The sequence below is a fragment of the Colossoma macropomum genome, unplaced genomic scaffold (genome assembly GCF_904425465.1).
Source record: "Colossoma macropomum unplaced genomic scaffold, Colossoma_macropomum, whole genome shotgun sequence".
Taxonomy (NCBI): domain Eukaryota; kingdom Metazoa; phylum Chordata; class Actinopteri; order Characiformes; family Serrasalmidae; genus Colossoma; species Colossoma macropomum.
This window is the reverse complement of record NW_023494800.1, coordinates 22,818,506-23,046,003: the sequence shown is the minus strand read 5'-3', so window position 1 is coordinate 23,046,003 and position 227,498 is coordinate 22,818,506. Positions and strand designations below refer to the sequence as shown.

Below are 227,498 nucleotides of genomic sequence, written 5' to 3'. Positions count from 1 at the left end.
AGTTTGCTAACAAAATAAATGATATATCCTGAATTACCACAAATCTCTGTGGTCAATTCTTAGGAATCCATAAGACATAAGAAGAATTAGATACATAGTATGTTTCCATCACTGATATGATTTCATGAATTCATCAAAACAACCTGCCAAACACTTCTTGAGTCAATGAAAGTTTCTAATGAATACAGACTGACTGGCATGTCTTGCATATGTAGCTCCACATGCAGGGGAACAGCACAAACTAAAGAAATAACCTTATCTGGACTGTTTCGGTTCTTCTCTAGAGCAACAGAATGAAGAAAAATGGCATACTCTTGGACTTCATGAGAATAACTGGCAGGCAGAACATTTTCTTTTGGTGGGGCGAGATGTTGGCAGCTCTCTCTCTCTCTCTCTCTCTCTCTCTCTCTCTCTCTCTCTCAAGCTGCTTTGGGGGCCTTAAAGTGTACGTGTAATATACACAGAGTTGGGTCTCATTATTAATAGTCCCTATCTTTTACCTTCATCCAAACCATCCCCAGCACACACACACATCCCACTCCTCCTTCCCTCCTCTTTCCCTTTTTCAACACATGGGTGTACATCTATGAGTTTTTGGGGGGGATAAAACCCCCAGGCTGGGAGAGCAGAGGGGTACTGCAGAGCAGGATGGCGAAGGGGACGGCTGTGCTGCTTTTGCATGGATTTGTCCTGCTGGCTGTGTGTGGCCCCTCACTTCAAGGAGGTAAGACCCTGTTCCTGCTCCACTGTAGAGGTGTTCTCTGTCTCTCATACATTCCGAGTGTGCTGAAATACAGCATCCTCCACTAACAGAATCTTAGTCAGCATTATAGAGTTTATTTCTGTTTCCAAAACCAGGCTCTGCATGTGTTGTTTTTGGTATTTCTTGATTTACTCCCAAATAGTAGCACAATGTCAAGGAGTTTATTCTGCTGAAGAAATGCTGTTGTGGCAGTTGATGCATTGCTGGAGGATAGTTTACGAGTACTGGTTTTCCCTGAACTTTGTTGCAGTCTGCAGTTTTAGAATAAAACAGTGATGTGGTCATTAACCATATCATTACTGATATAATAATAATGCTACTACTATTGCTACTACTACTACTACTACTACTACTAATAATAATAATAATAATTGTAATATTGAAAATAAATATAGTAATGTCAATGTAAGCAAAAGGAATTCAAACATTCTAGAGATTTTGGTATTACAAGCTGATATGAACAAGCATTTCTATGAAAGCTGGATTATGGACTTTTAATTTTTAAAAAAAAGTAATTCTGAACCAGTCTACATGAATTAGAAAATAAAGCAAAATAAAATGTCTCACTGAATAATCACACTGTTGCAATATAGAAACAGGTTTCCTTTGATTTATGTCTCTTTTTGTAATGCAGTAAAGATTACTACTTCATTAGCAACTGTTAATTGGAAATTTAATATATATTTTAATTCTCCAGTTGGATGGTCACAGGAGATTACACAAACCAGGGTCAGAATGTTCTGTAATCACCTGCCCTCAAACTAATTCTGAAGCTTAGACACATAATTCTGATTGTTTGGCTTCAAAAGTAGTTTAGTTTGTGCCTGAATTTAAACAAAAGCATAAATCACTATCATCTCTTGATGACAGCATGCACTGCTGTCTCCAAGGAAAATAAGGAAATAAGTCCACTACTTGGATTTAAAAGCATATCTTTGAAGTTGATGATTCATTTGCAGTTGCAGGTGTTTTATGAACTTCTGTATGGTAAAAAATAGTATGCAATTTAAGTGTTGAAGCAGCGATAATACTAATTGTGAGGTACATGGATGTGAATATTTATTACCATGTCTACTCATGTAAAGGAGAGCTAAAGCAGAGCTAAAGATCTATTACAGGTCATTGTATTCCATATCTAGCAACAACCTATGTGTTGTCCTCTGAGGTTCATATTATAAGATTTGCTTGTTTCAGTAGTCTTGAGTTCCGACTTCTTAGACAAGGCCACCTAAATATAGGACATTAGTCTCCATTAGTCTCCATAAGACTTACTCCCTCCTTTGATTTTATTATTTCACTTATAAATTTGAGTTTATTGATTGATAGAAAGGCCTTCTTAATTACTAAGGACTATTATTGTTATTAATATTTCTTTGGGTCATATGTTCTGTAGTGAGCAGATTTTTATAGTGCACAAACCCAAAGTTGTCCATTTATGTACTTTCAACAGATTCTGTGTCATTCATCATCAGCCCTTATCAAGCCACTCAATCCCTGTGAATGTTTGTGCTCTTCTATTGTAGGAGTCTACATACCAGCTGCAGGAGGAGGAGCTGGAGCTGGATTAGGGGCTGGCATTGGAGCTGGAGTTGGACTTGGTACTGGAACTGGTCTAGCAGGGGGTCTTGGAGCTGGACCTGGCATAGGAGCAGGACTTGGCCCTGAAGGGATAGGGACCGGAATCCGTCCAGGGACTGGTCTGGGTGCTGGCCCTGGAGCAGGAGGTGGTTGACATTCTCCTTTTAAATGAACATAAAGAGCTCTAGTGTTACTTTCCTATATACATAGGAAATATGAACTTTCTGCCTCTGGAGTTTTTTTTTGCCTTTAGACAACTAAATCTTTCACAACCTAAGCGTATATATTTAATGAATTATTTGGTAATAGACGACTTCTTCTACTTTTAAATTTATTCTCTGTTGTCGCTGTTTGCACTAGCTGCTAGCTAACGTCTACTTCCCCTGGTGTGCATCTCTCTCTCTTTCTCTCTCTCTCTCTCTCTCTCTCTCTCTCTCTCTGTGCCTTTTGTCAACTCGCGTTACTCGTGAAAAGCCTTCATTTTCTTTTTTTCAAAGTATTTAAGCTGCCAATATCGACTTACCGAGATTTTTTTCTTGACAAGCGGGTTTAGCCGCCTTTAAGTGTAGAGGACGTGGACGTCATCTACCAGTGACGTGACGTCAAGCGCGACACAGCTCGCTCTCTCCTCTCTGCCGTATTTATGTCATTAAGTTACGTTTTCCACCATTTTCCACGCTCCTAAGACGATACCGTCTGCAGTTAAGTTTTTTGTAAGATTTTTAAAGCTGCCAAAAAACGCATTCTGTGTCTTTATGATTCTCACCCAGACCTGCGCAAAGTGGCGGGAAACCGGGGAACCTCGTAACTCTGTGAGGAGCGCTGTAGACAGAGGGACAGTCCACTGTGAGAGAAAGGGGGGAGAGTGAAATAATACTGAATAACAAAAATCAAATGTTGATGATAACCAAGGGGTTCACACTGAATACATGTTACGTCAGTGGGATTACTTTTATCATTATCTGTTATTTATTATCATGTTTTTGTTGTTTTTTTTATTGCGTTTGTTTTCTCTAGCACACCCTCTTCCTTGTAAAGGTCCACATAGGGGTTTTAAAAACCCATTCCTCCGAGGCGATGTGCGCTACTGCTTAATGTCAACAACGTTAACCTTTTTAACTCCTTGGAACCACCGGTGGTTCCAAAATGCACTTCGTCATATTCTTTACCCCACAACTAACATATTTTACAAGCTTCATTCAAACAGTGGGTGTCATATGAGAGCTGTAACTGTCTTCTTTCCAGTCAAATAGATGGGTAATGTAATTTTAAACCCTTATAATAAAAGAAGCTGAACTCAATTTTTTTTTCTACTGAAAGTTGACCCATTTTTCCACAAATCTGAACTATAAACTGGATCTCAGATGGTGTCTCTTCAGGTATATGCACTGTAAAAATTATTTTATAAAAAATACAAAGAGCATCCAAGATTTTTTTTGCTTTCAGCAATAAAATGTAAGCATATAGCAACATGTTTATGATCATAAAACACATTTTCTGTTAATTTGAGGGGAGCTTTTACAAAAAAAAAACAATTACATTTATTTCATGCAGTTACTGAATAAGTTGCCTTAAAAATTGGGCATGCAAATTCAGATAGAAAAACCGAAATATACCCACAAGCACAAACAACTCAAATGCAAATTTTACATAGACATAAACAGACAATTAATCACTTTACTTAATCATGTTTTTATTATATAATTTTAATTACAATATGCACACTTTTACATTATACTTTTCGCTCCATTTTTCTCAATAGTACCAGGCAGCATTCTTGGTTACAAGCCAGGGAAGGCACGAGGTGAGTGACACCCTTCACATTTTTATAACACTCTATCTTTGTAATATTTAGTCAAATTGTTTTTGTATTGGTTTTAGAGGTAAAAGACAAAAGTTTTTCAAAAGTAAGCCACGATTTGTTATTTCATTATAGGTCCTGGTGCAGTAGGAGCTGGATTTGGAGGGCCAGGTGCTGGAACTGGAGCATTTGGCCCAGGTCTTGGCCCAGGAGGAGTTGGCCCGGGTGGTTATGGTGCAGGCCTCGGAGCAGGTCAACCAGCCACTGGAGGTGTTGGAACTGGTGGACTAGGCGTTGGGGGGTTGGGCACTGGAGGCCTTGGAGCAGGTTTGCAGAAGTTCTGATAAGCTCTGATTTTTGAGTATAATTTGTCAGTAAACACCAGGATGAATTATTTTCTGAACAATCAAATGTATGTCTTGGTGAAATTTCTCTGTAACCTGTCTATTGTTTCATGTTCTCAGGCCCTGGTGTAAAGCCTCCCAAATCAGGTTTGTAACCAACTGCACTTGTGTGATAATTTTGGGTGTCATAGAATATTGTAGCTGTGAATCAACAAATACTCCTACAACATCATGAGTAACTGAGAATAATGGGTAGCACTGTATTACAGGATATGGTGGCCGTGTTGGGTTTGCACCTGGTGGTGTGGGTACCGGCATCGGACCAGCAGGAGTTGGTCCAGGAGGCTTCGGACCTGGAGGAGTTGCTCCAGGAGGTTTCGGACCAGGAGGAGGAGTTGGTCCAGGAGGCATTGGACCAGCAGGAGTTGGTCTAGGAGGCTTCGGACCAGGAGGAGTTGGTCCAGGAGGCATTGGACCAGGAGGAGTTGGTCCAGGAGGCATTGGACCTGGAGGAATTGGTCCAGGAAGCATTGCACCTGGAGGAATTGGCACTGGAGGAGTTGGTCCCTCTGGAGCAGGTACGATTATTCACAAAGTTGACCAGGGACAACTACATGATCCATTTGCTTCACAATGATGGTTAAAGACTTTTGAAAGAATTTGCAATATTCATGACCTTGCTGAAACAAATTTATAGAACTTTTCTGAACAATCTACCATTTAAATAAACGATCAAGAATAGGGAAGGCTAGGGGCTCCCAAGTGTGGAAGGATAGCTTTGTCTTATCTTCCTGTCAGTTTAATGCAATGATATTCAATTGCAGACATCTCAGGCAACTCAAATAGATGCAATGATTGACTACATATCATGGTTGATTAGCGACCCAAGCTTATGTTCACTAACAACTAATGTTCAAAGCTCTTAAGGGGATGGACTTTGTTGGGCTGGCCAAACCATTCTACTTCAGGTAGAAGTCTTCCACCCAGAGTTCAAGAATCTCTACCTTTTGCAGATACATTGTTAATTCCTATGTCTGAGCATTCCTAGAATCATCTCAGTATTCTATGTGGATAAAGTATGAGTGACCTTTACCAAAAGAACAACTTTCAATCTGAGATTTTATTCTGGTTGTTACACCTCATAGGATATAATAGTTGTCATGTCGTTATTGCTCTTCAAGACTTAACCCTCTCAATCTTCAACGTTTTTACCAGGAGCTGCTGTCAAGCCTCCGAAAATAGGTGAGACGGAACACAACCATAGTAATCTACTTAATATTTTTGAGTACTTTGCAGACATAGATATCCAAGAACAGTACATTTCAGCAGATCATGTAATGATTCATTTACCCATGTATGTTCTCTCTAGGGCTGGGATATGGTGGTCAGGTTATTGGCACTGGAGGACTTGGCACTGGTGCGCTAGGAGGCACTGGACTTAGACCAGGAGGAGTTGGGCCTGGAGGTGCAGGACTTGGTGGGCTTGGTGTTACCAGTCCAGGCGCTGGCACTGGTTTAGGGCCAGGAGGTCTTGGACAAGGTAAGGGAACATTAGCTCAGTAAAAATAATTGAGGTTCCAATATTTTTGTTTATTTTCCTGGGGATCTTACTGATAATTAAACTTTATTACATTTTGACAGGAATTAGGAAACCTGCAAAGACAGGTGAGAAACATTTTATTCTATATTTGAGCAACTGATGTGAGGATTTTTTTATTTGCAGATGCCAAGACTTAAACAGATTAAACAGCCTAATGCTGATTCCTGAGATAGACTCTTCATTCAAACTGCATGCTAGGATACATCTTTTGCAGCATCTGTTTTTATCTTTTGCATACATTTCACAGGTTTAACAGAAAACATAAAATGATTTATGTTATTTGCTGAACAGGATATGGAGGGAGGGGTGTGGGTCTAGGTCCTGTTGGTGGAGGGCCTGGCACTCTTGGAGCAGGGGGAGTAGGTCCTGGAAGTATTGGTCCAGGAGGAGTGGTTCCTGGTGGTCTTGGCCCTGGAGGAGTGGGTCCTGGTGGTCTTGGTCCAGGAGGAGTAGGTCCTGGTGGTCTTGGTCCAGGAGGAGTAGTTCCTGGTGGTCTTGGTCTGGGAGGAGTTGGTCCTGGTGGTCTGAGTCCAGGAGGAGTCGGACCAGGTGGTTTTGGAAGAGGTTAGATATGTTATGCTGATATCGTACATATAAACAACTAGTCTCAAACTACATGGAATTGCAGTAGAATTTTCTGACAGAATCACAATTTAAGTAATAGAAATCCACGTTGTCACTGCAGTTTGATCCAAAACTAGATTGACGGAAGTGAGTGTACAGTTCTTGAACCCTTTGTGAGTAGTGATCAAAGCTCAGGAAGACTACGGTCAAAACTTCTGATTTCCTTCTTAGACTGTTAAGCCATGTGTTACCCTTTTGGTGCAAATATTATTCCCCTTGGAAAACTTTAGTACTGCTCTACATAAATAAAACACAAAAATGTTTAATCAATTATTTTCTGACAGTTTAATTAATTAATAACTCTGATAAATTATACCCTATTGGCTTTTATTGAGGTGTTGTTACTATAGACTAGGCTAAAATACTGTACAGAGTTGCTTTCAGGGTTTTCTATATCTGCCCTTAGTGTTGCAGAAATTTACTATTGATACAAAATTTTTTTTTTGTAAAATACAGTATTTGCTGTTTCTGTTTTTAGGAGTTGGTGGGAAACCTCCAAAAGCAGGTCAGTAGTAGTGGTTGTATGATTGTGTCTTTCTTTCAGAACATTATATACCATAGCAGAGGAGAGCATGAAGAACATTAATAAACATTAAATAATAGTGTTTCTTCTAATGGAGTATATATATATATACAGAAATTGTTTTCAAAAAGTTTTCAAAATATTGCTTTTTGTATGGTTGGAGGTTTGGGCCAGACTGGAGTTGGACCAGGCGGAATTGGCACGGGAGTTAGACCAGGTGGACTTGTTCCAGGAGGAGTTGGTCCAGGTGGAGTTGTTCCAGGAGGAGTTGGTCCAGGTGGAGTTGTTCCAGGAGGAGTTGGTCCAGGTGGACTTGTTCCAGGAGGAGTTGGTCCAGGTGGCGTTGGTCCAGGAGGAGTTGGCATAGGCTTTGGTCCTAGTGGAGTAGGAGCTGGTAAGCATCCTTAATTCACTCTATTTATCAAAAACACAAAATCTGGATTGCGGTGGGAATCAATATACCCAATGGCTCTGTGTTGTCTGAACAAGTCATGTGCATGGGTATATTTATATTTTTGTAAGTGCATTTGATTTGTTGCTCTCAGGTGGTTATGGAGGATATGGCAGTGTTGGTGGCCCTGTAGGCCTGTACCCTGGAGCTGGCCAAAAACCACCAAAAACAGGTAGGACACTGACAGGTCTTATTTGATATTTTTTGGTGCTTGTAGTTTCAAAGCAGCTGAGAACTTTAGGACATTAAATAGTAGAAAAATCCACATTAGGACCTAGAGGAACTAGTTGGAGGTGCAGGAGCTAGACCTAGTGGCATAGGACTCACTCCTGGTATAACTGGTATCCGTCCTGGTGGCACAGGTGTCCGTGCTGGAGGTACTGGAGTTAGCCCTGGCAGAGTCGGAGTTGGCCCTAGTGGTGTTGGAATTGGCCCTTCTGGAGCAGGAGTTGGCCCAAGTGGTGCAGGAATTGGCCCTGGTGGTGTAGGAGTTGGCCCTGGTGGAGCAGGAGTCGGCCCTGGTGGAGTGGGAGTTGGCCCTGGTGGAGTGGGAGTCAGCCCTGGTGGAGTGGGAGTTGGCCCTGGTGGAGTGGGAGTCAGCCCTGGTGGAGTGGGAGTCGGCCCTGGCGGAGCGGGATTTGGCCCTGGTGGAGCGGGAGTCGGCCCTGGTGGAGCGGGAGTTGGTCCAGCTGGAGGTAGCTACAAAAACATGCCTCTTGTTTTATTGTATTGCTTGTTGAATGTGCACTCTTTGTCCATTTTATCCGCTCCACTTACTTGTAGGTGCACTTTGTAGTTCTACAATTACAGACTGTAAGCCCCCTTTTACCCTGTTCTTCAATGGTCAGGACCACCATTATTTGAGTAGTAGATTATTCTCAGCACTGCAGTGAGTGTTAGTGACAGAACAGTGCTTCTGGAGTTTTTAAATACTGTGTGCTCTTACTGTCCACCCTATTAGACACACCTACCTTGTTGTTCCACTACGTAGATGTAAATTCAGAGATAGTAGCTCATCTGTTGCTGCACAGTTTGTGTTGGTCATCCTGTAGTCTTTCAAAAAAAACTCCAGCAGCACTGCTGTGTCTTATCCACTCGCACACACACTAACACGTCACCATCACGTCAGTGTCACTGTAGTGCTGAGAACCACCCACATAACACCTGTTCTGTGGTGGCCCTTCCTGTGGAGGTCCTGATCATTGAAGAACTGGGTGAAAGGGGGCTAACAAAGTATGCAGAGAAACAAAAACATGCAGTCTGTAATAACAGAACTACAAAATGGACCTGATAAAATGGACAAACAGTGTAGAAACAAGGTGTTGTACTTAATTAAGCTGGTTGGTGTATATCTGTGTATGTGTTGATTGTCTTCCTCTAATCTCCTTGGCCCTATAGCACCAGTTCTGCCACAGACTGGACCGCAAGGTACTGGACGTAAAATTGGCAAGCCTGGGAAAGCACCAGTGCCAGGTGGTTATGTATCTGCTTTATTTAGCATCACACCAAGTTTATAAATGCAAAATATGTGTTGTAAATGTTATTGTTTTATTCAACTAGGAATTGGTGTTCCTGGGTTGTACCAGGGTGGTATTGTCCCTGGGCAAGGTGAGGGTATTGCTGAAGTGATTAATGATATTTGAGATTTTTTGAGAATGTTTGCAACAGACATTTAGACCAAGTTCTCTCACATAGGTTTTGGTGGTCAAGGAGTTCTGCCAGGCGTAGCTACAGGATCTCAGACTTGTGAGTTTTGAACTTTTTCAATAGTGGAATCAACAATTTGTCTGCTGAATAATCTTTTATCATCTGATCATTGTTGTCCCTCCTGTAGCTCAGCTTGGTCAAGGTGCACTTGGAGCTAACGGTGAGAACATTTACAAATATATACAACCTATAAAAGCCCACAAAATATCAGAACCGAAAGTGATATTTAGTTTTCTTTTCTTTTTATTTTTAACAGGTGGTCGCGGGAGTTTTGCAGGTCAACAGCTTCCGGGAGTGTTCCGTGGATACCCACTCATTTCTCCAAAGTCTGGAGGTATTGTAATGCACGATGCACAATACAAGTAGCAAATCTATAATTCTCAGCAAATATTGTTAAACATCCTTATAACTCTTTAGTAATGTATCGATCTAGGGTAGAGTTACAGGTCTTGCCAGTAAGTGATGCACAAGTAAAATGAGCCAAACTGTTCCTGGATATTTTGCTTGGTTTGTTTATCGTCATAATCTTTCAATTGTCTTCTTTTTTGCATTTTCCCACACAATGCTTGAGAACATTGTGTGCCATAACTCAACCTTGTTAGAGCCATGCCGCTGAGCTTTATCTGTGTCCTTCTATGACTAAATTCTATTCTGTGTTCATTGTTGTTATTTCACTTTTCATCCCTTTCAGGAGTTGGCTCAGCTAAATCTCAGGCTAAAGCAGCTAAATATGGTAAGTCAAGAACTTCGTGATAAACGACTGTGGAAAGAATAAAACTCATAGCAAGCATCAAAGAAATTCATAGGATTATCAATTTTGCAGCAGCAGGCGGGAGAGTACCTGGTCTCGGAGGTGCACTTGGTGTCGGAGGTGTACCTGGAGTTGGTGCTATACCTGGAGCAGGTGGTATCCCTGGTGCTGTACCTGGAGCAGGTGGTATCCCTGGTGCTGTACCTGGAGCAGGTGGTATCCTTGGTGCTATACCTGGAGCAGGTGGTATCCCTGGTGCTGTTCCTGGAGCAGGTGGCATCCCTGGTGCTGTTCCTGGAGCAGGTGGTATCCCTGGTGCTGTTCCTGGAGCAGGTGGTATCCCTGGTGCTGTCCCTGGAGCTGGTGGTATCCCTGGTGCTGTACCTGGAGCAGGTGGTATCCCTGGTGCTGTTCCTGGGGCAGGTGGTATCCCTGGTGCTGTTCCTGGAGCAGGAGGTATCCCTGGTGCTGTTCCTGGAGCTGGTGGTATCCCTGGTGTTGGTGCTGTACCTGGAGCAGGTGGAATTCCTGGAATTGGAGGCATACCTAGTGCTGGGGGTGTACCGGGAGGTAGTGGTGTCTATCCTGGAGGTAAGTTTAGGGTAAACATGAATTTTCACTGGTTCTCATTTGTTTCATGAAACATAGTAATTTCTTTAATAACGTGTCATGTTTTTATCCCTACCAGGAATAGGAGCCAAAGCACGGAAGTATGGTAAGGAAAATGTAAATTAATTTGAATGCATTCGCTGTTATGTGTTAAATGGAATCACAAATATATTTTTCCAGGGAAACGTAAAATCCAAGCCCAAATGAAAATTTCCAGTTAGGGCTTCCCAACAACTTCTTTTTCAATTTATTTAAATATATGCTAATGATCTTTCAGCCTCAGGCATTGGAACAGGTGGACTCCCTGGCTCTGGTATTGGAACAGGTGGTGTTCCTGGGTCTGGACTTGGAGTTGGTGGAATTCCTGGGTCTGGACTTGGAGTTGGTGGACTTGGAGCTGGTGGAGTTCCTGGGTCTGGACTTGGAGTTGGTGGACTTGGAGCTGGTGGAGTTCCTGGGTCTGGACTTGGAGTTGGTGGACTTGGAGCTGGTGGAGTTCCTGGGTCTGGACTTGGAGTTGGTGGGCTTGGAGCTGGTGGAGTTCCTGGGTTTGGACTTGGAGTTGGTGGTCTTGGAGCTGGTGGAGTTCCTGGATTTGGACTTGGAGCTGGTGGACTTGGCGTTGGGCCTGGAGGTAGCTGCCTTCTTCGTACTGTTTGTGTTGAGAAACTAAGATGGTCTTTATTTTTGTATTTGGATTTGTACATTGACTGTTCCTATTCCACATTTCAGGATATGCTGGAGCCAAAGCCCGAAAATATGGTAAGTCTTCTGTGTTCATTAAGAAGAGGTAATGTCCATTTTAGAAATCTGTCACAGATGCGCAGGTTCATATGTTTTCAACTTTTGTGCAATTGTAGTCAAACTAGTCTTTCATCCATGTTGGTGGAATCTACCAGACACACCAACTGTTGTCCTATTGACTGCACTGAGACCGAAAGAAGATTTTTGAGGGGGGCTGAAAATCAGCGACCCTCCATTGCCGTTCTGTTAAACGGAGCTGGCAGAAGTTCGATAGTGAAAAAGGTCTATAACAGGTGACATATAATGAAAAACATTTTTATTTTTAATGAATATAGTATTAATCATAATATAGCATTGATAATTCTTGTGTGGGTAAAACTCACTTCCAACAACAAATAAAAAAAGAAAATTCTTGAAATTAGTCTATAATGCATTTTTGAACGAAACTCCTTAATTATACAGTCAAGAATTATGTAATTTTCCTTCATATCCATAAATCATCAAAACTTTTTATGTATCTAGGTCTACTAGGAGGTGGCACACTTGGTGTAGGAGGTGTACCTGGAGTTGGTGCTATACCTGGAGCAGGTGGCATTCCTGGTGCTGTTCCTGGAGCAGGTGGTATCCCTGGTGCTTTTCCTGGAGCAGGTGGTATCCCAGGTGCTGTTCCTGGAGCTGGTGGTATCCCTGGTGCTGTTCCTGGAGCAGGTGGTATCCCTGGTACTGTTCCTGGAGCAGGTGGTATCCCTGGTGCTGTTCCTGGAGTTGGTGGTATCCCTAGTGTTGGTGCTGTACCTGGAGCAGGTGGAATTCCTGGAATTGGAGGCATACCTAGTGCTGCAGGTGTACCAGGAGGTAGTGGTGTCTATCCTGGAGGTAAGTTTAGGGTAAACATGATTTTTCACTGGTTCTCATCTGTTTCATGAAACTTAAACGAAAACAGAAAAGGAAAGGATATTCTGAATAGTAATGTCTTTAATAACATGTGTCATGTTTTATCCCTACCAGGAATAGGAGCCAAAGCACGGAAGTATGGTAAGGAAAATGTAAATTAATTTGAATGAACTCACTGTTACGTGTTATATAGAATTACAAATATATTTTTCCAGGGAAACGTAAAATGCAGGCCCAAATAAAAACTTCCTGTTAGGGCTTCCCAACAACTTGTTTTTTAACAGCTTCTTATAAGGGCAAAATTTTAATTTATTTAAATATATGCTAATGATCTTTCAACCTCAGGCATTGGAACAGGTGGACTCCTTGGCTCTGGTATTGGAACAGGTAGAGTTCCTGGACTTGCAGCTGGTGGAGTTCCTGGGTCTGGACTTGGAGTTGGTGGTCTTGGAACTGGTGGAGTTCCTGGGTCTGGACTTGGAGTTGGTGGGCTTGGAGCTGGTGGAGTTCCTGGGTCTGGTCTTGGAGTTGGTGGTCTTGGAGCTGGTGGAGTTCCTGGGTCTGGACTTGGAGTTGGTGGTCTTGGAGCTGGCGGAGTTCCTGGGTCTGGAATTGGAGCTGGTGGGCTTGGAGCTGGTACATTTCCTGGGTCTGGACTAGGAGCTGGTGGACTTGGCGTTGGACCTGGAGGTAACTACCTTCTTTGTACTGTTTGTGTTGAGAATTTGATGATTTTTATTTTTGTATGTTGATTGTTCCTATTCCACATTTCAGGATATGCTGGAGCCAAAGCTCGAAAATATGGTAAGTCTTCTGTGTTCTTTTGTAATAAGAAGAAATGTTATGTGACCATTTTTTAACTAAAGCGCTATAGTTCTTAGTAAACCAATTATAATATTCATTAACATCATTTTAATTTTTTTTTACCTTAATTCCAGTTGACCTGCAATAAACAAAGTGTTGTAATACATGGTTCATGTATCATTTGCATTTTAATTGTCTGCTAAAGCTCAGCTTGGAAGTGCTGGTGGAGCTTTAGGTGCTGGAGCATTGCCAGGAGGAGTGCCTCATGGTGGGCTTGGGACCACTGATGTAGCAGGCAGAGGATTTGGAGGTGGTATATATCCTGGTGGAGTTGGAAGAATTGGTGGTCTGCCTGGTGGAGGTGTAGGAACTGGTCTTGGAACCGGAGGACTACCTGGTGCTGGAACTGGAGGTATTAATTAATGTTGTGCTATTATAATTAGACAACTGATCTGTATTTAGACTATTGCACAACAATGCGTATGGGGTTTGGTAAATCAAGTCATGGATTTCCATAAAAAAAGTTTGTTTAATTTACACCTAAACCTTACATTCAATTCATGCAATGAAATCTTAACTGGATATATTTCATTTGAAATCAGCTAGTTTGATGATAATACATTTTCATAACAGGTTAAGGTATTGGACAGTGTACTTTATTTTGGTCTTCTTGACTCTGTCCTGAGATCACCAGTCGTCAAGGAACTGCAATAATTGATCAAAAAGAGTTTTTTATTGATCATTTGTTTTATTATCTAAAATTCCACAGTATATGGATCTGAAGCAAAGGCTCGTAAATATGGTAAGGCAAGAGTTTGATCATTTTCTTAATAATTGAAAAGTTTAATTCCAAAATGCTGTATGTACATTTTCACAATTCTGGGCAGAATGCACGACAAAGAAATCTGTCGCAGATGCGCAGTTTCAAATGTTTTCAACTTTTGTGCAACGCAAATCAACCAAACTAGCCTTTCATCCATGTTGGGGGGAACCACCAGACACGCCAACGGCTCTCCTTTGGCTGCACTGAAGCCAAAAGAAGATTTTTAAGGATGGCTGACAATCAGCGACGCTCCTTTCCGTTCTGTTAAACGGCTGGCAGAAGTTTGATTGTGAGAAAGGTCTATAACAGCTGACGTATAATGGAAAGCAATTTTTTTAAGTAAATCTAGTATTAATCATAATATGGAATTGATAGTTCTTGTATGGGTAAAGCTCATTCTCAGCAACAAATAAAAAAGAAGATTCTCGAAAATAGCTTATAATGCATTTTAGAACAAAACCCTTCAATTACACAGGCAAGGATGATGTAAGGATAATGGAACTTTCCTTCATACATACATAAATTAAAAAAAAGACTTTTTGTGTATCTAGGTCTACTAGGAGGTGCTGGTGGGGTACCAGGTCTAGGAGGAGTTCCAGGCAGGTTGCCTGGTTCAGGTGTTGTACCAGGTGGGACAGGAGCTGGACTTGGTGCAATAGGAAGTCTACCTGGAAGTGGAGTGGCACCAGGAGGGGCAGCTGGTGGTGTACCAGGCAGTGTGCCTGGTGGTGGCTTTGGACCCGGAGGTCTACCTGGAAGTGGCGTTGTGCCTGGAGGTAAACAATTTTGAATTCTCTCAGTTCGCTGATTGATGTTTATTCTAATAAACATATAAATGTGTGAGTGCTTAGCTGATCATCCACATATGCACAATATAATGTTAAAGTATCTTTCTGTTTCTTTAAATGATGGGCTGACAAATATGTAAGACAGCAATCATGTAAACCACCAGTTAGCGTTTACTGGAATGGGCAAACTCATGCTTACTCATGCTTACTCTTACTTACTTCATCAAACCATTTATCTTGATTGTAACATATTTTGTTTTTGATAGGTTACAGACCAGGCTCAAAAGCTGCTAAATATGGTATGTAAAGTGTTTATCTTGACATATAGTTGTATGCAAAAGTTTTAGTGCCCCTGGTCAAATGGCATTTAGTTGATTTTTAAGTGAAAATAACACACAATTACTGTTTATGTGCTAAATTAAACACATTGAAATACAAAATAAAACATAAAACATGTGGCCTATGCAAACGTTATGGCACATTTTATATTTTTTCAGTATGTTAAATGTAGCAAATAGAACTTGCTCATTTAAAATTAGCAGAAAATGCTATATTTAAGTTTGTTAAGAGGATGTGTTAACTTATTGTCACTTAGAAAAACAACAAAACACGTCATTTGACTGCATACGACTATATAACGTGCAGTATCTCTCGACATACACTATAGGCTTGTTTTCCCAACGCAGATTATGTTCAGCCCTGCATTCAACATAAGTTTGGTAGAACATTTGTAAATGTTTTTGTTCCATGCTTCTTAAACTAGCACTTCACAGTACCTGCTGCTACAAATAGTTTGGATTTCACTGCTTTTCATTTGGAAAAAAGTGCTTCTGATTTCGCTAATGGCACAATTAGAAATGTCTGCATACCTTTTTTGTACGTTTATCCAGTTTACTGCTTTTCAGGTTTACCTGGAAGAGGGGGGCTATTAGGAGCTGGAGGAGTACCTAGCACTGGAACTGGAGGAGTCGTAAGCACTGGTCCCGGTGGTGAGCAGGACATCTTTAATCCACCTATCAGAGACCACTTGGTTTTACATTTTACACCCAATTAAATGGTGTTACTGCTGGAAGCCATTTTATCAGCGCTGATAACTGATGAATGAGACTAAAGGCTAAGTTATGTGTTGCCCCTAACTGACATGCTTATGTCCAGTGTGGTCATAGACTAGTGATTATTTATCTTGTCTCTTTGGCCCATTCAGGAGTTTTACCTGGAGGCTTTGCAGGTGGTCTTGGTGCTGGATCTGCTGGCCTTGGTGCAGTACCTGGCAGTGTGCCAGGTACAGGTTTTGGGGGCTATGGAGGTAGGTTTCTGATAACTAAGCAAAAGTGATCTTTGTTCTTGTAATAATGTTAGTTGAAGTTTTTAATACTCATAGGTCACTGAATTTGAGATCTAAATGCCCCCTTCTTCTTCAAAACTATGCAGGATATGGAGTTGGGGCAAAACCACCAAAGTATGGTAAGAACCTTTTGGACGGGGCCTCCAGGATTGTTTAAAAGTATGCTCAAAAAGTAGAGGATCGATAAACACTGAAGCTATTAACTGCCAACTGTCTGCTTCAACTAGGTCAACCAGGAGGAGGCTTCGGAAGTGTGTTAGGAGGAGCAGGATCGGTGCCTGGTGTTGCTGGAGTTGGTACCACAGGAGGAGGAACTGGAATTACAACTGGCACAGGTGACAATAAACCACTGGAAAATTTTTAATTTATGATTATTCGATAATTAACTGGACAATTCAATTAATCAAAGCTAATTCATTAATGGTTTGTAGGTATTGCAGGTGGACCAGGAGGTGTAGCAGTCACAGGAAGCAAGGCAGATAAATATAGTGAGTTTGTGTTTCCTCTTGCTAATGAAATAGTCTGATGCACTTTACTTGTCTGTGAGTCTCACACCAGACAGAAGCCCACCAAGAATGTTCTCAATTTGACCCCAGGAGTGCCAGGCGTTACTGGAGGAACACTAGGAGGAGCAGTCATTCCTGGCAGCACACCAGCCACATCCACAGATCAGGGAACCAAAACAGGAGTTGATGGAGGTAATGTGTTTAATTAAGTTTATTCACTTTAGTGATGTTTAATCAGTTTGTTGCTGTTTGTTTGTTACTTGTTGATTTTTAGAGACTGTGTAAATTCCACTATTGTGTAAAAATCCGCTGTTAGTGAATATATTATGTGTATATTTACCAAAGACATCTAAAAGAAAATGATCTTGCCTCTTTATGCAACGTATCTTTTGTAAACCCCAATAAAAAGAACGCTAAAACCTTTAGGCCTCTAAATGATTTGTTAAACATTAACAAACAGCAGTGATTTTTTTGGTCATGTTTTACAAATAATGTATATGTATACTGTCTGCAACATTTTTGCAGTTCGTCAATCTGTCAGTTCTGCAGTTCTTAATCCAAAGTGAGAACAGTTCAGTGTAATTAAATGTCTATAAATGCCCGTAAGTCATTTTCAAACTTTACACTAGGATAGCGGATATTAGTCTACAAACAATCTTAATAAATGCTCTGATCCATCAGAGTATCCATCGATGCTTCCATTTGTGACAGAATCACTGTTAAGCAACTGATGCCAGACAAAGGCAAACTGAAACATGATAACTACTTAAACCAAAGTTAAAAATAGAAAACACCTGGGAAAGGAGGGGCAACAAACTACACAAGGTGTAAACACTAATGATAATGCGGAGCTACATGGAAGGAGTCTATAGGAAGGTGACTATAGACTATACACTTACAGATCATTTGTAAACCACAATCAAGTAATGGTTTACATGTGCCTTACAAAGTAATACAAAGTAAAATTTCTTAACTCTAAACACCTCATTAGTTCATTATTAGTCAATTATGAAGTAACAACTAATAGATATCTTATAAACCATCATTATCATAAAATGTTACCAATTTTTTACCTAATGATTATCAATGTATAGGGCATAATATTAGAGGGAAAGCAAATAAAACTTCAATGAAATAAAATTTAACTCTTAGACAAAAAACTAAAAAAGACAGAAATAATATTTTATGCAGCAATGTTGTAATTGTCTTTCTTATTTCTTTGTTAAGTTGTTGTGCCTGGTGCAACAGCTGGGACAGTTAATGTTACTGGTGATGAACCAGGTTAGTAACAAACTTGACATGTACAACACAGTTTTAGTTTTTGATAAAAGACTCATGATACTCATAATACATTGGGACAGTATTGTCAAATGTGAAGCTAAACTTAAAAGGCTGTTTTATGAATTTGCTGTTTTCTACACAGGCAGTACTAAAGCTCCGAAGTTGGGTAAGAATTTCCTTCAGAGTGTTTTCCAGTCCTCATTCCCTAATAACCATTATACAAATAACTTAAAATGATTCATCTCAATCATACAGGAGAAACAGGTGGAACATTAGAAGGATCTGGAAGCTCCATTGGAGGTGGCCCAAGTGAAGGTAGAAGCAAGTCACTATCCAAAATAATATTTTTTATAAACATTAATTAATACATTATGAACATATTAAGTAGTTTGATTTCAGAATTTCTGAAGTCATTTGCGCTTCGTGTTTTTTAATGTAGGTGTTACTGGTGGACCTGTTGAAGGAGATGGATTTGATGGGGTTGCTGGGACAGGAATACCCATCTTAGCTGGAGCAAAGCCAGGTATTGCTTTGCATATGCTCATGTTTTTTGGTGCTAAATACTCACACGCAAAAATTGAACCCTGCTCTGATTTACACTAATTCTAGGCAGAACAGTCAGGCTTAAGCTATATACATTCTACATTATGATCACCTGAAGCACAAGGTCACAAGATTACAAAGCTCTCTGTTATCACAGTTTACCACCAGTTGGCGTTTTGTTCAGCAACGTGACAGTGGCATGTTATCATTACTATTAATTGTCACAAGAAGATGTCATAATGTTTGATGTTGTGACAGATAACTAGAGTATACTTGCCGGTAACAGTAACATGACATAGTTAGAGCAACAACTCATGACAGCGTATGCCACCATATTCCGTGATAAGTTTATGGCTTGGTTGTGTCAACGTTATTCTGCATGGTTTAAGTAAAGTGTTACCAGTGAACCATGAATCATCCAGGAGGCAAGACTGCAGTGATATTGTAATAAGAGAACTCTCAATGAGTCATTCCATTTCTGGAAGATGTTGTAGTGCAGATATTAAAAGGGAAATGATCTGAACCTCCTAGACCCCAAATAGTATCTTTATTTGATATGTTCTTCAAATAAAATCTCTACTAAATAATAGCTATTTCTTGGAAATTGTCAGATAAAATGTACACCCAAAGTATACATTCATGTACACTTATCTCAGTTAAAATGTGTTTTGTAAAGCTTCTTGATCAAATATTGATAGTTTTCTGCTTTCCATATTTTGGATGTAGCCAGTTCACTTCCTGATTTGTTGCTTAACCTTCATTGAGGAGAAAATTAGTAGAATATTGTTCATCTGTTAAACTGTTTGCCTATTGCTGTCAGACTTACCTGCAGCCTTTTCTCATTTTGCAGGTGGAACAGGAGAGCCAATACTAGAAAGTAAGACTTTCTTTTATCTAAAGAACAATAAAAGTAGACATTTTTCAAGTTATCAAGGTCTACATGTCACATAAAGTGATCTGTAATACTGATTGTGGTTCAAGTCTTACATGAAAGCTACTCAAAAAACATTGTTTAAAATATACTTTTTTGGACATTAATTCAGGTGTGTCCAGACTTTTGACTGGTAGTGTAGTTAAGTAGTTTTGACTGGTAGTGTAGTTAAGTCATGTTGTATGGCTGCACAGGGGTAGCAGTGAAGAAATCACAAAGTGACTTTAATATGTCAAGCTTACATGCATATACATAATGATGTGTACTGACTCTTTTTCCCCTTTTGTTTTGATAGCTGGACCAAGTGTTGGTAAGTAATAGAATTAAGTGTTCACCGTTTATTCACATAAACAGTGTTGGGCTCCCCCTGGTGGTGAGCATGCAGCTCTCTTAGTTTTCCAAGGTGTGTCCATTCAAGTTCTCTCAATATGTTCACTCCTTTATTGTCTTTTTATCCTGTATCATATTCTTCCACTGAACATTTGCGTATTCCCCGTTGACATTAAACATTTGCTTCTGATTTAAACTTTTAATTTAAACTAACTCACTAACAATTCTAAGTATTGCTCCTAAGTAGTCTTAAGTCTTATCACTTAAGGTCTTGGCCACTTCATCAGTAATTGGTGTTGAGACTGATCATGATTTTAAGTATAAGTATAACTTGTATAAGTATTGCCACTGGCATTGGTTATGACGGCAGTTGTAATCTTATGGGCCCCATTGCCAAAAAAATAATGTCTGCCATAAGCTACCAAAAAAGTAAGAGCGGCTACTACATTTTTAATTGCAGCAGATATTTCTATTACATTCATTTTAGGTACAGGATAATCATTTTGATGTAAATTTCTAAGTTAACTGCAACATGGAAAATGGCATCCACACCTTGTAAAGATGGCATTTACAAGTAGGGCCATTTCTGAACATATGCTGGCCCTGTGGGACATTCCACTTCACCTTAAACAAAGTATTTTATGTATGAAATGACATATATATATATATATACAATGGAGTCCAACAGTCTGATACTGCACTGAAAATCTGTTTTATTTTCATTTTAACCTGGAAATAAACAACACATTTTTTATATTTGGAAAAAAAGTTTTGACAATTAAAATGAAGAACTGATCTTCAGTATATTTCTATAATATATTTAAAGAAGTATCTGAGGGTAGATTTAATAGTTGTTTAAAACATAAACCTCTTCATTAGACGCTGGTGTTGGCTGTTCATTGTTCTTGTGAAAGATGCAAAAAGAAGAAGTAGTGATCCCCATAACTTCATATCAACAGCTTTCTGCATAGATACTTATCATACATTAGTATCACAAAGGTTATGCACAGATTCTGAAGGAAGATGTTCTTGTATATTTAAGTTTTTATTGACAATGTGAAGCTGTCGAAAAAAATGCAATATTTTCTTAAAGTACATGAGGTCCCAGTGGTTATACATACGTCTACAGCTATTAATCCATTTGTGAAAACAGTTATCTAAAAATGGTTATAATCAGGATTTTCCTGTGAGGTATGATTGAATGTTGAATGATGACTGAATGTGGTCTTGCACAGGTGGAGTTGGTGAAGGTCTACCAGGAGCCAAACCCCTAAAGCCTCCAGGTATTCCAAGCCCCTTTACCACAGTTTCAGAATACTTGACATGGCATTGAATTAATTCACTGCTGTTCGAGCTTGATTAGTTTTAGTGATACCAGAACATGTAGGGAATTGTTGTCATGTGTACTGTAGGTGCTGGAGGTGGTGTAATAGCTGGACGTGGGGACACTCCAAGCACTATTGGTGGAGGTCCACGTGGAACTGGTGTTGGGCCAGGTGGTGTTGGTGGAGGGCCTAGTGGAACTGGTACTGGACCTGGAGGAGTTGAAGGTGGACCCGGTGGAGTTGGAGGAGGACCAGGTGGAGTTGGAGGTGGGCCAGGTGGAGTTGGAGCTGGACCAGGTGGAGTTGAAGGCGGACCAGGTGGAGTTGGAGGTGGACCAGGTGGGGTTGGAGGAGGACCAGGTGGGGTTGGAGGTGGACCAGGTGGAGTTGGAGCTGGAACAGTTAAACCACCCAAAGGTTATTAATCACTTCATCTCCAAATTCTCTTTTAAGTGTACTTAATTAAACTGTATTATGCACATGTTACATATATATTTATAGTACTGTATAAAAGTCAGAGGCCACCCTTCATTAAGTTAATTTCCAGTCAAAATTGCCATCAAGTACAAGTTATTAATATTTTAGATGATGTTTCTGAGGAAATTAGATACAAGACAATCCAGATAAGTTAGAAGAAAATAAGGTAAAAAAATTAGTTATTAAAAGATATAGAAAACATGGGACCCCTAACAGCCATGCAAGAACTGGTGGACCACCAGAACTGTCACCATCAGATAAACAGTGCTTAATCTTTGAGAGTTAGGAGAAAACCAAGCTCCACTCTTGCTTTAAAGCTAAAAAAATCCACAGGTGTTTTTGTCCATCCTTCCACTGTGAGAAGACAACTCAGTGCTATGAGTCTGAAAGGTTGTGTAGCTGTCCAGAAGCCCTTACTGAGAAAAGGAAAAAGATAAAAAAGAAAAAAATTGCAGATCTTACAAAGAACTGCTGCTGTTCTCAGAACAGTGGACTGGCCACCAGACCTAAGTCCAGGCCTCAACATCACGGAATGTGTATGGGTCTCAAGAAGCAGAAAATGTAACCAACTTCTAAGACTAAACTTTGGAAATGTGGAAAAATAACACTGCAGATTTCTTTCAAAACTGAAAACAAGTCTCCCGAAAAGAATGGAAGCTGTAATAAAGACAAAGGTGGACACTGTAAATAGTGAACAAAAATGTATTCAATTGTTTGAATCTTCTGTGTAACTTTTCCTTTAATATATGTAGTATTTTTGCTTTTCTCCTGATAATGAAAAATTGACTTTGGTCCGACTTCAGGTTATGGTAGTCCAGGTGGAGGAGGACTCCTTGGTGTCGGAGGCATTGGTGGCACTGGAGGCCCAGGTGGAGTTGGAGGACCTGGATTGACAGCGGGATCTGGCTTTTTGCCTGGAAGCAGCAGTCTCCTTCCAGGAGGTGCAGGAACAGGAACTGGAGCACAGAAACTTGCTAAAAGTATGCAAACCATTAACTGGTCACAGTGAAGAGTCAGATTTACTCTGACAATAGTCCAGTTTCTCATTCAAGAATAAATCCTAGCCTCAGACTTTATGGTTCACTGTGTTTGAAAATTGTCAGGCCATTTGTGACTCACTACGTATGTTTAAGTAAGACAGAACTAAAAAGACAAATATTATTTAGTTATCTAAAAAGGTCCTGCTGTATTGCACAATCCTAAAATACAATTAAGAATGTCCATTTTATAGAATATGTACAGCTTGACCATATTAGGTAATCAGTTATTGTGTTGGAACAGTTTGATTCTTCTTGTCAAGATGTTGCCTCTGATTGTAGGTTATGGAGGAACTGGAAGTTTAGGTGCCAGCGGGATCTTGCCAATAAATGGTATGTTTTCATGACCTTATTTGTTCAAAAGTGAGCATAAGCCCTTCTGAATTACAGTTAAAAGCCGAAAGGAGGCAGGAGCTCTCCTTTTTAAAAGCTGTTCTCCTTCATTTTTAGAACTTCAGAATAGGTCCTCTAGTCTCTATGCATTCTCTTAGTAAATGTTTTGGAGTGAAGTACAGATGATTGCATCATTAATATTTTGCATCTTAAATGTGTGTACTGTGTTTAAACTGATTCATGTTATCATGAATCAGTTTCTTTCAAACCCATTATCAATGTCTCTCAGAATTCTCCTCATATCCTCATATTCATATTCATGTTCTCTGATATTTTCCAGGTCTAAGGTTTCCAAGTGGAGCTGCTGTGGGCAGCAAACAAGGAAAAGGTATCCTTAAAAAGTTCCAATAGTGAATATTCAAACAGTTTAAACTAAATTTCATTATTTATGAAGATCTAAATGTTTTTATATACTTTTGATATAATTTGTACTTTTACATTGATCACAGCTTATGGAGCACTAGGCAGACCTGGAGGGGCTGGTGCTGGGGGGCTCGGTGGTGCTGGAGGCCCAGGCAGTTCTGCAGGTGGACCAGGTGGCTATGGAACAGGACCTGGTGGTTATGGAACAGGACCTGGTGGTTATGGAATAGGACCTGGTGGTTATGGAACAGGACCGGGTGGCTATGGGACAGGCCCTGGTGGACTAGGTGGGCCTGGTGGAACTGGCGGTGAGTTTGTGCTGTGTTGCACAACTTAAATATAATATCAAATAGGGCTGTAAATCTCTGAGCTCACCACAATTCAGTGATGCCACAGCAATCCAAGAGAGCATAATTGGACTCACCCTCACTGGCTCTCCCTCTCCCCTCTTCACTCAGCGCGATGCTACTTAATGCAGGTGTCTATTAGCTGATGTCATAGAATGGACAGTTAGCCTTCTCCTTCAAGCATGTTGAGCTGTACATTGACATTGCATTAGCGGCAGAAAAGATGCAATGGCTGGCTTCACATGTCTCAGAAAAATCAAGAGAAATTTATATACACTGAATACATAAAAGATTGGAGGAACTTCAGTACACAGGAGGAACCACAGTAGTGGATTAGACACAATAACATCAATATTTTTGTAAAATTTACTGCAGTTGAATTGCCGCCTTCAGATCGATGCACTGATGGATTTTTACTTCTGTAACATTTATTCCAGACCCACTGCTGCTGACAACTAAAGGCACTGACTATCCTTACTTAGATATAGACTTACTGTTGCCCATAATGATTACAAGCCATGATATTCCAACGGTATCTGTAGCTACTAATAAAGCTCTGTTTTATAGGTCTTGGATATGGTCCTGGAACTGGGAAGCCACCTAAAAGTATGTTATTAGCATCTTTACTCTACATGCTAATAGTAAAGCAAGCAAAAATTCAAATGCAGTTAGGTTGTGACACAGCTGCTAATTTTTTTGTGAAAACAGGCTATGGGGTAGCTGGAGCTGGTGGAGTCGGTGGAGTAGGAGGCCTAGGAGGAGTAGGAGGAGGGCCTGGGGGTGTTGGTGGTGGTGCAGGAGGAATTGGTGGAGGTCAAGCAGGCATTGGTGGAGGACCTGGTGGAGTTGGAGGAGGACTGGGTGGTCTTGGCGGAGGTATATTACTTTAACAATTAAAGTACGCTGTTCACACGTTCAGAATCACCATTCAGAAGTTTAGATGAACATGGCTGTGAGCATGAAGACCAAAGTTATAATAAAATCATTATTCAAGATGCCTTGTGTTTCAAAAGTTGCGATCAAATCTCGAGGCAGATAACTGGACAAAAATGTATTTTATATACGATGGGGTCCAAAAGTCTGAGACCACTAGTGAAAATGTTTTGTTTTTTTTTAAATACAAAATTATTTACAATTTACAAATTATTACAAATTATATTATCAGCATAATTTAGAAAAGTAAGAACAGAAATATTTACATTACATTATATCACTATTATCAGTTTCAGAATTCCTTAGCATTTGTTAAGTCCCCCTTTTACTTTAATGACAGCTGCACTCAAGTTTGCATGGATGTTTGTACAAAAGCCAATAAATAGATTAAATCCATCTTCTCCGAACATGTAACTTAACGTGGTCAATGGACCCACATCCTACATTTATCTTATTTATTTTTTTTTATCCCTGAGGTACATTATTAACATGCATGTGGTTTTATGTACCAGAAACAGTCCTTATTTATTTTTATGTGCATTTTCACAACCTTTCTTTTTCCCTTAGAACTCAACAGGCTGTTTTTGTGACTGTGCTTGTAAGACTGATATATGTAAATAAGCTCTGTTCTGATTAACTGCCCTGCATTGTGCATCATTCCAAAAGCATTCAGAGCTGAAACACTCCTTCTAACTTCACTGTGAATGGGCAGGGCTAAAGTGCTTTAGGCTGATTAGATTGATCTATGTAAATGTGTTGGATTTCGTGACCTCACAGAAACAAGGAATGTAGAATGGGCTGTTTTTGTATCTGTGGACTGAGGGTGAACGCGTGAATGTTTTTAAACCTTAACCTAGACAGAATTTTGCAGAATCTTGAACATTTTTCTTCATTTTGCTTGTCATAACTTCTCTTTGCTTTCAATTTTTCACAATTCTAAAACACTCTGTTGTTTATTTCATAAATAAATCTCAGATTTTAATATGTTCTCAGACTTTTGGACTCCACTATAGATAATTACAGAATATTATTTATTCATTCTTGTTGTTCGTGGGAATGTATGAGAGAAATATTGAATAAATCTGGAAATAGCTTTTGGTGTCTAGTTTCTTAAATCTATTATGGTTTCTTGTTTCTTAAAGTATTACTTTTACAGCAAGAATCTCTAAAAACGCTTGTTTTAAAAAGTTGATATCATTAAGGCCCTGTCCGTCAGTGGCTCCCAGTCATTGTATTTGGAACACATGTACATTTTGTGGTTTCCTGCTCTAGAACACCAAGAAGATTTTGTTAATTTGCTTATTATTTGAATCAAGTGTGCTGGAACAGGGAAAAACTTAAAAATGTGAAGAGCAGAGATCAGGAAAATCACTTTTATATGCACTACATCAGTCAGTCATATTTGAAATAGAACTGTAATATTGTCTAAGATTGTGTATTTTTTGCCTTTCAGGTTTGGGTTACCCAGGGGGAGCAGGACTCAGAGTAGGAGCTGGAAAACCTGGGAAATCAGGTGCCGCCTGTTTGAATACCCACCCAGTTGTGATGATGGTTCTCCTCTGTCTGTGGTCGAAAATACATTTATTCTGAAACAAATCTGTTGTATGAATTTGAATATTTACAAATTAAAGTATAACTGCACAACTAAAGCCACTCTGGTGTTCCTTAAATGTTTGGTGTCTGACACCTGAAAATCTCCATCAGTGGTCATTTCAAGGGACATATCAGACAAATTAGATATGTCAGGCAGAATAAGACATATATGTACATGGAAAAGAATGACACACATTCAACACACAATTACATGACTAATATAATGATTATGTGTTACCTGAACACTAACAATGGCTTTCATGATTCAAATGAATTTCCAAACTAGATCCCAGTGCCAACAAAAATCGATGAGTTATGGACCCATGGAAACAACGAAAATCTGTCACTGTTGTGCTGTAGTAGTACAGGTTCCTAAAGTTAGGAATTTCCTGACAGTTTCATGATGGGCTGATTTATTTTTATTTGTTAATGACTTTGTTTTCTTTTTATTTTTTTAATTAATTCAGTTTGATTGTTCTTTTTGTGTTTTTTGCATCTGGAGCAAACACTTCTTAAGGCAACTGTTAAAATGGAATTAACACTTAATTTTATCAGTTTAATTACTTTTCAGTGGGAACATAAATCCAAGAATAAGAACAAAAATCTTAATTACATAAATCATATTATGTGTAATATGTGTTTTGACCCACACATAGAGATACTTCAAAATTTCACCAGCTCATAATTATCATAGCTATATAATGCAGATCAGTATGATTAGCTTCTCAGTATGTTGTCTCTTTTTACAGGATATGGTGGTTTCGGTGGAGCAGGGGGCATTGGAGTTGGTGCTGGAGGTGCAGGTGGGATTGTGGGCGGAGGTCCTGGAGGTGTACGTGGAAGCCCAGCTGGAGTTGGTGGAGGTATGTTATGCAACTTTGAGAAGATCAAGCCGAACAGTGCTGTTGTGAAGTAAGACTTAAAACTGTCACAATGTTCTTTGTGTTTTTAGGCCTCGGGTACCCAGGTGCTGCAGGTATTGGAGCTGGGAAGCCTGGAAAATCAGGTGCTGCTTGTTTATTTACTGTGTACTTTAATGTCTGTTCAAGGAATGTACCACAAATCCTTATATCATAACATCGCTTATACAACTATATGCTAAACAAACTGTACTGAAGGATATCTTAGGAATGATATTAAAGATCATGTTCTATTCTGTTGCCTCTCTCTTGTGTTACAGGGTATGGCACAGGTGCTTTGGTGGTCAAGGTTACCAGCCAGGTAAGACATTCTTCACATTTTCCGTATTTGCTGTGTTACAGGCAAATGCATTCTATTAAAAGAAAAATTTGTAATTATTGCACATATAAAGTGGCTTGATAGGCTGTAGTTATGAAAGTATAACCCCTAATACTCATACAGGAGGTGGACTGCCTGGCTATGGTGGGGGTGGTCCTGGTGGTTATCAGCAGCCATTCCCAGGTAATGAAGGTCACTCACTCCGCATGTTTTTAATTATAGATATCTGACCACAGCTCATAAGTTCTAAAACCATAGAAATACATTAAATGCCTTGTTGTTCTGTGCTATCAGGCTATGGTGGAGCTGGACCAGGAGGAGCTGGAAGTGCACCACTTACACCTCAACAATGTAGGACTTTCCTCAGTTCCACATTACAGATGAATTAGATTAATGAAGCACTGATCTGCTTATCAAATTCAAGAATATATGGTATTTTAATTAAAAATCAGTGTATATACAGTACTGCACCAAAGTCATTTGTTCAATTTCTAGTCAAAACGGCCATTGCCTTTATTACAGCTTCCTGTCTTTTTGGGAGACTTGCTCCCAGTTTTTCAAAGTAATCTCCGCCTCCAAAGTTCAGTCTTTGAAGTTGGTTGCATTTTGTGCTTCTCATGATCCAAGTAGTCTGTCAAAGATGAAAGCTTGAAGCGGTTTTTGTGGTTTCCAAGTGTTGCATTGTTGTTGGGAGTCCTATTTACTCTATATCTTTTAATCATTTTTTTTTAAATACTTATCCACTTTTTTTCCTTTGATTTTCCCCTTCCTAATGCAAACTGAAGTCTGTTATCTAATCTCTTTGGAAATATCAACTGAAAAATGAATAACTTGTATTTAATGGCCATTTTGACTAGAAATTAAATACATGAAAGGTGGTCTCTGACCTTTTGCACAGTACTGTATGCCACATTCTTTGTGGCTTGTCTTTAACAAAATTCAATCAAATTTTGCTACTGGCATATTGCACATTGCATATGCTTCTGTCCTGAGACCTAGACAATAACAGACTGTGAACAAAGTACATGCATGTCAAATTGCTTGCTCTTTCAACGTCAGTGATTGGTGCAGCTATAACTAATCAATTTGTTGGGAATGCTCTTTGTGCTTTTGTAAATTAGATCTTTTATACACTTATTGCGTTGTCTATGCTTTCTACAGCCAAAGCAGCCAAATATGCAGCTCTCCAAGGCCTTCTAGGGGGGTACCGAGGTACACTGCATGTTTATAAATGCATGATTTAAAGAATATATTGATAACATTGTTCTCTTTTGGCTTTCCTATTTCCAAAATTCTTAATTTGAATGATTAGTTGTTACTAAGCACTTATACAGCTATTAGAAAGAGCTTAAAGAACGTTTCCATGTGGTCACTTCAGCTGTGTATTTCACTACAGGGGGTACTGGGTGCCAAGGCAAATATTGCGGGAGGAGGAGAAAGTGAGAGCCGAGAAGAAGAGATGTGACCTCATAAACCAGTGGTGCTACTGCCTGAATCTCGAATGCACTTTTGCATTGGTAGCAGGAAAAATACAAAAAAAATCCCATGCACAATGTGTTCTGTAACATGAGAGAGAAGAGTTCAAGTTACTTTGCACACTGTCTGATTAGGTTCGGTCCAAGGTGCGCAATGTGCATTTCCCCGTGCACTCAACGGCACAGTGTAAGCTCCCCTTATTTAATTTACACATCACGTCATTACGGATTTTACTTCAGCACACCAGAAGAGGAAGTAACCTCTTCAATTATATCCAGTAGCTCAATGCTCGTATAATGGTGTCGCTACTTCATGTCAGAGGTGGGTTAGTAACTCGGCTACATGTACTCAACTTGCAATGAAACTGTATTACTGTGTATTTTTCAAATGACACTACCTTTTCTTCAACTCAAGTATATCTGTAAGGAATGTTGTTGCTGATACTGTGCTGCATTTGTTACAGCTGTACAACCGGCATTATTTATGATATGAAATATTTACTAAACAAAGGATAAATAACTCAATTGGACTGAGTGGAAAGTGAATGAGGAAAAGTGGCACGCTGTCTTCTTGCTATTTGGGAAGTAGTCCCACTGCAGTTCTGTAGGGAACTCAGTATACTCAAGCTGAACATTTGGTCAAAATAGACATTTTTAACCTTGTTTCTTCATGTCCCTGGTCATATTAAGCACCATATATAATTTAAAAGACAAAATTCTCATTTTCCTGTAATCAAAGTGTGATTTCCATTCAACTTGTTTTTTGCGGTGGTACTTTTACTTCTACTTGAGTACTGGATTGAGCTACTTTACCCACTTCTGCTTTTTTATCACTGTAAAAGGTCTTGGTGGCTTTCAGTAAACTGTTGGCACAGTTTAAGCCATCTTGTTTGAACCACCATCTACACAAAGCACCAGAATTTTTACCCGTTTACCTCCATGTGTATGTCTTCCCACATCTAGGTTTGTCAGCCTTGTTTTCTGCTCAGTGTCACTTTCATTTCCATAGCTGTGTATTCAGATGCACTGTCTAGGGACATGTTGCTGCTCCTGAGAGATGAACTGTGATAATGAGATGCAGTTGTCACTAAGCTAAGTGGTTCAGGCCACCTTCTCACATACTTATCATCTACTCACACTGTGACTGCCTGCTCTTTCTCTTTTAACACTGCCCAACACTGTTTTTGTCAAAAGGGGCTTATAATGGCCTGTTCATGAGTGCATGTTGGAGCACTGCTCATCTGAGCTGTTGAATTCTAGACATATTGTGTGTTTTGGACACGTTTATTTGCATCTTACCAAAAAGAGTATTTTCTGCTATATGCAATGTATTTCCAAAATACTGAGGATTACAAGTTGTCATGATACCTCAGGAGCTTAAAGCAGTTCTCCTCTAGTTTCTGATATAAGTAAGACTCTTTTTCTACCCCTTACTTAGCCCTTAAACCTCTTTTCCACAGTATCCATACATTTAACCTTACTAATGTGTGAGTTCCTGTTCTTTACTGACCGACTCCTCGGTGTAGAATTCTCAGTGTGTTTTGAAGCGAATTGTGTATCTGTATTTGTATAAGTGGAGATCTAAATTCAAATGTGCCCTGAAATCATGGAGATAACGGTGCAGGCAGTGAGTAATATCCATTTCCAGCAGAACTGCTGTGTTTACCTTCTGATTTTCACTTTGTGCTGTTGTTGCTTTGAATATCGCTTCAGATTTTGAGCTTTTTGAAAGTTATGATGTTTAAGATTTCTTATGGTGCATTTTTTTCTGTTTCATTAAATAATTTACAAAATATTTTTGTGTCCTTTTTCTGGATGTGACTACAAATTGTGTTGTAAGACAACAATGGGACTCTCTCCACAGGTTTAGCATATCAGCATTGCATATGTCCTGCGCCCTACTGACAGAAATGGGTTTTTGTTAGATTCTTATTATAAGCACAAATAAATCGTATGCAGAAACAATATAGTTAAAAAATGGTAGTTTATTACACTGCCAGAATCAAATTTAGTCTTCCAAGGTACAAACATTGTAAATCTACACTCAAATTCACCCTGAATAAGTTGTAAAAATGCATTGCATTCAGTTCCCCAGAGGAAAGCTGCATTATTAATTTTCATAGCTAAGTACCTAAATTGTACCTAACTAAAGGTACCAAAGACGTATTCTTGAGGATACCACCACAGGGACAGCATTTGTACCATAAAAAGGTACAGTTTTTCTCTGAGAGTGACACTAGTCCATTCTAAATCTGTGGTCTTTTTTAGACTTGCAGACATGCAGTCCACAGGGCCATATGGCTCTATTTCTGCAACTTATCTAAGCCATGAAGGGGAACATGCTGACTTTCTGTGAACTTCTAGAGAGGCCGCTTGAGATGCTGCTTTCAGTAGACTTTGCTCATGGAGTTATCCAATAGGGAAACATGTGTGATCACACAAAGAAACAGAAGGAATGCCAAAAAATAAATACAAATTATTTTCTGAAAAAAAACAAAAAAACAAAAAAAAACAGCATGCATTTCATGCAGGGGTGTAAAGAGTACTGAAAATCAATACTCAAGTACAAGTACTGTTACTGTAGTGATAATTTACTCAAGTACAAGTAAAAGTATTAGTAAATAAAATTACTCAAGTCAGAGTAAATGAGTAGTTTGTTAAAAAACTACTTAAGTACTGACTTGCTTAGTTACTTTTTCGTATTTCCGCTGTCACAACCTGAACATATTTCTGAGCTGACTCGGCTACATCATTGGAAATAATGTGTACAGAAAAACACTAAAGGAAAAGCTCTCACAGCCTTCAAACTGTATATTTTCACTGATATCTGTTCAGAACATTTACACCATTAAAATCAGCAGCAACATCAGCAACTTACCCAGCTCTGATTTTTACTGTAATGTATTTCACTAATCATGCTGATCACTGCATACAGAATCAGACATTATTACTGCATTAGACAGTTAAACAGCTACACAGACTCTCACAGTTAAAGACAAACACCAAGGCAGAGAGAGAGGGGAACAGAGAAAGACAGGGGATGAGAGAGAGGAAGACAGAGAAAGACAGAGGAACAGAGAGAGCGAGCAAGATATATATATATAGAGAGAGAGAGAGAGAGAGAGAGAGAGAGAGAGAGAGAGAGAGAGAGAGAGTTAGAAAGACAGAGAGAGGGTGGGGAGGGGTCAGATCAGGCCAGTCGTCAGCGCGACAGAATCACTTTCCAGAGTTTGCAAAGAACCTGTATTAGATTAGATTTATTTAGCCGTTCACGACCGTTTACCCCCAAAACAGCAGGCTGTATTTTAAACGGTAAACTGTGCGCTGTGGGCGACATCCGTTAACCTAAGCAGCTGACAGACACTTGTAATAAAATATACGCAGCAGATTTTTAGTTTCATAAACAGATTCATTATAATAGAAAGAAGAAACCCGTAAACACGGCACCAGCTCGGATCAGCTAGCTCGGCTAACGCTGCCTCAGGCTGGAGTCCAGCTGTGAGAGCGGATCTCAGCAGGTTTCGTGTCTGGCCGCTGATAATAACGCCGTTTTCTTTAGTTCATATGAAAATGACACAGATGACCGTTTGGCCGAGTCTGTTCCTCCTGTGTGCTGGTTCAGTTCTCCTCCACTAAACTGGATCTCTCTGTAGTGTTTTCGATTAGTGAATCTTTTGAATCTAACTGTGCGTCGTTCGTATTGGTGTCTGAGCTGATGCGCGCATAATTTATTTTCACTCTGAAACGTTATGAAAATTAAAGTAGCGAAGTAAAAGTATTTCATTAAGTATGAACTCAAGTAAGAGTAAAAGGACTATGATTTAATTCTACTCCAAAAAGTACCGTTACAGGGAAAACTGTACTCAAGTACAGTAACGAGAGTAAATGTAATTCTACTTACACCTCTGATTTCATGCTGGTCTAGGGTGGTCTATGCTGGTTTGTGCTGGACTAGTGCTGGTCTAGTGCTGTTTTAGCTGGTAACTCAGCATGGTTAAGCTGGGTGACCAGCATACCAGCCTCCAAAACACAACAGATTGCTGCTGTCGGACTTGCTGTTGTCGTTTTTCAGTTTTTTACATAATTTGAAAATACCTGTTGCCCTTTACATTGTGTGTAAATTTCATGATGAATGGACCGAAAGAAACAACCCAAAATTGCTCGGACAAAAGTCTGGATCCACTGACTTACATTAAAATTAGAGCAGATTTTTTTTTTATTTAAACAAAAGAAAAATATCTTCACAGATATCTTCTCATAAGCTTGCAGCCATGTAGCCTCGCACATCCCACACAATGATGTAGAGCACTTAATCACAGAACATCTACTAGAACAAACAGCATAGAGTAGCATGGTTGATCACCAGCAAAAACAGCATATGTGTTTCGGATGTTGGTATGCTGGTCAACCAACACGATCATGCACCAGACCAGCATAAACCAGTGCTGTTTTTTTCAGCAGGGACAGGTCCAAGTTCTGTGAGACCAGAGGCCATGGTGTCAGAGTTCAAAGCTTTGGGCAATCACATCTGGTCTAAAGAAGATCTTCCTAATCTAACCCTCAGAGACCTTCAGCCAGTTCACATGTTTATTCTATTCCAGTTTAAACAGCCTAGATACATTAGTTGATCGTGAGAAAGTGGAACAGAACAAAAACCTGGTCTGGCCTGAGGTTCACGAGATCTAGACTGAGAAACTTTGCTCTAATGTAAGAGTAAGAGATTTATACGAAATTACAGTATAACTTTGGATGATTTGCATAAATTAACCTCAGCTCTCAATAGACTAATTATGATAGTTACAAAGAAAGGTCCACGCCTATGACATCACTTTCACATTTCAGTTAGGAAACAAAGGGTAATGTAAATGACAGCCATCAGTAAGAGAATAAGACTGGGAGTGGCCGCTTGGGGGGTGAGTCATACAAGGCGAAACTTCATTTAAATCATTTACTGGCAGCAAAATGTATATATTGATAGATTCTTCGATAGACTATAGATTCTTTGGTGGTGGGATGTTTAGCCTGATGCTGCTAAATCCACAGTGCTTTATGCATGCTTTGTTGTTTATTTTACTGAAATAGCAGTTTGAATTTTTTTCTATAAATACCTCATGTAACAAAAGATGGAGGAGCTAGTCTATAAACATCAAAAGTCAGGTCAACTTAAATTTTTATGTCAAAGTTTTAGTCAAAAGTCTGCACATCTTTTTAGTTCTCACTTAATTTAATGAAAAATTCTCCTTTTATAAAAAAATGGAATAGGTTAGGTCAACAAAACAGTAAAGTTGATCTGACTCAAAAAAGTGAATGTAGTTGCCTCCTAATAGGCTGGAATTGCTTACATTTTTTGGTACATTTTTACTTAATTTCCTCACCAATTTACACAGATTCCCACATCACACAACGCCCCCAGTCTGAACTTCTGACCATGGAGGGCTGAAACATCGAAGGGATTTGAACTCCACTCTTGATAAGGCAGTTAGATGATTGCATCAGCCAGGAGCTGTAATGTTGCTGAAATGTCTGTGTCAGAGAAAGAATGAGAAGCAGTATTAAGTCAGAACAGTGAGACAGTTCCTCATTCTCAGGCACAGTCCACTGTCTGTGTTTAGATAAAGACAGTTACCTCTGCTGACATAAATAAAAAGTCACTGTTTCAGTGCAGTAACAAGATTCAAATCACTTGAATATATCCATCTACTTAGGCTACAACAGTTTAGCCCTGCCCATTTGTATTGAAGTTATAAGGAATGTTTCAGCTCTGCATGTGAATGTGGAACAATACAGGATAGCCAATCAGAACACAGCTCATCGATCTAACATCAGTCTTAAAGGCACAGTAACAAAAGCAGCCTATTTAATTCTAAAGGGATAAAGTGAGGTTGGAAAATGCTCATGTGAAAATGACATAACACCACACAAACGTTATCAGTGGACCTCAGAGGGAGGAAAATAAAATACAAATACATAAGAAAAAAATATAGGATATAGGCCCATACAACTACAGCAAAATGATTTGCAATGAACCTGGAATTCCACCTTTTTTAAAACATTTTGCATCATTCTGTCACTGCAATGTCAAAAAAGTTATTCAGGGTGGTTCGGTGTAAAATTGTTAATTGTAGAGAAAATTACAGACACTGATTTCTTTACAGTGATGGTGATAGGAACCAGGGGTCAATGTCTCAGGCATAAGGCAGCATATTCATAACAATTTAATGTAATAACTTTCTGTGAGTAAGCTTTTAGAAGTGGAACGTCTGTGGAACACCACCAGTGTGAACAATTCTGCCTCTGTGAGTTTCTCTTGAATAGGGCATTTCACATCAAATTACTTTTTGACTTTGTTTACATCTTAACTAATATTTATGTAGAAATTTAGAAAAATTGGTGGAGTTCCCCATTAACTAATTATTATCAATAAAATCTGTAACACGAATAAGAAGAATAAAAATATAAAAATAACAATAATATGGATTATCAGTGCATATAATCCAGCAAAAAAGTAGATATTACACTTGGTTTTGTTTTAAATGACTGACACAAAAACAAATACAAAACACAGCCAGTGCAGAAGCATCTCATATACTGCAATAATACAGCGTTTCAATAAGGAAAATAATCGCACTACATACACTCATATCATTGTCATAAAAAAAGATGTTTTGTTTGTTAAACATTTTATTCTTTCCAGTCGTCGAAGTCTTTACACTAGTTTGGTCAGTAGGGGGAGCTGCGTACTCACTGCTCAACCTCAAACTCCGCCTGCAGCTCAGCCATTGGCTCACAAGGCACTGAACGCTGTCGTTTTATTGGCTCCCCACCGAAACAGCAGCATGAGTTAGGGCCTGCTTCATGTAAATGATATGTAAATATATGTAAATGAGGTGCTGGTATGCCCGTGCTTGATTTCACGCACTGAAGCTGATTCATCATTTGCCTCAAGTAGTTTGTACTCGGTAAAAACGGTCAAATCTGCGCTATATTTACGCAACGTCGATGTATAAAGGCCACTCAGAGTTAAAGAAATACTTTAATTCACCACCACTCAGTTCCTCACCATAAAGGAATAGTAAATGTACAGGAAGATAGAACACCTGCTAGATATTGCAGCCAGTCGCAGCTCCTCCGGTGCCCACGGGTCAGCTGCAGGGTCATCAGCCAGGAACCACCCTTCATTAACGTTTCACTCCACTAAGAGGGGGTTCCTGTGTAAGATGGGCTTTTCTACGTAAATGAAAGTAAAAGAGAAAATGACTGGATTGAAATCGATCAACAACAGCATGGTTGTGGTCAAAAATATGAGGTGTTTTCCCAGATCAGAAACAAAAGCAACCGAGTGCAGCCAAGTGCAGGTAAATAGATCTAAAGAACAGAAGCAACAAAACACCCTTATAATGTGGAGATGAGAGCGGAGATGGAGAGAGGGGTAAGAAACAAAGGGGCTCGTTTTTATGCTCTAATTCCCTAAACTGCAGGCGGTCCCGTATTGTTAGCTGAGTGTGGGCGGGTACTCTGATCAAAGCTCTGCTGCTCTCTAGATTGCTTGCATGCGCAGTTGAAGGACAACTGCTAGTTAAACTTGTTCCAGCTGGAGTGAAATTCCTGCTGAATTCCTCAGTTCTTGTGATTTACGCGCGGCTCTCTCTTCAGTCTCCTGCCCCCTCTGATGGGTGTCGGCTATCAGGTGGGAATGTAACTTTATCCGCCCCGTCAGTACGTAACGCTGACCAAAGCAGCCTGGAGGAGGAGGGCAGGCTAAAGTTAGGGATAGACTGGAGGACTGGTCACTGAGGGCACAGATTACTTCCTCAGGCGAAAGAAAGAGAGAGAGCACTTAAAGGACAAAACAACAACTCGTGCTGCCTCGTTCTGCATTGTGCAACTCTGGACGAGCTGCTGTTCATTAGGACACATTTGGAGCTGATTTCCGTTCAGCTGGGTTTTGCTCTCCTCCCTTTTACTCACTTTCTCCTCCTCTGAAGAGAGGGAGAGAGAGAGAGAGAGAGAGACTCAGACAGAGAGAGAGAGAGAGAGAGAGCAGACTAAGAGAAGCGTGCTACCAGAGATCCTCACATGTCTCAGCAGGATCAGCGGTTCAGGAGAAGAGCAAACGCGAGGTAAGCTGAGTCGACGGTTGATCAGTCCTGTCAGAAAAGCTGCTGCTCTAACGTTTGTAAAGCGTTTGGATTTACAAGTGCTAAAAATTCACTGTGCTTCAGAAAAGGGGAAACAGTCCGATAGTGTGGTTTACAGTTTCACTATTAACCAGAGAAAGCACGAACCAATCTGAAATGACTTTTAGTGCTTTTAGTGGAGGATGGGTTTGGTTGTGTACGTACTGTGCTGTACTGTCAGTATTTTTTATTGAATAGACTTTTATTTAATTATACGTTTTTATTATTATAACTTTTATTTTTATTAATATGAATATATATGTACATATTATTTTTTAATAAGAGAAACAACAACAACCAAAAAAAAAGACAACACTTTTCAGCCTTCCATCAAACTTAAATCTGACACATGTCTATAGTACACATAGCTTTTTATTGCTAGGGCATTAGCAATTGCTAGAGACTAAGAAAACCCTGAGACGTGGCTTACATTTACCATATTTTGCTTTAGGTATTATGTCTCAAAAAGGATAATCAGATTCAGAATAAAATTTACAGAAGAGACACTACAATGAAAGCTGTAATCATACATATGTATATCTATGCTGTAATCAGATATATCTGAAAAATATATGGATAAATCTTTGCCCTTCCTAAACATCTTGTTTACAGGAGCGAAAATGTGTGATGTGTTTGTTCAGTGTGACCAGAGCACAAACACTGCTTTGATCCAGTCTTTTGCTGTTTTATCTCCACCTCTTGTTCCATCTGTCCTACTGTGAGGCAACAGCATACCACAGAACTGAGATATCATCACATAGTTGCTGTGATGTTGGAAATGGGCTGTGGGGCGTTTTTGGCCTATCTCCTCTTTTTAGCAGGAAATCCTGGGGATTGTTTATGTTAGATGAGCAGAAATGGATGGGAGGTGACAGCTATGATGACATTTAACCTATAGTTACAATGAGAGTAGAGGATGTGGTCTGTTGTGAAATGGAATTCCAAGCATTTTCAAAATTTCTGCAAAATTCATGATTGAGACTAAGGACAAAGTCATTCAGAGTGGTTTGATGTGAAGTGGTTCATTTTAGAGCAGCTTACTAACTCTGATTTCTTTACAGTGGTGGTGATGGGAATCAGAGGTTATGATGTCAGCAGCACAAATCTAGCAGTTTTAATTACTATCCAAAACCACCAGTGAACCTACACATTTCTTGCAAGTTTTAAACATGTTAAAATAGTGGTAAACCTTAAAAACTCTGTCACAAAGCTATTGTAAGACAACGTCTCAGGCATCAGGCAGCGTATTCATTACCATTTCTTGCAGTAATTTTGTGTGAGAGAGATTTTAGAGGCTTTAAACTTTTCATACATCTGGTTCTTATTATCACCACTGTGAATAGTTCTGACATTAAGTGTCCCTAGAATGGACCGTTTCACATCAAACCACTCTAAATGACTTTGTTTACGTCGTAGCTCTTAAATTGTATTGAAATTTTGAAAAAATGAGTGGAATTTCCGTTTAAGACAGTCTTCCTTTAAGAGGTTGTGTTTTTAGGTCTGAAACACGTAGCAGCACAGAAGTGTATGTGTTTAAGATACTGTGTGATGCTGTGTGTTTTGTGTTTGGTGGTGAGATAGAATGGAAAAAAGGCAACATCTGTGGAATACGTGTGGAGACTTTCCTGTACAGATGTGCAGAATTAGGGAAACTTCCTTTGTTATTGTCAGCTGTTCTTTCTTGTAATAAGCCTCACCATCACGTATGCAAAACCTATAAAGCGTCATTATCAGAACCAAAATACAGGGTTAGGAAAAACACAAAGCAGCTGTGATGGTTAAGGTGTGAATGAAGTCATTCAGAGTGTTTTGAAGTGAAATGCTCTGTTCTAGAAAAATTTGCCAAAGTCAGAATCATTCACAGTGGTGGTGATAGGAACCAGACGTCATAAAGCATTTTAGGGACGCACAGTGATCTCGCAAACATATCGGATATTGTCATCAGACATCGTTTCCCATATCATTGCATGCTTAAAGAATTTAATGCTCCTAAAACCTACATCACAGAAAGTTGTTACATAAAAAGGTTATGAATATGCTGTCTGATGTCTGACGCATTGCTTTACGATAGTTTTGAGATAAGATTTTGACCAAAAAGTACATTTGCATTGTGGACATTTTCCATTCTGAATGTGCAAGTTTCTCTACAATAAACCACTTCACATCAAACCACTGAATGACTATGACTACCTCTCAACCACTGAACAAAGCAAACACTTCGAAGAAATCATTGGAATTCCCCTTTTAAGTGAAAGTATGGTTTCAGTGTTAAAAGTGGAAGTGTGGAACCAAACATACTTCACTGAAAATCAAGACGTATCCACATTTAAACACACTCAGGTATTTGAAAGTAAAAAAGTGAGTGTTTTAACAAATAAATTGATCATTTTTGTTTGGTGGCATGCTTGCAGCAGCCAATAGAAAGTATTAGTCTTTATGCAAAAAATAAATCTTGCATAGTTCTGGGCAGTTTTCGTTTTACACTGATATGAATTTGGCTGCATGTTTTAATAATGAAAGCATTAAAATGTGCAGGAACTGGCTGAGAAAAGAAAGAAAACAAAAGAAAAATATCATCATAGAGATTTGTAATGAGTACTTTTGAAGGTATAAATGCTCATGTAAGGAGTACAGGTACAAGTACTCAGTTTGAATAATATTAGTGAAGTGCACATCTTCCAAAATAATGCTTAATTATAGTACTGAAGTAAAACCCTGCTAAAATACTACACTTGCAATTCTGTAATGGTGATAATTCTGCAGTGATAAACTGGAAATTGTCTGCTGTTTTCTTTCCAGCAGCAAACTTATGAAGAGCTTGCTGTGTATTTTGTTCTTATTCGCTGACACCTTAGTGGCTTAAGATTTACCAACCAAATGACAAATGATCTTAGAATATAAGCATTTGAGAAAAAAGCTATTTATTAATTGCTTTCACATGTTATTGTAGTGAGTTGTGTAGTGTTTGGTTTACGTTCTTTATCGATGTAAAGGAAGGTTTTACTTTCTGCAAAACAAGACATTTACAAACTTTTTGTGAAATGTAATCGTTGTAAACTCTTCTTCTGCTCTCAAACACAAATGGGGTATTGATTAACAGTTCTGACCAAATTTTCCCACTTTTTAGAATGAGCTGCAAGTGAGAAATAATTAATATTGAGTTACGTCATGGTTTTATTATCGCCAGTGATGACCGTGGCTTCAAGCATCAAACGCTGAATGAATTTTAGGACTTTAATTTAAAAGAAAATTCTACAGATATTTTAACATTTCAGCATACAGAAATTATTTAGACATGAACAAAGTCATTCAGAGTGGGTTTGTTGTGAAATGCTCCATTCTAGAGAAGGAAAGTCAGAGTTGTTCATAGTGGTGGTGATGGGAACCAGACGTTGGAAGTCTTAATGCCTCTAAATTTCAGGAAAAACAGGCTACCTCACAGTAAAGTATGATGTGAAATTGTTATGAATACAATGCCAGATGTCTAAGACATCATTTAATGATATTTTTCTGAGAAACTTTTAGTCTTTAAACCAGTTTTTTAAACACATGTAGGATGGATATGTATATGCGGGGCATTGTAAGACAAAATAGTACCTAAAGAAAACATTTTTTTTTCAGATTTACCACTATTTTAGGATTGTCAACATTACATATAAAAACTCAGACTCATGTAGGTTCACTGATAGTTTTAGATAGTAAATAAAATGGCTATATTTGCCTTGTTGATAGTGTGACCTCTGGTTCCTATCACTACCATTGTAACAAAATCAAGATCAGTAAGTTTCTCTTTAATTAACTATTTGGAACCAAACCACTCTGAATGACTGAAGTTCTTAAAGTCTCTTTTTATTTCTTTTTCTTGTGGTCTGCTTTGTCTTGCCAAAGCCTTAAATTAGTGTTAACATTATGTTATGTATATGACTGTGGCCTCACCGTTTATTCGCTGTTAACCCACCTGAAGGTGCAGTGAATGCAGCTGTGTGCTCTCTTACTGGTACTATGAGAGGGATGGGCAGTTCTTCTGTAAGAAAGACTACTGGACACGCTTTGGGGAACAGTGTCGAGGTTGCTCAGAAGTCATCACCACCGGTGTAATTATGGTAAGAGCGCGTTACTGTATAACTGCTTAGGCAAATTGCATGCTGACTTATGTCGTGTTTCATTGCATGTCTGTACTAATGGATTTTAATACACGTTTTCCTAACTATGAGAATTAGTCACAGCTGAAAAACATACCTGTATTGCATGTGCTTGCACACTGAAATGTAAACAATACCTCTGGAGCCAGTCTTCTAGACTGCTACAGCATTCTCCTGAAAATCTACAGCATTCTTAAATGAAAGTTATGTTGAAGCAGCACTAAGTTTCTTTGTAAATATTGAAAGACGTAGCATTACTGAGTCAAGAGGGAAAAAAACAAGCAAAAATAATTGATAATCGAACAGATCTGAACAGATAATTCACATCCTCGCGAGACATGTCCATCAAGTTTTGACTGCGTTCTGTTTGAACTCTCTTTCAGCATGCTCGCAATCATCAGATTCATCCGCTCGTGGAGGTCTGGAGCATCAGTGTTGTGTGCACATTGTATACAATTATACATTTCCACCAGCGAGGTGGAAATTTTATATAGTGTAGCTTTAAGTAAATACATGTAAAGTTATAACACAGGTTTGTATGATTAAAAAAAATACTAAACTTGTTACAAGTTTATGTTACAAGTATCAATTCAGTTTTCTAGTCAGGAAGAATGAGCTGCTACTTTAGGCAGCATTACTAAGTTTTTTTTGTTAAGACTAAAAGTTGCATTACTGACTCAGGAGAAAAAAGATAAAAAATATGGTGTCCATGAGCTGCTGTAAGTCACCCTGTAAAGTCTGAAATAATAATTAAAAAGTCAAGGTGTTGGGTCAGATTTTGCAGGAATTTAGGCATAGGCTCAAAAAGGCTTTGGCATGGTGTTTAGGTCTCAAATGCAAAATCATATGATGTTATGACCCCACATTTTGTCTAGGGTGCTGTGGGATCAGTAATGTGGCAATACAACATTGAACTGATGATGAAGATATAAAAGAATAAGGCACGACAGATGGAGCTTTTGAATCAATTTTTATTAAAACCTAACACAATAAAAATGCTGTGCTATGATATCTAGTACCACTCAGAATCAAACTGTGGACGGCACCAGAGAAAGGAACCAAACAAAATAAAACCATGCCTGCCTACTCTGAAACAAAAAAACAAAAGCTAACTACGCAACACTCCCTGGCCAATAATCAAAAGGTGCAATAAGACAGTGCCCACCCTCTGACCTAGGGTCACCTCAGTCACTTTGTCAGCATTATTATTATATCATATCTCTGCTATGGACAATAATACTTTAACACTAAGTCACTTTAAATAATAATAACACTAAGTCACTTACGTTACTTTAAAATGTATATCGTCTCTATATTTAATGTATAGTGTATATTTTGTGTATATTTAATATATTTCAGTTTGTTTTTCTTGTGTTTTTATTTTTTTACTTATTTACTTTCTGTAGAGTGATTACCTGAGCCTCACCACAAGCATTTCAATGCATAAATGTCCTGACATGTTGTGCAAATGACAAATAAACTTGAAACTTGAACTTGAAACTAGGGAACCGGACAGAGTGTAGACTCCTACGTGGTGCAGATGTGTATATATAGGTACACCCCTCTTACCTGTTTGAAACCCCAGATGGTACAAACAATCAAGCAGCTCTTGTGAGCCGAGTTGTGAGTGTGCTGGTGAGATCTGCCCAACATATCCACATCCCTAACACAAGAGACAAGGTCTCCTGTAAACAGAGTTTGGGAGCGCACCCCCAACACAAAAGTGGCAATCCCTTGTAAAGCAGAGTTAAAAGTGTGCCTGTAAAATACCTAAAACAAAAGCACCCTCCTAACACTACATTAAAAACATAAACAAGCTAAAACACAGCACATATGTGGTAGCTGTCATCTCTCCCACAGCCATCTAGCAACTAGCAACAATTAGCTTGTGACAAAAGTTGTCATGACATCAAAAATTATCGATCATGACGATAGTTACATGACATTGTTATTCAAACAGACAGCAATGAATTGCAAATACTTTTTGACCTATATTTAACTGAAAACAGCACCGCTCAACTAATTAACTTAGTGAACTAATTAAATTAATTATTTGGTTTTGTACCTACACACTTGTTTTAAATTTGATGCCTGCAACATGTTCCAAAAAAGTTGGGACAGGGCGTGTTTGCCACTGTGTTACATTGCCTTTCCTTTTAACAACGTTCAGGAATCTGAACTGAGAACACCAGGCGCTGTAGTTGTGAAAATGGGTTTTCCCCATTTTTGCTTGATATAACATTTCAGCTGCTCAACAGTCCAGGGTCTCTGTTGTTGTATATTGTGCCACACATTTTCAATAGAAGACAGGTCTGGACCTGTCAGACCACAGCACTCATTTCCACTTTGCGTCAATCCAATTCAAATGAGCTTTAGCCCAGAGAAATCAGCGGCATTTCTGCTTTGCGTAGTCTTTAACTTGTATTTGTAGATTCAGCGATGAACTGTGTTTGCTCGCAAGGGTTTTTTCGATGTATTCCTGAGCCCATTTGGTTATATTCATTACAAAAGCATATTGGTTTTTAAGGCAGTGTCATCTAAGGGAACAAAGGTTAAAAACATTCAGTATTGTTTTTCGGCCTTTCCTTTTAAGCTCAGAGATTTCACCGGATTCTCAGAATCTTTTAATAATGTTATGGACTGTAGATGGTGAAAAATTACACGCAATCATGCTTTGAGAAATGTTGTTTTTAAGATCACCCAATTTTTCGTAAAGTGGTGGCTGAGCCTTTCTTGAATGCTCATTTTATAGCCAATCATGATAGCTATTCACCTGTTACCTATTCACCTGTGGGGAGTTCCAAAATGGGTGTTTTTGATCATTCCACAAAATTCTTTTTTCAGTCTTACATTGCTCCTATCCCAACTTTTTTGAAAGGTGTTGATAATGTAAAATATTAAATATCTCTTCTTTATGCTGTTTTCAATTAAATACACGTAAGAAAGTTTACAAATCACTGCTTTCTATTTTTATTTGCGTTTAACCTTCTGTCTCAACTTTTTTGGAATTGGGTTCGTGGATTAGAAATAGTTTGGTGGGGCACTTCATGCTCCTAATCTTGTGAGGATTAGAGTATTATTGGTTGTTACCTAATCCCCGTACTGATCTCAAATTACCCCCGGCCCCCTCCTACTCTCATTCATTCACTTCCTTCCATTCATTGTGCAGCTCCAGCTCATATCTGAAGTGCTGATACCACCACCGCCCTTCCGCGCCCATATGTTGGACCCCCACATCCTTTCTTTCTCTCTCTTCATTGGGTTTAGCGTTATGTCTGCTAAACAATAAGTGAATTACGTTTCTTCTTTTTATTCTCTTCCTTTCTCTCTAAAGGTGGCTGGAGAGCACAAGTATCATTCAGAATGCTTCATCTGTGAAAAGTGTGGCATGTTCATTGGAGACGGGGATTCCTACACGTTAGTGGAGCACTCCAAATTATACTGGTTAGTTTGGAAACTGCATTAAGATACATCATATTGAAACTCTTGTGCTGCACTTCATGCATGATAAGAACATAGATGTTTATAGATGTTTAAAGTACCCATATCATGAAAAATGCTTAATAAAGGAGATTGAAGTAACATGTAAGCACTGTTAAAGTTTATAAACATACCATTCACTTTCCAGTCCATATGGTAAATATAGGGAAACTAAGCTACAAAAACAGCCCTTTTTGAATTAATTGTTTCTGTGATGTCATGAGAACCAACTCTACATATACAGTATATATGTATTCCACCTGCAGCAGTTTCGCCCTGCCCATTCACAGTTTAGCCCTGCTCATTCTGACAGTTTCAGCTTTTTGTCAGTCAGAACAGAGCTCACTGATCTTGTAACAGTCTTAAAGGCACAGTAACAAAAACAGCCTATAAATCATTACATTTTCATTTCCATTTATTCTAATTATTGATGTAACTGTGTAATTTACATAGTATAGCAAAAGGACAGTAATGAGTCTAAATTTCTAATGAATGAAGTCCCAGGTTTATTACATACTGAGGCCTGTTGTTTAGTAACAATGCAAACTGGCTGGACTTCAGTGCAAACTGGCTGAGTTATTATCTAAGATATAAGTTATAGATGTTTGAGTTTGGGCCATATAAGGGGTTAAAATATGAATATAATTTAAAATAAACCTAAACAACTATTTAAAAGTTTAAAATCACTTTTAATATTAATAAATGCTGTTATTTTATTCAATAATGACATATATAATGCAGGTTGACATACTTAATGTTAAACTCTGGAAGGTATTTTAAAATGTTTTAATATTTTAAGTTTTTTAATAATGGCAAGACGATGATAAATAATATACTGTAATTATTTGTTAATATCCTTAAAAATGGTTCTTCAAAGGTTCTTTAGTGATGGCAGTGGTTCTATATAGAGCAACGAACCATTTGAATGCATTAATAGCTCTTTGCGTTTTTGAATGGTTCACCTCTGCACTGTTAAAAAAAATGGTTCTTCAAGGGTTCTTTTATAAAAAATGGTTCTGTATAGAACCATGAACGCTCAAAGAACCCTTTGTATGATTAAAGGGTTTTTTGCATCTTGAAAGGGTTGATGCAGAATGTGCTGTAAATGGATTCATATAGAACCTTTTTGAAAAGGGTTCTATATAGCACCAAAAAGGGTTCCACTATCATTACAAGCCAAAAAAACCCTTTTTTATATTATGTAGAACCCTTTTTGCTAAGAGTGCATGATGGAAAACCTGTTGTTTATGGTTCTTTTAAGAACCTTTTAAAAATATATTCTATATGGCATGAAAAAAGGCTCTACTGTTACAAGTCAAGGAACCTTTTGTGGTACTATATAGAACCCTTTTTTGTAAGAATGTACTGTGTTATCTGCCTTGAGATTTAACCACCATTTCTTAAATACAAGGCATTCTGTATGTTGTTTTTTTAGAACTTGGTTCTATATTTTATCACTCTTAGCAAAAAGGATTCTACATGGTATCAGAAAGGTTCTTTGACTTGTGGACCCTTTTTTTTTGTTAAGGCAAGTTTAGCTCCAATGCTCCAGTTTTTGGTGCTATATCACCATCGTCTTTACTTAAGAACCCTTGAAGAAACATTTTTAAAAACTTTCTTATGAATTACAGAGTCATTAATTCTGGACACATCTATCACTTCTTTATTTCTGACTACAGATGAATTAAAACCTATGAATTTGTGGAGTAGTAGCTTCATAATGGACTTGTTTTATACCTGCAACAAAACTGGTTTTATATTGCTGAAGACAGTGTGCCTCATTCACCAGTATCTTCCTAAGCTTTTTCTTAAATTTGTTCTCGAGAAAGGTGTTAGGAAAAAGTTGTCAGTCAGATTCATGACGTGTTCTTAAACCGCAGAATTGTTCACACCTTTGTGCTCTTGGGTGTGTCTTTCCTAAGAACAGATCCTAAATAAGAAAACACTGGTGAATGTCAGAATCATTTGTAAAAACTGCGTAAGTGGGTTTTAAGAAGAAATTCCTTCCTAAGAACAGTTAGTGAATGTGGTCCATTGATTCCAAACTTCCAAAATTAGATATAAATTTATGTTTTATAAACATTTTATTGCTGTCCAAAAATTTATTTTTATACACCATTGTGTGAAAGTTCCATGAGAAATGGACCCACAGATGCTACAAAATTTCTTGGAATAAGACCTCTTTACGTTAAGGTAAACAAAAAGTAAATATTTGTCTTCTTCTGTAAAGTTGTTATCTGGGAGAACTTTTTGTTTTTTGTTTTTTTTTACAGCGGTGATTACATATAATTTCTTTACCTCCCCTGTAGCGGACACTGTTATTATCAGTGTGCATCAGTGAGGCATCCAGGTGCAGACTGTTCCAGGCTCCCTCATACAGTGGCGTTGGTGTCATTCCCTCCCTCAGCAGAAAGCAGGAGAGGTCTCTCTCTGAGTGTGGATCAGTGCTCGATCAATGGAAGCAGCCCCATTATCACAGTATCTCAGTGAGTCTGCCTGTTACATTCTTGCACCCTACTAATCGCAAACACCAGTACGACTGTGCCACCAGCAAGTTTGGAGTCATTCACCGTTCACCTCTTTACAGGTTAGACTCATGCAGCAGTCCTGAGATAAAGGGCCTGATTCATGTTGGAGACTCTGTTCTTGAGATCAATGGTGTCTCTGTCCAGAACATTCCACATAATGAGGTATAATGTTTATGGGATATAATAAAATCCTGACAAACTCTGTTCAATGATAAAACAACACATGCTGACACACATCTTTACTCTCTAACAGATTGACATGATGATTCATGACATTGAGCGCTGCCTGAAGCTCACTGTAGAGCACAACCCTAATGACCTCCACAATCAGGAAGATCCCTTTGGACCACTGAAAGAAGAGTCAGACCGACCAGGAAAACTGGACGTCTTCCTTCCTCAGAGTCATAGTCCCCGGCAACGCTCCAGACACATTCTGTATGAATTATTCTCCACACCACTGCTCATGATTAGAACTGTCACAAAAACTCAGTAAAAGAAAATAGTCAGTTAAAATTCAGTATTCAGTACTTTTGCTTAGGGAAGATAATTGTACCATACATATATTGTATTTTTTAAGTTACATTGACTCCACATACCCATATCTTGACTCCAGGCTTTTTATTTTATTTTTATATTCAAAAACGGTAGGATAAGAAAAGGTTCCCACCTTTACTCTGAGAAAGTGAATGTAGTTTATGTTTAAAACTCATTTTAGGGACCATGTTGTACCTTTAACAGAACAATATGTACCTGTTTACTAAAGTTACAGTGATTAGTTGTCAATGTGCATGATTATAATCCATATTTTAAATTCTCACACTGATCTTGCTAAGAGTAAGAAATAGAGCCTAATGGACACATTTTATATGCACTTCCTGTTGTGTTTTATACACACACACACACACATATATATTTTAATGGAGTGTTCTCAAATACTTCCTAGTTTATTTTTCCAGTAAAGTGTTTTAGTAGATTTGAAAAGTTGTGCATGGTTTGCTGTTGCTGGTGTGAGTCCATATTTATTATTTAGTCATTTTAAAACTATTAAAACAAAATTCACAATTAATCATCAAAATTATCAGTATATTCCTCGATTACTAATATAGGCTGGGTATTTCAAAAGCATCTTAGCACAAACATGATTCTTTAATGGTAGAGTGAGCATCAAACTGAGCATTCTCTCTACCAGTTATGATTATCTTAAGATGCCATTAAGAACAAGTTATTCATTTTTCAGTGTCTGGAGAAAAAGTGTAAAATATATGTTTAACAAAAAGTTACACATAAAGCATAACAACTAAATATAATTTAATGTTTTTCAGTATTCAGTGTGTCCCCCTTCCATTCTTTTCAGGAAACTTGCTTTCTGTTTTTCAAAGACATCTGCAGGGATATGTTTCCACACCTCCAAAGTTCAGTTTTGCATTTCAGTTGCATTTTCTGCTTCTCATAATCCGAACACATTCGATGATGTTGGAGTCCAGGATCTCCAAGTAATCCCAAGTGCAAGCTTTAAGCGCTGTTTTGCACAGTTTTGGTGGCCTACCGAGTCTTGCGTGGTTGTTGGGAGTCACATTTTCTCAATATCTTTTCATCAATTTTTAACTCCAGTTTTTTTTTCTTATTTTCCTTTGACTTTGTCCATTTCTTATGCAGGTGCAATATCTAATGTCATCAGAAATGTCTTCTTTAGCCTTTTTATTTGTGTGTGAGAAAGAAATGTGTAAAGCTGCTAAGGTGTGTCTGCGTAGTTGCTTGTGTGAATGTTAGTGTCTCTTTGAAGGGAACATAATGTCAGTGATTCCTTTGGGAACAGCTTTTGTTGGGAGGACACAGCTGTAACTCGTTGGTTATAAGATTGGAAGAATGGAAGAGTTAAAGTGGGAGTAGGGAGTACAAAAGTAGAGTGGATAAATTAAACAATGATAGATACAGTATACTTAGCGTTGGAGGCTTTTGTGTAATTTTCTGTTAAATTTCTTGCTTTTTCTTCTGACACTGAAAAATGAATGACTTGCACTTAACGACTGTTTTGAATGGAAATTAAATAAATGAAAGGGGGGTCTCTGACTTTTGCACAGTTATGTAAGTAGTAACAGTCTCACTCAGAACATATTATCTACCTCTGTGTTATAATGCTGATTTAGAGGAAAACAATCAACACATTCAAGATATTGAATGAAATAAGAACCCTTTGTAACTATGCAGTGATGTTTAGCATCAATCAGTCATTGACGTCAGTGTTTCTAGTGCTCTCTAATCAAGCTTATTTCTGTGTTTTCCTGTAGACGGAGCTGCAGCATTGATAAAACTCAGTGTACACAAAGCCACTTGCCACTGCCATCTCACAGAAGAGACATTAATCGCTCTGAGTCTTTACGTATTGACCCTGTCGACAAGACACAACGCATCTTCCGCCCCTCCGACCTCATATGTGGAGAGATTCTGGGAAAGGGCTTCTTCGGACAAGCTATTAAGGTAAAGAGGAACCGGTGACTATTGGAGGAACCAGTAACTCTTTCTTACAGTAGAGTGATGTCAGAAATAGTCCAGCGCAGCGGGACATTAAAGGCTGTTTCTACCTTTGGTTGTCAGGTGACCCATCAGGAAACGGGTGAAGTCATGGTGATGAAGGAACTTCTGCGTTTTGATGAGGAGACCCAGCAGACGTTTCTCAAAGAGGTTGGTTACCTTTCGATGGGTTCACCATCAGTCGTTGCTTGTTTGTGGTTGTTTGACTTACAAACCGAAAATATGTCAACATTTGCAAATAAATTTTATGTGAAGTCCTTAAATGCCAGCTTTACTGCATTTAATTGAATGGGGAAAAAGGGCCATACAGTATGCAAAAGTTTATGTGCCCCAGGCAAATGATGTGTTTTTTTTTAAATAAGTTGTGGCATTTTTATATTTTTCTTATAAAATGTGTCATTTTATCAGGGGTGCTCAAACTTTTGCAGAGGACAGTAATTACATTATGGTCATACAGGCATTAATTTTTTTGAGTGTAAATGAAACTTCTCACTCCAGGTAAAAGTGATGCGCTGCCTGGATCACCCAAACGTGTTGAAGTTCATTGGCATCTTATTCAAAGATAAACGACTGAACCTCATCTCTGAATATGTACCAGGAGGGACACTGAGGGAAACAATACAGAAAATGGTTTGAAAGTTTTTTCTTCTTCTTCTGCTTAGTAGTAGTAATGATTACCATTATTAGCAGTATTAGCTTATTAGTATTTGATTTTCTGATTGTATCATTATGTACAATAGGACAACGACTATCCCTGGAATCTTAGGGTAAACTATGCAAAGGACATCTCTGCAGGAATGGTAAGCAATATAGAGTGAAACAGTACAACTTACTGTCATGTGTTGGTTCGCATGCTTGCATTTATTTCCTAACTTCAGTATCAAGCTGTATTAAGTAAAGGCAGCTAGGTTAAACTGCAGTGATAGCAGTAACCACCCAGTCAGAAAACAGTATATGGACAGCTACCAGGGTGTTTCACTGACGTTTTTCTTCTCACCTTCTTACAGGCCTACCTGCATTCCATGAATATTATACATCGAGATCTGAACTCCCATAACTGCCTTGTTAAAGAGGTCAGGATACAAAACAACTGTGATGCTTATTTAGGATGTCACTTTCTGTTAGTAATTTTTTAAAAAGTACTCCTTCTGGATCACATGAGGTGTTTCATTGTCTTGCTCAAACTTCACAGAATCAGACTGTGGTGGTGGCTGACTTCGGGCTGGCCCGGCTTGTGATGGAGGATAAACCCCTTAGACGGAACTCTACTCCTGAACAAATGTCCAATCTGAAAAAGCCACAAAGGAAGAAAAGGTATACAGTAGTGGGGAACCCATACTGGATGGCACCAGAGATGATCCGAGGTGAGCTAATCTCAAAAAACAACCAGATAAAAAAAACAGTCAAACAGATTCTATATGGTACTGATGAATTATTCACTCCTTTGTTGTCTCTAAGGAATAAGTTATGATGAACGAGTTGACATCTTCTCTTTCGGGATCATTCTCTGTGAGGTAAATAGTACTTACTCAGCAGTTAGGATCACATTCTATTTTAAACAACATTTATACTATAAACTGATGTCCTTTTCTTTGGCTCAGATTATTGGTCGAGTGTACGCTGATCCAGACTATTTACCTCGCACTATGGAATTTGGGCTAGGAGTGAACGAATTTCTGGAGCGCTACTATCCCACCGAATGCCCACCTTCCTTCTTTCCTCTTGCTGCTCTTTGCTGTGACACAGAAATCGAAAAACGGTCGGTTTTCTATTTCTTTTCCACAAAAAAGGATACACATGTAAATATCCAGCGAAACCTCCTCCTAATGTATGTCATTTTTTTGTCTTTGTAGTCCCACATTTGCAAAGTTGGAAGAATGGCTGGAGAACTTGCTGATGCATCTGGACATTGGTCTTCCTCTAATGTCAGAACTGGAGAAGGTGCGGCAAGCATTTTGGGAAAAACATAGCCAGTCTCAACATGCTAATGGATTTCCATGTAAACAAAAGGGGACTCCAGTGTGAAGGTGAACGGTGCTGTGAATGGTTGACTTGAGGACTTCAGCTTCCTACTTTGTGACTTAAGTGTAGACAAGCTGGATGAACACACTTTGAAGGAACTTGCATTTCATGGATAAGGTCATTTTAGCACAACCTGGACCTCTCATACTGTGTGCACTGTAGCACCATCAATATATCATTCAGCAAAAATGCTGGAAGTTAACAAAACGTTGTTGGTAAAAGACTATGTTCTCAAAACTATACCACAGGTGCATTACCATATTGTAGGTACGCACTCTCATTTCTTTTGTCCAGCCATTATACTTAAGTGATAAATACTGTGAAACCTTGCATGAAACTTGAGGTATAAACTGGATGAGACTGTATAGTTATTTGTTAAAGGTAGCATATAACTGTATATAATTTATTTTAAATGGACCTTTCTGCAAAAGTGTTTAAAAACGATGGACAATGTTTTATTTTCTTCCACTTCAAATAATACAATGGAAATGTGTTTACACAATGTAGAGCCATAGAAACAATGTATTTGGAATTTTTCTGAAATGTACATTTTTTCAGACTTTCCTTAAAAAGGCAGTATTGATATGTTTCTGAAAAGCTGTAATAAAGACAGATGAACTGTGCTTTTCTCTGTGTACTTTCTCTATTTATTCTACTCAGACTGCTCAATAAGAATGTTTGAAGGGTTTTGTTGCCAAACATTATAGACCTATAGCAAGAGTTTTCTTTTTTCATGCTAAACAGTGTTAGGAGTGGACATATACAAGAACTATCAGTGCAATATTTAGATAAATACCATGTTTATTAGAGAAGTAAATATACATCCCAGCTGTTATGCTTTTCAAAAAGTCATCATATCCAAAACTGTTACAAACGGATATTAGTTATAGCATTTTGCGATGAAATTCATATTCTTACATTTTCAGGTTACCTCTGCTGTCGAATTAATTTTCATTTATAAGGCATATTATTTCCAGTTGAACACTTTCAAGTGCACTAAATCGCTATTAGCTACTACCTTTTGAAAAGTTGGGAATGATTTGCCATAATATTTATTTAATAATAACTCATACATTGTTGATGTTATAAACTAGACACTAAAACAAAAGCTGATGGTTTATGCATAAAGTATTAGGAGAACAATGAGAAGTAATTACATAGTAAAATGTCTTACATAATAAACTAATAGTTTATTTATTGTAATTTCCTGTCACGTTACATTGATATCAATAGCTATCAGTGGGACTTGGTCATCACTCTGAGACAGTCTGGATGCTCATTTTATTAAGTCTGTTCTGAATGCCATAAAACTTGTGCAGCACCGTTCGTCATCAAAAATGTCTCCAATTTTAACCATTTCATGTTTAAAATAGTTCTTTGTCTTGGTCCTGAACCTTTTAAGCATGAAACGGTTCTACATAGTTCTAAATAGAACCATTCCCTTTACTAAAGAACCCTTGACGAGCCATCTTTTTTAAGAGTTTGAAACCTGTACAAGAGCATCATATTAGAGTCATGTTATACACGCATCTGCAACATAACTGATGAAAACAGTGTTTCAAACTTCTGAACAGCTGGTGGATCTGTTATATAATGAACGAGGCGTGTTTGAAACATTAAACCTGAGTCTGCAGATCCTTCCTTGTCCAAAGATCAGACAGTTAACAGTTATATATGCAGCTGATTTGTAATCATCTCTGATTTCCCTGTACGGAAGTTCAGTTTTTCTATTATCATTTAAAATGAGCGCGTCAGAGAAGCCAAGAACGCCCGAACCAACGGAACCCACTAGTGAGGCTGGCTAGCTTGCTATCGTGAACGCAATGGATACCAGCTGTGAGTAACCTAGCTGTTAGCTAGCTAACGTTAGTGATTATTTGTGTTTTCGTGGCATTTTTGGTGTAAAGTTAACATTAACTCAGAAGGAGAATATATATATACATTAACATTAACTCAGAAGGAGAATATATAATTTACCGGCCGGAGAACTGACCGTTATAATTGGCTACGTAGAGCTAACTATTAGCTAGCTAACTGTATTTTTAAAAAAAAATAATTTAGCTAGCTAAGTTAGTAGTTTCATAGCTAAAGTTGGTGGTGTTGATATTATGTTAATTTGAAACTTGACGTTTATTCAGTATGTTTTTTTTTACTCTTTAGGCATGGAGACTGAGAAAGTCGACCGTGAAGGTAACATTAGCATTGCTGTTTAGCGTTAGCATAGCTAGTGGAGTAACAGTTAGCTCCATTCTGAGCATGGATGGTGTCACTACCAATGAGGACAGAGCTGAAATAACAGCTAGAAGGCAATTCAGATTCAGTTTGCAAATATACTGCTTATACATTTATATTACGTCAAGGGGACTGCATGTTGTTTAAAAGTGTGATTAAAGCTTTCTTACTCTTATTCTTATTAGAGAGTTGCTCATTTGGGTTCTTCTCTGTCTCACCCCTCTTCCCACCCACTCCTGATGATGAAATAGGGCGTTCATCTTCAGTGAGTTTTAATGTTCAGTCACCCATACACTTTACTTGCCAAGTCTACCGGTTGTCTCACCTAAAACATTGTACTGTGTTGCCAGTGTGCCAGTTTGCAAACAGATGACACAAGTGAGGTTGGACTAGAGAACGTCCTCAGAGAGCAGTCTCCTGACGCTTCCAGTCAGTCAGAGGAGAGGGAGGCGGATGCCCAGCCCATGAAGAGTTCACTTCATTTTGTTGTACCTTTGCCTCTCCATAAGTGGGTCCAGATGGTGGATCCACCTGATTATGACACCAGGTCCCTGTCATGCCCTTCACGCTCACGTAGTGCCTCTGGATGCTTCGATCCATATAACTCCTTGGAGGTACCGTCACCCTCAAAGTGTACTTCAAGGGTGAACTCTTTTCAAAGACAGAAATTATGTCAGATTTTAACAATGGACAGTGTAATTAATAATGTTATGATTAGTTAATTGATCTTTTTTCACAATGACGGCAAGTTAACAAATTAGTAATTGAAGCTTAACCTCCAGGTTGCACTGTGAGTATTTTGAGGCGTGTAGTTTTACTTCTAATTATTTGTACTTTTACGATACCGGTAAAAAAGCCTGTAAGATATGTCAGTTTGCCTCTATCTTTAGTATGGTGTTCTCCTTTCTGTTTTGCTCCCAGGACCAAGATGGGGAACATGTTGGTTTTGCTACACTGCCAAACCAAGTACAGCGAAAATCAATGAAAAAGGGATTTGAGTTCACCCTGATGGTTGTTGGTAAGACTGATTAATATGTTTTTCAGAAAAATGTGTTGCAGGGGGACAAGCAAAGATGGTGCCTTCAGCAAGGTGGAGCTAGCTGAAGGAACAGCCTCAATTTTGCATAAAGCCAACACATAGCTTCATTTACTTTTGTTTAAAGATCTGCTGCTGTCAGGATTCACGGTGTTAGCACATAATAAATATATATTTATAATTTACATAATCTGCGAAGTTAACTCTATGAGTGTGAGCAATAGATAATACCTGTTTACTCATACAAAAACAAATGAAGCCATTGGAACCTTTATGTGAAGTATTTCATGTGTAGGAGTATTTGTGATACCTGCTGGGACTTTTATACTATATACTGTTATATGTATCTTTATATGTCTATATACTGTTATTTGTTGTCTTCTGGCTGTAACCGAATTCATCAGTGACCGTGGCCACATTAAGAAAAGCACCATTGATGCTTTTACCTGTTCAGTATTGTTGTGGCCTTACTATTATTTACATATTCACATGTGGAACCCATAGCGAGCACAAATGGAGATTATGATAATTGCATCTTTTTACATGTTCTGTGAATCCACTGTAAACTTCAGTAAGTTGTAATACAAAAGCAAAGCTGAGTAGTCTATATATAAAAATGTATAGTCATAAAGCTGTGGCCTTTAAAAAAAAGGGCATTCTTAGAAATAAATAACAGCCGTGGTTATATATTGAACCATCACAACTTAAAGAACCACTGTTTAACCCAGTGCTTAAATGATTTCTTGCATGGTTAAATGGAGAACCTATTATATATGGTTCTTTTTGGAGCAATATAAAGTCCTTTTTGCTAAGACTGTAGGGCTGAACATCAAGTCTGTGTTGTCTCTAGGTGAGTCTGGCTTGGGCAAGTCCACCCTAATCAACAGCCTCTTCCTCAGAGATCTGTACAAGAACAGAACTTTCTATGATGCCCATGGTAAGTAAGCATTCTGAGGTGAGTAATTTTGCATATATTTATATGCAGTTTTACAGTACTGTTTTGAAAGTCTGTAAACTAGATCTGTTTTGTTTGCACACAGAAAAGGTATATCAGACTGTAGCAATTACAAAGAAGACTGTTGACATTGTTGAAAAGGATGTTAAGCTAAGGCTCAACATTGTGGACACACCAGGCTTTGGAGATGCTATGGACAACACTAAAAGGTAGTATAGGTAGTATTTTACTATTATTTCCTGTTAGCCTGTACCTGGGCCATCACAAGCAGATAATGAGCAACCCTAACTCCTTTTCTTTGGGACACGTTTCTGGCAAAATTATGTAAATCCAAATATTGAGCTACTACAGTGGCATACGGTACTGTGCAAAAGTTAGAGTCCTTAATTTATTTGACTTTCAGTCAAAGTGAATGAATACAAGTGCTGCTGGTGTTCTCAAAACAATGGACTGACCACCGCAGAGCTCAACATCAATGAGTGTGTTTAAATTTTTTTGGATTGTGAGAAGCAGACAGTGCATCTAAGACTGAACATTGGAGGTGTGGAAAAACATACCTGCAGATTTCTTTCACAAAACTGAAAGCAGGTCTCCCAAATTAATTGGAACAGTAATAAAGGAAAAAGATGAACACACGAAACACCTGTCAATGATGTTATATTTAGTTGGTGAGGCTTCTGTGTAATTTTCTATTAAAAATACAATATTATGTAAAACTGAGACACAACCCTTTCTTTAATTTGTTTGTACACAAAAGAAAAGCACACACCTTAACCACTAAATATAACAACACATTTGTAGTGTTTAGTGTGTCCACCCTTTGTTTCTGTTCTTTCGGGAGACATGTTCAAAGTACAAAGTACACTCCCATAGTACTGGTTGATGGTATTTTTTATTTTATTTAAACAATTATGTACATGTGTTTGGTGGTCTGCAAGGTCTTGCATGGTTGTTAGCAGTTCTCTGTATCTTTCAATTGTATTTTGAACTCTTTTCACTTACGTTTCTTTGACTTTTACTTTTCTTATGCAAGTGTATTAACCTGTATCTAATCGTCTCAAATTTATCTCCTGAAAAGTGAATAACTTGTACTTAATGGCCATTTTGACTGGAAATAAGATAAATGAAGCGTGATCTCTGACTTTAGCATAGTACTGCAAATAGTCATAGAGGCATAGAGAAATTTGGCAAAAGGTACCATGAAAAAAAGGAAAACATCCTGAGTACTGGACTTTGCTTCCAGCCTGCTATAGCCCTGTTCACGTTTAGTATTAGCATCCGTCTCAAGTGATCTGATTATAAGTCGACAGCAAGACATATTGCCATTTACACCTGGGATGTCCAAGGGTCTTGAATGTGTCTCCATTGACCACGTAATCAGATTTTGTGATAGGAGGAAGAGCACTGCACGGATTAGTCTCTCATCAGTTAGACAGTACCATACATCAGTCTCTCACTGTTTTTTTGTCAGACAGAAATATACTACTAGTTCTTGTTTGCCATTAATTGTAAAATCGTACCTTCCTTCAGCAATGTCTTGGAAAATAAAGTAACTGTGGCTTTGGTATGCTTGTGCTTTCAGCTGTAAAGCTGTGGTAGATTATATTGTCCATCAGTTTGAGCAGTACCGCAGGGGTGAAGTCAGTCTGAACCGCAAGAACATTCAGGACAACCGTGTGCACTGCTGCCTCTATTTCATCTCACCTTATGGCCATGGGTAACCATATTCGTGTTCAAAACACTTTCATAAACATTTTTATTCTATATGTTTAGCTTTTATGAACTGTTGTTCGGGATCACTTGCCATATAATGACAGAATATGTGCCCCCATGTAGACGGACTGTTTTGATAGTACAGTTTTGCCACCATCTATGATGGATTAATATTAATCAGGTCTTTGAGTAACCAGTGTTTCTCTGTTGTCACAGCCTCAGACCAATTGATGTGGAGTTTATGAAGGCCCTTCATGAAAAGGTCAACATCGTGCCTCTGCTGGCTAAAGCAGACTGCTTCACCCACTCTGAGATTCAGTATATGAAAACCAGAGTGAGAGCAATTTTCTCATATGATTTTTAAAACTAAGCTATTGACAAAACAAAGCAACAACGATTATGCCTGCAGTTTGTTGACTGATTGTACATTTTATTTGCTCTCTTTTCAGATTTTGAATGAGCTCAACGATTACAGGATCAAGATCTATCAGTTCCCAGAATGTGACCCAGATGATGATGAGCTTTTTAAAAAGCAGCACTTGGAACTGAAGGTGATGATATGTGATTTGAACATGACAACTTCTTACAGCATGGAATGTTCTGATATACTGTAGAACTTTACAAGAGTTTGAGTGTGTAACTGTAATTAAGGGCTCATTAGGAGTAATTTAATGGAATTTAACACTGAGGATGTCTTTAGTTGTGCGTTTTGTGAACAGCTGTGATGAGTAGAGTAGAATAGAATACTTTACTGTCCTTTTCATTTACATGAAATTGAGTTTTTTCTTTAGTATTGGCATATAGAAACATAATACACAAAACACATTAAAGGTTTAAGTGAAATATGATTAACCATTGATATGTATAAATGCAGCAACAATAATTATTGTCATTACAAATATAAAAGAAAAAATACACGACAGTACAGACACGCAGTAATCAGAATACACCACAAATATAAAATGCACATACAGAATTGATTCCCTGAGGAATTAATTAAACTAAGTAAGAATTCTCACAGGTAATTAAATAAAGAAAATTTTTCCCTAGCCATAGGAACTTTCAATACTCGCCCTGATGGCAGGTTTTTGAATGCTAAATAAAGAGGATAATTCGATCACTATATATTTGTTTAGGTTTTTTCCTTGTGCGTTCAAAGAATATCTCCTGATCTTAATAAACTGGTTTATGACCCACGGCCCATTTATTTTTCTTTTCACCGAAAGGTTTCCATAGCATGATACAATATTAAATGTTGGAACAATGTCAAATAATGATCAGTAGACCATGGTTTATGTATACTTAGGTAATGGAAGTGGTGGAGTAACAGAAATGGTTCTGAAAAGTCCTGGTAAATGATTCCTAAATAGAGTGGGAAAATATCTGAACTTATTTACATATAACAAGATCTTACTCCACGTAGGTTTGGACCATTTCTATTTCAGTTTATTATCAAATGATTAAAAACAAAGCAATTAAGCTAAAATTAAGGGATTGATACAACTGGTTTGTGGACAAGGTCTTGATATGAATGAATGAAATATCATTGTGCTGTTTTAGACACGTGTACCATTTGCTGTAATTGGGAGTGACACAACAGTGGAGAGCAAAGGCAGGAGAGTACGAGCTCGCTGTTACCCATGGGGTGCTGTGGAAGGTTTGTACTGCTCTATAACATGTTTACATGTATAATTATGACATGTATCTAACTTCTTCATTACATACTAGCCTCCCTTGCCTTGTGTGATTGGTTCAAAATAAAGTAAAACATTTCCTCACGCTAATGGCATTTGTTCAAGCACTCTGTAAAACTACCAATACAGTTAATTGTTGTTTGAGTGGTTATTGTTTAGTTTAGCTAAAGAGCATTCACTTTAGACACAAATCTGAGACATACTACTCTCATCTCCCTCTATGTACACCCCTGTCCCACACTCACACACCTAAAGTGGAGAATCCTGCCCACTGTGACTTTGTGCATCTGAGGAACATGCTGGTGCGAACACACATGCAGGACCTAAAGGACATGACTGAGGATTCTCTGTATGAGAACTACCGCATGCAGTTCTTGTGCCGACGAAAAAGCACTGACCAGGTAATGAACAAGTCTTATTAAAGAGTTTGTTCCATGACCAGTGAAAATGTTTATTTACTATGTTTTTCCTCTTTAGGAAAGTGATAATTAAACAATACTGGAGGAGGACAGGGCACTGACAACACTACAGGAACAAATAAAAAATAAAAAAACTAGGACCACAGAGATCTTTTATACACCCATATTTGTTTTTATTTTTTCTTCAAGTGAATAGTTACAGCCCATGTGTCAAACACAAGGCCCGCCACACAATTCTCTCTGGCTGCAGAAGTATTTTAATTTTCTATTAATATTAGCGTATTTCACGATGTGCTGCACTACAGTCCCCAGCATGCACTGCAACCTAATGTGCTCAAGATGATGGGACGGTTACACCTCAATTCTACACAATTCTGCACAATTCCACACCAGTCATATCACCAAAATGCATTTCAGCTGTAGTTCAACCACTATAAACACTTAATGTCAGCTCAGCTTAGTCTTAATGAAGTTTCAGCAAAGGAAGGACGCCAGGTGTCTAGTTCAAGCAGGTAGGTAGATTTTAAAGACAGAGCGCCTGGGGACATTTAAACTTTGAATATTTTAAGTATTCATGTAATATTTTAAGGTCTACTACAAGTGCCTGTATTTTACTGTTGAAGTTTTTGCATATTTTGAATAAACAATGGCCAGTTCAGGTTATAGCACAACATTAATTAAAAATGAAAAAAGTGGCCCTTTTACTCGCTGAGTTTGACAACCCCGATCTACAAGGTAGACCAACAAGGTAGGAGTGTCTAATAGAGTGGACAGTGAGTGGAGACGGTGTTTAAAAACTCCAGCAGCACTGCTTTGTCTGATCCACTCATACCAGCACAACACACACTAACGCTGCACTACAGTACTGGGAATGATCAACCACCCAAATAATACCATCTGTGGAGGTCCTGACCACTGAAGAACAGAGTGAAAGGGGGCTCACAAAGTATGCAGAGAAACAGATGGACTACAGTCTGTGAATGTAGAACTGTGAAGTGCTACTATTGTAAGTGGAGCTGATAAAGTGGACAGTGAGTGTAGAAACAATAGGGGCGGTTTTAATGTTATTGCTGATCAGTGTATGTTTTTCTGAGATTCACATATAGACTGGAGCTTTAAACTAAAGTGAGTTGAACTACAGTGAGTGCTGTTATCCTGCACCAGCTCACTAATAGCCTACTAAACTAAGATTCGTGCTCTACATCACTCAGTCAGCTGAGCGTTTACTGTGCTCTAGTTGCAGCTCCTGGCAGTTTTTCCAAGCTCGTATTTCAGAAGGAACTCCAGAAACTCGGAAAGTTGAGAGTAAAAGCGAACACCAGACACGAGAGGAGGCTTTAATCCTGTTGTGTACCAGCGCGGATAGAGCGAGCGCCTCAAAGAAGAGAGACTTGGACAAACGCGAAGACGAGGAGGACATCCGATTCTGGCCAGGATATTTTAATGTAAACTTCAGAAATATGGATCATCCGACGTCGACCACCAACCGCTTCGTCAACGCCATGTTCAAACAGCGTGGTGAGGATAATTCGTTTGTTCATTACTGCAGTTACGTTTGGTAAATTAACGCTGATTCACGAACGAACATGCGCAGACAGTCTAGCAAAAGTGTTAGGCTGAAAAAATAGTAAATAACTGAAAGTGGTTTAAATGAATGTGTAGTGCTGTAACAGTAAGGCTGAATCAGGGTTTACACAGGTACACACGGTTTCTGTCGTCTGAAATGAGACTGGGGCTGAATCTCAAATGGCTTCCTACACTGTACGAAGTGCCCTACGTAGGTCTTAAACTAATACATACACAGAGTATAATATGTCCAATAATGAGCAAGTTGGTTCCTCGTATCCCTGCAGGATTTCAGTTCCCTACTGGACATTTACTGTTCGAGTGAATAAGCCAAATTTCCATGAGTCCCGGAGTGCACTGTGTAGGGAGTAGGGAGCCATTTGAGACGCAGCCTAATATTTCTAACGGTTGATTGGTCTTTTTGTCCGTTCTTTACATGCTTGCCAATGCACGCGAACAAGATCCCGAGGTATGGACATAGTAAACTGTAAACTAGAAAAGTGGAAACGTGCATATTCTCTGTTTTTGTGGTAGATATGAGCACCACCCCCACCTCTGCGAGGTCTTACTGCAGATCAGAGCATTAGTGTGAGGCGTTAATCAGGCTGTAGTGGGTGCTGACTAATAAGAAGTGACAGGTTCAACACAGGATCACGTTGCTTACAGCATTAAGAGTGGTAACATGTTGCACTTAAAGGGGAACCCCACTAATGTTTCAAATTTCTCCATTATACAATCACTAAATAAGTAAAGTCTAAGAGTAGTTTGTATGTAAAATGAACGATGCATTGTAGAGAAACTTAACTAACTCTGTTGCTCTTTACAACTGTGGCGGTAATCTGAAGCTAATGCATTTTCTTTGGGTACTGTTTTGCATTGCAACACCCTGCACCTCTCCATCAAGCATGGATAAAAAAAATTATGTCAAAACCTTAAAACCTGTATGTTTCATGTCAGAACGTTCTCAAAACTGTCGTAAAACAGAGTCACTGGCATCAGTCGACATATTTGTAATAATTTCATGTAATAACTTTCTGTGAAAGAGGTTAAAAAGGTATTAAATGTTTCAGACATCTGGTTCCTATTACCACCACTATGAACAGTTCCGACTCTGTAAGTTTCTCTAGAACTGAGCATTTTGCATCAAACCACTCTGAATGACTTTGTTGACACATTAACCATTTAATCTGCTATATACAGATTCTGTAGAAAGTAACAAAAATAGCACGTGAATATTCATACTCATTGGCAATTTTGTCAGAAACACCTGCCATATAGGCACAGTTTGTAGGTTTACATTTGCTGACTGTATCTAATCTGTTGTTGCACAATTTAGGGATCACCGTAGGACCCCTTTACTCTCTCCATCGGTGGAAAGGGATCACCATAGGACCACTGCTGACTAGATATTATTTGGCATGGTTCTGGCATGTTTGTGTATCAGACAGAGCAGGCTCAGTTTTTTACACACTTCAGTGTCACTGCTGGGTCTAAAAAAGTCCACCAACCAAGAACATCCAGCCAACATTGGTCCTGTGGTCAGCAACTGACTACCTATGAAAGGCTAGAGGATGACTGACACAAATGGTGCATGTCTAACATTTGTAATATCTACAACAAGGTCACCCAGCACAACACATACTGCCACGTCACAACCATATCAGCATCACTGCTGTGCTGAATCCACCAACCAAATAATATCTGGTCCGCAGTGGCCCTGTGGTGGTCCTTTTCCGTTGATGGATGGGGTAACGGGGGCTAACAAATCATGCAGCCACAGATGAGTATTTCAGTCAGCCTTAATATCCATGGTTGTGTCCATATGGTGTGAAACATACAATTGTTACAGCCATTTATATACATAGTCCTGCCACTTTAGAGGACCAAATGTAATTGGACAATTGGCTGCTTGGTTCTTGTAGTGGACTTACATGTGTACAGTTCTCACTTAGGCCAGTTTCTCTAGAACAGCACTTCACTTCTCTGAACAACTTTGTTTACATCTTAACTATTTAATCATGCAGTCATTTTAGAAAAGGGTAGAATTCCCATTTAGTCTCACTTGAAAGTGACTGCAGTTGATCAATTATCTCATAGTTCTTTTGCCACTTTATGTGCAATGCAAAAGTAAAAAACATGGAAAAAAGCACAGTGAAGTTTCAAAGCTTTGTTACAGTTTTGTTTAAGGGTGAAATGGTGTGGGCTGCTTATATGTTCCACTAAATTGTCTCTAAAGGCATAAAGCTGAATGATGCGGCTTGTATTCCACTTATTTTATCTGCTCCATACTTCAGTTGACCAGTTTAGCTATAGAGGATCCCGTGGATGTAGAGCTGGGCTATACCATGAGAGATCTGCCCCCCAGGGCGGGCCATACATTCCCTGGCCGGGAGACGCCCCTCATGGACAGGGAACCAGACAGCAGCGCTCGTCCCCACACTCCTGGGACACCCACCTTCATGCGTGCAGGAGGAAGGAATCTGCTGGGCTCAGAGCCAGAGCTGCTGCGCCGCTGCCAACTCAGCTCCACCAGCTCACTGGAGTCTCCACTGAGTCCATCACGATCCAAAAGCCCCTGGAGCAGATTCGATCCCTATGACTCCATTGAGGTATGATGTTTCAGAGTCACAAGATTTGAACCCATTAAACTCAAGGCTTTTAATATAAGCCTTAATAACATTAAGCATAATGGTTTTTTTTAATAATGTGGGTCATTGATACAGACTTCAATGCTTTGTGCAGTCATATGTGGATATAATGGCTCAGCCAATCAGATCATCTTATCTGTTTTATAATATCCAGTAAATACAAGGAATTATTCAGTAACTGCTGTGAAACTGTTATCTAAGGTATGTAGTTATAAGAGTATAGAAAGGAAGCCTGGATCTGCAGTAGGTGCTTAAAGTTTAAGGAGTTAAATTTATGTTGTAGTTCAAGATCAGTGATTTATATGCTGATTCAGTTGTGCGATCATATTCTGATGGTTTATAATAAAAATTGAAGTCATGCTATGTGTAAGGGGTCATTCTCATTCTCATATGTCTGTCACTGTGGAATTATTTTCAGGATCAAGATAAGGAATACGTGGGCTTTGCAACACTGCCTAACCAAGTACACAGAAAATCAGTGAAGAAGGGCTTTGCCTTTACACTTATGGTAGCTGGTAAGTTTGATGTACCTTACAGCTGATGCTAAGTCTAAACAGGGTCACAGCTAAAAGTTATTGTATTAAAATATGCATGCAGTTGCTCTAAATCTGATATTTCTTTGTGACACCAGGGGAGTCTGGTTTAGGAAAATCCACACTGATCAACAGCCTCTTCCTGACAGACCTCTACAAGGACAGGAAAGTGTTGAATGCTGAGGGTAAGTCAGAAAGGTCTCATTTGTAAAGATACTGAAATAAAATGCAAGCATTTCCCTGACAGTTTAGTGCAGGCATATTAAACAGTTAATTGAAATAACATTTACACTTTTATATGTTTAGAATTGATTATAATCAATTAAAATAGCATTTAAAGTAGGTGTGTCCAATCTTATCCGCAAAGGGCTAGTGTGGCTGCAGGTTTTCATTTCAACAGAGCAGGAGCGCACATGATCAGTTGTTTGAAGACTGAGACCAACTGATTAAACAAATAAAATCAGGTGTACTTCAGCTCATTTGGAATGAAAACCTGCAGCCACACTAGACCTTTGCAGATAAGATTGGACATCCTTGATTTGAAGTATCTGTTTCTTTCAAAGGCAAATGTAGTTTGGATGGGTGGATAGATGTAAATGTGTTGGTTTCTGTGACATCAAAGAAACAATAGCTGTATTTCAAAGCCAAGGATTTCTCAGTTGCTACATCACTGAAGTCTCTCCCTTTCTGTAACATCCCTTAAATGCAGCTCAGAAAGGCGCCCTTTGTTTCTGAGAAATCAAGTAGCGAGATGCTGCAGCTTTTGTTTGTAAAGTAATACTATGAAATGTACATTTTGATTTAATGTTTTTAACCATAACATTTAAAAACGTATCATGCTGTTGTTGGGCAAGTAAAGCAGCTACTGTGTATCAGACTAAGAAAACTGAGAAAACCAAGCAGAAACCCAGCCTTGACTTTGAGACATGGCTAACAAATTCAAAATGGGCTGCTTAATTTCCTTGTATACAGTCGTGTGTAAAAGTTTGGTCATCCCTGGTCAAATTACATGTTTTGTTAGAGAGAAAATAAGTTAACACATCCTCTACAGAGAACACACTTCTGCACATTTTAATGCACAATTACTGTTTATTTACTGAATTTAACACATTTGGAAAAACAATGTGGCCTGACCAGAGGCATTCAAATATTTGCAAAAGGCTGTAGGCTGTATGGCCTCTGGAATGAGTCCTATGTTTCAAAATTTTAACAGTGTTTACATACTACATCACGTCACATTGATATATTAAGTCAGTTTTTAATGGCAAGATAATCAAATCGGATTGTAGGAATTCTTGTGATTTTGTAATGTATTGTGTTGTTTCACTAAAGAATCATAATCAAGTTGAATTGTTGTGAGGTCTGAGATTTATAGTCCCAGTTTAGTAACATAGCTTTCATCATGTCAGTAATTTGTAAGTTATTGTGTATAGGATACACACTTTGCAAAGTGATCAGATATACTTATTGTAAAATCTGTAGTTACTACATGAAGGCAGTGCAAACATTTGCTTTATTTACTCTGCACTTAGAGAGGATCACCCAGACAGTGGAGATCACCAAACATACGATTGGCATTGAGGAGAAGGGAGTCAAACTCAAGCTCACCATTGTGGACACACCAGGGTTTGGAGATGCGGTCAACAACACAGAGAGGTGATGAAATGTTTAAATAAGAGAAACACTAGGTGGAAGACTCATCTGGCAGATCCTAACCATAGTTCTTATGTATATTTGTGATAGCTGGAGGGCAGTAGTGGATTATATTGACCAGCAGTTTGAGCAGTACTTCAGGGATGAAAGTGGCTTAAACCGTAAGAACATTCAGGACAACCGAGTGCACTGCTGCCTCTACTTCATCTCACCTTATGGCCACGGGTAAGACAAAGTGCAAATAATGTGTTTATAGACAAGGAGGTTTTCATCGTTCATGTATTATTAAGTAGCAATTGGTGTAGTACTGAATACATTACCTATATCTTACTGTCTCTTGTAAGATACTGTATTGTATTGTATTATATATAATACTGCATATAATAATGTACAACACAGCTCTAAACACATTACACAACTATAAATTCCTTCACTCTTCAGTCTTAGACCTGTTGATGTGGAGTTTATGAAGGCGCTACATGAGAAGGTCAACATTGTGCCTGTGCTGGCTAAAGCAGACTGCCTCACACCAAGGGAACTGACCCGGAAGAAAATAAAGGTGTTTTTTAGTTAAATTGTACATTATGTATTATATATTATGCGTTTTCAACATTTGATGCATATGTCACAATAAAGTGTGAGTTTATGGCTCTGTGAACACATGATGAGAGTCCTTACATGTTTGTCTCCTTGTAGATTCGAGAGGAGATCGAGACATTTGGGATCAAAATCTATCAGTTTCCTGAGTGTGACTCAGACGAGGATGAAGAATTCAGACTCCAGGACCAAGAGCTCAAAGTAAGCAATTTAAAATGAATCCATTAAACTTTTAGATGCTGTCAGCTAAAACCAGTCTTTTTATAGGATAACAATTTTCTGCTTAATCTTTATCTGCCACATCTGTAAAATACAGTTGATTACCATAGACAATACATTAAACATGTTTTTCTGGACATGGGAGAGAAGAGAAATCCTGTTGACTCGAAACTCAGCTATAGCAGAAGCGATTGGGCAGCTGCTGAATTCCATGAATAAACCTTTCAAATGTGTGACTATATAACACACATTTGAAATAGCTGTTACACTTTCAAAAATACAGGTTATACGGTGAGACAGACGTGAGAGAATGTCTTACCAAAGCTGTTCTTATGACGTTTTATCATGAATTCCTGAACACTGGAATAGTGTTCAGTGAATTTAGGAACAACCTTTTGCAATTGTGGTTAGAGCTTTAATTGGGCCTGAGATTTTTCGGGTCCCAGCCCGAATATAGCAATAAATTTTTGTCCAAGCCCAGTCCGACCTGACCCACATCATCAAGTCTGAAACTCAAAATAAACCCCAAGCTGCTGAACAAAACCTGACATTTCTAGCTATTCCACCAGGTAGATGCATAGCCAAAAATCATCAGTCTCACCAAAATTAATATATGATTAAATAATCATAGTGTCCAAAATTACATTTAAATTCTTCGTTAACAAATTTACATCTCAGATGTTTTTAGTCTGGATAAACTTTCCATAATGCAGTGTTCTTGCACTGTGATGTTGAGTTAGCAGGATTCATCACAAACAACCTTCTGGCTGAACTGAAATGTACTCAGGTGAATTGATTTTGTTGTTTAATTCCTTTTTTTTTTGCAAGCAAACAAAATTTTGTACTAAATTCTCCCAACAATTTGAATGGGTGCCAGTTCAAAAACTGTAGAGTGGGGGAAACGCAGGGTAAAATCTGTTAAAAGTGAGACTGAAACTGACTCCATGTGAGTAGTCAGGTTCCATCAGGTTCAGACAAATGCTCTATTTTTCGGTTATTCTTACATTCCCTAAGTTTTTTAACAGTATCTGCAGCAGTAAGGTGGAGCCTCTGAAAACTCCTCCCACGCCATTATAAGTGGACTTCAAGTCAGCAGGTTTGTAGTTATTGTACAGAGAAAATCATAATTACTGTTTGTGGTAATCAACTATATGCGACAGACGAGACAGACAGAGATTAGATTGTAAAACACAAGTATTTCTTTAGTCTACACTGAGCAAACGCAAGCTCTCTGCCACAATGGTGAAATAGTCTGAATGGCTTTTTTTGTCATTACTTTAGCAACCTAAAATAAACCATCATATTTGTTCAGAGTGTTTTTTGGAGCCTTTTTGGTTTGAATATTGTGTGCTCTCCTCTCCAAAGGACAGTATTCCCTTTGCTGTGGTGGGCAGCAATATTCTTGTCGAAAGCAAAGGCAGGAGGTTCCGGGGCCGCATGTATCCCTGGGGTGTGGTGGAAGGTACTCAGACCCATTATGCTCTCTGTGCATTTTCTTCAGTGCTTCTTTAATGGTATTACATGACTCATGGCGCTTTTTCTGTCTCTAACATGCATTGGTTAACAGAATATTTGCCCAAGGTTTCTCAGAATGAAAGTGGGACACTTCCCTGAATTGAAATAATACTAGACCGCATCATCTTGCCAGACTGTGTTTAATGCCTGCTGAATCAGACACGATTTAATCATGCACTCATTTTATTGTGTAATGGCCCATCTAATGTGCACTATGTAACAGTGATGTGAATTTACTGCTGTTTTAGTGGAGAACCCTGCCCACTCGGACTTCCTGAAGCTGAGGAACATGCTGGTGCGCACACACATGCAGGACCTGAAGGACGTGACGCGAGAAACGCATTACGAGAACTACCGGGCTCAGTGCATCCAGAACATGACCCGCATGGTGGTCAGAGAGCGAAAACGCAGGTCAGCAACCCAGAAACATGTGGTCACCTACACTCATCCTGAAGAGTGATTAGCCAGATCAGTTGGGTTTCTTCTGGTTTAGAGCTAAACTGCAAGAAGGTTAGCCTGAATGTAGAGGTTTTTGGTCAGTTGTGATGTCTCCCTTTGCCTTCTAGAAAGACCCACCCAGAACTTTACCACTGCTCAGATACTTCCATTTGAGAGACCCTTTAGAACAATGTTCAGACTTGACTCACACCATCATACTCTCTCACACACGCTATCAGACCTCTCACACACAGTCATACTCTCTCACACTCGCTATCAACCGTCTAACACACTTTGATACTCTCACACACTCTATCACACGCACTATGATACTCACACACACACTACGATACTCTCATACAATGTCATACTCTATCGCACACTATAATACTCTCACACACACTTTCATACTCTCTCACACACACCGTCATACACATAATATTTAAGTGTCAAAAATATAATATAAGGTAAAGGATGTGGGGCCCTTTAAGACTTTACAATGCTACCTTATTCTTGCAAAGTTAAATGTGTTTATTTGGCTGAGGATCACATGTATTCACATTATGGTCCATGTTTCTGTCTCTCCACTTGTGGCAGTCTGTGTAACCATCTGAGAGAGAGCGCCTCAGACTTACCTCTGGTGCCGGTGGACAGTGAAACAGAGCGCCTCATTTGGGAGAAAGATGAGGAGGTAAGAAAGTATAATTGGCTTAATTAAGTCATTAGGGCTGTTGATTAGCTCCAGGGGGCTTCCATGGAAAATCTGACATAGAGCCACTCCCACTGACCATTACCATGATACACTATATACCTGCTCAGACAACATTTCTTCTGGAATTAAGGGTATTAATAGGGAGATTGTCTGTCTTTGTTGCACTAACAGCCTCTGCTGTTCTGGGAAGGTTTTATATTAGATGTTGGAACATTGCTGTAATGATTTGATTACATTCAGCCACAAGAGCATCAGTGAGGTCAGTTACTGATGTTGGGTGATCAGTTCTGGATCACACACATCACTCTAACTCATCCCAAAGGCATTGCATGGAGCTCCATCACTCCAGAGAATGCAGTTCCTCTGTTCCACAGCCCAGTGTTGAGGGTCTTAATATCCCTCTAACTGACACTTTTCTTTTGGAATAGTGAGCTTAGGCTCATGTGTGGCTGCTCTAGAGCGTCCCATTCTATTAGCAGCAATAGGAGCACCTTAAAGTAGTTGAATTCACTAATTAGAGGTGTATGGATACCTTTGGACAAGTAGTGTACTCTAAAGGTTTTAACTGAATTGATCTGTAAATGTAATCCTTAATGTTTAAATAGCAAAATGTAGGTAATTCAGAAAATGAGTCTAAAGAAAAATGAGCTAGAAATTGAAATCTTTCTATTGTTTTTTTGGAATACAAACATGTTCAGCACAAAGTAAAAAAAAACGTTTATAGGTGGTAGATGGGGCACTTCTGTTTGTGGGCCCTGTAGGTGTATTTAAGGTCTATAAAATCAGTCTAGCTCAACACAGTACAACTGAGTTCCATCCTGACTGATGTGGATAGATTACAGCAGATTTAATAAGCATGGTAAGAGGAAGTCACATGGCCAACAACCAGCAAAATCAATGCTTAACGTTACCACACTCCAAACATCAGACTGCGTACAAAAACTCCAAATGTTTGTTTTTAATGAAGGTGCAAATGCCACCACCGCCCGTCAGCGACCTTCTGCAGTACCATTCATCATCTCTCCATTACTGCGTGAAGGTCAGGGTTTCAAATGTACACTGCCACAGATAGTGAACTAAAAATCCTATTATTTTAAGATTTAAAAAAAAAGTCTGCTCTTGTGAGGTACTTCCTTTCTTTTCAAGCTTTTTGTTTGAGCACCACTCTCAGGTGCTACCAGTATGTGGTTCAAATACATCTGATACAGCCACCGATCAGCATGTTTTTAATAAATACAGCCAATCAACATATAAAGATGCATGTCTGGTGTATGTGTGTTTGGAGGGTGAATAAATAAATCTGATTAAAAAAATTAATGCCCTGCATTAAAACGTCAATGGTGCTGTATTATTCGATCAGTTCTTTTACTGAATGTGATTTGGGTTTTGTGTTCATTTTTCCTGCAGCTGCGAAGGATGCAAGAGGTGCTGCAGAGGATCCAAGAGCAGATGCGGCATGGGCACTGAAAATGAACGTAGGCTGTGAAATCTTTCAGGTTATTCCAGTGAAGTCCTTTCTGATTATCTGAGTGGAAAGGCCAGACAGTTAGCTTGCAGGAATGACCCTGCAGGACAGATCACTTAACCCTTACCACGGGGTTTACTTAACCCTTACAAGTCACAGTTATTGGTGTTAAATAAAAGCATGGTGTAATATAATGTGAATAATTCCTCACTAGTAGCTCATTGAAACTAGTTGAGAAATTCTGTCCAAAGTGCAGATTCTTAAGAGATATCTTATTATAATTTATTTTGATTTTAATCAGACGTTGTTGTACAGTCTTGTTTTGTGAAAGAAAAGCACATCCTTCTCATTTCTGAATGTGTCATTGCTTGACATTAAAACAAACGAAAACAAGTGAGAAGTGCAGACTCAAAGCTGTCAATACAGAATGCAAGTCAAATGTAATTCATTGCTTACCTCACAGTGCAGTGTGTAGCGCTGTCGCCTCACAGCACGAAGGGCCTGGATTCAATTCACGGCCGGGAGACCAGGGTCCTTTCTGTGCTGTCAGGCCAGTCGGACATGCTAAATTGCCCCTAGGTGTGAATGTATATGTCTGTCCGTCTGCCATGTGATGGACCAGCGACCTGTCCAGGGTGTATCCTACCTTCCAACCAATGACTGCTGGGATAGGCGCCAGCTCCCCCTGTAACCCAGAAGGATGAGTGGTTTGTGTGTGTGTGTGTGTATATCTCACTTTTTAGATAAAGGTGTAATTGAACAGTATAGCAAAACAAAAGTTATAACTCATGACATCCAAGGGTTCAGTTTATATAATCTTATTCCTTAAATCTAAGTTTTTAACGTGTGCTGTAGACAAATATATACTTCTTAAATGTGTTATTAGCTTTTTTGTGTTACAGAATCTAAGGAAAGAAGTCAGGGAAAGATTTCTATCTGGCAATAATGTTGGATACAGCACTGTAGTTTTATAGCTTCCACATCGTCGCTGTCCAAAGAAAAACATGCATCACCAAAATAGTAACTTTACAGGAGAAGATATAAATATTCTTAACATTTGATGCAAGTTAATGTAAAGAGGTTTTATTCCAAGTGATTTTGTAGAATTTCCACAGGTCCATTCATCATAAGATTTTCCCACAGTATAAAGAGCAGCTGCTGTGTTCAAAAGATGGTAGAAAAATAAAAAAAATGGACAAAATGGATATGCTGAAATGTAAATATTCTTTCATTTTAAGGTATTTTTGTTCTTTATGTTTTATCTATGTGAACACACAAAATGACATTTGAAATGTCAGATTTTAGATTACATAATGTAACGTTAAAAAAATACAGGACAAATAGTTTTGTAAATGTCATAAGATTTATTATGAATAGTCATTATGGTTTTTAATTAATCTAGCATATTTCAACATTACTTTATTACTGTTATTTCTTTTAAACATGGTGGACAATTAGATTTTAATGCAGCCCAAAATGTACAGGCGATATATAACTTAAACTTTCTCCATAGGGAAAATGCAGATTTTTATATATTTATATATAATATCAATGTAGAATGAGGTCTAAATGGTCCCCACCACATCATACAGTATTAAACATGGTCCCAAAAAATTAAGGGGGGGGAGGAGGAAATCAACAATAACCAAAAGTTGCAATCTACATGCAAAACCAGGCAACGGTATAATCATCAAAATACACACACGTATATGTGAATGCGTGCATATACATCACATATTAATATATACACATACATACACAGACATATTAAAAATTAAAGAAAAAAATAAAGAAAAAAACTACTCAGATCAGGCTAATGTTTTTTTGTTTACTGAACACGAAGTACAGCATGTCTCTCTCTCTCTTTCGGTCACCAAATTTAGGGAAAAGATTTCACATCTAAAGTGGACAGAAGCACAAAATTCCGTCTTTCTAATCTAGGTATGTAAACCAAAGCCTCAGACTTGCGTGGTTTTGTAGGAAGCGGGGTTGGAAGTTAAAAGCAGGGCATCACAGTGTTCTGGTTGAAAGTGATAGTACGTAGCAATGAGACACAGTACGTTGCACTACCTTTAGGAGGGTTTCTTATGCTGCACTCGCAACACTAAGTAAAACTTGGGTGAGAGTTTTGATAGAGAAGCGATTACTGCGAGTATTAACTAGCCTAACTGTGGAAGGTACCATAGGGAAGCAACAGAAGTGTGACATGAATAAGTTGAGACATACATGAGTGGGTTTACAAGTTATTAACCCAAAGTGGAAGATAAATTAAAATTAAAAAATGATTTTCACGAAGTCTAAACGTTCATACATACAAAACCACCTTTTCAAAGTATACAAACACACCAAAGAACTAAAAAGAAAAAAAAAAAAACACATAAACATGACCATGCAACAGGTGGATATTCTGCAAAGAAGATAAAGACATACACCCTACATATATACTGACATCCATACGACTGCTAGAACTACTACGACGACATCGGATTGCTTCTCTGTGTGAGTCAGTGTCCATTAGAAGACTTGGTTTTGGAAAACAGACTGAGTTCAGTGGTTTATCACATCGGTACTGTATGTATGCATGTGATACACTGATAACAACTGATACTAAAGTGATAACACAAATGTTATAATCACTAGAATGTAAGAAATTCTTAGCACAGGATTAAGTTTGTGGTTATAAATGCCCAAATGTATCTTTTCCTGAATGCTTTGAATGTTCCCAAAGCTCTTCCTGTTGCTGACTTTTTTTATTTCATTCTACAGACAGTGTATATCTGAAGTGCAGCAACTGGTTGCAAATGATCACCATCTGCAAATGACATTGATTAAAAAAAGGACATGTAATCCTTCTGAAAATTCAGCTCAAACCATGTTTAGGCAGCAGAGGGCGCCATTGGACTAAGACCAGGGGCTAGGCACTTGTATATGTATATATTTTTATTTTATGTATATATGATCTGTTTACCCAGTTTAAGGTCTGTTATTACTAAGATTTTCTGCAATAATAACAAGACAAATGCAAGCCAAACAATCCATTTTGCCACAAATCTCTGGTCTCTGCTGTTTTTCTTGTTTGTTGGTTGTTTTTTTTTGACATTTTTGTCATTTTTTTGGTGACTGGACGAGAAAGTCTGATGCCTGAGAAGTTTAAGTATGTTAGTTGATCTGAGGAGAAGGAAGAAAGGACGGAGAGGCGGAGGAAAAGATGCCTTGTTTTGAGTACTCCATTTGCTCATTAAGAACCAACATCCAGGGGTTTCATGATTTTTAGGCTTTGTAAGTGCATTAAACATTTGCATTCAAGTCCCCTTCTGTTACAGCTCCGCACTTAATGGAGCAGTGCAGTCACAAATGCTAATGTTGTTAAAATGAATGAAAGTAAACAGCAACTAACTAGCAATATGTGAATTAATTTAATTGGTGGCTAGAAGTAAATTGTTAGCCAAATTTGCATGTTTGGTTGAGCTACTCCTTTAAAGCAATAGCTCAGTCAGAAATACTAAAGGCTGCTAACAGTAAATAAAAGTGAACTGCCGTCAATCAGCATTATGTAAATTATGTCACCCTAATTCTGTCTACTGGCTTCCGTTCATTGTTAGCTACATTAGCATGTTTGGTTGAGCTACTCTTACATTTTGTAGTCACGCACAAGAAGTTCTGTTTGCTGACTGTCAGTACTGTCATGAGGAACATCCAGATGTTCATCATGGCCTGCAAGAGATGTCATGCAACCCAAAACAGCAACATTTCACACAGTTCATTTTCTCCTGCTCTGCCTCAGGCTAGCTTAAGTGTGCTGACAGGAAAAGGCGGCACGGTCACCATAGTCACTGGGTTGAGCACCGTCTGCCCCACTAAACCTGTGTGATGGTGGGCCACCACCGCCGTGGGTTTCCCCACCACCGCCCCTTGCTGACCTGCTGCCGCTGACGTGCCATTGACTTGGCCGTGGGTCTGGGGGTGGTGGGCCAGCGTGTGTGTAATGTGACCCACCATGGCGGGCTGGGAGACAGCCACAGGCTGCGGGTAGAGGTGGGCCACAGGGTGCACGGTGATGTGTCCGATAGGCTGGCCGCCGCCACCGGAGGGCGCTATGTGGGCCAGGTGCTTAGAGGCGGCCGGAAGCACGTGGTTGACGGCCTGGATGACGGAGGCATGCGAAACAGAGGCGTGAGCGATGACGGTGGGCTGAAGGGGTGGAGCCGGGGCAATGGCTTGAGGGGTCACCGCGGCGGCCTGGGGCTGGGACAGGGTGGCCGAGGCAGGGGCTGAGGGCTTGTGCTGAACAGAGATGTGCGAGGGGAGAATGGAGGAGGGCAGATGAGCAGGTAGGGAGGGGCGGGGCTCGGATGGAGCCGGCTGGGGTCGGGCGGCTGAGGGGCGGGGGGAGGAAAGAACGTCATCCTCTGCTTCCTGGTCAAAGTTGTCTTCACCTTCTGTAGAGGGAAGAAAAAACTTCTTAGTAACATAATGACTCAAGTGTTCATGTATGTCCACCATTTGTCTTTAGCCTGTCATGACAATTGTGTCAAGAGCTGAGCATTAAAAATTCAATACCTTTCTGGTACTGACTGAACTACTTCAATACCACCAAGTATCGAAGAACTCTTTCATTCAATACCAAATTTCAGTGTCTAAATTACATTCTTTATGTATTTTATTTATGTCAGTGCTTGTAGATACATTGCGCCCACTTCTGTACACTTTGTTTGTAAGCCACACCCATGTATTGCCTGTAATTTAAAGTATCGCAAAAATTACTGTTCAGGAACCAGTTTCGATATAAAGGCATCATTACTGATATTGAATAATACCTAATTGTGTCATAATAATTTTTCATGATGAGACAATGAATAATGCAGCACAGTAGGGCTGCACAATCAGTCATTATTAATCGCTATTGTGACATTTGCCTTTGCAATACTTTTACCTCTGAAGGCTGCAATATACAAATTTCTGGTCAATTTTTTTTACTCTCTGTGCTATGAGCATCTTGACTAGTCACAGGTCTAGATGAGTGTTTCTGTGGATGTTTTATTGCAATCTGTGGATGGATCTTATTATGCAAGGCACATTGCAACTACTATATGCAGCAGTATGACCACAGTACTAAGATTTTCTTCATGTTGTATAGCACTAGAGAACATTATTATTTCTTTAGTATAAATATGAGGACAATCACCAAACAACTGCAACAACTATCTTATGTTAGGTTATTATCTTAAGATAAATACAAAGCAACATCTGTATTTGTATTTGTATATAGGGGCATGTATATCTCATCGCTGTCATAAGAAAACCTTGTAAACTCTTTTTTCTATGATTGTTGTTTTTATATGCTTTATTTTTATACACTATTTAAAAACACCAGCTGCTGTTTACATTTTGTGAACACTTCCTGACAACTGAACCAACAGAAAATCTGAAAAACAAGTCTTTTTAAATTAAGTTTCATTGTATATTATATAGATGCCAAATTAAAATCTTTTCGGTTTCAGAGGGTAAGTAGTTTGCAATACACTGCAACACCTCTAGCTTGTCAGTACCTGATGCTGTAGACGTGGAGGCCTGGTCGTCCTCAGGCTGGACAGTCTGGCGGAGGATGCGGTCAATCTCCATGATGTCCATGCACTGGCTCAGCTCATTCTTCAGCTCAGCCAGTCTCTGCTGGGTGGCGATCTTCTCTCTCGCCAGCCGCTCCATCTCATGCTCGTACTCCTTCTCCTTCCGCTTTAGCGTCTGCATCAAACACAGATCAAAACAACATTTTATTTTACACATACTCAACATTATAAGGTGAATTTCACATTACGCATATTCCTCTCTTCCTTGGTTTCAGGTCCACATTTCTGTTCTCTCTAAGGTTTGGCACTTTTTCTGTAGAGGTCTAAACTGTTAGTGATGGTTAGTGCTTCTATTATTTATCCTCTTTGCGCTCTCTCTCCCTCCTCTCAGTAGTCTATCTGCTATTGCTGTCTATTTACGCAAAATCCCCCTGTACGCTCCGTCTTCTCCCATCTTCAACAGCAAAGGGGGCGTGGCCTACTGTGAGTGAATTAACAGCCTTCTCTTTCACCCAATAAGCTATCGCCTGAAGAAAACCTGTCTGACCACTTCTGCAGGACAGTTCCGCATTACTCTCGCAGCTGACAGTCAGCAAGCCATAATAAGCGCCAGCTCATGTCGGTGGGTGTGTCTTTTCTATGCAGTTCATGTCATAACCTCTTTATTACTGTTCTAACTTGGCTGTAAAAATTAAAAGCACCATAGACTGTCAATGAGGAAAGACAGAAAGAGCAAGAGGAAGAGAGGAAGTGTCACACAGGCAAATGGTCTGCTGACCCACTTTTACTCTTGGTCAGCTGACAGTGGAACACAAACAGGCAAGAGGAGCATTTGAATAAAAGAGTTAGTAGTGCTATGGCATGTATTCATCAGCTCCTCCCATTAATAATCACAGGGATTGCTAGTCTTTAGGAAACGCCTCTACAGGAGTACAGAAAACACAAAACAAACATATTATTTAAGTTTTTTTTTTCAAATAGATCTATATACATTACTGTGCAAAAGTCAGAAACTAACCTTCATTTATTACATTTCCTGTGAAAATGGGCATTAAGCACAAGTTATTATATTTTTCAAGGGCCTGTCTGAGGAGATTAGATATGATAGTCCACCTGCATAAGGAAAATGAAAGTCAAAAGTGAAAAAAACTAGAGTTCTTCAAAACTGGAGTTCAAAAATTATTAAAAGATATAGAAAAAAATTGCACTGAAAACAATAACCAAAACTGTCACCATCAGACTACTACTGTACTTAAAGCTTTCATCTCTGAGAGGGAGGAGAAAATCAAGCTCCACTCTTGCTTCAGATCTGAAAAAATCCATGTGTTTCTGTCCATCCTTCCACTGTGAGGAGATAATCAACACTATGAGTCTGAAAGGATCTGTAGCTATCAAGAAACCAATACTGAGAAAAGGAAATAGACAAAAAAGAAAAAACCTGCAAATCAAACAAAGAAGCTGTGAGTGTTCTCAAAACAATGGACTGACCAGACCTCAACGTCACTGAATGTGTTTGGGAAAATGCAACCAACTTCTAAGACTGAACTTTGGAAGTGTGTAAAATCATCCCTGCAGATTTTTTTTTTTAACTGAAAGTCTCCCAAAAAATGGAAGCTGTAATAAAGGTAATGGGTGGACACACTAAACACTGAAAATGTTTATATTATATTCAGTTACTGAGGCTTCTGTGTTATTTTTGTAAAAAAATGTGTTTTTTCCTGACACTAAAGAATTGACCTGCATTTAATGGTTGTTTCAACTGTAACTTTAATGAATTAAGTTCTCTTACTTTTTGACAGATCATGATTGGCTCTGGGTTGAAAGAATTTCATCCTGATCATGATAAGACAAGAACAGCATAAGGGCTATGTAAAGTATTGTTGATTTATTTATATCAGCCTCTGCAATAAGGATATCATAGGAACTGTGATGCATAAGTAATTCCTTTAACCAGTCGCGATGTCTTTAACTGTGTGCCATGACAGAACACAATCACCGTTCTAGAGGAGGTAACAGTTTTGGTTTAAACAATGCAGGCCGATCTTTAATCATGACTACCAGTGCTTTTTTAATATTTCAAGGCGTATAGTAATTGCTGTATGTTTCAGTGTAAATCCCAATGCTGTTATTTTGTCAATACTGTGCGGCTCTAGACAGCAGACAAAGTAATAAATAAGAAATAAGGAGAGAGAACAAAGCATATTAATAGAAGAATCTTTTTTAAAAAAATGAATATGGTCACATGCTTTCAGCAAAAGACACTCTGTCCTGAGAAAAGCTGTTTAACCAGCACACCCCCCCACCCTCCACCACCCCCTAAATCTGCCAGAACTCAGTGCACGTGATGGCCCAAACACACTCCTATCAGCCTGCTTCCTCCTCCGCCCCCTACTACTGCTCTCTCTGCCAAAGCAACTGGCTGACGACACGACCGTTTTGGCACCAAATGAGCAAGAGTCCTACTGGGTTACCGTGGGTTGCTATGCATGTGTGAGAGTGTGTATGTGTGTGCAGAGAGAGGGAGGGCGAGAGGAAGGTAGAAAGGAGGGGAGACAGACACAGAGCGTAAGGGAAGACAGAGTAGAGGAGGGAAAAAAAAAAGCTAAAAAGAGAAAGAAACCATGCAGAGAGAGAGAGAGAATGAGTAATGTTATAGTACTGAAGAGAGGCATTCATGTGCCTCTGTATGGTTATATAACAGATTTTAAGGGAATATGAATGTATCTGGACAGCGCAGCCCGTTTGAGAGCACACAGTGCGTCTGCCCTTGTGAAGCTTGATCCAGGATTAGCGAGATTGGGCTGTCTGGCCAGTAGGTCTGCCTTAAGCCTCTTCACACAGCAACTCAACATGAGAGGCACGCACACGCTCACACAAACCAACCCTTCTTATTATGCCAAACAACACATTCCATTAAAATAATAAAAGGTTGCAATCAACAAATTAATGATCGCTGATGGCTGAATACTGAATACACTGTCCTTAATGTATTCGGTAGCATATTCCATTACAATACATGAAAAAGTAACATTCAGTCACACTGAATACTGAATACATTGTAATATTTTATTTCACACTGTTACTGTTTGGCAGTTCTTCTTGCAATGCTTCTGTTAACATGTTTCATAAAACATTCATTAGTCATCTTAATGAAGCTACAAAATTCTCAGTATTTTTTTGGCTCTTGTTGCCTGCTTCAGGCCTCTGCTGCTCCCATAATCCCACTGCCATCTCATGAACTAAGCAAATGATTCACCATATCCCAATTACAAAATCTACTGAATAGACTGTTCAGTTCCAGTATGCCTTACAAGCATTTACTGACTCTGAGATTAAAAACTGGCTAATCACATTGATTTATCAGTCCACTCAGGCTTCAGCAGGAACTTCAGTGTTTGTACAGAAGTTGTTCTTTACGTTCTTTAGAAAACTCAAAAACAACTTCTTTACATGCCAAGCACTGCTTCCAAAATAGTTCAACAAGCACGAATGTTTCTTTGAAAGATGGTATATATTTTGGGTAAATATTCTAAAAGTATTCAAATATGCTTAAAATATGTCAGTGTTTAAGCTAAACCTACAGTCAGTGAAAGTAAACCACCATTAGCTTGGTGCTGGGTAGGTAACAAGACTACATAAACGTGAATGTTTATACGTTATACAATGAAACTAAAATGAGCAGCCAGTCCACAATATGATAGAAAGTACCCTAGGCTTTATTTTGTTAGTATTTTGGTCATCAGAGCATATTCAGAGCTCCCATGTGTCTATGTTTAATAACAATATTCTCATTAGTAATAGGACATTCAAACACTGACTGTTTAAAAATTCTGACATTCCAGCAGCAAAAAAGGTAAACTTGTGTAGCTGGCATGGACAAACGAGGCTGTTCTCTATGTGAGTCCTCCGAGAGTGCCATTTGCTTGCTTTGCTCTCTTTTATTTCTCTCCTCGTGCACCGATTCCAGCTCTCTCCCTCACGGCGGACAGCCAGCACCAAAGTAAAATGCTCAATCGGCCAAACCAGCACTGACGAGGACCGACTAGAGGCAATGGTTGGCCACAGATTTTAATGTTATCTTGGTGTGTCTGCTCAGTTTATCTAATGCAGTGGTTCTCAATCCTGATGTTGCAGTACCAATATAGATAACAAGTACACATATACATAACTCTGTCAGCCATGCAAGATACTCTAGAATGTCCTAACAGTTAGTAGACTGCTTATAGAGACAGAGCACAGGACTAGGCCCATTTTCAAAACAAGACCACACAGTGTCATGCATATGAAACACAATTCTGACATAGAAGCCCTTACGCTCTGACAACTGAGCTCAAGGACATTAATTTGGGTTGAATTTTGGAAGGCTTCATCTGAACACTTCATTTAAGCTAAGCCAGGCCTCCTTCATAACATGTGGAAGTTGTTCTGGTTTCAACAGCAGTCTAATGGAAGTGGCTGCTGGATCACACATTTAATTACTTACTTTCCTCTGGGCCTGAAAGTAAAACCTTATGTTTTGCCTTCTCTTGCAACTGACAAACAAGAAAGGGGCATAAGGGGAAAACTTTGTACATTTCTGTAAATTTCTTATATGCTTTCTCAGTCAATTTTGCTTTTAAAAGATGATGTGCAGGGAGTAATGTGAGGTTCCCTGATCTGTGGTGACCAAATCCAGTACTGGAAAACACATCATGCAGTGCTGTGGTCTGGATTTGGACACTCCACATCATATAATTTGCTCTGTACTGTAACTGACCACAAGACAATGTGAGCTGTCATCAACACCAGTGGAACAGCTTACTCCTAATTTATATCATGTCATGCTATGTTGTCCAAAAATGGGTGCTTGCTTTTGTCAGAAATTCTTATTATTTAAGCATAAAGTCAGAAATGCTTCTACAAGCCGAATCGCCATTAGTTGAACATAGTTTAGTGCTTTATGTTTTGAGCTTCAGTGGAAACATCAATATACTAAACATTCTCAGTACTGAGCTACGGGATGGATTTTTGAGGAAACTCTAAAAGCCCCTCTACTGGGCAACATTTTGACTCGTTTTCAGCAACTTTCATTTTCTACCTCCTGAGCTGAGGTAGGGAAGCTATTCTACACTGATTTTGCTAAATACGAAGCAATACAGTTTGATGATTGTCACAGCATGAACACTGGCCGTCACGTGGTGATTACGTTTTTAATTATACTTCTCATTTGCACAGTGCTTGTCAGAGTACAGTTTTAACCCCAAGAGAATCACCTGCTGGCTCTCGTGCAGAACACAAGAGTCAACACTACACAATCTCATGCAGTATGATAGGAGTTTTTGCTATGGGCATCATGAAGTAGTGGGTAGTGTGACTAACTGACCCTCTTCACCAAAACCCCCAGAACACAAAGACTTAAGCACAGGTATGAGCACAGACCACATGTAGATCACAGGCCACATGATGCCCAGACCAACCCAGCTAGCACTTTTTTGGAGATATAAGGTTTTGTTTGAAACAGTGATGATATAACTTGTTAACCATTTGCCTCACTGAGAGATTTGGCAGTGAAATTTGTTATATATATGTCACACTGGTCACAGTTTGATCCGAGATGGCCGACGCTGATGCACAGACAGGATGTGAGCATGTATCACGGTTGTTGGGCTGCGTCAGGTGGCCTCACGCTCGCATTTGGACGCGTCAGCTTTGGCACGCTCAGCCTTTTGTCTTCAAGCTAGCGACCAGACAGCATCATTGAGTCCCACGGGACATCACCACGGCAACAGCTGGAACCCGGCACAGTCTCCCTGGCAACGGAACAGAAAAGGAGCAGCGTGGCGACGGGGGAAGGCGGAACTGTACGTGTGCGGCTAATGTGATTGGATTACACGACCTCCGGCGTGTTCCACACTCTGACGCTTCCCCTCCCCTTTCACTTTTTAATACACTCCCTCCATCCTCTCCACTCTTCCCATGTAATTACAGTCTCCCCCTTGTGTTCTCCCCGTCTTTCACCACAGAGATAAAAGATTTGTCCTTGGTGACAACAAATTCAGCGCTCCTATAAACAAAGAGATATGAGGAGGCAGCTACATGTTAACAATGCTGGGATGATCATCTAAACAATATGGTTAAGTGCTGCTGAGAGTTCACGCTCAGGCTGAGTCTAACCATAAGAACGGCAGATATGAAAGCTACTTTAGTCAATTATTTCCCAGCTAATCAACTGATCCATGGTGTGAGCAGATGGTTGAACTGCAACAAGGAGAACTGGGATTATTATATCAACAGTAAATGTTCTCTTGCAAAACAGCACAGCCAGGGACTCCCCGCTGTTCACTGACCACCAGTCATGCCCTGCACCATCTCCTTGGTAACACAGATTCATACAAGGGTAGTCGGGGAAAGAGCACACCGCAGATCGAGTTGGCCAATGAGGGAGGGGTGTGTGAAGAAACAATCTTAGCAAATGAATGAGAACTTAAAATAGCACTAGCATTCGCTAAAATACAGAAGTGCCATTATCTTTTTTTCTTTTGGGGTTCATCGGCCTTTGCCGTCTCTTGCATGCACGCTTTCACTCTCTCCCTAACAAGGCTGCAGCTTTCAGTCAACGCGCCAGTAAGCATGTGCAACAGCGGCACGGTGTGTACCAAGGTCTGGCACGCTCACAGCAAGAGGCGAGGCGGGAGGGAGAGAGAGAGGGAGGGAAAAAGAGGGAAGGAGGGAGGGGCGGAGCTTGTCTAGAGCATAGGCTGACGTCAACGGACTCGCGCTCACCATGTGCTCATGCCTCACGTGGACTGGGGAGCAGGCAGAGAGCGCGCAAGGGAGGGGCTGTGGAGAGAGAGAGCGTGCAAGAGAGGGAGGAGAGCAGTAGAATCTCAGGCTCAGTGCTAGTAGAGGAGAATGTAATGTAATTACATGCAATTGTGTCGGTGCGTGGCCTAAATTCCCTGGCCTACGAATGCTTTTTTTTCCCTTGTATATTACATATTATTGATAAACTAACTTTAAAATATCATATAAACGCTTAGATTTGGAATTAAGTTAAACAAAATATTATTAGCATTACTTTTAAAATCAGTATTTTTTTAGATGCTTATGTAAGCCTATTTTTGTAGATTATTTGTGGCTTATTATTCTGGGATGTACCTTCACTTTTGATAAGAACAATTTTAACAACCAAACTAAACCTGAAATAGTTTTATTGTGCAAAATAGTAAAAACAAAACTGAACAATATATAGGTAAAAACAGTTGTTTCACATCTGATATTCTACAAAACTGAAGGTGGCTTTTCATTTGGCAGCTTTTTTCTGTCCTGTTTCTGTTTCTACTAAGTAGTGCAGCAGTTATATTCTGGCACCTGTACAGTTGCTTGAATGTTATTGCTGCACTATTTAAGGTGGAACAAAAAGAAAGCAATTTCTTACAAAGTCATTTGTCCCGTTCACTCGTCCCTCTGACCATCAGACACTGCTGAAAACGTTAGCATGGTGTGCATTGTTTATATGCAGCGTTATCATAGCTTATTTGTGGCATACTGATATAACCGTTCTGACTGGTATAGCAGCCACTACTAGAGTCAAGTTTAAAGAACATGCACTGTGTAAGAGTCCATGAAAAAAATGTCTACCCATCAACACCTGTATCGCGCTCCGACTTCTACGTTACATCCCGTTATTATCATCATTCAGTACAATCTCCACAGAAATACTAGGATTAACACAAGCTCCATCAGCTCAAAGAAGAAGACAACTAAAGGTGCAAAAAAAGGGAGAAAGAAGGACGGCCTGATAAACATAATGACTAAGCAAGGTCTCCCTGTGAGGATCGAAGCAGACCACTGTGGCATATGCCTATGACACTATTCTGCCAATACTGCTTTGGCTGTGTGAGAGTGCGTGGGTTGAAGAGGAAGGGAGAGAGAGAAAGGGAGGGAGGGTGAGAGAGAGAGAGAGAGAGAGAGAGAGAGAGAGAGAGAGAGAGAGAGAGAGAGAGAGAGAGAGAGAGAGAGAGAGAGAGAGAGAGAGAGAGAGCGCACAAGTGAAAGTAGCTTAAAAATCACAATCCTGTGTCTGACTCAAAAAAAAAAAAAAGCTTGTGTACACATATCACTTTCTAAATGTTCATTTTATTTTGCTGCCCTCAACCACTTCACCACTTTTAACAATGTTTGGTTTAATGTAACCAAAACAGTCATGGTACATTTCTACACAAATATTTTCCAAACTCCCTTTATTTCTTGGAATTTAATACCAGTATATGTAAATTAGCTCTGTTCTGACTGGCTGCCCTATTTTGTGCCTCATTCAAAAAGCTGCCCAGGCTGAAAAACTTTGTAACTTCAGCAAAAATGGGCAGATCTAAACTACTGTAGGCTGAACATGCGCATAAATATAAATGCACTGGTTTTTGTGACATCACAGAAACAATGAAGTCAAAACAGGCGGTTTCTGTAACTGAGAGTCAATCCATGGACCACCCGGGGAGAGAACAGCACGTCTTGATACCTAAACAGAATTTGCATACTACATCAGACTAACTTATTTCAAAATGTGAGGAAAGTTCGGTTTTCCATGACATGGGCCCTTCAACATTTTTTCTTTTTCCCCCTATCTATCACATCTGAATTTCAATTCAGACAATTCAGGTCAGTCGTGCACCTTTCGCCAGCAATCTGACCCTCAATCACCATCTCACTCACTGTTTTAAACATTAACCTTTACAACAACAACCTCCTTAATCCAATCGCGTCCAAGCCGGTGTCGCTTTAAATGGGACGAGATCAGAGTTCCACAAAAACACAATATCCACTACTCTCACCCCAAGGGCATTAAGTGCATTAAAAAAAGTCGTGGAAATCTGCTACCTCACACACATTTCGGGCCAGCACAGCAAACTGAGAGCGGCTTCAATATCGCAGTACTAAACCCTCACTCAGCTCCTTCTTTTGTCACCATCCCCACCTTCTTTAACACCTGAATCACAGCCTATTGGCACTAAGTAGGTCTTTTCCCTGTTGTGTGACAGCATCTCCAAACTGAGAAGGCATAATCATGTTCCTTAAGGGGTAGGCAGTATGACATGCGATTGAGTATATTATGGGTATCACCAATACTTCAACACTGAACAACTACTTATATCATAAAGAGAAAGATTTACACTATTTATAAAGAGCCTGTAAACAACAACAAACAGGGTAACTATACAAATTACGTAGTTATCAGTAGCCGGATATTTGTTAAGTCATGTTATTTATCTTGTTTTATGAATGTATTTGTTACCAGTTGTTTGGTTTTTACCTCCTAACACTCCTTAAATAGTTTATTATAGCAAATGTTTACTTAAACACAACATTTTTAAACATTTAAACTTTTTTTTAGCATTACTGTTTTGCTGCTGCATTTCACTCGTTCCAGCTTGTTAGCAAACTTTAACAAAAATGAAATATTGTGATATAAACTGTGTATCACGAAAATATCAAGTATAGTAATGTTTTTTTGTCCATCCTTATGATCCTCCAATGTGAACAAAAGTTTTCGAAAGCTCCTGGCCACTCAGTGCACTCAGCAGGTCACAGCTCCTACCTGGATGTAGCGCAGGGCGCTTCTAAGCACGCTCAGGTTTGACGTCTTCTTCTCGTCCACGTTGGGGACGTTCCTCTTCAGTGTCTCAAAGCATTCCTTCAGATGTGCTCGTCTTTGGCAGACACACAGAGCAGATCATAAATGATTCATTTGCTCTTTGTTTTGACCAGGCCTTCATGAAATGCGATTTGATGCTTGAGTTAAAGTGGCAGCATTGGAGGGCAGATATCACAGCACAGTATGCTGGCATTATGCAGTGAGAAGGTGCATAAAGATAGCCTCCAAAATCAATCATTCCTATAGCTCACATGTTTATAAATATCTTTCATGTACAAACACTCTGGGTCAAATTCATAAACAGGTACATTGTGGTACAATGTAGGCTGATTATTTTTTTGAGTCCAGATCAAAATCAGGTTAACAGGGAAAACTTCAGTGGAGATTCTTTTGCAGTATCCAATTCTTTCCAGACTTGGTAAACAGTTAAACCTTTGGTTAGATAAACGTGTGATCTACACTGTGTCATAATAATAAAAACAAACAAACAAACAAACAAAAACAATAGAAATGGTCCAAAATTATTTTTAAAAATATGGTTACATTAACTTCCATTACAAGTTAAGAATGTTTTCTATTCCCCTGTAAGTTATCATTTTGGAGATTTTAGTTTTGTAAAATTTTGTTCTGAAAATGATGATTTATAGAACATACATTTAAAGATAAATAAATGTCTACTTACCTGTTCTTTTCCAGCTTATTGTGCACCTCCCTGGTTCCAGCTCTGTTAACAAAAGATTGATTGATTTAGGTTACAACTGGATTGAAATATAAACAAATGAAGGGCAGTACAATCCCTCTTAGGCTTCTCCATTCAGGCATATTTCAAATGCTCATAAAAAAGTCTCCATTTCTGCAATTTGCATCCTACACATTAAGAGCAAGTACAAAGAGTTGTGGCGAAATCTTTCCTAAGAAGAAGCAGAAAAAAATGACTAACCGTTCCTACACTGCCCATCAAGTTTCCTTCGGCTTCTTTGGAAATTTAGCACTGTAACTTTTCAGATGCGTAAAAAAAAAAGCTGTTAAGGTTTGCTAAAATTTTTGCGATTACTTTGGGTATATTTCGCATTACCGAGCTTCATGTTCAAATCATTTCCTTAGTATGAAGAGTAAATTTTGCCTATAACTCTATAACGATTTGACAGGCTTCATATCCAATCTATCGTTAAAAGAAGATAAAACATTTAGCCTGAAATGTGTAAACACTTAAAAAGTGAATACCAACATCCCAACAAGGTATTAAAATGCACAGGGTATGTCATCACTCCTTAAGGACAAAATAAACCTTGTGAGATTTTTGTGTTTAGTTGTCTAGACAGATGCTATTTGTGCAGTTTAATCTGCTCTTCTCCTTTAATCCTGTGCATTTATTTGGTATGTAAGCATGATCTCTAACACTGAAAGCAAAACTTTTGTTGATTTTTATTTAGCAATCTAGAAAACAAGACAACACATGAATAGGAATACGTCCTACATCAATAATGAATGAATGAGCATGCCTGCTCACTTATAAAACATCACAGTACATGCAGCAATAACGGAATACTCATGCATCTTTTACACAGTGACAGACAACACAGTAACACACAGAAAGCTACGATTATACACGCTTATACGTTTCACTGTGGCCTACATGGGCATTCCTGCTCTGGCAGATTTAAACAAGTTAAAGTGGCCAATTTCTTGTAAAGCATCGGTTCAAGGTGTCCTTAAATATTTGACGAGCAGTGTACATTACATAAATACACAGGATAAAATGATGTTCTCACCCTCCAGGTCGCCTCTTCCCCTCTAGACTGCGGGCGTCCTCCAGCGGTGTGCCATTGGTCCGTGCAGGTTGTGTGGCCTGGTTCTGAGCGCTCTGCGGCTGGGCCAGAGCAGGCTGTGGCAGCAGGGCGTGCTGCCCTGGAGCTGGGGCCTGAGTGGTGATGATGGGTGCGGGGTACGGCTGCAGAAGGGCCTGCGGCTGCTGCTTAGGGCTGTTTCCCGACTGGGGCAAGCTGCTGGCCTCTGCCTTAATGTGGCTCAGCAGCTGCCTGTGTTGCTGTTGTGGCTGCTGAGGGGGAGAGTGGGTGTCCTTCCCCGTGGGGCTGAGCAGAGGGGTGGCTGGAGGTGACAGAGCAGTAGCCAGAGGAGTTACCACTGGCATGGGGGAGGCCGTGTGGAGTGCTGGTGTGGCCTGTAGGGGGGGTGCAGCAGGGTTAGCTGAAACCATGGGGATGGGGATGACCGTGATGGGAACCGTCTGGGGGGGGGGAGGGGGCGGAGCCGGCGCAGGGGGATGGTGCTGGTGGTGGTGGCGCTGGGGCTCTGGCCGCGTCTCCTCAGCCCAGGTTACATGGTTGATCTGCACAGCCTGAACCGGTGGGGCGGGCAGCTCAGGCCTCTTCTGCTCAGCCCCTCGGGACAGGAGGGCCTTCTCTCGTCGCTCCTCCTCTTCTATTAGGACACAAAGGACAATGCAGGTATACAACAGATTAATTTCTTTCTGAACCAGTGGTCTACACTGTCATTTTTATATGTGACGCAAGGCTTTATTCAAGAGACAGTACACACCTAGTCTTGCATTTGTTATGTGCTGTGTTACGTAATATTCTGTAGTGCAGCCTCATCAGCAATCATCAACTGACGATTTTGTATAGTTTGTGTTTTTGTTCACTGTCCTCTCACTACAATACCCAGCAAGCACCACCAAAGTACTCAACAAATCCTTACTGCTAGCTAGTGATCAAGAGACTGTGGTGATATTATTGGTATTGGTGATATTGTACTAACCTCATTTCATTTGGTTGCTAAACTTTTTTCTGTGTTAAAGGAATATGTTTAAGAATTAGCCAGCTAGCGAAAAAAAACAAACAGCCTGACCCAAAAGCATTTGTCTACTTTCAAAATTTTCTTCCAAGCTTAATATGCACCATCAGAAGGGGTTTTCTTAGTCTTTAAATAAGGAAATCTTGCATTAGATAGTACTGTGGCACCACTGTAAGAGGACAGCAGGCATGTTTACAACAGATGTAGCAATGGTTACATTTTCATTTTGGCCAAACTGTCCCTTTAACACAAGTAAGTCCTTCCTCTTATGAACCAAACCTATCTTTTTGTGTTGCTCATCCACTAGGCAGAAAGAAGTAAAAGCTGAGTATGACGTCCTTGAAAGTGTGTGAACTGGCTGTAATACTTCAGACTGGAATCGAAGTAATGAGATAAGAGAGTCTACTGCAGACTGAGCCATACTAACTGGTACTGGATGTAGGGGTTCAGGACTGAATTACCATATGGACCTCAATCTGGACGTGAAAAACTGAAAAGTGACTCCAACACTGCCGGAAATCAAACGTGTAGTCATCGCCCGGCATTAAAACAGGTAAAGCAGGTCTGGTTGGCAAACTGCAGCGACAGGTTCCTGGCTTAGCGAGGGAGGGATGAGGGTTGAGAACAGGAATGCATTTCTGTCTCTTTAAGAGAGAAGCCCTGGTAGTGGTCTGGCTCAGTCTCCAGCACTGGAGCCCTGACGTCATTCAGCAGCCTGCAGAAGAAGCAGGGGAATCTGAGGCTGGGCCAGAGCGTCTCGTCTGCGGCCTGGGCAGACTCTTCGATTGGCCGTCTTCTTGTGATTGACAGGTTGAACCACACAGCAGGATTGTACCTGATGCCTCAAGGGTTACTGCTTTTGTTCTTTGGGAGGGAGTTTAACGGGGGGAGGGGAGAGGGGCGTCGCAGATGCCCAAAGAACCTTGCAGTTGATGTCGTCAGCGCTATGAGACACGAGGTGGGATCCAGTGCTGCAGTGTCTACGCTGCTTCTCTCTCCTTGCACAACCACATCCCACTCCGAGTCGCTAATGCAGTCGGCACTGCGAGGCGGCAGTTGCCATGGACGCAGGAAGACCAACAGTCAGGCACATGGGAATCCTTGTCCGTCAAAAAAACGACTGCAGTGTGGTGCCCACTCAAAAGACACCTCCCTCTCTCTAGCAGTCAGCGGTTAGGACAGAACAAGCTTTACAAGCACGCTGAGCAAAGGGAATGCACGCTGAAATACAAACGCAGCCTCTCACGTGTGAAAAGAACTGAACACAGACGCTGTAGTTAGGCTACACTAGTGGTTTCCAATCCTGGTATAGTCTGCCCTTCATGTTTCGTAGGGATGAACACTGCTATGAAAATCATAGCATTTTGCTTAAAACACTGAAACATCTGTTTTTTACTCGGTTTGGTGCTTTTGTAACTCTCAACAAATAAGTTCTAGTTCTATGTAGTGCAAATCCAAGCGAATACAGTCCAAGTTTCTATATTTTATAAATGTTTATCGGCAATAGCAGCAATAAAAAAAAAAAATATATCACATATCAGTATCTGCCCCCAATTCCCATGTAGATGCCACCCTAATATTTTGGTGTTTTCCTGCCGTAACAGGATGGGGAGTTCTTCATAAATAAGACTTTTTCAGTAAAGCTGGAGAACTGGAGCCCAAAGTGAGAAGGGCTTCTTTACATTTGTTAAAAACTGTTCCCTCTCCTCTTACTCTGCAAACTTGACTTTTTACTTACAACCCTGATCCTACTGATCAGCTGATTAACAAGCCCTTCTCAGGAATGTCTTCTTAATTCAGGTTGGCCTACACTTTCCAGATGCACTTCAACCAGGAACAGATTCCACATAAGACTCCTAGATTCACTTGAACTGGCAAATAAAGCAACGTCATTGAACAAACATTCACTCTCACGTGGGGCCTCGCTGAGAACCATTACACAGCTGTATGTACAGCCACCGTATCGTGCCAACGAGAGCATGGCCCAGTTTGGAGTTTCCATTAGAGACTTTCCCGTGAAGGAGACTACAATACGCAGTTAGCAGATGGACAGCACTGTGGTCAGAGGGACAAAACACTCAAGAGGTGAACACGGCTCTCGATGGCCATGTGTTTCTGGCACAGTGGTGCCTGGTCTCCTGACATAGATTACATAGCCTGTTGTGAGTCAGGGAAAAAATGTGCCAACAGGATGCAGCCATTTAAACTCCCTCTCTCCATTCCTCCCTTCTTCTCCAGAGCACATGCAATTACTCACACATGCAGAGCGCACCGAACAAAGCAGGAACCCACGCAAAGCTTTTACAGGCCTAGCTGCACGTAGATGCTCCGAGTCAGTCTACTGCTAAAACCCTCACAATAGCATTTACAGTTCAAATAAAAAAAGGAGGACAGCAGCCAATGCAACGTAATGAGCATAATGCAGTGCAAAGATAAACACTGTGGTGAGCTAATATATGTTTCATTTTGATGATGTTTACTGCTATGTGGATGCTTTTAATAGAGGCCAGTTGGACCAAAATAGAGAACAATCTGATTAGGGCTGTCAGGATTATGAAATTTTAGCTGATGATCAAATGTCATATCAATAATTGTGAGTTTAACTGTCTTTACTTTTAAATTATATGCCAAAAGTTGGCTTATTAGTCAGGTGTTTCCCAGCTATGTTAGGTCCCAGCTATGTTGTGTTAACTAGGTGGCTAACACAGGTAGTACTATCGAATAGGTACACTACACTGTTGGGAGCGCACACACACTCTCGCACAAATGTCTCAGTTACACTGAATCATATGCAGTCAAGCAAACTGCCTTCTTTTGTTTTTATTTACTTGTCCCAACCCACCAAACCTAACTTACATTTTGGTTTGCTGCAGCTTGATATCACTGTGAAATCTAATGTGGAAAATGACTGCAGTCAGTTTAAATAACTGTGATCATCTTTTAGAGCTGTTTCATTAAAAGTTTGATCCAGTTTTTAACTAAAAAGCTATAAGCCGGTTTCCCAGTACATAGATTAAGTCTAAACCTAGACAGAACAAAACAGGATTTGTAACAGTGGAACTCAAAAAACAAAATATGACAATACTAAGACATTTTTTCGATACACAATATATCTCTGTATTTGTTTTTTCTGGGGTATGGCAAGTTGGAACCGACAAAAAACAGAGAGCAGTGCCACATTTAAAAATACCTTCAAAAACTATGAAAACAATGATAAAGGTTTCACACACTGCACTGAAACTAATTCAATTAAACAAGACTAATTATTCTCCCTTTGGAATGAAACAAGCCGTTGGTCAGAGTACTTCAAGTACTTTAAAGATTCCCTCAATCCTGAGTCTAATATGGGAGACAAAGTGCCTTTTGAGGTATTCTGCACCGATAAGCAGGATAGGAAAAAAATGCTTGCTAAATCGCTACATTGAACAAAATCGCTTACATGTTGGCCTTGAAACAATCAGCTAAACGCCTCAAGGCTCCGAAGCAAACACACTGTACAGGAAGGGACCACAATGTAAGTAAGCTGCACAAGATAATTTCCAACTAATATGATAAAGAATAAGTTACTTAACTGAAATAAAGTCTGCTTCATGACATTGTAAGTGTCAATCTATAACTACATTCCCAACTGCGAGGCTTATCTTCGGTTGATAATATCACAAGGCAATGTGTGACACAGACCAGTACGTAATCAGTCCTAACTTCATTAACTCGAACTCTTGCTCCTTTTTCTGGGGGGGACAAAGTCCAAACAGCTTCCATGACCAGTTGAAACCTAACCAGGCTTTGTATAAGCTGTACAAAGGCATAAGGCCCTGCGCAAACGTCTCTGCTGGATATACAAACAGGGTCTGCCGACTAGTTCTTAGGCCACCGGGATGGTCACTTTTTATGGGTGGCAAGTTATACACATGCGGTCGTAAGGCAGTGGGACGGTCTGGTCTAGGCACACTCCTTAGACACACCCCGTTTTAGAGTGACGTGACTGGGCTGTTTGGAGCAGAAGGCTGGAGTGCGGTCCCATCTGAGACTGCTCCCAAAATACTCATTCCACGATACTCGACGATGACAGGGATACAGAGAGGATTATTCCAGTTTTGAAGAGAAAAGAAAAGGAAATCAGAGACCTGGTCTGACTAGCACAGCTCTACTCTGACTATGCAGGGGAAAAAATGTACATTATATAACTCCTGCATGGAGAGAGGGAGGAGGTGGGGGGGTGTTGCCCTACTTTCTCCCCCGTTGTGACCCAAAGGAGGAGTAGGAAGGAGGAGGGAAGGTCTGGCGCGCACGTGGCTGCAGGGGGCGGAGCGTCAGCACGCGGTATCCGCCGGGGGCGTGGTCTAGGTGACACGTCACCTCGAGAACGAAACAAAAAAAGCTCCACTCCCCAGATCGCAGCGATAAAAACAGAGTCGAAATAAAAAGCATTCCACGATAAAACAAAGAAAAAGAAGCTACGCAGACATGCGTAGGCTTGCGCTGAAAGGTCAGGAGAGACACAGAGAGAGAGAGCAGGCTGGCCGAGACTCGAAAAGTCAGGAGATTTCTACTCGGCAATGTCATTATGTAAAATAAAGCCTCCGCTCCGTTGCCACCGCCCAACACGCAGTCAGCAACGACGTGCCCTCAACTCACGAGTAGGACAGCGAGCTCGGAAAAAAACATTTCAGCCATTAAATTTAGTCAGGATTTTTTTTTATCTTTGTTGTATCCAAATTGTTTTACGAATGTGAAATAGTCGAAACTGTGGAGACATACTACTGTGTTTAACCACCTCCGCTGTCCAAAAAATGTACAATAAATAAAAAATAAGACGAGGAAGAGTGCGCGCCCTCCATCCAGGAGAAGAAATGCAGCCGCCCACCGCAGCGCGCATAGTAGCGCACTAAATATAGACTGGATTTAACCCGGAAAGCAAGTGAGCGAAATGTGTCCTAATCGCGCAGGCAGGCAGGCAGGCTGGCAGGCTGGTTGCTGCAGCCGCCAGCAGCACTCTTCACACTCCAACACAAAGACTCCAGCCTTCAGCCCGACTCCACTCGCACACACGCTTTCGCTTTTCAACCCTGCATTTCCTCTGCAAACAACTACTCCTACTCCAGCTGAAGTCGGCTTCTCGTTCGAATTTTCCGTTCCACCTTAAATGGTGCAGCAGTTACATTCTGGCGCCTCAGGCATGTTAATAATAACTGCTGCACCATTTAAGGTGGAACGGGAACATTCGAACAAGAAGCCGACTTCAGCCTCGTCCCCTCCGGCGAACTCGCCCGAACAGATGCTCCTGTAATTCATCAGTAGTTTATTGAGTGCGTGTTGTGAAACCCCCTCGCCGGTAAGCCCAGTTCTCCCCCCTCCGCCTTACCACGTGTGATCTGTTGTTGCTGGGCTTGCCACTCCAGATACCTCGCCGCCTCCAGCAGCGTGTCGATACTCATCTCGTACACCGATACAGCGCGGTCTCCCCAAAGGAAATAAAAATGGCGAGCGAGGTCCCCCTTGTCGCGGACGTACGAGCTCGTTCTGTCGTGGTGTAACCCGGCGGGGTCCGAAGACGGTCATAAAATATCCGGAGATCCACACGGAAAAAAACCCTTCAGACACTCATTACTAGACTTGCAACAAGATGGCGATGCGAGTAACAGAAAACACAACAAGTCGAAGGCAGACCGTTGGGGCTCCGCCCACTGTGGCCGTGGCTCCTCCCCGATACTACGAGTGAGCGAAAAGTAGAGCAGAGCGCGCCTCTCCGGAACGGAGCCGGATCAGGAGTTTATAACTCACACAGTCACGTGAAACAAAGTTACAGCGCTGTTATCTTTCGGCAAATATCTTCCAAATGTCGCTTCAGAGCCAAATGTGTACTTCAAAAACGTTTATCCTGTCCAAATGCGGGGTAAGAGTGAGTGACTGAGAGACCGGATCCTGTATTCCAGTCTCCAGGTCTTCGCGGTCGCTCTTCCCTGCAGCATATTTGCATGTAATTAAAACATGTCGATGAGAGCGAGCCAATGAGCGTGGAGAACAACACGGCGTGGTGTCCGTCCACATGGGCGCCCGCTAGGCCGCGAGCGCGGCTCATTTGCATGTCGAGCGCGTGAGCGTGGCCTCGCCGTGCTGGAAGCTGCCAATCATTCTACGCAGCCACGCCCACAACAGCCCAACGGCTAAACCGCTCAGAGATTTCGGAGCGGAGTGAGTAACCCAGTTAGGGACCGGCAGGCCGGCCCAGGCGGTTTGACGTTTTAGTGACTAAAACAGTCAGCGTTGTACTTTTGGCACGACTTATACATTGTTCAAAAGCACCGAGGCTAAAATATATATGAAAGTATGATTAAAAAAAAAAAAAACTGGGAGACATTTTTTTCTTGACGTGGTCTGCCAGGGCACTGACTCTTTACTACTTCGTATCTTGTTGCGTAACCAAAGGGTGCGGTGAGTCCACTGTTAGCGTACAGTGAGTGCTGTGGCTTTTAGACACTGCATCTCTCTCTCTCTCTCTCTCTCTCTCTCTCTCTCTCTCTCTCTCTCTCTCTCTCTAGCACACGCTTGGCTCACAAGTCTGGAATTTCTGAGAGAACACTTTGGCCTGAACGCAGAGCCGGTAACGAAGATTAAGTTCGGTTCGCATTATAATGGCAGTGGTGGTCCCTCAGTTATTAAAGGGGGATTTGACAGATTTTTAAACATTTCTGAATAATTCAACGACTAAGATTTAAACAGTTATTCAGAGATGTTTGGTGCGAAATGCTTGTTTCTAGATAAACTTACCGAGTCAGCATTGTTCACAGTGGTGGTGACAGGAACCAGACATCTGGAGAGTTTAATACCTCTAAGTTACCTTGCTTACAAATATACTCCCCGATGACTGAGGCGTGTTTTACGGTCGTTTTAAGATGAAACCTAGTTTGGTCTAAGCGTTTTTTTGGGATATTGTAGAGGTACCCACAGGGTGTTGTAAGGAAAAAATGCCCCCAAACAAAGTATTTTTTCAGATTTTACACTATTTTACCATTATCAGTGTTGTATATAAAACTCAGAAGACACATGTAGTCGTTTTTAATAGTAAGTAAAATGGCTATATTTGTGTTGTCGACGTCATGACCCCTGGTTCCCATCACCACCGCTGTAAAGAAGATAGAAATCAGTAGAACTTTCCCTATAATTTTGTGATTTATTTTTTAGAGTAACTCTGTATCATTAGTGAAAATCTATATTCATAAATGTATTTTAACCAAATACTTTTATTCAGAAGTGATTATTGACTGTATTTATAAATGAAAACAGTTTAATTTAAAGTGTGATACTTGTTTGATGTCTATGTTTGAATCCTAAAATCCTAAAAAAATAATGTAACTGAATTGGGGTCAGTTAAAGATGTATAATTCTCATAGCTTCTTAGTTTTCTTGCTGCTGGTCACACAGACTGCCACAACTAATATTATTCAGCAAAAAGGTGTTTGTGTACCTGTTTTTATTAGTAATTACTAGGCCTATTTATTGCAGCGTCATACTTCCTATTATCTCTGCTGACCTCAGTTCCTCGGTTCATTGTTTCAGGTTAGAGATATAGGGCACAGCCTAACAGCCAAGTGGGAATTATGTAAAATGAGCAGCCCATTTCTTCTGATTAGAGCAGTTTGCTTTATGGCATGATGTACCAGCACAGACAGTGTGGCTTAGCAGCCTTAGAGAGAGAGCTTAGCAGACACATGTGGAGTCACTCACACTGACCTAAGACCTGGCCTAACAGTCGACTGACTTTTCTCATCTCACATACATGAGAAGTGAGACTCTGAGGCTGAGGAGCGAGTCATCTGAAGTTGTCATCTTGTAATTTAAAATGCTCTTTTAGGAGTAGGAGAAGTTAGAGAAATCTGGGATAATTCTGGGATAAAGAAATCCACTGAGTTTAAAGTTTTGTCTGAAATGGCCTCTGGCGATCAAGAGTTCCACTCCTCACTTCTATAACTTTAGAATAAGTCAGTTGGTTTGCACTGTTTTCCATGTAATTACTGAATAATTAAGCCTAAGAATGTAGTAAGTGTCAGGGAATGTAAAGTGATAATTAGACCAAAAACAAATTTACACAATTTCTCCATTACGCTGAATGTTGTCAGTCAGCTAAGACACATTGGTTGTCCAAAGTTTGCTTCTTTAGTTTTGCACTGGTGCTATGAGGCTAATGTAGCTAACAAGTAATGAAGGCTTATGTAAACCAGTTATCATCATGCAAATCATTGCATATTTGCCTCAAACCACATTGAAGTCTTAAGTAATCTCCATTAAACTTGTTTGTGTGATTTCTGACACTGTACAACACACTGTCATCTATAAATGGGCAAAAGTATGCTGCATAGCAAGACGTGCCATTTTAAAACCTAAATTTTGTTTGTACATTTGTCCATTTTTCTTAATAGTAATATGTCATACAGTGTCAGAAACCACTGGGATTCTGCTTGGGATTATTTAACAAGGGAAGAGTTTGATGCAGTTTACACGATGCTAATTGGTGAGATATAAGCTTTCATCACTTGTTAGCTACGCTAGCCTTGTAGCTCCAGCTCAAAACTAAAGAAACTTCAGGCACCAAACATGTCTTGGTTGATCAGCTACATTCGGAAAACTGTGTAAATTAGATTTTTTCTCCAAACTATTGCTTTAAGCTGCGATAACTGGGCTTGCACGTTCACAACACTGTCTATGAATGGGGGCTGGCATGGTAACAGTCTGTGATAGGCTGGCAGAAGGGAAAACCCTGGTCAACCAGGAACAGTCAGAGCGTCTTATCCAATCAGCACTGTGCTTGGAAGTGCGTAAGACCTGATCTCGCTCTAGTGCACATACTCTCACACACAGCAATGGTAACATCTGACATGCTCACGTAAGTGTACTCATAGGCTAAAAAAGCCCAAATGGATGCAGTAATGTATTTTGCACATTGGGATACAGAGACGCCACATGCTGGCTATTCTAAAAATAAGAACTAACAGTCGTTTTGCAATTAAAGACTCTGTCTCTCTCTCTCACTCTCTCTCTCTCTCTCTCTCTCTCTCTCTCTCTATCCATCTATCTATCTATCTATCTATCTATATATATATATATATATATATATATATATTTATAAGGGTTATGTTATATTTTCAAATTATTAATTGAGATGGTAATAAGCTAAATATATATAAAATCTTCATTTATAGGGTACTGTCTATTGCTAGTTTGATAGGCGGAGCCTTATTTTAGCCACGCTCCTGCATGTTAGAGCAGGAAGTGTGACTGCATCCCTGTCCCTCTTGGCCACATGGTGAGCAGTTAGATTCCATTGTTTTGTAAAGTAAATGTGTAAAGTAAAAGTAAATGTGCCACAAAGTCTGAAAATCAGTATGTAACGTAAAGAATTGTCACTACCAAAACACAAATGTTCAGCAGTAAACAAAGTAAACTTAAATAAACCTTTTTGTGTTTTAAAAAATATTATCATTTTATGTGTGTACGACTGTTTAAAGCTGTGTTTGTTAGTCATACTGGATAGCATTTTTATGTTTAAAATGAGCTAAAATTGTCACTACTGAAACAGTCACTACTGAAACATTTGCTAAAGTTTCAGTAGTCTTATGACTGTTTTGGTAGTGACAAAATGGAATCAATCATTTGTTTTAATTAAATAAACATAATTAAGGTACAGGGTCATTCAAAGCAAAAGGAGTTTAATTTAAAGTCCAAGTCAGTTAAAAGTCTATAATGTGTTTTTAACTGACTTTTAACCAATCAGACACTGCTGGCGTTTTTAAACACTTTGTCCACTCACTGTCCAATCCAGGACCAGAAACTTGATCCAAGGTCTGTATTTGAAGACCTCTGCTCTAAACTGCCACCAGTGGTCAGTTTCTCATCACAGGAAGCTTTTGGCTGGATTTTTTTGCTTCTCAGTCCAGCAGTTTCACTGAGTTCTTTAAACACTGCAGTGCTGAGATGGTCCACCACCCAAATAGTACATGCTCAGTGTGCTCCTGTGTGGGTCCTGACCATTGATGAATGTGATTAACAGGACCTAACAAATGTACCACAGTCTGTAATTTTAGAAGTACAGTGTGCACCTATATGACGAGTAGACTTGATAAATAAAGTGGACAGAGATTGTATATGTCAGTGATTAGATATTTAATATCACAATGGTTTTGAATGGCTTGTATTAATATGTTTGTTGCAAGCATTAGCCTAACTTGAGCTCAAGAGCTCCCTCATGTGGCGAAATCCAGTAACTGCCCACAGAGCCTTGTGGTGCAGGTTTTACTCAGCCTGGGCAAGGATAACTGTGAGTGCTGTAGGTTTGGAATGTATTGACCTGAAATGGTCTGAAATTTCTCAGTGGGCAACCGAGACCTAGATATTAAAAAAACCAGCAAAATATTTAGCAGCGAAATTTAGTTTGAAATGTGTGCCTTTTTGTTATGCTTTGATTTTGATGCTTTCTAAAGTGGCATTGAGCTTCAGAAAGGCACTATAAATAACACTTATTATTATTATTATTATTATTATTATTATTATTATTATTATTGAACTGTCCAGGGTGTTTCCTGCATTCTGACCAATGACCACTGGGATGGGCTCCAGCACCCCCTGCAAACCAGAAGGATAAGCGGTTGAGAAAATGTGTGTGTGTGTATCATTATTAGTATTATTATTTTTTTGTTCTTTTTTAGCTCACATGAGCCAGATAACCAAAGGCTTGGTGCAAGTCTCTTCCATATGTTTTAAAAACTGGACCAAAATAAAATTCCAGGTAAGCTGGGGGCCTGGATTGAGATTTCTAGGTTAAGGTGCCATTTTGGTCAGCGTTATAAAAAACATGACAAAGTTCAATGTGCTTCCTTAAGAAACTTCTCAGCCCTTTGCATAATGATGAACATGAGCGCTAAAAACACCCTAGTGTGCACGGCAACACAGTACTCTTGGAGTGTCCCCATTTAGTCCTAATAAAACTGGAACACATTTGTTACTAATATTTTTACAGAGCTGAGGTAGGTGTGTGTGTGTAGTACTACAGTAAAAGCCTGTATACCCTGTGGCGCTCTGCGTACTGCTGTCATAGCCTGTGGCACAGTAGATGATGTAATGCAAGTTCTTTGTGCAGAAGACATCCACTAGAGGGAGCACCCTCAAGACTTATGGCTACTTCCCATGTGTCTTAGCACCACATATGAGGCCTAGAACAGAGAAAATACATGCACTATATGTTCAAAAGTATCCAGACACTAGTGAATTCAGACAAAGGCATAGTGAAGGTGTAGCCTTCTGGCCACCCCAGTTATTTATAGTGGAACAGTCAGTCATCGACAATAAAGTATCAGTTACGCTTTATGGTGAAAATCTGCCTGATGATGCTGCATTTAATAATTAGCGTATCTTGGTGTGATGGGCTAATTTCCAGACCAAACAGGCAAGTGAATGTGTGCTTGGTCCCTTCATCAGTGCTGCTCTGTGTGAGCTACATCATGAAGTATGCTATTCAAGGGTATGATGTGTTAACTATCAAAAACTAGTCAGCTATTATATTTATATCATGTTGACTCATTTCTTTTTACAGTTAAATGCATGCATGTGTTGTATGTTAGCTTATACAGTGCTGTCTGGCTAGCTTTCTGATCATTAGAGTCATGTACAATTTGTGGTAAATACAACTCATATGGCCTGTGTATATGAAATATGTTTTCTTTAAGTTAACTTTGTGCACTGAAAAAAGGGATGCATTTAATTTACTTGATTCAAACACAGTTTCCTCATTAATGACTAAAATATGTTATATCAATACATTGTTGATTTTCAGTGTAGTTTTGGTAGTAGTTGTACTGATGTACTGTTTCTTTCATGTGGAAATGATGGACAGAAAAAACAACAGATCACTTTTTATGTCATTTTAATACAGTAACGCTGTTTTGTTATTTGTTTATAGCAGAGTGCCACCCCACACTCAAAAAAATGAACCAATGGGGTTGTTTGGCTTTCAAACTGAAAATATATTCCTGTTAAATAAAGGAATTGTGTTGTCTGTAAGGAACTCCACTGATTATTCAAAAATTCTGCATAATTAAATGGTTAAGATGTAAACAAAGTCATTCAGAGCAGTTTGGTGTAAAATACTTCATTCTAGAGAAACTTGCTGAGTCAGAATTGTTCACAGAGGTGGTGATAGGAACCAGACATCCACCTCTGAAAGCTCCTTCACAGAATGTTATTTGCATGAAATGGTTAGGTAAATGCTGCTTGATGTCTGACACATGGCAGAGGGGTACACACAGGGTGTTGTAAGGCTAAACAGTCTGCAAAGAAAACTTTTTTTTTCAGATTTATGACTATTTTACCATCATCAACGTTAAATATAAAAACTCAGAAGACTTGTGCAGGTTCAGGCTATATTTGTGTTGTAGACATTGTGACTCGTGGTTCCTATCACCACCACTGTAAAGAAATCTGAATTTGTAAGTTTCTCTACAATGAACCATTTCATGTCAAACTGCTCTGAATGATGTGATTTTGAAAAATCGGTGGAATTTCTCTTGAGGTAACTGTTTTTTGTAAAATGGACAAAAAATGATATAGGTACATTTTAATTTACAAATGTACAAAAAGAGAATTTAATGCCAGTGAAACTCTAACAATTGCTGAACTTTATGTTGAGGTAACAAAGTCTATATACTGACTGTTTGATTGAATGGAAACGTGTGGCGTAACTGAATTAAGTTCATACAACAATTTTTTTTTAATGCAGTAAAATCTCTCGGTCTTACCTGGCAACCCCATTCCAAAAGTTCTAGCTAGGCCCTGAATTCAGCTACTTCAAGGTGCCATTACTAACACAGGCATTCAGTTGCACAAACACAGCTTGTATAATCGCCGTAGAGAAGCATTACCAGTAGTAGGACGCTCTGGAGTGATAGAACACCATCCATTACCTTTGGGACAAGTTGGAGTGGCGTTTGTGATCCAGAACAGATCATCAGCATCAGTAGTGTCTTTCCTTTCACACTTGTATTTATCAGAGTAAAAGTGCTGACCTGTGATCAGCAGTCTTTTGAAGAACGAAGCATATCTGAACACTAGTTTTCTCATATCACTCCCTCAGCCCGACTTCTTGCATGGAGAAACAGGAGGAAGTCAATAAGACTATGCAAGCAGGATGAATATCAATGTGCAGTCTTACCATCTTAGTGCAGTGTTGTTTGGTTCTTGCCATTAAAAAAGTCAATATTCACACCTGAGATAAAAGCTTTAAAGTCAGTGTAACATCAGAAGCCTTATCACATGAAATGTCTTCATTAGCGTTGAAAGAGAGTGCTACATCTAAAAGCACATCAGATTGGTGCATGGCATATATAGCATGGAATCTACTTTTGTGGCTATAGTCTTCATATTCATTTATTAGCTTCCTAAGCTGTCTGAGACTGTAGCATCATTCACTAACGCTATAACATCAAGTAATGCAGCAACAATAGATGGTAATGTATCTTTCTGGGTAAAACTGGTATAAGTACTGCTCAGCAGTGTAGAAATAATAGAAATAGCTGTTTGGGTTTGAATTCCAGATGTCTGTGTATATAACACTGAGTGCTTTTTTCTCTTTGAAATTTGCTGAAGTGCTTACGACTATAGTAGGGTTTGTATCAGAAATCATAATGCATTTTCTTTTCGTTCTGTGTTGCATTTCCAAGTGAAACATGGTATCAGAGAGGGTCTCTGAGCTAGTTGAGATAATATTATTGGTTAATAGTGTAGCGGCTCGCAATTGGCATGTGCTGCTATAAAAGTGGGGAGGCGTGGCCATGCAGAGAGGCCACGTGAGTAGGCACTTGGGAGGAGCCGGATTCATGTAATTAAGTTGTTATTGTTGGCTTAGAGATGTGTACGTGTTACTTGTGCTATTCTGTGATGGGCTGTGGGCGTCAGAGAGAGTTTATGGCTAGAAGTGACCTGCGTCAGAGAGAGTATGGCTAGAAGTGACCTGCTCCACTTTCCTGGCCAATCAGTAGTGCTGGGCAGAAGTCCCCCCTTGCCGTCTGTTCAGTGAAGGAGCATTTTGTTAAAGTGCTATGTTTCTCATGTCTCTTTCTTAGCTGACACCACACTGGTGTCAGAAGTGGGATAGAGATGTGACTTCATTTGTAATTGGGATTAGTTGGATGGTGAGATGAAAAAAAAAAAAACGCAACCAGCTTCTAAGACTAAACATTGGAGCATTTTTTTAAAAAGCAGACTTCCTTGACAAAATGAAAGTGAGTCTCCTGAAAAGAAAGGCAGCTGTAATAAAAGGGTGGACACACTAAATACTAAAAAATAAGATTTAATTATTGAGGTAATTTTCTTTTAAGTATATGTTTTCTGTTTATGTTCCTGACCCAGAAAAATTAATAACTCGTTTAGACTGAAAATGAAATATATGAAAGGGTGGTCTCAGAATTTTGGAGTGTACTGTGTAGGCCCAGTATATAAGAATAACAAATGAACCACCTTCACCTAAAATGGCCCCCATTCTACATAGCATGGTCAGCTCTTTGTGTTCAGTGCTCTCCAGCCATGCTCTGGGGTCCTGAGGTGAGCCAGTGGTCTTTTTCCAACCGCACCGGAATTGTGCTTTGCTTGCTTGTGATGATGTGCACACACACATGCAGACACAGTTACTGTTGCCAGGATACAGAGCATTGGAAAGCAGTGGCTGGTGGATAAATGTGTCTGATGCAGTGGGCTGAGATGCATTATTGAGTAACGACCTCAATCCCCCTCTGATTATAGCATGTGTGTTTGTGTGTGCTGTAGAAAATGTCATCCAAACTGTCTGAAGTACCACGGATCATGTTCTTGATTTTGATCCACGTACAGTGGGGCTTGGTTTGAGTTGTGGTTGTTCTTTTGCTTATTTTGTCTGGAACATTGTTGCTGACACTAAATGGAATAATAACATTCTCTTCTGGGCACGATGATGCCTTGTCAAAGAGGCCTTGTCGGTAGGTGTGGCAAGTTCTTACTGGAAGTGGTGTGTATTGACTCATTCTCTCAACATTACAGTAAACAATGGAAATAGCAAGAAAATTAAAGAAACTAATTAAAAATGTTTATATAAGCACAAAAATGAACTATTAGACTAAATGGTGTTTATAGAACTCAGGCAGTAATGTCACTGCACACGCCATTTCCATGGGAACTGTTGCTATGTTGGAGTCAGGCAAGGATATATGTGTGCAACAAGAGGAGGTCAAGGCAGAAATAGTATCACCAATCTGAGAAATCAATGAGCAACATGCTGTAGTGTATACAAATTAAAACAAAACAAGTCTTTTGGCACAAAAGATAAGCACATGGTTTTCCACATTGCTGAAGTGAAAGCAGGTCTGAGGCTGATCAGGTGATTGGCCTGTCTCACAGTTTTGGGGTGATGGGGCTGCATCACTGCATTTTTCATACCCCACTGTCCCAGATAGCAACTCAGCCTTGCAGTGCTGAGACACTCATGTGACCACTCACCCAAATCAAAGCACAACAGTCTGCATCTCAGCTGGAACCATATAATTTCATTAAGATACATTTGAACTTACAAGGTGAGCTGCAACTAAATGTAAAATAAATGTTGTTACCATGTCTAATTTTTATACAGTATATGTGAACCAGGTCTACATTAAAGGGGCATTCTGGCCTAAATTTGTATGTATTCTGTAGTACAGCGTTATATTTCCTCAGCCTCATCAGTTTACAAAGTCATGAATTCTGTCAAATTTTCATTGATCAGTGTTCTCTCACTGCGATACCCAGCATGCGTTACCCAAATACATAACACAGTCATTGGGAGTCCCAACATTGCTCAACAAATCCTGACTGCTAGCCACTGATCTACGATCTGGTAAGTTAATAAATCTGTGGTGCTAGTTAGCATTAGTGATAGAAAAAATAATACATGCATAAATAAAATAAATAAAACAGTCTATCCTCAAACACTTTTTCTTTAAAATATACTTCCATCAAGACATCATTAAAAGTGGGCTTTCCTAATATTTAAAACAGGACATCTCGCTTTAGAACAGGGGTGGTGAACAGTGGTCCCAGGTGGGCTGGTGTCCAGCACAGTTTAGTGATTTTCCTTCTGTTAACACACCTACTAAACTTGGCAATAGGCTGAGTTGAATCAGATGTGAGTACACTCTGGTTCTTCAAGGGTTCTTTGCTAAAAGTAATGGTTCTATATAAAACCATTTCATGCTTAGTTATTTGCCTGGTGAAATCGTTCTTCAGACTGATGGAGAATGTGTTGTATACGGTTCTATATAGAGAAAGTGTTCCTCTGTTGTTGCATTGTCAAGCTTGTAACAACAGAAGAACCCTTTTGGTGCTATATAGAACCAAACATGTTCACAACACATTCTCCACCAATCTAAAGAACCATTTTACCATGCAAAGAACCTTTTAAACATAAGATTTTTCCATTTTTCCCCAAACAGAACAATTCCTTTTACTACAAGACTACAAGCAGACTAGAAGACAACTCACAAAAACCAAACCCTTCTAAGTTCAACCCTTTTTGACAATAAAAGAATAAAGTACATACAAATGGATTGCTTTATATTTACAGTTTTTATTACTCTTAATTATGTTGCAAACAATGACATCCAGATATATTGGTACACAATTTATATTTTGTGAGTGTATGTGTGTGTGCGCATGTATGTGTGTGTGTGTGTGTGTGTGTGTGTGAGAGAGAGTGAGAACAGTGAGATCACAAAAAGCAGAATGAAGTTCTTTACGTCAAGGGGACTTCAGTATATTAACAAGGCATAGAAAGCAAACAACGGAACTTTGAGCTTTACTGGATGCACAAAGCTACTGCACATACAGAGAAGCTCTAATATCCTTTCACACGTCCATTGATACTACATACACAGCTTTGGAATAGCAGAGGCTAGGTCTACACACCTGCTGTTAGAAACAGTTACAGCTGCGTGCACCACTGACATAACCCCTTAAAGTCTGCTAAACGCTGCCTCTCCGTCCTATCCTTACGCTAGAGAGGGGTTTTCAATCCACATCGATGTTAAACGGTCCACTTTTTACCTCTCTCATTTTTCCATCTCACAAGGGAGGCTTTTTCCTTACAAACGTATTCATAGTGTGCACACAAGACATACATACATACCTTTCTGTCAACAGTTAACATAGAGCAGCCTAGAGTTATTGCACTTGTTGATCTACCTTGGAGGCATCTTCCCATTTCCACTCACAACCAGACTCTGCAGGTCTGTCAGAGATATTTCATCTGCAAAGTGTCACCAAACTCTCTGATCCGAGCGAGCCTGACTAGATAGCTCATCCAGCACAATGACACAAAGCAGAACCACTGAGAACACGTCAAAAAGCTGTCTTCAATGGCAACACCTTCAGCGGAACCACACAGACAGACCACAGCTATGATCATGCAGTCAACAATTTGTCTAGAACAGGGGAGTATATTCCCAAAAAAAAAAATATAAATAAATAAAAATTGTTGGTGTACTGAAAAGTTGCCAAAGCTTTGACTAAGTGTGCAGGCTACAAAAAAAAAAATAATAATAATGTCAAGTTGATGTTTGGGGCAAGTTGTCCGTCTGTGGTGGTGGGAATGAAAATGTGGGTGGCTGCTTTTAAACTCTCCAATTAAAACCTTGCTTTGATTTATTCATTACATAGTCCAGAGGGGGGTGAATGTGCATTAGCCCATTTACTACAAGCATCGAAACAAAAGAGGTGCTCTCTTAACCTTCTAGCTGTGAATCAGGTTGGGACAATCATGGTAAAGCAAAAAAAGTGAGGAAAAAGGTGCAATACAGAAGGTTTTCCATGCATAAAATGGAAAAGAATGAAAGGATCAAAGCATAAATCCAGCACACCATGTACCTCCTTCAACAAGTGCACTTAAACAAGCCAGTTCCGGTCGTACTGTTGATTCGTCTTCTCGTTATCTTCTCATCTTGTCTATTTTTTTTTTTCCACAAGGCATCTCTTGTCTGATGTCACAGACAAAATTTGCTGGCACGTGACTGGGTCATGAAAAACTAAAGCCAGTCAAGTCAATCTGGAAAGGCAGATTATGCCAAACTTGTCACTGCTGACCTTGGATCAAAGTCATCTTCAAGGGCTACAGCTCAGGTCAGACTCAATCCTAAAATTCAGGAAAAAACTAGAAGACTTCACCAAGGGCATCTGTGCCATACACCTGCGTGGCAAGAGCTAGATAAACATTTAAACGTGAGATTTTCTACATCCATTAAAATGCGTCATCATAGATTTTATGACTATTATACAGCATTTAGCACCTAAAAATGCATCATAAAGGTAGGTCCTTTGGGGGGGATGTGAGTGGAGAACAATGTATCCAACCCAGTTAATTTTTGTTGCATTAACTGAAAGCAGGGGGGAGAGAGAGAGATACACATGCAACTAGAAGTCATATATAGTGATCCATGAAGTATAGTAATAGTAATCCTGTTCAACTGTTTTATGGCAGGCCCAAAAAAATAAAAAATAAATAACAAATAAAAAAACAAGGAACAAAAAAGTGAGACTGGCTGTATTTGAAGTGCCCTGTATTTGAATTCCCCAGACAGGATCATTCTGCCTTCTGTAACGAGATGCTTGATGCCAGAGCACCACTGGTGCTCTTTAACCCTTATCGGTAACTTCTACACGATGGTAAGCAAAATTTATTATTATTTTTATTTTATTTTTTTTACAGTATACAAGTTTTGGATTCACCATGCAAGAATACGTTTTTTTCTTTTTTCTTACTTTTTTCCTCTCCTTATGAGGGTGTCTTGTGTAACATTTAATAAGCTCAAACTACATCCAGAATAATTTACATAAAAGGACAATAGGTATTAGAAGAGAGCTGGATGAGGTGGTAGCCATGGTGATGAGTGCATCCTGAAGGACAAGTGTCAGGACAGGGAAGAGTGATGGTATAGAGGAGGGGCAAAGGGCAGCAGGGCCTGCCAAAGGGAGATCAGCGGCATTCCCACACTTTAACTGTTTGATCTACACTTCCTGTTACCACGTAGGGAGAAGTCTTGTGGAAATCTGTGGGGATAAAACAAAGAACACTCGTAAGTATGATTAAGTGGGGAGAAATAATAATAAAAAAAAAATTATATATATATATATATATATTTATTTATTTATTTGTTAGTTTTATATTAGTATATTAGAGGTTTTGAAAATACCCATTTCTTCTACTATGCTTTTCTAAGAGGCTCTTACAGTACTACACTTCACAAACACTGGAAACAAAACCCAAGGTTTGCTGCTAATCATATTATACTGAGGAAAGTTACAGTGAGGATAATGTTCTACAGTCGAGGCAACAAAATCATTGATCGACTCAGCCTACAGCTTATCAATATCAACCCGGAGCACTGCTCTATGATTTTTTTTTAACTTATTATGTAGGTGAGGTACAGGGACTGGCGTCGCTAGGCAACGGCATATTTGCTACCTTACCCAGAGAGGTAACAAAGTGTTCATGGGCACTCAGGGTCTTCATGCAGCGCTTGTTCTTATAGTCCCAGATGCGCAGGGTCTTATCATCCGCACAGCTCACAATGAACTTTCCTCCTGGGTGGAAAAGCACTCCGCGCACCCAGTTATCATGGCCAACCTGAGACAGGGAGGGAGAGTGAGTACCATCATGCAGAAAATGAATGTTAAGGTATGTCTGGTAAACTCCAGCCTGTCATTGGTAAACAGTCTCGTTTCAAGTTCTTATGTTATTGTAAATGGTAATATTTTGGGTTGAAATACACAGGAACTAAAGTGTCAAGGTTAACTCACCAGTGTCATAAGGCACATGCCAGTACTGACATCCCACATCTTAATGGTCTTGTCTCGGGATCCCGAAAGCAGGAAGGGGCCAGGTTTTCCACTCTTCTTGTTCTACATGAAGCACAGGAAAAGGAAAAACACCATAATTAACAATCAAACTGAGCAAGAAGTGATGTTTCCTGTTTGCATAAGGGAAGAAAATTACAAAAAAGGTATTATTTTGGGATATTTCTTCACTTTATTAAAAACCATATTTATGTAATAAATTTAAAACATTTATGGCACACAATATCAAGAACTGATTAACATGTAGGTAAACTTTTGTCAATTTTGCTTTCTAACCCTAACCCTATACACAAGCACACAGTGGCTTTTCTAGGCCCAGCAAAAAAAACCATGACTAAGATATCCGTGACTCAGCAATTTTGTTAAATGGACTAAGATTAACGTGTTTTGCACTGCTTGTAGGCAACATTATCTACACTTATTTGTGCGTACTGGTAAAGACTATGGCAAAATTCATACATCAGGAAGAATATCAAATTTCAACTTGTATACTGGATAAACTGGTACACTACCCAGTACTACATGAAGGTATCCCTACCACATGCTTTGAGAGAAATATGCATCATATTGTGCATGAATATTTTATCATACACCAAAAAAAAACAAAAAAAAAAAACAAACACACACACACAACATGCACACAAACCTCAGAGCCAGTGGCCTCCAGTATGGTGGGGTGTGCACTCTCTGGAGCCCAGGAGATGCACTCCACCACATGCTCATGCTCCCTTAGTTCAGCTTTACACTCCTTAGTGGCAGCCACCCACACACGCACCGTCTGGTCATTGGAGCAGCTGGCCAAGAGTGTGCCGTCCTGGTTGGGCCGCACCATCCTCACCCACTCCCGATGTCCAGTGAATGTCTTCACACAGTAACTACACGTGGAAGACACAAGAACAAAGACTCAATGCGGCAATGCTGCATTTTAACTCTGCCTTCTTCACCATACTATAGTTAAAACGATACAAATGAAGAACGATTACCAATGTAAAGATCAATATGAACTTTTAATTTCAAGTTGGCAACATATTAGCAGTGAAAGTCACTTTATTTTAACCATATTTTGTAAAGTGATTACAAAACGATGTCTGACTTTAGATACTCAGCACCATGACTCAAAAGTAAAAGCAATGGGATCATTCTGTTCCTGGTTAAACTATTCAGTCCATTTCACAAACAGCTCTCTATGTCATAGGCCTAATCAGTCAGAGGCCTTCTTAACTCACCCAGTGGCCACCTCCCACATTTTAATGGTCTTATCCCTCGAGGCAGATACTATATGATCGCCATTGGGCATGATGGCAACCGATGACACATTGTGGTCATGTCCTAAGAGAGGGGAAGAAAAGGTCCATGAAGAATGCTAAAAGCTAAAACTAAGAATTTTCCCTGTCAATTCAAATAAAGATGGCTTGTTATATAACGCAATGAAACAGAGGCGATATTCAATATGACAGTTTTTCAAGGCAGTGTCCTAAATGCAACTTCATAATATCAGGTTACAAACACATCAGCGGTATTACAAGAGAAGACCTTACATGCTTTATTCAGGTTACGTATGGTTAAAGTAATTACCAACCTACTTAAATCGTGAGGAAAAGGAATCCCGGTTATCTAACTGAGAGGATTAAAGCTGTCTCCTTAAGTTTGCTAATCCTGCCCCAAACAAGCTTCAGCCCTATTCCCAGACAAGCCGTAAAACCCACAGTTCTTTATGTAGACACGGAATGTAAAGAATCTATATTCTGAGATACTTGTAATGAGGGAAGCCTTTCTGGATAAGACAACATCCACATGTTAGTGGTGTCTGCTAAAATGTTAGGGATAACTAATGGTCAAACTGATGAACTTTCAAAGAGTACCTTTGACCACGTTATGACAGTGTGGTTCTCTCACCATGCATGGTCCTGATGCACTCAAAGCCCTGGAAGTCCCAGAGTTTGATGGTCATGTCTGCTGAGCAGGAGGCCAGCAGCTTTCCAGTCTGGTCAAAGGAGATGTCCTGCACAGAGTCTGTGTGTCCTTTGAGAGTGCGCTCAAAGTCTCCTGCCTCATAGTCCCACACCTACACAAACACAAGTCAGAGAAGCTGAGTTGCTGTCATACTGTTGACAATTACTGTGCTTATCATTATTAGGAGAGACAAGACTGCCTCATTGAATGAATTGAGGAGTCTTGGCTGGAGATTTGAGCATAGACACTGTAAGTGAAGGACATTTTATTTCAAGTAATACTTTTCCGTTAATACAAATTATGCCACTTCTCATACAAACACCTCTGACTGGTTTCCTGGTCAGAGTAACACGGTTCATCATCAGCCGTTGTTACAATTTTCTATATAATTCAAATTTTCTTCAAGGCTGCAGTAACTAGCTGACAAAACTGATTAGCCATCAATGACATTTATTATGGAAAGAAACTGATTAAATTAAACTGATTTAATTAAAAACTGATTTAATTAAAAAGCACTCCTCTATGTTCTGTAATGATAGAATTGGTCATTCCAAAAGATTACCTGAAGTGTTGGGGGCGATATGGTTTCTATTGTTTCGTGCACCATGAATAAAGAAGCACTTGTCAGAATTTTGAATTACAATGGCATTGTAACAGGGTACAGTGAGAGGAAATGGCAGAAGACAACAGTTCAGTTAGCTGATTACTCAAATAAAAGTTCAGATTAATCAATTACAAAAATAATCATTAGTTGCAGCCCTAATACCCTAACATTCGGTAATTCTTAGCTTTAATTATCAGACAACTGCATACCTGAACAGACAACACTGTATTGGAAACATGAAAAGGCCCCATATATTTTAGAAACTATTAAACCAGTTTAATCCAACACGTCAGTCATAGACACAAAATGTGATTACTCTTTTTCATGTGTAGAGCATACATCTCTGCTGAATTAATTCCACAGACAAACTGCACTGACTACAGCTCTAAGAGCAGCCATAAGAGTAGGCTGAGAGGTGATTTGACAGACTAAAGGTAAACCCACAGCCATGGCAAAGACATTTCCCTAGAATGCCCAACATTCTCTCCTCCATAACATTACACATGCAGCTGTGACAGATTACAATCTTAAAGACCCAGAAAGGTCAGGCAGCTTTTCTATTCCCTAGAAGCTGTTCGCTGTGGAATGTCAACAGAGAGAACAGGGAGGTGAAGAAGCCTCTGGCACTCCAACATTTGTTCTTATATAAAAAAAAAAATAAATATAGCAGCACTGATCTCTTTCCAGTCTTTAGATGAATGGATCCTCAGATAAAGATCAAAATCAAGAGAAGCAAAGAAACAGAAAATGATAACAGTCCTTCAATTAAAAAACAGGGAGTAGCACTGATGCTCCGAGAACTGCTGGCTGTGCTGTTGCCCTGGGCAACCAGTGCATCACAGCTTCTCCATGGAGACAGTCAGTGACTCAGCATTAAAGAATGAGCACGTTCTTCTTGTAAGAATCAAACACAGCAAAAGAGGATTATAGACCGGAAAACAAATCACATACAAACACTTCTATTCTCCAACAGCAGCCCTTTGCTCAATTTCCTCATTTATAGAATGAAACCAAACCACACCTTGATGGTGGCATCTTCTGAGGCAGAGACCATAACGCTGAACACAGGGTGGAAGATGACGCGTGTGACGGGACTCCTGTGGCCGCTGAGTGCGTACTTCTCTGGGGGGCGTGGGATCCACTCTTTGGGGTCCCTCTTTTGTCCCACAGGGCCTCCTAAAGTGATCTCCTCTTTAGCTTCATTCAGCTTGGATTCCAACTCCATCACCTTAGCAAGCAATACAAGACAAGAAACTTGAACGGCAATAGAGCCATAGTAACAGCAAATGGACTGTCCTGGTGATTTTATCTATTGTTTTGCTACTGAAGAAAGCTCAATGTGAGTTAAGCTAAACATTGCACTTACTTGTCTTAAAAATCGATTAATTTAATCTGATGCAAAAAATTACTTATTATATATAATTATAAATCATATATAAAGTACTTACAACCTCTTTATGTTATAAATGATACATTTTCAATGCCAAATTTTGCCTCAATGCAACAGACAGGTACGTTACTAGTTTAGTCCATCAAGCGCTCTAAATCCATTACTGAACCACTTATGTTCGTCTAAATGAGAAAAATACTAGGACAGATTTTAACAAACCCTTGTTAGTCCTTTGAAGTATACATCTAAATGTGTAACAGTATTAGCCTTATAAACAACATTTATGACCCCTCTTTGTGTGTGTGTGAGATATATATATATATATATATATATATATATATATATATATATATATATAAACCCTTTACTATTGACATTTTTTAGGAAGTTAGGAGTGTCTTTGACACTTTCATACTAGCTGTTGCTTAGACTTTAACGTGGCACCTGCCAAAAAAGCGCACATCACAGATGAACCTAAAGATATGTTCTGTACATCTGCTCAGCCAAAAACAGAACAGATTAGTAATTAAAAGATGCGCAACTAATTTAAAGGTTGGCAATTAAACAATAATACTTGACCAACATTTAACAGGCAATTACACCAAACAGAAACATGAAATATCTTCAGTGATTACACTGTAAATAGAATTAGTGTAAATCATGTTTACCAAATACAACAGACTAACAATGTAGGCCTACTGACCTTCTTTTGTAATCTGATGACTGAGGTCCATTTCTTTTCCAAAAGGCCTGCATACTTCTTATCTAATTCTTCATTCTGCAAAACAAAAAAGGAGAGACTGTTTGTTATTACCATGTCAATCTTACATAATGCAAGAGAGGTAAATGATCTACTTTAATTTGTTCAACAAACAACGTTAATTTCCGAGACACAGATTAAGCAGAGATTTGGACTACGCTCAATCTTTGTTTGGGAAACTGATCTTACCATATCTAACTCTGCCTCCTTCTTAAAAACAGAGTAGGCCTCTTCATAACCATTAGAACGGAGGTAATCCGCTATCGCTCGATTTCTGAAATGACAAGAGCTTCTGTTCAGCACACACCAAAAGATACAGCATACAGAACATACTAGACTTGTAAGCATTTATTTTCATAGCTACATTGATTATTTTTCCCCATTATATTTTTCACTTCAGCAATACTGAACAAAAGAAATAATTTCAACTGACTGAATTTACCCCAATCACAAGTAAGTGACAACAGCTAACTGTGACAACTAAGAGAGTTAACAACATTAGTAGTGGGGAAAACAAAGGTCAGTCTTCATTTTGTTCATGTTGCTGCTGACCCAAGCATTGACACAGACTGTCTCAAACCAACTGCAATCCAGGCAGGGTTCCAACTAGGAATACATCAAGCAATGCTATATATATATATATATAAGAGATGAAACGGTTACCGGTTTCACGGTAAACCGCGGTAAAATTAATGACGGTTAGTAGCACCGTTTGAACTTTAAAGTATCGTTAAAACCGCGGTCAATTACCACGGTGTGAAAACTCGGAGATTCAGAGATATTTCAGCCTTCTAAGGAGACCAAGTCTGACGTTTGGTCATATTTTGGGTTTTATAAGGATGCAGAAGGAAAGTTAATTAAAGATGACCACGCTGTCTGCAGAACAGGCCGAAAGAAAAATGCGGGGAAAGGGGGCAACACATCAAACTTTACGAGTCATTTCGCGACCACCACCAGCTACTTTTTAGAGAATGCAAGGTTAACGTTAATGGAGTCCATGGGGACTTTGAAATAGGAGAAATGTCACGGTTTGTGTGGTTTAACTTATGCTTATGGTTCGTTAATCATACAGAATGAAGCTTTTAGCGTCAAAAAAAAAAAAGAAAAACAATCGGTGAATCCACTGTGAATCGAAACTAAAGCTTTTAACACATTTCTGTGGAGCAGTCTCCAAAACGAGCTGAGTTAACAGTCACACGAGCTCTGGAACGAGACGCTGCAGAGGTTCAATCTGCACAGCTCCCCTTTCTCGTCTAGCTTGCAGTGTTTACTGTCGGAGAGGAGAGTAACACCGTCTCAAATCACTCAGTGTCCCCTACGTAGAGCGCTACTGTTCAAACAAACACCATCATCATTAACAAGCAGCTGAGTTTTAAATAGGGACTTTGTAGCCTGTTGTTAATGTTGATTATAGATGACTTAGTCGAACGTTTCTTGCACTCTTTGGGTGAAGGATTTGCTATTTCATGACCACGAAGTGCACTACATAGGGAAGATAGTGTGCTTTGAGACGGGACCTCGCGAGTAAACACTGTGTGCTGCTTTTGGGAAAAGCAGAGTTTCTGAGATTAAACTTCAGGAGTGTTTCTGCTGCAGCTCAGATGCATGTTAATTTGAAGTTATGTTTTAGTTTTAAAATGCCTTTAGAGAAGCAGCTCCACAGGTGAAGACACACTGTGTGAGTTCTACACTGTCTGCAGCTCACAGCGCGGTCACGCAATTCCTCTGTGATTTTGGCTGTTTTTCCTGGTGCACTGTGTTGATTAGGGGTTCAGTGCCACAACGGCACAATAATGCTGCAGCTGCAGTTCGGTCAGAGATCCCCCAAGTGCAGCACTGCTTAGAAGTAGTCATTTTCCATTAAGACCCACCTCAGAGTTGGTCGAGATTTAATTCTCTATGCAGGGCAATCCCTAGTTATTGTAATTAAGAAGAAGAAGAAGAAGAAGATAGATAGATATATAGATAGAGTATTTTATATATATATTATATTATATTATTATTAATAGATCAATAGGGGAGACACAGGAGTAGACAGGCTCCGTGCTGCATCAAACTCTGATATAGCCTGTGACAGCTGAAGAGAAAATAAAATAAAATAAATACAGATACACAAACTGAAGCTTCCATCCCTAAATGGATGAAAAATACAGGCTACACTAACCAAGCAAAACAAAACAGTGCACTTGTTGTCATAGTTACCATCCCACAGCTAGAGGATGGAAATGTTCTCAAATGACACAGCGGGAAATGCAGCCAAACCTTGGCACCAGCCAACGTGGTGAACCGAGCACAGACGGATGGACACACGAAACAAGCGCACACACAGGCAAACAGTCTATGTCTTCCAGCACTTCATCATTACGTAAATGAGCTTTTCACTTCTGAGATCGTGGTGAATATTTTATGAGCTGGCCACGTGGCTAAATTTAGCCAGTGATGTCAGGAGCCCTGCCTTACCCTCATTCACTCTGGTGTTGGTAACTGTAGCTTTGGAGAAACAACTGAGTGAGCAAGCGAGCAAGTGAGCAAGTGATTCAGCCATCAGGAAAAACAAGTAAGTTAGAGTAACAAGCAGACCACCACAGAACTACACTACAGAACAAAAAACTGAAGAAAAATGTTAGGACATGTAATGCAACCTTTACATTACATGCCCAACAAAAAGTTTTCATTTTCATTTAAATCATGCTGTACATCATAAACAAGTCAACTGTGTGTGTGTGTGTGTGTGTGTTGGGGGGGGCGTCTGTATGTCTTATAGGGATGTCATATTCCCCCTTTTCTTATAGCACATGCATCTGATTCCACAGGGTTACCAGCCAGAATCTGAAATTAAAGGAGTTCACAGCAGCCCCTTTCGCCAGCTGAAGCATGAAGAAAGGACCAGGCTGGTCACGCAATTATCAACCGATCCTCACTCCCTCATTCATATGAAGGCTTATGAAATATTAAAGCTAACTAGCTGCCCTGTGAAGCCCCCCCGAGAACAGCGCTCCTTTGCAAGACAATTCTTTATTTGGACTCTTAGCAGAAAGAAACATGGATACTTCTATCTATTAAAGAAAATAATAATAATAATAATAATAATTAAAAGAAAGGCCATCTAAATTATGAATGGATGCACAATAACATCAGGACTTAATGAAATTCAGCAGACAATTGTGTTTAAAATCCCCAAGTATAAATATGAGCAGAACAATATGAACTATCAGTTTGCTTTTCCCCCCATTTCTCTCATTAGGGACTAACCAATACACAGATGTTATGCTCTGGTGTGTCTGCAGTTCCACTCATTTTCAGTTTTTCTGCCATTTTCTACATTTGCTGTGAACTCACAATTCGTCTCGTTGCCTCTGTGACAGCACCATGGTGGTGGATGTGAAGGGGCGCTGTCTCTGCCCCGGGCAGGGAGCCTGTGGACGGTCTTCAGCACACTCAGCAGCTCCCCAAAGGAGAGACGCAAGAGAGGAGAGACACACACACGGGGGTAGACGTCACTCCAGCACCTGCAGCCTTCCAATCACAGGCTCAGTTCTCACGGTCTCCTCAAGCTTGACACCAGAGCAGAGCTGCAAAGATGACTTTCAACAGTGTGATCTTCCTTTCATCTAGACAGAGATAGAGAGGGAGAGATAGAGAGATTACATCAATATATTAAAGCATTATAAATGCTGTTCACCGTTCACCTTTAAGACAACAAGATTGCAGACTAAAGTCCACTGTCATACAGCAACAATAAGATAAGACTCTGGACTTGTTTAATTAGAAGATAAGCCAAGTTCATCTCATTACAGCAGTCCAGTCCACTAACTTTCGCTCTCCTACAAACTTTCTGCTGAAAACTGCAAGACCAGTGTAGCCTTCCCACAGTGCAAACGTAGAGAGTAAGGTCCTGCCACCACAACTCCATGTGGCTCCCTCAGAGCAGCCAGACTGGAGGCACTGGAGGAGACAAGAGCATTAAATCCCCTCAGCTAATCCAGAGAAGATGGTGGTCCACTAAAACAGACCACCAGACAACCAAGGAGAGGAGTCTTGGTGGAGTGGGGTAACGGAGGGGAGGGGTTTAGGAGACAGAGACATGGCTTTTTAATCCCCTCAGTCTCAGCAAGGCTGCAAATATCCTCTCTAATCTGGAGGGTGCTCACTAGAATAGCTTGGTAGAGGTGAAAAATATATAATCTGGCCTCGAGCTGACAGACAAAACATAAAAGCCAAGCAGCCATGCTTCCAGACGTAGTGAAGGATTTGTAAAACAATGCAACATTCTAAAAATGCTGCCCTTCATGTACAAAACCACACAAGCCCATACCTGCAAGAACTGCCCAGAACAGGTGTGGTCAAACCTGATCTACAGAAGTCTCATTAGCAAAAATCATTTATGTTGTACCAACTCCTTTAAGGCAGCGTCATGTCATTTTTTTGTTAATACTGAAAGAAATAACATTGAGCATGGAGGAAAAAAAGAACACACTAAAACAAGGTGTACGTCATTTAAAAGTCAGAGGTACCAGGATGGATTTGGCAGTTTTTCTGACACCTCATGCATCTTCACATATTAACGTCACACACACAGGTTCAAAAAGAAGGTCCCGCTCAATGTTTAGGTCTCAAATGCAAAATCAACATTATACTAACGAAGATATAATGACAACAGTAGATAATTCACTTACATCCTCAGAAGACACATCCTTCATTAAGTTTTTACTGAGTTCTCTTCCAATCCTCTTTCAACACACTTGCAAAAGTCAGGGGGGTCCTCAGTACAACTGACATTACAAAATTGTTCTTCCGCACATTGTTTGAAATTACATATGTCCACTAGAGAGGCCTCCAAATCACCAAGTTGTACATAGTGTTACTTTAAGGCAGTCTGCGGTAATCTTGCTCATAACTCAAAGGTTGACCAGAAGAGCTGAGCGGTGAAACCGTCCTCACATGTATGCCAACTCTGACACCCAGATAACAGGTCATGCTGTCATGCCTGAGACAGTGCTGAATGGAAAAGTGTAAAGCTAGAAAATATCCTCTTTCCAAGCAGCCACTGCTCACCCAACATCTACCTTATAAACACCATTTGACTTTCATGCATCTCCATAGCTCTGTTCATACCACCTTTAATTTTATTGCATATGAATGGCTTTGTGTACTTGGAAGCATCTAAATAGTCTGACAACGCATTACATCACTGTTCACCCGCTGTATATCTTTATTGCTGGTCTTTAATTCCATTAGTGGCGCTAGGCTGTGAACTTTGAACATGGTGAATACAGTCCTGTCACTATCTAGTACAAGCAAACCAGTGCAGGTTAGGCCTGTGGACTGTAACAGCTCTATGACGCAGGCAAATGCAAGCCTTGTTTCTCTATGGCTCATCAGGGGCACTTGGCCTGGGCTGGCCATGATGAGAATCCTAATGTCTCTGAGTCAGTCTGTCACTGTGAGAGAATGAAGCATCAATGCTTTCTATATTATTTATCTGTCACTATTTGCATGGAGGTGACTTACAGTGAGAGGCCTTTTTTGTAGGGATATGCAGTCATGAGCAAAAGCTTGAAAAGGGGAAGGCATTTAGCATACTTTCCTAGCTTTAACGGAGGACTGAGGAACTAGAACAGGCAGACCATTGTGACTATTGTCTGTGTGAAGTAACACAGGCTGTACAGTTATAAGATAGTTAGAAATATACAGACAAATAAAAGCATAGTAGCATGCTCTCAGGAAAGAGCCCCCATCACCAGGCATGAGCAGTACACATGCTTTTCATACAAGATGTGAAATGTATAAATGTTATGAGCCATGTTGTCAATGTCCTACCCTTTCACATCCAATTATTTGCATGTACGTAACATTAGCTGGAATATCATGCCATTTGATAGCCCAAAACTTAGCCGAAATATACCACTAAACCTATCCAGAAAGCCCTTGTTTCCATTAACTTAAAAACAACAAAGCTGTTAAATGTGAGCAAACATGCCTTTTCTATACAGAACAACACAACTGTATGACATGACTGAAAACCTGACTACATAATATCTATTTTTGTTGCTGTAATTGGATCTAGTGAAGATCTACTTATACATATTTGAAACAAGATCAGGTGACCGAGTATGCTGAAGATAAACTTGTGTTTATGACAAAGACTTCAACTTGTTCGAGCAAAAAAACTTGCGGGTGCTAAGGGGTTTGGCTTTAAACTTATTTAATATCCACAAATTAGCAAAAAATGATGAGAACGATAAGGCTTTAAATTATGTGAAACCACATGAAAGGCATTTCTTTACTTAAACCAGACAGTATGGCTTAGAGAAATGGGCACACATGTGAACGAGTGTATGCATGTGTTATGATGTAGACTTATCTACAGGCACATGTTTATAAAAAACATGGGCAATGTCCTGGATAAAAGGGAAGGAGCCAGGATCAATATGCTGAATGTGCATCTCCCCACCCTCACTCTTCATGCAAAAAGGTCCAAGAATCCAGCAAAATAGTTTAGCAAATCCCTCCAACAAAACCTTTTCAAAAGCCAAAAATACCTGACGCATGTATTTTTGAGAGCAAGTTAAGGCCTTCATTTTGACAGTCAGAAGCACCAATTTTGCTGTCTGAAGTGCTCAAGTGGGGTTGAGCGGATTAGGCCTAAAATTGGCTGGGCTTCACTGTGCGAGGTAGGATAAGCTCAACATAAAAAGGTGTCTTGAATTTTTCTTAAGTGTGCTTGCCTGTAAGGGTAAAGACAGAGACAGGCCAGCAGCAAATTAAATAAAGTGGGTCACAGCATAAACCATCATCCATAGAAGAATGAACTACTAGAGGGACAAAAACACACACACACACACACACACACACACACACACACACACACAAGCCATGCCTCCACTGATTACTTCTAACAGATCATTTAAGGTGCTTTCATATTACAACAAATTAAGCTTAAAAGCACAAACTTTGAATTCCAAACAAGAAAAAACTGCTTGCTGCCCAGTTTTCAAGTGAAAACTGACTGTCATCGATAAAAAGCAGGCAATATCAAATGGCTAATGAACACTCATCACCTAACAGGCTCTTTACACCTACAACAGGCTTACATACATCCAGGTCAAAGCTCAGGTGTCAAGGTCAAGTGGGTGATTGAAAGAAAATGTAAATGTGACTTAACAAAAAATGACAACGAAAGCGAAAGTTGAATATTAGGCCTATGTTGCTTGACATTTATCATGTCATTTTGGCCAAAATAAGCCCAGTACACTCACCCATCTATGAACAGTGATAGCATAAATGCAGACTAATCACATTATGAACTGTGCTGGCTCTGGAGACACCACAAATGGAGGGACTGGCGAAATTCCTAGTGATGCACGCCTTAACCTTATATTTAATGATGTTAGTTCATTCATAACCGAGCTTTGCACAAGGGTGACACCTCCTTCTCACACGGCGTGGTTCTCTACAGTCATTAATTCTCTACAGTTATTAGTCTGTTGGAAGTGAAAAGGCACAACACGAAAAGCAGCCACCAGAACAGTTAGCTAGCTAGCTAACTTGGCTAAATCTACTTATCGCGTTATTATTGACAAATTTTTTTTCGAGCTGTGAAAGCTCAGAAATATCAAGCTTTTTTAACTCCTAGATAGCAGGCCATAGTCCTACTTACACACAATGCAAATAAAACTAAATTCGCCACAGTCGCGAAGCAGGATTAGCAGTAACTTACTATAAGCAAATTATGAAGCTAACGGACAAACCAGGGATACACGCCCTTGCTTGCTATTTACAGTGCAGGGTGAGCTCCAGTTAGCCAGCTAGCTAGCTAGCTAGCTAACAAACAGCAAGAACCAAGCCGGGTCCAGAATACAGACCCACCTTTCAGAGAAAAACATCATAGGCACACCCAAAGCACAGCAAAACATACGGGCTGTGTTGTGCCATTAGCCTCTGAGATCGTTACTGTAGAGGTATGTCAGCGACTGACCGTGTTAAACTGGAGCCAAAGGGAGATAAACACGTACCCAGGCCTGCGTCCTCTAACATTTTTGAACTGGATAACTAGCCGAGCTGCGCTAGCTGGCCAATTAGAGATGCTGCTATGCTAGCGCGTTAGCTGGTTAGCGAGTACGAACACCCAGAGCTGCCGGGCGGGCCGTCTCACCGAGTTAACGTTAAACTAGCCGGACAGACCACAGCGGTGTCGTTCGGCGAAAGCAGAACTGTCGCTCGGCTGCTTCTGTGTCCAGGTGACGGGGTTTGTGATGCAGCACTAACGTTACCGGCCTCATTCACTCCCGCTGTTCTGCTCTAACGGCCTGTCCGCCATTTTGAGAGACACAGCGGGCAGGACAGCGCAAACACGTTCAGCCACAAACACAGCCGTTCAGACCGACTCACTCCCCTCACACCGACTCTGCCAAACCCAGTACTCCTTACCTTGATACACGAAACGCCTCTCGTTTTCCAGGTAACGCAAACAGCTAAAATAAAAATATATAAAAGGAATGAGGGTGAGTGTGAGCGGCGAGTCACTTCCGATCCTCCTCCGGCTCGGTCAGCCCGGTTTCTCCTCCCTGATTTCTGCAGCGCTCTCGGCCACGCGCACAGAGCGACGGGAGGCGCGCGCGCCTTAAGGAGCACTGATATTACTCAGCTCTACTGAGTCCGGTGATCTACCACTGAACATCAGCACAGGAGGACAGTGATATATATATATATATATATATATAATATATATATATATATATATATATATATATATATATATATATATGAGGAAAACAAGTCCCCTTTGACTCAGTTACATGTTCGTCACACACATTTACAAGTTCCAAAAGTTGGGACAGTATGTGATATGCTAATATCAGGAAACAGTGTTCAGTACTATTCCTGATTTCCTGATTTTAGCATATCACAGGTCAAACAGAATGCATTTAATTTAAAAGGGTACAAAAACATTATTTTATGTTTTACTTTATGAATACACTGCTCAGCCATAACATATATATATATATATATATATATATATATATATATATATACATACACACACACACATATATATGTATATATTATTATTATTATTATTATTATTATTATTATTATTATTATGTTTTTCTACAATTAGTGTTTATTTTTACGATTAGTGTTTAGTGTTTATTTAGTGTCTATTTAATTCATACATTTCCTGTTTACTGTCTATTTAATGTTATTGCTACACCATGGGGTCTGAGAGTAACACAATTTCAATACTCTGTATGTCCTGTACATATTGTAGTATTGACAATAAAGCTGACTTGACTTGACTAAACCCCCTCCTTGTTTCTACGCTCATTGTCCACTTTATCAGCTCCACTTACCATACAGGTGCACTTTGTAGTTCTACAGTTTTAGACTGTAGTCCATCTGTTTCTCTGCATACTTTATCTCCCTTTCACTGTTCACTGTTTTTCAACGGTCAGGACGCCCACAGGACCACCACAGAGCAGATATTATTTGGCTGGTGGATCATTCTCAGCACTGCAGTCACACTGACTTGGTGGTGGTGTGTTAGGGTGTGTTGTGCTGGTGGTACGAGTGGATCAGACACAACAGTGCTGCTGGAGTTGTTAAACACTGTGTCCACTCACTGTTCACTCTATTAGACACTCCTACCTTGTTGGTCCACCTTGTAGATGTAAAGTCAGAGATGACAGCTCATCTGCTGCTGCAGTTTGTGTTGGTCATCCTCCAGTCCTTCATCAGTGGTCACAGGAACGCTGCCCACAGGACACTGTTGGCTTGATATTTTGGTTGGTGGACTATTCTCAGTCCAGGAGTGACACTGAGAAGTTTAAAAACTCCAGCAGCACTGCTGTGTCTGATCCACTCATACCAGCGCAACACACACTAACACACCGCCACCACATCAGTGTAACTACAGTGCTGTGAATGAGGTGGTCCTGTGGGGGTCCTGACCACTGAAGAACAGGGTAAAAGGGGGCTAACAAAGTATGCAGAGAAACAGATGGACTACAGTCTGTAATTGTAGAACTACAAAGTGCTCCTATATAGTAAGAGGAACCGATAAAGTGGACAATGAGTGTAGAAACAAGGAGGTGGTTTAAATGTTATTGGCGGCCGATAAGTGTAATTGTGGCATTTCTATCACAGCAAGGTGTTTCAGGGTGGTCATCTCATTCTACAACAGCATAGTTCAACACTGTTTCCTGCTTTACTCTTAACAAACATGAATTAGCATCTTCAATTCTGTGACTGTGTTTTTGCATACACACACTCAGCTGATGTATAAAAAATCTGCTACAATTCACTGATAGCCATAATGTATCTTGATTTAAATGAGCCTTCTCTGTCCTAACTTTCTGGCCACACTGCTGGACCTCCTTACCCATACAGACATCCTCAATATCTTCATGTTGACCTCTCAGCTTCACACATCATCTCACATTATTTACACACATTTCATTTATACTGAGACAGTTTCAAATGCTGAATAGTTAATTCATCTTTACATAACCAATATCAAACCTCTAATTAAACAGGTTGTTACAAGGGTGTTACTGTACCTTTAAAACTGATATATGTAAATGACCTTTGCTCTGATTGGCTGCCTTGTTTTACACCTCATTCAAAAACCACTCCAGGCTGAAACACTCATTAAATGTGAATTGGCTGGGTTAAACTGCTGATGGCTGAATGTGCAGATACACTGCATGGGCAAAAGTACTGGGACACCTACACATTACACCAACAGGAGTTTGTATGACATCCCATTCTAAATCCATAATATGGAGTCGGCCCCCTCATTGCAGCTCTTCTGGGAAGCTTTCTACAAGATTTTAGAGTGTGTCTGTGGGAATTTTTGCCAATTCATTCAGAAGAGCGTTTGTGAGGTCAGACACTGATATTGGACAAGAGGGTCTGGCTCACAGTCTCCGTTCTGGTTCATCCCAAAGGTGTTTGATGGGGTTGAGGTCAGGGCTTTGTGCGGGCCAGTCCAGTTTCTTCCACACCAAACTTCCACACCCAGCCATGACTTTATGGACCTTGCTTTGTGCACTGGGGCTCAGTCATGCTGGAACAGAAAAGGTTCTTCCCCAAAATGTTCCCACAAAGTTGGAAGTATACAATTGTCCAAAATGTCTTGGTCTGCAGAAGCATTAAGATTTCCCTTCACTGGAACTAAGGGTCCTAGGCCAACCCCTGAAAAACAACCCCATTATGCCTCCTCCACCAAATTTTATAGTTGGCACTGTGCAGTCAGGCAGGTAACATTCTCCTGGCATTCGCCAAACCCAAAGTTGTCTATTAGACTGCTGGGTAGAGAAGCGTGATTAATCATGCCACAGAACACATCCAGTGGCACTGTGCTTTATGGCGTGATGACTTATTCTACTGCCAGTGAAACATGGGAACTCAATCATTAGGAGGTGTGTCCCATTACTTTTGCTTATATAGTGTATATGCAAATGTGTTGTTTTTTGTGACATCACAAAAGTAATTATTCAAAATGGGCTGGTTTTGCAGCTTAGTTTTAATTTATTTGAAATGTATGCACTGGGGAAAAAAGGTATGTTTGAAGACAAATATTTACTTACTACTTCACATTCTTTATTTCAACAAAATAGGCAAATTCTGTTTTCAATTATGTGGGCCCTTTAATGTATCAGCCCTATGACACTTACAGAATTCATGTTTACATACGTCATATTGTTTGAAACTCTATTTTCTCAGACTTTTCCATATTAACATCAGAGTAAACCACATGTTTTGCAATGTTTTGTTCAGTTCTTATCCAGTTCCACGCGATACCTGCGATTTGACTTTTTCTTGCTGCTAAGCCCTGCTCAATAATGCAAATATATGTTGTGATAATATCTTTTATAGAATGAACTACATAAATGAACTTTATTTGAACTGGCATTGTACACAATCACTAAATTCTAGGTCATTTACTGTATTTACTGTACATTTGGAAAGCATTACACAATCTTTTGTTAGGCTGAGGATGGGTATGGCATCACTCCTTGACAAATTACTGCCTTTTATGCTCAAATTAACTATATTTATTTCACAGTACACATAAACTTGATCACTGTACATTTGTGTCCATGTAGTCATTTCAAATAACCATTGAACAGGGCAGAATGACCAATTCAACTGCATCCAATTTTATTTATTTTAGAATTTTACACATTTCACAAAAGCATTTCACACAATGCAGTTAATGGCATTTTCAAGTGCCCAATGAAAGACGAACAAACTCAGAGTTACATGCATATCCATCCAAAACAAGTACTTTATGTAGCCTTACTCCAAACACACAGTTCATTCATACAGTAGTTACATATGAAGATAAAAAACAAGGCATAAGCAGCTATATTATGGACAAGTGCTGAAAGGTTTACATTCACTGTCAGTTATGTTTGAATGATTTCTAATGAATATTAGTTTCTTGCAAATTCTAAACATTCCAAACATTTCTTTGCTTTAACTTTAAAGCTGCACTATGTAAGTTTTTGTTTTGTTAAAATTGAAAGAAGTAGCATTATCGAGTCAAGACAAAAAACAGGCGAAAATATGCTGTGTATGCGCTGCTGTGAGTCGGCCTGAAAAACCTGAAATCTTTATGTATTAATGTCACATGCACAGGCACAAAAAAAGGTCTGGTTTGATGTTTAGATCTCAAATGCAAAATTAACATTATACTGATGAAGATATGATGACCGTAGTAGATAATTAAGGTACATCCTTGGGAGACACATCCTTCACCAAGTTTTGTCTGAGTTCCCTTTGAATACGCCTTAACGTATTCATACTCTCGGGGAAGGTGACCGAAGCACAACCAACGAACAAATAAACTACACATTTCCACCAGAGATCTCCAAATCCACAAATCTTGCAATAATGCAGCTTTGAGGTACTTTGATGAAGACCAAACATGCAAAAAAGCATTTGCAGCATGTCTACAGGTTTGAACTCAGATCATAAACATGCTGTGGCCAGTGGTGCAGATTATTCTCCTTTACTTCCTCATTTATTCCTTTATAAACCAAATATGGTCATCTTATTCCTAACATCATTCTTTGTGCTCATCATTGACAGACTACAAATCTCCGCAGATCTTCACTGCTGCACATCCATCATCAAAGACATTAGGAGGTGCTCCTTTAATTTTTCGCCTGAACCAACCTTTCTGTTTGCATTTAAGCAGCTGTTTTCTGAGAGTTTGCTCTGAGGGTCTCTAGGTCCTTGTTGCTTTCCATATAAAGGGGTGTAGAGTAGACAGAGGTTGACATATCAGGGGACCATGAAGAGAAAAATAACAAACAAAAAGAGAAAATTACAATAAAAAAGTAGAAGAGTCAAAAACAGTTTAATTCAGTCATTGACATTTGGGTTGCCAAACCTTAAGGTCTGGCCTTGGAATTGGATGAGGCCTGGAATTATAAAAACTCAACAGTTTAATTTTTAAGGGTTGAAATTGTTTAAAAGAAATAAGTGAATAAAATCAGAGTAAGTTTTTTTTACTGGTTATGTGACTTTTTTGACAAGGTTCCTGCTGGAAACAGGAAAACAACCCAGATAGCAACTGACTCTGGCTCCCAAACCTGGTGAAATCCCACATTTAATCTGTTTTGTAGCATTTTAATATGGCCATTTACAAGTGAGAAAAACACCTGTACAGCCTGTGACTGGTGGCTACCACCACTGCCACTCTCACCTGCTTGCAGCTGAAAACTCTGTTTCGCGAACCAGGGCAAGCTAGCTAAACTAGCTAGCAAAGTGACATTAATACATAGCAAGTAACTAAGAAGTCCCCCTGAAAGACATCTTTCTGTACACAACAGCACTTTCTGTTCACAACTTACCTGAGTGGGATCAGGACAATGCCAGTCACGAGATTTAGCTGCTCCACAACCCACAGCCGGCTCGGGGCAGTCAGCTATGTTTAGGAGAAAATGAAGACACGTTCACCACAGTTCACTTGTGAAACGGCAAAAACACATACATGAAATGTACTTACTTTGAGAGGCGTAATACTGGCCCCAGAACTGTTTTTGTAGATCATGTTCATGGTCCTCTGTAGAATCACAGCTTGATTCGTGAGGTGTTTCAGGTACTCTGAGCTTTCTCGGGTCTTCTCATGTGCTTCTCCAACCTGTGGAAAACAACAGTCCTAAATATGAAGCCGTACCCTCTTTACGAAGGTCGCCCAATTGTTAACTTAATAAACCACATATTCCAGTGCAAAAGTGTCAAACTGAGTTCTTTCCAGGCCACAGCTCTGTAGATATTATCTGACTCATGCTCTAGCAGCTGTGTGACAAATGACTTCATTTTGGAAACTCATTACAGTAGCCATAAAATCCAGTTTCTGCCTGCTTTGGAGGACCCTCAGGTGACCTTTTTTACTTCAATAATTTTGATGGAATATATTTCTGTGGAAATATGTATGGTTTGCAAAACTGGAAGCAAACTGGATCTTTGTCTTCATAGGTAAGTAAGCAGGTCAACTTTCATAAAAGTGTTTGGTAACACTTTACTGTTCCCAAGACTATATGACACCTACATAAGCTCGGCATCACAGCTGACTTAAACCTACATAAATATTTATCAATGCTTACTCTAATAGGCATCATCTGTCAAAAACGTTCATGACGATGATATGATTTTTTCTGACATTCGGTTGTGTCATGACACTTTTTTGGGTGAAATGACAGCATGTTATAACAAGTGACTTTATAGCCTTGGGTATATCACAATGACATAATGCTGATGTGACATCTTAAATCCTATAAATGGCAAAATTAAACTCACTTTACCAAAGGGCCTCAGAAAATGCTCACTTTGGGTTTAACCAGCCTGACTTAGCAAGCTAAGTGACATTAATAGCATTATGTCACCGTGACATGTATTGAGCAACAAGCTACAAAGTCATTTTACCCCAGAAAGTCTCATGACAAAACATCAGTGTTACCTGACATCAAAGTTGGCAAATGCAACCTTTATGACAAATAACCCTATCTGAATAAATGTTTATGTAGGTCAAAGTCTGTTGTCATGAAGGGTTTAGGTAGGTGTCATGTAGCCTTATGAACACTGCCCTAAAATAGTACAAGTAAAAGGTCACAAAGTGTTTTTACTGTGTTTAAATCCTTTTTTACTGTGGCATATTAAAAATGGAGTAGTTGTCCATTTTATCTTGGCACAGCCATTTGTGGAGAGATGTGAATAGTTTTCACAGCAGGGGGTTCCCACCCCTCCCCTTTTACTTCTCATTGCTTGCTAGCAGCTCAACACAGTGTCACATCGTTTCACATACAGAGAGTGAACAGTGTCCTAGTTAATCTGATAACAGGGTTATGAGAACAATATTTTATTTGATTGTATTAATCAAAAACATCCAAGATGATTTCCATTCTGATGCCAGAATGGTCACTTAGGGGGCCTGCAGAAAGAGGCCACAATAACGCATCAAATGTAAAGGAGTGACAAAACTGCCAGAGATCCATAATGCAGGCATGGCCTCTGCCAATGTTGCTAACTGCAGTTTCTAAATAACAACAAGCATAGATTCATACCAAATCATTACATGATTAAATCACAGATGTCAGAAACATTTATTCAACCAGACTAACAAAAAGAGGTGTCATATATTCCTATGCATTTGTCTGTTTGCTCAAAATTGTAATTAATGACAGAAATCTAGAAGGGGATTAGTTTTAATGTCAAATAATGTAATCATGAGAATACCTAAATACATATCACGATGCTGTTTTTTCTGTTTACCATTCTTTAGTGTTACTCATGGGTTTCACCTCTGCCACCAGGACATGCTTTAGCTAAATGAACTACTCAATGCTTAAGCACTAGAAAACCACCTCGTTCCTGTAAATCATGTAGCGTTCCTTCTCGTGCCTCAGCGCTGAGCGGAACTCTCCTTTGCTCTCATACACCTTTGCCAGCAGGTGATGACTAAAAAGAAGAATAGAGGAGAAATTTTTATCAGAGGTCAGCAACATTAGCATATACCCAAATAACACCTAAAAGCTGGCGCTGTCCATCCTGACTTTTTGTTCAGTCATATTTGTTGTTGGTTCATTCCTCACCTTTGTGCCACTTTAAGGGAAGTGGGCCCCTGATATTTGGAGGTCAAGGCCAGGGCGCTCTCCAGAAACCTCAGGGCGAGGTCACACTCCATCACACCATGCAGCATGAGACCAATCTTACTCTGAACAGACAATCACAAACAAAATCAGTGATGAGCTGAATAACTGCTAGTTACACACAGAAACAACATTCATGTACCAGCAAAGACTAGGCAGAAGGTTTGACATAAAATAGTTTTCATAGAAAGTAATAGTATGTCTTACTGTGCTTGCATAGCCTTTAAAACAGGGATGTCAAACTCAACCTCTGAAAGTGCCATATTAAAAAATCTCAATACATTTGTTGGCCAGAGAACACCTATGTTTTTAATGACCCAAACTGGCCATTGTTTATTCAAAATATGCGAAGACTGTAACTACATTAGCTACAGACAACTGTTAAACCTCTTTTGTCCCAAGAGGTTTTTTTAAACCTGCCTACCTGCTTGAACTTGACATTTAGGCATGTTTTCTTTTTGTGGTGCTGTCCCATTGATTGTTGTTTGGGGAGTGGGGTCGGTGCACATTACATTGATGTGCATGCTGGGGATTGTAGTGCGACACATTGTGAAACAGGCTAAAAATGAATAGAAAATGTAAATAATTTCGGGCCTTGTGTTTGATACATGGGCTTCAAAAGAATCATATTTTACTAGGGATGAGCGGGACACACCCGCAGTTACCAGACTGAAGTTACCAGTTTTATTCGAATCATTTCTCAGAGATGACTCCAATAATAATGACTGTAACTGAAATATTTCTTTGAACATGGGAGAAATCACAGAATAGTCCATGAATAGTGCCAAATTCATAGTCTAGAAAGATTAAATTTTCCTAAGATGAGTCAAGATAGAAAAGAGAGTGACACTTGCTACCATGTTGGCTTTACTTACGTCCAGTAAGGCCATTTCTGGGTGGTCCTCTCCGCACACCAGCAGCATGAGGTAGCGGGCGCGGTATAGTAGCCGCAGCGCAGTGGCCGCCTGCCCACCAGCAAAACAGTAAAGACCAAGGTGTTTCTATGGAGAAAAAGGGGAAGCTGTTGTAATGAAGCACATCAGAGAGAATATGTTTCTCAGTAAGGGCAGACCGAGTACAACAGTTTTGTTTCTTGCAATACCCAACAAGAAATATAAGTGGAAATGATCAGATTTTTCTACATGTTTCTTTTACCTATCTGATCAAACAAATTCAGGGTCAGAAACAAATGTTCATAGCTCATTCTAAAGAAAAAGTAGTGTACCATAACTTTTTAATAAACTACTAATTCTTTAAACTTCATTTGTAGACTACTCACTACAGGAAATAGTCTAGGCTTCTTAAAGTTCTCTTTTATTTAGTATGTTTTTTAAATAATTGCAAAAAACAATTCATAAGATTTGAAGAAAAGCAATAGCAAACACAATAATAGCAATAAAAACAACAAATGATGAAATGGTAAAATAATATTAACGATAAATATAAACTATGTGATTTTTAAGGTTAGTGCTAGCTATTAATTAAAAAATTAATTAAATTAATTCTGTACATAGAAGCATCTGATATTGTAATTTACCAAAAGTACAATTGTACTCTGTGTGACAACTGTCCCCTGCTGACATTTGTTCAGTAGTCAGATAAATGATCACAACAAATCATGTTTTGTTTCAAGAGTAAGTAAGTGCTGGAATCTACCTAAACTGAGAGAAAGGGAAATTTTTGCTGGTATCTTCATAGCAGTGATGTACACATAGATGAAATCTCTCATATTCAAAAGAGAATGATGTCATGCATATGCAGTACAAATATGGAACTTGAAGCTTGTGACACACAGAAAATATTTAACATGTTACTGTCACAACTGTACTCAGTCTACCCTAATTTCAGTTACAAATACATGGTAACGCTTTATGAAGTACACACACTGAAGGACACTACAACACTCACATATTCCTGTATGGTGTTAGGATGCTCAATCCCCAGCACTCTCTCACTGATCAGTACAGCCCTCTGTTGGTGACTCAGCGCCTGGCAAGATAAAACACATGCAAAGGTATATTTATGACAAAACAACAGACCAAATTCAGGCTACAACATTACAGTTACTATTTTCTTAGCTATGTGACATACAAACCCAATTCCAGAAAAAGCTGGTTCACCATCTACAATGCATAATATTATTTTAAGATTCAGTGAATCCAGAGAAATATCTGTGCATAAAGGGCAAGATCGAAAACCAATTTTGAATGCCGGTGACCGATGATCCCTCAGACAGCATTGCTTTAAACCGACATACTTCTGTAATGAATATAACCACATAGGCTTATGAATTCTACTAAAAGACCCTTGTCAGTAAACACAGTTTGTTGCTACATATACAAACTAAGACTACACAAAGAGGTAGCCATACTTTAACTACATCCAGAAATGCCACTGATTTCTCTGGGATAAAGCTCATCTGAAATGGGCTGACACAAAGAGGTGTTTGTGGTTTTCAAACTGTTTTACAGACATGGAAATGGAAAAAAGGACAATGCAAAGTTCAAAGTCCAGCGTCTGTCATGGTATTGGGGTGTGTTAGTGCCAATGGCATAGGAAACATGCACATCTATGAAGGCTCCATTAATGCTGAGGGGTACATACACATTTTGGCGCAACATATACTGCCATCTAGATGACATCTTTTTCAGAGACGTCTGTGCTTGTTTCAGCAAGACAATGCCAAGTCACATTATGCAAGTGGTAAAACAGCATGGATTTGTAGAAAGAAAATGCAAGTACTAGACTAACTGGACTGCAAGTTATATCAAGCAAGAATGGGGAAAAAATCCACAAATGAAAATAAAATTTCACAACTACAACAATTGGTGTCCTAAGTTCCCAAATGATTACTGAACATTATTAATAGGAAAGATGACATAACACAGTGGTACACATGCCCCCATCCCAACTTTTTTTGGAACATCAAATTTAGAATAACTGTATATATACATAAACAGTAAAGTTAATTAATTGATACATTAGCATGTTATACATGTTATTTTTGTACTGTTTGAAACTGAATATAGATCAAAAATGCCTTGCAAATCATGGCTGACTGTTTGTATTTACATTTTTCCTACTGTCTCATTTTTTCTGGAAATGGGTTTGTACTTTATATAGATCTTTATAGATAACAGTATGTTACACAGTGTCAGAAACCACATAAGCATGTCTATTTAATATTGTGGTGGCTGCCACATGCCCCATGTTTCAGGAAGGGTCTTTAGAGACATGGTTATTAAATGTTGTTGTTTCATGTTGTTAATGTTGCTGTTCCTTAGTTTAAAGTCTGAGTATGTGTTAATTTTGTTATTCTGTGTGAAGGAGTTGGTTTAGTCAGAGTGAGTTAATTGTCTACCATGGACTGGAGTTACACGGCTAGAAGTGACCTTCCCTGTTGTTTGGCCCTATTTCATGTGCCTTTTCTGTTGGTGTAAATAAAAGAGCTCTTCTTGTGGCAGAAACAATGGCTTCTCCCAAGTCTCCTTTAATGCTGATGCCACAGTGTTACTTGATGTGATTTGTGATGAATTAGGCATGCAGTTTGCGAGATGATAACTGATGGGGTATAAGCTTGTATTACTTTTCTTGTACCAACTACATTCGCCTCACTGCTCAAATAAAAAAATGAAAAGAAGCTAATTTCTCTTGGCTGATTAACTATATTTGAAAAAAGCAAAAAATTATATTTTTTGATTAACTATTTCTTTAATGCATCACTGCTCAGTGCCAGATGTTTATAAAAAAGGGCTTACCTCAGAGTAGTCCCCCAGGATGTAGTAAATGCGCCCCAGCAGACGGAGACAGGTGCAGACATCGCGGTGTAGAGCCCCATACACGTTAGTGAACAGGCCCAAAGACTGGCTAATCAGCTCACAGCCTTCTTTCAGACAACCTGAGGAGACATAAAAATAGTGAAATCTAACATTAAGCATTGACATTAATCATGTTGTACAGTACTGTGCAAAAGTCATAGCAACAATCATTACAGTGCATCCTTGCTCACTAGAATTAGACATAGCAGTAGATCAGGGCAGTGAGTGGCAGTCTTTGTACTAGTAGTTAGGTAGCTGACTAGGGCCCTCATGAGCCTTATATATATATATATATATATATATATATATATATATATATATATATCACAAAATTTATCATGATAGTGACAAAATATTATCACATTGCCCACCTCTATGTGATGCATATATTGTAGATTTTATATTTTGGTAAGTGTAAGATCCTCCTGTGCTCACCTTGCTGGACCTTGGCCTGACCACAGTGTAGCAAATAGAGGCCATCACTGGCCCTGGGGCTGATGTGCTTTACTATGGGGAAAATGTTGAGGACATCCTCCTCAGTGAAGACTGGCTTGTGCTTAGCATCAAAGTGGTACTCTCTGATAAGGATCTGACAGGGTGGGGGAGCAGATGGAGGTGGGAGAAGGAGGGAGGTGGGAGAAGAGAGCATTTACCACGCAGCCAAAGAGAGAATATTAAGGGTTGGCAGGCTTTGCTGGTTAGGTCGATGCTGTCTTACCTGGATGCCAGTTTTGATGGAAATCTCTCTGAGCAGGGTAATCCTTTGCAGGCCGCATTTATCCACTGCCTGCTCTACACTTTCACTGCAGGCACAAACGAGACATTACGTCTGAGTCAGTGACATCATTATTATATACACAACAGGCCAAAAGTGGAACCTGAACTCACTGTAAAAATATCCATGAAAATCTTTTCAAGACCTAAAAGACATAATATTATTATCACAGAACAAGTTTGATTAAATGACTGCAGCAATAATGTACAACTTTTATTGTTAAGTTTTATTTCAGCTCTAATCATTAACATCTGATTCACAAAATGCAGAGGGCTTGATAAACTGGATCAGGTGTGCTAAATATATGAACTTTTAAATCTTTAAAAACTGATCGATATAAGGGACTGCTATCGACATAGAGTGTGAAGGTGAAGGCTTTTCTTATGTAATACATTACAGGAGGATAACATCACTGCAATCCAATGCAATGATTTGGAAAACCTCTTTGGTTAAAGCTGCACTATGTAAGTTTTGGGGATTTAAAGACCTTCCTTGTGGAAGGTGTAATTGTATGCAACGTGCAGAAGAATATTTTGTAATGCCGGTTGTGTGTTGGACCCCTACCCCGAATCTGAAGATTGCGAGTGCTTTGGAAAAGTATTCAAAGAGAACACAGTCAACAGTATGCGAAGGACATGTATTACAAGGATGTATATGAATTAGCATATCTTCATCAGTATAATGCTGGTTTTGCATTTATGACCTTTTCAAGTCTTTGTATGTGTGACATTAAAACATAAACACAGAAAATTTGATCTGACACCTCTGACTTCTACCCTGGGGCCCGGGATAGACAGTTCCACTATTCCCTCAGCTCTGATGCCCCTCCCTTACATATGATCTGACCCAGTAATCTTTATGAACACAAACTATTGTTAAATACATTGGTGTTTCATCAACCTTTGGTTGTTGGAGACCCAGCACTTCCTAAAATCTAACAAAATTTTATCTACAAACTGTCTTGATAGAAGGGTAAACGGTCAAAACAGTGTTCCTCCAGCTCTCACCATGGCAAACAGTAATGGTAGTATTCCAGAGCTTCAGCCTGGATGGTCCTCCAGAGCTCACTGGTGGTCAGGCTGGCCCAGGCCGTCACTGCCCCACCCACTGAGCCCCGGCTCCGCCTCCGCCGGCTCCTGCGTCTGGACGCCAGTCTGTCCATCTGCTGTGTCCCTGGCAAATCAGGTGAGGAGCTGAGGAAGCAGTTGAGGAAATGGCTGACTGAGGCAGACAGGGCAGATGGCTCCACAGCCTGATAGCAAAATAGGCAAAAGCGATATTACTGCACTAAGCTATGAAATGTCTGCAATGCATGGCAAAAAAACAAATTATGATAAAACAAATAAGGTACTGTGCAAAAGTATTAGGCAGCCAAAAAAACTGCTAACGACTATCTCAGCTACCTATCATTAGAATTAATACAAATAAACACAATAAGTAATTTACTTGGTTAAAATAATACAGTTAGAAGAACAGCGGTTTAGTTCCTGACTTCTCGGTTAACTCCAGCCATTGCATGGTTTTGTTAAATTCAATCAGCAGCACACCTGATTTAATTTAATGAAGCACATTTGATTTTATTTAATGAAGGATTGATTAGCTGCAGCAGGTATTAAACGGTAATTGTAAACACTGGCTTCTCTAAAGAGAACCTTGAAAATTGTTAAGCTAACACTCTGACACATAAATTTACAATGAATTGTATATTTGCAGTTCTAATGTTAGTGTTTATTTCAACAAATAAATGCTTACTGCTCAGATCAGTGGCTTTATGTATAATACATATAACAGATCCCTAAAACTTTTGTACAGTACTGTATATTATTACCAGTTGTGGAGCTCAGAATTGAAATTGTAGAAATGTTTGGGCACCTACTAGCAAGTATGTCCTGAATAGATGTTTTGTGCATCTGGTGATCAGCTCACACAGTGCGATTCTCTACAAGAAAACAAAATCACACATCACTGACATTTTGTATACATATACACTTACTGGCCACTTTTTTAAGTACACATACCCTGTATCTACTCTTATTGCTCATTTAATCAGGTCCACTTACTATACAGGAGCATAGTAGTTCTACAACTACAGATTGTAGTTCATCTGTTTCTCTGAATAATTTGTTAGCCTAACTTGACCCCATTTATCAATAGTTAGGACAACCATGTCAGTGTCACTGCAGTGCCGAGAATGATCCACCACCCAAATAATGCCTGCTCTGTGGTGGTCCTGTGGTGGTCCTGGCCATTGAAGAAAAGGGTAAAGGGGGGCTAATAAAAAGTATGCAGATAAACAGATGGACTACAATCTGTAATTGCAGAACTACAGAATAGGGGTTTAACAATGCACTGTAACACTGTGATATCTCAATGCAAACCTGTGCCAACGTGCAATAAGGAGATGAGACAAAGAACCACAGAGTATAAACATTCTATTAATGTTTTATTAAATCTAATGCAATTGCATTGTTTGAGCATCAAAGTCTGCAAACCATCAGCACCAACAACTCACTCCAGCACCCCTCCTTCCTCCCAGCTCTAGTGTGTTTAGTGAGTTCTACATAAAAATGCTTATAGTCATCATTTTTGTTCATTTGAATTGTGTTGAAAATATGTGAGAATACCAAATTGTGAACCCAGTACCGTCAATTGAATAAAATCAAATCGTGGGTTAGGGTTAGGGTTAGTGTTTCCTTACACTTCTACTATACAATGCACATGTATTGTAAGTGGGCTTGATAAAATGGACTATGGAGATACAAGGAGGTGTACCTAAAAATTGGTCAGTGAGTATAAGTCATTGAATAATTTCATGATGAATCATTATGAAAGTCAAAAAAGCCACACACTCACATAAACATGATCCAGTCTGCATTTCTGAGGATTCTTCTCAATACACTCCAGCACTGTACCCAGGTATCGGACATTGATGCCATGTTGATGCAGAGCCTCAGTCAGGGTGACACCATCCATGGGCATTGTGGTGTGATCAAGACAGCTCTTAATCTACATGACCAGAGGAAAGTGCCATTATTTATCAGATACAGGAATTTTCACCCACTCTGTTCTTTTCAGACCAAACATACATACAGACAAGGTGAATTCCACTACTTTTTTGAAAAAGTACTGCATAATTCAGTCTTTGAGATGTGAAAAAAAGTCATTCAGAGTGGTTTAGTGTGAAAAGGCTTATTATGGAGAAACTTACAGACGCAGATTTCTTTACAGTGGTGGTGACAGGAGCCACGGATCATGATGTCTATTTTATTAACTATCCAAAATCACCAATGATACTCAGGTGTCTTCTGAGTTTTTATGTGTAATGTTAATCACGGTGAAATAGTGCTAAATCTGAAAAAATATTCTTTGGGGTCTACTTTGCCCAGCATGCACCCTCTGCCACGAATGGCTTGTAGAAAAAGTAGAAAAAACTTTTAGGGCAAAGTTGTATCTCAAATCATCAATTATGCAGAAGTTTTGAAAAATAGATGGAATTCTGCTTTAAATACAGATAGATAGAAGTACAGTGTCAATAAACATTGGGTAGTTGTGTGATTCTGACTAAATTAAAATTACTCACTAAGGCAGGGATTTGGCTGGACATGAGGAAGACTGCAGCATCCTTTAAAAGCTGCTTCTGTTCTTGAATATCATTACAACTTTCCTTTGGAAAACGCACACCTTGAACATGAACACATGCCAAACATGAATGCTACATGTTCATCAAGCCACTGCCACTGCACATTTAACTTTGTACTTTTGTGCTGAAACTGACAATATTTCTTAAGTGTTTATAGCTGCTTCTAATTTCAGTACATTTATGCTCCCATAGAAACATCAGAGTACTGTAAAGATTCTGTCATTAGTAGCCTTAAACTAACCAACGCACCTGGTGAGAAAATGTTAGGGTTGAAGCGTATGTCAAAGGAGGAGTTCCTGAAGGAAGAAGGAATACTCTCCTTGGGAGAACTGTTCTGGACGTCTGTGTCTAGAGTACCATCTATATACTGGCTTGAGGGGTTTAGAGATGCATTTGGGCTGTGGTTTACCAGAGGAGATCCAGTAGCTTTGATGCAGTTGTCTTCTTGCTCTGTGTCTTTAGAGACTGCCTCCATAACTAAGTGATATCTGAAGGGACAAAAAGTGAGCATGTAAATAGAATACAAAACAATGTCAAATTCAGACAGTGATAACTGGACAGTTCTCTTCTCCTGAGCTACTAAAACATAACAGCAAGGCTTGCTTGTGTTAAATGAGTTAATGGGGAATTAAGATGGTGTTAAGGCGTAAACAGAGTCATTCAGAGTGGTTTGATGCAAAATACTCCTTTCTAGCGAAACTTAACAAGTTACAGTGGTGGTGATAAGAACACTGGTTCCTATGAGCACCACTGTAAGGTTTCTCTATACTTCCAATCAAAACTCTCTGACTGACTCAGTGACTGGATTATGCAGAAATTTTGAAAAATCAGTGTCATTTCTTAAAAATGACTGTCTTTGCAATGTGGCAGAATGATCATTAGGTGTATCAGATGCAGTAACTATCAGGGAAGATGTTCACCTGTGCTTTACAAAAGCCTCAATCAGCTCTTGCCTCAGACAGGCTAGGCGATGTGGGTGTTGCCGTGGAAAACCGAGCTGTTGACACTCAGGCTTTAGCTCCTCCCCTTCCAAAGGGAGGAAATTGAGGTCAGGCGGAAATGTGAACAGCAGGTCCAGGATGTAGTGGCGGCCATCGTTACCCACAATGCCCTTACATTCTACAGAGGAGCACAACTCCACAGCTGTGTCGTCTTTGTTGAGCACTAGGTGGCGCTGTACTCTCAGCTGCTTGCTGGGTTTGTCCAGCAGGTTCAGGTACCTTGGGATGTAAAAAGAGACTTTTATTTTGTGTCCGACAACACACGAAGGTGCATGTATAAAATGATTCTAAAAATAGAATGATCCCATTACTTCATAACTTCATAGGTTTTATTTAATTTGTAAAAAGGAAGAAATCTTAGATGTGTCCAGGATGATGAACAGAGCTGTAACTGAATATTTAATGACTGAGAAAGATTTATATATATTTTATTATAAAACTGACATCAAGAATACCTTCTATTTGAAAAACATGAAATATTCAATAAAACATCTTAAAATACCCTCTAATATCTAGTTTATGGTGTTTTAATCTACTCTGTATAAGTTATTACAGAACAAAATAACAAGCTCAAAATAACAAGTGATTTTTTTGAATAGTATTGAATGTGTAAACAGTTGTATGCAAAGATTGACCTGTGCAAAAGTCATGGCATATTTTATATTAATTTATTTTTTCTTCTCAAACGTTTTTCTGAGACCTCTTTCACCTGGGTGTACATACATATATGTGTGTAATACATAAACACACACACACACAATACTTCTACATTGAACTTACTTTTCATTAGAGACGACAGTCTTTCCAAAGTCAATGGAACCATAGACTACACTCTGCTCCTGACCACGCTCTAGAATGCCTGGAACGATTGACTGGGCGGTGACACGGAAACCTCGATAATCCACCACCACAGTACCAAGTAGATACAGGCCGTCTGCATCCACCAAGCTGTACGCTCTAACACCATTTAGATCAATGGTTGAGGCAGCATGAGCTGCTGCCTCACCACCCAGATCCTGATAGTGTTCTCGCACGTCAAAGCCCAGGCTGAAGAAGATACTGTTCCAGATGAACATCTGATTGCGTGGATCTTCACTAGGGTTGATGGGCATCACATTGCCATCAATCACTGCCATCGCACCTCGTGTAGCAGTGGTCACAAAGTCGCTGTTAGCCTGAGGAGAGTAATTGACAGGGCTTTTATTCTGTTTAAAAAGCAGAACTTCAGGCTACATTGGAATTGATTCATGATACATAATTACATAATTACATAAAAAAAAAAAACTAATGTAACCTAATTTAAAGGGCTCATATCATGAAGAAAATGAATTTTCTTGCTTTTTTCAATAGAAAAATTTGATGTACCATGTGATCATTGTTGAAACATACTGTTCACGTCCCAGCTGTTCCTGGCTGTAAGCAAATATATAATTGCAGCCTTCCAAAGAACCCAAGAGACATCCAAAAGGAGTGGCTGTTGTTTCTTTTCTCCCACACCCCTGAGGTTTTCATTTTGGTCTTAACAGTTTGTTCTGTACATTGCAGCTTGGACAGCAGCCAATCAGAACAGAGGTCATTTACATACATCAGTCTTAAAGGCACAATAACAGAAACACAACGGTTTGTTTAGAGAATAAAGATAGGCTGCAAAATGGTCATGTTAAAATAAAGTATGACCGTTTTGGGTGTATAAAACCATACAAACATCAAAAGTGGACTTCAGGGAAAAGTAAAAAAAAAACAAGAAAAATGAATGAGCCCTTTAAGTGACAAAGAAAAAGGGGAGGGTGTGTTGACCTCACCTTAAAGATGGCTCTGTCTCTCAGCAGACGATCAGTGAGGGTTTTGCGTGGAAGCTCTCTGGTGCTCTGAAGCTCTTCATTCCAGTCACGAATCTGCATTAAACACATTTACAACTGAGTAATGACTTTCTCCATCACGTTTAAATGTACATCTAGAACAGTTTTCCTCTCTCCTTGGAAGTAGTTAACTCTGCTCAGGCGATATCATAATTATCTCTGAATTTTACAGACCGTGGGACAGATTTATTAATATTTTGCACTGTCACAAACCCTATTTTGGTCTTTAAAAGTGGCTGTGGGGATTTACTAAATAGGTGCAACAGTCCTTTTTCACCCAGAAAAGACAGTCTTTTTTTCCAAACTGTTAAAAACACATACTGTAAATCTTTTGGTTTTGCAAGTGCTGGATTAACAAAGCTACTTGTTGCTGTGCATGCTGTGGCTTCTGTTGCAGAAATTTCAGAGCCTCCGAACACATATACACACATACACACACACACATCATCTAAACCGCTTATCCTTCTGGGTTGTGGTGGGGTGCTGGAGCCTATCCCAGCTGTCATTGGGCGGAAGGCAGGATACACCCTGTAGAGGTCGCCAGTCCATCGCAGGGCAGACACACACACACACACACACACACACACACACACACACACACACACACACGGGGCAATTTAGCATGTCCAATTGGCCTGACTGCATGTCTTTGGACTGTGGGAGGAAACCGGAGTACCCAGAGGAAACCCACACAGACACAGGGAGAACATGCCACACAGAAATGACCCCGGCTGGGAATGGAACCCAGGCCCTTCTTGCTGTGAGGTGACAGCGCTACCCACTACGCCACCGTGCCGCCCGCCTCTGATGAACATATATTTTAAAACAAAAAGTCAGACTTTTCTTACAATTCTGGCATATTATGTCAAAATAATATCTCATTTTCTCTAAATAAAGGCTTATTATGTCAAAATGATCATGTACTTTCTTGACAAGAAGTAACTTTTTTTTGGGAAGATAAGTCATTATTTCTGTACAATAAGTTGCCATTTGAACCAGAATCAGAGAAGAATAACATTTTTTTGGGGCAGAAATGATTTTCTTACAAATAGCATGTGAGCCAAACAGTGGTTTATATTGAGCTGGTCATATGTTAATTACAAAGTAGTGCCTGTGTTCATTTTATATGTGACCTCTTAGTAGAAAACCCAGTAAAACGGCCAACCCTACCGGGACAAAGTGTTTGTAAACTATCTGTTATTAGTGCCTCTTTTAGTAAATTGGCCCTATGACCACTGCTTGTTTCTCCACAAAAATCCTGAATGGCTTTCGACATTGACTTTCAACCAGGCTCAAGCAAGTGGTGCTCCTCTCAGTAGACAGATGAAAGTTTTTTTGTAACTGAACATTTTGGACCATGTTTCGATGTTTACTCTAAATGTAACTCAAGAATATCTGAATATGTTGAAGATATGAATCTAATATATCAAATCTTGCTTTAGCTTACAATTCTTAAAGATCTGTAGCCTACCTGTCCAGGCACATGGTCTTCGTAGCCCAGATGGGAGGAGCTGGTATCCTCAGCTCGGACACAGTCCATGGCATGGTCAAGGGCTGGAGCTGTCCAGCTGAACACCTGGAAAGGAGTGGCTATCCTTTCAAAGGGGTGTGTTGATGTTCTGTAAAGCACAGCATGGTGCAAAGTACCATTCACAAGCAAAAAAATGGCCAAAAAAGTATTAACCATTGCTATTCTTCCCCAAACAAAGCTACTTTTTGTAAGAAGTCCAGCTTTTTAAACATGTACCTCTTCTTCAGTAGAGCACTGAAGTTCTTCTTAAAAACTGGACTGATCTGGCTAAGGAGCTCCACCAAAGAATGACTAAGCACACTGGGACTTGCAGGCTTTGGGTTAAAACTGTAAGTAGTGGATCTAGAAAGGACAGAACAGCAATATCCATATGTATGAGGCCTGAGATTCAAATAAAAGTGCAGGGCAAGATCATACATAATTAATCTGTTTCATTAATTTTCATTTCAATGCTCATTTTCAGCATCTCTCATGAGGTCCTGTTTTCAAGCATTTTCTAATGTGGTTACTCACTGATTAAGATAAAAGCCCCTTGTTGATGCTGTAACACTGCAGTGTCTGTCCTCCATGGTAACAACGTTCAAGTACATGAGATCACCATGCATCTTTCTGTTTCCTGGAGGAGGATTCCAGCTACTCGTCGCCAAAACCTTCAGGCACTCAGTAGGCTATTAATACAAGCACCCAGAACATAATGGTTAGGATTGCACACTCAAAGCAAATGCAATCCATTTTTTTTATTTTACTGGAGTGTACTAATCGCAAATTAAGGGAAATACCACTGAGTTGAGATGTAAACAAAGTCATTCAGTGTGGTTTGATGTGAAATGGTGCAAAATTTAACGGCCAAACCTTCTCTCTAAGCTATCGTCTCACTATCTAAGTCTCAGACATTAGGCAAGTAGTAGCCATTAGTAGCTATGTCATTTAATAACTTTCTCTGGGGTAGCTTTTATAGACATTAAACACTTGTCTGGTTCATATTATTCTCACTCAGTCTCAGCTTTTAGCAAAACTGTATTCTGTAGATGAGACTGCAAATGCTTGCATATGCAGTTATACACAACTGTTAGATTTAACGCCTAAACCTATCGTGAAAACTGCAGTTTCACTATTTCACTATTACATAAATAACTTCACTATTTACTGAAATATGTAAGGTTGTACCTTCAAGTTCTCAGTTTGAGGCTGCAATGGTGCCAGAAAACATTCCTTCGTTCCAGGAAGAATGTACTCAGGAGGGCTGCAGCTGAAGTGCTTCAGCTCCTCACCTTTCTTCTTCACCTTGCCACTCTCTGAGAAATTTAAAGGTAGATAAAAATGGAGAAAATGTAAAAGCAATGATCATAGTCATGCCTTTTAACAGCACACTTTAATAGACACAAATCTAAATGTGATTATTTCTTTAAAAGAGAACAATTAAAATATATAAAATATAATATATATATATATATATGTTGACACATTAGTTAGTCATTAATCTTAAGCCTTATTATTAAGTTCTGCAGTTATGACAATGAGAGAAACCAAAGCATGAGCCTGTTCTTTTCACCTTCTGTATGTTCTTCAGTGAAGAACCTGAGAAAGGACAGCGAGCCGCCCTCCACTCCATTATAGGCATCCGTGGGGTCCAAACTCTTCAGCAGATCTCTGATGTGACGCAGATGGATACGAACCTCCCGAATTGTGTATGGGTCTGAAATTTTTGCAAATGTCATTCAATCATTAACACCATGCTGGTCATCCTCAGAAAGGGACAGCCAAATCCTGATATGTTATCAAAGTTTTGCAGATTTGCACATTATGTGTGTATACCCCAACTTTGTAGATTTTCGGCCTAATACCTTTCTCGCGTACTCTAGTTCTTTTTGTTTCCTATGCTGCTTTAATTTCTAATTGAGGTATTATATCACTCAAGTGACAACACTTTTACCTGTTGGTTTAGGCTACTCTACCTACCTCTGAACATTGGTAAATCTGCCTAATCATTATGGCGGGAGATGCTAGAGAAATGTCTTCACCCTTTTTTTAAATGCCCCACATTGTCCCCAGCACTTGGTGAAGTGGGAACAAACAGATAATGTAAAAAAAATGGTGGGCACAAAATAGCATTTCAGCAAAACATATAATTTTAAAACCAGAAGAACTCTGACTAAAAACATTCTTCAATTCTTCAGGAGCATGTATAAATGAGCTCATGTTGAATCAGCATGTAATCCATCACATCACTACAACACCACTGCAGCCCATGTGCCCAGTAACATGCAAACATTACAAACTGAAAATTCAGGGAGATTCTAGCAGATCAGGAAGAGACTTATTCAACTGTCATTTAAATGCTAGGGTTAGGTTGACATGGTGATTACTTTTTAATAAGGTGTGGCCACAAATTAATATATTGAGGCCACAAATTAATATCTTAAAGCCACAAAATACTAGTGAGGCCACAAGTTATGAGAAGCTTATATATTAATTAGAGGCCACACCTTGTTAAAAAATAATCACCTTAGGGGCTCCATAAAATGCTAGAGGTAAAGAATTTTTTATGTTTACTTTATGTTGTTAGAATGAATAATTATTAAAAGATGTAGGTTATGTTATAAGTATAAGTAATTCTGATAAACAATCATGTCAATTTAGTAACAACAACTTGGCAGTTTAGCCTGTCAGGATATCTGACCCTAGTCAGATATCTAGCATCTGCATTATAACTGACGGTAATAAATGTTTTATATACATTTTATAAGTGTCTTGGGACAGAGCGACGTTTAAGTGAGCAAATATCAGATGAGTGATAAGCTAGCAGTAATCTGTCTTCCTTTTGAAACAGCTAATTTGGCTAGCTAGCTAGGCCAGCCAGCCATTCTAGCATTGCTAAATAATGAGGAAGGCTAACACTGACAGTTATAGCAAACTTTTATTTGTTAATATCTATTTATCCTTTAGGTGTTTTGGGGCAGAAGGATGTGTAAATGAGCGGCTGTCAAATAACGATTGGTAAGTTAGATGGTAATCCATCTTCCTTTTGTAGCAACTAATTTAGCTAACTAATCCTTTGTGGGCTCCAGCTAGTCCACCTGATGCTACTTTGGGAAATCGTTTGGGCAAAGCACATCTGAAATAAAGATTATCTACATAGAGTTGTGAGCTAACATAAGCGCAAGGCAAATTTATTCCAAAGGCGCTAAATTTCAATGAAGGCCACTCACTGTGCTATGTTAGTTAATCACAGAAAGCTGTTATCCTCTTCATTAAATAAGCCAGCGTTACAATGGAGGGCACTCATAGTTGTATGTTAGCTAACCATGAAAAGCTTGATTAGCTAGCTAGCTTGATAATAAGCACTTAAATACAACAGTGTGCTAAATGAGCTTTCAAGGTTGCAGTAGCTAAATAATACTTAATGACAAAACCCAGGTCAAGAGACATTTGGGGGAGTGGAGAGTCTAGAGTAGAGTGGTCAGAGAATAGGGCTTGCTGTAATGGTAAGCAAAGTAGCCACTAGCAAATGCATTGCATTGATGTTCATTGCCTGTTGCTCATCTTGTCTTTAGTGTAGTGTGGATCACACACCGAAAGCTACTGAAAGCTCTTTTAGTTTATCAATCCATCATAGTTATAGCTAACAGGCATCATCAGTTATGAAGGCTCTACATCTTTTTTAATCACAGAGCAAGAAGACAGAAAGGCTTTGTGTACTGTAGGCGACCACATAAACCATCAAACAATGATTGTAAAGAGAAAGCGCAGCAGGATCATCAATTTAAACATATTTCTCACTGGTGAAGTGCTTTTGTCCTCTTTTCAAAACAAAGTGATGCCCATGTCTATAAAATATATGTAACACAACTTCAAAGTAGTTATTAATTAGCTAACTAATATTAGTTATTTTTCTCAGTAGTAGAAAATGGTGACAACAGTGAGTGTTAGAGAATTTTCACTATATTAGATATTCGGGTCTTACCTTCCACAATCTTGAGAAGTGAGCCCTCTTGTAGACCAGCAACTGACCTCAGGTGGGCGAAGTTATCCAGTGTGTTTCCATCTAACTGAAGGGAGAAGCAAGTACGGTGGCAAGTCTCCTCACGGTCCATCAACACTTGCTTGATTTCCTGTACCATGGCTAAAGGTGAGACCTGGAAGTCAGGACAAATAGAAGAACATGATTGAAAGGGCCGTAGAAAGTGTCCACTCTGCCAAAAAAGCTAATGATGTAATTAGAGATGTACTAAAAAGAGACATAAAAAGTTAATTTCCTAATATAATATGCACGTAACAGCTACACTGGGGTTTATGCACAGTAAAAGGCCTTTACTTGGAAGTCGGTGGGCTCACTGCCAGGAGCCTGGATCTTGATTGTGAATCCTGTATCTTCAGGGGTGTCTTCGAGAGCAGCAGGGTCATCCTGGTGTTCTTTGGCTCTGTACCTATCCAGCTCTGACAACTCTGTTTGGTCACTGAAAACATTATCAGCACTTGGTCCTTGAATTAGGTGAAAAGGAAAAATGACATATAATGAGTAGCTTATAATCACTGATAAGAGCTCAATGGTTTGAACATTTGCAAAGTAATGTTACATAATACCCCATATTTACTAATTCTGTCTTTTTTCAAATGATGACTGTGACGATGTGATGACAATATAGAATTCACTTCAGAATTCACTTCTAAATGTAGTCAGACAGTTTGCTTGTTTCATTTTGCACTGAATCCATGAAGCTAGTGCAGCTAACATGTGCAGTTAACATGTCATAGAAGCTACATGGTTAGCACTGTGCAAACTGCTTTCCTAAAAATGATAGTACAAAGCACAGCTATACCACATAGGAGGTGCCACAGAAAAGTGCTGATGAACATCAAGCTTGTTTTACAGTACTGGCATAGATTTAATAGAAACTTTCAACATCATTTAGGTATCAGCTGATTGCTTATCAGATTTCATATAACCCTTTACAAAGCTTACTGTTTTCCAGCTAAAAGATGCAGTGAAATACACCGATCAGGCATAACATTATGACCACTTCCCTGTTTCTATGCTCATTGTCCATTTTATCAGCTCCACTTACTATATAGGTGCACTTTGTACTTCTACAATTACAGACTGTAGTCCATCTGTTTCTCTGCATACTTTGTTAGCCCACTTTTACCCTGTTCTTCAGAGCAGGTACTATTTGGGTGGTGGATCATTCTCAGATGGTGGTGGTGTGTTAGAGTGTGTTGTGCTGGTATGAGTGGATCAGACACAGCAGTGCTGCTGGAGTTTTTAAACACCTCAGTGTCACTGCTGGACTGAGAATAGTCCACCAACCAAAAATATCCAGCCAACAGTGTCCTTTGACCACTGATGAAGGACTAGAGGATGACCAACACAAACTGTGCAGCAGCAGATGAGCTATCGTCTCTGACTTTACATCTACAAGGTGGACTGACAAGGTAGGAGTATCTAATAGAGTGGACAGCGAGTGGACACAGTGTTTAAAAACTCCAGCAGCACTGCTGTGTCTGATCCACTCAGACCAGCACAACACACACTAAGACGCCACCACCGTGTCAGTGTTACTGCAGTGCTGAGAATGATCCACCACCCAAATAGTACCTGCTCTGTGAGGGTCCTGACCACTGAAGAACAGGGTAAAAGCGGGCTAACAAAGTATGCAGAGAAACAGATGGATTACAGTCTGTAATTGTAGAACTACAAAGTGCACCTATATAGTTAAGTGGAGCTGATAAAATGTACAATGAGTGTAGAAACAAGGTCATAATGTTATGCCTGATCGGTGTAAGTTACGATTTGACAAGGTTAGTCATGTTGACTTGGAGTTAACAGATGAGCATCCTGAAGCATTTCCTTTGATCAGCTTTCTTGGTGTTCAAGCCACATGTCACCGACTAGGGCTTTTTTGGCCTGGTTCTGAATTTCATTTAATGAAGTATTAAGACATTGAGCAGTGTTGGAAGTCTGACTTGAAATGTGTGTAGATGCCGAAAGTCATTGATGGCGTGTGCACCTTCGTTAAAATCAAAGGTTTGAAATTTCAGTCCTATAGGGAGCTTCTTTCAAAAGATCATTTTTTCTAATGTTTTTCAAATAATGGCTTTCAAATTTGAACATCAAAAGATAACAGTGTGTTTTTGTGTAATATAATAAAATGCATGTTCACAAAGGTGTCCTAAACGTGCCTGGTTTACCCATCGTCCATAACCCATTAAAAATACAGAATGCATTTATGGAAAGATATTTCTCTCTCATGAATTAGCCAATTGATGTTTTTATGCTCTAATGATGCAAATATAATGTTATATGTCAATCAGTGTTTCTGTTCACCTTATTCACATGCCAGCACATTACATCATATGAGTTAGTAACAGGGTAATTAGTCAGCCAGCAGCTATGGGAAAGTATTGATAGTTGCTTACAACACCTAGAAGGGGCACACGTGTCAGAATTTTGATCCACTTTCTTCATAAATGCTGACAGAATAATTAACCTGTTCTACCCTGTGTGTGACATAATAAGCAAAACATCTATCATGTAAAAAAGGTAAATTACATACACGCTATTAAACATTCTCATTAACTTCCAAGGTGTGTACATCAAAGTTTTTTGACATTTTGAATGAATTATATGACAATGGACAAACCTGTAATATTCGGGGTGGCCAGGAACAGCTTGTCAACCACAAACAGGGTGAAGCGATCAGTTTCTTCCTTGTCTGTTCCTTGGTCAATAGCCATGGCTGTCTGCTCAGGATCCTGCTGTCTTCCAAATGTGTTTTCCTCCTGTTGAATCTGCACCACAACCCCTCTTGTCTGGTCCATATTCTGATCTTTGTTCTGCCTTTCTGACCTCTGGTTATGTTGTTCTTCTAAAACAGCTCTTAGCTCCATCCTGTCTTGCTCTTTTGGTAAAACCTCCTGCCTATTCTCAGCAGTATGTTGTTCTATGTGCGCTAGTGTTTGGCCCATCTGGTCCATGGCCTTTACCACCTGTGTAAGGTTCCTTTCTGACTCCTGCTCTAACTTAACCTGTTCTGTCTGTGAGGTCTCCTGTTGATTCTTTTCAACATGTTGCTTTGCCTGCAGTAAATTAATTGGATTCTTTGCAGATAATGGCTCATGGTCTCTAAGTTTTATGTCTGGTTCTCCATCTTGACTCATTTCAATATCTGCCTCACTTTTTATTTCATCACCATCTGGCTGTGCTATGTTCTCTCTATGATATGCTTCTCCCTGTTCTGTTTGAGTCATATAATAATGTTCCACTTGTTGGCTTCCCTCAAGATCCACTGCTACTACACATTCATCTATCTGTGCTACATTTTTACCTGAACATACAACTCTGTGTTTGCTCTCACCTACATTTAACAGCAGATGTCCTGCTGTCTGTATAGCTTCTTGTCCCAGTTGTGCTAGGTTCATGTCCCATTGTACCAAGTTTTGCTCCATCTGTTCTGGAGCAAAACCCTTTGCTAGTTCAGAGGGACCGTGTTCTTTCTGCTCAATATGAGCTCCACCCTCTCTTGCTTTAATCGTGTCAAAGTCAGTCTGTGTAGCATCCTTTGCAAGTTTTTCCAACAAAGGTGACTGGCCAGATTGTGGCCCTGAAGAAATGAGTTGTTGGCTAGTGTTTCCCTGTGCTAGTAACTGCACACTTTGACAGATGGAATTACTCCAAATTCCGGTTCCCTGTCCATGTGTGTAGATCAGGGTTTGAGAAGTGGAATTAACAGCATTTGGTTGCTCTGTAGGCCACTGCTCTGAGTACAAGGAAGACAGTAATGGCCATTCTTTCTCAGTGGCACATAACTGATTCCTGTCCAAATACTGGAGCTCCTGCTGACCAATGCTTGTGTTTGACATTCTCACTCTATCATCTTCACCTCCAAAACCTTCATAAGTTTGATCTATTCCATCATTCCCCCCATGCTTTCGCCCTCTCTCTGCTAACACAAGCTCTAATGGCTGGGTTAAGTCTTCTCTGTCCAGGACAGCTCGAAGGTTACTGCTCAGGACTATATCAGGGAAAAGGAGGTGGTCTTGGTCCAGGACAGGAGATGCCAGCACATCAGCTGAAGTCTTAGACGGAGAAAGGCTTTCAACATCACTGTTTTCCCTTGACAGAAGAGGAGATCGCTCCTCAGTTTGGCCAGGAACATCCTGACCCCAGATAAAATGAGACACTTGGTAACAGCATTTAAGTATGTTTCCCATTTTGCAAGAGAACTCTGGATAATATTTACATTCACAGAATCTGTGCTGAAAGAGTTCCTGCTACAACTAATCTTGGAATTCTAGTTAGCTGCAAGTCATTGTAGTCTTTTGCTGGGTGTCCTTGACAGTTGTGTTTCCTTTGGTGTGTAGGGATCAGTTGCAGAGCAGACCAGGCTAACAGCTGATGAAACCGGTCAGATGTTTGGCACCACGTGGCTGTATGTAATAGCACAAACATGACATGAATTCTTCTGCAAGAAGAGAGCAAATTCTAGAAGACATAAGCCTGTTTCCATCTAAAAGTGCCATTATTAATGAAATGAAAATGTCCACCTGAATGCGAGAAGTTAATTATACCTCCAGTTTTGAAGTATTCCAAAGGTTGTAGAAGTTTCTTCCAAACAAATGAAGACAATACTTGCATGAAACACCATAACAGACTCAAAAAGTTTACCCGGGCCATGGATCAGCATTCCGTTCCATGGCACAGAAACCTGCAGGACTGCAGATGCCAATAAACAATGCTATGAGAAAAGAAACCAGTTCTCACCATGCTATCTTCTCCTCAACACAGCTTGTTGACAGTTCATGAATTTCTAGGGAAGAATGAGAAAGCAGATCATTGTCCAAGGCATAGATTCCCTGCTTTTCCGGCACAGGTTATACAACCTCTGATTGTATCCTCTTCTGCCCTTCATTGTGTGCCTCTCTTGCTATCCCCCTCCTTCTCTCTCTCTCTCTCACACACACACACTTTCCCAGGGAGGAGGAGTCTGACTGGGGCCCCCATTGCTCTGTGTAGCCCACTTCTCTTCCCGAGCAGCATCCCAACTCATCTCTCCAGCTCCACATAGAGGCAATCTGTCATCCAATGAATGAATGGATCACGTGACATACATAACTTCCTGGATCCTGTTCAATATATTCATCACGTGCACCTGCTCAGTCACTTGGGTCATCTATATAAATAGCTTTGGTAATTGCTCCACCTCTACATTGTGCTTATCAGGCATAGGGAGAAGGTCTGTGTCAGACACACCTCTTTTTTCTGTCCCCTTTGAATCGACTGCTGGCTCACGGCTGCTCCAGGCTGGTTGCTATGGCAAACTGCCGCAGTAACAGCAGAATGCTGAAGCATTCATTTGTCTGAGAAGATTCTAAAAAAGCAGTAAGGAAATAAATGTTAACCTAAGCAAAACAGTAAGAGCTTAACGTGGTCTATGAATATGCTTGCTAACATGCTGTTATTTCTCTCTTCGTGCATATACAGCCGCACAAAGTTTGACAGTCTGTAATTAATGAGCCGTGCACCACTTAATGGTCAACAGCAAAAAACCTCATTGGGCCAAGGGCTTCTACTGATATTATAAAGGCATCAAGTACATTCAAATGGCTTTTGTATTTTTTATGGAAAACTAAGTCCATTTTCCATCACAACAGACCAAAAGACCCCTCAAATTGCATCATTTTGTAGTGGGCAATATGCCCATATAAGGAACTGGGTCTAAGGGGTTTATCTATAAAAAATTATAGGGGCTCATCTATATATTTGAAAATCACCAATTTGCACCGTGTACATTTTCCTCCAAGTGTAGCTGGATCCTCTGAATTATGAGGTTGTTAAGTACAGTATGCTAACACTCCTGCACATTGAAATGACATCAGATATAAATAAGTGTAATATTATATTTCAACTTTATTCTACAAAAGCACCCACTGTTCAGTATGTCGAATTGCTAAACAGGCTTAACAACCACTTTTGACAAAGTTTGCCTGTTTGCCTGGGTTATTTTGATCAGGTTGCTAGTCCTGGTGTCAGTTTTATGCAGTTTTATGTCTTAACTTGCATGTAGCAAAATTTGCATTTAGGCTACTTAGTGACCTCGTAAGGAGGACATTTGAAAAAGGGACACAATGAACTGGATTGAGAACATTTGTGTCTATCACAAAGCACAATAGAGGCAAATTTCGAAAATGCTATTTATTCTTTCCATATGCAAAAAAGTCTTGGACCCAGACGTTTTTATATGGGCATGTCACTGGCTAAAAATGATAACATGAATTTAGATATTTATGCTCAATGTGAACTTTGGGCTGTTCGCTGTTCCAGGAAGTGTTGAAAAGCATCAGTATTTATTTCATTGTAAAAGTTTGTCAAAGCAGGATAAAAAGTGATGCAGACAATAAAGCTGACAAAGAAATAACAAATATGAGTAATTTTATTGTGTCTTAGATAACATACCACACTACTTGTTCAGCTTATTAAGCTGGAAAAAAACTGACAGTAAACTTTGACAGCGTGGTTCCAGTTTACAGCATCTATTTGTGTCTGTGACAAGTTTACAAGACGCATAAATATGTCAGTCATCTTAGGTCCTCTTTTAGTCTGTGGTCTTAAACTATATACATATAATGTCTACAGTTAACTGGACAATCAGAAGATCAGCTGCTGTTTGTCTTCATGTGAATGACTGTGATATTTAAAACTATTTCATTTATGTTAGATTTTACCTATCAGATAAGGCATTTTTTCCCCAGTGTTTGCCAGTTTTAACCCTGCTATATGTATCTTCCTTGCTACAGCCTGGGAAGATTTAATGTGTGCATTCTCTGAAACTCATGTATTTAGACAACCTCATCTTTCCAAAACAATGCTTGTGAAGCTCAGTACAACTGAACAGCTCAGTATGCTTGGAGGGGAGCACTGACTACTTAGTTTGTTTGGGCCTATACTTATTTATTTAATTGGCCGGTACTATTGCACCAACCTACTTCTGGCACCATATTAGAACATCAGTGGACCCCCTTTAATGTCCATATCTCAAATCTAAATTTCATCTGGTCCATATATTCTCTAAGCTTGCATAAGCAAAAATCTTTATTTAAATCAATCAAACCATCACTTAATTTATCATATTAAATTCAGTCTTTTGGTCACACGATACCAAATCTAATTGTGAGTAGAAGTATGAAAATTACAGGTAATCCAAAAACTACAGAGGATACTGTTTATCCAAGGAATAACTATACAAAATCTTATCCCTTTGTTTTGTGGCATTTTTACATATCATAAATAAAGTTGATATACACGAATGGGTAATACAAGGTGCAGTAAGTAGTGCATGATTACAAATAAATTTGATTAGTTATTCTGGGTTAATCAGGTTGCCATAGATATGGTCGTTGAAGACCGACATTTTAGAACTGACTGATACTGATACTGTACAACTGAAATATAGTGTAACTCACACGTCTTTTAATAGCAAGATCATTTATCTTAATGTTGCCCTATAATTCTGTAGTCTCTGGTCCAGTATTATCTTTCATTGATCGTGTCCTTAATCTACCCCTTCGACCATCTGACCTCTCTGATAGCCCCCCCTCCCTCCAGCGTCCACCCAGTGACGTGTGCAGAGGCAGGAGCCTGTGTCTGAAGGGGTACAAGAAGAGGGCGGGGTCAGGCATAGACCGGGGCTCCTCCGGCCCCAGCACTCTTTCACGTGGCACGCACTCCCTTGCTCGCTCCGACCTCCTTATCCGCGCTGAGGAGTGGCTGCGGTGTCTCACTTCTGCTCTGACAGGTGAAGCCTGGGGAGAACTACCAGAACAGCCCGGTTCCTGTGCATGGAGAACAGTGCTTTTTAAGGACAGTGACTTAAATGAAGTACTGAAAGGAACTATTTCAAAAAGTGGACAGTAAGCTAAGATTATAAAAATATAATGTACAGTGCCGCATTACCATATATATATACATGCTACATATATATATATATATGTATATATATATATATATATATATATATATATATATATATATATATATATATATATGTGTGTGTGTGTGTGTGTATATATATATATATATATATATTCTTCTGAGGTGTTTAAAAACTGATCTACTCGTACCAGCACAACACACACTAACACCACCACATCGGTGTTACTGCAGTACTGAGACTGATCCACCACCCAAATAGTACCTGCTCTGTGAGTGTCCATGGGGGTCCTGACCACTGAAGAACAGGGTTAAAGGGGGCTAACAAAGTACGCAGAGAAACAGATGGACTACAGTCTGTAATTGTAGAACTACAAAGTGCACCTATGTAGTAAGTGGAGCTGATAAAATGGACAATGAGTGTAGAAACAAGGAGTTATGTGTGCACAATAATGTTATGCCTGATCGGTGTATATAGTTAGCTCAGAGAGCCATGCAAACTTTGTAAATAACATTTGTGAGTAATTGCTTTGTTAGATGTGTAGCATTTAGCATGCTAACTAACCAGTTAGCTCAATAAGGTGGTGTTATATTAGCTGTCTTGCGCAAGAGATGGAGTAGTTTGTAACCTAAAGCCCAGCAAATCGAATGTTGCGCTTTTGAAATGTTGGATTATAAACAGCTTTGTCTGGCATTATTTTCGGATTTGAAAAGGGAAATGTGTCCACTCGATTTCTTGCCCCTTCAAAGTCTCATTTAACTAACTTCACTTGTGCTGATAAAGTAATGGAGAGACCCCCTTGAGGGGAAATGACAAAGCGAAATGGACAAGGGCTTGTTAAAAAGGGTAGTAAAAGTCCTCACATACCATGACAAGCACTCATTCATTTTTGGCTGAACATTACAAGCCTTACAGCTAAATTCCATTTTTTAAAAATCAAATTCAATCAGTTCTCTGTTTTGATGTGTAAGTGGCCCGTTTACGTCATCACTGTGAACAGACATGTATCCTGAAAGTATCCTCATACACACTTTCTCAAAATCAAACGTCACTGCATGATTCACGTGTTTTAAGTCCATCACCGCAGTAGCAATAAAATGAACAAACCTTCACAACAAGGCTTCACTGCAAAGATTATCTGCTCTGGAAGTGCACAGCTTGTCACTGATATGCACAGTAAGTGTGATGTACGGTTGCATTGAAAAGATCTGATTTTAATGTTCACACAGCCCTGAAAAAATCAGATTTGTTCCACATCGAGTCTGCAATGTGGATACATCATTTGTACTTTCTCTTACCTGTGTGTCCCCTTCATCCTCCTCGTCATCAGTCTGGTGGTAGAGGCGGAAGCGTGCTGAGTGCAGTTGGAAAGCGAGCTGGGCAGCAATGTCAGTCTGTTTGCGGAGGTCGCGGCTCAGGGCAGTGATTTTGTGACTGCGCCTTTTCAGTTCTTCCAAAAAGCGGCGTTCCTCATCCCGCAACCGCACCTGCAGTGCCACCGCCTGTGCCCCCTTGTGCTGCAGATTGGCCCTGAGCTCCCTCTGGGAACACTCCTGCTCAGCCAAATGCTGCTCCATCTCTGACAACTGAGCCTGCAGCAACTCCTCTTCAGCTGCTATTTCTGAATAGTACAGGGGAAGTTTTGCATAAATATAGTGTTTAAAATAGGGTTAGGTGTGGTTATTCAGATATATTGCTATCTGAACTCATCTTAGCATTTGTTTCCTTAATTGGTTGTTCAATAAAGGCACTGAAATAGTTTGAAACAAACTAACTTCTATTTAAGTTTTTTATTGAACATGCAACATAGAATGATACAGAACAGCTGTGTTCCAAAAGCTAGGCTGCAGCTAAAGGTGGGTTCTCAGTAGGACTCTCCTACGAAAGCTCCTAATTGTATTATATAACAAAAAAAGGAATAGTACACCATGGCCACTTGGTCATGTCATCAGATAGGAGTTGAACATTATTTCCTCCGCAAAATTTAATGGAAAAAATACTTCTGATGTGAATGATAATAAGCTGGCAAGCAGAATGCTAATTTCTGTAACATGTGGCAGGCAAAACAATTTCTTTTTAATTAATTTCTGTCCTGCTATCTAAAAACGGTTAAACTCACTGAAAGCAGGTGCATTTCATACCCTGCATTCAATGTACACTCTCTTAAACGGAGACCAACTAAAGAAACAGTGTACTGTGTATGTATGAACTTTAATGACAGTGAGTAGTAGCTGATTTCAGCTGCCAGCATTTCCTTTGAACTTTCATCGGGTCAGACACATGCGCAAAAGGGTTATGGGCAACAAAAGACCTAAAAAGTATTTTAGTAGTTTCCTCAATTCCTTATCTTCCGATTACAACAGCCTTAGACGATGTAGCGGTCTAGAAATGCACCCCACCTGGACCACAGCTACTGTCAGTAAACAATCAGCTGATATTGCATCTCACAATAATTGGTGACATCTAAGTGGAGCTATATTCAACAAAATATTTCAACAAAAACATGACAAATTTGTACAGTGCAAGCTGTAAATTATTGTTCTGTAGGTCAGCTGGTAGTAAAACACACTAAATCACATACACTTAAAGCACCTTTGAATAACTATATAAATCAAGCAACATCAACAATCTTCTCCTAGCAACCAACAATAATCAAATCTAAAGCTTCCATGTTTTATTCATAACAACACAAAAAAATTTTCAGGTATATATCTGCTGATGCTGACAAATGAACATTTATCAAGCATAGAAATTGGGACTACATCTACTTGGATTACCATTACAGAGAAATTTGACATATTTCTGTAAGATTACAAATGCAGAAAAATTCATAAATTCATTATTGGGTAGACAATAAATAAATCAACAAATTTTGGTTGGAAATATCAGTCAAATCTAAACATCTATCAGTTGTTCAATCTTTTTTAAGCAATTACTTGTCAATATGATTTCAATATCATCATGCATCCCTGTCAAAACAGTTAAAATCCCCACGCCCAGAAACTACGTGTGTGTTTGTGTGTGCAAAGGCACTTAGGGGCACACCACTACAGATCTGATAATTAATATAAATAGTCTTTGCAGCAGTTATACATGGCCTGGCAGAAACGTTACTCTGAAGGTTTTACAATGAAGAATGCCCATCCAGTATTACCCCATAACGTGTGTAATAATGAGGCACATCTAAAATGTACGACTGCTAATCATTGAGCCCTATGACAACAGTCTAACTGGAGTATTTCTGTTTGAGACACATTGCTGCCTCTGCTACTCTTTCATCTCTTTTGCATTTTCTCTGTCAAATCACATTCTTACTCGCTTCCAGCCTTGCCCCCATCTCTTTTCTCATATCCTGACATAATCACATCTTCTCAACGTCTCACATGTAATACACTTTATCTACAACTATGCACAGATGTGCATTAAAAACATGTCTTAGTGCAGTATGTAAAGTAGTTAAGACTGGCTTTTGTAGGGCCATCACCTTCACTGCTTCTTCCAGGAGGCCTTTTGCTCAGCTCACAACTCAAATCTGCACAGAAGGAGGCAGAGAGCAATTAGAGAATAAAATAGCACAGAGAGTTTCTCCATGTCATTAAGCAGAAAGCAAGATACTACAATACATTTCAGATATACTAAACAAGGAAAGAGAACTTTTAAAGGCCCATAGATTGGTGTTTCCAAACTCCAGTGTTGGAGACCTCACATATGCTGCACAAATGAATGTTTTCTGTACACCTGGATATCACTGAACTCAGAGAGGGCCTGATAATTACCCTGTAATGTTAGGGCAGGTAAAAATTAAACCTCGGCCTCCAAGTCTGGAGGCTGAAAATGACACTTCTAAACCTCTTTTTAATAAAACATGTAGTTGGTCACTCAAAGAATTGACAATACCACTGGCATGATTATAAAAGCTTTTGGTAACATAATTTATCATAATGAAGACATTATACTGTCGTTTAGCACACCACATGACCAAAAGTGTGTGGATCACATCTATATGTACTTGCTGACCATCTCATTCCAAAACTATGGGCATTAATATGATTTGCTGCTATAGCAGCCTCCACTCTCCACGAAAAGGCTTTCTGTTAGATTCTGATTGTTGGGTGATAAGGCCTAGTTGAAGTCAGTGTTCTAATTCAAGCCAGTCAATTTCTTGCATGCTTTGTGCACGGGGGCAATGTCACACTGAAACCAGAAAGGGCCTTCCCCAGATTGCTGCCACATAGTTAACCTAGACTGCCTGATGGTAAAACGTCACTCATAACTCCAGAAAGCGTGTTCCCAGTGTGTTTCCAGTCTAATGGCGGTGTGCTTCACACCACTCCAGCCATCACTTGGCACTGACAGGGGTGATGCTGCTTCCAGAGGCAGTGTGTAACATGGTAGTAAGTTCAGCAAATGAGCACAGAAAACTTTTACATGCTACACATTTCAGCATGTGGCCTACCACTTTCGAGCTAAGCTGCTGATGCTCCTAGACCGGTGGTCTCCAACCCTGGTCCTGGAGAGCTACCTTCCTGCAGAGCTTAGTTATAATCTGTATCCATTTAGCTGCCCTGCCCTTTATTTAACTCTAATACATCTGAACCTGCAAATCAAGGACTTGGGAAGAGCCTGATTAGCTGGAGCGGGTATGGTAAATTGTGGCTGGAATTAGGATCTGCAGAAAGGTAGCTTTCCAGGACCAGGGTTGGTGACCACTGTCCTAGATGTTCACACTAACAGCACTTACAGTTGACCAAGGCAGCTCTAGCAGGGCAGAAATTGGATTAACTGACTTGCTGGAAAAGTAGCATCCTATGATAGTGGTACTCTTTAGCATGACCCATTCTACTGCTAGTGTTTGCGAATGCATGTTAACAAAAGGCTGAAATATTTAAACCAACTAACTGGAATGGTGTCCACATATTTCTGGCCATACAGTGTGTATGAAGCCTGACCCTGACAGATACACCAGCCCAGCCAGATCAAGTGATGTGACAGAAAGTGACAGACCGTTACATCGTTTCTTCAGCTGACGGATCTCCAGGCAGAGGCCGGTCAGGAGGACCTGATGCTCCTTTTGTAGGAACGCAATGTTACGCTCCACATTCTCCACCTGTTGGGCTAGGGTGGCGGTATCCATGGAAACCCCACAGTCGCCCTGGATGAAGGGGCAGAGGGTCTAAACACGCAAGATATAAAAACAAAGCGTCAGCATGCACTAATACACAATAATCACATTTAATTGATTAAATATCCCCAGCAAATTGCAGCTCAGTCAGACTTCTGTACGCTGGTGAACAGCAGTTTAGTATTAACATGTAAAAAGTTAACAGTCAACAGAGAAGGAAATGACCTGTGTCACTTCTTCTAACTTATAAATACAATGCACTGTAAGTGTAATCCTGCATTAGGCAGGTCACAATCTGGCGTAGTGAAGCATAAACAGGAACTGCGTAACTGCAGTCATTTGTAAACATCGCCATCTAATGTCGTCAAACCTTTTACATTCGTTCACACTCAACGAAACGCTCACCAAAGGTGAAAACACCTCATACCTGAATGTTCAGGTTCCTGTGCCGCCCTATAGCTGCTCTGTCGTATGACTTAATACATTTTCATTCTTCTAGAAACATTCAGTAGCCGTCCACCTTTCAGGTCTTGTATATTACAGTATGGATATGAAACGCTAACGTTAGCCAGCTAACCGGAGTTAAGTATTCTTTAACATTCTTATCTGGAAGGTTTCAGACACAGCATAACGGCTAACGAGTCTAACTAATAGTCCTGCATTCATTCGCTGTCAGTGATGTAATCTCAAATATGTCTTCGCAGCTGACCTCAGATTTACCTCTAAACAGACTGCGAGGCTGAAGTTGGCATCCAATCCGCCAGCTTCTTGTTCGAATTACCCGTTCCACCTTAAATGGTGCAGCGGTTATTATAATAACGCCTCAGGCGCCACAATGTAACTGCTGCACCATTTAAGGTGGAACGGAAAATTCGAACAAGAAGGGGGCGAAAGAGAAGCCGACTTTCGTCTACATGACTGAATAATGTAGTCTAATGAAGTCAAACCGCTTTAAAAAACGGTCTGTGACTGTGAGGATGAGAAGTGTGAGAAGGGTCAGTGCTGCTTACTGTCCGGCTGAGCTGATGAACGGATGCCAGGCGGCTCCGGAGCGGAGCATCTCTGTCAGGGCGCTTCTCTCTCTGCCATGTTGTTCAGCTTCCGAGCGGTTCAGCGACGAGCTGAAAAGACAAACCCGGACGGTTTGGTTAAATCTCACGGCATAATTTTACTCTGGTGTGCAGGGGGGGCTGAACGCCTTCAGCTCAGTGCCTCTTTCTCAACTTCAGTTTGAACCTGAGGGGCAGGTCAGCCAGTGAGCGATTTATGCCTCTGGAGTGGAACAGCTACTGAAACACATTCAGAGTGCCATTAGGTTACTTTTTCCCAGAAATCGTGTGGCGTTAATGGTGAGTGTTTTGGACAGGAGCACAGTGCCCCCTGGTGGTCATGTTTGTGCTGCTCTTCGTCTAATTCCCATGTGAAGAGGCGTGGATGACATGCTATAAAACAGTCCTGATGGTCTCCTTTCAGATAGTACAGTTTTAAATAGAAATTCAAATATGTACAATTTTAAAACTATAAAGTTTGACTTTTAGTGTTTCTATCTATCTATCTATCTATCTATCTATCTATCTATCTATCTGTGACTAAATATAATCAAATATAAGCTGTTCTTCAATGGCTTAAACGTGTTTGTTTATACATACATAGATTATCAATGTGCCATGTTTAATGTGCAATCCTTGTAAAGCAGATATCTAACTGGCCCAACCCTGAGTGATCCAGTCACTTGACCTTTTGGACCATGTCTATACAAAGTCATTGTGCTGTTCAGTTCTTCAGTCAATAGCTTGGGGCACACCATGCTCTCTGTTCTGCCACTCACATACTGGACTGAGTCCATTTCTTTATATGTGGCCTGGAAGGGCGTCTCCTCAAAGGAGAAGCTTTACACAGCAGCCGTGTTTCATGCAAGATAATGCAGCGTCACACACTTTGCTCTGTGTGTGTGTTTGTGCGTGTATGGTCATTGTTGGAAGCTGTTGCTTGGTCAGCCGTTCTCTATTCCCTTGCAATGGCAGAGCTAACAGCACTGAACACTGCATATGCAGTTCACCCAGTCTCTCCGGCTAATCAAGCAGTACCCTGCATCAGTGGATTTTACCTTGTAGAAACTCATATATTTCTTTATTTTGGAGAGCTTTGGGTAACTATCTTCATGTGCGAGTTCACGCAGCTCAACAGTGAAATCTCGAAGGGACTTTTTTGGTCTCCTGGCTTAAGGACATCTGCACTAGCCATGTCAGCAGCCATGAGGGCTTGATTTTGTGAGAACACTATTGTGAAAGAGTTGGTTTTAAAAAAGCTGGACAAAGGTTGTCCTCTCTAATTAAACAAATCCTCTGATGTCTGAGAAGAAATCGAGTAAGTAACATGTTTGCCTTTCTTCAATTTGTTTGTGTGAACAAAATATTCAAATTTAATTTCATTTGAGCCTCCTAAAAACAAAAGTTCATAAATGGTTCTAGGCTTGGACGTATGGTTCTAGGAAAACTGTTTAATTTGTAGAGAAATTTTACATAATTGGTTCTTTAAACTTTTTTAAAGCCATCTGTTCTTTAGGGAACTAAAAGCGGTTCCTCAGTGCCATCACAGCAAAGGTATTTTATTAAAAGTCTACTAAAAGTTTGTTGTGAAATCAGTGTGGTAGAAAGAAGTGTGCTGTGTTCCCAGAAGAACTGCATCATGCTGACCAACAGGAAGACGAGGAAGAAGCGACTGCGGCCGTGTGCATGGAGTCCGATCTCAAGGATGGAGAGTGAGGCCTATTATGCTTAATGTATTTTTCATTGACTAAGTAAATGCAGTACGAGGGGGAAGTGTTTCTCTCAGTGTGCCATCAGATCTGAAGAGCTTTGCTTGTTTGTTTCGCCTCATGTTGCCATTTCATCCATTCTGGTAAATTACAGCCAGTCCTAGTACTAAACTATGGATGTGTTATGACACATCTATTTAACTTCATACCATATAAGGTAGAAGGATGTATTTGTGTAAAAACCCTGTAGGACATTGTATGTTCTTGTAGTGTTTATGTTAATATTTTACATTATCTCACACTACCTTAGCACAGGGGTCAGAAACCCAATTGTTAAGAAGAGCCATTTTGTCCTTTCAACAAAAATCAAAGCACCCTGGGAGCCACAACATTTTATGTCCATTTTAGCATCTTGGCTGTAAATATGGCTCAGCATGTGCTAATGTACTAGTAAAGGCTAACAAATATAATATAAAACTGTAATATAAGGCTTACTTTGCTCTACTTTAAGCTTTAGCTCAGCTATAGATGCTTTTCTCGCATCTCCAGCAGGAAACTTTTCCTCAAAAGTGGAAGTGTTGCTTGTAAAATGTCTCTCAATGTTCGACTTTTTTTATGAGACTTTTTTATGTACCTGCTGCACTATTTAAGGTGGAACAGGAAAATTCAAACAAGAAGCTGATGAATGAGAAGCTGACTTCAGCTTCACAACCTTTTAGTGTTTGACAGTTTCTTGTTGCAGATTGAACAAATCAGGAAACCAGCTGGAGAGCTTATAAATGCATATAAGTCCATTTGTCACCAAATTATGGATGTTCATCTTAAATCTGTATCTTTGCCTTTTCGTTAGCTACTAGCTAGGGAAGATGTTATTTGCGTTGCTATGTGACCGGCAGTCTGCGCGCCAACCTTCGGGTGAATTAGCAGTTGCGCATTAACTCCAGCGTTTGATACCATTTATTGTTAAAACTGTGTTAGAAAATGTGATTTACATTAATATGTTAATGTTTCCATTTTGAGTTATGATCACATTCAACATTATATAAGTACAATATTTGATACAAAAGCTGTGCCTTATAGTCTGATATAACACTCTAGCCATAAGCTAACATGCTAGTCACAACACAATACAGGCAATTTTCAAAAGTTTAGAATCAATGCTTATAAAAAAAATAAAAATTTTGTTAGAGAAAAATGTATGAAATTATTCTAATATGCTAGTTAAGTACAATTCACAGGTTTCAAATAATTAATAGGTAGCTATGAAGCTGTAAAAAATGAACTTCTTAGATGTGCCCAGAGTTGTAGATGATTCTGAAATGACTCAGAAACTGTATAGCTTTAACCATGAAGTTATAATAAAGGTAATATCCAGAATGCCTTGTTCTTCAAAAGTGATGATCAATTTTTGAGGCTTTGGTTTGTTGTTTATGATATTTAAACCTTACGTAATTTATTGTTGGATATAACTTAACACAGAATCGACAAGTAATTCCAACCTTTTAAACAGTAGTTTATCTGTACAAGAACAGTAGTCTTGCTCTACAAAAATGTCTGTCTTCTGCATCCCTCAGGATGATGGATGTGGATGTTGGGGACCATAACATCCTGTTGGTGAGGTGTGACGGGGAATACACGGCCATTGGTAACCAGTGCACCCACTACGGTGCTCCTCTGAGCACGGGTAAGACGTGAAAGACAGAGCGCCCTCTGAACTGTAGTGTTTAGTTACCAATAATTTGTGTTGAGTGTTGGTCTGACACAATCATGTGTCAGACCAACTGATCTTTGTTCTGTTTCTTTGACAGGAGTATTGGTGGGTCACAGGGTACGCTGCCCCTGGCATGGTGCCTGCTTCAACGTGAAGACTGGAGATATGGAGGAGTATCCGGCCATGGACAGCCTGACCTGCCACAAGGTACTGTCAGCGTTACTCGTGTCATGTTTATGATAATTTATGATTTAAAAAAGTTTGCTAGAAGCGTTCCTGGAGGGCTGTTTGATGGTAGGTTTTAGGATCAAAATTGGATGGTTTCTAATTATTCAGTTAAGATCCTTTAGAGTTTTAGAGGCTAAAGAAAATATAGAATGATGTTGTCACCTAGCACTGTACAAGTGGTGATGTGTAAATGAAGCAAAGTCATTATATCTATACTCATAGATGGTATTGGATATCATAAGTTATCCAATGTCTTGGATACCTTTGATACCATGTTTTATTGAGACAAATATAAAGCGTGGTGGTTCTTTGCGAGGGATGCTTAATCATTGTAGTAGCTTTATGCAGAAACAACAACCACATGAACTGCATTAAGAAAATAGCGACAGCATCACCAAAAGCCACAATCATGTTTAAAGTAGAAAAAGTAGTAAAATAGAACCCTAAAAAGGTACTAAATACAACCATCTACAGCACATTCTTCATCAATCTGAAGAACCATTTCACGATTAAAAAAACCTTTAATCATGCAAAGGGTTTTTGAGTGTTCATGGTGCTATATAGAACCATTTTCTTTACTAAATGACCCTTGAAAAAACATCACTTTTAAGTGTGTAGTTTATATATTAGTCCTCATGTCCATCTAAAGCCTCTGCATATCCTTTTGCCTTTGTTTAAAGCGCTGAAGTTGATGACGATATTGTATTGATGGCAAGTAAAATTATGACTTAATAGTTTCTTGTTGAAGTTTTTGAAAAACAACGGCTCTCCTTCGGGCATTATGTTGAAGACCTTCAACCTGGAAGCCATTTTTGTGTGTGTATGTGTGTTTGTTCCAGATATGCTGTGGGCTTTAGAATGTGGATATGACAATAGGTAACAGGCTCTTTTGGATCAACTGGATCATTAAACTGTCAGAGAATGTCCACATTTTCATGATCCACAGAGTCATATTCATACTGATGCCAAGCTGTTTTGGCTTTTTTTCTGTTGACAGGTAAAAATTCTGGACAGAAGAGTGTATGTGACCGTAAACAAAAAGGTGAGCAGAGCTCTTCAGCCTGACAAGAAATAACACTATTTATGTGAACATGTATGCAATTTACCCAGTCTGAGGGGCGACTGGATTTAATACATGTATCAATTCCAGTGTTTAATGTTGTAGTATGTCATCTTAAAATGATATTTGCTTTTTGTAATATGCCAGATTGATACACTGTAGATTGTAAATGAATTGTGTGCAGGCTCTAGGGCAGGCCAAGAGAGTGAAGAAGATGGGAGCCAGAGATCCTGAAGTGAAACATACTGTGATTCTACTAGGAGGAGGTGAGAACAAGCGCAATAAGTAAGTGCTGCATCCTACCTTTTAAAAACGTACTACAGCTACAATAATAATAATACATTTTATTTATAGCACTTTTTATTCATAGCACCTTTTACAAGTGCTGTATAGGTTACACACTTACAGTGTTTAAAGTGTTTACAGTGTCCTTTACAGACAGATTAAAAACAAACAAAATGTACAAAACAGGAAAAAGCTGAACATAAAATATAATAAAGGTAAAAAAAATACAAAATACACAGTTGATAAAATAGAGTGAAATGCAGAGAGAAAAGAGAACAATTACTTATAAATTAAACAGTAAACATCTAAATTGTACTTAAAAATAAAAAGCAATACATTATAACAATTAATGAGGTAATCTTCTGCTCCTAATGTGATTATTTCTATGTCCCCTTGTCCAATACAAATACTTGGATATTCTTATGATGTGATAATCATGCTGTGAGTTTTTTCACTATCATCTTTCTTTCTGCAGGTTGTGCCTCAGTAATATGTGCAGAGATCCTCAGGCAGGAGAACTACAGGGGAAGAATCATTATGGTGACCAGAGATGACCTCCTTCCATATGACAAAACCAGGCTTAGTAAGGTATGGCTGTGATGTGCTGTTTATGCTGATTACCAGATATGTATGGAAAAAAAGCTTTTTCTTCTTAAAATAACTGCTTCAATGCAACATCACATACGCTCCTCTTTTAATTGTTCAAAGTAAATGAGTCAAACTGGCCATCGTTGTTACTAGTAGAGGGTCTTCTGAATGAAAAAATGTACAGTTATCAGACATTACACAAAAAGAACACTTTTCAGCTAATCCACACCGCAGAATTAGCTGTAGTAACAACTTACTATTTCAAAATGTATAAAAATCTAAAATTGTATACATGAGATCAGAAAAATTTCCTGACATTTTTCATTCAAAGTCTCTTTCACAAACTCAGCCTGAATGTTTGAGCCACCGTACTCATTCTTTATGCTCCATGCACATGTGGTGTTTCTAACGAAACACACCAACATGTGTAAAGTAAGAATCTAAAACCCAAAGAGCCAGAGCAGCCGGTCTTTGAAAAGCCTCTGTAGAAACAAAAGGAGCCACCGTGACAAATGCCAATTAGTGGTTCTCACTGAATGCTTGATGAACCTTTATTATTTAAATGTAAATGTAAATATAACAAATGTAAATATATATTAATATATATATTGGGCCTCATTCCCCAATATCTTCCTAAGTCTTTTCTTAAATGTGTTCTTGAGAAAAGTCCTAAGGAAAAGTCTACGTCAGATTCATGACATGTTCTTAAACCACAGAACTGTTCACACCCTTGTGCTCTTGAGTGTGTGTAGATTCTGTTCTTACTCAAGAACAAATCCCAGATAAGAAAACACTGGTGAATGTCAGAATCTTTGTGAAAACTGTGTAAGTGGATTAAAAAAAAAATTATTCTTAAAAACTGTTGGTGAATGAGGCCCAATATTTTTAAGGCAACTGATTTTTTTATTCTTTAAACCTGTGCCTTTGCTGGGTTTGGTTCCAGGTGATGAACGTTAAGAGTGACAGCATCTTGCTCAGGAGAATGGAATTCTACCAAAAGTATGACATTGAAGTGTGGCTGAAAAAAGAGGTGAGATAAATATACTGCTCCCTCGTTTCTTTCATGTTGGGCTGCATGCACCAAACCCTTTCTTCTCCTCATACCAGGCTTTGTCAATAGACACCGACAAGAAATCAGTGGCGTTTAATGATGGCACCACAGAGTTCTATGACCAGCTCCTTGTTGCAACAGGTTGCAGGTGAGTACCTGGTGTGTTCCAGTATTAATCCCTGTTTTCGCATTATGTAATATCACTGTTGCAACAAAATCTTGTATCTATAAAAGGGTAATAGGAGAGCAAGAAAAACTTTAATGTATATTAATGTAGCAAGAATTTTTTTCATACAGTTTTGGGGCATTTCTACTGGCAAGTTTGTTATCAAATATTCACACGTTAGCTGACAACTAACATTTGCTGACATTTTAAATGGTACACAAACCTACAAACAAAAATCAGTTATGTCAATGATCAGAATCAGATTTTTTTCTGTAAACATGCAGTTCGGCAATTAGCCAGCTTCTCATTTTTATTCCAGCTCATCTGTTACAGATTTATGACATAAATAATGTGAGGCAGGGGATTTCATAGTTGCTATACCTATAGCAAAATGTTGTAGCATTATTGTACATGACTCATTCTGCTAAATAACCAGATGCCTCTTACTTTCAGTGTAACATTTTATTTGGTTCATGTCATTTAAAGATGCGACTGATTTTTCATTTACAAATTTAAAATGCCAGTTTAGTCCCTTAAAGAGCAAATAAGATTATATATATCATGACAGTGGCGATAAAAAAGTAAAGGAACTGTGCTAGTGTGTTTTAAGTGTTCATTTAGCCCACACAGTATGAGCTCTGGTTAAAGAAAAGGTACTTGTTTCTCAGTAAACAGTACTTGTTTCTCAGGGCTAAGGAGCTGGACAGCCCCGGGGCAGAGCTGAAGAACGTGCTGATGCTGGAGACACCAGAGGATGCCAACCGCATTCATAATGCCTGCATGGGCTGCAGGACAGTCATTGTGGGCACCTCCTTCGTTGGTAAGAACAACAACTTCATGCTTTTAAGCAATGCATTTTTCAGTTTTCCTTCTCTAACACAGCCACTTAAAGTGACAATGTACTTGTTAATTAAATGATTATTTGGATCAAGTGTGCCAAGCGAGACCAGCGTTGGGAAACACTGCTATAAAGTCTTGTTATTGCCAACAAGCTATGTCAAAGAGAGCTGGCTTATAACATGAATCTGAGAACCTAATTTTGATATGGTACAAAGCTAAAGATTTGTATTTCAACCATTATTTGGAATTAACTCATTAGGCTCCTATGTAGGTCCACATTGTAAGGCTTATTATTCAGTAACTATTGGTCTGTGCATGTTAAAGGGCCTGTGAATGTTAAAAGGTTAATGATGTCTTTGTAAAGTTTATGCAAGTGTATAGATTTGGGGACATATATTTGTAAACTGTCTAATCCTAGTTTTTGATACAATCTTGACTGCGTTCTCTGATTTTGCAGGCATGGAGGTGGCATCCTATATGATCGATAAGGCTAGCAGCATCACTATCATTGGCTTCAGTGAGCTGCCCTATCTGAAGACACTGGGGCGAGAGATAGGGAAGTTCACCATGACGGTGAGTGAGAGGAGCCAGTATTTTCCAATAATGTGTTTTGATAAAAATCTGTTATTTACTTCGAAAGTGAAGCAAAGGAGAGCAGAATACAGATTTGTAGAAGCTGATTTCTGTTTACTTTGGTGTATAAATTCATACAGGTGTTGGAAGAGAGGGGCGTGAAGTTTTACATGAATGACAGTGTCACTGAAGTCCGGGGCAAGAACGGAAGGGTAAAAAAAGCTCAAGGTTTCTGAGAAAAATCTTAAGAGAAGAAAAAACAATTCCCATTTTTGTATGAGTATGAGCTAAACGAATAAACTAACAAGTTTCCATCTAATATGTTTCCATCTAGTTAGTAATGTAAAACTAAAAGTGTGATATTTGTCTTTATTTCTTTAGGTTAAAGAGGTAGTGCTGAAGAGTGGCACCACTGTGGAAGCTGATGTGTTACTTGTAGGGATTGGTACGTGAAACTTAAGAATATATTGCACAAAGTGACAGTAAAGCCAAATTCATTTGGCTAAATATGTGTATTTTTTCTGAAATGCGTCGCTGCTACATTCAGTGGTGTTGAAAAATATATTTCTTTTCTTTGTCTAACAAGGGATCGTACCTAACTCAGAGTTTCTTAAAGGAAGTGGGATCAAGATGGACTCTAAGAACTATGTCACTGTGGATAAGGTGAGTGTTATGACATGTTTCATTTTATAGTCATACATTAAACTATATAGTACATTTGTCTCGATGCAGAAAAAAAGCTTTGTTTACATATACATGGTGTATACAATAGAGTATTGAGTGTATTGTCATGCAGTCACATGCAGCACTTTATTTATTATTTTTTTATTATTATTTTTTTTTACAGTACATGAGGACGAATGTAAGAGATGTCTACTGTGCAGGAGATCTAACCTCCTTTCCTCTCCAAATGATCAAAGACCAGAGCGTCAGTGTTGCCCACTGGCAAACAGCACAGGCACAAGGTAACTACAAGCGTGCTGTTCTCATTTCTACTGAGTACTGTCAGAAAATGTGAACAAAAGTCTAGTACCATATCATTAGTAGTGCTGAGCCTGTTAATTGAAGGATTGAGTGAGAAAACACCAATCATGCTTTTTAATATTACATAGACATGTATTATAATGATAGAAGTCACTCTGGCGTTACAATAAAAATCTGATGGTTTCACTGCTGAATTGTGTGTGATTTATTAGGACGGATTGCTGCTTTGAACATGCTGGGCAGACAAGTCGCTCTGAACACTGTGCCATTCTACTGGACCGTCCTGCTGGGGCAGACCATTCGATATGCAGGTATGTCTAGTTCTTTAGATAAAGACTCAGTTTCTCTTTCCCTAAGTGTGAGCACTAAAGAAAGACAGATTTTGAGTTAATGCTTTTTGCATAACAGCTAAGCGCACAAACAGCATGATGTAAATAACAATTACATCTACCACCAACATCGTTATTGAAAATTAACAGATCTCACTCAGAGATGAGGCTGCTCAATGAGGCATTCACACATTCTCTATTATATTCTATAACTGCATTTTGCCATTGCTAAAATATTTACTGAAGAAAGTGGGGATGCACAATCATGATTCATGACATTTATGGCTGATTCTGATTTTGATTTCTTTACAGCTAGATTGGCCAATGGACGATTTTTAATAGCCTTTTTTTCATCTGAAGCTCACACTGTTTGGTTTGAATGAGCACATGAAACACACTAGCTCATTTCCTGTACTTTCTAATAGACAAATGTATTATTAACAACATTATTTGCTTTTTAATGGGCCAAGCTCCCACTCTAAGTCTTTCAATTTTAAATCACTTGCCTATTTGAATAACATGATTTAAAGAGCAAAAATAATTGGCTATTTAAATAACACGCATAGTCATGCTACAATATTTTGCTATAGGTGTAGCAGCAGCATTCAAATACAGTATGAGTGAATTTCTCTGACTCATGTAATTTACATAATAGCAACACAGATCTGCCAAAATAAAAACAATTGGCTGATTGCCAATTTCATGGTTCAGGCAAAAATCTGCCGATTCTGATCCCTAGAAGAAAGATAAGAAATGCTTTTGACATAGAATTGTGTCATTTTAATTGAGGACTACTTATTTCTTGTTAACAGCATTATCCTTCAGTATCCAGAAGCCATCTATGAATGCAAAACCTGCCTTTGTTTGTTGAAAACCTCATAAGGGTTTTGAAAAGCTGTAGTTATTTCATGCATTTCTAAGAATTTGATTCTATGTTCTGTGTCCATAATGTGCAGGGTATGGCGAGGGATACACTGATTTAGTACTGAAAGGTCGCTTTGAGGACATGAAGTTCTTAGCATTTTACATCAAGTAAGGAGCGCAAAATATCAGTTCTCTACATGACTTCGTACTATAAATGGCAATAATATATATTTGATAATAATATTTTTTCCCCTCATTTCAGAGATGATGAGGTTGTGGCTACAGCAGGCTTGAACGTTGAACCTGCTGTTTCGGCCGTGGCCGAAAGGTTCGCAGCGGGGAAAGTGATTACAAAGGCGGAAGCAGAGTGAGTGACCCAAGGACACCTACATGGCCAACATATTACAAGACAAAGAGTTTGTGCCCAATAATAGATGTTTGAAACACCACACCGGGCAGTGTTAGATTACAGGCATTTACAGTTTGCTGGGGCCAGAGAGAACATAGACAGTACATGGACAAGCACATCATACCCTAGTTTAGGTGATTAGAAGCAAAATCCTCTGCCAGTCTGAATCACATTGTGCTCTTCTCTTCGCTGTTAAGGTCAGATGACTTGAGCTGGTTGAAGCTGCCCACCGGTAAACACTGACAGCAACATGAACTTCTTCAGTGTTCTTCTCCTGCTCCTTCTTCAGTTTCTTCAATCCATCATTCATTTGTGCCTTCGTTCCTTAAGTGGAAACCAATACTCGGAGGACAGCTACACTGAGGGAAGAAGTCTTCTTGAAGTCACTGTGCATTGACAGTTGAGTAGGCAGAATGTAGTGTCTCATCAGGGAGCTTCGTATATGGATCATTGTGAGCTTGGTACTCTTACACTCACAGTCAGAGGAGAAATCTCTAAAGTCAGATCCATGAATCTGAATGAGGAGAAAGGTCTAACTTTGTCATGAAAGAATTGGCACAGCATGCCTGTCAGATATGACATCTGAAGCCACAAACCTTTTAAGAGTTTGAAATTGGAGGCACGCCGATGGTTCCTGAAGGTTGTCAAATTTAGAATTATTTTAGGAACAGTTCATGCGAATAATCAGGGGGTGAGCATATCATTGCTGTCATAAGTGAACTTGTAATTCCAAGTTTTTAAGTTACATTAACATAAGTTAAGAGCTATTTTTCCTTTTTTTTTCCTTAGTGCTCTCGGGTGGGTAGGGTATACAGTGTCACCACTAGTTTCTTATGAGATCCACATTATGAACTTTGAATTGAATGACAATAAGAATAAAATATCAGAAATGAATTATTGTCCCCAAAACATGGGGTAATGGTGTGGCCAACGGATATTGGTCCAGGTTTTAAAAAAAACAAAAAACTTTTTTCCTCTTGTGTAAAGTTAGTGTTTCATGGTCAAGATTTTCTTATGACAGCAATGATATGGATATTCAATTTCAGTGCACTATAGTAACAGTCCTTGAGCAGCATCATAATAATATGGTTTCTTTCTAAGGAGTTTCATCTAATCATTGTAAAATATGTAAGTCCTTAAGACAAAAACAAGATTAAAAGGAGTTTCCACTTAGTTCATATGGTCAAGTTTGCATTTACTTTCAGCAGAAATACAATGCCAGGGATACAAAGTGGAGCACTGGTAGTAGTGGTTGATCAAATATTAAGTACAGTGTCAGTTAAGTAGACTGGACAAATGATGGATCTGGCGTAACTAGATAACCAGTCATCGGGCTCCAAACAGGAGTGTGTTCGGTGGAAAAACACAGAGGACCTCTGACCAGGCCTGTGTTTGGAGTGCCCCACTAGAGCGTAGAGGGGGATTAGGTGAACAGTGTGCAATGGGTGGAAAGAGATGCTGACTGCATTGGCGGTCACAAAAGGGGGGTGATAATAGGACTGGACAAACATGACACAAAAGGGACTCGTTTAAAAAAGAGGGCTTGTTTCACAAAAGAAATGCTGTGCTGCTCTCTCCCATTTCCTCGCTTTACCTCTCTCGCTCACAAGCTCACCTTACCTTCAAACCTCTCACTGTCCTTATGCATTTTTTCTAATGTTTTCAAGTAGGAACTGGTATAAACAGTATACAGGCCATGTGGAGCAGTCAGGAGTCAGTATTTAGGGCAGGGAATTTTAACCTTATAGCTGTAGGCAGTCCAAGACTAAGGATTCCTTTAAAATGTTTAGTGGCATTACTATTATATTAGTGATTGATGATACAATTTATAGAGTGATATGGGTCTTGTGTGTTTGTACAGTTTGAAACATTTCTAAGCAGAAACCAAAGATTGGTCTTAAGGGACATAAACATTGGTCAGATAATACAAATAGCAAAAATACGCTTTCCAGTGGTTGAAGGAATACTCCAGCCTTTTTCAAAACAATCTCTATTAGCTTCATCTGTATTGTATTTTCAGTTAGCAGGGTCAGTTTGACACATTTCCCTATACTTAGAAAAGGACAGAAGGCCCATTGACTTGAAACTCACTTGTTATAGAAGCCATTGCGCAGTTACTGAATTCCATGAATACATTTCTTAAATATATGTAACACGAGTATCAAAGCTGTTTTTGTGAAGCTTCATCCAACTTTTGAGCACTGGAGCAACTTGGTAAATAAAGCAGGTCCAGTTACTTTCTCTTTCACTACGGTTTTCTGGTATTCGTGGCGATCAGGGAAGAACATGTCAAACTCCACCCACACCACTACTGGTTACCTATTACTACAAAATCCTCTCTCTGGAAAACTAGTCCCATTTCTGAAAGGATCAGTTAAAGAGATTATGTTTTTTTGTAGAACACATTCATTTTTTGTGAACTCATGAAAGTATTCTACAAAAATATGTTTCACTTAAACTTTTATTGGTGGAATTTGCAGTTTCACATTGGCTTCTATTGTAATGATGTTCTCAAAAGTATTGTCTGTGGTAATCCACTATGTGATGCAGCTGATAGATATTATGTTGAAAAACTCTAGAATAGTCCTTTAAGAGGGTTAAATTCAAAAATCTAAGTTTTATTTTAAACCTCCTCTTTTTGAATCAGATATCCTTTAGCTGACAGACATTCGATTATTTAATGATTATCACTGTGTGGAATTTCTAATATATATTGTTACTTATTTATAAAAAGTAGCAGTGCAAAACTAAGATGAACCATATATTCTAAATGCTTTTAACACAAATGCTCTGGTCAGAATACCAAGTGTACCAAGTATTCAAAGCAAACGTCCAGTGTGAAGTCCTCAGGCAAAATACCTCTCATGTTTACGCATTATGTTTTCCAGTTTTTGCACCAGTGTATTACTGTACTGGTGAGTGTATAGATGCCTCATTGACTTGCAGCAGTGGCGTCCAGTTACAAGGTCCATTTTTCCTTTCCATGAAAACAGCTTACTGCAAAACGTTGTAAAAGTACACTGTATGGTCAACATGTTACACTTTGTATGGCATATAATCACCATCTAATACAATGCAGTGGTGACTATGTTTCATTTCACAATTTTTCTGTTACTATGGATGTAGCATCGCTCCTGTTCATTGCTAGAATGCTGGATGTATTTACTGCATTAAAGTAATCACTTAAGATCTGTTCTCAACAGGATGTCACAACCTGCTGCTAATCAAGTGGGAAAGATCATCTCCCACAGTGTAATGGCAGTTCCAGCCACTATTCCACTATTCATTTATGGTTTTGTACCGACTTTGAAAATAAAGTATTCTGTTGTACAACATGGTTGCATAAAAGCAACGCCTTAAGACTGTGCCTTAAGTGTCTGTGAGAAATTGAGATTCCTAACAAACAGAGTTTTTAATCTACAGTACTGTGCAAAATCAGAGACTCTGCACTCTTCATGTATTTATTCCCAGTCAAAACAGTGACTTAAGTACAAGTTATTCATTTTTTCAGATGTTTTGAGGAGATTAGGTATAAAAAAGGAAGAAAAGATAGCAAAAGTCAAAGGAAAATAAGTGAAAAAAAATGTAAAGATAGAAAGAAAAATGGGACAACTAACGACGATGCAAGACCTGGTAGACCACCAAACCTGTCACTTTGAGCGATAGGAGAAACTCAAGTTCCACTCTTGCTTCAGATCTGAAAAAATACATGTTTCTGTCCATCCTTCCACTGTGAGAAGATAATCAACACTATGAGTCTAAATTAGGCACAAAAAAAAGAAGACAATCTGCAAATAAAACAAAGAAACTGCTGAAAATGCAATCAACTTCTAAGACTGAACATTGTGAGGTGTTAAAAATATCCCTGCAGATTTCTTAGAAAAACTGAAAGCAAGTCTCCTATTATATTTAGTTGTTGATGCTTCTGTGTAATTTTCTAGTCAATGTATGTTTCTTGCTTTTTCTTGACGCTGAAAAGTGCATAACCTGTACTTGATATTAGTTGTGACTGGACATTAAATGGTCTCTGACTTTTACATAGTGCAGTTTGTATAAAAAATTAACTAAAACTATTTTAAAGTACTGTATTCTTCCAATACTGCGAAAGGTTCATTTGCAGTACTGCTAATGAAGTCTGATGCATCAACACAAAAGCATCAAAGGTCTGTGGGTTAATTATTTGTTTAAATGGAAAATCAACAGCATATGGCTCAGCAGGTAGTAGTGACTGTTGAAATACACGCATGCCAGTGTGTTATATTAATTCATGACTTGTGTGACTTTTGACATATTTCAGCAGGAATGACATGGATAAGATATTTTAACATCATCAGATTATGTATTTTGGGTGATGCCAGTCATCACTATAGTCGGGCCGAACTTACTTGGTGTCTAGATCTACCAATAGACTTTGTAGTCTTGAGCTGTGTGCCTCAAACAACAAAAATATTTACTAAGAAAAGACAAACAGATCACTCATATTCTCTACCAGACGTTTAGTTGCTATGTTACTGGCCATCAAAACACCAGGCAATAGCAAAACAATGGAAACACATCTGAGAAAGATATATTGTTTTCAGACAGTCTTGCCGCTTTGTGAGGTGTTGTTTGTAGACTGCTGGGGAGGAATTGCTCCAGGTGTGTTAGTAGAATTAAATGGCAAACTGCCCCTGATTGAAAATCAAGGATGGGCATGCCCACTGCACTGCTGCTCCTGTCACCACACAAAGGAGCCCAATTAGTCAAGCTGTGGAGCAGAGCCTCGCTGCTTCATGCATCAAATAGCAATTTAAAGTGATCAATGTAACAGGAGTGCCACAGTGTTAAAGTAGCCCTTACATTGTGTTTGCATGATATTTAATTATGCAACAAGATGACAATATCTGACCCAACACATGCAAACAAGAGGGTGTAGTAATCCAGTATACAGAGGCCAAGAATGGACAACAAATCAGTAATCAGTAACAAACCATTTACAGCTTTTCAAATATTCCAAAATGCTTTATTGCAAAAAATGATCTTTAAAAAGTCTACATTAAAAATATACAAAATGCATATAAATGGGTGGGACCGTTAGGTTCTATATCTTACTGTAAGAAACATCTTGTAGAAGTTAAAATATGTATTGTCATCATGCAAACTGCCATTTAAGCACTGCTTAATCATGATGGCTGAGTACAGTACATTGCTGATATAGAACAGAGGTTTACTATTAGGTAATAACAACCACTAAACTGGGAAGAAAATAAAAAAATCACAGCCAAAATACACAAGCAGTGGATTCTACAAAATCTTTGCTGCAGCACCAGCCTTTTGCACTCTGTTGCCCAGTTTAGAAACACCTGGGTCTGGACCTAACTCCACCCGGATATTTTCTAAAACTGTCTGCCTGGAGGCCATGTAGCGTTTGCGACGGTTAGCTCTGTAGACCTCCAACCGCTCTGCTTCAGCAGCAGGATCCTCTAGAACCCCTTCCCACCTCAGGCTCTCCTGTGCCTGGCTGCTCAGTTCTGTTTTGTCCTCTTGAGGTGGAACTGGAACTTCCTCCACAGCAGGCGGTGTAGTTTTGCATTTCCGGCTCTTCCTGCTGCCCCTCTCTTTGGCATGGCCTTTGGCTTCATTCGGGTCACCGATCTTCTCTACATTTGTCCTCTCTTCTGTGTGGGGCCTCTCTGGAGCAGGACAAAACAATGAGCCAGGGCAGATAGATTACAGCTTAAGCCCCCACTACAAATTAGACAGAATGGGTAAAGTGATGGCAATTAAGTGTCATGGATCTTCCTCTTCCAACCAAAGAGAATTTAAAGAAGTCCCCTGAGAAAAGGTTATCATCTTAAGGAACACCCATACACTGAGGTTTCACCAGGCCTTGAGGTGTGAAATGTTATAGCATTCGTCTACTGAGCCTTTAGCATTTTCTAGGTTCTCTCTAAAAGGTTAAAGGACTTCTAAAAATGCAACAGGCTGGTGGTTCCCTAAGAAATGTCTTGCACCTGCATACTCAAGTACTTCAAAGCTGAAGAGGTGAAGTCATATGCATATATTAGAACACCCTTGGTGAGATCACGTGCTGGTTTTCTAAGTGAAAATAAGAACGCAACATGTAGGAAAAGCTTTAAACATTAAATATAAAATGTGCTTTAACTTTTGTACAGGACACACTTTATGTTTTATTATATTATATGTATACATGTTTCACTATATGTTACATTAAGCAAATAAACAGTAAGCTAAGTGTGCATTACAATGTGCAGTACAGTGTTCTCTGTAGAGAATATGTAACATTTTCACTCAAAAAATCAACAAAACATTTGACCAGGGGCGCCCAATTTTTTGCATACGACTGTAATTCAAGAGGCATGGTAACTTTTGCATCCTTTCACCTGGAGCCAGAACAAATGCTAAATAAACCTGACAGGGGTCTTTAAGCACCTATTAGGGTGAAACCATGAAAGGGGGGGCTTCCTGGGAAGCTGAAATGAAATATGGTGGGTTTAGATATCAAAACAACAACAAAATATAATACTAATAATAATAATAGAGCTGGCAATATGACGATGTTTAACATTCGTGCAATAAATTACATCACATGTCACAATGCGCCTTTCTGAGCATATTGTTGTAAAAACATCAACTACATGTTTAATTAAAAAGAGAGCATAATTATCCTGTTTGGTCCTGTTTAACTGGATATAGCGCAGCAAAATGTTGAATACAAATAATTAAATTCATAGTTTTTGATAGTATTTTTAAAACGGGCCACTAGTTTGTCTGTTCTAACTTATTAAATGTCAGCCAAAAATAATGTGACATATTGTGTATAATAAAAATAATATACCAGCCAAAAGCCAAAGGTCACTCTTGGCTCATTATGTCCTGTTTGGTATTTCTGAGTTGTGCTCATTCGGCTTCTGTTTTCTGTTTGTCTGCTGATCAAATGTTGAAGAATTAAAATCAGGATAATCAGACAGTAAAGGCAGCCACTAACCTGAGTCGTCTGAGTTTGAAGGCGTGCTGGGATGTCCTCTTTTCTTTACCTCAGAGGTCGATTTGTTTTTCTCTTTGGCTTTATTTCTCCTCTTCTTTTTACCTTCTTTGGGAATGTGCTGACCTTTCCGAGCGGAGGGGCCCTCCTCACACTCAGACACTTTACTGCGGCCCCCCGACGTCGCCATGCTGTAGCCTACAGTTAGTTTAAGTTCACGGTCTCAATATATCACCTCATTATTTTCGCAGTAGTTGAACAGGCTGAACCAAAAGCTCACCGAATTAGCTGCTTAAACGGCGGAAGCAGCGTCACGCTGATAAACAGAGGCAGTGTGAGAGAAGCACAGTGAGCGTTAGTCTGCCCGAGCCTCTCTCTGACGGTACAGGAGGGACTCTCTGGCTAAATTACCCCACAGAAGGGTCAGTAGAAGACTTCCGAGCTGTTGAACATTGTTTTCTGATTTGAAGTTGGGAGGTTTGCAGGTCTCTGCAGCGCAGTAACGTCTGCCTGAAGAGCCGCTCTGTCGAAACCTGACTGAGGCTGAAAATCTCTAAGGGTCGAAAGGTTTGAGGAGACGCCGACGCGTCTCCATGGAAACCGGGCTCCTCCCTGTTGGTGTTGTGGAAGAGATTATTTATTTATTTATTTGATACAGTATTTCACAAAAAGGAATTCAGGTACAATTAGAACAATTAGAAAAAAAATTAAAATATGTTTAAAATATATAAATATTTTTTATATATATGACAGGCATCAAATCTCGTCTTAGAACGAAATATATCTTAAAAGGATTTTTAAATTTTGTCAATATTTTCGTCAACTTAGCTCAATTTAATATATGTATTTTACAATACATATATTAAATTGAGGACACATAGTTGTAAAAGTCATCTTTAAATAAGTTGTAATTTTCTTTTTGTAAATTTCATTTTGTGGATAAAATATTTACCTAGAAAAATGAACAGATTAGTTAAATAGCAGGTGTCCTTATTGCAGTCCTTGTACTAAAGCAAAATATATTATCCTTAATATAATGTTGATTTTATTCTGAAAGCTTTAGAGGCGTTGTTTTTTTCCACACCCGTTTTTGGGTCAGTCCCATCTAGTTCGTACTCAAGTGAGCGGAACTATAAACTATTATCATTAACTTTTGAATCTTTCAGACAGATTTGGCTCCATATTTTTGTTAATATAGCACAATAACACAAATGTCATTAAATCTTAAAGTAAATAAACTAAAGATACTTAATTGAAATTTTAAAAAATCATTAAAATAAACATTTGCAGTTACTTTCACATAGATTAAAAATAAATATATCTTTTTTTTTAAACTTGAAAAACTTTGCATGGGAGGCTGTGCATTTTTACACTGAAGCGGCAGCTTGAATTTGTGGTTGCTGCCAGTGCTGGCTGACCATTTTGTGTTGTGAGAAGTTTGAGAACCCAAATTTTGACAAATGGAGGATCAAACTCATTATTTAGCACAAAGAAAAGTAAAGGAGGGTGAGTCCTCATTATCAAAGAAGTGAAAACATGACAGCTACCATAGGTTCTACTACAGGCTTGGAAAGGGAGGGGTGAGGGAGGGGTATTCAGTTTGTTGCAATCTGCAACCTCACCACTAGATGCCACTAAATCTTACACACTGCACCTTTAATGCTTCCCCTTTAACACCATCGAACATATTAGCAAGTCATGAATATACTCACATGAGTAACAATCATATAGAATCACAGAAAGAATAATAATAGAATAATATTTATTTTTTTATTTTCTAGAAGAGTCCAAGGTTATTCTAATCTGGCAACACAATGGTCGAGGAAGCTGACTCTGACTTTTGCAGTGCTGTATATGAAAAAATGCTTTATGAATTATTTGACCCAGTGAGGGACTTTATGTAGTGCAGACCCAAGACTGTCAATATGTCTCATGCAAATGGCATTTTAGTTTTTCTGAAAAAAAAAAATCAGTCAGTCATTTAACACCACACCTGATTTTGGCTCAGAGACAGGCCCTATACTTAGAACAGGACCATCAGTTCAAGCACTGCACTGGAACATAATTTGCACCAGGCAGCCAAATTTAGCAGTAGTTATAAAGGTTACAGTTGGGCCTACAGACAACATAAAACTAAGCAGGCAAACAGCAGGAGAAATGCCAGAAATCATGCCATAAAATATTATTGACACAGGGGAGGCACTTGACTTCACATGTATGTGTTTTTTAGGCCTCTGGAATTGCAAAAGATTCAGTGATAAATCTTTCTGGGTTCTTATCTGATATTGTGTGTTTGTCTTCCTACTTTAAGTGGAGAGTATTAGTCTCTACTGAGCAATGATGTGATCATGTCTAAGCTTCACCCCTATATGAAGTGTCCTTTGCTGCCAAATCCTTTGTAAGCAGAGAGGGGGAAGACATGGGGGGCCAAGCCTGCGGGGAATCCAAGGCAAAGGCACAGGCTAATTTTATCCTCACTGAGTTTTGGATGGGGATGCCCCCAGTCCAGTTGACCTATCTATGCTCTGACCACAAATGTGTTCTTTTGTAGCAGACTTTGCAATGCTGGACAAGTTGGCAAAAATACCGTTCAACCTAATGACTTTAGAGTAGTGTTTCAAGCTTGCACTACAGAGATGGACTCCAGTAATGTGCAAAAGACAGAGACCACCCTTCATTTATTTAATTTCCAGTCAAAATGGCCATTAAGTACTAGTTATTCATTTACCAGTGATATTTGTGGAGGGCACTGTATATTACAGCTTTCATTCTTTTTGGAATACCTTCTTTCAGTTTTTCTAAGAAATCTGCAGGGATATTTTTCCTCACCTCCAAAGTTCTGTCTTAGAAGTTGGTTGCATTTTCTTCTTCTCACAATTCACCAACGAATCTAAATCTCAAGCGTTCTCTGGACTTGCAGGCTTGTTGACTTAATGGTGCAGTGTATAATATTTAGGGGGATCTATTAGCAGAAATGGAAATAGTATACATGAATCGTTGTGCTGTCGGAGGTTTAGAATGAGCTCTCACATGTACATAGGGAGTGAGGTAACAGGATAATGAGGTCTTTCTGCAAATTTACAGAAAGTCTGCTTGGGATGTTGCCCTCAGCAGATATTGCTTGTGGAATGACCCAACATTCATAGCAAAACAGATGTGATGACATAAACAAAATAGGAGAAGTTCCAAAAAAATAATGAAGGAGGTCTTCCACCAGTGCAAAACAAAGTAATACACAATCATATGGCATTATAATAGCGTCATTTGTCAGACATTACTTGTTTTTTTTTAACTCCATTTTAAATGTGTGAAGTACTCTCTGGTGAGATCAAAGACTGGAGACTGGACAAAAGACAGACAAAGTGACTGTAGTATGAGCATATGACATATGATTAAACATGTGGCACTTTTGATTCGAGAGTGTGCCATAAGTGTTGGCCATAAATCTTGCAAATGTTGGAGTCTGCATGATCCTTCTTTCTATTTGGCACAACAGACAGAGCAGCTTTTACTGTTAAGCCAGATAAAGAAGCTCCAGTGACACAATTTGGTTAATAGCTCTTCATCAGTGTAGATTTATGAAGACTATTTAACTATCATTTAAAGAAATGTAAAGGTAAAATCATACCTTGAATTAGAGTGTCACTCTCATCTCTTCTATTTGCATAGTGCGAATAGCTGTAATTGCTAATAATGATAGTATTGTGAGATTTCCTTTTATATAAACTTGTAACTGTGTTGTTTATGATAAAGTGACTTGATGTATAATAGAAAGCTGCATCTGCATCTCTCCAAAAAATGAAAAGATACCAACTGAGCTATATGGGAGCTTCAGGCTGTATGGTACACACTTAATAATGATGGTTCTTTAAAGGTTGTTTGGTAAAGAAAATCGTTCTAAATAGAACCATGAACAATCAAAGAGCCCTTTGCATGATTAAAAGGTTCTTTGTATGATTAAAGCGTTCTTCAGATTGATGGAGAATGTGCTGTAGATGGTTCTATGTAGAACCTTTTTGAAAGGAGTTCTACATAGCACCAAAAAGGGTTCTTCTATTGTTATGATGTCAAGCTTCTATCAATTGAAGAACCCCTTTTGGTGCTATACAGAACACTTTGCAATGTTATATAAAGAACCATATAGAACACAGTCTCCATCAATCTGAAGAATCCTTTAATCATGCAAAGGGTTCTTTAAGTGTTTGTGGTTCTATTTAGAACCACTTTCTTTACTAAAAAACCCTTGAAGAACCATCTGATGCTGTATCTTGAAGGTGAGAGGAAGTATTGAAAAATACAAGTGCCTTGGAGTGGATACATGAGGGTGGGCTGTTTGAATTTTTTATTATTATTTGTTTACCTGCTCATTGACTAATGGATAGAGTTACTGCTAGGAAGCCAAATATCACAGCTGTATTTATTAGCTCCTACATCAGTAGCTATGTTAGCAGGTGAGATGATGTATTCACGTAATGCATGCTGGGTATTGTAGTGAAAAGACACTGATGTGCACAAAAAAGATGTGAAATGGTGGAATCTGTTGAACCCTTGAGGCTGAGGGATGCAATGCTGCACCACAGAATATTACATAACACAACAAAGAACATCTCTCATGAAAAATCAATAGAAAACATTAGTTCCTGGTGGTGTCCAGTAGTCACTAATGGTATTCTGTGTTTTTCTGATTGATTGATATCACAGTGTAAAGGATTATATTGTTTTATTAGGCGTTCTGGGACTGAATCATTTGATGGTTTTCTAAAGGGATCTAAAGGTATTCTACAGGAAACTAGTGGTCTCTAATGGTAACCATTAAGCGAATTCCCATTAGAAAGCAAAACCATCAGGTTTTAATCCTAATGGTTCTAATGGTCTTTTTTCAGCAAGGATATCAATGCTTACGTAATACTTTATTGATTCTTTATTAGAATATACCCATATTGTTGGGAGTGCCTACTGATCAACTTGTCCAGTTTAAAAAAAACATATTCAAAAAAAATCTCAAAGCTGATATAAAAATATAAATGGATATAGAAATGTACACTGTTTTGAGGCCTGTAAGCCTTGGCAGCTTCGTGAAACAGAACTTTCGTGTCGAGAAACTTTCTCGCGTATCTCATTGGGTAGAAGTGAGGCGTCATTGAAAACAGAGCGTTTTAATCGGTTAACAGTTCATTGTCCCGCCCCCGTTCTCGGTAGCAGAGGCTCGTCATTGGCTGAAGCCGGTGTCAGTCAGTCGCTACGGCGCTCCGTCGTCACCCGTAACCTTTGACGTTGGAGTACCATTAGCCAGCTGTTACAAATCGCGTCACTCTCTCGCCAGCTGATCGGAGACACCGGCAAGAGTAAGAAACGGCAGAAGAGGAAGAAGAAGCAGCAGCAGCAGCAGCAGCCTGCGAGGTGAGCTTTCCTGTGAAAACAACTTTAATTTACCTCAGTTATCGGCTCGTCTGACCCACAGCTCGCCGCATCGTTCAGTTTGGAGACGAGAGCGCTCCGCCGCCTCTGGGAAAGGCGAGGCGTTTAACCGAGTCCGGACCGAGCCGACACGGCGAGGTGGGGCGTTGGTTAAAAAAACAGAGGAACAAGAAGCAGAAATGTTCTTAATAAAAAGCCAGTGCTGGTCTCGTGACCGCGGAGGGTAAAACTAGACCCGTTCGAGCGGACCCTGCTCTCATCTGAACTAGTTAGAAAACAGTCGGATAATCATTACATAATCTAGACTCTGCCTCAGTGACCAAACTTAGAAATAAGCTGGAAAAAGAGGGCGCAGACCGAGCCGGCTCTGCTCAGGAGGGGCTGACCTGCTCAGCTCGGCTCGGCGAGCACCATATCGAGGAGAAACGGGAGAAAGTGTACGTTAAAGCGGCTGGCACGGTTCTCTCTCTCTCTTTCTCTCTCTCTCTGTAGATGTGCTGCTGTAACAACGGAGTCGTGACCGAGGCGAAGCCGCTGCTATGAAGGCAAAGTTATCAGGATATTAACGCTGCTGTGTGTGTGTGTGTGTGTGTGTGTTTGCTGCTCACTTGCCAGCGTGTCTGCATGTCTCCTGATTTGGTTCAGCAGAACGGGCTGAGGACGTCCTTATGTAATTCTCTTACTCGTGTGCCGGGGAGGAATGCCATTTTGTCAGTGTCTTCCAGTCCTACTCGGTGGGGCCCCTGAACTGTAACGTTACTTACAGGCGGTGTAAAATGTCGTCTACTAATGTTTAGGTCTTTGTAAATCTGTGGCCGTCGCAAAGTTACAGGGCCGTCAGCGACGAGGCGCCGAATGGAGATCATGGGCGGTGTGTTAACACTGACATGTTCATTCGTGGCAAAGTTTAAACCGTCATCATGTGGCCGCTGTGAATGTCAGTGATCTCCTGACGCCCGTTTTTTCTCTCTTCATACTCCTTATTCGTATCAGTTTCACCGTTTGCTTGTGGGGGAATCGCTGGGAAGCCAAAATAAGCATTTTGCTGCACGTCTACGTCCATTAGGCTCGCCTGCTCCTCCAAGTAGAGTTTGAACTGAATCCGGATCTTTTACTAACTGCGTTTCTGTTGGCTTCAGCTGTGGAGAAGAGAATTCCTGAAGACCACGCCCTGCTACATGTAGAGCTAGCAAGACCCATTGGGAGATGCAGCTGTATCAACCTCTGTAACAGCCTCTTTACACCATAGGCCAACGGTGTGAGGAGCCAGCTTCTGCAGGTTTACGATCTTAAATTGTCTATAATCCACTTTCTTGACTTACTTTTTTTCATAGCCTATTTTCCAAATGTTAAATTGGAGCCATATGTACTAGTAGATCCAGAGTGTTCACTGTAATAGAACCTCATTTAGCTAGTTTTCACAACTGTGTTCCAAGCAGGCAAACCAGTTAATTCTCGTTTTATAGAAGTCATTGGTTGCCAGTTGTCCCTGCTGCTTCACACTCGCTCTGTGTCCGTCTGACTTAGGTCACCAGACTGTGCGGACAGGTATTAGACAGTTGCCCAAGCTTCACCTCATAGTAGCCAGTGAAGCTAAGTAGGAACAGGTGGCTCAGGTTTTTGCCAAGAACAACCTGTGCTTTGGAAGGAAGTTTTTAATCGACAGTCCACTTAATCTGACTTTAGGTAAAGCAGAAGCAGGGTATGGACTCCTTATGTGTCTCATTAATCAGCGCATGTTGAAATCTGGATACAGCTCGACCTTTTACTCACATACTCAAAGCTACATTAGGGCAGCCTATGTAGACTTGATCCTCCTCTGTGCAACGGTATGATGTCTTTTGAACCGAACGGTGTGACTGCATTCCTGCCAGGGTATTAGCATATTCTGCCTTTGCCTTCCTTCACAGAGTCCATGGCAGGTCAACGCTCAGTCACGTCCATGCTCTGATTCAGCCTCTGGCAAGCTGATGCTGTGATCTCTCTCAAACTGCAAAGATTGATGGAGACATCTTGGCCCCCCTCCATTTCTCTGCCCCTGCACTGGCTTCTTCCTCCCCTCGCTCATTCTTTCACTCTCTCACTCATTCACCCCCTCGTCTGAAGCAGCAGCATGAGGCCATAGTTCAGGGTGTGGCCATCACGGGTGACTAATTGCTGGCTCAAGACAAGAAACCTTTCAGTGCATCTCTGCATTTGAATACTTTTTTCCCCTCTTAATGCCCACTGAGGTTGCAACGTGAGCTTCCTCATAGCTTCCAGCAAAAGAGTTGTCAGTTAGCTGGCTGACCCGAATGTTTCCTCTTTCAATTTCAGCATTGCAGCTTGTGCGCAGCCATATGCCAGACCAGATCAATAGATCGACTGGTGACAGGAGCAGTGGGACAGAAGGGCACAGTTCAGATATGCAAGCGTTTTCAATTTATTCTCTGGGTTTATACGCATTCACTCCTAGCTTATGTGCTACAGTTTTATGATCTAGATACAGATATTTTATGTGGTGATTTAACAAATGCATGCAAACTTAAAATGACCCATAATAACATGCTTTTCACTTTTTTGTTGGGTTTGCATATAACAAGATATATCAAAATATTCATATATTTAGACTGTGAGTTGCGTCTTTTTTTTTTCTTGTGTTGACGCTGTTGAAGAGATTCTACCAATGCGCTGAAGTACGCAAGGCTTTTCTGGCTCAGCTAGTCGGGAACACTTATGACTCAAAATCATATCAGGATAGAGCCGGTCTATAGAAAGAGTGTGCATCATTCTTTATAATGCTGTGTGTTTTTTCGTACAGCACAAAGGCATGATGGCGTGTCTGGCTGCCTCGCTGACGCAGCCAGCCTTACCTTGTCCTGTGGCCTTCCTCTGCCTGCCTGCTGATTCATGTCTGTGCTAGCTTCAGAGGAGGTGGGGGAGGGGCAGCCATACAAAGTAGAGAAAGTAGAGCGAGAGAATAGTAGATCATTACCAAATGGACCATCGAGGAGGAAATAAGTTGGGGGCAGGGAGGAACGCGAATGACCTGGCATGGGCTTTCGACGTAACATGATTCAGCAGATCCAATTTGTTTTCTTTCATGGACTGATTAATTTGCTTTCGCGGACACCACACATTAGATCAGGATGTTCTGCGCTGCATCATAGATGCTATACAGCCATGCACAGTTATGAATGTAATGTGTGCTGGCGGTATAGTCAAGACGGGAAGGTTTTTGTGCTGTAAAGAAAAATCGTCTGTCAGAACTTATCCAGCTCTTTCCCAGGTCCTCAGCAAGACAACTTAAAGGAATACTCCGTCCTTATTATGCCTAGTCTCAACGTGCTGTGTCTGTAGAGTACAGCTGATTTCATGGATAACGTTTTTGACGTGTTCTTTTCTGAGGAAGTACAAGGGAACAAAAAGCCTGTTGACTCCTAATTCACTTCTAACAGAAGCCAGTGGGTGGTTGCTTCAGTTCCTAAGTGTGTATCTTTTTGTTTTACTTTAGTATTATTATTATTTGTGATAATTGACTGTAAGCTACAGATGCAGCAGGCCAGGATTAGGTGGAAAAATGCTGAAGTATTCCTTTAACGTGAAGCAAAACTATTTCAAACCCGATGGCCTTAAGTAATGGGGGATATGTGGTTTGAGGGGTGGCACTGAGGAGTGAAAGAGTGTAATAGATGTGACCAAAGTCCTGAAAATCTATTGCCAGTTCCTAAAATGAATGCAAGTTCTGAACAAGGAATTGAGTTTAAGGAATTTCTAGCATGTGCAGGAGGAATCTCAGGAATGCAGGGCATTTCAGATCTAGCCATTCGTCTGAGTGGAAGGAAGAAGGGACTCTGTACAGGACATGGAGAGCATTGTATTGGCTTATACTGTCTTTGGATGCAGCTCGATTCTCCATATTAAATGCAGGTGATGCAGGAAAAAAATAAAATTGCATTTACAAGGCGTGGGCTATATGGCAAAAAAAATCACAGTACTTAGATGTTTTTCAATACACAGCACAATATTTTGACACACAGACACAGTGCACTAGTAGAGCCACATTTAAAAACTGCCATAAAAATATCTGGATACAGTGATTTTTATTTAGCATTTCACATACGGCACTGCACCAAATCCAGCCAACAGGACTAATCATGCTCTTTTTTTAAATGAAACCTGCCATTGGTCAGTGCTCTTTAAGTACTGATGACATCCACAATATGCTCAGAGAAGCATATTGTTTATCGTGATACAAAATTGATAGTTATGATAAAATATTGTCATATTGCGCACCTCTAGTTTTTTTCCAGTTTAGGTGTCCATTCACATGCTGATATGTCCAGTTTGAAACAGTCCAAAATTGAATAGGTGCTGAGAGAGCAGATGTGGAGTGGCTAGAAAGTGGACACTTACGTTTCAGTAAATCCTTAGAAATGTAGAGTTATTGTGCTTTTTAGTCAGTTTACACATTTTTTTTGTGTACTTACAAGGTAAAATAATTAATTACACAGTTAGTTACTAGAGATTCACCAATATGGAATTGTAGGTTGATGCCGATATACAGTATTTTGCATGGACATATCTGCCTATGCTGTATACACATTTATAAAATGGTGAAATTGGGACTAAATTCACCTGCACTAGATTTACAAATGCAGTAAAATGAATAAAATACAGATTTTTTTTCATATTAGCCCAGTGACTCAAACACTTTGCAGTGTGGAAATACAATAAATACGTGATTAAATATCAATTAGAAATATCAGTCTGTCCTAAACAACTGTTTGATGCAATTTTATTCAGTATATTCTGTATCAAAAGTTTTGAGTCTACATTTCTGTTTTTGTGAAACATGGCAAAATGTGAGTTTAATTTTTTGTCAAACTAAAAATTCAGAAATCTTCTGTTTACAAACAAAAATATGGTATTGATTGGAATTTTAGAATCTGCACTTTTGACATATTTTCTTTGCTCATTTCAGCAAGCTACAAGTGAGGGTACATTCACACCAAATTACTTGGTGCTTTTGTTATCTAGGGCGTTAATCGCCTCTTCTAAGAGCTTACTCCTTTTTTGTCAGTGTTTCAGTCCTCAAGGGAGCCCAGCCTGGCTTTGGTGCTGAGGTTTAGAAATAGACCAAAAACTGAGACTGGTTTGGGTTCCTTAAAAAAATCTGAAATGGGAATCTCTGCAGTGATGCAGTTCTTAAAGCTCTTTTGCCAGAATTCTGAGTTGTACTCATTTATGTCCATAGCAGTTCAGAATTAAAGCTTGGTTTAACTCAGCAGTGTTGTTGACTATGAAATGAAAAACTGAGGGACTTTAAGGGAATTTATAGCAATACATGCACTTCTAGAAGAAGGATTCAGAAGTGGTGAACAAACCTCATATTCTCGCATTCTACAGAATCCACTGAATCATTCTTCCACTTATTAAACATCAAAGCACTACTCAAATGAGACGGCTGTGAACACACCCCATCAGCCTTTCCCACACACAGGCTCTGGAATGTTCGAGGAAAGCGCTTGACAATAGAATGTAAAGGGAAGAGAAGTGCGGTCACATACCTGTCAGGAACACGCACATGCCCTCATGCATTCTCTTCCCTCTGCGACAGATTCGTCTTTGTGCACAGAACAACTAGTCCTATAGTGTTTTATCATAGTGAAGGCTCTGTGCTAAAGAATAGAGCACTACTGGTCCGAGAGAGATATTGTGTACGTCATAAGATTAAATAAACATGTATAGAGCAGAATATCCACATACACTAATAATATACACAGTGTATATGGATATAAATGTTTTTAGCCTTTGTCCATACCACTTTCTGATGGATGCATGTGTTTTGTTAGAGGACAGTAGTTGCCATTTTCAGCCATAGATAAGTAACTGAAATGACACAGCTCAGTATTGTGTGTGCAGATGGTCTAAGTAATGACATTTCCTATTCCTAATAGTACATTATTATAGTCAGTGGTATTATAACTGAACTCTGAACCTTTAAATGTTATTATAATGGCTCATTCTAGCTTCTTACTATTCTGAATGTACAGGAAAATCTCCCTCACTCCCATGCCAGTAAAGCTACTCCCACCAAACACAGGGAATTCCCAAGATGGTTGTGCTTCCTCTGACTCATTTAACAGTTATTCCTATTGTACATGTTAATATGTGAATGAAGTTTGCATAACTACAGTACTGTGCAAAAGTTCATTTAATGTCAGAACAGCCATTAAGTACAAGTTATTCATTTTTCAGATGTTTTCAACAGAAAATTACTTATTACAGCTTCCATTATTTTCAGAAGACTAGCTTTCAGTTTTTCAAAGACGTTTGTGAGGATATTTTTCCACACACCCAAAGTTCAGTCTGAGGAATTGTTTACAGTTTCTAATTCTCATGATTTAAGTAATTCGAATTACAAATTTAGACTCATCAGTCCATAAAATCTTCAAGTTTTGGTGTTCTAGTGCACATTTTCTTCTTTCTTCTTTTGTCTATTTCCTTTTCTCTGTAATGGCTTCTTGACGTCCTTTTAGACCTGTTGAGGAACGAGTTGTCTTCTCACAGTGGAAGGATGGACAGAAACACTTGTGGATTTTTCAGATCTGAAGCAAGAGTGGAGCTTGATTTTCTCCAATCTGTCATAGATGAAAGCTTTAAGTGTCAGTTTTGGTGGTATATTAGGTCTTTCATGGTAGTAGGAGCCCCATTTTCTCTAACTCCACCTTTGCACACTCCTGTTTTTTCACTTATTTTCCTTTGGCTTTCTTATGGAAGTGCAATGTCTTGTATCTAATCTCAGAAATATCTTCTGACAAATGAAAAACATAATGGGTGTTTTGACTGGAAATGAAATGCATGATGGGTGGTCTCTGACTTCTGCACAGTACTGTATGTAATCTGCTGTCTACTTTTTGATTTGTACTGCTTATTGAACCTAATACTCTTTCTCAGGTGTGCTGACAGAACAGGGGAGGTGGAGCATAAGTATATGTAAATGTTGGCTAACCAACAGCAGTTCTTCTCTGGCAAACTTTATGTTCCTGTCCACATGCTAAAGCTGCCAGCTGAAGAACTGTTGTGGTCAGCTCTGTCCTGCATCAGAAGACAACAACCAGAGGAATTTACCATCTGAGCTACAACTCGTATGTATGCCAGAGTTTTTAAAGCTATAAACCTGAACGTTCCAAAATAGTATATAAAATTGATGTATAACATTAAATACTGAATTCTACATCCTTTGTGTGGAAAGTCATGTATTTTTAGCAAAATAAAACTTAAATCAAGAAAAATGACTCATGTTCTTGTGTGTATGCAAAAATACGTTCTTTGTTTAACTGTGATTTAAAGATGAAAGTTACATGGTAACAACTACCTTTCATTCATTATAGCTGTCACCTGTGCAGGTGTCATTTTATACCAGCCATAAATGTTCTATAAACCCGTGGCCTGTCTCTTATGCAATTCAATCTGCTCATAATTTTGTTGACATTTCAAGCCTTTTTGAATCTACACATACTTCACTTACCTGTTACAGCACAAAGGAAGTCGGGCACAAAACTCTGTAATGACCAGTATGTCCTTTGACCCGTAATCTCACACTCACATCAGATCACAGGAAAGAGACAAGGAGAGTGAAAGCCATTCTGGATAGCTGGGATTATGTGGAAGCAGGGATTGGAAGACAGTGGTTTGGTAATCTGAGTGCCAGATTTGTGTTAATCCAGGCGAGGCACTCGGGGTGAGCTGACGCTACCCCAGACAGGTACTGTCCAATCTGATTACGCCCTGTATCTGCTTTGAGCTTACTGAAATGGCAACCTGCACCAATTTAATGACTCTCTAGTCAAGCAGATATGTAAATGTGATTGTTTTTAAACCGTGATTTTATTTATGGTTGTGCTCATTTTCTTATGGTTGAATATTTATTCCCCACTGTGTTGTATTTTCTTTTATAAAAGCACTTTAGACTGTGCCAACATTTGTATGTGAAAATTTGGACACAACTGATCAAATCCACCACTGCATGGAACAGACATATGAAATATTTTCATATTTAATTTCTAATACACAATTATTATTTATTTGCTAAATTGTACATACTGGAAAAAAAATTGTAGCAGGTGCATGAATTTAGGCACCCTTTGGCTGAAATCACATCTTCCAAACCTTTCTTGTAGTCTGCTAACAGTCTTTTTCTCACTGATTTAGGATTTCCCCCACTTTCTGTCTTGCAGAACACAAAGTTCAGTAATATTCATAAGTCATCTTGCATGTTTGAGATCCAAAGATTTTCAGTAATATTCAGTCTGGGGACGGTGAAGGCCATTTCAAAACCTTAAGTAGTTCAAGTTTGATTTTGTTGTATGTTTTGGATCATTGTTTACTGTACTGTAATATGCAGCCTCTCCTTCAGTATCTTACCTGACATTAGGGGACATTAGCTTCCAGTATTTGCTGTTATTTAGTAGAATTCTTCTTTAGTTGAACATTTTCACACACACCCACAGTATAATAGATCCATCTCTATGCTTAACGGTTGGCAAGGTGTTATTTTCTTAAAATGTTTTTTTTGTTTTTTTTTTTCTTCAAACATACCTTTGGTCATTGTAGCCAGACAGTTCAATGTTTGTTTCATCAGACCACATAATTTGTTGATGTGTACTTCAGACATTGACTTCAGTGGTGAGATCACAGTTATGTATATCGTCTGATGACCTTTCCATCTAGAGGATGTTTGCACAGTGCATCACTGTTCCTGTGCCAGGCGAATCTTCCTGTAGGTCCTTGGCAGTGATGTGGGGGTTTTGCTTTGCATGTCTGACCAGTCTATGAGCAGTTCTATCAGAGATTTTTCTTGGTCCTCAAAATCTTGTCTTGACTTTAACAGTTCTCCTTAATGTCCATTTCTTAATGACATTTCAGACTGAAAACTGAAAGCAGGAAATGTTTAGATGTCTTTTTATACTCCTGCTTTGTTAGAGTCAATTATCTTAAGTTTCAGATCCTCAATCAGCTGCTTAGATGAGCTCATGGCAGTTGAGTGTTTAATAAAGTTTTAAAGGGTCACAGTTTTGAGCTTTGGAATTGTCTACATTTGACTTGGATCAAGACCTGATGAGTCAAATAAGCTTTAGTTAAAAAAAAAATACAGTAAAAATACAGTAGTAGAGCTACTGTAGGGTGTACAAACACATGCACATGCATTTAATGTTTTATATTTTTTCAATGTTAAAATCAGCAAATAATAATAATAATAATATTTGAATGTTGTATTTAAATTTGTTCCAAGCAAAGTAACTTCACTTCACGTCAACAAAATGACCAGGGGCGTCCAAACATTCACACAACTGTATAAATAATGTTTCCCCCTATCGTTGTCTGATAGATAGATCGATAGATACATAGATAGATAGATAGATAGATAGATAGACATACAGACATACACAGATAGCTAAACAGATATGCTTGGCATTGCCGATGTGAGTCTTAGGATTTTTCAGCTGCTCAGAAAACTATATACTGAAGCTCCTGATGTACAGTCCTTGTGCTGATGTTGCTTCCACAGGCAGTTTGGAACTCTGTAGTAAGTGATGCAACAGGATTGGTGATTTTTTGGTGCTACACGCTTCAGCACTCAGCAGCCCTGCTCTATGAGTTTGAGTGGTCTATCGCTTTGTGGCTGAGCTGTTATTGCTCCTAGATGCTACCATTTCACAATAATAGCACAATTAATAACAGTTGACTGGATCTCGCAGGGCAGAAATTTCACAAACTGACTTGTGGCAAAGATAGCATCCTATGACAGCATCACATTCAAAGTCAATAAGGTCTTCAGTATGAGCCATTCTAGTGCCAGTGTTTGTCTATGAAGATTACATGGCTCTGTGCTTGATTTTATACACTGTTAGCAATGGGTGGGGCTGAAACACCTGAATTAATTAGGACATACTTTTGACCAGGATGACATAAACATAAATTAATTTTCTTACAATTAAAAAACACAGATGGCAGCAAGACATTTTATAATAAGGATGGTCTTTAATAAGGATAGTTTGTGTTCTTGTTATTTTTAATGGAGTGTGCAGGGTGATGCAGTGTCCTGGAGGGGGCACCATTGGTTAAGAGTCTCAGGAGCAGTATTATCAGCACTAATACTGATTAACAGCATGATCAAAAACGTTGATGTGTAGTAAACAGAACAGTATACTTTAATTACACTTCAAATATGACAAGACACCAATCCCCAGTGCTGGCTGCTGAGCAAGCAAAAAGACCATATTTATGTTTTGACAGAACAGTCTCTTTATTTTTTAACAAATAGCAGGCCCTTCTGACAAATGTCAGTGGTGAGGTCAATTTAATGCCTCAAAGCCTGAACTGCACATTACAGAGAACAATGAGCATCCTGCTGATCAGTGAAAGAAGCCAACTTGTACACTGATTCATCTATTATGGGGGGCCAAAATCAGAAGAAATAGGATAAGAGTTGACCCATCTGGACTCTGTTGCAAACATAGTGACCTCATGAACAGTTTATGCAGCTCACGCACAACTTTAACTGAGGTAAATGTCACCAAAAGGCTGCAATTAAATTCACTTAAAGGGGAACTCCATCAATCTTTCAAGATTTCTGCATAATTCAATGGTTAAGATGTACAGTCATTCAGAGGTGTTTAGAAAAATTTCAATTCTGAAAAATTGTATAATTCCTTAACTGTGAGTTTCATAGAAACTGTGATCTCAAGGACAAAACTTACAGTGGTCTTCTAACTCAGCATGAGTGTGGACTGCACTGTGCACAGATCAAAATATGCATTTTTATGCATGATCAGCCCAAATGCTCATCAGAAAATGAAATGGCAGCCATGTAAACTTTAAGAGGAGAAACACTTTTATCCAGCAGGTGCTGAATGTCACCACAGGAACTGGACGCTGCACTGGGCCACACATCAATCAGAACATTTTCCAGTGATATATATATATATATATATATATATATAGCCTACATTGACAAGGCTCCCGCATGACTAACAACCTGGTGATCACTTCAAGACAATCTGGATGTGAATATGGAATGTGAGTCTAGTGATAGACCTGTGAGCTGGATAGTCTAAGTCAGTATACAGTCCCAAACTTAACACATACTCCAGGAAAGTGAATATGTCTACTGTGGATTGACTACTCATTGAGGCATATAAAGACCAACCATCTAGATTTGGAAGAATTCTCATATCCTGTGATCTTACTGGGAACAGCACAGCCTGCACACACCTGGTGAATACCCTTAGAGCCTGCCATAGCCGAAGGGCAAAACCTTGAACAGACAAGCCTTGCCTTGCCTTGGCAGGCAGAACAAAGGAACTGCCTGTGATGAGGAATTATAGTCAGCATCCTTTATTTCTAAGGACATGAGCTTTTGTTTGGCCCACACAAGCCAGAAAAATCTAAAGATTTTTGTTTTATGCTTTTGTTTTCTCACTTCATCACTATTAATTAATTTAGTTTAATTTTACTTCCTAATTACTTTAATACAGTTTTTTCATTATTTCATTATTCATTAAACATCAATGACATTTTTCTGAAAATGTGCTACATGATTATTTACATGACCTACAAATGCTAGCTGCATGGTTGGTTGGGAGAAACAAGATAGGGTAAGCTTAGTTTTACTGGACAGCCATCAGCTGCCTGGTATACAAGTGTCTACGATACAGGATAAGACTGGATGTATTTCAATGAATGTCTTTCTGCTTTCTTCCTTTATTAGCCTGTTACTGGTAGAGTTAGGAGGGTATGATGGTGATGTGTAATGGCGTATAGTGCCACCTGCTGCTTGTCTCAGGCAGAGCTTGTGCAAATGTGTTTCAAAAAAGCAATCTGTCAGTCAGACAGTCAGTGACTCAGTAAGAGACATTGAATCTCGTAGGCAATCTTGTAGAAAATTGCATTGCAGTCACCTCACCAAAGTTTGACAAACCTGTTATGCTGTCCTTGTTTTTTATATAAAGCATCTATAAAATCTAAGGGGGGCCTCAAATCTTTCACAGCCTAAGGTCACAAAATGACCTGACCTGATCTGCCCTTACACCCTGTTACAAAAGCTCACAAGGATGATTTGAAGCAGGAATTACTGAGGGGACAGTTCACTCCCCTCCAAACACTGGAAGGGACAGGACTCCCTCCCCGACTCCCTTATCTTGTGATTAAGTATATCTAGCGATCTAATGCAATTGACTACTAAGTGTAAATGAAGGTGGCTAAAATCCTATCAGGATACAGTCCAGACCCTAGTCACATGAAGTGACCAGGTGTAAACAGGGTCTTTGCTTAATCTTTATGATTATGGCAACATTATGTAACAATTTTATCTTAAAATAACAGCTTCAAAATCATTTTGATGGTACATTGACTTACAACAAGGAGAATGGCACCTGCTATAGCGCTATGTAACTTTGGAGCGGGCATGAAACCTCTCGCAGAGCTGCATGACACTTTATGGCACGATGTCAGGTTTTCTGCTAGCTGCAAATTTGCCTATAATGTGATAACATTATAACTATTTTCAGTTCAAAAAAAAAAAGACTTCTGTGTGCACAAAATATTGTGTGCTCAGAAATACAGTTAGCTTCTGTGTAGGGTAACATGGGGGGGACGAAGCCCTCCAGGGAAAGATATCCCCCCTCCTAATTATAATTCAATAGAACCAGCACCAGCTAGTAGCGGGTTGCTACACAGCCCCCCTTCAAAGGACAGCCGGTCCCTACCAGCTTGAGCCAAGTCTTTGGGTGCACGCACAATCCTGGCCAGCACCAACACTGCAGGGCACTTGCTCCTCAACACCAAACGCTCGTAGTCTTCCCCCAGAGCCGTGGCACCACTGGCGTGGCTCCTCCAGGGTATGGTGAGCCTCCTTAAGCCAGCCTTAGCCTCTAGCCGTGCCACGCTGGAGTTTGCAACCTCCTGTAAGAAAATCCTGTAATTTTACTCTGCTTTGTAGGTTGACATGGTTCTTTCTCTTCTGATGTTCTTTGCAGGCGTTTTGAATTCTGTCTTGCTGGCAGAATCCGACTCCCCTTTGCATGCATGCGCGTCACACAGGGATATGGACACTACAGATTACATTCTCGATTTCTGTTATTTACAAAAAGGGACAACAGAAATCGCAAGTGTCATCTGTAGTGTCCATTTGCCGGACTCTGTAACTCTCAGCTTGTCAACAATTGCTCGTGTGCAGCTGTCCATGTGGCAGCCTCAAAGCACGATTTGTATTTACGACAGTGGTGTAAAAGTGAAATACACTCTGCAACCACAGGGGGACCCCCGGAGGACAAAATACCAATTCTCGCATAATGCTGCTTTAAATAATGAAGAAATGTTAAATAATCAGTGCAGTTCGTCTTTAAGTTTTAAAAATAAATGTTTATGGGAGTTTACGGAGACAGTAATTCGCTTTAAGAGGATAAAAGCAGTTTTCTTTTCTTTTGAAGTGAAAATGCAAACTAGAATAACTAGAAATGATCTGACACAATTCTGTAAAGCTTGTTAAGTTGCAAGATTCGCCAGGGGGGGCGTCTTACGCCCAGCACTCCCCTATAACTGACAGTGTGGAGGTGCGCTCGCCCCATTAGAAATACATGTCTTGCTGCGTTTATAACGTCAAATAACGCGTCCAACCAATTAGACGCTCCGCTTTACCCTCCGCTTAAAGCCTCTCGCGAATGGAAGTTCTGTCGGATGTTCAAATATTGATGAAGCAGTTGGATGTCCAGTCTATCTCCCACAAGAGCTCGACGCTGCATCCCTCGTGCGCTTATAACTGGATTAATTAACATCGTTCCATCTTATGTTTCATGTAGAAGAGTTGCGATCTGAAAGCGCTTTGCTGTTCTCGTATCACTTCCTCACTGCCTGAAAGAGATGGCCATCAACACGGACGCCAGTTTGGAGACAGGTATCCTGGGCGAGAGCGGAGCGCCACAGCCGGGCGATTTTGGAGACACTCAGAAACTTCTTGGCGTCACAGCCACGGAGTCAAAAGATGGACTCGGTACTTCTGGGTCTCGGAGGGGCAGCGTGAGGTCCCTAAACGCGGAGCAGAATGGACGGAGGTCACCGTTTAAATCCGGATCTACGGGAAACATCACTGTCCGAGCTCCATCTCCGCTCAGTCTGAGCCGCGTGTCCTCCCCAGCGCTGACCCCAAACGCGCCCGAACCGCAGAGCTTCATGTGGCTGGCAGTGCTGTCCTGCTTCTGTCCGGCCATTCCCTTCAACATGCTCGCGCTCTACTTTGCGCATGCGGTGAGTCTGAGGGAACCTCAAGCTTAAGTGAACACTGATGCCCTGAATTCGACTTAAATAGATAATTTCCAACTGAAAATACAAGAACACAGTTATGACACAATCAGAAAGATGGTTCTTCAAGGGTTCTTTAGTAAATGGTTCTTTGCATGGTGAAATGGTATCTCAGATTAAGGGGGAATGTGTTGTATATGGTCACATAGAACCTTTTGAAAATTGTTCTCTATAGCACCACAAGGAGTTCCTCTCTTGGTTTGAGGAACACTTTTTGGTGCTATATGGAACCATTTTCAAAAAAGCTTCTATGTAGAACATATACAACACATTCTCCATCAATCCAAAGAAACATTTCACCATACAAAGAACCTTGTTCTATATAGAACTATATAGAATATAGAATACTATAGAGAATATGGTTCTATATAGAACTCATGACTAAATAGAACCACTGCCTTTACTCTTTTTAAATGCATGCCAAAAGTACACTCTTAAAAATGGTTCCTCAAGGGTTCCTTAGTAAAGCAATAGCTATATATAGAAGCACAATTTAAATTAACATTTGAATACATAAATGGATCTTTGCATGATTAATTGATTCTTTTTTATTTGTTATATATTGTCAATTTATGCATCTCCAAAATGGCAGGTTTACAGGAAAAGGCAAAAACAATCTTTACTTTTAATGTAAATTAATGTAGAGATTTTATTCCAAGCAGGTTTGGAGTGTCTATATTGGTCCATTCATTTTCACACAATGTAAAGGGCTGCTGAGCTCAAATGATGTAAACAAATGAAAATAACAAAAATAGAGAAGCTTTTTTTTTGGACAGTGATGATATAGTTCTGTACAGAACTTTTAAAAATGGTTCAATATAGCACTGAAAACAGTTTCACTATAGTTACAATACTAGATCTTTTTGGTACAATATAGAACTCTTTCCCCAAACAGTATAAATAAGCTTGAAAGACAAAATTGTTTTGACATATTTTATTCATGTGTAAATTATCCACACATTTGAATCAGGCACATTTAGCGCATCAAGACTTCTGTTTTGGCTACTATGTATGGATTGAGATCTTTTGGACTGCATAAAATCTCTAATTTCTGTCAAAAACTCGAGCTGCTCCTGACAGCGTGTCTGTATCTATGGTGTGTGTCTGTGTGTCTGTGTGTGATATTCAGTCACGCTCCATGATCCAGACAAATGACTTTGAGGGAGCAAAAAGACTGGGACGGCGCTCGCTGCTTTTCAGTATTATAGCCATGCTGTTGGGTCTGGGTGTGATTCTTTATCTGGCCATCACAGGTAAACATGCATGAATTTGTTTTTATACAATATGGAGTGATGATAGAACCTTTTACTGGATGGTTCTTTAAAGAACCAGTTTTATAAAGAGCCTCCACATGGTTTAATGGTTTTACATACATGCTAGCTGTAAGTTAATTATGCAGTGGCCATTTTGTTGTTATAATATCATTATTATATTTTTTATATTTTTATTTGCTGGCCAGGTTCACTGAGCATGCTCTGAAAAAATGATATTTTGGCAAGTGAAATCATCTTAAATCTTGTCAATATATCAAATCTTTCAAAATTGTTGAAAGAATCTTTTCAGAGTCTAGATCTAGACATTTTTACTTGTTACTTGTATTGACATACAGTTTTGCTAGTTTCAAGCATTATGTCTTGAAACAAGCAAAATGATTATAGAATGAGAGAGTTTATCTGGATAAAATGTGGATAAAAGTAGAAAATCTAGAAATAAGTTAAATACTATTATAATATTCTTACTGTAATACTCTCACAACAAACTCAAAATGAGAAATGTTAGATACAGTCATTCACAAAAGTTTGAACATGCTGAAAATAGGTGAACTCATCCTGTACAGAGAAAAAAACTTACATTTGGCATCTTTCTTGCAATTGTTAGTGCACATTTTCTATTTATTTGCTGAGTTTAACATATTAGAAACAATAAAACACATATAAAATGTGCCTTAACTTTTGCACAGGCCACATTACGTTTTTCTCCAGTATGTTAAATTTAGCAAATACAGTAACTGTGCAATAAAAAGTGCGTAAGTGTGTTCTCTGTAGAGGATGTGATAACGTTTCACTTAGAAAGTCAACAAAACATATAATTTGACCAGGGAAGCCAAAATGTTTTCATACAACTGTATATAGACTTGATTTGAGATATTTTCACCTGCTGTCATTTTTTGCAGTGTATATTCTGTTCCAGTTAACATCTTTTTCCTAGAACAGCACATCAAAGCCAAGAACCAATTAAAAACCTACTCTTAAGAGTTTATATGTAATGATAATTTTCTAAACTTTCTAAGCTAAACAACCTGATCCTAACCTTTACACTAACAAAAAATATATTTTGCCCTTCAGGTGCAGTTTTTGTAAAAAAACAAAACAAAACAAAAAAAAACAGAACAAAAATCAAACAAAAATTTTGTCTGGAAAATGTTACAAAAACAAGTCTCTTGTATCTTGCTATCACTTTCTTTTTCTTTCTCTGTGCCCTCTAGAGAGCTGATATTCTGTAGTGTAGAACATCTTTATATCATGGAGGATCTAATGGGCACAGTCTTCTGAGGAGAAACGATTGTCCTCAAGAGCTTAAAGGAAAGGAATCAAATAACATGCAGTAAAAAATGAAAACATCATGCATCAAATCATATTGTGGACAGTGCACACCATTCATTATTAATATGGATTTCCCATGCATGGTCTGCTCCGTTTATACTCTCTGAGGCAGCAGAGGAGCTCTTCTTCAGGAGTTTCTGGGTGGGAGTAATCCATCGTCCACGATCACTGACCATCAGTGTTATGAGACACTCATACGGTGAAGTAAATTTGAAATGAAATTTGCCAATCAAGTTCAAAATTAGCTAAGATAAATCATTTTGCACAAGTGCTCAACTAAGTCGAAGCAAAAAATTATTAGTGTAAAAAACGATTAGTATTTGTGGACTTTATATGTGAGCGTTTTACTTCCCTTTATGGTTTTATCCTTTATATTTTATATTTTATTTCACTCTTTTATATCTACTTCTGCATGTTGCAATAAACTGAAAAGAACTGCAAAAATGAGAAACAAGACAAATAATTCTGTGGACTATTTTTCTTAAAACTGTAGTCTTTTTGGAAGAAAAAGATGCTTATGAAAACTGTCAAGGGAAAGATTTTTTTCCTGGCATTGTATATTCTGTATTGTATATGTCCTGTATGTTTGTCCACATTTATGCACAGAAGGAACAGTTGGGAACTGCAGTGTTAATGAAATGAATTATTTGATTCTTCTGAAGCTGTAGTGCAGTGGTAAAACTGAAGGGTCTGTGAGATTACTACTATTTATTTACATATTCTACGAACACAAATAATTATCATAATAATATATGATTATCTATCTTTTATTTATTTAATTAATTTATTTAATTTAACCAATTTGAAGCACTTGATTTTTTCCACCAGAGAAATGATGTGGTTTTATGAGAATGCTGATAGAAAGGTGGCTGGTCCGCATTCTGAGCAGAACAGTCATGTACCATTTAGGCAGTCCTTTTTAACAAGGAACTGAGTGTGGAGTCCTTAACAAAGAACTGAGTGTTGAGTCCTTCAGTCAAGTTTTGATTCACCATAATATATGCAAATGCTGTATTAATGTTGTATGCAGTACCAAATAGTCTGAAACGCATGAAAGATTTTGTGTATGTTTCATTTTCATGCATTGTGCAAATGTGACCTGTGCTAACAAGGTGCCATATTATCACATTCCTTGCATGTCTTCTATTAAACATGCCTGGTTAACGGATATCAGTGTATTTATTTGTACTTAACATCCCATATTTAAATAAGAGTGTTAATGTGTATAACCTGATTCCCCTTGTTCAATCAGTTGGTTTCAGTCTTCAAACTGCTGATCAGGTGATTTCCTGCTTTGTTGGAATGAAAACCTGCAGCCACACTGGCCCTTTGTGGATAAGATTGGACACCCATGATCTACACTAATTAGCTATTTTATCAGATACACCTATCAAATACAGTACTGCACAAAAGTCAGAAACCACCTTTTTATTTTATTTTCCAGTCAAACTAGCTATTAAGTGCCATTTATTTATTTTCTAGCACCAGGAAATGACACAGAAGCCTTAACAACTAAATATATTGTAATTTTTTTCCAGTGTATAGTGTGTCCACATTTTGTCTTTATTACAGCTTCCATTATTTTTGGGTTACTTGCTTTTAGTTTTTCTATTAAATCTGCAGGGATGTTTTTCTACACCTCCAAAGTTCAGTCTTAGAAGTTTGTTGCATTTTTTGCTTTTTCACAATCCAAGTAATCCCAAATACCTTAGATTATGTTTAGGTCTGAGGTCTGAAAGCTTTAAGTACTGTTTATCCGATGGTGGCAGTTTTGGTGGTCTAGCAGGTCTTGCACGGTTCTTAGGAGTCCCATTTTCACTATGTCTTTTAATAACTTTAATAAGTTTTTGAAACTTCCATTTTTGCACTTATTTTCCTTTCCTCATGCAAGTGGATTATATTCTATTTCCTCAGAAATATCTCCTGAAAAATTAAAAACCTGTATGTAATGATGAATGACTGGAAATTAAATCAATTAAGAATGATCTCTAACAGTACTGTGACTGGCACAGTACTGTAGGTGTGCTTTGTATGTTCACAATTACTCACTGCAGCACATCTGTTGCAGTGTAATGTATCAGGCACCCTCTAACCCGTTTATCAGCGAGAAGGAATCGCCATCGGACCAATATCAATTTGGGTAGTGGATCATTCTTTACTGTGCAGTGAGACCAACATGGTAGTGGCCTGCTAGTGGTCAGAAGTGGTCCTATAATGGTCCTTTACCCTTGATAGAGGGGGCCTGATAAATTGGGTAATATGGGTAACTCCTGCCTATCAAATTCATTAAAGCAAAAATTGTAAAACTTCCTATATCACTTTTATTCTAAGATGTTTCTCTACACACCCCAATGAATCCTATCAAATGGGTGTGTGAGCATGGGCTGGAGAACAGTGGATTAAATGACCTTCTGCTCTTGTATCAATTAGCCATCCAGAGCAGAGGAAAAAGAGAGAGAGACAGAGAGGCTATGAGAAACACAGAGATCAGAGTAGATAGAGGCAAGTCTAGTAATCAATACGCTGTCTCCATAAGTGCACTCCTTTCATATGTCTGTGCATTTAGTCATTACCAGCTTCAGAGTGAGGTGTGGTGGCATGGCTAAACTGAGCTCTCTCACAGGAAATTAGAAATGTCCTGGCCTCCAGCTGCACACTAGGCCTGCAGGAATATCAGAAAAATGATCACTGTGATTATTCTGATGGACACTGTACTGTTGTGGACATTCTGCTTAGACAAATCACAGAGTAATAGGAACATAATTTTGAGACTGGTCAGTTCACATGCAGTCAGAGGTTTATGTGATTCATTATAGAGTGCCTTTTATGATTAAAACAGAGCGATGAAGATATACCATGGATATACCATGATAATGATACATAAGAGACCAAATTAAAAATGAATGCTAACAACAGTCTGAAAAAGGCATCTTAAAAGACATCCAGAGATTCGTAATTCGAAATTAGTCCTCAAACTTTCCTTTTATCTCAGTCTTTTCTAAATACCATCAAACATTCTTCATGACAGAGCAAAATTTCAAAGCAGGTCTTTGTTGCCCAAAAACCACAAAGCTGTTGAGCCACCAACATCCATAAAGAATCTTGTTTTTTCTCTAGCGTCTATGTGGGCAGTCGTAAGTGGGGATAATGATAAAAGCTTCTGCTTCAGTGTAAATGGCTTTGCTGATGGAGCAGCACAGACCGATAATACATGAAGGTATAAGGACAAAAATGGACTGTAGACCAGCTCGTGTGAAATCGATACTTTAATTTCAGTAGTCTACTAATTAAGACCAAAAAATATTTATTATCACTTAACTAGTATTTGCTAATAACAATTAGCTAAGAATAGAGAGTTTGTCCCTCTTTTGTGGTAGAAACAGTCTTTACTCTTATGGGAAGGCTTTACACTTGATGCTGGAACATTGCTGTAAATATTTTTTGATTGCATTCAGCCACATTCAGTTGGATGATTAGTTCTGGATCACAAACACCACTCCACCTCCTCCCAAAGTCACTGAAAAGAGCTCCATCATTCCAGAGAATGCAGTTCCACTACTCTTCAGCCAAGTGTTGGAGGCTTTATATAGTTGCATGCAAAAGTTTGAAAACCCCTGGTAAAATTATATGTTTGGTTGATTTTCAAAGTTAACACATCCTCTACTGGGAACAAACATAAATATGGCATTTTTCTTAGTGGGCAATTTCTAAAAATGGAGCGCCCAAACCTATGCAAACAACTGTACCCCTCTAGCTAACGCTTGTTCTTTGGCATGTGTGGCCGCTCCAGAGCGTCCCATTCTTCGCTGAGTATTATACAAGCTGTGTATGTGCAAATGATTGCTTGTGTCAGCAATGGGTGCAACTTAAAGAAAGTAAGAAAAGGAGGCCTACAATTTTTGGACATACAGTGTATATAAAGTACAGTAATTTGTGCATGTTTCATATGATTTGGATTTATATAGCCTGACAGTCTGCATTAGATTCATTATCATTGTTTAATTTCAAATGCACTGTGTGAGAGTATACAGCCAAAATATGCCCCTGTCTAGTTAGTAACAGACTGTACTGTATATCTTTTTTAGTTCTACTTTTGCATACATCGTATTTGTTCCAGTGGAAGGCTTTCACAGAAACTTTCTTACCATCATAAACCAATAATACAGACACACAAATAGCAAGATTGTACCCCCCCGTAAACCTTTGGGGCCAATATAAAAAGCCAGCTATCCTATCACCAAGAAAAGCTACAGGGTATGCACAGAAATAAATATAACAATAAAGCCTATATTATCTCAAGTGTGGGTGTATTTGGACTTGCATACCCTCACATTATGAAAACTGGGCACTTAAGTAGACACAGGTTGATGATTTAATCCCCCATCACTAGCCGTCATCCTCATTTATCTCAAAAGCATGATGTATTCATCCATCATCAACTACTGTAAGAGGGAAGAAAAACAACTTCTGGTTTAACTGAATGGTGGAATATAAGTACACACGGTACGTCAGAACTGCTTACACAAATAAAACAATAAATAAATCTGATCTAAGTATATATAATCAAAGAATTTTTGTTGTACTTTGCCATTTTATTAACCTAACTGCTTTATCATTATGCTGTCTAAACTATGTGTCACTATATGTTATTACCGAAAACCCAACACCCAGCAACTGAGGCACATGCCTCTGCTTGGAAGAAGTGAGCAGTGCATACTGTGCAGTGTGGATCCTGCTCAAACGAAGTTTAGAAATCAATAGCACTCTGCTCCTCCGACTCATTCGGACTCTTCCCTAGATCAAAGCCTCAGCTGCCCCATGGGAGAATACAGTTCAACATAAATTTGAACGCTTATTCTTCTGATCGTCTGTCATATTACAGTGGCATGCCACAGTTCATGATTTTGTCAGATAAAACCTATTAGACAGAGCAGATCCAAGGTTATACTGCCATGACATCACTGGTAAGTAATACTGCAGACTGAATGGGCAAAAGTCTTTAATTGTCTTGTTCAAGCAATTATGCTGACAATACTGATGACTTTCAGAAGATTGCTACAGAAAGCTGTTAGCATATACACATTGATTTTTTTTTTCACAAGATTGCTGTTCATGTACAACTAGCATAAAAAGCAAAGACTCTGGAAGTGTCTACTGGGGTTGAGCACAAATGTTAAAGGAATTCCAGGAAAATTCTAAAGCACTTTCCCCCTCAGGTCAACCCATCTTGCCATAGATGGGAGATAGCAACAGCAGCAATATGTCAATTGGACCAATATGCACTATATGTCTAACGCTCACCCAGCGTTTTTTCTGAAATCGAGTTTGTCTCTATCCTCTCAAAACAGCGAATTCTCCTCCATTGCAGTAACAGCCTCTACACTTCTGGGAAGGTTTTACACTAGATGTTAGAACATTATTGTAAGGATTTAATTGCATTAAACTGCATTCAGCCACAAGAGTACTAGTATGTATGTGCTGTAGATCTGTAGTACTGTGCAAATGTCAGACCATAAACCATCATTTATTCAACTTCCAGTCAAAACTGCCAATATGTACAATTTATAGTGTTATGAAAAGCCAGGGAACGTATATTTAACAGAAAATCACACAAAAGACTCCAACACTAAATATATAGAACCTATCAGTATTTAATTTGTCCACTCTACTTGTATGAACCCTACTGCAACTTTAACTCTTCCATCCTTCCAATCTTAAAACCAACTAAATAAAGCTGTGTTCTCCCAAAAAAGCTGCTCCCAGAGGAGTCAATGATACTCTGATTATCTTCAAAGCAACACCAACATTCACACATGCAACTACCCAAACATGAATGGTGGTCTCCAATTTTCATATAGTACTGTATATAAATAACTGCTAAATGAAAAGACACTGGTAATGTCACACTTGCACACACACATCCCTGCCCCCTCCCCACTCTTTCCTCATCCTTCACACTTACTGGAACTGAGTACTACTGGGACTTCCTGCATTACAGAGCCACTTTTCACCCTCCCACCAGCCCAGCCCTGCTCTGCTCTTCCCTGCACATACAGAACACAAGAAAGAACACAAGGGCGTTTTACCCTCTTCTCGTTTTTTTTCAATAACAGTATGCAATAGAGATATTATATTGTGTATTGTACAGCGACCTCTTCTTCATCTGTTTGAACTATGTATAAAATTGTCCTATATGGCTCACCCAATGTAGGTGTAAGTACTTTCAAATTAAAGCTGACTTTCTTTTTAACTTCATAATCACCATTTAATTTCAAATGAAACATGCTGAAGTGAATAGCTGATCAGGGTCACTTTTTAATCCCACTTTCAAAAAATTGGAAATGCAAGAATTTTGAATTTTAACATCAATTATTGAAATATTTTGCCATAGATTATGTGAATTAATTGTATAATATCCTGAGGCTTTAGTCAGTGTACTTCTGGGGTGTTGCACCTCTCCCTTCTGCTGAGTACTACTCTAAGTGAACTCTCCTGTGAATTACTGTACATCATCAATGCACTCTACTTGGAATAACAAGTCTACCTATTAGAAGTTAAGCCAATATGGTTTAGAGGTGCAAAAGCTCCCTAGAGCAAGAACAGGAATGAATGAGAGCCAGCAAAAAGAGAATGTCTACATTAACAAAGTTTCTGGATTAGTGCAGCTCTTTCACCACAGTCTTGAAAGCCTGCAAGCAATCTGATCCTAGGTCAGCACTCCTATGCTAAGATGCTTTGGAAATGAGGTCCAGTCAGTGAGTGAGATAATACCACCTCTAAACCAGCCATTGCTTCACCCAGCTATCGATCTCTGTAGGTTGGTGATTCAGTGCCACCTGCTGATAAAAGGGAACAGCACTTTTTCAGAGAAATAAGCTGGAAGAACCCAGGCTGTATCTGAAACGGCATAATAAAATATGCTCATACAGTTTTTTGGACTTATGTTGGGTAAAAGAACTCTACATTAAAAAGAGACAACTGTACAAAAGAAATTTGTTAACTTTATTATTGCATCAAACAACAGAAGAGCAGAAAAATCAAAATAAAGCTGAAACTAACAACTTTAGTTTACATCAGTTAAGATTCATATCAGTGCTGCTCCAGATAGAATGCATCATCCTCACTCTCGCTTTCCTCCAGAAACACTCCCCGCAGGGGTGACTTCTCAGACACAATGGAGTCCAATTGAAGGTTATCTTGACAGTGACGCAACCATCCTACCCCATTACGGATTCGGCTGAATTTGGCCGAGCGGTAGTGCCAGATCAGGAGGGAGAAAAGCAGGATAGTTATTATGGAAACTAGGGAAAAAGGAAAAAACAAGGCACAAGTTAGCCCAAACACACTCTTCATTATCAGAGGTGGGTAGTTACCGGATGCATTTCCTTAGTTGCATGTTCTTAAGTAAAATTTTGATGGATTTCTTTGAATGTACTACATCTGTGAATATTTTTAAATGATAATACTTTGACTTGCACGCAAGTGTATGTGTGAGGAATGGAATCTACCCCTAGCTTAGGCCTATTTCATGTGTCCAGATGTTTTGTTTGATTTTCTTTTTTTCTGCTGGTTCAGTACATGGATTGCACCACTGCTTCCCACATTTCTTCAAGCTTTAGAATGCTGAAGACAAATAGGAGCCCAAAAAGACAATAGCGCTTAAGAAACATCAGTTCCTATATGGACATGCTTGAAACAAGTTACTTTTTTGACCCAGTACCCAGTAGCAAGGCTGTTTTTTGCTAGACTATGTTCATTTCTAGTTGAATCATTATTTTATTGAAATTACAACATCTAGTTGGTTTTCAGAATATTTTCTCAGTTTGTTCCACTAAGAAAAAATGTTCACATTGACCTTCTGAGATCATGGCACAAGCAGTGCAATTCTGAGCTTAAACACTAATATATAATTAGGACTAGTTTTCTTACTAGTAGCAGCGAGCACCACTCCCTGGCTGAAGTGAGTACTGTTTTCAGTGAACTCAATCACAAGAGGACTTGCCATTTGATGCGATGACACGTTCACCTGAGGATTGGGAACAAAAGAACACACAGCAAAACAAATCACAATAACACCCACAACATCAGCAGCAAGGAATCTGTGCCAAACTGAAATGCAATCACTGCAGTGGAAAACTGTGAAATGCAATGCACATTACTTTTCAACAGTGCCATGCAAAATGCAAGCCAAAATGAAATGCAAATAATCTTATATTGTTTTCATGTCACTTGAACTCTATACTTAAAAACAACTCTGTCACATGCAATCTCACTTATTTCAGTTGAATAAGGCAAACGTGTTTGAAGAACTACACAGTAAAAAGCAATTCACTTGTGCATTTATTACATTTCAAGATGGAGTGTATTCAATTCTGACATGAATTCAGCATTTTTTTAATGTAAATCCTCATGTATTGTTTTCAGTAAAGCGGTCAAGGGCTGTGCAAATAATATTATACATTTTGTTTTTTATGCTGGTATGCTTTCTTTATGTCACCGCGGAAAAGTGATGCCATGCATGCCATTTTTCTTGACTGTAGTGACTGCATTACAATTTGGAAAGAATTCCTCCCCATAGGTAAAGCAGTGGAATTTAAAAAAAAGTAAATAAAACGTATGGCTTATGCTACCATCTGCTGGACAACACAGATAGTGCTCTGGCTGTTGAGGAACTGTTACCATCTACACGAAGGTCTAAGGATCAGATTTTAAATGGCTCCTTACACCTTATACCCTGCTTTAGATAGGACACAGAAGGCCCTGATCTACCTGTCTGAGCTGTTGCTGGAAGCCCTGAGCATGGATCTCCAACTGATGAGTGCCTGGAGGCAACAGAGTATGGAAGTAGCCTTGTGTGTCTGAGTGTACCAACACAGAGCCATTCACACTGACCACAGCATCAGACACAGGCTGGCCCTCCTTGTCTCTCACCACACCACTTAGGCCCTTGTGAATCTGGCAAAATGAAAAAATAATTAAAAAAAAAAAAAACACAAAAAAACAAAAAGGCAACAAACATCTAGACCAAAAATACTTAAATATATATACCCCCACCCCCTTTGCTTTTACTGTCTCTATTCCACTACTGTGTACCAAAACAATCATGTCGTATTTATGTTGCATGAAATAATCTCCTAAAGAACATGAAGATGTTTACATCCTCAACTGTGTGATGTATTTCTGTAAAGAACTCTGAGAACAGTGCAGTAGATGTGACATGAAAGCTGTGCTTACCTCCAGTAACATGGCAAACAGAGCTGTCCTGTGCTCTACCCAGAGCGAGAGCAGCTGCTCAGCAGGTGGGTACAAACAGCAGCCAGTGTACACTGTGATTTCAGGACACAGAGACACATCTATGCTGAAATCCTGGAACAAATACAGACACGTAAACTATTAGATTTGCACCTTACAAAAAAAACATTCCCAACTAAACATTTCAAGTTTTTCCTAACCAATATATGAGCGATATGGTGATAAGAAGTATCTTGTGTTTTCTTCCTAAAAGAAACTTTTTCAGGGGTCTAGTGAGCTGGCAATGGAGCAGGTTGCATGAAATTCAGTATAAAAATGACATACTTGGCACCTTTAGCTCAGCAAAATACACAGAATACATTCCTAGGTCTAATATTCATTCATTCATTTTGATATAGATGCGTACATGGCCAAAAGTTTGTGTCAATACACACACACACACTGGGAGAAGCATTGCTAACAGGCCATCTGACATGGCAGATACGAAAGCCAAGATTCTGTCCGAAATTTTAAATCAGCTCACATAATTCAATTACTTCTTGACACATATGGAATATCTGATGTTTGGTGATTTCGGAAGCCTACATCTAGGAGCTATTCTTAAATTTCCCCCCCGCCAGTCCACAAAATAAATTACATCATAGTGCTCAGATGAGGAAAGCTCAAATGGAACGCCTTGAGAAATTAACAAATGACATCCTAAAAGTAGATAGAGTTAGCTTCGTCACCAATGCCCAAATTATATAAACAAACCTTTACAATCCAAACAGAACATAATTATTTGCATTTTCTAATGAAAGAGAGCTCCACAATGTATCTCAAAGAATACTGAACCACACTGCAGAGAAGTTACCACAGTCTCCTCTTACTCTAAAACACTGATAATAGCTAGATAGTTAGTGAGAAAAGATGCACATTGCCAGCTATTGTACCATTAAAGCCTTTGCTGCTAATATTGGAGTGAGGAACAGAACAGCACAAACATTATTAAAAAGGGGCATTATTCTTATAATTTTTAATTTATTTTAGCATTCCTATTGTCCAGACCTAGTAATAACACAACATGACCTAAGAATATGCAACTGATGTACCTTCATGCTGCCCAAGTGATTGCTGAATTCAGCACCTCTCAGAATTCCTCCTGGGACTGACTCTGTTGAAGCATGTCATTCAGGTTGAGCACAGCACACAGCGCTCTTCAGGCAACAGCAATGTTCACATTTCACATATTTAAGACAATCTTGCCTACATCCACATTCAAACTATGACACATCAGATACAAAAAGCTGCCTGTCCTTTACACAGAATGAGAAGCATGTTTTTCATTCCTACCTGGCCCACTGTGGCACCCAGGATACCCAAAGTGCATGCCAAGGCGGTTGTCAGCATACACCACAGCAAGATATTTCAGTGTTTCTTCATTTTGTGCTGTAGAGAATGAAGAAAAACAGAAATACTTTCTCCATCAGAACTTGCTGAAATTCTGGCAACACGGAGTCAGAAGTAACAATTTTTTTTTTTTACCAGGCTGAGTGGTTCGGTCGTAGGGGTAAGTGACCAGAAGAGAACCTCCTTCCAGGTTTACAGAGAGAGAGAAGCCTCCTCCTTTTATCAGATCCATCATGGCATGTGTCTCTGGCTGTACAGACAAGCTACCTAAACACATGACAGAATACTGAGTAGTATTGGGTAGGGCTCTTAGTAAATCAACATGTCCACGTACTGACAAATAAACAAACAAACTCTTTGCTGTGACTGACCAGAGAGGAAGTCTGTGTCAAGATCCACACCATGGGCATTGGTTAGCCCTGCAGTGGAGAAACACTTTCCCTCCTGAGCCAACTCTCTCCCATCTGGATTCACACATGGCACAATCACAATCCTGCTCCTGTCGACTAGCTTAAAAAACATAGGGATCAGAAATTCATTAATTTCTGTTCAAACACATGTATGTATTATGGCTTAATGTGCAGAAAACAAAAATTCAACCACAGAAGATTTTTGCTTAAAAGACATGCAAGAGAGAATATGCAAAAGAGACAGTAAAATAGGACAGCAGCAAGTGAAAAGAAAGCTATTTAGAAAATAGCTGAGAGGAGGCAAAAAACAAACAAACAAACCAACATCATAACACCCACCTTGGTGATGGTTGGATTCCCACCATAGTTTATGCAAAGAACAAAAGCAAACTCCAGCAGCAGCTCTGGCCCTGCTGCAGCGTTGCCATGGACACCCGCCACATAGCGTATCTTTGGCTCTGTGGGCTGAGGTGACTCAAGACTGCCTGAGATCTCCAGAGCCCAGATGGTCCTGAATTCCCAGCTGTGACCCAAACTGACCCAAAAACAAAGGTTGTGTAATATACTTGTTTAGGCTTTCAATATTAAAACCTGTTTATCTTTAGACCCTGTTACCTGTAAAGACGAGTGATATGAGGAAAGGTGAGTGTAAGTTCTTGCAGGAAGTCAGAACGTTCTCTGTAGGTTCTGTAGCGTAGCGTTCCAGCTGGAAGGAGGCTCTGGACAAGCTGTTCAAGTGCATTAGCTGAAGACAGGTCCTCCAGCAGCTTCTGGAACTCTTCATCTTCCAGCTGGCCTTCAGAGTGTGTGAACAGCTCTGGAGTCAGTCCTATATCTACCTGCTCTACTTGCGTCTCCAACACTCTGAGCGGCACTACAACTGCGCTATATCTGAAGAGAAAACAGAGCATAGTGATGGATTTGAAACTGAAATAGAAAAAGATTACTAATATAAATGTCTGCTTGACAGCTAAGTTTCTGAAAAGCACTTCCAACTCTTTGGGCTAAAGGTGCTGATCAATCTTGCGGGATTACTATAGCTCTTAACGCACAATATGAAGAATTAACACAATATGACTGACACCATGCTTTTAGAACTGTTCATTAATCCAGAAACTAACCAAACCAAAGCAAAATAGAGTAACGCAGCATTGTCTGAAGAACACTAACAGTCAAAATTTGCTAAAGCCATATGTGCTTCACAAACACACCATACCTTTTACAATATTTAGGGCCATGATTTTGAACAAATTTTTATTGTTTGGGCTTTTAAAAGTCTATTCGATTAGTTGTCAAAATAATCAGTAGATTACTTACAAAATAATTAGTAGATTATATTACTAATCACGAGGAATAGCCCAAATCCTTATACTTATGTCTGTTCCTTTTCCTTGTTTTAGGTTGAATTCAGCAGTGTCCATTTCTCACCCTGGAGCAAAGGCCTGGAGTTCGTACGCTCCAGGAGCCAGAGGCCGCCAGTACTGTCCAGACTTGCTTGTGTGAACCTGGTGCCTGGAGCCTTCTACTACTACAGTAGCGTTAGCGATGCCTTGGCCAGACTGGACATCAGTCACTCTACCCCTTACAGAAAAATGAACCTAACAAATATTGAAATCACAAAAATATGGAAGATAATGCAACACAAAATCACACCTGCATCCTTCTATCAGTACATTATTTCTGCAACATGCTATCACTATTGCTGCACAGCTTTAGCAGGTTATTACAACCATGTGGAAAATAATTACAATTTATACATTAATAAAAGGTCAGCTCTATGTACATCACTCAGTTAGGAAAGCAGAGAAAAGAATAAGGGAGGTCAGCAGAGAAGTGCACCTGCTGGATAAACTGCAGCAGAACTACATGATACTGTTTCCAGTAGGTCAGCAGATCTTCAGCTTGTGGATATAGATCACAGCTCAGACCAATGGTAAATCCCAAAGTGCCTGTATTCCAGTATGCCCATGTCTGCATATCAATCCCTGCTAAGGGTGAGCAAGATGTTATTGTTTTTTGTAATAAAATTATATTCAGAAAAGCACGTTGAGATATATGATGCGTATAGTCAGTACTTCTAGAACATTTTCATGTGTCATGAAAGACAGATTTAGATCACTTATGGCGAGCCTGACTATGCATAGTAACTGCATGAATTGCATAGTAACAAGAAACCAATTAGACATTAACACATTAAAACCATCATCTTATTTTATAAATCCCTGCAGAAAGAGAACCAGAATATTATTTATTCAGACACCAGTGCATGATGAATAACAATTACTGTGAACTGACACCTGCAGAGGGTGCAGACCTTTTATTAAAGATGGAGTTCACTTCAAACACACACAGATTCCACTCCTTTCGCTTACAAAAGTGATTACACAAATTATGTTTAAAAGACTAGGTCTAACCTGTAGGGGCTGAAGGGTTAATATCATTTCTGTCTGGAGGTCTTGGCAGGTCACAGGCCTGGGACAACTGTAGAAATGGGTATTTCTGGAACCAAAACCAAAAATAAATGCACTAGAAGGTCTGATAGACTGAAATGACATTAACAGCACCAATTCAATACTTACCACAAAACATGCTTCAGCAATTAACTTAAATACATCCTCATCAAGGGAATCAGCAGAATTAGGATATTTCACTCCAATCATTCCTAAAGATCACAAAACACAAGTTTAACAGAGAGACTTTCAATGTTGAAACAAATACTTGAAATCTATAGCATACCTCCGAGAACACTAGCAGACAGAACAAAAGTGTGAGTCTTGATCCAGTTCATAACTGCTGCCGTCTCTGGTTGTACAAAATCCTCTCCATAAGAAAGGTCAGGAAAGTTCTTGTTCAAGTCTGTGTTCTGATTACTGCTGTATCTCACACCACCACTGAAATCACCGTTGGTGCCAAAATATTTTTGAGCTAAAGAGAGAGACAGAATGGATTGGTTTACAGAATTATGCATTATACATTACCCTCCTTTGCCTATTAATCTTACCTTTAAATACCATTTCGTAGCCATCTGGGTTCATGGAAGGCAGTATGTGCACTCTTGTGCTGTTAACCAGTCGTGTGACTAAAGCCTCATTGCCGTAATTACTGCATAAGTACTCCACCAAGATCAAGAGCATCTCCTTACCAACAGCATCACTGCTGTGTAGGTTTCCCACAAAAATGATCTCTGGTTTACCTATTCGAAAGTAACCAATGGACAAAAAACACATAGCAAATGAAGTAAAGCAATCAGCTGCTTTGGCCATACATTATTGTGGCTCATGTACATTCTAAAATAGCATTTTGAACATGCTATTGTGGAATTAAAGCATGTATAAACAGTGATAAAAGCTCAACAAGGTGCACCTGGCTGATCAATGCCAGCATTAGTGGATATTTCCATGACATACAGCTCCCTGCCCTGTGCTGACTGGCCGATGGAGTAGAGGTGAGTGATAGAGGAATGAACTGTGTTAATCTGCTGCAAGAACAGCTCCATGTCCAAATAACTGTGATGATGGACGTCTTGTGGCTGGACTAAAGGCTCAGGAGTGGAAGCCACTTGGCTGTCAAAGCTCTGACCAGCTGGAGTGAATGCTGTGGTTGGTACAGGACTGGTCAGAGATCCTGGCATTTGCATCTCCTCACTTGAATTATTTAAGATGAAATTCAGTAGAGTGGCTTTGTCTTCAATTACTGTCACATTGTTTACGGTCTTAGGAAGGTACCTAGACCAAAAAAAATTAAAAGGTAAATCCCAGTTCACACTGATGAGATGATTACAGAAAATTGAAATAATTGCAAATCCTACATTACAAACTCACTTTGGACTCCTGTGAAACTATTATTGAACAGCTGTCATTTCTGGTTTTAAAACTGCTCTCTGTTCTAAAATTCTATTGCACCATGTCGCTTTATAATTGTGGACTAGGGTTCAGATCTCTAAGAGGCTCTTGAATGAAGTGACATCAAATGTGACTATTAACTACCCAGAGGAGCTGGCTGTAATGTTGTATGTTCCTGGCAGCAGCAGGCGGAAGTAATCGCCAAATATCCACGTTGTGATGTTGTGATCAATTCCAGCTACTGATATGTTTGCGCCTGGGAGACCCATTCCTGCACTGGTCATGACATAACCTTTGACCCCCATATGAACCTGAAAAAAGAAGAAAACACAAAAACAGAAAACAGACACACCTTACTCAACGATAAACACCAAGAGTGAAACACTAGTAAATCCTCCTTCATTGTAAAGCATACTATCACTGACCAGAAACATTTAACTGTTCTTTAAACAAAACAACTTTTTTTTCTTACAGGTTGTTTAATAATATGGTCAGGCATGTGATGTATCATAAACACGCCACATGAATATGAATGAGTTTTACATTTTGACCTGTTTAAAGAGAACTGAACTGCAATAGCAGACTGGCCCATTATGAAACAGATCCATTCATTAATTAAATCAACACATATCTGAAATCTGAATGCACAGACATTCTAAGAGTGTATAGAGCTGTATGACAGCACCAGGCTGCACTGTATCACTTAATCTGTACTTTCTCACTTTCTCCATGTAGGTCAACAGGGCTTCCCCATTATTGGTCCACTCTGTATACAAATCTGAAGCCAAAGGGTACTTGCAGCAGCTCAGTTCAAAAGTGACTTCAAAGCAATTTCCTTGAAGGTAACTGAAGTCTTGCATGCCTCCTGCAATTTAAATAAACACACAACAACAACATGAAACAAAGATCTATAACTAAATGAACATTGGGAATAAACAGGTACTAATGGGGTGGTTGCTTGCACTTTACCTGGTACATCATACCACGCTGCTCCGTTTGTAATGCCATCTTTGAACTCCTCATCTGGGTCATAAGGGCACTGAGGCCTGCCTTCTTTCATAATTGGGTGGTTTTCAGCATAAGTCTGTGCCAAATAGCGAAAGAGGGCATCGTCAGGAGACTGGCTGTACACCCCTGACACAATATGGGAGCTGGAGTCATCAAAGGGGTAGCTGGCAACTACAGAGCCTCCATGCAAGCTACCTGAGAGAACAAACCTTGGGACAGAGACAGATGCACTGTTGGAAGAATTGTTTTCTTTAAACAGTACAAATACCAACCCAGCCGCAGCCAAAATCTAATAAGTTAAAGGGTCCCTATTATGGAAAACTTCACCATTCTTCCACACCATTTTAAAATAAAGTCTGATATAATGTGATTAAAGTTTCAGGACGTACCATTCATTCCCTGGAAAACTGGGAGCTAGAAACTAACCTGCATTTTCACAAAAACCAACATATTTACATATATCTGCCTATGCGGCCTACAGCAGTTTAGCACTGCCTATTCTCACAGAGGTTATAAGCAGTGCTTCAGGACTGCTTTTAGAATGAGGCACAATAAAGGGCAGCTTATCAGAACAGAGGTCATTTACATACATCAGCCTTAACCAGTAACAAAAACAGCCTGTTAATTCTAAGAGATAAAGCAAGGTTAAAAAACACTCTTAAAGAGTGGAGGCCTACTTTTTCTGTAAAATCCACTTCATGACAGCTGTAACCTCGGGGGCATCGCTTTCCAAGACCCTTGGTAACTGGTCAAACTGGTCAGGAAAACTGCGGTTGAGATCGACGTGTTTGGCGTTTTCTCTAGCCGCGCTGCTGCCCGTACAGTCCCCCTCTGTGGCCTTCTCAAAGCCGTCAGGGTTCATACTGGGCATTATGTAAATGTCAGTGCTGTTGACCAGCTCGGTCACTCGAGGGTCAGTTCCGTAGTGAGTCACAAGATACTCGGTGAGGTAAACCAGCACCTGTCTGGACACCGCCTCGTCTCCGTGCATGTTGCCCACATATCTGAACCGAGGTTTTCCAGGCTCGTTTCTCTCAGGATGAGCTGTGACCCTTATCACCCAGAGCTCCCGGCCTTCAACCGACTTCCCGACGCTCTCGAGGCTGCAGATGTGCGGGTACTTTTCAACAAAACTCCAGAGGCGGCGGGTAAGCTCCGCATAACTGTAGTATTTGTTGTATGTTTCCTCATTATCTGACTCAGATGTACAGTTAACATAATGTACAACGTGTAAAATGGCGAAAAGTCGTGATAAAATTAACCAGAAGTTTGACATCATTACTGAATCGCTGTGGCCGATTCAATCAGCTCTGGCCTTCATCTAACGCGCGCGCACACAAATTTCCCGCCACATCCAGCGGAAATGTCGCGTGAAGTCAAGGCATGTACTGGCTAAGGAGGTCTGAATATACTTTTAGGCTGCATCTCAAATGATTTCATGCTCCCTACATAGTGCACTACACGTAACGTATGAATGATGCTATTTTCAAGTGCAAATGGGGCGGAGGAAGAAATCGCCCTGCTAAAAAAGGCCCCCGTTAGGATTAAAACCTAATGGTTTTGCCTTCTAATGGGAATTGGCTGAATGGTTTCCAATAGAGACTACTAGTTTCCTGTAGAACACCTTTAGATTCCATTAGAAAACCGTCTGATGCACCTAGAATCAGCCATTGGTCAACTGTTAAACTATTAGGATGTTTTACATTATGATATCAGTTCATCAAAAAGCCAAAACAAAACGATTAGGAACCACCAGAAACTCTTAATAGTTTCTATGGGTTTTTCAGCAGGGCGTTCACCCAATGTGTGCAATTATGTGGTTTATATGGGAGATAAACAGAAGACTGAAGTTATGAAATGTGTGTCTATCCAATCTATTAGTTTTGGCCCATTTTAGTGGAGATTTGAACTCATGTGAAGAAGAAATTGAATTGTAGGTTAAATGTACTGTATCTGTTTAATATTCACTTCACCATTCCCACGCATTACATTTGTAGAGTTTATCTGCTCACTTAGCATTGTTGGACTGTACGCAAATAGCATTGACACAACCCGGCCAATTTGTGCTGCATCGAAAACTGTAATGTACTGGAGTTCATCATCATCTGACTTCATTTGGTTCCTCTTGGTGAGAAGCTAATTTTTCAGATAAAACTGAGACCACTTGACAGTAGCATGACTTAAAACCAAAATAGCACACTTTATGTTTCTCAGTCTGTGGCTGAACACCCAAAAGACATATTTCAAAATCTTTCACTCTTTAGATGTATTAGTTGTTGTTTCATTACATATGATGTGCACACCGTATAGCAAGTATGGAGTCATTTGAGATTCAGCTTTTATTAATTACTTTGACACCCTTGAACATCCACAGATCATTCCCCTCTGAAAGTAGGCCCCATTTGACCAATCAAAGTAAAACATTGTAATCTTTTAGCTTTATGCAAAGTGGGCTGATTTGATAAATCTCAGTGAAACTTTGGTAAACGAAAAATCCTATAGTCTGTTTTTTTTTTTAACACAGATTAAGCTTAATCTTAGACTAAAAACTGTTTTTTTCATTGTTAAATCTTGTAAATAGTTTAGTCCTTAAGTAGGCAAAATCTATGTCCAGGAAACTGACTCTATAGTGTAGTATTAGATAAACTGCACTGCTAATGGTAAATAGTTGGAAATTCTTTTTAGTCTAGGGTTGGGCTTCAGCTCGGCCCTGTATGTACAGGTCAGAGTGTTGTATGGCACCAGGAGGAGTCTCATGAATCTGCAGGCCAGCTTTAGTTTTCTATCAAGGTTGAATTCACTCAAATGACAGAAGTGAACTAGCAATAAGCGACTGGATTGAAATGTAAAATACTTCTGGCTCTTTTCCGTGTTCCTTTTTTTTGTTTTGTTTTGTTTTTTTTTCCATTCCTTTGCCTTGTGTGGGTGTACTGACTGCTCTGACTGAACTGTTTGGCAAGACTTGCAACAAAATTATGAATTCTATGTACTGCTGTATCTTATATTTTTTGATTCAGCTGTGACATTTGAGTAGGTTATGATAAGTGATCACTGAGTTCTAAAGGGCTTGAAGTCATTCACTATCATTTACAGACTTTGGATAAGAGGTCATAAAAGAACCACACAACACATGCTTGACTGAAATCCATTGTTCTTTCTCTAGCTCTTTTGCTTGCTTTCTTTATTCATCAAGTCTCATACAGAAGTTGACCATGACAAGCGCAAATGATGGCCGCAATGAAAGAAGAGCAACGTCCCAAGCGTCTCGTGGCACTGCAGCTGACTGGCCGCAGCGCTGAACCTTTCAGGATTTTCACTTGTCAAATTTCATTCTCGGTTCGTCGTTCCCTCTGTCTAGTTTTGTCTTTCTTTCCTCAAGAGATGGGTTAAAAAGTGCTGTGGACATGTTACATTGATGTAGCACCAGTTTGTCAGCCAGCAGTCCTGGGCATTGGGCCGGTCCTGCAGGGCTGGCTACGGAGGGGTGGAGGGATTGGAGGTGGAGGAGGATACTGGAGGGAGGAAGGACACAGACGGTTCTGCTCAGTGCTGGATCCTACGGATGGACTGGATCTGGGGGGTGTGGGCGTGGGTCCCGAATTCCCTGTAGTGTCTGTACTCGCCTCCGTGGCAGTCGCACTCCATGATATACTGGTAGCCACGATAACCAGGGTACTGGTAACACACCCAGCTAGAAGAGGGGAGTAAATGAAGCAGAGCCAGTCAGCCCCATCAGCCAAAAAACACTGCTGTTGTACCTGAAGTGGCTGTAGTAGATTAAATTCTACCGTCAAAATTATCTCACCATGTTTTTAAAGCGATATGTTATCATTATTGTGAAAAATTCTATCACAGTATGCTTTTCTGAGTATCATGGTACAACAACTACATATTTCATAAGAAAGACAGATATAGACTAAGTGCTTAAAAACATTCTGTGTATAGTAAACTATATAGTAGCAAGTAGCTGACTGGATGTCAGCCTATTGTTATTACTTTATTTTATTTGCAACAAAAATGTTATGATGCTTTTTATGAAAATGTCTTTACGTTTTGTGATGTTATATTTTTGCCATATTGCCCACCCTTATGGACAACTACAGACAAGCAAAAACTCAGTTTGCTGATAATTCTGTCAATGTTTCTATTATTATGGGTGGTCATTTCTCTAGTTTAGCAGTATGGAGATGATCATTTTCCATTCCTGAGAGTGTGTTAAAGATCCTGGAACAAAGCAGAAGTGTTTTTGAATTGATGTAAAATATTGCTTTGGTCCATCTAAACTGAAAATTTGCTTTGCATTTTCATTCTAATGATTTATTTGTGTTAAATAAAACCAGTTAAATTCTTTAAATAAAACCAGTTAAATTCAATTTTACCACATGAGGTTGTTTTTTTAGGCTGAACTGAGGAACCATTTTATTTGGATTCCATATATTGCCCATATATTGAAACTAAGCCCACACATTGATTGTGTAATTTCATGAAATTCACACATAAACATATATCTGGCTATTTGCTTACAGTGGCATAGCCCTGCCCATCAACATTGATGTTATAGGGAGTATTTCAAACTGGATGATTGATTGAGGCACTATACATTGCAGCTAATCAGAACAGATGTCAGTCGATCTTAAAGCCACAGTAACAAAAACAGTCATGTAAAACTAAACTCATAAACTGTTACATAAACTCATACACATGTTATAAATTGATACTATGGAAAACATAAAATGCATAAACAATGTAGGAAATGGGCCCTTTTATAGTGTTTTTAGTGGAGCTACCCACTGAAGGTACTCACGCGCCACTCTGGACCTGCATGGAGCCAATCTCATTGTTGTGCCAGCCCATAGCCTGCAGGGAGGGGTAGTCATCACACAGGTCCCACTGTCTGCCCATCATGTTCTCACAGTCCCACACACACATGCGGGACTCCTTGTGGTTCTGCTCCAACAGGAAAAAGAGAAAGAGTAGGACTTGAAGTCTTGCCATTGCGGACAATACTTGATCACAATTGAGTCCAGCAAGCACGCAGCCTGTTTAAGGTATCAAGCTGTGTATGATTGATGGTTTGCGTTACATCACTCACAGCAGAAAAGATGGGCCTGAAAGACATCATCCTCTCGACACGGTAGCCATTACTTCCCATGTAGGCCTCGAAGCAAGGGTAGTCTCCCTTCTCCAGGACAAACTGTTGGCCATTGAAGCTGGTATGCTCATAACCCACCCAGCTGGGTGCCAGAAGAACAAAAAACAAACACAGAGGATGGTATGAGAGGAGCAGATGAGCACCAAAGAAAGGCTCATTCCAAATGATGGTGCAGTACATTCACATCAAAGGTGACGCACAAAGTGTAAAGTCCCCTAGACACTAAGTATGAGTTCAGAAGAACTTAGTCAGAACTATGCCTAAACTATGTGTGTTAATGGTGGGCTACAACATTTTTTGTGCAATTGTAATACACAATTGGAATAAAACATAAAACATAAAATGTGCAGTAACTTTTGCACAGGCCAAATTTTATGTTTTTTTCTCCTCAGTATGTTAAATTCAGCAAAAAAAGGGGGTAATTGTGCATTAAAGTGTGCAGAAATGTGTTCTCTGCAGAGAATGTGTTAACTCATTTTCACATAGGAAATCAGCAAAACATATAATTTGACCGGGGCACCCAAACTTTTACATATGACTGTGTATAGTATAGAAAAATTGTTTCTCATTGGGTAAACAAGTGGGGTTAGGGTAACTTTCTGGTGGGCCAAATCAAATCTCTCACAGGCCATCTTCGGGCAGACCAACTCTAAACTGTCCATCAGTGTAAAGGAACCACCATAGGACTACCGCTTGCCAGATATTATTTTTTTGTGGTGGATCATTCTCAGCACAGCAGTGACACCAACATGGTAGTACTATGTTTATGGGGTTTGTGCTAGCACTATGGTATTTGGATTAAGAATAATCTGCCAGCCAAAAACATCCAGCCAGCAGACGTCTTGTGGTCAGAAACCAACCACTGATGAAGTGCTAGAAGTCAACATACATTGTGCCTGAAAAAGATCGCTCTACTTCTGCAAATTATTCCAACAAGGTAGATGTTTCTAGTAAAATGCTCTGTAAGCGTAAGAAGCTGTAGCTACTCACGCTCCACATTCCACCTTCAAGGAGCGGACGTTCTCCAAGCCGTACTCCATAACGTTCTTGCAGCAGGAGGTGAACTCCCACCATCTGCCCTGGAAGTACTCCTGGTCATAAACGGTGATCTGGTGGAAAACACAGATGCACGCAACCATACATTTATGTCATTTGAAAAGGAAGTTCCACTTCCCAGCATGCTTATTTTTGGCCCATAGCAGCCTAGTAGACAGTGGATGGTGAAACAAAATATGTGTTTGATATTCCTGAGCCAGGAAGGTCCAGAAGCAGACTTTACCTTCCATGGTCCCATGGGCATGTTCATCTGGTTTGTCAAAGCCATGTCTGATATCTCAGCAGTGACCTGTGGGTAAGAAGGAGGTTTGTTTGAGGACCAATGTCACATCTGGACATAGCTTTTTACACAGGAGCCTCCATATCAGGTTTTGTGAAATGTCTATTGGATTAACATCCACAAAAGCACATACAAACAATAACATACTAAAGTCTCACTTATGTTACTGACCAAAGAATTTAATTATTTTCTTAATATTTTACATTCTTATGCTGTTCATAGCAACGATTTTGTAGGCCAACATCTGAGAGATAAATGATATTTGTCATATGTCCTCAGTGGATCTTATTGAACCACTTTTTACCATATGAACAATAAACTGGGGTTGCCTCCTTTTTCACCTTTCACTCTGCTCCATTCTATTTACGTTCCATCATGTTGTTTAACTCCAGAGCTGTCATTTGTGCGTGCCAAGACACAAATGACTTGGAATACTAACTTGAAGCGCTCTACATCAGAAATTCTTCAATGAAGGAAGCGTATTGAGAAATATATATCAGTATGTCTTTTTTCATATCACGTGGCTAATTCATTGGAAGGAGAGTCTGGCATGAGACTCTCAGTGCTTAAAAGACTTACCCCAAAGAATGAGCTGTGTGCGCTGGGGGGGTTCCCACCTAGTGGTCTCATGGCCAGGCGCGTGTGGGGCTATTTATACACAGCTGAGGTGAATGGGGCTTCGTAGCTTGTGGACCTGGGCTGCCGTCAGCACTTTGCTTTGGCACCCTTTTGTCTCTAGGCTGAGCTGTGGGCCTTTCATTCTCCCACCTCACTCCTCACAATGAAGCTAGCTCTGCCAATGAAAAACACTGAAGCCTGTGGAGCCATACCACAACTGGCCTTCGCAGTTCACTATCTGTGCTGGTCGGTTTTCACCTGTTGTAGTGGAAGCGCCATTTTATTATCAATACATTTTAGCTGGTATATTAGTGTATTAAAAATATTCAATGTAATTGAATATTTTTAATACACTAATATACCAGCTAAAATGGCTCAGGGCAGAAGCCGAATTCAAGTGTTTTTAAAATTTGGATTGATGAAAAAGACTTTTGTTCATCTTACGTATGATTTTACTTTGCTTTATTTTAAATAAAACTATTTAAACTGCTTGTTACCACATGAAGTCATTTTTTAGGTTGAACTGACAAAGAATTTTTTATAAAATATTGTTGCTGTGACATCAAAACCTCGCAATAAAAACATGAAAATGGCAGCTGCATTTTGCATTATGTGAACATTTCATGATACGTGGACCAATAGAAACTGTCCAAAATGACCAGGAATCAAACATTTAGTGCACATTAATGAATGTTATCTTCTCTTAAAAGGTTAATAAAGAGATATGAGATGTTGTTATGACAGCGCCGATGTGTATTAAGCTGTTGTGTAGCCGATGTTTCATGCCTATGGTTTATTACTAGCCATCAAATGTTTTTGAACATAACCAGGGTAAAGTTATTTTGGTTTTGAAGCTTGGTCTTTGGCTGGTTCTAGCTAGCAAATGTGAAAAGGTCTAACTTGTAACTTTATAAGGGGTCTGTACAGTCCATATGACTCAATAGCTGAATAAAACTGGGACCGTGAAGTAAAGAATGCTCATCTGTGTGGATACACTGTAAAAAAATATATTTTCATATATAAATCATATATAAAGTGATATCATCTTAAATGTACCGATATATCTAACATTTCTCATCACTGTCATATTATTCAGGTTATTTCTAGATGTTGGGAATAATTTTTTAACATTTGACCTAGTGTATTATTCTATTGATGCTTTTGCTCATTTCAAGTGTTATTTCTCCAGATAAAATTATTTAAAACAAGTAAATGTCTAGAAATATGTTATATAATATTCTTACAATATGCATATCTTAGAATGAAAAGGCGCAGACATATTCAGTGGATTTAAGATGATTTCACTTCCAAAGATCTTTTTTTTGCACTGTAGGCACTTGATTTTGAAATAACAATATAACAATACTCGTTTATGACAAACCAGCTGTAAGGTTTATAAGGTTTATAGAGATTTGAATTGATACTCAACTCAATCTTAACCACTGTCCTGTTTGAACAATAGCTGTACATAGACTGTCCACTGCAGTCAGCACATTGCTCAGCCCACAGAATGTTCAGAGAGGAAAGGGTGTGTGTGTGTGTGTATATGTGTGTTTGTGTGAAGTCAGTGGGTCTGTGTGTGTTCAAATGTAGCTTTGAGTGTTTAGAATGTCTGCATATGTGTGTGTGTGTACACATTTCTGCTGATGAGAGCAGCCACACACTGATGACAAAGAGGGGAGCCAAGTCAGCAGAGATGAAATAACTGTGTGTGTGTGTGTGTGTGCTTGACTCACTCATGGGCCCTCTTTACATTCTCATTCACCCGGTTCATCTCCATCTCTACAACCTCACTTCCCACACCACATCCCTGATATAGCGACATCCTTCATTTCTTTTATGCTCCCAATATAATGAAGCCCATTGAGCTACTGAATGTAGTGAGCTCCATAGTAACTCACTCACTGCTGTTAAACACTGTCACAGACTGTCATGTATTGTCTTTTTTGTCTGTATCATTTCATTTGTGAACCGGCAGTAAATAGCAATCAATTACATTTAGTCATGACAAATTAATGACAGAATTTGCCAGTAAGGCCTTTAGGGTCTAAACTTCAACTAGACCGGGGGTGCCTAAACTTTTTTTTTTAGTGGAGGCCAAAGTGCAATGGGCCTCATTCGCCAACCGTTTTTAAAAAGAAATGTCTTTCAAATCAAATTTTTGATATAATTTGATATTTTGTGAGAGAAATACTTAAAAAATACAATTTTAGGAGTTTAACTATTTATGTATAGCACAAATATATGTTCTCTCACTGGATGAGGGAATGAGGTTAGGGGAAACTCTCTGGTGGGCTAAATCAAACACCCTCACAGGCCACATATTAGACAGCCCTAAACTAGACAAGTAAGCTGTGACTGTGACTTTGACTTCTTCATAGCCATCTTCAGACCTGTTAATCTAGCTGGGTAGGGAAACCTGGAATTCTTTATTTACATGTTGCATGCAAGTGTCAATTAAATGTATTTAAAGTTCCAAGAAACACGTACGCACCTGTCATTTTGGGCCTTTTGGAGGACAGGGGCTAAATCTCAGTGCCAATAGTTTACCAAACATTAAGGCTTGGTTTCTCATGCGTAAGAGTAAGCCTAGTCTTGGATTAAATTAGAACACTTCTGATGTTTCAATGGTGTGTGAATAAACACACGCACATTTTCTAAGCCGTTTATCCTTCTGGGTCGCGGGGGGAGCTGGAGCCTATCCCAGAGTTCAGGCAGGAAACACCCTGGAGAGGTCGCCAGTCCATCACAGGGCAGGTGTGTGAATACAGAATACTAAATATCATAAATAACATTATAAATGCTAGTTTTAGGCTGGAATTTTCCTTTAATGAATATGGGGTGGTTTGTATAGTTTTCTATAATTGGCAGGGATTTGGACAGGCACAACAACAACAGCAACAACAACAACAAAAATAATAATAATAGTAACAACAACAATAATAATAATAAAATCTGATTCTATGTACTCGTGACTGCTATTTCTTATTGTAAATATTATCAATTTTTTTTTTACTTTTTTTTCTTTATTTTGTCTCGATTATCCGTTGCCCCTTGTTTGTCTGTTTACTCTTGTTGATAAAATAAAAACTTTTGATAGTAGATTATTTTGTATCTGGATTTTTGTTGGTGGCGTGTTCGGTTTTTTGGCTTAGGCAGAAGAAAGCCAAACATCTGACGTTAGTTTTCTGTAACTGACAAGGATTTGACAGGTGATAATAATAGTAATAATAATAATAATGTTATTATGATGTTATTATTATAATTATTATTATTAATATTATTATTTTGTACGTCAAAAGCCAATCTCAGTCTTTAGTGCGTGTTGAAATGTCAGACTTTTTTGGATTGTGGCGCCCCCTGGTGGATGTTTTGCCACAACCCCAGACTGATGCTTAACATCTCAGTAGTCACCTCACCTGTTGTTGCTACGACCTTATACTGCAGTATAAACTATGGTTGTTTTGTTTAGAAAACAGTTCACCTTTAAATGTAGTAACACAGACTTTTTAAACACATAAAATGCGTTTCAGTCCATCTTAAAATCATTTAATTCAGGACGTACCCCTCGGAAACAGCTCAAACTCGCTGCAGTGCTCAGTATTAAACGGTGGAAACGTTGAACCAATTATGCTAATTTCATA

General features: G+C 39.3%; 13 protein-coding genes across 19 annotated transcripts; 6 read left to right on the top strand and 7 right to left on the bottom strand.

The window, feature by feature from the left end:
* The first annotated feature begins 501 nt into the window (after positions 1-501).
* Positions 502-28,959, top strand: elnb (elastin b). Of its 4 annotated transcripts, XM_036588350.1 has the most exons (61): positions 502-724; positions 2,287-2,487; positions 4,104-4,145; positions 4,278-4,469; positions 4,607-4,633; positions 4,756-5,064; positions 5,702-5,728; positions 5,856-6,026; positions 6,128-6,151; positions 6,378-6,650; positions 7,189-7,215; positions 7,397-7,450; positions 7,481-7,627; positions 7,779-7,856; positions 8,047-8,379; positions 9,083-9,157; positions 9,245-9,292; positions 9,380-9,430; positions 9,519-9,551; positions 9,648-9,725; positions 10,083-10,124; positions 10,215-10,733; positions 10,831-10,857; positions 11,029-11,385; positions 11,484-11,513; positions 12,018-12,371; positions 12,504-12,530; positions 12,735-13,079; positions 13,164-13,193; positions 13,399-13,605; positions 13,963-13,995; positions 14,568-14,792; positions 15,071-15,103; positions 15,710-15,793; positions 16,009-16,110; positions 16,236-16,268; positions 16,377-16,484; positions 16,581-16,637; positions 16,746-16,847; positions 17,883-17,936; positions 18,079-18,102; positions 18,192-18,251; positions 18,376-18,459; positions 19,330-19,356; positions 19,706-19,720; positions 20,976-21,023; positions 21,153-21,482; positions 22,346-22,522; positions 22,862-22,912; positions 23,253-23,300; positions 23,422-23,643; positions 24,250-24,288; positions 24,391-24,558; positions 26,069-26,128; positions 26,958-27,071; positions 27,161-27,214; positions 27,389-27,429; positions 27,571-27,630; positions 27,742-27,798; positions 28,609-28,659; positions 28,844-28,959. In XM_036588350.1, exons 1-60 carry the CDS (start codon positions 649-651, stop codon positions 28,645-28,647), a joined length of 6,753 nt encoding a protein of 2,250 aa, XP_036444243.1. In that variant the 5' UTR covers positions 502-648; the 3' UTR covers positions 28,648-28,659; positions 28,844-28,959. The 4 variants fall into 4 exon arrangements, with proteins under 4 accessions (XP_036444243.1, XP_036444241.1, XP_036444244.1 ...); XM_036588348.1 differs by having other exon boundaries at positions 7,397-7,627; XM_036588351.1 differs by lacking the exon at positions 13,963-13,995 and having other exon boundaries at positions 7,397-7,627.
* Positions 28,960-36,508: 7,549 nt separating this feature from the next.
* limk1b (LIM domain kinase 1b) lies at positions 36,509-52,426 on the top strand. Its single transcript, XM_036588417.1, has 15 exons — positions 36,509-37,042; positions 41,064-41,202; positions 44,576-44,685; positions 47,031-47,207; positions 47,309-47,411; positions 47,503-47,684; positions 49,538-49,727; positions 49,845-49,931; positions 50,280-50,411; positions 50,522-50,581; positions 50,789-50,854; positions 50,974-51,145; positions 51,240-51,295; positions 51,383-51,540; positions 51,635-52,426. The coding sequence occupies exons 1-15, from the start codon at positions 36,999-37,001 to the stop codon at positions 51,804-51,806; spliced, it is 1,848 nt and encodes a 615-aa protein (XP_036444310.1). The 5' UTR covers positions 36,509-36,998; the 3' UTR covers positions 51,807-52,426.
* Positions 52,427-53,965: 1,539 nt separating this feature from the next.
* On the top strand, positions 53,966-59,955 carry LOC118820574 (septin-5-like). Its single transcript, XM_036588933.1, has 11 exons — positions 53,966-53,993; positions 54,221-54,300; positions 54,386-54,649; positions 54,957-55,053; positions 55,922-56,008; positions 56,112-56,235; positions 57,609-57,743; positions 57,956-58,073; positions 58,189-58,290; positions 59,300-59,396; positions 59,689-59,955. The coding sequence occupies exons 1-11, from the start codon at positions 53,966-53,968 to the stop codon at positions 59,853-59,855; spliced, it is 1,299 nt and encodes a 432-aa protein (XP_036444826.1). The 3' UTR covers positions 59,856-59,955.
* A 1,270-nt stretch (positions 59,956-61,225) lies between these two features.
* On the top strand, positions 61,226-71,446 carry sept4a (septin 4a). The gene is made up of 13 exons (XM_036587869.1): positions 61,226-61,370; positions 61,880-61,887; positions 63,713-64,027; positions 64,485-64,581; positions 64,698-64,784; positions 66,132-66,255; positions 66,343-66,477; positions 66,694-66,811; positions 66,949-67,050; positions 68,434-68,530; positions 68,832-68,994; positions 69,619-69,712; positions 71,141-71,446. Exons 1-13 carry the CDS (start codon positions 61,313-61,315, stop codon positions 71,198-71,200), a joined length of 1,458 nt encoding a protein of 485 aa, XP_036443762.1. The 5' UTR covers positions 61,226-61,312; the 3' UTR covers positions 71,201-71,446.
* A 1,096-nt stretch (positions 71,447-72,542) lies between these two features.
* On the bottom strand, positions 72,543-94,991 carry mntb (MAX network transcriptional repressor b). The gene is made up of 6 exons (XM_036587836.1): positions 94,576-94,991; positions 88,169-88,838; positions 87,079-87,120; positions 86,340-86,451; positions 76,748-76,940; positions 72,543-75,637 (listed from the first exon to the last, which is right to left on the bottom strand). Exons 1-6 carry the CDS (start codon positions 94,646-94,648, stop codon positions 74,979-74,981), a joined length of 1,749 nt encoding a protein of 582 aa, XP_036443729.1. The 5' UTR covers positions 94,649-94,991; the 3' UTR covers positions 72,543-74,978.
* Positions 94,992-107,663: 12,672 nt separating this feature from the next.
* Positions 107,664-122,422, bottom strand: pafah1b1b (platelet-activating factor acetylhydrolase 1b, regulatory subunit 1b). Of its 3 annotated transcripts, none has more exons than XM_036587870.1 (11): positions 122,247-122,422; positions 117,156-117,427; positions 114,006-114,090; positions 113,760-113,834; positions 112,688-112,894; positions 111,006-111,174; positions 110,336-110,438; positions 109,756-109,984; positions 109,053-109,154; positions 108,723-108,879; positions 107,664-108,302 (listed from the first exon to the last, which is right to left on the bottom strand). In XM_036587870.1, the coding sequence occupies exons 2-11, from the start codon at positions 117,185-117,187 to the stop codon at positions 108,229-108,231; spliced, it is 1,233 nt and encodes a 410-aa protein (XP_036443763.1). In that variant the 5' UTR covers positions 117,188-117,427; positions 122,247-122,422; the 3' UTR covers positions 107,664-108,228. The 3 variants fall into 3 exon arrangements, with proteins under 3 accessions (XP_036443763.1, XP_036443765.1, XP_036443764.1); XM_036587872.1 differs by lacking the exon at positions 122,247-122,422 and adding an exon at positions 121,972-122,200; XM_036587871.1 differs by lacking the exon at positions 122,247-122,422 and adding an exon at positions 118,493-118,960.
* Positions 122,423-126,451: 4,029 nt separating this feature from the next.
* On the bottom strand, positions 126,452-151,554 carry LOC118820637 (clustered mitochondria protein homolog). The gene is made up of 27 exons (XM_036589024.1): positions 151,365-151,554; positions 149,245-151,030; positions 146,919-147,085; positions 146,568-146,739; positions 144,156-144,299; positions 143,771-143,898; positions 143,117-143,271; positions 142,820-142,945; positions 142,544-142,691; positions 141,016-141,108; positions 139,994-140,388; positions 139,133-139,432; positions 138,462-138,700; positions 138,153-138,253; positions 137,426-137,578; positions 136,449-136,511; positions 135,580-135,824; positions 134,516-134,600; positions 134,233-134,386; positions 133,738-133,877; positions 131,888-131,968; positions 130,855-130,980; positions 129,923-130,044; positions 129,695-129,788; positions 127,837-127,971; positions 127,682-127,755; positions 126,452-127,067 (listed from the first exon to the last, which is right to left on the bottom strand). The coding sequence occupies exons 2-27, from the start codon at positions 150,812-150,814 to the stop codon at positions 127,016-127,018; spliced, it is 5,262 nt and encodes a 1,753-aa protein (XP_036444917.1). The 5' UTR covers positions 150,815-151,030; positions 151,365-151,554; the 3' UTR covers positions 126,452-127,015.
* A 1,462-nt stretch (positions 151,555-153,016) lies between these two features.
* Positions 153,017-161,008, bottom strand: si:ch211-274p24.4 (coiled-coil domain-containing protein 92). 2 transcript variants are annotated; one of them, XM_036588962.1, is made up of 5 exons: positions 160,663-161,008; positions 159,535-159,703; positions 158,015-158,062; positions 155,829-156,151; positions 153,017-154,432 (listed from the first exon to the last, which is right to left on the bottom strand). In XM_036588962.1, the coding sequence occupies exons 2-5, from the start codon at positions 159,662-159,664 to the stop codon at positions 154,103-154,105; spliced, it is 831 nt and encodes a 276-aa protein (XP_036444855.1). In that variant the 5' UTR covers positions 159,665-159,703; positions 160,663-161,008; the 3' UTR covers positions 153,017-154,102. The 2 variants fall into 2 exon arrangements, with proteins under 2 accessions (XP_036444855.1, XP_036444856.1); XM_036588963.1 differs by lacking the exon at positions 160,663-161,008 and adding an exon at positions 160,080-160,182.
* A 456-nt stretch (positions 161,009-161,464) lies between these two features.
* On the top strand, positions 161,465-171,993 carry LOC118820590 (apoptosis-inducing factor 3). The gene is made up of 19 exons (XM_036588961.1): positions 161,465-162,019; positions 162,329-162,413; positions 163,985-164,094; positions 164,219-164,328; positions 165,347-165,391; positions 165,594-165,675; positions 166,170-166,282; positions 167,226-167,312; positions 167,390-167,481; positions 168,189-168,319; positions 168,797-168,912; positions 169,053-169,124; positions 169,294-169,357; positions 169,499-169,575; positions 169,760-169,877; positions 170,109-170,207; positions 171,182-171,257; positions 171,352-171,456; positions 171,696-171,993. The coding sequence occupies exons 1-19, from the start codon at positions 162,001-162,003 to the stop codon at positions 171,739-171,741; spliced, it is 1,647 nt and encodes a 548-aa protein (XP_036444854.1). The 5' UTR covers positions 161,465-162,000; the 3' UTR covers positions 171,742-171,993.
* A 4,485-nt stretch (positions 171,994-176,478) lies between these two features.
* Positions 176,479-178,935, bottom strand: cunh17orf97 (chromosome unknown C17orf97 homolog). The gene is made up of 2 exons (XM_036588524.1): positions 178,487-178,935; positions 176,479-177,170 (listed from the first exon to the last, which is right to left on the bottom strand). The coding sequence occupies exons 1-2, from the start codon at positions 178,671-178,673 to the stop codon at positions 176,782-176,784; spliced, it is 576 nt and encodes a 191-aa protein (XP_036444417.1). The 5' UTR covers positions 178,674-178,935; the 3' UTR covers positions 176,479-176,781.
* Positions 178,936-197,538: 18,603 nt separating this feature from the next.
* Positions 197,539-201,633, top strand: trarg1b (trafficking regulator of GLUT4 (SLC2A4) 1b). The gene is made up of 3 exons (XM_036588549.1): positions 197,539-198,190; positions 199,374-199,497; positions 200,730-201,633. The coding sequence occupies exons 1-3, from the start codon at positions 197,807-197,809 to the stop codon at positions 200,735-200,737; spliced, it is 516 nt and encodes a 171-aa protein (XP_036444442.1). The 5' UTR covers positions 197,539-197,806; the 3' UTR covers positions 200,738-201,633.
* A 6,303-nt stretch (positions 201,634-207,936) lies between these two features.
* On the bottom strand, positions 207,937-218,024 carry cpdb (carboxypeptidase D, b). Its single transcript, XM_036588932.1, has 21 exons — positions 217,426-218,024; positions 216,710-216,957; positions 216,463-216,605; positions 215,885-216,051; positions 215,262-215,623; positions 214,900-215,091; positions 214,635-214,823; positions 214,478-214,560; positions 214,313-214,397; positions 213,738-213,883; positions 213,327-213,496; positions 212,514-212,789; positions 212,238-212,433; positions 211,860-211,998; positions 211,624-211,755; positions 211,432-211,527; positions 211,191-211,252; positions 210,082-210,213; positions 209,617-209,802; positions 208,777-208,873; positions 207,937-208,148 (listed from the first exon to the last, which is right to left on the bottom strand). The coding sequence occupies exons 1-21, from the start codon at positions 218,022-218,024 to the stop codon at positions 207,937-207,939; spliced, it is 3,912 nt and encodes a 1,303-aa protein (XP_036444825.1).
* Positions 218,025-220,291: 2,267 nt separating this feature from the next.
* On the bottom strand, positions 220,292-223,224 carry cryba1b (crystallin, beta A1b). The gene is made up of 5 exons (XM_036588313.1): positions 223,180-223,224; positions 222,891-223,009; positions 221,841-221,982; positions 221,553-221,695; positions 220,292-220,439 (listed from the first exon to the last, which is right to left on the bottom strand). Exons 1-5 carry the CDS (start codon positions 223,222-223,224, stop codon positions 220,292-220,294), a joined length of 597 nt encoding a protein of 198 aa, XP_036444206.1.
* Positions 223,225-227,498: the final 4,274 nt, after the last annotated feature.

Bases quoted from the DNA above. Each gene is read 5' to 3' on its own strand.
- elnb (XM_036588348.1), top strand. From the start codon at position 649: ATGGCGAAGGGGACGGCTGTGCTGCTTTTGCATGGATTTGTCCTGCTG. The intron at 13,194-13,398 runs GTAAGTCTTCTG...TGTCTGCTAAAG, and splicing joins AGCCAAAGCTCGAAAATATG to CTCAGCTTGGAAGTGCTGGT. The intron at 21,024-21,152 runs GTATTCCAAGCC...TGTGTACTGTAG, and splicing joins CAAACCCCTAAAGCCTCCAG to GTGCTGGAGGTGGTGTAATA.
- limk1b (XM_036588417.1), top strand. From the start codon at position 36,999: ATGTCTCAGCAGGATCAGCGGTTCAGGAGAAGAGCAAACGCGAG. The intron at 44,686-47,030 runs GTTAGTTTGGAA...CCTCCCCTGTAG, and splicing joins GAGCACTCCAAATTATACTG to CGGACACTGTTATTATCAGT. The intron at 50,412-50,521 runs GTTTGAAAGTTT...TATGTACAATAG, and splicing joins GGGAAACAATACAGAAAATG to GACAACGACTATCCCTGGAA.
- LOC118820574 (XM_036588933.1), top strand. From the start codon at position 53,966: ATGGAGACTGAGAAAGTCGACCGTGAAG. The intron at 53,994-54,220 runs GTAACATTAGCA...TATTCTTATTAG, and splicing joins TGAGAAAGTCGACCGTGAAG to AGAGTTGCTCATTTGGGTTC. The intron at 58,291-59,299 runs GTGATGATATGT...GTGCTGTTTTAG, and splicing joins AGCAGCACTTGGAACTGAAG to ACACGTGTACCATTTGCTGT.
- sept4a (XM_036587869.1), top strand. From the start codon at position 61,313: ATGGATCATCCGACGTCGACCACCAACCGCTTCGTCAACGCCATGTTC. The intron at 67,051-68,433 runs GTAAGCAATTTA...TCCTCTCCAAAG, and splicing joins TCCAGGACCAAGAGCTCAAA to GACAGTATTCCCTTTGCTGT. The intron at 68,531-68,831 runs GTACTCAGACCC...CTGCTGTTTTAG, and splicing joins TCCCTGGGGTGTGGTGGAAG to TGGAGAACCCTGCCCACTCG.
- mntb (XM_036587836.1), bottom strand. From the start codon at position 94,648: ATGAGTATCGACACGCTGCTGGAGGCGGCGAGGTATCTGGAGTGGCAA. The intron at 88,839-94,575 runs GTAAGGCGGAGG...GTGTCCTAATAG, and splicing joins GCAACAACAGATCACACGTG to AAGAGGAGGAGCGACGAGAG. The intron at 75,638-76,747 runs GTACTGACAAGC...TTCCCTCTACAG, and splicing joins CTCCACGTCTACAGCATCAG to AAGGTGAAGACAACTTTGAC.
- pafah1b1b (XM_036587870.1), bottom strand. From the start codon at position 117,187: ATGGTGCTGTCACAGAGGCAACGAGACGAATT. The intron at 110,439-111,005 runs GTGAGAGAACCA...CCCCTCTCTTAG, and splicing joins GTGCATCAGGACCATGCATG to GACATGACCACAATGTGTCA. The intron at 109,155-109,755 runs GTTTGTGTGCAT...TGCTTCATGTAG, and splicing joins TGGAGGCCACTGGCTCTGAG to AACAAGAAGAGTGGAAAACC.
- LOC118820637 (XM_036589024.1), bottom strand. From the start codon at position 150,814: ATGGGAAACATACTTAAATGCTGTTACCAAGTGTCTCATTTTATCTGG. The intron at 147,086-149,244 runs GTTTGTCCATTG...ACCTAATTCAAG, and splicing joins GGCCACCCCGAATATTACAG to GACCAAGTGCTGATAATGTT. The intron at 127,068-127,681 runs GTAAGTTGTGAA...TTATATGGAAAG, and splicing joins ATTGTCCTGATCCCACTCAG to CAACAAGGACCTAGAGACCC.
- si:ch211-274p24.4 (XM_036588962.1), bottom strand. From the start codon at position 159,664: ATGGATACCGCCACCCTAGCCCAACAGGTGGAGAATGTGGAGCGTAAC. The intron at 156,152-158,014 runs GTGATGGCCCTA...TGTACTATTCAG, and splicing joins TCCTGGAAGAAGCAGTGAAG to AAATAGCAGCTGAAGAGGAG. The intron at 154,433-155,828 runs GTAAGAGAAAGT...CTCCATGCACAG, and splicing joins AGGATGAAGGGGACACACAG to GAACCGGGCTGTTCTGGTAG.
- LOC118820590 (XM_036588961.1), top strand. The intron at 168,320-168,796 runs GTAAGAACAACA...CTGATTTTGCAG, and splicing joins TGTGGGCACCTCCTTCGTTG to GCATGGAGGTGGCATCCTAT. The intron at 168,913-169,052 runs GTGAGTGAGAGG...AAATTCATACAG, and splicing joins TAGGGAAGTTCACCATGACG to GTGTTGGAAGAGAGGGGCGT.
- cunh17orf97 (XM_036588524.1), bottom strand. From the start codon at position 178,673: ATGGCGACGTCGGGGGGCCGCAGTAAAGTGTCTGAGTGTGAGGAGGGC. The intron at 177,171-178,486 runs GTTAGTGGCTGC...GTCCTGCTCCAG, and splicing joins TTCAAACTCAGACGACTCAG to AGAGGCCCCACACAGAAGAG.
- trarg1b (XM_036588549.1), top strand. From the start codon at position 197,807: ATGGCCATCAACACGGACGCCAGTTTGGAGACAGGTATCCTGGGCGAG. The intron at 198,191-199,373 runs GTGAGTCTGAGG...TGTGATATTCAG, and splicing joins CGCTCTACTTTGCGCATGCG to TCACGCTCCATGATCCAGAC.
- cpdb (XM_036588932.1), bottom strand. From the start codon at position 218,024: ATGTCAAACTTCTGGTTAATTTTATCACGACTTTTCGCCATTTTACAC. The intron at 209,803-210,081 runs GTAAGCACAGCT...TCATTTTGCCAG, and splicing joins TGTTTGCCATGTTACTGGAG to ATTCACAAGGGCCTAAGTGG. The intron at 208,149-208,776 runs GTAAGAAAACTA...CTTTTTCCCTAG, and splicing joins AGTGGTGCTCGCTGCTACTA to TTTCCATAATAACTATCCTG.
- cryba1b (XM_036588313.1), bottom strand. From the start codon at position 223,224: ATGGCTTTGACAAACCAGATGAACATGCCCATGGGACCATGGAAG. The intron at 223,010-223,179 runs GTAAAGTCTGCT...GTTTTCCACCAG, and splicing joins TGCCCATGGGACCATGGAAG to ATCACCGTTTATGACCAGGA. The intron at 221,696-221,840 runs GTGAGTGATGTA...CTGTTGGAGCAG, and splicing joins TCAGGCCCATCTTTTCTGCT to AACCACAAGGAGTCCCGCAT.